Source organism: Erinaceus europaeus, chromosome 11 (genome assembly GCF_950295315.1).
Source record: "Erinaceus europaeus chromosome 11, mEriEur2.1, whole genome shotgun sequence".
Lineage (NCBI taxonomy): Eukaryota > Metazoa > Chordata > Mammalia > Eulipotyphla > Erinaceidae > Erinaceus > Erinaceus europaeus.
Window position 1 is genome coordinate 68,221,340 of NC_080172.1, and position 220,224 is coordinate 68,441,563.

General features: G+C 42.8%; 5 protein-coding genes, 2 non-coding genes and 3 pseudogenes across 10 annotated transcripts; 3 read left to right on the forward strand and 7 right to left on the reverse strand.

Annotated features, from left to right (window-relative positions):
- Positions 1-9,930: 9,930 nt before the first annotated feature.
- SARS1 (seryl-tRNA synthetase 1) lies at positions 9,931-36,208 on the reverse strand. The gene is made up of 11 exons (XM_007529324.3): positions 36,001-36,208; positions 28,157-28,227; positions 21,059-21,139; positions 18,291-18,449; positions 17,171-17,314; positions 15,407-15,562; positions 12,780-13,001; positions 12,166-12,295; positions 11,732-11,889; positions 10,856-10,985; positions 9,931-10,315 (listed from the first exon to the last, which is right to left on the reverse strand). Exons 1-11 carry the CDS (start codon positions 36,134-36,136, stop codon positions 10,158-10,160), a joined length of 1,545 nt encoding a protein of 514 aa, XP_007529386.1. The 5' UTR covers positions 36,137-36,208; the 3' UTR covers positions 9,931-10,157.
- Positions 36,209-58,091: 21,883 nt separating this feature from the next.
- LOC103119082 (protein C1orf43 homolog) lies at positions 58,092-58,877 on the reverse strand (annotated as a pseudogene).
- Positions 58,878-67,839: 8,962 nt separating this feature from the next.
- LOC132541402 (S-phase kinase-associated protein 1-like) lies at positions 67,840-68,461 on the forward strand. The gene has a single exon (XM_060201957.1). It carries the CDS (start codon positions 67,943-67,945, stop codon positions 68,417-68,419), a length of 477 nt encoding a protein of 158 aa, XP_060057940.1. The 5' UTR covers positions 67,840-67,942; the 3' UTR covers positions 68,420-68,461.
- A 6,534-nt stretch (positions 68,462-74,995) lies between these two features.
- On the reverse strand, positions 74,996-175,991 carry ELAPOR1 (endosome-lysosome associated apoptosis and autophagy regulator 1). Of its 2 annotated transcripts, none has more exons than XM_060201962.1 (22): positions 175,541-175,991; positions 123,711-123,831; positions 119,820-120,012; positions 108,835-108,982; positions 107,277-107,357; positions 106,472-106,577; positions 106,116-106,265; positions 92,677-92,765; positions 91,844-92,021; positions 91,125-91,253; positions 90,666-90,756; positions 88,802-88,907; positions 88,418-88,555; positions 87,425-87,688; positions 83,828-84,001; positions 81,445-81,625; positions 81,042-81,138; positions 80,473-80,574; positions 78,287-78,413; positions 78,031-78,209; positions 77,309-77,474; positions 74,996-75,326 (listed from the first exon to the last, which is right to left on the reverse strand). In XM_060201962.1, exons 1-22 carry the CDS (start codon positions 175,700-175,702, stop codon positions 75,285-75,287), a joined length of 3,024 nt encoding a protein of 1,007 aa, XP_060057945.1. In that variant the 5' UTR covers positions 175,703-175,991; the 3' UTR covers positions 74,996-75,284. The 2 variants fall into 2 exon arrangements, with proteins under 2 accessions (XP_060057945.1, XP_007529383.1); XM_007529321.3 differs by having other exon boundaries at positions 74,996-75,295; positions 175,541-175,988.
- Positions 100,044-101,434, reverse strand: LOC103119116 (cytochrome c, somatic-like; annotated as a pseudogene).
- Positions 134,723-135,236, forward strand: LOC103119080 (NHP2-like protein 1; annotated as a pseudogene).
- On the reverse strand, positions 138,934-139,020 carry LOC132541646 (small nucleolar RNA SNORD86). Its single transcript, XR_009552775.1, has one exon. It is a non-coding gene; the product is annotated as a small nucleolar RNA SNORD86 (small nucleolar RNA).
- A 107-nt stretch (positions 175,992-176,098) lies between the features above and the next one.
- CFAP276 (cilia and flagella associated protein 276) lies at positions 176,099-192,542 on the forward strand. Its single transcript, XM_060201963.1, has 6 exons — positions 176,099-176,288; positions 177,615-177,964; positions 189,561-189,677; positions 190,872-190,990; positions 191,862-191,989; positions 192,393-192,542. Exons 2-6 carry the CDS (start codon positions 177,890-177,892, stop codon positions 192,461-192,463), a joined length of 510 nt encoding a protein of 169 aa, XP_060057946.1. The 5' UTR covers positions 176,099-176,288; positions 177,615-177,889; the 3' UTR covers positions 192,464-192,542.
- A 1,925-nt stretch (positions 192,543-194,467) lies between these two features.
- On the reverse strand, positions 194,468-194,866 carry LOC132541657 (small Cajal body-specific RNA 2). The gene has a single exon (XR_009552783.1). It is a non-coding gene; the product is annotated as a small Cajal body-specific RNA 2 (non-coding RNA).
- Positions 194,867-195,088: 222 nt separating this feature from the next.
- Positions 195,089-203,042, reverse strand: TMEM167B (transmembrane protein 167B). 3 transcript variants are annotated; one of them, XM_060201960.1, is made up of 4 exons: positions 202,891-203,042; positions 199,590-199,776; positions 197,876-197,881; positions 195,089-197,647 (listed from the first exon to the last, which is right to left on the reverse strand). In XM_060201960.1, the coding sequence occupies exons 1-4, from the start codon at positions 202,898-202,900 to the stop codon at positions 197,485-197,487; spliced, it is 366 nt and encodes a 121-aa protein (XP_060057943.1). In that variant the 5' UTR covers positions 202,901-203,042; the 3' UTR covers positions 195,089-197,484. The 3 variants fall into 3 exon arrangements, with proteins under 3 accessions (XP_060057943.1, XP_060057941.1, XP_007529382.1); XM_060201958.1 differs by lacking the exon at positions 197,876-197,881 and adding an exon at positions 202,538-202,669 and having other exon boundaries at positions 199,645-199,776; positions 202,891-203,034; XM_007529320.3 differs by lacking the exon at positions 197,876-197,881 and having other exon boundaries at positions 199,645-199,776.
- Between the last annotated feature and the right edge of the window lie 17,182 nt (positions 203,043-220,224).

Below are 220,224 nucleotides of genomic sequence, written 5' to 3' on the forward strand. Positions count from 1 at the left end.
GCGGCTCATTACCATAGACCTGCTCGCGCCGCCACCGCCTTAAAGCGGCGATGCCAGCCGCACCGACGTGATGGGCCCCACGCAGCGCCTGCCTCCGCAGGGGCGCGCTGGAATTCCTGCAGCCTCTGCAACCCCTATTCCAGTTAGCCAGCCCCAGGACTGCCCCTGGGCCCCTGGGCCCCGATCCCTGCCACCTCCTAGAAAGGAATCAGCAACCAGAAATCTGACCTTGAATGAGAATAACCATGGCAGTAAAGGAACTTAGATATTTACCAGACACGTTAGGAAGGGCTCTCCCACGCCCAGTGCCCATCTCATCCCGCCCTGCTGATAAGGGGCCTTCTTAGCTGTGCCCTCCTGTAGGTCCCGGTCAGACTGAGCTAAAAGGAACCTGCTCAGCAGCATGGAGTCTGCCCCCAGATCCCAAAAATACCCTCCCACCTCCCTGGAGATTCACCCTGAGGTCCTGAATCCCCCCCCCCCCATGATCCTTCTGTGAGGTCAGGGTCTATGTATCCATGCAGAATGACCCTGTGCCCCTCCCATCATCACTGGGATTTAAAAGGAGGGCTTTTTGAGGGGGGTAGGGTTGGGGAGCTGGGTGGTGGCTCACCTGGTTGAGCACACGTTACAGTGTGCAAGGACTCTGGTTTGAGCCCCTACTCCCTGTCTGCAAGGGGAAAGCTTTGCAAGTGGTAAGGCAGGTCTGCAGGTGTCTCTCTGTCTTTTCTACTTCCCCTTCTACGTAGCCTCTACCTCCCCCTTGCCTCTTGATTTCTGGCTGTCTCTATCCAATAAATAAATAAAGATAATTTTTAAAAAATTAAAAAGAGAAAGAGACACTATAGCACCAAAGATTCCTTCAATGCGGTGGGGCCTGGATTTGAACCTGGGTCTCACACATTGCAAAGCAGTGCACTGTCCAAAGGTGCTATTCTGCCAGTGAGACCCAACCTCATCCTGGCCACCTGCCAAGGCTTGGGGGGTGTTTGTGGCAGGGGTGGGGGGCAGTAAGCTGGGGATGTCAAAGCAGATTTTAGGGACAGAGTATGCAAAAACTTAAAAGGGGTCAGGAGATTCCCTGCGTTCTAGATCTGTGCCTTCACTACTGAGTAAGGTTTCCAGACTGGAGAGATGCCCTCTTGTTCCTGCTCTTCCTTCCCATGAATGTCCAGCTGCTGCTTCTCCCTCCCCTTCCATCCACAGACTTGTGACCTACCTATAGGCCTGCCCAGCCCAGGGGACTCCCAGCCTCCACAGAGCAAGTTCACAGGCACCTAACACTTGGGGAGAGGGGAGGGGTTCAGGTGTAGAAATTGGGTCATGAAGAAGAGGCAGGCAGAGAAGGCTGATAGTGATCCATAAAGGTAGGGAGACAGCATAATGGTTATACAAAAGGACATTTTATATTTTAATGAGAGAGATACAGAGAGAAAGATAGAGACTAGAGCACTGCTCAGCTCTGGCTTGCAGTGGTGCTAGGATTGAATCTGGAACCTCAATCTCAGACATGATTTTTTTTTTTTTTTTGCATAACCATTATGCTATCTCCCCAGCCCACGAAAAGACTTGGACATCTGAGGCTCTGAGGTCTCAGGTTCAACCATCAGCACCAACATAAACCAGGGCTGAGCAGTGCTCTGGTAGAAAGAAAGATGGATCCAAAGAGAGCCGCTTCTCTCAAGGCCCCAGTGGGGTTCCCATCCAGGGACTGAAGCTCACCTGAGTGGTGGGCAAAGGCCAGTCAGGAGGTGTGAGGAATGACTGACTTGAGGAAAATCAGGCCTTTTGGTACATCCACCCACCTCACCCCATCCCTGTTTCCTTAGCTGTGTGACCTTGATCAAATGCCTCTGCCTCCATTTCCCTTTTGTAGAATGAGGGCACTGAATAAGGTCAGTGACTTTCAAAACAATAGAACACCTTTTACCAATGAAACCCCAAGTAGAAACCTCAGTAAGAAAACTCATACAAGGAGTGCTGTGTCACTGAAGAGGGTGTGTGTGTGTGTGTGTGTGTGTGTGTGTGTGTGTACATGCACATGTACACACACCTTGCCCTACCCCTCTGATCTCCCAATCAAGAACCCCCTGAACATCCAGCAGAGTTTGAACCCAGTTTGAATTACATTGAAGCAGGTGCCCACTGATCCAAACTACTTTCTGGTCACAGTAGTATGATTCTTGGTGGATCACAGAATACAAACCCATAATGCCCCCTCTTAGGGGCTCTGGCCCATGGAAATTCAGTGTGATCACAGGAAGATGACCCCCAAATGAAGCTGGTTTCCCTCTTCCTTCTGAGAGGAAAGGCAAGGAGAAAGGCCTTAGAGAGAGTGCAAGAGGTTAGGGTTAACCTGTCTTTCTGGGCAAGGCCAAGGGCAGTTACAGAAGCAGAGAGAATAGCTTAAGCAGCCTCACCCTCTCAGAGCTCCCTTTGACACTGCATTTTGGGAGGATCTGGGGCTGCGTGGGCACTCTGTTCTTCATCTAATAGCCATGTGCTTGGAGAATGCTCCGAAAAATTATACCATCTGCTAATTAGCCTTTGAAGCAGGGTTGGGTAATGAATGAAGAGACTCTGATGAAGTTCAGAGCCAACACAGGGAGAAGATGGCATTGCCAATTCTTTTTTTGCCTCCAGGGTTATCACTGAGGCTCCCTCTCCCCCTCTCTCTCCCCCTCCCTCCCTTCCACACACACACACACACACACACACACACACACACACACATGCATACATACACACACACCCATAGTTAAGTGTTACTTAGAAGCTGAGTCCAGGGAGTCAAGCGGTAGTGCAGTGGGATAGGGTTAAGTGCAGGTGGCGGCATTAAGTGCAAGGACCAGCGTAAGGATCCTGGTTTGAGTCCCCAGCTCCCCACCTGCAGGACAGTCCCTTCACAAGCAGTGAAGCAGGTCTGCAGGTGTCTGTCTTTCTCTCCTCCTCTCTCCATTTCTCTCTGTCCTATCCAACAACAATGACAGCAATAACAACAACAAGGGCAACAAAAGGGAAAAAAAATTTTTTTAAAAACCTGGAAGTTAGGAAGGAAGGAAGAAGAAAATTAAAAAAAAACTGGGCCTAGTGGCCAGTGAAATAGCTCATTTGGATGGTGAGTTACTTTGCCATGTGTGCAACCCAGGCTCAAGCCCAGCCCACCACATTGAAGAAAGCTGAGGTGCTATAGTCCCTTTCACTCCCTCTTCTCTGCCTCTCTGTATATAAAAGAAGAAAGGAGCAAAGAAAGAAGCAAACTAGGCCTAGTTAGAGATTGATGGTGATAGCCAGTAATAAAATAGAACATTTTTTTTTAAAAACAAGATACAGCAGTAAAAGGCATTTCTGTTGTGCCTTAATTAAAAGCCAGCTTCCTCATGGGGGTTCATTGTGGTGAAGGGGCCCAACCTTCTTCCTCCTTCCCTTTGGTCCCTTCTGGGCCCCCTGGCTGCCTTCCAGTGGCTATAGGTGGCAGTCTTGAATGTCCCCTTCATCAAGGGACAGGTCATAATCTGTCATTACAGAAGGCATTCATTTGCTGGTTTCCTCGGTGGCAGCAACAACTCCTGTATCTTACCAAGTAGCTACCATGCTGCCCAACTCAAGTGTTCTGTCTATTCTTGCTTTACTCCACTCACCCAACTTTCTTTCCTTCCTTCTTTCCATCCATCCTCCTTTCCTCCTTCCATCCCTTCCATCTCTCCCTTTCTCTCTTAAAAATTTTTTTTTACTAGTGCTTTACAAAATTATAAAATAATGTGTATAATTCCATACCGTTCCCTCCACCAGAGTTCTGCATCCCCACTCCCTCCATTGGAAACTGCAGTAGTTCTCCCAAGATCACAGATATGGGTTGATTTTTTTAAAAAATATTTATTTATTCCCTTTTGTTGCCCGTATTTTTTTGTTGTTGTAGTTATTATTGTTGTTGTTATTGATGTCGTCCTTGTTAGATATGACAGAGTAATGGAGAGAGGAGGGGAAGACAGAGAGGGGGAGAGAAAGATAGACCCCTGCAGACCTGCTTCACTGCCTGTGAAGAATCTCCCCTGCCGGTGGGGAGCAGGGGGCTCAAACCAGGATCCTTACGCCAGTCCTTGTGCTTTGCACCACGTGCACTTAATCCGCTGCGCTACCACCGGACTCCCAGGTTGACTATTATTTCTATAAATCTATATTTATATACATTTGCCCCCCCCCCCCCCCCCCCGCTTCCCCCATGGTCCTGCCTTCTCTTCCTAAGTCACACCTACTACTTATGAGTGGAATGTCTTTTTTTTTGTTTTTGTTTTCCTTTTCTCTCTGGGTTCTGATGGAATTGGAGTTCAGAACCCTCTCATCATTGTCTCCTAACATTTACCCCTGTAGGAGTATGGAACAAAATTCTTTATGGGGTGCAGGAGATGGAAGATCTGGTTTCTGTAATTGCTTCTTTGCTGGACATGGGTGCTGGTAGATCAATCCATAGCACTCTCTTTTTTGATGGTGGGGTCAGAGATGATTCATGCCTGCGGGATTCCACTGTTCCTGGTAGACTGATTTATCTTTAACTAAAGGGGGAGGGGCAGAGAAAAAGAGATAGAGCGAGAAGCAGCAGCACCATAGCCCAGCTTCACTGCTTGTGAGGCATCCTGTTTGCATGCTGCTTTCACATGGTGGCCAGCGGCTTGAATTGAACCCAGGTCTTTGCACATGCTGAAATGTGTCCTCTACCAGGTGAGCTATCTCCTAGGCCCTTCTTCATCTTTTATTTTTTTTTGGGGGGGGAGCAGTTGGAGGATAAACCCCTTGAGGGTGAGCACTGTCATTACTCCTCCCCCACTCTATGTCCAGTATCCAGGAGATTCCAAAAATTATTTTTTGCTTATTGATGAGAGAGAAAGTAGGAGTGTTATCAGAGAATCACTCTGGCACAAGTGATGCCAGGGCCCTTATGCTTACAGGTCAGACACTCCACTCACTGTGCCACCTCCCTGGCTCCCACACAAACTTTTTTTTTTTGCCTCCAGGGTTATTGCCGGGGCTCTCGGTGCCTGCACCATGAATCCACTGCTCCTGGAGGCCATTTTTTCCCTTTTGTTACCTGGTTGCTTTTTTACCATTGTTGTAGTTATTATTATCATTGTTATTGATGTCATTGTTGTTGGATAGGACAGAGAGAAATGGAGAGAGGAGGGGAAGACAGAGAGGGGGAGAGAAAGACAGACACCTGCAGACCTGCTTCACAGCCTGTGAAGCGACTCCCCTGCAGGTGGGGAGCCGGGGGCTTGAACTGGGATTCTTGGGGGGGGGGTCCTTGTACTTTGTATCACATGCACTTCACCTACTGCACTACTGCCCGACCCCCTCAAACAAACTTTTTATGGTAAGTCAAAGGAGCCACCAACACATTTGGGCTGGGTAAGGTGTGATCATGGTGATACCATCCAGTGGACTTGAGGTACAGTGCGTGGCCCTGGGAGGAGAGAACCCTGTGCTGGAGCTGAGCATAGGCCACCAGGAGAGAGTAGTGATCTCAGTGAGGCAGGTCACATACCCGCAGATCCTCCTGGGGGCCTGAAAATCCAAAGGAGAATGGAAAAGTTTCAGACAAGGCATTGGACTGGATGCTGGGGTGGGCTAGCCCTACATGGCTATGGTGGGGGGGGGGGCAGGTGAGCAGAGGGAGACAGGAGCCTCTGCTGTACCTGTTGCTTCTCTAAGGTGGGTCAGACTCCTCTCCCTTGCTTTGCTCTCCAGACAGCCAGATGCTTTCTGCTCTTTCAGGCTCTTCCCTCAGTCTAGAACACCCTACCTTTCCCTCAAGGGAGTGGAGAGCAGGAGGGTCCATAATGTTGATGGGATAGCAGAGCCTACTTTACTTTAGGGGGTCAGGAATCAGAGGGGATCAGAATTCCACAGCAGACTCAGGACTGCAGAGAGGTGGTTTAAAGATGGGGATAGGTAACCAGGCGGGCTGGTGCATTGGGGTGGAAAGGTGGGGAAGGGAGAGGAGTGGAGAGAGCGGGACTCAGGGACACTGGAGAGTAGTGGGGTCTGAGCAAGGGTCAGCAAAGGCTGCTTTTGGAGAAACTAGAAGGGAAAAAACATTTTTTTTTTCTTTTCTGACAAAAGATGGAAGAAGAGTGAACACTGCTCTAAATAGGAGCTTAATTCTTTTTTCCTCTGGAGTTAAAAAACAAATCTCCCAGAAGATAACATCACCTTATCATCAGCAATTTACACCTCAATAAAAATAATTTTCAAGGCAGTTCTGGACAGCAGGGGAGGGGAGCTTAAGTCCAAAGGAAGCTCCCAGATCTGCTCTCCCAAAGGCAATGCTGCTTAGTCAAGCAAGAAGGGCTCTGGAAAAAAAAGAAGGGTGGGCGCTTTCTCATGATCAGAGGTTGCTGGGACCCCTTGACTCTGTCCTGCATGTCCCAGGGAGCAGGGACCTAGGGGTTGAAAAGTGGGCTCCCTTCTCTTGGGCTAGAGCAAAGAAGGCACATTCGGCTCCTGCAATCAGACCAGCAGCAGCCAGCCTCCCCAAGGAAGGAGGGGTTCTTAAAAGGGCAATGAGGCAGAGGAAGCTGCCCCACCAAAACCTCCCTCTTTGGAGATGCAAAATTGTGCACCCCACCCCACCCTTTTTTTTTTTAAATGTATCTGGGAGGAGCTTTGGGGGAAGCCCCACGCCAGGAGGTGAAGCAGGCCCCGCTTGGAAGCGCAGGCTCTGACTTGCAGCACATTTCTCTGGGGCTCAGCCCAGCTCTGCTTGTCAGACTCATCTTGGGAGTGCAGCCAGGGCTGCCCCAGGCCCTGGTGGGAGGTGGAGGGTAGGTGGGTGGAAGGAGGCTTCTCTAGACCCTGGGTAAACTGGAAAAGCCACTCAGGAGAAAATGCAGGTCTCCAGAAAAGCAGCGAAGGTCCCCAGGAAAAGCGTCACTACTGGGGTAGAGTTTGGCTTCTTGGTGGCCCACAAGCAGGCTCAGAACTTTCCCCAGGGCCCAGGTGGTGGCATGACAGGAAGACTGCGCACATTACAGTGTGCAAAGACCTGGGTTCAAGGCCCTGGTCCCCACCTGCAGGGGCGGAAGCTTCATAGCAGTGAAGCAGTCCTGCAGGTGTCTCTTTTCCTCTCCCCATCTTTCCCCTTGCTCTCAAGTTGTCTCTATCCAAAATAAGTAAAAATATCAAAATAAAATTTAAAAAGCTTTCCCCAGGAAGTGTGGCTTTTAGCTCTACTGTCCTGGTAGAGTGGCTCTGTGCCTCCTCATCCTCTTGCTTGAAACACCCAGATCTGCTTCTTGGGCCCTGAATTCCTGGGTGTGGGAATGGAGGGTTGGTGAAGGACCCAGGGCTCTGACTCACTCATGGAGCCCTGTGGGGATTGTTTGCTGAGGTAACCGGGGGAGTTGAGGTTGGAGATGGGGCAGGTCAGGGATGCCAGGGATGAGGACATCAGCTGTGGGTTGTATAGGCAACAGTCGGGGTGGAGTCAAGGTTATCTGGGCCGGTTCCCAAGTGCTCAGGCTTCTAGGCCAACTGGCTCATCCTAAAGCATGTTTGCATCAGCCCCAACCCACTGCTCCAGGCAGAGTATTCAGCTTGCCCTGGAGAGAGGGCCACATCTTTCCCAATGACTGAGCTCTCTGAGTCTGAGAGCAAAGACATCCTTTTGTTTCTGTAACCCCTGCTCCTAATTGTGCCTGCCATATGGTACCATCTAGCAAACGTGTATGCGCATCTCTGGCCTGCCAGCCATGTGCCCTTATGTGGGATCTTAAGGGAGGGACTTCAGCTGTAGGGTCATCATTCCGTCCCAATAAGCTCTAGGTTTGTCTCCTCTGGCTTTAGGAATAAGAGGAGCTTTCTGCCAACGCTAGCTCATCAGTACAGCAGCTATTCTCCGGGCTTCCACTCATATCCTTTTATTAAACAGGTTCCCATCCTGACCCAGCCTCCAGGAAAGTGTGTGTGTGGGGGGCTGCTGTGGGGAGCTGAGCTGCCAGTTCCCTGATTTAAAGAAGCAGGGCAGCCAGGTCCCAGGTGCAGCCAGGTCCAGAGAACTTGTCAGGTGAGAAGGTAAGTCAACCAGTGCTGGGGGGAGGCTGGGAGGGGGAGAACTGAGCCAGATTTGAGCTCTCCAGGGGCCAGAGCCCCAGCTTCAGTCCTCCCAGTGTTCACAAGCCTTAGTGAAAAGCAGTGCCTCCTGGTGGAGGGAAGGTCACAGGCCCTAGAAGCCAGAGAGGAGAGGAATGGGGAACAAAGGCAGCAACTGTAGTGGCTAGATAGGGGCCTCCTGAAAGTGTCTAACCCCAAAGTCCAATGAGTTTTATAAATGAGAAGAGCGAGTGTGTGTGTCTGTGTTGGTGGTGCCAGCTTCCTGCTCACTGTATAAACTGCCTTTCTTCAAGCTAAGCAGCCGAAGCTTCAAGGATGTGCATTCTGCTCCTTCAGAATAAGAGAGCAGCTCGCTCTTTTGTCCTCTGCCCTGGCTCTGCCATCCTAGAGGGGAGGGCAGTAAGGTACAGCAGAGCCAGGCTGGTCAAGGCTGCCTTTGAAACGAGCACCCTTGGGGTCACCCAGGCAGGATGAACAGGACCACCTTCCTCAAGTCCTCAGTGGGAACCATGCACGTGGCCTTTTTTCTCTCCAAAAGACTCAGGAAAGGTACCTCCCAGGGAGTGGGGAAGCCGGCCAGAGCAGAGTCCTGCTCTTACCCTCTCAAAGAGACACAGCAAACGCCAAGCACTGCCAAGGAGTCAGCTCCCCAGGCTCCCATAGGCCAGGCTGTCTCATTGCCCTTTACCTACCTTGTGTTCTGTCTTTCATGGTATAATCATGTCCCCACCCTCCCTCCTGGGACTGTCACAAAGATAAAAGAGTGGGGGCTGGGTGGTGGTGCACCTGGTTGAGTGCACACATTACAGTGCGCAAGGACCTGGGTTCAAGCCCCCAGTGTCGACCTGCAAGGGAAAAGCCTCACGAGTGGTGAAGCAGGGCTGCAGGTGTCTCTCTCCCTCTCTATCACCCCCTTTCCCTCTCAATTTCTGGCTGTCTCTATGGAATAAATACATATAGTTAATAAAAAATTTAAAAAAATAATAAAAGAGTTCATCTATGAAGTATTTTAGGCTCCTCGGAGAGAAGCGCTACACCAACATGTGTGTCATTAAAGGACAGTGTTTGCAGATTGCAGATGAAAGGACTCTAAACATCACCTTCTCCAGAGGAAGGGTGAACCGGCTATTAGGCAACAGTGGGAGGTGGAGAAGGAAGTATCTCCAGCCCTCCATGCCTCCAGTCCCCTGCTCCACTGGCTATCTGGATCCCTGGAATCCTACCAGTAGGAAGCTAAGTAGTTAGTCTCCCCTTCTGGGATGACTAGAGAGAAGCTGTTAATAAGGTCCTGGCCTGTGCTCTTGACTCTGGGGGTTCCTCTGGATTAAATATAGTCTCATGTGCCCTGGGGCCTCATAGCTGCCTTCCCTCTCTCCTATGGAGCTCAGTCTAGGGAGAATTGCTTAGAGGTTTGTGAGATCAGTTCTGGTTTGTCCTCTCCTGGGGTTTCATGCTCCACTGCCCCAGGCAAGCTGACAGAGAAGAAAGAGAGAGAATGAAAGAAAGATCACAGCACTGAACTTTCCTTCAATGTGGAGGGAGCCAACCTAGAACTCATGTTATGCACCTGGCAAAGCAGCAGACTATCCAAGTGCCAATTCTGGTTTCTTTTAAACAAGCCCTGGTTTATAAAGGAGCCTCCTGGGTCTTGTCCTGTAAGCGTGTATGTCTAAGACTCGAAAGTTTATACTTTCGCCTACATCTGTACAGTCTACCCTGCCTTCACAGCCTTCTAACAGCTCTTCTGGCTAAGTGAACGTTTTACTTAGCAGGACTGAGTTTAGCTGTAAGGGACTGTCAGAATCAGGGTTCAAGCCTCAGGCCTAGCTTTCCCCAGAGATACTTTATTACATGGCTGCATCAGTCATCAGTGATTGGCTCCTATGCCCATGCGGAGAGATGGGAACATGGCATTATATATGGCAGACACTCCCCCCTTTAGCTAACAGTCAGAGGGGGTGGATGATGAATGAACCCCTGGCTTCCCTGCCTGTGGACAAGCACTGAGATCCCACTGACAGGATGAAAGCTTGCCAGGCTGGAAAGACTCTTCAGGAATCGGTGACCTCCATGCTCCGCAGCTGGCTTTCCAGAGCGCTATCTCTTGTCGCCCCTTTCTTCTTGCTGCCCTCATGCTGTTTCTTCTGTTTCTTTGATGGCTCCTGGTCGATGGGTGCAGGCTTCACAAACGGGATCAGTTCTTGGAGACCTGGAGGGGACGAGCCAACCAGGTAAGTGACCGATGGCTTCTTAGGCTTCAGAGCCCCAAAACCTCTGTGCAGTTAGTTCCCCAAGACAACATCCCTTTGGACAAAGGGGGGACACTGTTTCCATTTCTGCCTCAGCTGCATTTCAGCAGAGCATTCCATCTATCTATACTGGCTACTCTCAGCCTTGTCCCAGCATTGGTTAGCACCTAAGAATAGGCCAAGTTTGTGGGGGGACTGGGTTTGAGTAAGGAAATCTGATCAGGTGATCTGGGAGATAGAATAGTGAGTGATAAAGCCTTGGACTCTCAAGCAGGTCTTGAGTTCAATTCCCGGCAGCACATGTACCAGAGTGACACCTGGTTCTTTCTCTCTTTCTCCTCCTATCTTTCTCATTCATAAATAAATAAAATCTTATAAATTAAAATAGTAATAATAATAATAATAGAAAAAGGAAATCTGGTCAGTTCGGAAAGTGGTCTGCTGTTCAGTGCATGAAGACAGAGAAGAGGACAAAACGTGAGCTGGGCTCAGAGTCTCACCTGGAGGCATAAACTCCTTCAACTTCTCGGGCACGATGATGCCCTTCTCTGTCTGGTAGTTCTCCAGGATGGCACAGATGGTGCGTGTAGTGGCACACATAGTCGCATTGAGCATGTGCACAAACTCTACCTGTGAAGACAAGATCCCAGAAGGAGTAGTTAAACCTCACGGTCAGCTGGTCTTCCATTCATTCAGCCAGACCCCCACCTCTAACTGCAGCCAGCCAAGTCAAAGTCATGCATGGGCACTACCAGTTAAATTGGGCAACAGCTGATTCCTACTGTCTCCATGAACAGCAGGAGGTACCCGTATTTGAGGGGGAAGGCAGGCCCTTTGAGGGAGAACAAAATCCTTTCAGGGTTTTTTTTTTTTTCCCCTGAATTCTAGATTTGGAAAAGATTACAACCTAAAGACAGGGTTTGAAGAGAGAGGCTTTTTGGATGAGAAGGTAGACATTGCCTCTGACTTGCTCTGTGTGGGCAAATGGAGAGCACTCTGATCTTGGGTTAAGGAAAACAAAGCCCTGAGGAGAAGCAGTACAGTCACTTTGCAGACTAGTGTTAAGACTCAGATTTCTAAGTTCATTGTTCCAGAGGCAGAGGCAAAGAGAGAGACCGTTTAACACTGAAGCTTCTTTCAATGTGTTGGGGGCTGGGCTCGAACCTGGATCACACACACGGCAAATTAGTGCACTATCTAAGCAAGCTATGTTGCTGGCCCTGATTCAGGGAATTTTCAGATTCCTTGTCTGGTCTAGACTGAAACACTCAGATTTTCTCAGGATGCTAGAAAACTATCCCCCCTCCACCCCGCCCCGAGAAATAAGCCCTGTACTCTGCACAGAAGACCCTGCCTCCCGCCTTCCCATGGGTTACCTTGTCCATCATCTTCTTGGTTTGCCCATATCGGATTCGCAGGCGGCGAGCCTGGTAGTCTGTGCAGTTCGAACAGGAGACTAACTCACGGAAGGCTCCGGAGCCCGGAAACCAGGCCTCCAGGTCAAGCTTCTTACTGGCAGCATGATTCAAAGAACCTGTAAGCAAAACCCCCTAGAATTCATGAAGGAGGGTGGTAATTCAGGAGGCCAGCCCTTGGCAAGCCCAAAGAATTCTTTAATTCACATATTCTCCTCAGAAGTGAAATCACACCCAGATATTCTTATCAGCAAGTAACTCCCAAGTGAGTAGTGTGCGATGTTTTAATTAACATCAGCAATTAACTGGCTTGTGAGCTATTTCTTTGTGTGGCTGCTCGCTCATGTTGTGAGAGTTTGGGGGTGGGGTGGGGGACACCACAGGGGGTTTCATACCTGAGACAATATTCACAATGTGGTAAGGGATCCCCAGAGACTGGTAGAACTCCTCGGCAGTAGAAATCATCTCTTCAAACATCTCCCATGACTTATTGTCGTGTGGTGATGAGTACACAAACTGTTCAATCTGCAAAGAGGGACCGGAGCAGATGGTGGCAATGGGACCTGGTGAACAAACTAAAGGGACAAAGTGTGTATCTCTGCTGTGAAGGCCTATTCCTCCACTGCTGGGAACGAAGCCAAGCTGAGCCCCTGGCACAAGCAATACTTATGAGGGAGGGAGCTCAGCACGTGCATGGCAGATACTACTCCAAAGTAGTAGCTGGATTCTCACAGGCCTAAGGAGCCAGGTACTATTATCATCTTCCTTCTCTCCAGAGGAGGAAACTTGAGTATGGACAGACTAAAGTAGCTTGTCCAGGTGACAGAGCTAGTGATAGTGGAGCTGACATGGGGACACAGGCAGCATGGTTCTGGGGTCTGTGTTTAGGGTCCCTCCATCATGTGCTTCTTATCAATGGAGACAATGAGAGGAAAAGAATGGAGCCAGAATGGGCTGGAACAACACAGATCCTTCCTCTCCTGATCACCCTGGGAAGGTGCCTACTCACCTTCTCAAACTGGTGGACCCGAAAGATGCCCCGGGTATCACGGCCATGAGAGCCCACCTCCTGGCGAAAGCAGGTGGACAGGCCGGCATACTTGATGGGCAAGTCCTCTGGCCGAAGCCACTCATCCCGGTGCAGGGCAGCAATGGGTTGCTCCGACGTGGCAATCAGGTATTTTTCATCATAGGAGCTGTCATCAGACTTCTCACTGCCTTTGCCAATCACCTGCAGGGTGAAGGACCTTTACTGGTTACGAGTGATGGGGCTGGGATCCAACTTGAAGTAGGAAACCAGCCAGGGATGATAGGACAACACGAGTTTTCTTTAGCCAATGCCTATGAGTGAGCAGTGCTATGATCTCGATCTTTCACAAAAAAAGGAAAAGGAAAGAAAGAAAAGAGCCACTTGTGAGTAGTGGCTACCATGTTGAATCACACAGACAGAACATTTCCATTATTTCAGGATGGAAGAGACAGAATAATGGTTTTGCAAAAAGACATTCATGTTCAAGGCTCTGACGTTCCAGGTTCAATCCAGGCACCATCCTAAGCCACTGCTGAGCAGTGCTCTGGTAAAAACAAAACACCATTACTACAGAAAGCTCTATTGAGTAGCCCTGCTCCTGAAAATGATGAGCTCAAGCTTTTATAGGCAAGAAGTGGCATCTGAAATGTCTCACTATGGAGAGAAGTGATTCTCCCTCTGTACGAATCCAAGAAGCAAGTAGATAAAAGATAGAGGATGCTAGAAACACAGGCAGCCTGTTACCTAGTATTTCTCACAATCTCCTATTTAAGGTTCCCCCAGGTGTCACCTGCAAGACAGCCTTATAAGCTCTATTAGTGATTATTCAATCTTGGTTGAGATGAAAAAGACAGAAATAGTTCTCAATATTAAACTTTCCTCTATCATAAGTTAAATCAGATGAGCCCAGAGGCAGCTGTCTTACTCCCAGATGGGTCTTAGAAGAAAACAGATAGGGAGTTGGGCGGTGGTGCAGCAGGTTAAAGCGCAAGGACTGGCATAAGAATACCTGTTCGAGCCCCTGACTCCCCACCTGCAGGGAAGTTGCTTCACAAGTAGTGAAGCAGGTCTGCAGGTGTCTCTCTTTCTCTCCCTGTCTTCCTCTCCTCTTTCCATTTCTCTCTGTCCTATCCAACAACAGTGACATCAATAATAACTACAACAATTAAAAAGCAAGGGCAATAAAAGGGAAAATAAATAAACTCCTTCTTAATAATAATAATAAAGAAAACAGATAATAAAAACAAAGTCGTCCTCTTTGAACCAGACAGTCTTGAAGGAGAGCGACAAAGTGCAACTTGAACTCTGATGTGGAGACATCAGAAATTCCAAGTATGGGGCACACGCTAGGGGTGCTACACCTGTAAGAATGGTCTTCTGGACTTCAACTTAAATCCTCCAGCTCTCCTGGAGATGTTCTGTGTCTGAGGAAGGGCCCAAGAGGAAGTCACAATCATCCCAAGTTAACACCTCCTGCCTTGTGGAAGCCTCTAGTCGAGGGTTAGGAGCTGGAGGACAGAGGAAGCCTAGTCTCTTCTGTAATTTCCTTTTGTGCAAGCACTCAATACAAGTTATATATATATATATATATATATATATATATATATATATATATATATTCCCTTTTGTTGCCCTTGTTGTCTTATTGTTGTAGTTATTGATGTCATTGTTGGATAGGACAGAGAGAAATGGAGAGAGGAGGGGAAGACAGAGAGAGAAAGACAAGATACCTACAGACCTGCTTCACCGCCTGTGAAGTGACTCCCCTGCAGGTGGGGAGCCAGGGGCTCAAACCCGGATCCTTATACTGGTCTTTGCGCTTCACGCCATGTGCGCTTAACCTGCTGCACTACCGCCCGACTCCCAAGTGTTTCTTTTCTAAGCTTTCAGAGCTGCGCTTGTTTTTGACAGTGAGGCTTTACTGATGAAAGAAGTGGTGCACTGATTTACATTCTGGTGTGGGCTCCTTTCCTCACTATGGCCTGGTATTCTGAGCAGCACAGCAGTAAAGAACCTGCCCCAAGTCACTGCTTATTAAAGCTGAGGTGGACTCCTGGCTCATTCATTCTATGCAACAACTGGTTACTCTCCCTCCCCCTTTTCTCTCCCTTTCCCTGCGTGCCTCTTTCACTTTATAAAAGGTGTAGAGATTTCTTGGTATAAATCCGCAGCCTGTGCTGGGAGTTTATGCTGAAAGGTCTTAGTTGGAGCCAATACCATGCAAGAGGAAGTCACCAGCAAACCAAAGTTCTGGGTAGCAGAAACTGGGGGGAATCAGTAATAGGGATGGGATAGAAAGGAAACTATTTCAGAGATAGCACAGACAAAAGTCCATGTGAGTTAAGCTCACAGTGCCTGTTTAGACAAACACAGATTCTGGAGGTCATGTGAGAGAGTGGGGAGTAACAGGACAAAACAATCTCTATGTCTCTGCAGTTCCATATGGTGGCCAATAGTCTATTAAAATGTGACATCTTAGGTATAATGAACATTCAATAGCCACAGATACAGGAAGTTCTGCTGGACAGCACTGCTTGTTATCATCAGTGTTAACCTCCATAATATAAGAAGTCGGTTCAGCCACGCTGTCATGGCTGGTTACTCACCTTATAAAGCTCTTCATCAAACTGGCTGAGCTGTGCAACCTCCTGCATGACCTCCTTCCTCATGAAAAACGGGGTGTAAATGGGAGTATAGCCCCGACTTCCCAAGGTTCGAAGGGCATACTGGATGAGTGCCTGTTCCAGGAATACCAGAACCCCCTAAAGGAGCAGAGAAAGAGCTATGTGACTGGCCTCTCACCATGGTGCTCCCCCTGCTGGAGTTTATACTGAGAGGCAGTGGGGGTAAGAGAATATGACCACCCAGGGGCACACAGGAGGTTGGCAAAGACCTTCGACCCCCACAACTCTCTCAGCAGATTGCTTCTTTTTTTGCTTTTGTTGTCACTGGGACTTCACTACTCTCGGTTGACTTTTATTTTTCATGGTTGATTTATCTTTCAGTTTCTTAATTTATTGTTATCATTTTTGGACAGAGACAGAGAGGTAGGCAGAATGAAAGAGACCACAGCACCAAAACTTCCTTCAGTGTGGTAGGGCTGGGCTCAAACTTGGGCTGTGCACATGGCAAAGCAACCAACTATCCAAGTGAGTTATTTTATCAGCCCAAGTGACTTATTTATTCCTATTATTATTATTGCCACCACAGTTATTACTGGGGCTTGGTGCCTGCATAGTGTACCCACTGCTCCTGACGGCCATTTTTTTCTTTTTTCTTTAGTAAGAGGACATAAAGAAACTAAAAGGGGAGGGGAGATAAGAATGGGGACTTGAACCCAGGTCCTGGCTCATGGCTCATGGTAACATGTGCGCTTAACCAAGTATACCACTGCCTGGCGCCCCATATGATTTATTTATTAACAAGGGAGAGAGGAGATAGAGGCTTGAACCTGGGTCCTTGCGCACTGTAACATATGCACTCAACTAGGTGCGTCACCACCTGGCCCCGTGGGACTCTTTCTTAATGCCCAACCTAAGAATCAGATTCACAGCTAAAATAATTTTCTTTTTAAAATTTTTTTATTAATTTTTTTATTTTTGAGAGAGATGCAGAGAGAGAGACACACAGAGAAACAAACACCAGAGCACTGCTCAGCTCTGGCTTATGGTGGTGTGGGGGACTGAACCTGGGACTTAGGAGCCTCAGGCATGAGAGTCTGTCTGCATAACCATTATGCTGTCACCCCCACCCCTAAAATAATTTTCTTTAAAATAACAAAACTAGGAAAACGAATTACTCATCCAGGGTGCATGGGAAAGTCTCCTTGTGCTAATTGTAAAAAAACGAACTCATCTTTGTATGTGGAACATACCTACGTGTGTGTATTATGTACAATAATTTCCAAGATTATTTTTCCTGTTTTCTCCCTGCATTCATCTATCCTCTGTCTCAGCCTGCCTGGGTCACTTTCCTCTGCCCACAAAAACCCATCAGAGTGAACTGTGACTCTTTGTTACTTGTCTGACTGTTCAATTACACCGATCTCCTTAAATCAGGACTGTTCTGATTCAATGCAAAACACCCTCACTATAGAGGATCACTTAGAGGCTTTTGTTCTAGGGGATGCTGATAAGTACTCTCCTATCTCAGAAAGGGAACTACATCTAATTGCCAGTATGTGTGCAGCAAAAGTAGGAGTGTAAGTGGTGGAGTTGTGGGTCTCTTTAAGCAGGTTATGTTTTCTACACACACACACACACACACACACACACACACACACACACACACACACACACACACACACACACACACACCCCGCCACAAAGTTCCTGCTTATAACACCATCTTCACTGGTTCCCAAGTCTTACCTTCAGAAAGTATCCTCGACTCCCAGCTACCACGGCCCCCTTTTCACCTTCAAAGCCATCTACCATCACCACCAGGTCCACATGAGAATACTTCTTTCTGACTGTACAATCGCCCCAAATCCTCTCTACTTTGTTGTCTGCATCCTAAGGAAAGAAGACCCAGAGAGGAAGATACAGTCTCTGCATTCCACAATGCCCACCTTTCCAAGCCCCATTCCTAGAATGACCGAGAGAGTTTTGTGAAGCCATGGATTAACTTAATCTCAAACTCTTAATTCTTTGTGTACTCTGTCACTGTGTACAGAGACTAGGAGGGAATTTGCTAGAGAATTTGTGCTCAGCAGAGAAATAATAATTTACGAATTCCTAGAAGTGACTGTACTCTCAAAACTTGACATAGTTCTATTACTTTTCCCCCCTTTCCGTTTTATCCTTTTAAATGACTTCTTGAAGATCCTGCACAAAGACAACTTCAGACAATCCACATTGCCTCGGGTACAGAAGAGAATGTAGATTCCCCCCCCCCCCCCAGGCTCTCATTGGTCCCAGGGGGCCACATGAAGCTGGGCTGAGGGCCCTGACCTCTGAGTCTGCCACCCCAGCCAGCAGAGTTTAATGTTCACCAGGGAATGAATGAAAGAGGCACAGATGGGCCCTGCCATGGCTGGGGTGTCAGGGAACAAAGGCTGGGCTCAGAGCAGCTTTGTGCTGGGGAAGCTCCCACTCAGCAGGAAACTTTTATCATGCAGATTTCCCTTCAACCTGCAGCTTCTCAGCAGGGTGTGGGTGAGGGGTGAGGTTGATTTAGCAGATCCCTCCCACAAGACTCACTGCTACCCGGGGCAACACACTATGGAGGACAGCAGCCTGATTTAGAAGAGATTTCTATGCCGGCAGCCTGCTCTTTCCTACCTGTCGTCTCTGCTAGTTCCCAATCAGGCAAGGATCTGACTCTTTCAATTCTCAATTGGTGGGCTGAGAGAATATACAAAGAGTCTGCTTCTGACACAGGCCTGTTGTACTGAGAGCACCAGTGTTCAACTCTCCTCCAGCTACCCCGCCCCCTTCCTAACAGAGCCAGGGAGGGGAGGCAGCTGCCTGCTGGGGCGCAGACGCCTACCTCATCATTGCTGATGGGCACTGAGGGGTGCAGGAGGTTCCCAATCTCCCGGAGGTTCTCAAACCGCTCAGCTTCCAGCTGTATCCGCTCGGCATCGCATTTCAGGATGGCTTCATCGATGAGGAGCCGGACTTTTTTGATTTGTGAGACTTTCAAGTTCTGTAGTTCCGCAGACCAGTAACCAAAAGAAAAGTAAGGAAAGGACAAAACAGAAGTAAGAGTCTGCTGCCCTAACCCTGCTGTGCTCTAATGACCGACCGCCTTGTGACTTGACTATGTACAACATTTTAAATGCATTTTAAATGCTGAGAATGGGACCAGGTAGATAACACAGTGGTTGTGCTTTCATGCCAGTACCACCATAAGCCAGAGTTGAGCAGTGCTCTGGTTTAAAGAAGAGAGAAAGAAAACAAATAATCCTTATTAAAATTGAAAACAAAAGCTTCTTAAAAAGAAGGTCTCATACAGGGAGAGAATTACTCTTAATCTACAAACCTACTGGTATTTTCATTTGTGGTGCCTCAGATAATTGGATAAATTCTATCCACTTTCTTTATTTCTAGATTTATTTATTAATGACAGAAAGAGGGTAAAAGATCCAGAGGACCACTCTAGCATATGGGATGCCAGATATGGCATATGGGAACCCAGGACTGAGTGCCTGTGAACCCCAATGCTTTACCCGTTGCGCCACCTCCTGGGCTATTGGCTGCTCTTAAGTTCCCATCTGTCTCAGGAGTTTCAATCTACTGCTCTTTTTAAGAGTCTTTCCCTTACTTTGTGCTTTCCCACTTTCCTGACTAAACCAATTTAGTACTTGACTGTTCTCTCTAAGACTATACATTTACTAGGAGCAAGAGACCTTGTCTCAAGTTTATTTTGTACTCCTTATTACAAATGTTTCAAACTGTACTGATTTCTTTTTGTAATTTTCATTATTAGCAATTTAACAGTAGTATGAAAAACTTTAAGACTTCAAGGGTACAGTTTCACATTTGTATGTGTGTGTAAGTCACTGCACCATCACCAAAGTTCTATCTCCAGCCCCCACCACCAAATCATCACAGTTCTCACAAAGTCAAAAGCCAGCTTGGCTACATTTTTTTTAAGTTTGTTTGCTTTAGTTATTAATATTCCACATATGAGTGAAATTATTCAGAAGTTGTCTTTCACCACTTATTTCATTTAACAAAATCACCTTTCATTTTGTCCCGAATGATAACAGTATCTTTTGAAAACACAGACTAGCACTCCACTGTATATATGTCCCATAACTTCCTTTTTTACATTTTTTTCATATTTATTTTCCCTTTTGTTGCCCAACATTGCTGTGGCTATTGATGTCATTGTTGTTGGATAGGACAGAGAGAAATGGAGAAAGAAGGGGAAGACAGAGAGGGAGAGAGAAAGACAAGACACCTGCAGACCTGCTTCACTCACTACCTGTGAAACAGGTCTGCAGGTGTCTATCCAACAACAATGACAGCAATAACAATAATAACAAAAAATGGGAAAAATGGCCTCCAGGAGCAGTGGGTTCATAGTGAGGCACTGAATCCCAGCAATAACCCTGGAGGCAAAAAATAAATAATAAATAAAAGAATCTTCAAAATTGAGGTCTAGGAGACAGTTTAGACTGTTAGGACAACAACTTGCATGTCAGAGGCCTAGAGGCCGCAGGTTCAATCCCTGGTACCACCTCTGGCCAGAGTTGAGCAGTGCTCTGGTCTTCTCTCAACATACTGAAAAATTTTTTGACTTTATGGAGCCATACGTACCAAACACAGTTGAGCTCCTTTTGTTGTTGTTGTTCACCTGTTTTACCTTTTCCCCCCTTTTCTTTCTTTTTTTAAGAAATCTATTTATTTGATAGAGACAGGCAGAAATTGAGAGGAAGGGGGAGACAGAGAGACACCTGCAGCACTACTTCACCACTTGTGAAGCATTGCCCCTGCAGGTGGGAACCAGGGGCTCGAACCCAGGTCCTTGTGCACTGTAACGTGCACTCAATCAGGTGTGCCACCACCCAGCCCAACCCCTTCTTTTTCTGATAGAGAAAGAGAGAAATGGAGTGGGGGTAGACAGCATAATAACTATGCAAAGAGATTGTCATGCCTGAGGCTCCAAAATCCCAGGTTCAACCCCCTGCACCATCATAAGCCAGAGCTGAGCAGTAAAAAAAAAAAAAGAAAAAGAAAAGAAAGAAAAAAAAAAGGGATAGAAATGGGGGGACAAATAGTGGGGCACCTAATAGAGTGCACAAGTTACAATGTGGAAGCCCCTGTTCTCCACCTGCAGGGGGGGGAAGCTTCAAGAGCTATGAAGCAGGGCTACAAGTGTCTCTATCTGCCCCTTCCCTCTCAGTGTCTGTTTCTACCTAATAAATAAATACATATATTTAAGAAAGAGAGTAAAAGAGAGGGAGAGACAGATATCTTCAGCGCTGTTCTACTACTTGTGAAGCTTTCCCCTTAAGGGCAGGGATGGGGAGCTTGAACCCAGGTCCTTATGTATGGTAACATGTGGGTTCTACTGAGTATTCCACTGTCTGGCCCCTTCTTCTTTTTCCTACATTTGACATTGCCAGTCCATCAATATCAATCTCTACTATCTAATACTCAAGGCTAGAGTACACCAAGAACAGAAGGGGAAATTTCCCAGTTGCAGAAGTTCAAGGAGGCTAGATTGCTATTTGGCACAGAGACACTTTCTGCCCAAGAACAGAATTAACAGAGCGGAAACCCACCTAGAGAAGGACAGAAACTTACAGCTAATGTGTCTGCAGCGAGGTCATCGAGATTTAAGGCATTCTCTGGAATGGACTCATCATCTCCAACTGGCTCTTTTCTCTGCAGGGGGAAAAAAAAAAAAGAAAAAGAAAACTCATGTTAGATAAAGAAAATGTCTGACTTAGGATTATTTTTATTTTCTTTTGTTTTTTATCATCATCAGGGATTTACTGCTTCAGGCCAACTTACACACACACACACACACACATCACAGTACAGAGGTTTCCCCCAGGGCTATGGGGGTTAGGTTTGAACCTGGGTTTCATGCATGGCAAAGTAGGTATATTATCCAGGTGAGCTATTTTATGAGCCCTGATATAGTTTTTTCTTCTTTTCTGATATAGTTTTTGTATGTGCACACCGAATTAATGCATATTTACTAATCCCAGGACTTTCTGCACAATTTTCTGTAAAAGATAAAACACCAAAGAGAGTGGGAAGTAAGAAGTCAAAGTTTTGAGGCCTTGTTCTGACAACTAATTTATGCTCTTGGACAGATGGATTAAACTATCAAGGTCATGGGCTCTAGCTCTAGAATGTGTGGGATGCCCACAAGAAGCTATGTGGAGCTCAGGAATTAGTGCAGGGCACTTATCACAACTCCAGCATTTATGGGAAAAATGGATGACATGACAGACAGAAGATTAAGAAGTCAAGAAAAACAACTAATTTTTTTTTGCCTTAGGGTTATTGCTGGGGTTCAGTGATGAATCCACTACTCCTGAAGGCTATTTTCCCCCTTTTGTTGCCCTTGTTTTATCATTGTTGTGTTTATTGTTGTTGTTATTGATGTCATTGTTGTTGGATAGGACAGATAGAAATGGAGAGAGGAGGGGGAGAGTGAGGGGGAAATAAAGATAGACAGCTGCAGACCTGATTCACCACTTATGAAGTAAACCCCCTGCAGGTGGGGAGCAAGGGGCTCAAACAGGGATCCTTGAGCTGGTCCTTGCGCTTTACACCATGTGCACTTAACCTGCTGCGCTACCACCTAACCCCTTAATTTTTTAAGGTTATCTTTTTTTAGATTTTATTATTTATTTATTTATTTATTTATGAGAAAGACAGGAGGAGAGAGAAAGAACCACACATCACTCTGGCACATGTGCTGCCGGGGATCGATCTTGGGACCTCGTGCTTGAGAGTCCAAAGCTTCATCATAGCGCCACCTCCTGGACCACCCCTTCATTTTTTTTATTTACTTGATACATATGTAGAGAGAATCAGAGCCATTGTGCCATATCTTGGTCTACAGATAACAAAAACTTAGTGAAAAAGTCATAAAACCTGGGACTAAGTTTGAAGCAACATATGCAGCGTAACATAAATAGCCAGAGTGTATCTGTGGTTAGATTTTTCTTTATCCCCTTTTGGTTTCTTCCCATGCCTTTTCTGCCAAATTACCCTTTTTTTTTAATTAAAAAAATTTTTTAAAATATCTTTATTTATTCCCTTTTGTTGCCCTTGGTTTTATATTATTATAGTTATTATTGTTGTTCTTATTGATGTTGTCATTGTTGAATAGGGCAGAGAGAAATGGAGAGAGGAGGGGAAGACAGAGAAAGGGAGAGAAAGATAAGACACCTGCAGACCTGCTTCACCGCTTGTGAAGCGGCTCCCCTGCAGGTGGGGAGCCGGGGCTCGAACCAGGATCCTTATGCCGGTCCTTGTGCTTTACGCCACATGTGCTTAACCCACTGCACTACCGCCCAACTCCCCCAATCACTGGTTCTAATCCTTGCCCAAAGTTATGGAGAAAGTTGTCTTCTCCCACCTTCAAGGTTTCATGGTTCCTAGCCAACCTTATCAGGTAGAGACAGAAACAGGGAGACAAAGGGAGGGAAACCACAGAATTGAGGCTTCCCCAGATATAGTAAGGCCAGTTGAACCTGGGTTACAGGTAATGTAAAGCAGGCATGCTTCCAGATAAGCTAACTTGCTGGCCTGAAGAAGATCATTTTAAGAGTCAAATTCTTGGGAGTCGGGCAGTAGCATAGCAGGTTAAACGCATGTGGCACAAAGAGCAAGGACCAGTGTAAGGATCCTGGTTTAAGCCCCAGGCTCCCTACCTGCAGGGGAGTTGCTTCACAGGCGGTGAAGCAGGTCTGCAGGTGTCTTTCTCTCCGCCTTTCTGTCTCTCCTCCTCTCTCCATTTCTCTCTGTCCTATCCAACAACAACAATAATAGAACAACAAGGCCAACAAAAGGGGAAAAAATGGTCTCCAAGAGCAGTGGATTCGTGGTGCAGGCACCGATCCCCAGTGCAAAAGGCAAAAAAAAAAAAAAAAAAAGAACTATTCTGCTGGACAACAAGTGAGACCATTACTTGCAGCTAGTAGAAAAGGAATATAAAAATGTTATTGGGAGTCGCTTCATGGGTGGTGAAGCAGGTCTGCAGGTGTCTTTCTCTCCCACTCTCTGTCTCCCCCTCCTCTCCATTTCTCTCTGTCCTATCCAACAACGAAGACACCAATAACAACAATAACTACAACAATAAAACAAGGGCAAAAAAAAAAAAAAAGGAAAATGAATAAATAAATATTGAAAAAAATGTTATTGTGGGAGTCGGGCGGTAGCTCAGCGGGTTAAGCGCAGGTGGCGCAAAGCGCAAGGACTGGTGTAAGGATCCCAGTTTGAACCCCCGGCTCTGCACCTACAGGGGAGTCGCTTCACAGGCGGTGAAGCAGGTCTGCAGGTGTCTTTCTCTCCCTCTCTCTGTCTTCCCCTCCTCTCTCCATTTCTCTCTGTCCTATCCTACAACAATAACATCAATAACAACAACAATAAAACAAGGGCAACAAAAGTTATTGTTTTTAAAAAAAGAATGTTATTATATAGGAAAAAACTCACTTCTGTCTTCTTGCTATGAAATACTATCTGTATATATGCCCCCAAGAATACATGGGCAGGGGTCAGTGATTCTTTCTCTGACATTCACTCAGAATTTAGAAGCAAAGGAGACTGTTTTTATGCCCGTAGGATTCCATCACTGGTTCTAGCACCATGTTTTCTTTCTCTTGTCTTTTGTCTTCCTTCTTCTTTCTCTTTCTTCCTTCCCTTTATTCAAATATTTTTATTTATTTATTATTGGATAGAGAGAAACTGAGAGGAGGTGGGGAGATAGAGGGGGAGAGGAAGACAGAGAGACACCCTGCAGCCCTACTTCACCACTTGTGAAGCTTTCCCCCTACAGGCAGGGGCCAGGGGCTTGAACCTGGGACCTTGTGCACTGTAATGTGTGTGCTTAACCAGATGCACCACCACCTGGCCTCCCTTCACTTTTTTTTTTTAATTAGTTATTTAATAGTGACTAACAAGATTGTAAGATAACAGGGGTACAATTCCATACAGTTTCCACCACCAGAGTTCTGTGTCCCACTGGAAGCTTCCCTATTCTTTAATACATGAGGATTATAAAAGGTTCATTTCAGCAAATTCTGAAATTACAACCTCATCTAGATTATTGAATTAATATATATATATATATATGGTTAAGTATTCATTTATCTGCCTTGGCATCAATTCATTTAATATATTTGAAAAAAATTTTAATTAATCTATTTATATGAAAGAGACCTGCACTGACAAGCTTTGGTTTATAGTGGTGCTGGGGTTTGAACCTGAGGCCTCAAAGGAGTCAAGAATTTTCAAGTGATTAAATTTTGGACCAGTATTCCAGTCCCTCCCCCCCGTCCAGCTTAATTCTTCTCTTTTTTTGCTTTTCTCTCTCTTCTCTCTCTCTCTTTTCCACTAGTGTCTATTCGTTATATAGCACATACCAAACTAACCATGCTACAGACCCTGAAGACAACTAACATATTAGGAAATGATATTTTCTTCATTTATTCTTTAAGTCAGTATATTAAATCTTGATATTTGTCATCTCCTTGATGTTTTCTTTACAGATCCAGGGAAAAAGTTTAGCAAAGAGGACTTCACTCCTATGCATGAGGTTCTGAGTTCTATTTGCTACAATACATAGAAAGATAAGTGACTAGTTAGGAAAAATATTAATAGCACTGTAAGCATTATATATAAAACCTACCATCCCCAGGGAAGCAAGGGTATGTGCCAATGGGATGAGAGTGGTTTGGGTGAGTCACTTCAATACATGGGCAGGTACATGGTTGAATTAGCATATATCTGTAGGACTACTGACATGCAAGTGACCTAACATCATGAGTCCCACAAGAAAAGTGTTTCATTCTCAAGTTGAGACTGTAACAAAATACTATCAAAGAGGACACATACTATCATGAAGCATAAGGCACTTGAATCCGAACAAGGAAATCTCTTTATTTGATTCAGACTCCAAAATTTTAGAATTTTTTTGGTTTAGTTTATAATTTAAACATGAGAGATTTTTACATTTTAGTTTATTTTTTATGCCATTCAAGTATATTATTTAAGAAAATTTCAAAATAAAAGCTATGCTATATACCAAAGCAGGATTGTGCTGAAACATAACATTCTTCAAGCCTAAGGAAGGATTGACTGGATGAAGGCCAGTAACTAGTCATTATTATCATTATCCCCAATTGCTGAATAACTACAATGCTCCAGGCATTATGCTGGAAAATTAGTCACTGTGGGAAATAGCTCAATTGGTAGGGCACTGGTGTTAGACACCTTAGTTCTATCTCTATTGACAAATGTATCATAGTGATCTCTGCGACATGCCACCCCCATTTCAAATGGAACTCTCTCATATGTAATAAATAAAATAAATCTTTTTTTTGGGGGGGCAAGTGGTAGCACACTGGGTTAAGTGCATGTAGAGTAAAGCGCAAGGACCAGGGCAAGGATGCTGGTTCAAGACCCCAGCTCCCCATCTGCAGGGGAGTCGCTTCACAAGCGGTGAAGCAAGTCTGCAGGTGTCTATCTTTCTTTCCTCTTTTCTATCTTCCCCTCCTCTCTCAATCTCTCTCTGTCCTATCGAATAAAAAATAGGAAAAAAATGGCCTTCACGAGCAGTGGACTTATAGTGCAGGCACCAAGACCCAGCAATAACCCTGGAGGCCAAAAAAAAAAAAGTAAAAGTGAAAACATAAAATAAATTGGGGAGTTGGGTGGTAGTGCATCGGGTTAAGCACACATGATGCAAAGTGCAAGGACCAGCGTGACGATCTCAGTTTGAGTCCCCAGCTCCCCACCTGCAGGGGAGTCAGTCACAAGCGGTGAAGCAGGTCTGCAGGTGTCTACCTTTCTCTCCCCCTTTGTCTTCCCCTCCTCTCTCCATTTCTCTCTGTCCCATCTAACGACGACATCAATAACAATAACTACGACAACAATAAAAAAGGGCAACAAAAGGGAAAATAAATACATCTTTTGAAAACATCAGTTCTCACAATTATGTTTTGCAGGTGAAGTGTATTGTTATTTCACAGAGCAACTGTGCAATGACTTTCAAGTTGAAGCTTGAACATCCATTTCCCTAAAGTCACAGAGCCAATAGCCCACGATTTAGACTCTATCCTATCTGTGCTCTTTCATAAAAGCCTTACTACAGAAGTCGAGCAGTAGCACAGCGGGTTAAGCGCACATGGAGCTAAGCACAAGGGCCAGCTTAAGGATCCCAGTTCGAGCCCCTGGCTCCCCACCTGAAGGGGAGTCGCTTCACAAGTGGTGAAGCAAGTCTGCAGGTGTATTTCTCTACCCTTCTCTGTCTTCCCCTCCTCTCTCCATTTCTCTCTGTCCTATCCAACAACAACGACGACATCAAAAATGACAACAATGTTAAACAAGGGAAAATAAATAAATATAAAATAAAATAAATGCCTTACTACATGGGGACAAAGAATCTGAATCTGCCATTAAGAAACTTTTCTGGAAAGCTGGGTGATGGCGCACCTCGTTAAACACACACAGTAGAGTGCAAAGACCCACACGAAGATCCCAGTTCCCCACTTACAAGGGGGGGGGTCGCTTTACAAGTGGTGAAGCAGGTCTGCAAGTGTCTTTCTCCCTCTACCTCCTCCTCCTCTCTCAATTTCTCTCTATCCTATCCTATTCAATAATAATGGAAAAAAATGTCTGCCGGGAGCAGTTGATTTGTAGTGCTGGCACAGAGACCCAGTGATATCCCTGGACGGATGGACACACACACACACACACATACACACAAACAAACACACTTTTTTCTGGCACTGTAGGTTGATCCCAAGTAAATGAAAACTGTTAGTGGTGGAATTTAAATTCTTATTATTATAATAGAAGAAACCATGAATGAGGCAAGAGTCTTATTTTGCTATAGATGAATGTTTGTGTCCCCACAAATTATGCTAATTAAAAAATGTGATCCCCAAAGTTGTACTGGAGGTGGGGGTCATGAGGACAGAACTTTGACAAATGGGAGTGGTGACCTTATTTGAAAAAAAAAAAAAAAACCAACATCCTAGAGAGAGTTCCCCTCCTCCTCCCATGTGAGCACAGTGAGGAGACTGTCAATGAGCCAGGAAGTGGGCCTTTGCCAAGAAGTGCTGGTGCCTTGATCTTGGACTTTCCAGATGCCAAAACTGTGAGAAATAAATTCCTCTTGTCTACAAAATACTACTAATGTTATTCTGGGAGACAAAGCAGTCTGAAAGACCCAAGACACTAAAGCTAAAGACAGAAGATGAATTCTCCAGTCCAACTTCTGAGATGTCTGTTTCCTATCCTCTTCCTTGCTTAAAAAGTACAAACAAAATTTCTCCCTCTGCTAAGAAATTCAGTACTGGGGGTTGGGCGGTAGTGCAGCAAGTTAAGCGCACGTGGAGCGAAGCACAAGGACCAGCCTAAGGATCCCAGTTTGAGCCCTGGGCTCCCCACCTGCAGAGGAGTCGCTTCACAGGCAAAGCAGGTCTGCAAGTGTCTATCTTTCTCTCCCCCCCTCTGACTTCCCCTCCTTTCTCCATTTCTCTCTGTCCTATCCAACAATGACAACATCAATAACAATAAATACAACAACAATAAAAAAAAAAAAAAAAAAAGAAATCCAGTACCTCCTAGAATTAGGTATTAAACTAAGAATTACATATTAAGACCAAGAGGATATCCCTCTACTTAACTCTCAAGATTATCACTCAGTTCTCCTACCTTCATTTTCTCTCCGATTGTCTTGCTACATAAGTTCTTCAGCTTGTTCAAGTTGTCTGCTCGAAATCTGCCTGAAGAATAAAGAACCAAAGAATACATCAAAGATATGCACATACGAAGGTATCTCCATCTTGGGACAAGAAGATAGCATACACTTTCCCATGCACAGAGCCAGGATTAGAGCCCCCAAGACCACATGGGAGTACTATGCACAGCAGGTATTGTGGTAACTTGCTTTCTTCCCCTCTAACTCCATTTTAAAACCAACAGACAAACATGTACACAAAAAATTTGCTGAAGGCAAAACCTGCCACACCAAAAAATAAAAATAAGTAAGAAGATGGCTCCTTAGGACTGATCTTAGCTCAAGGCCAAAATGCAGTCATCTGGATGAGGAATACTGATTTGTAAAACTCAACAGGCCGAACACTAAAATCTGTAAGACTTTACTAAGGAAACTTCGTCTCCTTTTAAGTTTTAAAAGTTTACATATCTACAAAAGGCAGTGGCGCACCTGGTTAAGTGCACACATTACTGTGCACAAGGACCTGGGTTTGAGCCCCTGCTGCCCACCTGCAGGGGGGATGTCTCACAAGAGGCTGCAGGTGTCTCTGTCTCTCTCCCTATCTTTCCTTCCTCTCAATTTCTCTGTCCTATGAAATAAAAACAGAAAGAAAAAGAAACCTAAAAACGTTTACATATAAAAATAGCAAAAATGAGCTGGGGAGCTGGCTCAGCTGTAGAACGAACAAACAAACGCTCTGGATTTGATCTCCAGTACTTGAGAGCAACAAAGACAATCAAATAAAATAGGCCAACAGATCTGAATAGACATTATTCTACAATAAGCTGTTCGAATACTAACAAGGAGATGAAAAAGTTAATATTTCTAGTCATCAACGAAAATGCAAATTAAAAATCCACAAGGTACCATTTGATATCCGCCACAAAGACTCAAAATTAAAAGAACTGAGTATTAAGGGCAAAGGATGTAGAAAAACTGGAATACTTAAAATACTGCTGGTAGGAACACATCAATCACTACAACCACTTTGGAAATCTATCTGGTAATATAAACTCACACCTACCATATGACCTAACAATTCTAATCCTGGGATCATATCCAAAAGAAATTAGTGTTTGGGAGTCTGGTGGTAGTGCAGAGGGTTAAGTGCACGTGGCACGAAGCTCAAGGACTGGCATAAAGATCCCAGTTCGAACCCTGGGCTCCCCACCTGCAAGGGAGTTACTTCACAGGAAATGAAGCAGGTCTGCATGTGTCTATCCTTCTCTCCCCCGTCTTCCCCTTCTCTCTCCATTTCTCTCTTTCCTATCTAACAATGACAACATCAATAACAACAACAATAACTACAACAATAAAAAACAAGGGAAACAAAAGGGAAAATACATATAAAAAATTTTTAAAAAAGAAATTAGTTTATGTGGACTGAAAGATAACAACATTCATCACACCATATTCATATTAGCCTCAAAATGGTAATAATGCAATGTCCATCAAGAAAATCAACTGGTATTACTTATATTACTGTTCAGCAGTGAAAAAGAACCAATCGTTGCTATATACAGCAATATGCAATTACTTATTTATATTTTTATAACTTGTTTTAATATTTATTTATTTTTCCTTTTGTTGCCATTATTGTTGTTATAGTTATTATTGTTGTTTACTGATGTCGTCATTGTTAACAGGACAGAGAGAAATGGAGAGAGAAGGGGAAGAAAGCAAGGAGGAAAGAAAGACAGCTGCAGACCTGCTTCACCGCCTGTTAAGTGACTCCCCTGCAGGTGGGGAGCCGGAGACTTGAACCGGATCCTTGCTCCCGTCCTTGCACTTCGCGCCATGTGCGCTTAAGGTGCTCGCTATCGCCCCACCTCCTATTTTATTTTTACCAGAGCACTGCTCAACTATGGCTTATAGTGATGCTCAGAATTGAACTTGGGACATTGGAGCCTTGGCATAAAAGCCTTTTGCATAACCCTAGCCCAACATGAAAATATTTTTTTAAGTATTTATTTACTCATGAGTACAGGAAAGAAAGAACCAGACACCACTCTGGTACATGTGCTGCCGGGGATCAAACTCGGGACCTTGTGCTTGAGAATCCAATGCTTTATCTACTGCGCCACCTCCCAGACCACAGCATGAAATATTCTTTTTTAAAAATTTTTAATTAATTAATTTATTTTCCCTTTTGTTGCCCTTGTCTTTTAATTGTTGTTGTTGTTAATGTCATTGTTAGATAGGACAGAGAGAAATGGAGAGAGGAGAAGACAGAAAGGGGGAGAGAAAGACAGACACCTGCAGACCTGCTTCACCGCCTGTGAAGCGACTCCCCTGCAGGTGGGGAGCCAGGGCTGGAACCGGGATCCTTAGGCCAGTCCTTGCGCTTTGCACCACGTGCGCTTAACCCACCGCGCTACCGCCCAACTCCCAGCATGAAATATTCTTACAGATATTTTGAGACAAAGAGCTACATACAACAGTGTATACTACAACTATTCATTTATATGAAGTTTAAATCGGGCAAACATGATTTCTGGTAACAGAAGGAAAAATATTGCTTTATTTCTGGAAGGGGTGTATTATGAGAAGGAACATGAGGCATTCTGCTGGCATATTACAAATGTCTCAGATCTTGGTCTGGTTGCTGGTGACATGGAGATATAAATTTGTCAAATAGATGAGTGTAACAAAGACAGGATGGAACTCAATGGACTGCTTAACAGTATGCTTTTTGCATTCTCTCATAAAAAAGTCAATTTTGCACTCATTATGTATAATTCTTTTTAAAAAATATTTATTTTCCCTTTTGTCGCCCTTGTTTTATTGTTGTAGTTATTATTATTGTTGTTATTGATGTCGTTGTTAGATAGGACAGAGAGAAAAGGAGAGAGGAGGGGAAGACAGAAAGGGGGAAGGAAAGAGACACCTGCAGACCTGCTTCATCGCCTGGGAAGTGACTCCCCTGCAGGTGGGGAGCCAGGGGCTTGAACTGGGATCCTTACTCGGTCCTTGCGCTTGGCGCCACCTGAGCTTAACCCCGCTGCGCTACCACCAGACTCCCTCATAATGTATAATTTTATATTGATTACATACAATGTATTATGTCATGTAATGTACTTATACACTATTAAAGTTTATTTCATTTGCTGTTCTTTACATTTTTTAAATCTTTTATTTATTCTTTTTTTTTTTTTCCTTTCCAGGATTAGCGCTGGGGCTTGGCACCTGCACTGCGAACCCACTGCTCCCAGAGGCTATTTTTTCCCTTTTGTTGCCCTTGTTTTATCATTATTATTATTGTTATTGATGTAATTGTTGTTAGATAGGACACAGAGAAATGGAGAGAGGAGGGGAAGACAGAGAGGGGTAAATAAAGATAGACACCTGCAGACCTGATTCACCACTTGTGAGATGACCCCCTGCAGGTGGGGAGTCGGGGGCTTGAACCGAGATCCTTACCCCGGTCCTTGCGCTTTGCGCAATGTGTGCCTAACCCACTGTGTTACCACCCGGTCCCTCTTTACATTTTTTGGTAAGGATTTACTTTATTAAATAGAGAGAAAGAAAGACCGCAGAGAGAATCAAAGTATCACTCTGGCATACACAATAACAGGATCAAACTTGGGGACCTTGAGCTTAAGAGTTCAACACTTTGGGAGTAGGTCGGTAGTGCAGCGGGTTAAGTACAAGTGGCGCAAAGCGCAAGGGCTGGCTTAAGGAACCGGGTTTGAGCCCCTGGCTCCCCACCTGCAGGGGAGTCGCTTCACAGGCGGTGAAGCAGGTCTGCAGGTGTCTATCTTTCTCTCCCCCTGTCTTCCCCTCCTCTCTCAATTTCTCTTTGTCCTATCCAATGACAGCAACAACAACAACAATAATAATAACCACAACAACAATAGAACAACAAGGGCAACAAAAGGAGAAAAAATGGTCTCCAGGAGCAGTGGATTCGTGGTGTAGGCACCAAGCCCCGGCAATAGCCCTGGGGGCAAAGAAAAAAAAGAGTTCAACACTTTATCCACTGTGTCACTTCCTGTATGAATGTCACTAAAAGACTTAAGTCTGGTAATGAAATTACTAGATTTGCATAACAAGATCATATATCCTAGGAATGGTCTGGGTCTAGGTGAAACAGAAAGCAATTGAAAGATACTCCAAGGTGTGTACATCAAAGGTTAAAAGGATATAACATCTTCAATTCTCTGTAAAGAGAAACCCCATTCAGAATTATCACCTGTTGGGAGGACAGAATTCCTGTAGATAGCAGCAAATTTAAGATACATGGAAATCTAGTGGCTTTGGAAGTAGAGCAAATGCTAATCTTATGCTCAGATATGGCCTCATTATATTACTATGCATTAAAAAGAAGAAATCATTAATGGCTAGAGGACTAGACTTAAAGGCATGTGGTCCTGAGTTTGAACCTGGATGTCAAATGTGCCAGAGTGATATTCTGGCTCCCCCTCACATGTGTTAATGAATAAATAAATCTCAGGGGGGAAAAAAATCAGTTTTAATTCTTGGAGTGAAGAGTGGTAGTAAACTCTGATATAATGCTTTGACTCCAACTTTATTTTTATTTATTTATTTATTATTTAAAAAAAATATTTATTTTTATTTATTTATTCCCTTTTGTTGCCCTTGTTGTTTTATTGTTGTAGTTATTATTGTTGTTGTCGTTGTTGGATAGGACAGAGAGAAATGGAGAGAGGAGGGGAAGACAGAGAGGAGGAGAGAAAGACACCTGCAGACCTGCTTCACCGACTGTGAAGCGACTCCCCTGCAGGTGGGGAGCCGGGGTTCGAACCGGGATCCTTATGCCGGTCCTTGTGCTTTGCGCCACCTGCACTTAACCCGCTGCGCTACAGCCCGACTCCCTGACTCCAACTTTTATCAAACTCTTATGTTGCACAGTCTCAATAGCACCCTAGAAGTCTACAGGCAGACAAGGGCGCACACAGCAAGTTCCTTCTTCACTGTGGCTTCATTTTGAGGTTGATGAGAAAACTGGCTTGATTCTGGGTCTGGGTTGTTGTCAGTGAGGAGTTTTCCTCATAGCTATGTAGGGTTTCCTCTTGAGCTTCAATTTCTTCCCCTGTCCCAGTGATGTCTCAACTGTCCCAGTCAAAGTGAGTGAATGAGTGAGTGAGTGTATCCTTCAGTGGGAGGCTATCCTGTTCATAGTTAATCCCCACCTTGTTCCCTGATGTACCCAAATAGGCTCCAGTCACCCAAGTCCCTACACTGGAATAAGCATGTCAGAAAAAAAAAAATGAATGAATACAAACCAGTGTTTAGTAGTACGTGTCTAGGGGCTGGGAGATGGTGCACCTGGTTGAGCATGCACTTGATTGAGCATCACCATGCATAAGGACCCAAGTTAAGCCCCTGACCCCCATCTGCAGGGATGCTTCATAAGCAGTGAAGCAGGTCTGCAGATGTTTCTTTTTCTCTCTCCCTATCTCCTCCTCCCCTCTCAATTTCTCTGTCCTATCAAATAAGATAGAAAGGAAAAAAAAAAAAAGGCAACGGGGCTGGGTGGTGGCACACCTGGTTGAGCACACATGTTACAGTGCACAAGGACCCAGGTTTGAGCCCTCAGTCCCCACCTGCAGGGGGAAAGCTTTGCAAGTGGTGAGGCAGTGTTGCAGGTGTCTCTCTGTCTCTCTCCCTCTCTATCACCCCCTTCCCTGTTGATTTCTGGCTGTCTCTATCCAGTAAATAAAGAAAATTTTTAAAAATTATAATAATAAAAAACATTAAAAAAAAAAAAAGGCAACTGGGTGGATTCATTGTGCAGGTACCAAGTCTCAGTGATAACCCTGGTGGCAATTAAAAAAAAAGTGTCTTGGGAAAAACTTGGGAAGTCTGGTGACATTTTTATGTCCAGACTTTTATGTCCTTGGCATTTAATTCTTATTTATATCAAATTATCTTGTGGCAAAAGTTAGTTTCCTTATATGTTGTCCTGCTTAAAGCACCTGAGAGTGCTGAGTGAAAACTCACTGTCATAATAGGCCTTGTGAAGCAGTTGGGGAACACAACCTCAGTTCTTAGTGTGGCACTCTCTGGGTTACAAGTCCTTGTTTTAGTCAATGGCAGAAGAATCCCAGTCTCTGATCTCAGGTTCAGGTTTAATAAAAGAACCTGATCCAAGATCTGTCAGTGTCAAACTTGGGATAGCCAATGATTTGGGGAAAATCATTAATTCCCTTGGCTGCAAAGAGAACACTAAGGAATGGTAGGAAAAAAAAAACCCCCACAAATGTGCTAAAAACAAATTGCATAAAATGTTTTTCATACAGAAGGGAAAACACGTAAGATATTTATGATTTAAACCTTTGTCAAGGCCTTATGAAGGAAAGGTGAAGTGCTAGTCATTGGAGTTACATGTATATGTGTATACATGTATATCCTGTAGGTATATGTACTCTAAGTACTGGGACACACAGAGGAACTCATACCTAGACCACCTAACCACTCTAGGGTAAGGGACAGACCTCCCACAGTTGTAAACATCACACACAAGTGATGAGCTAACACATTCAAGTCATTTTGTAATCACTGATATAAAAACTTAATTCTTCTGATTTGGTGAAAGCAGTGTCCTAGCTTTCCTTTCCATTTAATTGAATTGCACTGTGGCCTGGGGGATGGCATTGTGCTTGTTGAACTCTCAAGCACGGGGTCTTGAGTTTGATTCTCAGCGTCTCATGTGCCAGAGTGATGCTCTGGTTCTTTCTCTACTTCTCTCTTATGAATACATAAATAAAATTTTAATTTAATCGCACTTCTACTCAAAACTCCTGATTTTAATTCAAGTTGTGGGATCTCACAAATCACTGCACTACATGACTGAAAATCTACAGACAACTTGAATTAAATACCCTCTTGGAATCCAGTACTGGGTATACAATTAGGAAAATTAATCTTTCTAACAGAAACTCATCGTATTCTTGGATAGGGACTGCCTTTGCGGGGTGCTGTCATAAACCTGGCTCACAGCTGGTTGCAGACTTATTGCATCAGACAATATGAAATCACATGTGCCTGACAGCATCCGGCCAATCAGTAACTACTCCAGTTAACTCAGGCAAAGGTGATCAGGAAGAAGGTTCTATGATTTTATTTAGCTTCACGAAAGATGCTAGGATTAATATCAGGGTTGAGCCTAGATCTACCATTATCTTTTATTGAAAACAAAAATCATCATTAAGCAAAACTCAATAACCACAAGTCCTTTCTGGTCTCACCGCACCTCTCTGACCATGTCTGATCGACCACAAAAAAAGCCTTACGTTGGTTTTTCAAGATATGCTAGCAGGTCAGGGGAAATGACCTTCTCCTAAAGCTCTGGATTATCGCTTTCAGCCCGGACCATCCCCTGAAGCTCCAAAAGGATTCCAACCTGAGCGGAATGGACTTATTTGTGCAGCAGATGTGACTCAGATTCGGGATTGAGCTTCTGAATTTATCAAAACAGGGGCAGCCCCGTTTGGCCTAGTTGAAGATAAGCAAAAAGAGAAAAAGCCGGAGGTGACCAAAGATGAAGAGTCGGACCTACAGTTGCCCGCGGAGCCGGTCCCTGCCTCAGGGAGCTTGACAGGTCTTGGCGCGCATGCGCCCTGTCCTTCCCGGCGACTCCCTGTAGCACGCGTGCCGGGGGTGGGGGGTACGTCTGGGGCTACGGAGGAAAACACAGGAGCTACCGTACCCAGGGTCTAACAAGGGGTGGGAGCTGTGGCCTCTGGCGCAGTCACGAGGCCAGAGACGAAGACGGGGTGAGTCGAAGGGGGACGACCCCGCTCATCCGGCTACTTACATCGTCGCCACTTGCCGTCTGCCTCCACCAACTGATCCACTAGCCCTGGGTCTTTGAAACGCTTCTCCTGGGTCTCACGGATGAGGGCTGGGTCCCCTCCTTTATCTACCCGGAACAAATCCAGATCCAGCACCATCTTTCCTTCTCCCGGGCCAGCGCTAAGGGAAGTGAGGAGCCGCCCGCAGCAGCCGGTGACCTGTGCAGTGCGCAGGCGTGCTGACCTGTCCGCCGCCCCTGCGCAGGCGCAGGCGCAGGCGCGCGGAGGGAACGTTCGGGCATCCACTCTGGACCGGAAGTGGATATGTTGGAGGCGGGGCCTGGGGAGGGGATGGGGTGGTGGGCGTGGCAACATGAAGGTCTGGACTAAGGGCTGGCCCCTTCACCCATGTGTTTTGTTTATTAGTTTATTTACTTATTGGATAGAGACAGCCAGAAATCTAGAGGAAAGGGGGTGGTAGGGAGAGAGACAGAGAGACACCTGCAGCCCTGCTACACCACTCGCAAAGCTTTCCCCCTGCAGGTGGGGACTGGGGGCTCCAACCCAGGCTTTTGCTCATTGTAACATGTGCTGTGCGTTCAACTACCACCACCCGGGCCCCATCTCTGTTCTTTCTCCCCTTCTCTGCCGGCCTTTGTAGGGGGTTTGACTGTCTTGTAAAAGTAATTGTTTCAAACGACTGGAACTGGAGGTGATTATGCTTAGCAAAATAAGAGAAGATAACTACCAGATGGTTTCACTCATATGTGGGATCTAGAGAACTGATTTACATGAACTTGCCAAACAATAAAAACAAACAAAAAAAATCCAAAACAGAAGCAAACAAACTGTAAGACATAAGAACTATGATGGTTATCTTTGGGAGGTGGGAAGGTGGGGATACAGAACTTTGGTGGTGGGTGTAGTGTGGAACTATACACTGTAGTCTTACAACCTTGTAACAGATTATTAATAACAAATACAAAATTAAAAAATAAAAGTAATTGTCTCATTGATGATGGGAGAGGACCTAAATTGGGGGTTGAGAATGTTTTGTAGACATCTGTCATGGTGAGATGAGAAATTGTATCCATGTGTCCATAACTGTATTGTAAACCATTAACACTTCAACAAAGTGACAAAAGAAAAGAAAAAGAAAGACAAAAAGAAACTGGGAAAGACAAGGACAAACATTCTTTTCTTGAGACTCCAGTTAACTCTCCAATATCTTGATTTCTAGAACTTCTAATCTGCAGAACTATGATATAATAAATTTCAGCTCCTTTAAGCAAAAAAAAAAAGTGTTTCAGTTCCCAACTCCTGTTAATGGATACATATAGATATATTAACAGAGATATATGTTAATGGATATGTATATCCCAGGTTATGCAGAGATCTGCCTGTATGAGGCTGGGTTGGAGCCTCCAATATGCCAATTCTCATAAGTCAGTATCTCCCTGTATCACTCACCTACTCCCTCTCTCTCTCTCCCTCTTCCTCTCTCTCTCCCCCTCCCATCTCAATTTCTCTCTGTCTCTATCCAATAGTAAATAATCAAATAAAATAAAATAAAAAAAGAAAATGTTGCTAGAAATGGACCTACCCTATGATCCTGCAATTCCTCTCCTAGGGATATAGCCTAAAGAACCCAACACACCCATCCAAAAAGATCTGTGAACACATAGGTTCTTGGCAGCACAATATGTAATAGCAAACCTGGAAGCAACCCAGGTGTCCAACAACAGATGAGTGGCTGAGCAAGTTGTGGTATATATACACAATGGAATACTACTCAGCTGTAAAAAATGGTGACTTCACCGTTTTCAGCCGATCTTGGATGGACCTTGAAAAAATCATGTTGAGTGAAATAAGTCAGAAACAGAAGGATGAATATGGGATGATCTCACTCTCAGGCCGAAGTTGAAAAACAAGATTAGAAAAGAAAACACAAGTCGAACCTGAAATGGAATTGGAGTATTACACCAAAGTAAAAGACTCTGGGGTGGGTGGGTGGGTGGGGAGAATACAGGTCCATGAAAAATGATGAATGAAATAGTGGGGGTTGTATTGTTAAATGGGAATCTGGGGAATGTTATGCATGTAAAAAAAAAAAAAAAGAAGTAGAAACGCAAAGCAGAAATTGACTGAGTTTGGAGTATGGCACCAAAGTAAGAAAGCAGAAGTACACTAGAGTTTGCAGTGAGTACCTCCCTAATACTTCTTCTCCACTTTTCCAAGCTTTGGGTCCATGATTGCTCAACAATTTGTTTGGCCTCGTATGTTAACTCTCTTTTCAGTCACCAGGTTCCAGGTGTCATCAGGATGCCGGCCAGACTTCCCTGGATTGAAGACCCCACCAATATGTCCTGGAGCTCAGCTTCCCCAGAGACCCACCCTACTAGGGAAAGAGAGAGGCAGACTGGGAGTATGGACCGACCAGTCAACTCCCATGTTCAGCGGGGAAGCAATTACAGAAGCCAGACCTTCTACCTTCTGCAACCCACAATGACCCTGAGTCCATGCTCCCAGAGGGATAGAGAATGGGAAAGCTATCAGGGGAGGGGGTGGGATATGGAGATTGGGCGGTGGGAATTGTGTGGAGTTGTACCCCTCCTACCCTATGGTTTTGTTAATTAATCCTTTCTTAAATAATAAAAAATAATAATAAATAAATAAAGGAAAAAAATAATAAATAAAAATAAATAAGAATAAAAATAAAAAAAAAAGAAAAATTCATGTTAAGTGAAATAAGTCAGAAACAGAAGGATGATTATGGGATGATCTCACTCTCAGGCAGAAGTTGCAAAACAAGATCAGAAAAGAAAACAGAAGTAGAACCTGAAATGGAATTGGCATATTGCACCAAAGTAAAAGACTCTGGGATGGGGGTAGGTGGGTGGGGAGAATACAGATCCAAGAAGGATGACAGAGGACGTGGTGGGGGTTGTATTGTTAAATGGGAAACTGGAAAATGTTATGCATGTACAAACTATTGTATTTACTGTTGAATGTAAAACATTAATTCCCCAATAAAGGAATTTAAAAGAAAAGAAAAGAAAACGTGGAATTTTTTTGTAAGATAGAGACTATTGAATATTTGCATCTTTGTCTCTCCAGGACCCAGCACAATGCCTTATACATGGGAAGTGCTTATTAGGCTTGCACATAGAAGATTTTTGCTGACACAGGGAGGAGGACCTTAGGTGAGGAAGTACCTTGGGGTTTGGGGGGACAGGGAGAATAAGTACCTACTGGGAGGAAATAAGAAAAGAGAGCAGGGCTCCTAGACATAGATTCTATCATCAGTTCTTTTCCAGTTTAGTGGTAGCTGACCCAGAAATTTGTGGTCCTCTTTTTGCCTCTGACTCTTTTGTGCAAGCTCCTTTCACCTAAAGTTCCCTTTCGATCCACCTCCCCTATGCCCTGAAACTAATTCCTTCTCTGATCGCCTCTTCACTCCTCCCCTCAAATTGGTTCCCACAGTACAGAAGCAGTCATGACTTTAGGAGGAACTGACAGTCTACCCTCCAACTTGCCACTGCCTAGTCCCCCTTTTTAAAATTTTATTTTAAAAATAGAAAATATAGACAAAACCATAGGATAAGAGGGTAAAATTCCACACATTTCCCACCACCAGAACTTCATATCCCATCCCCTCCACTGGAGCTTTCCTATTTTATATCTCTCTGGGAGCATGGACCCAGGATCATGATGGAGTGCAGAAGGTGGGAGGTCTGGCTTCTGTAATTGCTTCTCCACTGAACATGGGTGTTGGGTCTATCCATACTCCCAGTCTGTTTATGTCTTTCCCTAGTGGGGCAGGGATCTGGAATGATGGTATTCCAGGGTACATTGGTGAGGTTGTCTGCCCAGGGAAGTCAGGTTGGTGCCATGGTAGCATCTGCAACTTGGTGTCAGAGTACTGGAGCTGAAGGGTTGATATCGCAGGCCTGTCTTCTGTGGACACAGTCCAAAATGAAACATGTTGAGGTGGTACTGGTTGCACTAATTAGGTTGAGATCAGCAGACACAGTATCAGTTGGTATGAGTTGAGAGAAGCCTGCTGAAAAAGGAGCCACGCCCCAGAGGTTCCAGGGTCGGGGTGGGGACAGAGACCTTTGGTGGTGGGAATGGTGTTAATATATACTCCTATTAATTTATAATCTTATAAATCACTGTTTAATCAATATGAGAGGTAAAATAGATTTGAATGTCTTAAACTTTTTGATGCATAGACCCCAGTTCGAGTATATAATCCTTTACTCTAATCACTTAAGGATTCAAATTGGTAACCTGAAATCTACATCACAATATTCTTGCCTTTAGGTTCATCGTTAGTCAACAATTTGCTCTGTTTTCTATCTTTTTTTTTAATTGTTTTTTAACAGTTCAGCTCTGGCTTATGGTGGTGCAGAGGATTGAATTTTTTTAAAAAATATTTATTTATTTATTTTCCCTTTTGTTACCCTTGTTGTTTAACATTGTTGTGGTTATTGATGTTGATGTTGTTCGTTGTTGGATAAGACAGAGAGAAATGGAGAGAGGAGGGGAAGACAGAGGGGAAAAGAAAGACAGACACCTGCAGACCTGCTTCACCACTTGTGAAGTGACTTCCCTACAGGTGGGAAGCTGGGGGCTCGAACCAGGATCCTTCCTCCGGTCCTTGTGCTTTGCACCATGTGCGCCACCACCCGACTCCCCCTTTTAAAATTTTTTTAAAGATTATATTTATTTACTAATGAGAAAGATAAGAGAGAGAGAGAGAGGGGGAACCAGACATCACTCTGGTACATGTGCTGCTGGGGATTGAACTCAGGACCTCATTAGAGAGAGTCTAGTGCCTTAGCCACAACACCACCTCCCGGACCACTCTGTTTTCTATCTTAACTCTTTTTCAGCCACCAGGTTCCCAATGTTACCACGATGCCAACCTGACTTCCCAAGGTAGTTGACCCCACCAGTGTGTCCGGGAGCCCTGCCTCCCCAGATCACTGCCCCACTAGGGAAAGAGAGAGACAGGCTGGGAATATGGATTGACCTGTCAACGCCCATGTTCAGCAGGGAAGCAATTACAGAAGCCAGACCTTCCACCTTCTGCACCCAATAATTGATCCTCCCAGAGGGTTAAAGAATAGAAAAGCTATCAGGTGAAGGGATGGGATATGGAGTTCCGGAGACAGGAATTGTGTGGAATTGTACCCCTCTTATCTTATGGTCTTGTCAGTGTTTTCATTTTATAAATAAAAACTAAAAAAAAAAAAATTGGTAACCTGATTGAATTTTAATTGTGGGTTTAAATTGTTAATACTTTTTTTTTCTTTGCCTCCAGGGTTATTGCTGGGGCTCAGTGCCTGCACTACGAATCCACTGCTCCTGGAGGCCATTTTTCCCATTTTGTTGCCCTTGTTGTTACCCTTGTTTCATTATTATTATTGTTGTCATTGCTGCTGTTGTTGGATAGGACAGATAGAAGTTGAAGAAGAGGGGAAGTCGGAGAGAGGGGCAGAAAGATAGACATTTGCAGACTTGCTTCACCACCTGTAAAGTGACCCCCCTGCAGGTAGGGAGCCAGGGGCTCAAACCGGAATCCTTGAGCTGGTCTTTGCACTTAACCCACTGCACTACTGCCCGACCCCTCTAAATTGTTAATACATTTCTAATAGTGACTTTCTTTTTAAAGATTTTATTTATTTATTAATGAGAAAGATAGGAAGAGAGAGAAAGAACCAGACATCCCTCTGGCATATGTGCTGCTGGGAATCGAACTCAGGACCTCATGCTTGAGAGCTCAAAGCTTTATCACTGCACCACATCCCGGACCACAATAGTGACTTTTAAAAAAATATTAAATCACTCCCAAAACCTAGATATACACCAGTTTCTGTGAGAGAGAGCATATGTTCACATGTATCTATAAACTACTGCAAAATATATACCTGAAAGCAGAAGTACATTAGAGTTTGCAGTGAGTACCCCCTAACATTTCATCTCCACTATTCCAAGCTTTGGGTCCATGATTGCTCAACAATTTGTTTGGCTTCGTATGTTGGCTCTCTTTTCAGTCACCAGGTTCCAGATGCCATCAGGATGCTGGCCAGACTTCCCTGGACTGAAGACCCCACCAATGTGTCCTGGAGCTCCGCTTCCCCAGAGACACACCTTACTAGGGAAAGAGAGAGGCAGACTGGGAGTATGGACTGACCAGTCAACTCCCATGTTCAGCGGGGAAGCAATTACAGAAGCCAGACCTTCCACCTTCTGCAACCCACAATGACCCTGGGTCCATGCTCCCAGAGGGATGGAGAATGGGAAAGCTATCAGGGGAGGGGGTGGGATATGGAGATTGGGTGGTGGGAATTGTGTGGAGTTGTACCCCTCCTACCCTATGGTTTTGTTAATTAATCCTTTCTTAAATAAAAAAACAAAATTAAATCACCTGTAATCTTAGACCAGAGAGACCAGAAGCAACTAGCTGCATCACTGTATTAGATAGAGCTATATGTAAATAGTATTAAACGACATAAATCATGGTGAGGTCTTGTACGATACAGAAAATCCTAACAATGAGATTTTTAGAGTTAACCAAATTTCCAAACAACTTGGTTATAATAATAACTATCTATTGCCTTCTTAAACCCTAAGACAGCCTATTCCCCTCAATCAGAGAGACACTATAACAAAGGGAGATTCTGTTATTGTCCTTGGGCAACCAAGAAGGAACCATTTTTAGTTAGTGTGAGTCAGGGAAAGCCTCTAGGACCTAGGAAGGCTTTTCTTTTTTCTAGGTCAATGCATAGAAAATTTTATTTATTTTTTTCATTTTTTAAATTTGTGATTAACAGTGGGTTACAAGATTGTAAAGTTACAGTGTATAGTTCCACACCACACCCACCACAAAACTTTTGTGTCCCCTCCTTCCAAAGATAACCACCACAGTTCTCACAAGTCTTCGAAACAGTTTGCTTGCTATTCCTGTTTTTTTTTTTTTTTTGGCAGGTTCATGTTAGTAAGATCTCAGAGTCCACATATGAGTGAAACCATCAGTAGTTTCATCTCTACTTATTTTGCTAAGCATAATCACCTCCAGTTCCATCCAATTTGTCCCAAAATATCATCATTTTAATTTCAGAGTAGTATTCCATGGAATATATATCACATAACTTCTTCAGCCAACCATCGGTTGCTGGGCATTTAGGTTGCTTCCACTCTTTGGCTTTTGTGAATAATGCAGCTATGAACATAGGGGTGTATATGTCCCTTTGAATTAGAGTTTGAGTGTTCTTTGGATAGGTGCCTAAGAGTGATATTGCTGGATCACAAGACACTTCCATTTTTATTTAAGAATACTCCGTACTCAACAAGGGCAACAAAAGGGAATAAATAAATAAATACTTAAAAAAAAATTCTCCGTACAGTCTTTCAAAGGGATATACCAGTTTGCATTCCGGGGGACTTTGATCCAGCCTTTCCATCTGTTAGAACTGGAATGAGGTGTTAGCTCTGCTACCACACTGTATCCCACGGGGAGTTGCATTTTATATATGTTCACTTTAGCACTAAAACAGAATTTGTTTCTATTCCAAATTATTCTTGAATAGCTCTTATATAACCCATGGAGTTTTGTATATGCAATACCCTACATCCATTTCTCTCTTCAAAAGCTATTGTTGCCTTGCCGTGTTTGTTAATTATCTTCTTCAAGGTTCAGAATAGGTCAGTCCTATCTTGTTGCCTGGTCACCTGATAGTTGTTGCACTTCATTATCAGTGCTGGAAAACCCTTAAAGCCATACACACATTTTCTTCTCACATTTTCTTTTTTTTTTAAATTTATTTCTTTATTGGGGAATTAATGTTTTACATTCAACAGTAAATACAATAGTTTGTACATGCATAACATTCCCCAGTTTCCCATTTAACAATACAACCCCCACTATGTCATTTATCATCCTTCATGGACCTGTATTCTCCCCACCCACCCACCCCAGAGTCTTTTACTTGGGTGCAATATGCCAATTCCATTTCAGGTTCGACTTGTGTTTTCTTTTCTGATCTTGTTTTTCAACTTCGGCCTAAGAGTGAGATCATCCCATATTCATCCTTCTGTTTCTGACTTATTTCACTCAACATGATTTTTTCTAGGTCCATGCAAGATCGGCTGAAAACGGTGAAGTCACCATTTTTTACAGGTGAGTAGTATTCCATTGTGTATATATACCACAACTTGCTCAGCCACTCATCTGTTGTTGGACACCTGGGTTGCTGCCAGGTTTTGGCTATTACAAATTGTGCTGCCAAGAACATATGTGTACACAGATTTTTTTGGATGGATGTGTTGAGTTCCTTAGGATATATCCACAGGAGAGGAATTGCAGGGTCCCTAGTAGGGTAGGTCCATTTCTAGCCTTCTGAGAGTTCTCCAGACTGTTCTCCACAGAGGTTGGACCAATTGACATTCCCACCAGCAGTGTAGGAGGGTTCCTTTGACCCCACACCCTCTCCAGCATTTGCTGCTGTTACCTTTTCTGATGTATGACATTCTCACAGGAGTGAAGTGTTATCTCATTGTTGTCTTGATTTGCATTTCTCTGACAATCAGAGACTTGGAGCATCTTTTCATGTGTTTCTCGGCCTTTTGGATCTCTTCTGTGGTGAATATTCTGTCCATGTCCTCCCCCCATTTTTGGATGGGGTTATTTGTTGTCTTGTTGTTGAGTCTGGAAAGCTCTTTATATATGTTGGTTATTAAACTCTTATCTAATGTATGACATGTAAAGATCTTCTCACATTCTGTGAGGGGTCTCTTGGTTTGGGTAGTGGTTTCTTTTGCTGTGAAGAAGCTTTTTAATTTGATGTAGTCCCATAGGTTTATACTTGCCTTAGTCTTCTTTGTAATTGGATTCGTTTCATTGAAAATGTCTTTAAAATTTATGCGGAAAAGAGTTCTGCCAATATTTTCCTCTAAGTATTTGATAGTTTGTGGTCTAACATCCAAGTCCTTGATCCACTTGGAATTTACTTTTGTATTTGGTGAAATACAGTGATTCAGTTTCATTCTTCTGCATGTTTCAACCCATTGTTTCCAACACCATTTGTTGAAGAGACTCTGCTTTCCCCATGTAATAGTTTGAGCCCCTTTGTCAAAGATTAGATGTCCATAGGTGTGGGGCCTCATTTCTGGGCTCTCAATTCTATTCCACTGGTCAGTGTGTCTATTCATGTTCCAGTACCAAGCAGTTTTGATGACAATGGCCCTATAATACAGTTTGAGATCTGGGAGTGTGATGCCTCCAGTTCTGTTCTTTTTTCTCAAGATTGTTTTGGCAATTCTAGGTCTTTTCTGGTTCCAGATAAACATTTGTAGCATTTTTTCTATTCTCCTAAAAAATGTGCTTGGGATCTTGATGGGGATAGCATTAAATTTGTAGATGGATCTGGGTAATATATTCATTTTGATGATGTTAATTCTACCAACCCATGAACATGGAATATCTTTCCACTTCTTTGTGTCTTTTTCAATTTCTTTGAGTAGTGACTCATAATTTTCAGTATACAAGTCTTTCACTTCTTTGGTTAGGTTTACTCCTAGATATTTTATTGTTTTTGTTGCTATAGATAAAGGAACTGATTTCTGGATTTCAATTTCTTCTAACTTAGTGTTCACATAGAGGAATGCCACTGACTTTTGAATGTTAATTTTGTAGCCTGACACCTTACTGTATTGCCTGATGATTTCCAAAAGCTTCTTGCTGGATTCCTTAGGTTTTCCCATGTATACTATCATGTCATCTGCAAATAGGGAGAGTTTGACTTCTTCTCTTCCAATCTGTATCCCTTTAATTCCTTGCTCCTGCCTGATTGCTATGGCAAGAACTTCCAACACTATGTTGAATAATAATGGTGATAGTGGGCAGCCCTGTCTAGTACCTGATCTGAGTGGAAATGCTTCCAGTTTTTCACCATTGAGTATGATGTTGGCTGTAGGTTTGCTATATATAGACTCCACTATCTTCAGGAATTTTCCATCTATTCCCATTTTTTGTAGTGTTTTGATTATAAAGGGATGTTGTATTTTGTCAAAGGCTTTCTCTGCATCTATTGATATGACCATGTGGTTTTTGGTCTTGCTTTTGTTGATGTGGTGGATCACATTGATTGATTTACATATATTAAACCAACCTTGCATGCCTGGGATAAACCCCACTTGGTCATGATGAACAATCTTTTTGATATACTGCTGTATCCTGTTGGCTAGAATTTTGTTCAATATTTTCGCATCTATGTTCATCAGAGATATTGGTCTGTAGTTTTCTTTTTTGGTTGTGTCCCTGTCTGCTTTTGGTATCAGGGTGATGTTGGCTTCATAGAAGCTGGCAGGGAGTATTCCAGTGTCTTCAATCTTCTGGAAGACTTTTAAAAGTAGAGGTATTAGTTCTTCTTTGAAAGTTTTGTAGAATTCATTTGTAAAACCATCTGGTCCAGGACTTTTATTTTTGGGTAGATTTTTTGATAACTATTTCAATTTCATTAGCTGTGATGGGCCTGTTCATGTTATCCACTTCCTCTTTACTTGGTTTTGGAAGTTGGTAGGTATCTAGGAAATCGTCCATTTCTTCCAGGTTCTCTAGCTTGGTGGCATGTAGTTGTTCATAGAAGCCTCGCATGATATGTTGAATTTCTGTGGTGTCTGTTGTGATATCTCCTCTTTCATTTACTATCCGATTTATTTGGGTCTTCTTCCTTTTTTGTTTTGTGAGTCTGGCTAAAATTTTGTAGATTTTGTTTACTCTTTCGAAGAACCAACATTTACTTTCATTGATCTTTTTTATGGTTTTCCTATTCTCAATGTTATTTATTTCTGCCCTAACTAGTGCTTTCTGTCCTTCTGGTTGCTTTAGGGTTCCTTTGTTCTTCTGCTTCTAAGTCTTTAAGATGTGCAATCAGGCTGTTTATTTGTGCCTTTTCTTGTTTCCTAATGTGTGCTTGTATAGCTATGAACTTCCCTCTTAGGACTGCTTTAGCTGTGTCCCAAATATTTTGATAGCTTGTGTCTTCATTTTCATTGAAGTCTCGAAACATTTTGATTTCTTCCTTGATTTCCTCTTTGACCCAGAAGTTGTTAAGAAGTGTACTGTTGAGCTTCCACATTTGGCACTGTTATTAATCTTTTGTTGATTGTTAAGTGTTAGTTGAATTCCACTGCGGTCTGAGAAGATGCTTGGGATGATTTCAATGCTCTTGAATTGGCTGATGCTGTCTTTGTGGCCTAATATATGGTCTATCCTTGAGAATGACCCATGTAGATTTGAGTAAAATGTGTATTCCAGTTTCTTGGGATGAATGACTCTGAAAATGTCCAATAGATCTAGTTTATCTATCTCTTCATTTAGCTCCTTTATGTCTTTATTGATTTTCTGCCTGGATGATCTGTCAAGTTGAGAGAGTGGGGTGTTGAAGTCCCCTACTATGACTGTGTTGCTGTTAATATATTGCTGTAGCTCTTTCAGTAGATGTTTTATGTATTTCTTACTGGGTGCATAGATGTTAATAATTGTTAAGTCCTCTTGATTGACTGATCCTCTGCATTAAGTAGTGTCCATTCCTATCTTTTTTAATCTTATCTATTTTAAAGTCTATCATGTCAGATATGAGAATAGCTGCTCTTGTCCTTTTTTGTGGGCCATTGGCTTGTATGATAGTTTTCCATTCTTTCACTTTAAGTCTGTGTTTGTCTTGTTGAGTTAGGTGGGTTTCCTGTAGACAGCATATTGTTGGGTTGTGTTTTCTGATCCATCTTCCTACTCTATGTCTTTTAATAGGTGAATTCAGGCCATTGACCTTTATTGATATCAAAGATTGAAGATATTTTAATGCCATTCTTGTAGAGTTTTAGAGTGTTTTGATATATGTCCTATTTGTGGTGCTCTGATTGTTTATAGGAGACCTTTCAGAACTTCTTTCAGGGCGGGCAGGCTTGGTGATGGTTGATTCCTTCAACTGTTGTTTGTCTGAGAAGGTTTTGATGCCTTCATCTAGTCTGAATGACAGTCTAGCAGGATATAGTATTCTTGGCTGAAAGCCTTTCTCATTGAGCACTCGATAGATATCTTGCCATTCTCTTCTGGCCTGTAGTGTGTGTATGGAGAAGTCTGCTGCTAATCTTATGGGTTTTCCTTTGTAGGTGACTCTTTGTTTTTCTCTTGCAGCCTTGAGGATCCTTTCTTTATCCTTATTCCTTTCCATTCTAAGTATGATATGTCTTGGTGTCTTTAGGTCTGGGTTAATTCTGTTTGGGACCCTCTGGGCTTCTTGAATTTTTATGTCTTTTATGTTGTCTAGACTAGAGAAGTTTTCAGCTTCTATGGCCTGGAAAATGCTTTATTCCTCTCCTTCCCTTTCTTCTGCTGGTATGCCAATAATGCGTATATTGTTTCTTTTGAAGTCATCCCATAGGACTCTGTTGTTTTTTTCAGCATTTCTTAGTCTCTTTTTGAGATCTCTTACTTCTTTTTTAGTTGTCTCTAATTCATCCTCAATCTTGCTAATTCTGTCTTCAGCCTCATAGATTCTATTATTTCTGCCCTCTACTGTTTTCTGGAGTTCATCTATTTTGTTGCCCTGCTCTGATACTGTTTTAGCTTGTTCAGCTAGTTGCATTCTTAGCTCAGCGATTTCAGCTTTCAGCTCTCTAATAACCATGACAAAATTAGTATTTTCTTCCATATTCTCATTTGTTGTTCCTGCATTTCTGATTGCAATTTTTTCAAATTCTTTACTCACTCCTGTTATTATTTCCTTAGCTAATGTTTGGATGTTGAACTCGTTATTTTGTCCTTCACCCTCTGGAGGACTTTTAGCTGTACTCTTGTCCTGGTTCGAGTCTCCAATATTTTTTCTTGTTGTTTTAACCATTTTATATATTATGTTGAGTTCCCTTTATCAGTACTTTTCAAATTATTGATCACTATTGCCTGGATTGACTTGTGTCTAAGTAAGTTAATTAAAGGGTTCACAATGGTGGAAGTTAACAGTTATTTCAATTCCGGAGTTGGAGCTCAGTGGTTTAAAAGCCTCTTTTTTTTTTTTCCTTCCCTGTAGGCTATGGGAACCTGAGGGCTTTTAAACTATCAATAGGCTTCTTAGCTTAATCACTGACTCCTGACCAAGAGATAAAGCAGGGTGTGACAGAGATAATCCCGTGGTTATGCAAAGAGACTTTCACAGCCCCTTTGCTATGCCACTAAGGTATAGGTCTTCTGAGTTTCCTGGTTAGATCTCTGTCCCCTGGTTTCCCTTCCTGTCGCTGCTCCAGATTCTGAGGGTAGTAGCAATGGAGACTCAGAGTTGCACTTGGTGAGTCTCTGGGGAGTCCTCTCCTCCCTTAAGCTGTCCCCTTGTTGGTGGAGCAGACTGGAGGTGGTGTCTCAACTGATAAACTGCTGAACTGTTAGCAGTCACTTAATCTCTCCTTAGGCCCCTCTCTCCTCTCTGTCACCAGCCACATGTGTTTGTACTCACCGGTGATTTACTGGGTTCCTGTGGTCATTCTAGTCCTGTCTTGTTTTGGTCCCGGGTGGTCTCCTTTGGTATTCCTAGTTGATCCGGGAAAGGAGAGGAGAGAAAGGGATCTGCTGCTCGTAGCCCCGCCTCTGGAAGTCGAATCTGCCTTCTCACATTTTCAAGCTGGGTCAGGTTGGTTGCTTGTTTGATGCACTGGGACACTTCACAGTATGTGGCTGAATTCAGGTAAATTAACTGAGTAAATGAACCACTCCCAAGTCGTTGTTTCTTTCTTTCTTTTTTTTTTTTTTAATATTTATTTATTCCCTTTTGTTGCCCTAGTTGTTTTATTGTTGTATTTATTTATTTATTTATTATAAGTTTTTTAAAATTTATTTATTCATGAGAAATATAGGAGGAGAGAGAAAGAACCAGACATCACTCTGGTACATGTGCTGCCAGAGAATGAACTCAGGACCTCATGCTTGAGAGCCCAATGCTTTAACCACTGTGCCACCTTCTGGACCACTGTTGTAGTTATTATTGTTGTCATTGTTGTTGAATAGGACAGAGAGAAATGAAGAGAGGAGGGGAAGGACAGATAGGGGAAGAGAAGATAGACACCTACAGGCCTGCTTAACAAATTGTGAAGTGACTCCCCTGTAGGTGGGGAGTTGGGTCCTCCAAGAGGGATCCTTACACTGGTCCTTGTGCTTTGTGCCATGTGCGCTTAACCCGCTGAGCTACCGTTGGACTCCCAGTTGTTGTTTCTTTATTCTTGCCTCCCCAGTGGGTAAGCCAGTGAAGATTTCATAGTAAAATAACTTTGAGGGCTGGCTTGGGGTCTCTGTGGTGGCAAGGCAGAGGAAAGGGAGGAGCAGAAGTAGATGCCAAGGCAGGGATGCTTGAAATCACTTGTGACTTAGGGGCAGTGTCACCAACAGGAGAGCTCACTTGGAAGGGTACATGCCTTGCCGTGAGTGCAATCCAGGTTCAAGCCCTTATACCACATGGGAAGTGCTATGACATCAAGCCCTTATACCACATGGGAAGTGCTCTGTTGCTGTTGGTACCTCTCCTTACCTTTCTCTCTAAATAATAAAGCCACCTGGAAAGATTAAACCCCATATTTGTGAGGCTCCAATTCCACCAAACAAACAGATGAGTATGATGAAAAGATAAACAGTGTAGGTGGGAGGGGGAAGTTTGGGCTGGAAGTGACCTTGTGTATCAATCTGTTGGAGTTACATTTTCTCCCTGTTCTAATGGGGTTAGAATCTACCTCTAGTGGTACGGAAGGTGGTGCAGTGGGTAAAGCATCGGTCTCTCAAGCATAAAATCCTGAGTTCAATCCCCGGCAGCACATGTACCAGGCTGATACCTGGTTCTTTCTCTCTCCTCCTATGTTTCTCTTTAATATATAAATACAATCTTTAAAAAAAAAAAATCTACCTCTAGGGTTGTCCTTTGGACCAAGCAGTCCAATCACTTCATTCAGGCTTGGAAAGATGCTGACTTAGTGAAATTGTTTTCCTACTTTCCCCATGAGAATGTGAACTTAATCCTGTAAGTTTATCCTGGGTGATATTATAGCAGCTAGCCAACCCAGAGATCAAATACTCTTAACTAGAGTGAAGCAGAAAAATTCAGCTAACCAGCTAGTAGTAAATGTTTGCTCCTTCATGGATTTTAGAAAAAAAAAAAAAATCCCCATCAGAGTAGTCTGTGAGGTTCATTGCTTCCATTATGATTCCACTGTTTTTTCCCCATTGTTTATATATATATATATATATATATATATATATATTTTTTTTTTTTTTTATTTCCCCCTTTTTTGTTGCCCTTGTTGCTTAACATTGTTGTGGTTATTGATGTTGTTGTTGTTGGATAGGACAGAGAGAAATAGAGAGAAGAGGGGAAGACAGAGAAGGGGAGAGAAAGACAGACGCCTGCACACCTGCTTCACCACTTGTGAAGCGACTCCTTTACAGGTGGGGAGCCGGGGGCTTGAACCCAGATCCTTATGCTGGTCCTTGTGCTTTGTGCCAGATTTCACTGTTTTTGATGACCATTTTCTTTTGATAGAAGGTCAGACAGAGAAATATAGAGCATAGAGAAAAAGAGACAACTGCAGCACTGCTCCATTGCCCTTGAAGCTTACCTTCTTCAGGTGGGGACTGGGCTCCTGAACCCAGCTCCTCAAGTGTGGTGATGTATGTGCTCTATTAAGCACACCACCACCTAGCCCCATGGTTTCTAGGGTTTTTTATCCACATCTAGCTTATAGCAATCCATTGCATAACTAAAAAAGTGAATTGTATTGTCTTTATAGATACTTCCGGGCCGCCTAGGGAAACTGAACTGGAAAGGAAAGGAGCGTACTTTCTAAGTGCTTTTTTTTTATTAAAAAAAATATTTATTTTCCCATTTGTTGCCCTTGTTTTTTTATTGTTGTAATTATTATTGTTGTTGCTGCTGCGTTGTTGTTGGATAGGACAGAGAGAAATGGAGAGAGGAGGGGAAGACAGAGAGGGGGGAGAAAAGGTAGACACCTGCAGACCTGCTTCACCATCTATGAAGCGACTTCCCTGCAGGTGGGGAGCTGGAGGCTTGAACCCAGATCCTTACTCTGGTCTTGTGCTTCGCGCTGTGTGCACTTAAATCACTGCGCCACCACCTGGCTCCCTCTGAGTGCTTTTTTTGTTTGTTTGTTTTTATTGTTTGGTTTTTAATTTTTTTTTTTTTCTTAACCAGAGCACTGAGCAGTTCTGGGTTTTAGTGGTGGTGGTGGGAGGGGTTGAACCTGGGACTTTGGAGCCTCAGGCATAAGAGCCTCTGCATAACCATTATCTACCCCCACCCTGCTAAGTATTTATATGCTATCACTTTTGATCTTCACCCAATCTGTGGGAGTAAAGTGTCATTAAATGTGTTTTACTGCTATGGACACCGAGGCTTTGCTAGTTGACTTATTCCTCACTAGATGGCTCCTTGCCTGGATACACATTGCTTTTTTTTTTTTTTTCTCCCCAGTATATTCTTTCATCTCCTGTGGTATCCAGAATCAGCTCCAGTTTAAATTCCAAGGACACTTACCATTTCTCACGCACTCAGCCAGCCTCCAACCTACATTCAAGAGAAACATCTTGGAAGGTCTAATTTTTTTTGTCTTCAGGCTTATTGCTGGGGCTCGTTGCCTGCACCACGAATCCACTGCTCCTGGAGACCATCCTTTCCCTTTTGTTACCCTGGTTGTTTTATCATTGTTTTGGTTATTATTATAGCTGTCATTGATGTCGTTGTTGTTAGATAGGACAGAGAGAAATGAAGATAGGAGGGGAAGACAGAGAGGGGGCAAGAAAGACAGACACCCGCAGACCTGCTTCAACACCTGTGAAGGGACTCTCCTGCCAGCTTGAACCGGGATCCCTCTGCGGGTCCCTGCGCTTTGCGCCATGTGCGCTTAACCTACTGCACTACCGCCAGGCCCCCCAAAGGTCTGTTTTTACGTACACACAGGCGCAAGAGAGAGAAGGTTGAGACCAAGAGCTTGAACCCCACTCTTTGCATAGGGTAAAATGTGTGCTATACTGAGTGTTCCACCACCCAGCCCCTTCTACCAGTTTTGATGAGACTCTCCTCCACCCCCACCCCACCCCCAAATTGGCTTCACAAAGCTGAAACATCCATTAGAAAATCCCTGTTTCCAACTCTGATACCATCTCCCCAGACAATACCTTGGGTCTACATGCATATTAGCTCAGGCAAAAACTAGTGAAGTCATGGGCCCCTTGGAGTATACCTAAAATAGACCAACTAGCTTTTTCCAAAACAGACCCCCAAATCATCTGCAATATTCTTGCCTTTAGGTTCATCATTAGTCAAAAATTCTGCTTTATATCTTTTTTTCCCTTTTGTTGCCCTTTTTTTTTTTTATTATTGTTGTTGTAGTTATTATTGTTGTTATTATTGATGTCCTTGTTGTTGGATAGGACAGACAAATGGAGGCCCGGTGGTGGCGCACCTGCCTGAGCACATATGTTATATTTCTCAAGGACTGGGGGCTCAAACCGAGATCCTTATGCCAGGTCCTTGTGCTTTGCGCCGCCTACGCTTAACCCGCTGCTACCGCCAGACTCCCCTGATTTATATCTTAACTTTTTTTCAGCCATAAGGCTCCAAGTGCTACCATGATGCCAACCTGACTTCCCTGGGCAGATGACCCCACCAATGTGTCTTGGAGCCTCACCTTCCCAGATTCTTGTTCTACTAGGGAGAGAGACAGGCTGGGTGTATGGATCGACCTGCCAACACCCATGTTCAGCAGGGAAACAATTACAAAAGCTAGACCTTCAGAGTGACATCTGGTTCTTTTTCTCTCCTATCTTTCTCATAAATAAATAAAATCTTAAAAAATATTGTGACTAAGGATGTTTCTCAGTAGGTACAGTATATTTCTTTTTCTTCCTTTTTTTTTTTTTTGTCACCAGAGTTGTCACGGCCTCAGTGCCAAAACTATGCCTGCTTCTGGTAGTCTTTTTTTTTTTTTTTTCATTTCCATTTTATTTGATAGGAAAGAGAGAAATGAGAGGGTAGAGGGAATTAGGTCAGAAGAGAGATAGCTACCTCAGACCTTCACTGATTGTGAGGCATTCGTCCCTCACCCCAGCAGATGGGGGAGTAGGGGCTCAAGCTTGGGTCCTTGCACATAGTAAAGTGTGTACTTAACCAGATGCACTAATGCCCAGCCCCCAGTAGAGCATATTTCTTGCATGTGTGAGACCCTAAGATTAGTTCCCAGAATTGCATATCGGAGTGGTACTCTATTGTCTTTCATAAAATGATAAAATATTAAATTTTAATAATAATCTTTTGAGTGGCTGAGATAGTTGTGGTATATACACAATGGAATAGTACTCAGTTAATAATAATAATGAATCCACCTTCTTCAACCCATCTTGGATGGAGCTAGAAGGAATTATGTTAAGTGAGATAAGTCAGAAAGACAAAGACAAGTATGTGATAATCCCATTCATAAACAGAAGCTGAGAAAGAAGAACAGAATGAGAAACACAGAGCAGAATTGGACTGAGTTTGGAGTATTGTACCAAAGTGAAAAACTCAGGCAGTGGGGGGTTAGTGGGAAGAGTAGATTTTCAGCTCCACTGTAGGGGGTGGGGGTAGAGACACAGACCTTGGGTGGTAGTAATGGTGTTAATGTATACTCCCATTAACTTATAGTCTTAAAAAATCACTAATTAATCAATATTTGAGGGGAAAATAGATTGAATGTCTCAAATTTTTTAATGCATACACTTGTTATGAGTATATATTCCTTCAATCTAAGCACTTAAGATTTTTTTTTTTTTTTTTAACCAGAGCACTGTTCAGCTCTGGCTTATGGTGGTGCAGGGGATTGAACCTGGGACTTTGGAGCCTCAGGCATGAGAGTCTGTTTGCATAAGCATTATGCTATCTACCCACTCAAGTAGGAAGGCCTGGAAGCTTCTTCATAGTCTGGGTGCCGGTAGCCAACCCTCTCCCATCTCCCATCCTCCCGTATCTCCAAACTCAGTGGCCAGTCACCTAACTCAAGTTGGACGTGCTAAGATCGACCCAGTCTGGAAAAGAGAAATTTCCCATGAGTGGTCATCCCACTTCCGTTTATCTTGTCCATCTCCAAAACTCTCTCCCTTTACACTGTCTGAACTGGAAGACGCTTTGAAGAGGGTTAAACCGGGAACGGCTGCTGGCTATGATAACATCACCCCAGAACTCATTCTTAACTTGGGCCCCGCAGCAAAGAAGTGGCTCACTACATTCCTGTCCCACATCTTGGAATCTGAATCTATGCCCAAAATTTGGCATCGTGCGAAGATAATAGCAGTTTTGAAACCAAAGAAAGACCCAACACTGGCCGCCAGCTATAGACCAATTTCTCTCCTCTCCATGTGTTACAAACTCTTTGAGAGGCTGCTTCTGTCACGTATTTCTCCTCTTACAGAGAAATTCCTATCACCTGCCCAAGCTGGTTTCCGCCCAGGAAGATCTACCTGCGAACAAGTCCTGGCCCTCTCAACTTACATTGAAAATGGATTCCAGAAGAATTTAAAGACAGGTGCTGTCTTTGTTGATCTCACAGCAGCCTATGACACGGTCTGGCACCGTGGTCTCCTAGTCAAGATCTCAAGATGCCTGCCTCCATGGGTGGCCAACACTGTATCGTTTCTTCTCCAAAACAGAAGATTCCGGGTGCATCTGGGTGACAAGTCTAGCAGATGGAGACTTGTTTCAAGTGGCCTCCCCCAGGGCTCTGTTCTGGCTCCTATGCTATTTAATATTTACATCAATGACCTTCCAGAAACTTCTTCAAGGAAGTTCATCTACACCGATGACATCTGCTGTGCGACTCAGGCATCCAAGTTCGACATCCTCGAGGAAACACTCACGAAAGACATGTCTCTGATATCTGATTACTGTAAAAAATGGCGACTAATCCCTAGCACTGCAAAAACGGTATCATCTCTTTTCCATCTGCACCATGCCTCAGCTTCGCGTGAGCTTAATGTGCAGCTTGACGATACGAGAATCCGGCATGAGGCCCAGCCAGTCTATCTTGGCGTTATTCTCGATCGCACTCTGTCATTTCACGAACATCTCATAAAAACTGCAGCAAAGGTGGGCGCAAGGAATAACATCATTGCAAGACTGGCCAGCTCCTCATGGGGCGCGAGCGCTTCCACACTACGATCATCATCTCTGGCATTATGCTATTCCACTGCAGAATACTGTGCCCCAGTATGCTTCCGTAGCCCCCATGTCCACTTGGTCGATTCCAAATTATATTCCTCCATGAGGATAATTTCTGGAACCATCTGTTCCACCCCGGTTCCATGGCTGCCAGTTCTTAGCAACATCGCCCCGCCAGATATTCATCGGGATGCGGCATCATCTAAGTTCATTTCCCACGTCTACGCTCGACCGGACCTGCCAATATAACGCGGATATCTTCGCCCACCCTGTCCAACGCTTGACATCTCGTCACCCAATCTGGTCCCCTACGCCTACACTGAACTTCTCTGTTCCAGTCTCTTGGAAACAGAGTTGGCAGTCAGCTGAGGTAAAGAACAAACACCTCATCACAGACCCCTGCAAGCGTCAACCCGGCTTTGACCTAGCACGTTATGATTGGGCCCTCCTCAATCGCTATCGAACAGGCCATGGCCGGTGCACTGCTATGTTCCATCGCTGGGGAGCCAGAGATGACCCGAACTGCCCCTGCGGCTACAGACAGACTATGACCCACATAGTCAACGACTGCCACCTCTCCAGATTCAAAGGAGGTCTCGAAACTTTACATCAGGCTCAACCTGACGCTGTTGACTGGCTACGGAAGAAGAGCAAACGCTAGAAGAAGAATGCTATCTACCCTCCGCCCAACATTTAAGATTTTAAATGAGTAAACTGACTGAATTTTAACATTGGGCTTAATTTTTTTTGGTCAGATCATCCCCTTTTCAATTTATTCACAATAGTAAGGGATAAAAATAAAAGCAAAGGAAAAATCTCCACACATTGGGGAAATTGTATTATGTTTACTTATTTATTTATTTATTTATTTATTTTTATTTTTCTTTTGTTGCCCTTGCTGTTTTTTATTGTTGTTGCAGTTATTATTGTTGTTGTTATTAATGTCGTCATTGTTCATAGGACAGAGAGCAATGGAGAGAGGAGGGGAAGACAGAGAGGAGGAGAGAAAGACACCTGCAGACCTGCTTCACCGCCTGTGAAGCGATTCCGGGGCTCGAACCGGGATCCTTATGTCAGCTGGTCCTTGCACTTCGCGCCACATGCAGTTAACCCACTGTGCTACCACCCGACTCCCTGTATTAAGTTTTAAAACATCATTTCCCCCCCAAAGATTTATTTTCAATACATCCTGATTTAAGTGGAACACCAAGGTAAGCTGTTCCACATACCACCTGCGGGCTCACCTGACCTCCCTAGAAGTTCTTATTTTATTTTATTTTATTATTATAGACAGAGAGAAATTGAGAGGGGAAGGGGAGATAGAGAGGGAGAGAGACAGAGAGACAACTGCATCCCTGCTTCACCCTGCTTCACCGCTCGTGAAGCTCCCCTGCAGGTGGGGAGCAGGGGTTTGAACCTGAGTCCTTACACACTGTAATGTGTGCGCTTAACCAGATGCACCACTGCCTGGCCCTAGAAATTCTTGTTCGAAACACAGTTTTCTATTTAACTGTGTACAATGTGACAGATACGGAAAATACCAAACCCGCTAATCCCGGCTCTCATTTTGGAAAAGGGCAGATGAACTATGATCAAAACCAAGTGAGGACTTTTAAAGAGAACAATTATAGCATCTGAATTAAACTCCAGGCAAAAATATGTGTTACCAGGGAAAAAATAAAATTTTAACTGAAACTGGTCAGAAGAAAGTGCTGGAGAATGAGTCTCTAGACATGAGCACTGTGAGCTCTAATGCAGTGAGAAGTTGGGCTCAGCAGACTTGGTCCTGAGTTAGGTGACTTGAGGCTGCCTGCCAACCATGCTGTAGTTTGTCTGGCTCCGTCAACACGAGTCCTTCAGTTCCATCAAAGAGTACTCTCCAATGTGTTGTAGTTGTCCTTAAAGGTCTTCAATTCGAGAAAGTGCTTGGCACCTTTACTCTTCTGACTAGAGGGGAGGTATATCACCTGGATGTTTGTTGGGGAGACCTCAGGAGACTGGGTGAGGTCTTTAGCGACTGACTGATGTTGACGCTGAGAACTCCCACTCCGTGCTTTGACTACTGTGGTCATGTCACTCAGGGCCTCCTGATAGTGCAGCTACTCACCTTGGCCAAAGACCCCTGTGCCATAGGGGCTGTCTCACAGCCATCCAGCAGCGTGTCAATGAGGGCCTTGCATACACTCTTAAAAGGAGTGCTGGTAGATTTAGCAGGTAGGAATGGAAATTCTTGCCCATTATCAAACGGGGATGCCGGTCTTCAGCATGAAATAGGATCTCTTTGGAAGAAACTACCAACATCTAGTTTATAAAACTAAACATCAGAAGCACAGATGGCATCCAGAGCTTTCATTCTGTATCGATATTTGTAGAAACTGATACCCCTGGGTTTCCAGCTGTAGTAGTCTTGCATAATCATCTGCAAGTAACTACAGTTCATACTTGATATCCTGAACCTTGGATAGCCGGATGTCAGTCTCCTCTTTCAAGTCCTTGGGGGCATTGTGTCCCACAGGGACATTCGGTCCCCTTCATTGCAAAGTACATGATTTGCCTCTTCACAAAAATAAATAGCAACACAAATACCAGGCTCCTGGAGGCTATCACCAGCACAATATTCACCCAGACAGCCAGTTACTGGTGGGTGCCATGGCCTCCCTACCCCACAGGGCGCCACTCTGCTGGCGCTGCTGTCCTGCCCTATCACCAGGGGCTCTGCTGACACCACGGAGCCAGGGATCCCTGAAGTTCCCCAGCCATTTCCTTATAGGGAACAACCTCAACTGACCCGACCTAAAGACATCTGGGCTTAGATTGTTAATGCATTTCTAATAATAACTTTTTTGAAATATGAAATCTCCTATAATCTTTATTTATTTATTTTTGACCAGAGCACACTGCTCAGCACTGGGTTATGGTGGTGTGGGGGATTGAAGCTGGGACTTTAGAGCCTCAGGCATGAGAGTCTCTTTGCATAACCATTATGCTATACTTCCGCCCTCAAATCTCCTATAATCTTAGATCAGAGAGACAAGAAGAAACTGGTCTTGTTAATATATAAGATATAATGTTATTTGTAAATAGCATTAAATGACATAAATCATGCTAAGGTCTTGTATGGTACAGTAAATCCTAACCATGGGATTTTCAAAGTAAACCAAGTTCCCAAATAACTTGGTTATAATAATAATTATCTATTGCTTTCTTAAACTCTAAGCATGGTCTGGGAGGTGGCACAGTGATAAAGCTCTGGACTCTCAAGCATGAGGTCCTGAGTTTGATCCCCGGCAGCACATGTACCAGAGTGATGTCTGGTTCTTTCTCTCTCCTCCTATCTTTATCATTAATAAGTAAATAAAATCTTTAAAAAAAAAGATATACAGATGGAAATATCTAGCTGATTTAAAAAAAAAAAAACTTTAAGACAGCAAGGAACCTTCCTCATTCTCTATAAAACCTGTATTTCTCCTAGTCCTGGAACTTCTGGAACTTTGCTTGTTTTCCTTCATGCTTCTCTTGATCCATACCATTTGATATTGCATCTGCTGATCTCAACCAAATCAATGCAGCATATACTTTAAAGTAAAAGTGTGGAATAGTGGGAGTCGGGCTGTAGCGCAGCGGGTTAAGCGCAGGTGGCGCAAAGCACAAGGACTGGCATAAGGATCCCGGTTCGAACCCCGGCTCCCCACCTGCAGGGGAGTTGCTTCACAGGCGGTGAAGCAGGTCTGCAGGTCTCTATCTTTCTCTCCTCCTCTCTGTCTTCCCCTCTCTCTCTCCATTTCTCTCTGTCCTATCCAACAACAACAACACCAACAATAATAACTACAACAAGGGCAACAAAAGGGAAAAGATAAATAAAATATAAAAAAAAAAAGTAAAAAAAAAAGTGTGGAATAGTTTACTCACTAGGTGCAGCAAGTAGGTAGAAAGACCTAAAAAAGACACCATAAGGAACTTAATCAAATATTTTCTGCTTAGACTTAACACACTCTTTACCAACTTCCTATTTCACTTCCGTCAATCATTCTAAGGCTAATCTTGTCAGATAAAGTAAGAACTACAAAAGCTGGATAAAGGCAAGAGACCAGCACACTTTATTGATGGCTCCTTTGGTCACTACCAGGCCACCCTGTCACCCAGGAACTTAGGTAATCTTTTGATTCCCACATATGATGGGCCTATACCTCTAACAGGTCCCTCTCTCCACCATCTCTGGTCATTTTCATCAGGAACAACATAATAAACCCTCTTGTGGGCCTCTATAGGACCTTGTCCTCAATGTAGAACAACAGTGGTAGAAATTGGCCCTCTCTCTGACGGGAGGCTGGGTCAACATACTCTGTCATTCAAGAAAACTAATCTTGAAATGAATGCAGCCTAGAATGTTCCTAGCTGCAACCATGGAATGCAAGCTCACACTGACAGGGATCCAGAGGTTACACAGGTTCCTGTACTAAATATGAATAGACCCTAGGTCAGATCGTTGGGGTTTATAGTAAATATTTACATGCTTTTCCCATATCTGGGAGCTTCACTCTGCCCTGGTCCAGCTTTCTAGTCATATTGTCAACTTTGACACCATCTTCCTAAACGATACTCTTAGCCCACCTGCATGTTAACTGTCAGGCTCAGGCAAAAATTAGTAAAGTCACGGGCCCCTTGGAATATACCTAACTTAGATTTCCTAGTTTCTTTCAACATGAAAACCCTAAATTTCATCTGCTATACTCTTACCTTCAGGTTTCTAATTATTAAAAAATTTGTTCTGCTTTACATCTTAATGCTTTTCAGCCACCAAGTTGCAGATGCTATCATGACACCAACCTGACTTCCCTGGGCAGATGACCTCACCAATGTGTCTTAGAACCCCACCTCCCCCCAGAGCCCTACCCAAGTAGGGAAAGATAAAAACATGGGTCAATCTGTCAACATCCATGCCCAGGGGAGAAGCAATTACAGAAGCCAGACCTTCCATCTTCTGCTCCCCATAAAGATCTTTGGCCCATACTTCCAGAGGGATAAAGAATACGGAACTCTGCTGGTGGGAATTGTATGGAATTGTACACCTCTTATACCACAATCTTGTCAGTAATTATTAAATCACTAATAAAGATAATAAATTAATAAAAACAAAAGTAAATAAAATATTAATTTTTTATATTTAATCTTTAAAATTGATCAGATAGATGCACGTTCTGCAGATATGAAAAACCAATTGCACTGTACATTAAATTAAATTAATTATTATTATTTTAAATATTTATTTATTTCCTTTTGTTGCCCTTGTTGTTTTACTGTTGTAGTTTTATTGTTGTTGATATTGATGTCGTCGTTGTTGGACAGGACAGAGAGAAATGGAGAGAGGAGGGAAAGACAGAGAGGGGGAGAGAAAGACACCTGTAGACCTGCTTCACCACCTGTGAAGCGACCACTGCTGCCGGTCCTTGCGCTTAGCGCTGCGTGTGCTTAACCTGCTACGCTATCGCCCGACTCCCTATTTATTATTTTTTTATTGTTGTTGTAGTTATTATTGTTGTTGTTATTGATGTCGTCGTTGTTGGATAGAGCAGAGAGAAATGGAGAGGAGGGGAAGACAGAGGGAGAGAGAAAAATAGACACCTGCAGACCTGCTTCAGCGCTTGTGAAGGGACTCCCCTGTAGGTGGGGAGGCAGGGGCTCCAACCGCGATCCTTATGCCTGTCCTTGTGCTTGGAGGCGCATGCGCTTAACCCGCTGTGCTACCGCCCAACTCCCATTTTATTTATTTTTTATAGCCACTTTCTTTCCCCTTTTGTTGTCCTTGTTTTGTTGTTGAAGTTATTATTGTTGTTCTTATTGATGTCGTCATTGTTGGGTAGGACAGAGAAAAATGGAGAGAGGAGGGGAAGACAGAGGGGGGAAAGAAAGGCAGACACCTGCAGACCTGCTTCACTGCCTGTGAAGCGACTCTCCTGCAGGTGGGGAGCCTGGGGCTCGAACCAGGATCCTTACACAAGGGACGCCATGTGCTTAACCCACTGCGCTACCACCTGGCTCCTGCACTGTACATTTTAAATGAGTGAATTGAATGGTACATGAATTATATGTTAGTAAAATTGTTAAAAAATATCTAATGTACATGAGACACAGGTTCAAGCCTGGCCCTCCACTGCACTGGAGGAAGTTTCAGTGCTAAGATTTCTCTCCATTCCCCACACCCCCATCTCTGTATATCTGAAAAAGTCAGCCTGAAGTGTTGAAGCCTCAGTGGGGTGGGGATGGGGAAACTTGACATGTGCCCAAGTTAGGAAAGAGTGGGTGACTATGAAGACAGCAGGAACCTCACATTTCCACTTCAGAGCCTATATTTCCCCTAGTGCTGGAACCTTAGGGTGGGGCACACTTTCCTGCATGCTTCTCTCAATTCATATCAAATAATATTGCATCCGCTGATCACAACCTAATCAACGCAATGAGTGCTACCTCAGCATGCTTCACTTCAGACTGTGTCCAGAGACTTCAGGTGTGTAATGACAACTCTTCAACTTCATTACTCGGGTGAGACCTTTCCTTTCATAGTATTCCCTAATTCCATTCCAGGTGGTTCACTTCCTAACAATGTCCCAAAACCTAGATATAGACCAGGTCCTCTGAGATAGAGCATATGTTCACAGGTATCTATAAACTAGGGCAAAATATATACCTGAAAGCAAAAGTACACAATAGTCTGCAGTGAGTACCCCCCAACTCTTCATCTGCACTATTCCAGCCTTTAGGTCCATAACTGTTCAACAATTTGTTTGGCTTTATATGTTAACTCTCTTTTCAGCCACCAGGTTTCAGATGCCAGCAGGATGCTGACCAGACTTCCCTGGACAGACAACCCCACCAATGTGTCCTGGAGCACTGCTTCCCCAGAGCCCCACCCTACTAGGGAAAGAGAGAGGCAGACTGGGAGTATGGATCGACCAGTCAACGCCCATGTTCAGTGGGGAAGCAATTACAGAAGCCAGACCTTCCACCTTTTGCATCCCACAATGACCTTGGGTCCATACTCCCAGAGGGATAAAGAATAAGAAAGCTATCAGGGGAGGGGATGGGATATGGAGATCTGGTGTTGGGAATTGTGTAGAGTTGTACCCCTCCTACTCTATGGTTTTGTTAATTAATCCTTTCTTAAATAAAAATAAAATAAAATAATAAAAATAAATAAATAAATAAACAAAATAAAAATAAAATAAAAAAGTGGGTGACTGATAGCATAACTCAGGAGTTCTGGTAGGATGTAGAAGAGCGGTGGAAGTTGGTACAGTTGGGAATAAAAAAAGTAATAATAAAACGATCCTTATGGAATAACTAAATTGGTAGAGTTTAAGGTTACTCTGGAGTTAGCAGCTTTTAGGCTGTTAGAATAAAAAGATCAGCAAACAGGCTATGTATTTTTTTCCATTTGTTTCATAATAGTCTAAGAACCTTCTGTGACCCTTGTCACATGAGGAAATTATTCACTGGGAAAGCAGGTGGCCAGTGTGTTACTGAGGCCACCTGAAACTTAGGCCTGAACTCAGGAGCTAACTATTTACATCCACTGAGAGAAATCAGGACCGCAGGTTCTGAGAACCTGGATTCCACAGAAGTAGAATTCACATACCCAAGGAAACATTTCAAAATTTATTGAACCAAAGGAACTGCCTTTGGTCATAGTATCACAAGTCACAGTGGAGCTCCAAATCACACTGGTTCTTTTAGGGGTAGCAATGGTTAACCCCATCTGCAAATCATGTAGAAATGGCATCTCCATTCCATACCTACCTACCTCTGGTCACCAAAGGACCACTTGAGAAGGGAGACAAACAAAAACCACAGGCAACTGAACCCTTGACAAGGGATGTCCTTATCACAAAGGAGAGATAACTACCAGCAGCAGAAAGAAAAAGGTAATTTAACCCCCCCTTTTTCCTCCCAGAGAGAGAAAGAGAAAGAAAGAGGGGGATGCATATAGACCATAGCACCAAAGCTTCCCTCAGTACAGTAAGGGACTGGGTCACACACATGGCAAAATATTGTGCTCCAACTATTTCACCAGTCTAGAAATTTAAACTCTTGCTGTGGCCTCACCTGTCTAGTTACTTGAAGTTCATTAATTATACTTGGTATGAAAGTGGAGAAAGGGGACATAAAAGACACCTACTGGAAGAGACTTCCGGAGGCGGGGCTACAAGCAGCAGCAGATCTGTTTCTCTCCTCTCCTCTCCTCTCCTCTCCCGGTTCAACTAGGAATAACAAAGGAGACCACCTGGGACTGAAACAAGACAGGACTAGAACGACTACAGGAACCCACCAAATCACCGGTGAATGCAAACACGTGGCTGGTGACAGAGAGGAGCCTAGGGAGAGACTAAGTGGCTGGTAACAGTCCTACAGTCTATCAGTTGAGACACCACCTCCAGTCTGTCCCACCAAAAAGGGGACAGCTGAAGGGAGGAGAGGACTCCCCGGAGACTCACCAAGTGCAACTCTGAGTCATCATCGCTACTGCTCTCAAAATCTGGAGCAGCGGCAGGGAGGGACACTGGGGGACAGAGATTCAGGAGAAGACCAGGAAATTCAGGAGAAGACCTATACCTTGGTGGCATAGTTGTGGGACTGTGAAAGTCTCTTTGCATAACCACCAGACTATCTCTGCCACACCCTGCCTTATCTCTTGATTAGGAGTCAGTGATTAAGTTAGAATCCCTCAGGCTCCTACAGCCTACAGAGAAGAAAAAAAAAAAGAGGCTTTTAAATCACTGAGCTCCAACTCAGGGATTAAAATACTATTGAAACAACTGTTAACTTCCACCACTGTGAACCCTTTAACTACCTTACTTAAACACAAGTCAATCCAGGAAATAGTGATCAGTAATTTGAAAAGTACTAAGAGAGGGAACTCATAACATAATATATAAAATGGGTAAACCAACAAGAAGAAATATTGGAGAAACTAACCAGGACAACAGTCCAGCTAAAAAGCCCCCCAAAGGGTGAAGCACAAAATAACGAGTTCAACATCCAAACATTAGCTAAGGAAATAATCACAGGAGTGAGTAAAGAGTTTGAAAGAATTGTAATCAGAAATACAATCAGGAACAACAAATGAGACTCTGGAAGAAAACACTAATTGTCTCAAGGTTATTAGAGAGCAGAAAGCTAAAATAGCTAAGCTAAGAACACAACTAGCTGAACAAGCTAAAACAGTATCAGAACAGGGAAACAAAATAGATGAACTCCAGAAAACAGTAGAGGGCAGAGATAATAGAATCAATGAGGCTCAAGACAGAATCAACAAATTGAGGATAAATTAGAGACAACTAAAAAAGAAGTAAGAGATCTCAAAAAGAGATTAAGAGATGCTGAAAACAACAACAGAGACCTATAGGATGACTTCAAAAGAAACAATATATGCATTATTGGCTTACCAGAGCAAGAAAGAGAGGGAGAGGAAAAAAGCATTCTTCAGGTCATAATAGCTGACAACTTCTCTAGTCTAGACAACATCAAAGACATAAAGATTCAAGAAGCCCAGAGGGTCCCAAACAGAATTAACCCAGACTTAAAGACACCAAGACACATATTTAGAATGAAAAGGAATAAGGATAAAGAAAGGGTCCTGAAGGCTGCAAGAGAAAAACAAAGAGTCACCTACAGAGGAAATCCCATAAGATTAGCAGCAGACTTCTCCATACAAACACTACAGGCCAGAAGAGAATGGCAAGATATCTATTGAGTACTCAATGAGAAAGGCTTTCAACCAAGACTACTGTATCCTGCTAGACTGTCATTCAGACTAGATGGAGTCATCAAAACCTTCTCAGACAAGCAACAGTTGAAGGAATCAACTATCACCAAGCCTGCCCTGAAAGAAGTTCTGAAAGGTCTCCTATAAACAGTCAGACCACCATAAATAGGCCATAGAACACTCTAAAACTCTACAAGAATGGCATTAAAATATCTTCAATCTTTGATATCAATAAATGTCAATGGCCTGAATTCACCTATTAAAAGACACAGAGTAGGAAGATGGATCAGAAAACACAACCCAACAATATGCTGTCTATAGGAAACCCACCTAACTCAACAAGACAAACACAGACCTAAAGTGAAAGGATAGAAAACTATCATACAGGCCAATGGCCCACAAAAAAGGGTAGGAACAACTATTCTCATATCTGACAAGATAGACTTCAAAATAGATAAAATAAAAAAGATAGGAATGGACACTACTTAATGCTCAGAGGATCAGTCAATCAAGAGGACTTAACAATTATTAACATCTATGCACCCAGTAAGAAATACATAAAACATCTACTGAAAGAGCTACAGCAATATATTAACAGTAACACAATCATAGTAGGGGACTTCAACACCCCACTCTCTCAACTTGACAGATCATCCAGGCAGAAAATCAATAAAGACATAAGGGAGCTAAATGAGGAGATAGATAAACTAGAACTATTGGACATTTTCAGAGTCATTCATCCCAAGAAACTGGAATACACATTTTACTCAAATCCACATGGGTCATTCTCAAGGATAGATCTTATGTTAGGCCACAAAGACAGCATCAGCCAATTCAAGAGCATTGAAATCATCCCAAGCATCTTCTCAGACCACAGTGGAATTAAACTAACACTTAACAATCAACAAAAGATTAGTAATAGTCCCAAAATGTGGAAGCTCAACAGTACACTTCTTAACAACCTCTGGGTCAAAGAGGAAATCAAGGAAGAAATCAAAATGTTTTAAGACTTCAATGAAAATGAAGACACAAGCTATCAAAATATTTGGGACACAGCTAAAGCAGTCCTAAGAGGGAAGTTCATAGCTATACAAGCACACATTAGGAAACAAGAAAAAACACAAATAAACAGCCTGATTGCACATCTTAAAGACTTAGAAGCAGAAGAACAAAGGAACCCTAAAGCAACCAGAAGGACAGAAAGCACTAAAGTTAGGGCAGAAATAAATAACATTGAGAATAGGAAAACCATACAAAAGATCAACGAAAGTAAATGTTGGTTCTTCCAAAGAGTGAACAAAATCAACAAACCTTTAGCCAGACTCACAAAACAAAAAAGGGAGAAGACCCAAATAAATCGGATAGTAAATGAAAGAGGAGATATCACAACAGACACTGCAGAAATTCAACATATCATACGAGGCTTCTATGAACAACTACATGCCACCAAGCTAGAGAACCTGGAAGAAATGGAAGATTTCCTAGATACCTACCAACTTCCAAAACTAAGTAAAGAGGAAGTGGATAACATGAACAGGCCCATCACAGCTAATGAAATTGAAACAGTTATCAAAAATCTTCCCAAAAATAAAAGTCCTGGACCAGATGGTTTTACAAATGAATTCTACAAAACCTTCAAAGAAGAATGAATACCTCTACTTTTAAAAATCTTCCAGAAGATTGAAGACACTGGGAATACTCCCTGCCAGCTTCTATGAAGCTAACATCACTGTGATACCAAAAGCAGACAGGGACACAACCAAAAAACTACAGACCATTATCTCTGATGAACATAGATGCTAAAATACTGAACAAAATTCTAGCCAACCGGATACAGCAGTATATCAAAAAGATTGTTCGGTAGTAGCCTTATTCTTCGTCTTTCTCTTCTAGTCCTCTTGACGCTGCTCCGTTTTTGTCATCCTCCAGCCGGCAGGCTCCTGGAGACCCAACACCATGCCTTCAATTAAGTTGCAGAGTTCTGATGGAGAAATATTTGAAGTTGATGTGGAAATTGCCAAACAGTCTGTGACTATCAAGACCATGTTGGAAGATTTGGGAATGGATGATGAAGGAGATGATGATCCAGTTCCCCTACCAAATGTTAATGCAGCAATATTAAAAAAGGTTATTCAGTGGTGCACCCACCACAAGGATGACCCTCCTCCTCCTGAGGATGATGAGAATAAAGAGAAGCGAACAGATGATATCCCTGTTTGGGACCAAGAATTCCTGAAAGTTGACCAAGGAACACTTTTTGAACTTATTCTGGCTGCAAACTACTTAGACATTAAAGGTATGCTTGATGTCACTTGCAAGACTGTTGCCAATATGATCAAGGGGAAAACTCCTGAGGAGATTCGTAAGACCTTCAATATAAAAAATGATTTTACTGAAGAAGAAGAAGCCCAGGTACGCAAAGAGAACCAGTAGTGTGAAGAGAAGTGAAATGCTGTGCCTGACACTAACACTGTAAGGATTGCTCCAAATACTAGTTGCACTGCTCTGTTTATAATTGTTAATATTAGACAAACAGTAGACAAATGCAGTAGCAAATCAACTGTATTAGCAGAATATTGTTGTCTTTGCATGTGTAGTTTTGAGTACAGATTCCAGACTTACGGCTGAGTTTTTCATAGTATGATCAAAAGTTTTCTTCTTTTTTTTTCCTTTGTTCTGAATAAAACTGAACTGTGGGTTCTCTAGAGAAAAAAAAAAAAGATTGTTCATCATGACCAAGTGGGGTTTATCCCAGGCATGCAAGGTTGGTTTAATATATGTAAATCAATCAATATGATCCACCACATCAACAAAAGCAAGACCAAAACCACATGGTCATATCAATAGATGCAGAGAAAGCCTTTGACAAAATACAACATCCCTTTATGATCAAAACACTACAAAAATGGGAATAGATGGAAAATTCCTGAAGATAGTGAAGTCTATATATAGCAAACATATAGCCAACATCATACTCAATGGTGAAAAACTGGAAGCATTTCCACTCAGACCAGGTACTAGACAGGGCTGCCCACTATCACCATTACTATTCAACATAGTGTTGGAAGTTCTTGCCATAGCAATCAGGCAGGAGCAAGGAATTCAAGGCATACAGATTGGAAGAGAAGAAGTCAAACTCTCCCTATTTGCAGATGACATGACAGTATACATGGAAAAACCTAAGGAATCCAGCAAGAAGCTTTTGGAAATCATCAGGCAATATAGTAAGGTGTCAGGCTATAAAATCAACATTCAAAAGTCAGTGGCATTCCTCTATGCAAACACTAAGTTAGAAGAAATTGAAATCCAGAAATCAATTCCTTTTACTATAGCAACTAAAACAATAAAATATCTAGGAGTAAACCTAGCCAAAGAAGTGAAAGATTGTATACTGAAAATTATGAGTCACTACTCAAAGAAATTGAAAAAGTCACAAAGAAGTGGAAAGATATTCCATGTTCATGGGTTGGTAGAATTAACATCATCAAAATGAATATACTACCCAGAGCCATCTACAAATTTAATGCTATCCCCATCAAGATCCCAAGCACATTTTTTAGGAGAATAGAACAAATTCTACAAATGTTTATCTGGAACCAGAAAAGACCTAGAATTGCCAAAACAATCTTGAGAAAAAAGAACAGAACTGGAGGCATCACACTCCCAGATATCAAATTGTATTATAGGGCCGTTGTCATCAAAACTGCTTGGTACTGGAACATGAACAGACACACTGACCAGTGGAATAGAACTGAGAGCCCAGAAGTGAGCTCCCACACCTATGGACATCTAATCTTTGACAAAGGGGCCCAGACTATTACATGGGGAAAGCAGAGTCTCTTCAACAAATGGTGTTAGAAACAATGGGTTGAAACATGCAGAAGAATGAAACTGAATCACTGTATTTCACCAAATACAAAAGTAAATTCCAAGTGGATCAAGGACTTGGATGTTAGACCACAAACTATCAAATACTTAGAGGAAAATATTGGCAGAACTCTTTTCCGCATAAATTTTAAAGACATTTTCAATGAAACGAATCCAATTACAAAGAAGACTAAGGCAAGTATAAACCTATGGGACTACATCAAATTAAAAAGCTTCTTCACAGCAAAAGAAACCACTACCCAAACCAAGAGACCCCTCACAGAATGGGAGAAGATCTTTACATGCCATACATCAGACAAGAGTTTAATAACCAACATATATAAAGAGCTTGCCAAACTCAACAACAAGACAACAAATAACCCCATCCAAAAATGGGGGGAGGACATGGACAGAATATTCACCACAGAAGAGATCCAAAAGGCCGAGAAACACATGAAAAAATGCTCCAAGTCTCTGATTGTCAGAGAAATGCAAATCAAGACAACAAGGAGATACCACTTCACTCCAGTGAGAATGTCATACATCAGAAAAGGTAACAGCATGCTCCCAGAAGGATAGAGAATGGGAAAGCTACTGGGGAGGGGGTGGTATATGGAGATTGGGCGGGGGGAATTGTGTGGAGTTGTACCCCTCCTACCCTATGGTTTTGTTAATTAATCCTTTCTTTAAAAAAATAAAATAAAAATAATAAAAAAAAGGTAACAGCAGCAAATGCTGGGGAGGGTTTGGGGTCAAAGGAACCCTCCTACACTGCTGGTGGGAATGTCATTTGGTCCAACCTCTGTGAAGAACAGTCTGGAGAACTCTCAGAAGGCTAGAAATGGACCTACCCTATGACCCTGCAATTCCTCTCCTGGGGATATATCCAACACATCCATCCAAAAAGATCTGTGTACACATATGTTCTTGGCAGCACAATTTGTAATAGCCAAAACCTGGAAGCAACCCAGGTGTCCAACAACAGATGAGTGGCTGAGCAAGTTGTGGTCTATATACACAATGGAATACTACTCAGCTGTAAAAAAATGGTGACTTCACCGTTTTCAGCTGATCTTAGATGGACCTTGAAAAAATCATGTTGAGTGAAATAAGTCAGAAACAGAAGGATGAATATGGGATGATCTCACTCTCAGGCCAAAGTTGAAAAACAAAATCAGAAAAGAAAACACAAGTAGAACCTGAAATGGAATTGGCGTATCGCACCAAAGTAAAGGACTCTGGGGAGGGTGGGTGGGGAGAATACAGGTCCAAGAAGGATTCAGAGGACCTAGTGGGGGTTGTATTGTTATATGGGAAAATGGGGAATGTTATGCATGTACAAACTATTGTGTTTACTGTTGAATGTAAAACATTAATTCCCCAATAAATCAGAAAATCAGAAAAAAAAAAAAAGACACCTACTTTGCTCATCTCCTTTTGAAGGGGATGATGCTAGAAAATGGGGCCAGAAATCTGTTTAGGTTTTTAGCATGTAAAAGAAAAGAGGACAGGGAAATGATGGGGACTTGGAAGTATAAGGTGTCCCAGCTTGCTGAATGCCTCCTTCAATTTCCCTTGAGTTTCCTCCTTGAAAAACTGATCTGTTGCTGGGGAATGGGCCTGGGAGTCAATTCCCTTCCGTTCCCTTTTTCTTTTTCTTTCTTTTTAAAAAATATTTATTTTATTCCCTTTTGTTGTCCTTAGTGTTGTAATTATTATTGTTGTTGTTATTGATGTCATCGTTGTTGGATAGAGCAGAGAGAAATGGAGAGAGGAGGGGAAGACAGAGAGGGGTAGAGAAAAATAGACACCTGCAGACCTGCTTCACTGCCTGTGAAGTGACTCCCCTGCAGGTCGGAAGCTGGGGGCTCAAACCGGGATCCTTACCCTGGTCCTTGCACTTTGTGCCATGTGCGCTTAACCCACTGCGCTACCACCTGACTCCCTTTCATTTTTCTTTCTTAAATAAATTTATTTATTCTTTTTTTAAAAAAGAATTTACTTGACAGGAGAAGAGAAAGAACCAGACATCACTCTGGTACATGTGTTGCTGGGGATCAAACTCAGGATCTCATGGTTGAGAATCCAGTGCTTTATCCTGTGCCACCTCCCAGACCACAGTTTTCTTATTCTTTCAGTTAAAAAAAAGTATTAATCATTATATAAAGACAGAAATTGAGAAGGGAGGAAGAGATAGGGAGAGAAAGAGAGAGAGATATACCAACAGCACTGCTTCAGTGCTTGCAAAGCTTCCCCCCTACAGGTAGAGACCAAGAACTTGAACTTGGGTATTTATGCTTTGTGACATGTGCACTCAACTATGTGTACCATCACCTGGCCTCTGCTAATTCCTCAGCCTAGAAGTTGTTTGTTTTGTGCTTGAGCATATGAACAAAGCTTAGGAGCATACATCATGACCTCCTCAGGTCCATCACATTGTGGGTAGTATCACCAGTATGATCCATACAAATCTTGATATCCTTGTGCTATTTCAAAATACATACCCTTGTGTCCCATGATATAGTCCAAACCTCTGGTGATGGGGCACTCAAGGAATAAGAAGTTTCCTTACAGGGTTTCTTAGTTTCTAAATGTATTGAACTAATAGGACTGCCTGCCTTTGGAGATGGGTCAGAACCAATAAGAGAATAAGCACAGGGCATTCAGGCTTGGGGCTCATTTGGTTCTATTTAGTGTTATAGGGAGATGTTGGAAGGCTTAAAAAGTGGTAGAGTTCTGAGGGGGATAGCACAGTGATTCACATATCAGACTTTCATGTCTGAATCTCTGACATCCCTGGTTCAATCCGTGGCATCCCCATAAGCCAGAGTTGAACAATGCTCTAGTTAACCAGCATACTAACTGCAGCCCCAGGAATTGTGTGGTCACTAGAGAGCTGGACTTGCAAGCATGAGATGGCAAGCTTAGTCCCCCACATCACATGTGCCAAAGTGATGCTAATAAATAAAAATATTTAAATAATAACAGGGAGAATAGATTCACCAGTGATAAGGTTGTTTTTGTTTGTTTGTTTTTCCTCCAGGATTATTGCTGGGCTCAGTGTCTGCACCATAAATCCACTGCTCCTGGAGACCATTTTTTCCCCCTTTTGTTGCCCTTGTTGCAGCCTTGTTGTGGTTATTGTTGCTGTTGATGTCGTTCGTTGTTGGATAGGACAGAGAGAAATGGAGAGAGGAGGGGAAGACAGAGGGGGAGAGAAAGATAAGACACCTACAGACCTGCTTTACCGCCTGTGAAGTGACTCCCCTGCAGGTGGGGGGCTGGGGGCTCAAACCAGGATCCTTTTTTTTTTAAATATTTATTTTATTTATTTATTCCCTTTTGTTGCCCTTGTTGTTTTATTGTTGTAGTTATTATTGTTGTTGTTGGATAGGACAGAGAGAAACGGAGAGAGGAGGGGAAGACAGAGAGGGGGAGAGAAAGATAGACCCCTGCAGACCTGCTTCACCGCCTGTGAAGCGACTCCCCTGCAGGTGGGGAGCTGGGGGTTCGAACCAGGATCCTTATGCCGGTCCTTGTGCTTTGCGCCACCTGCGCTTAACCCGCTGCGCTACAGCCCGACTCCCACCGGGATCCTTTTGCTGGTCCTTGCACTTTGCGCTACGTGCGCTTAACCCACTGCACTACCACCCGACTCCCCCCCTTTTTAAATTTTTGTTTGTTTATTTATTTATTTATTTATTTATTACCAGAGCACTGCTCAGCTCTGGCTTATGGTGGTGCAGGGAATTGAACCTGGGACTTGATGGAGCCTCAGGCTTGAGAGTCTGTTTGCATAACCATTATGCTATTACCCCCACCCCCCTTTTTAAAATGAGCTTTTTTCCTTTGACTTAAAGGAGAATATTAATTAAGAAAAAAGGGGTTGTAAAAAAAGGAAAAAAGGAATGGGGCTGGGAGATAGCTCACTTGGTAGAGGACATCATGCACAAGGACATGAGTTCAAGCCCCCAGTAGCACAAGGGAGCACTCTGCATAGTATGAAGGGCAATTTTTATGAATGGTAGAGTTACACTATGGTGTCTCTTCCTATCTACATCTATCCCTCTCTGTCTGAAACTAAAAAAAAAAAAAAAAGGTGGGGGAGGTTCTCCTGGAAGCAGGAAGACCCTCTTGGACATTAAAAACATAAGACAGAGAAACAGGGTGGTAGTTCACTGGGTAGAGAATAGAGATTACCTACCATGTGTGAGGACTCAGGTTCAAGCCCTCACTCTCCACAGGAAGGAGAGAAGCTTCATGATCAATGGAGCAGCACTGCAGGTGTCTCTCCTTCTCTCTGGATCTCTCTCCCTCCTCTCTCTCTCTCTCTCTCTCTCTCTCTGTTTCTCACCGTCCATAAAAAAATGGCCACCAAGGACAATAGAATTGTGCAGGCACTGAGCCCCAGTAATAATGCTGGTGGCAAAAAAATGGGGGAGGGGAGAAAAGAAAGAACAAAAGAGAAGGAGTGATGAGGTATGCCTAGTTAAAAAAAAAAAAGACACAAGGAGTCGGGTGGTAGCACAGAGGGTTAAGTGCAGGTGGTGCAAAGCGCAAGGACCAGCGTAAGGATCCCGGTTTGAGCCCTGGCTCCTCACCTGCAGGGGGGTCACTTCACAGGCGGTGAAGTAGGTCTGCAGGTGTCTATCTTTCTCTCTGTCTTCCCCTACTCTCTCCATTTCTCTCTGTCCTATCCAACAACAATGACATAATCAACAATAACAACTATAACAATAAAATAACAAGGGCAACAAAGGGGGGGAAAAAAGACACAATCATATTGCCTCTTTTCGTGCTTATCACTCTTTTTTTTTTTTTTGCCCAGGCTTTACCTTGACCTCAGCCCATCTTTCACACTCAGATTGAGCTGGTTTCCCAAGAGTGATGAGTCCAGGCTACTGCACAGTGTCCAGCAGGGAATGCCAGTGTCCTCCCTACTCAGCCTCCCTCCTAAAGAGATCATGAGCAGAGGGCAGATGATTGGGGAAGACTCCCTGCCACATCTGCCCTTGAAAAAGAGGACAGAGGAAGGAATCTCTACACAGACGAAGGAAACACTTCACCCCAGAGTGGTCAGTAGCAGGGGAAGGCATGGCTCTGGGCTGGAACCTTTAAGGAAACAAGATACGAGCAATGGAATAATATACAAAGTGTGGGTGTATTTGGCAGGTTCAAGGCAAGCATAAAGAAGGGTCTGGGGATTCTATAAAAAAAAATAACAAGAAACCCCCAAAGATCAAACATCTTCTGATAAGGCCACAATGAAGAGATTCCCAGCAGTGGGTGTTGCAGGAAGATGGTACCCAGATGGCCACAGGCTTGCCAGGTGATGTGCCAAGGCTGGGAGGCAGGCCAGGAGGGCAGTGCCTCTTACAGGTCCATGTCGGGGCCTCCTGAGGACGACTTCAGTGGCACCGAGTCGAATCCATCAGGAGTCCTCTGAAAGAGAGATGGTGACAGGAGCTGGCTGCTGTACAGGGGCAAGTGTGAGGAACAAAGGAGAGAAATGGAAAAGAGGTGACAGAAGGAACCCTCATGGAATTCCTGTGTACAGTGGCACTGTGGAGAACAAGACATAAGGTATTCTCTATTCTTGCTCCTTTAGGCAGTCAGAGGAAAAGAAAACTCTTCTGTCATCCCCCAGCTCTCTTTCTCTCTCTCCTCTCTCTCTCTCTCTCTCTCTCTCTCTCTCACACACACACACACACACACACCAATTTGTATCGTTGTTGAGTTACAGACTTCCAGAAAGACTCAAGAGTCCTAGGGCCGTGGTCCGGGAGGTGGCGCAGTGGATAAGGCATTGGACTCTCAAGCATGAGGTCCTAAGTTCAATTCCTGACAGCACATGTACCAGAGTGATGTCTGGTTCTTTCTCTCTCTCCTATCATTTCTCATGAATCAATAAATAAAATCTTACAAAAAAAAAAAAGAAGAGTCCTAGGGCAAATAATTCTCCTATTACTATTATTATTACTATTATTTAATTCGAAGTCTAAGGAGGCTAAGGGAGTCACCCTGACCTCAGTAAAAAGGGCATCAGATTCAGCCACCTTGCCTGCTTGCTCTCTCCCTCTCCTCCCAGCTGTTGGGATGAACTGGTTCTGAGAAGCAGTGAGGTGTGGAACGGGGCTCTCAGAATGGGGCTCTGAGGGCTGTGTCTCCGGAAGAGTTGGTTGGAGGTTCTGTGATGGCCCTATGCCCAGTGACAGTATAGTCTGTGTATTTATGAGCTTCAAACTCATCCACTCTCCCACCCACACAAAACCAACGCTCCCTGCTCAGAATTGCTTTGTGTGGTGAACAACTCAGAATGAATTATTGTGATTCAGCCTTTAAAGGGCCTGACTCAGATGTCTGGCTGGGGCACAGCACCCTCCACTGGTCAAAGAAGAACCACTTCTCTCTCGCCCTCTCTCTAGTCCCCGTCTCCCTCTTTCCATCTCTCTCTTCTTCTCTTTCCCCCTCTCCTTCTCCCTCGCTCTCCCTCTCTTTCCAAAGCCCTGGTTAGCTCTGGCATGTGATGGTGCTGGGGATTGAGCATGGAATCTCAGAACCTCAGGCATGAAAACCTGTTGCTGAACTGCTATGTTGTTTCTCGGGGACCTGGACCCTTGATACTCTTAGAAGTGGATCTTAGAAAGATCACCTCTTCTTCTCCCTCCAAACAAAAATAGATAGTGGGATTATTATGATTTTTTTCAATTGATTTACTGATTTGGGGGGTAGGTGGAAAACTAGAGAGAACATCACTCTGGCACATGTGACAAAGATCAAACTCAGGACCTCATGCTTGTACTTATGTACTGTGTCACCTCCTTGGCTACAAAGAGTGAGTGTGGGGGAATAAGGTGAGTGGGGGTGGGGAGTGAGTGAAGAATGGTTTGTTCATACAAAAAATAAGGTTTCACAGTCTATCTGGAATCTAAAAGGCCGAGACAGGGTCAGCTAGATAATTCAGTGGTTGAGTGTATAGGACTTGTATGGCTGATGACCCAGATTCAATCACCAGCATCTCATAATGAGCAGAATTCTGGTCTCCCATTCTGGGAAACAGCTGACAGAGCATAGCACTTGCATGCCTGAGGCTCCCAGTTCAATTCCCAGCTTTTCATGTCCTGAAGTGGTAGCCTGGTGGATTTTTTTTTTTCACTATCTCTGAACTCTCAGTCCATCTCATATAAAATAAATAAAAGTAAATATTTTTTAAAAAGCAAGTAATCAGGTTAAAAAAAAAGGGAGGGTGGGGGAAACTGTCCACTTAAGTGCACAATGGACAAGAAGGAATATACAGAAGGCAAAGCCAGGATTTTCAAGTTGGGAGGATAGAATAGTATGGGGAGGGGAGCAGCGTAGTGATCCCTGAACAGTGCGTGACTGCTCAGGGCCCTAGGGCCTGTGTCTTCTCCAGCACCCCAAAGTTGATCCCTGTGCACTGAATAGGCTCCCTACCTTGGAGGTAAATGATCTGATCTTCCCAAAGAGTGACTTCTTGCTGGTAAAGATGAGGTCATCTTCCACATCCTCGCCTTCCATGATGGCACAGCTGTCAGCTGCTGGCAGGTCGCAGTCCTTGAGGGTTGCATTCATCACCAGTTTGGAGTACTTATATTCCAGTCTATGAGACAGGATGGGAAAGACAAGGTAAGACAGCTTAACTTGCTGTAAATGGGTATTCCTATGCCCTGGGTAAGGAAATCTAACAACAGTAAAATGGTATTTGATTGGGCATAGAGCTGAGGAATCACTATTAGGTAGATCTTTTTTTTTTTTTCTTCTTTTTTTTTCCATGAGGCTGACTGCTTCTAAAATCTCAAGGCTTAATAAAATATTGAAATCATAAAGTCATGGTCTTTGTTATAAATAACAACTAATTACGGTTACTCTTGGGGGCCTGGGTAGATAGCATAATGGTTATACCTGAGGCTCCAAAGTTCCAGGTTCATTCCCCCTGCACCACCATCAGCCACAGCTGAGCAGTGCTCATATATATATATATATAAAGTCTACTCTTGGCTTTTCTGCTGCATGATCAGGAAACAGGATAACTATTGCATAGAATGGCAGTCTTAGCCAGAGTCATGAGGTCTGAGGTCAAAGCCAGAGAAAGTCCCAATGAGTTTATATAGTCAAACCCTGTTGATTCCCAAGCCCCAACACCCCATAACATGTACTTCTGATTCTTCTTCCAAAAGTAGCAAGTCAAGACGGTGAGCAGGATGGCAGTACAAGTTCCAGCAGAGATGCCCACTTTCAGCCAGAAATCTATTGTCTTGCAGATGGTGACTCTCTGCTCAGGCAGGGAGATGCCACCGATGCATTGCTTTGGTTCTCGCCACACGTAAGTAGTCTTCTGTTGGGGAGAAAAGCATGGGACTCAGATATCACACTCTCAGCTCTCCTGGCAAGTTCCCAAGCAGAGACACGTACCTGGATCCCAGCCACACAGCTGCTGCTGATGGCATGGTAGTCCACAGTGGAGCAGAGCGGGCAAGCAGCTGCGCTCTCCCACAGGAAGTGGAAATTACAGCCATCACAGGTCCCATCTGAGCATGTGCTGGCAAAGCAGAGAGGAGACAATTATCTTTACTTGCTGGACAGCAAGGAAAATCTGGCTGGAGTCTTGTCATCTCATAGCTCTCATGACCTATTTTGTCCTTGCCAGTTTACCCTGCCTAACCTGTGCAAGTGATTTTTTTTTCCACCAGAATTATCACTAAGAGCTTGGTGCCTACATAACAAACCCACAGATCCTGTGGCCATTTTCCTGTTCTCTTTGCTTCTTTCTCTCCTTTTCAGTCTTTCTTTTTTTTTTCTTAATTTTTTAAATATTTATTTATTTTCCCTTTTGTTACCCTTGTTATTTTATTGTTGGTGTAGTTATTATTGTTGTTGTTGATGTCGTCATTGTTAGATAGGACAGGGAGAAATGGAGAGAGGAGAGGAAGACAGAAAGGGGGAGAGAAAGACAGATACCTGCAGACCTGCTTCACCACCTGTGAAATGACTCCCCTGCAGGTAGGGAGCTGGGGGTTCAAACCGGGATCCTTACGCCGGTCCTTGTGCTTTTCAGTCTCTTTCTTCTTCTTCTTCCTCCTCCTCCTCCTCCTCCTCCTCTTCTCCTTTTTTTTTATTTGGCAGGACAGAGAAATTGAGAGGAGAGAGGGAGATAGTGGAGGAGAGAGACAGAGAGATACCTGCACCACTGATTCACTACTTGTGAAGCTTCTCTCCTATAGGTGAGGGCCAGGTGCTTGAACCCAAGTCCTTGTACATGGTAACATGGCCATTCAACTGAGTGCACCACCCTGCTACTGTTTCTTATGTCAGAGCTCTCTGGTATCTCTTATGATAAGAGCCCTTCATTGGGCTCCTTTGTTCCCAATGACATCAGATGAGAGCTACATTCAGTATTTCAGTATCTGTGCACTAGCATGCCTACTCTCTCCAACCCCTCAGAGCCATGTGTTCTTCCCCTATGCATTTGCCATTTAGCAATAGTCAGTCACTCATGCATCCTCCTGGGGGCAGACATTGGGAATGGACTTTGGGCTATGCATCTCTGTGTGCACTTGTTTATGATAAGAGCAATGACTTTACATTTTGGCACCACTGCCAGATCAAGATCTGCTCCTTAGCTCCCTGTCTTTCATAGCAGTTGCTGATTAGGATCAGCACTCTCCAAACCTTCTTTGGGACATTAGAACCACTCAAGACAGGCAGGTGCTATATGGAAAGAAGCAGGTGTGTGTGTGTGTGTGTGTGAGGGGTACTGTATAATAAGGCTAATTGGGGCATTCTCATTTAGTATACGTAGCTATTAACTTGAACCTCTGCCTTTCAGTTGTGGAGTGATTCCTGGATTCTCTAATCCTTTAATAATAGCAAATCCATGCCAGATACTGTACTTGAGTCTCACTGTCTCGCTGAACCTGCACAATAACCTCTTGAGGGAATGTCCTATCACTACCCTCCTGTATTGTTAGCCCCGCTGTGTAAGATAGGGAAAAAGAGACCTTGAGAAGACAAGAAATGTATCTGGGATATAGAGCTACTAAATAGAAGAGAGAAACTATTCTGGCTCTGTCTACTGCTGTGCTGTGCAGCTGCCTCCAGAATGGTCTGGAAACGGGAGGGTTTTTCTGTTTTTTTTTTGCCTCCAGGGTTATCACTGGGGCTTCGAGCCTACAACACGAAACCACTGCTCCTGGCAGCCATCTTTTCCATTTCTGTTGTTGTTGGATAGGACAGAGAGAAATTGAGAAAGGAGGGGAAGACAGAGAGGGGGAGAGAAAGATAGATATCTGAAGACCTGCTTCACTGCTTGTGAAGTGACTACTTCTGCAGGTGGGGAGCCCAGGGCTCGGACTGGGATCCTTGTGAGGGTCCTTGCACTTTGTGCTATGTGAGCTACCACCTGGTACCCAGAAAAATTGTTTTAACTTCTTACCCCACACTTCTTGACATTTGAAAACTGAAGACTTGGAGTCATGACTGTATCCAAGAGCCTATTACTGGATGAATAGACTGTCTTCTCTTTTGCCCTTTCTTAGTAGTCTGACTCTTGGAATGGAATAAGCCCAGGGAAATGATGCTGCCACTGCCCCCACCATTACCTTGGCAGTGACAGACTTCCAGGAGCAGGTTTCAGTGGCCTACATCTGACTCGGATTGTGGTTGATCTCCCAGAACTGCAGGACTGGGTCACATCGTTGGATCTGCAGAGAAAGCCAGTCCCATGGCGAGGGAAGGGGGATTGTGCCATTGGGTGTCACTAAGTGAAGCCAACACACAGAAGTTTGATTGCTGGGGAGGTCAGGACGTGGGCTCTAGCATGACACACGGGAAGTGCACAGGCCTTGGTGTATATAAAGAGTGGGGATTGGGTGATCTGGCCTAGGAAGGGCTAGCATACAAGACTGAAGTCTCCTCTGGTGGGAAGGGAAGTCTGCTCCACATCAGCAAATATTTCCTCCCTTCCTTCACAGCAGACCAGCCACAGCGATACCCCGGAAGCTGGGATCAAGGAACACCCTGCCTATAGTTATCATTGCTGGGCAGGTCTGCTAGACCTCAGACATGTTCTGGTTTGATAAGCAATATGTGGCTAGAGAGTGGAGGATGCAACGGAAGTAGTGGAGGAGCCCCGAGTTTCACTTGCATTCGCCTGATCTCTTGTGTTCACCTATAAAAGAAGATCACGTCCGGGATTCCCAAGGACTCCGGGTGGAAAAGTTCAGCTGAGGAGGTGATTCCATCCAGAGTTATATCTGTTGTCACCCCTGCCAAATTAGAGCTCCTAATTAGTTCTCACTAGTACCATTTGCTGGCAACCACTTCCGTTCTTACAGTACCTGTCAACATCCAACCTGTCATCATCACCTCACATCCCTGAGAGGCACCCCAAGGGGCAAGCCAAAGGTTTGTCAGAGGTCCCCCAGAGATACTTAGCACCCCAAGATGGAACAGTAAACAGGTCAGGAGCCTGGGCCCCACACCCAGAGCTTTTTACCTCTGAACATAGGGGCTTTGCTTTCTTCCACACACACTTGCTCATTCAAACAGGTTGAGGCAGCTAGGTTACTCACCAATAAGTCGGTCAGCGAGGCTGACAGGCTGCGAGGACACCCCAGCCTTGTAGCCTGTCACCTCCGGGGGAATGATGACTGCCTGGCAGACGTAGGCTACGATGGATTTGGAGAAACTCGACTCACCCTCAGGAACTCGGAGGTCAGTGACGTTGTCAGTACACACGGACATTTTTTTACCCTGGGCAGGGGAGATGGGTAGGAAGGAGTGGGAAGTGGGAAGTGATCACAGAGTTCCCCCAAGGGAGAAAGGGACAGCTTTCTCCTGTCAAGAATGGCAGCCTTTCAAAGCAGTATGGCGCCAATGAATGATTCATCTCTGATCTAATTATAAGAAAGACTGAAAATAAAGCTAATAGTAAGGTCCAGGCTGTCCCAGTTTCTGAAACTCTGGTCAAAGGGTCTTTTTGTTTCCTTGGAGTCTGTCGCCTGTGAGTCCTTTCTGTGCAGGGCTGTGACTGACAGTAGCCACTGATGGAGAGAGCCAATCAGCCAACTTGCTAGGGAAGGGCTTTCCTTGTCCCTGCTAGTTTCCTAGACAGATACTAAAAAATGTACTCAGTCCCATGAAAGAAAACAGAAACAAACTCTTACATTATAATAAAACCTAGAGTTGTTTTTATCTCTGAACTGAGCATCTATGGTGTGGCAGCATAGAGTAGTTTTTGCAAAGAATAATGGAACCAATAAACAGATAAACAAAACATAGTTTTTTTCAAATCCCCCAATATTTCATCTCTCCTAATTCCCTGAATGAAACTTGAGTGCACAGTTTGCTTTAATCTCAGTTCCTAAGTTATCAGTCATTCACTTCTTTTTGTTAACTTTTCCAAGACTTTACAAAATGAGATAAGGCTATCTATCTTTAATCTTCAGTACATTCATTTATTTTTTGGCTTGTCTTTTCTGTAAGTGCAAACCAACTTTTTCATGTGTTGCAGAAGATGAGCAGAAGCTCATCAAGGTCTTAAAGGCCTGACCACAGAGTCACAGACTAACTACTCAAGATGTTCTTTCATATGTCACACCAGAAGCTAACTTTCTAACTGGAAATCCTGGCTTATTTTTATCTTGATAATTTGCTTTGTAACTTGGTCACCATGCAGTTAGCAGTCTGTCCTTTATAGTTCTGCCTTTGAATTCTGGATTCAATCTAACTGTAGTAGCATGAAATGGCTGATTGAAGCATTCTTTTCTTATTTTATAAAGACTTTCACTTTACTTTCTTTTGTGCTGCTAGCAAAGATACATGGAGATGCACTTAGAATATATTTTTTGGGAGTTGGGCAGTAGCGCAGCGGGTTAAGTGCAGGCGGTGCAAAGCACAAGGACCAGGTTAAGGATCCCAGTTCGAGCCCCCGGCTTCCCACCTGCAGGGGAGTTGCTTCACAAGCAGTGAAGTAGGTCTGCAGTTGTCTATTTTTCTCTCCCTCTCTCTGTCTCCCCCTCCTCTCTCCATTTCTCTCTGTCCTATCAAACAACAACGACATCAACAACAACAACAACAATAACTACAACAACAAAACATCAAGGGCAACAAAAGGGAATAAATAAATTAAATATAAAAAGAATATATTTTTAATCCAACCTCTATGAAACTAATGGCAAGTGCCTGTATTATTATACTGAGACTTATTAAAATAAACTCTCTTCTGTCTAGTTTTTTTGTTTGTTTTTGTTTTTGTGGCTTCACCCATATGTGATTTCACCCTAGGTCACTTTTTTCTTCATTTAGACAGAAAGACCAGGCAGAGACACCACAGTACCCAGGCTTCTGCCATTTCCATAGCACCTCCCATGTGGTGCTGGGGCTGGAACTTGCATCTCAAGTCAGGAGCCCTACCTGGTGAGCTATTTCTCTGCATTCTCTTGCCTGGTATTTATAGACTTTTGAAAGAATAAAGGTCAGGTAGGAATACATGAACATCTTATTTTGAATACTTATGTATTATGTATATCCCCAAATGGCTGTTGTCTAGACAATTTAAGAAGAAAAAAAAATCCTCAAGGAGACACTTTTTAATCTTCTTTGTTTTTGCTGTCCAAGGGTTCTCTGGCTTTTCTGTGTCTCTCTCTCTGGCCCCTTAGTCATTCATGTCCCCCCCCCCCAATTCTCTTATAGATAATATATAGGTGAATTTTTTTCTCCTTTTAATTTTTATTTATTTATTATTGGATAGAGGCAGAGAGAAATTGAGAGGGGAGAGGGCGATAGAGAGGAAGAGAGACAGAGAGACACCTGCAACCCTTCTTCACCACATGTGAAACTTTCCAACTGCAGGTGGGGACCAGGGGCTTGAACCTGGGTCCTTGCTCACTGTAGTGCATGCACATATAATCATGTGTGTCACTGCCTGCCCCCCTTCAAATTTCATACTCTTACCTGGTTCCCGCAGAGACTGAAGATAAAGTGATGGAAATACTTCAGCCCTTTGGAAGTGAAGCTGGGCCCTCCAGCCAGAGAGGCGGTATTAGATAAGGCCAAGAAGTTGTAGTCAAATGTCCTGGTGGCAGTCTTGACTGAGAAAGTACAGTCATTGTAGCACAGAGAGTGGATCTGAGAGGAAAACACCCATCAGGTTACTGCTTGGGCAGGGCCTTAAAAGGGAGCTGTAGGGAGTCGGGCGGTGGCGCAGAGGGTTAAGCGCATGTGGCGCAAAGCGCAGGGACCGGCGTAAGGATTCCGGTTCGAGCCCCCGGCTCCCCACCTGCAGGGGAGTCGCTTCACAGGCGGTGAAGCAGGTCTGCAGGTGTCTATCTTTCTCTCCCCTTCTCTATCTTCCCCTCCTCTCTCCATTTCTCTCTGTCCTATCCAACAACGAGCGTCAACAAGGGCAATAATAATAACCACAACGAAGCTAAAAAAAATGGCCTCCAGGAGCGGTGGATTCATGGTGCAGGCACCGAGCCCAGCAATAACCCTGGAGGAGGAAAAAAAAAAAAGGGAGCTGTAGGGGACAGTGGAGATTGCGCCCAAGGCCTGGTCCAACCCAGGTGGGGTTGAAGAAGAGGAAGCAAGGATGGGAAGAAGATCATTGAAAGAAATGAGACAGGGCCAGACGGTGGTGGACCTCATTGAGTACACATGTCACCATGCTCCTGGGTTCAAGCCCCTTACCCCCACCTAGAGGGGGGTAGCTCACAAGTGGTAAAACAGTGTTTCAGGTATCTCTCATTCTCTCTCCCTCTTTAATTTTTTTAAATTATCTTTATTGGATATAAACAGCCAGAAATTGAGAGGGTAGGGGGAGGACAGAGAGGGAGAAAGAGAGACACCTGCAGCCCTGCTTCACCACTTGCAGTGCTTTTCCCCTGAAGGTGGGATCTGGGGGCTCAAACTCGGGTCCTTGCACATTGTAACATGTGCATTCAACCAGGTGTACCACCACCTGGCCCTCTCCCTCTCTATCTCCACCTTCCTTCTCAATTTCTGTCTCTATCCAATAAATAAATAAAATATAAGGAAAAATAAAAAAAGAAGAAACAAGCTAGGGACTCATGGAGTTTATTTCCCTCTTACCATTCAATTATTAGTGCATGTAAAATGTGCAAGCTCAAAGTTATCCTTCCGTAAGTAATTCAGCTAAGTGAAAACTTTAAGAAGATTTTAGAGCAAGGAGATAGGTCAACCATCAGAATGCACATTTTACCATGATTAAGTTAGATCTGGGTTCAGGCCCCTGGCCACCACATGGTAGCACCTACCCAGGGCAGCTTTATGAGTGGTGGAACAGTGCTTCTCATTCCTTACCTATTTATTGAAAAATCTATCACTTTCTCTCCTATCTAGAAAAAGAATTCAGCAGGACTGGAGGGACTGTGGAGGTGCTTTTGGTGGCAAAAGGGTGGAGGGTAGGACAGAGGGAAGCCATAGCACACTGCTCCACCATATGCAGTGCCAGGGATCAAACCTGGGGTCTCAGGAAGCCAGCTGTGTGCTTCACCTGCTGAAATGCCTCCCCAGCCACTAAACTGTCCATCTTTGTCTCCATAAGTGGATCATAGGACCCTCCCGAGACACAAAACAACCTAGATTACTTTCAAGTAGAAGGCAATCAGTTTCTAACTGGAAGAATTTCCAGCATGGCAGAAGAAAAACCACAAGCCTTACTACCTCCATACCTCTATTTAAAACTCTTGGAGGACCCCCTCTTTCCCAGATTCTTTATAATAAACTTCAAAAGGGATATTATTTACCATACTCCTCCTCCCCTCCATTTTGGTATTTTCCATAAGCAGCAATCTCACAACACTGTCATTTCCAACTGTAACAGTAGGGGGAGCCCCAGGGGAAGAAGACTGTGGTCCAGTGTCTGCCCAAGAGGCCCCAAGAGTCTCTAGAAGCGTTGCATTTATTGCACAGCTAAATTGAGCAAGGTTCACAGACTGTATAAATAGCGCCTTCCAGATAATTCCCCTGTGATTCTGAGCAGTCGAATGCAAGTGTGTCTAGAGTATTAAGGAAGGTTGAGAGCTTTCAGTCTTAGTAATTTCCTAGATTCATAGGGGTAACTGCAGTGTTTTTCCACTTTAGAAAAAAAAAACAAAAAACATAGGCTCCTAAGCTGAATATGGCCCCCAGATCACATCAAATTGATGGGGTTTACAGTCAACAATATTTATACCCCTTTCCCATATTAGGGAGCTACTCTCTTCCCTGATCTAACTTTCTGGTCTTTTTTACAGCCATGACATCATCTCCCCAGACAATAACTTGGATCCACCTGCATATCAGAATTCAGGCTCAGGGGGAAAAAAGAAAAAAAAAAAAACTAATATAGCCACAGGCCCTTTGAAATATAACTAAAATATGCTTACTAGCTATCTACAAAATGGAGGGCCCCCCAACTCTTCACTTGCACTATTCCAGCCTTTAGGTTCATGATTGGTCAACGATTTGTTTGGCTTTGTATGTTAACTCTTTTCAACCACCAGGTTCCAGATGCTAGAAGGATGCCAACCAGACTTCCCTGGACAGACAACCCAACCAATGTGTCCTGGAGCTCTGCTTCCCCAGAGCCTTTTCCCACTAGGGAAAGAGAGAGGCAGACTGGGAGTATGAATCGACCAGTCAATGCCCATGTTCAGTGGGGAAGCAATTACAGAAGCCAGACCTTCCACCTTCTGCATCCCACAATGACCATGAGTCCATACTCTCAGAGGGTTAAAGAATAGGAAAACTATCAGGGGAGGGCATGGGATACGGACTTCTGGTGGTGGGAATTGTTTGGAGTTGTATCCTTCTTATCCTATGGTTCATTCAATGTTTCCTTTTTTATTAAAACAAAACAAACAAACAAACAAAAACACCGGTGGAGAGGTCAGGTAGTGGTGTAATGACCTAATTACCATGTGCAAGGATAAGAATCTGGGTTCAAGTCCCTGGTCCTCACCTGCGAGGGCCCAGGGCTCTGAAAGGGTGTTTTGGGGGGGCTTCACAAGCAGTGGATCAGTGATGCGAGTATCTCTCCCCTTACCCCCATCTCTGCTTTTAATATCTATTAAAACAAACGCAACCACTTGGATAGAAGGCAGCAATGCAAGTCACCCTATGTCCCAGCAAAACAGGGTTATTTTCCCTGAGATTAGGGAGCAGAGTCTCATGTTAACAGGCTGGATTGAGATGGGCTGTCTATGAGTCCCAGATCCTGCCATTCCTCCCCTTCAGGTCTCTGTGCAGTTGCCAATAACCCTCTGGACCTGATGGTCACAGGCCTCCCTCACCGTTCTTCTCATAGGCCTCTCTTACTGCTCTCCTGGAGAGGTAATGTGTTGATAACTGAGACCCAAACCCTGAAAACCTACTACCACAACAGAGAGACCACCACCTCCAGTCACAGCCTGCATGCAGGGTTCCTGGACCCTACCCTGGAAGAATGCTTGGGTATGAGCCCCTAAAGGATTCCATGGAGGGCTCAGCCCCCTCCAAGGCAGTCTGCCTAGAGGGTGGAAGGTAGGATGTGTGGTGCACTGCTGGCACCTTGTTGCTCTTGGTCCCGGGACCACAGGGCGTGCAGGCCTGGGCACCATAAGGCTGGTGAGCTTTCAGGATGGTGTTAGGGGGGCAGGAGTGGCAGGTCCCCGAATCCCGGTCAATGTAGTAGCCAGCAGGACAAGAGGTGCATGAAGAGCCTACATCAGAGGCTTCTAGGGCACAGGGGCGGCAGTAGGAGGCCACCCCATCCATGACATTGGTGATATTGATGGAGTAGATCTTGGCGACATCACTGGTGTACTTCCTGCCCTAGAAATAACAAGAGGAGGAGTCCTGAAACAGCAGTGGCAACAGAGTCCTCTGGAAACAGTGAAGAACTATTTGGTTGTGTTCCTCATCTTTAAGAAAGATCTTAAAGCATCCTCTTCTTACTCAACAGTGCATTCAATGCCATCTTAAACCATATAAAACAATGTATGAAGCTTCTTAGAACCATAGAGAAATTGGGCAGTAGATCCTTTTATATAAATTTTTTTTCTTTGTAAATGAAAAAAAAATGCATTTGTAGAGAAATAAAGGCTGTGGAGAAGATACTGTAAATGTGAACAAGGCTATCTCTGGGAGATCATATTGTGAGTGATTTTATTTGTTCTTTTTGTTTCTTTCTACTTTCTAAGTTCTTTGCAATAAACTTGAGCTACTTTGAGTCAAAAGAATAAAAGCAGCATTATTATTATTAACAGGGCTGAACAGAGTATATCAGGCCAGGTGCCACATATATCCTAAGGCTGGGGTTGCTGATGAGGGACAGCAAGGGACTGACAACATCATCTTCCCTGGAGGTCTATCTTTCTCTTTAGATAGGTCTTATCTATCTTGGACAAGCCTCAGAGGGCTGGAGGAGGCAGCTCTCCTTGTGACTCCATATGAGCCTACTAACAGTTGGATTTTAAACGGCAAACTTCAGCTTAGGCTGATCCTAGGAATCCCCCCAAGCTTCAGGAATCTCTATGGGCCTGAGAAAGCAAAGGAACTTACTGTCTCATGTAAAGTTGTCCTCTGGAAGGCCCAGGTGAAGCTCATAGTAGCATTCTCCTCAATGATGTAGGTATAGGACTGTTTGCCTTTGCTCCCTTTCCACGTCTCCACGGGAGTATTAGTCCTGGAATTCACACCCTGAGCCCAAGAAGGGGAAAGTGAAGAAGGAATGATGCTTGGGTGACAGGTGGAGGCCATACCACTGCTATTCTAGGGGCCTGTTGGGCAAAACCACGCTAAACTGTTAAGCCCTGACAAGTTCTAAGCCGTTTCTCTGTGAAGGAAGCTAATGAGTCAGTTCTATTGTAGCACTAATGGGGCAGGTAGGGCTGGCCTTCCAATAGCTGTTGGGATACCATTGCAGGCAAAGAAGGATAAACATACCACCATGAAGTAGAGCTCACAGTTCACAGAACAGACGGTCTCAAAAACAAATGTGATCCTGGCCACCTCTTTGTTCTCTGTGTCTGCCACCACTGATGGCAGGGGCCTAAGAGAGTAGAAATTTAACAACAGCTGTAGGGATCAAGAATTAGCTCATGTGGTAGAGTGCACACTTGACCATGCATAAGAACCCAAGTTCAAGTCCCTGGCCACCATGTAAGAAAGCTAAGCAAAGGGGAAGCTTCACCAGTGGTAAAATGGAGCTGTGGTCTCTCTTTTTTTTTTTTCTCTCTCTCTCTCACTCTTTGCTTCTCACCTAAAGAGTCCACTGGGAGTGGTGGAATCATGCAGATGTGAAGCCCCAGAAAATCACCGAGTGCAAAAAAAAAAAAAAAAGGTGGGGAGAGTGGTGACTAGAGAAATAGTTCACCAGGTAGGATGCCTGTATTGCCATCATTTGACCCAGGTTTAAACGCTGGCACCATATGGAAGTGATATAGTAACAGAGGAAGCTCTGGTGCTATAGTGTCTCTCCTAACCCCCTGAGTGAAGAAAGTAGTCATGAAGTAAGAGGCTCAGGTTCTACCAATAAGGAGGAAGAAGAAGAGTAGGACAATAGAGTAAAGTTCAAGTGCCATATCTCCATGCTTATCCCACACAGCCTGCAGTATTTTTTAAATTTTATTTATTTATTTTCCCTTTTGTTGCCCTTGTTTTTTAATTTATTTTCCCTTTTGTTGTCCTTATTGTCTTTTTATTGTTGTTGTTATTGATGTCATCATTGTTAGATAGGACAGAGAGAAATGGAGAGAGGAGGGGAAGACAAAGGGGGAGAGAAAGATAAGACACTTGCAGACCTGCTTCACTGCCTGTGAAGAATCTCCCCTGCAGATGGGGAGCAGGGGGCTCGAACCGGGATTCTTACACCGGTCCTTGCACTTTGCACCACACGTTGTTTTTCATTGTTGTTGTAGTTATTATTGTTGTTATTGATGTCATCATTGTTAGATAGGACAGAGAGAAATGGAGAGAGGGGGGAAGATAGACAGGGAAGAGAAAGATAGACACCTGCAGACCTGCTTCACTGCCTGTGAAATGACTCCCCTGCAGGTGGGGAGCCGGGGGTTCAAACCAGGATCCTTATGCTGGTCCTTGGTGCTTTGCGCCACTTGCACTTAACCCGCTGAGCCCAACTCTCCATTATTATTATTTTTTTAAGGCAAACACATTGTTTGTTGTCCTGGGTCTTCTTGGGATATGGGGATAAGTATAACAATAAGAAAAATCCTTTCCAAATTTTTTTTTTGCCACAAACTAAGGGCACTTCTGGCTCCATTTTTAAAAAGTTGGTATTTTGTGTTTTGTTTTTGCAATTTTTTTAAAAAAAGTTTATTTTAAAGACAGAAATTGAGAGGGAATGGGAAGTTAGAAATGGAGAAAGTGTGTGTGTGTGTGTGTGTGTGTGTGTGTGTGTGAGAGAGAGAGAGAGAGAGAGAGACAGACAGACAGAGAGAGAGAGAGAAGCAGCACTATTACACCACTTGTTACTCTCCCACCCCAAGCAACTGGGGACTTGACTCTGGATCCCCGAGATGTAGTGTGTGTGCTCAACCATGTACACCATCACCCAGCCCCCTTGTTTTTGTAATTTTATATGAGGCAGAGGAAGAGGAAGAGCTGGAGCAGCATGAGAGAAGCTGAATGTGGCAGGAGAGGAATAGGTGGGTAGTAATGGACATCCTCCACATGCTCGGCTCTGTTCAGAACAGATGCTGCTGCTGCCAGTGGCCCTCGCCTCTGCAGTAGTGCTCCAAAGCATGTGAGGCCGTATAGCTTAGGCTTCCCCTTAGCTTTGATTCCTCACCTAAATCCTGGCACCACCAAAGTGAGAATCATAAAGTCATTGTCTGAAGCACCAACCGCTGTGTAAATGTGATCACCAGCCACTTCCCAGCCTGGAAAAGGAGAAAGAAGAGTTAGTGGCCCTGAGCTCTCAGAACCCAGATTAAACTCTGGAAGAGACAGAGACCTGTCTTTGAGGTACCCAGAGTCACCACAGGACATGCACCACAACTTATTTATCTGCTGCTTTGGTCAAAGCAGAGACATCAGAGCAAAACCTTTAGAGTATGTACACATTGTACACAATTCCGTTTTTCTGTCTGAACTAGGACTTGGCAAAGTATATGTCCATGCAGAGTGGAACATTCTAGGGAATGTATGGCATAAAGAACTTATCTTGCTCTGCTGGTATGCTCCAGAAATGTGTAACTAGCAGGGTCCCTGTGGGTGTGTAAGTGTTCCCACAATTGAAGGTAGTTACCCGTCATGCCCTTGTACTCAAAGTTGACCCCACTGAGAACTGTAGTCTCCATGTTTGTGGGCAGCGTGTTCCACCACTTATATTCGAATCCCATGGCAGGTTCAGTCCCAGCTGGGCAGTGGCTACAATCTAGGGGAGTGGGAGGAAGGAGGAACAAAATCCATAGTCAAGAGGGAGGCTGTAGTCACCCTGGCTGGAAGGGCCATCATACAGACAAGTGACAAGAACATTGGGCAACAGATGTGTACTGAGCTTCACTGTGCAATTGGATCAAGTTGACTCAAAAAACAGTCTTACAACACACTTACAAACCCAACACATGGACACAGATGCTTCACAACCACTATAGTTGCCTATTATCAGGTATTTCATTTTGCAGCTTCAGTATATCTTCTCATCCTATTATGTCACACTGTATTGTCAGGGAACGGGTTCACACGGCTAGGTAACTTCATTCCCCACCTTCCTTTTCACAAGCTGATTGTGTCAGGTTGACTATCCTAGCTCCCCAAATGTGGGAAACTCTCCAGGGGAAGATATCTCAGCATGTTAGGTCTGTGCTTGCCACAGGCTTGTACAACCCAGGGCCTAGTTACTCTGCATGGCTAATAGGGATCTGCAATTTAGTCTCAGAGATGGTATGGTCCCTGTTGCTCACTCCCACCCTGGGTGGTACAAGGGTTGATGTGACACAGGTTGTGGTGTGGTAGAGGGGTTACCAGAGCCATTGGAGTAAGAGCCATAAGGGCAGGGCTCGCAGGTACTGTTGCTGGTTTTGAAGAAGCCGGGATTGCACGGAGGGCAGCGGGTCTTCACACCAGAGGCTGGCAACTTCACTGCTCCCTGCAGGTCCTCCCCACAGATCTTGGGCTGTGCCCACTTGTACATGAGCTGTGTCTGTAGAAATGGATTGAGCATAGCTTAGCAGTGTGGAATTTATCTCATTTTTAAGAACCTAAAAAAAAAAAAAAGACCTTTACTTTTTGTGTGTGTGGAACTGGGACCTCATTGCATGTGTGATTTCATTGCTCCTGGGTTGACTTTTCATTCAGGTAGAGAGATGCAGATGGGAGAGATACCACAGCTCTGGAGTTTCCCCTGGTATTGTGACGTTCTTGTATGGTACTAGAGCTCAAACCTAGGTTGAGAGCATGACAAGACATGCACACTACCCACTGAGCTATCTCTCTGACCCTTCTACTTCTCAAAATACCTGAATTAGCATTAGTGGTGGGTGTAGTGAGTGAGTGAATGAAGGTGGTGATGGAGGAGACAACATAATAGTTATGCAAAAAGATTTTCAAGCTTGAGGCTCCAAAGTCCTAGGTTCAATCCCTAATACCACTATAACCAGAGCTGAGCAGTACTGAAATTTAAAAGGCAAAGCAAGGGGAGGCAAGGGAAAGCAAAAGTGAATGAGGTCTTGCCCATGACTGGCCCTTGCTCCCGTCACCCAGGACAGCTGTGATATTTTCTCCCATGCAGCTGCACTGTGATCTCAGACCTCCAGCCCCTTAAGTGAGCACAGGGGCTACAGGAGCTTGTCACCCACCTCTCCGTTGGCATCACAGGCTGTGTGTGTGTAGAAGTAATCTTTGTCTGTGCAGGCTGGGCGTACTTTGCAGGAGGGGGATCCTTTTTCTAAATTGCAAAAGCAAGGGCAAAGGTGTGAAGTTAAGTAAAGAAGTCCAGCCCATGGCTACTTGCTTATGACACTTTGACCCCAAGGCTCTGGGGATGCAACACTGTTCAACTGTTAGGGGAAACAAAGTCCTGCTGAGCCGACCTCCCCTTTGCATCACAGCACCAGTTATTCACAATCCCTGAAGTCCTGCCTATAGACCCCTTGGCACCTCTCCCTGGTTCTGATGAGAAGCTGGAACTGAAGGGGCTGAGTGCAGAGTAGACTCGCCAGAAACTGACAAGGACTAGGGGACCAGAGATAGCTGCAAACAGCATCTTTCAAACCGGTCACTAGCAATTCAAAGTCTCTCGAGCCCCACACCATCCAGATGACCCAGAATCCTGACTGTGGATATATTTGTGTCAACTCCTGAAAGGTTGACGCAAAATACAGGCAATTTGGGACAATGCCTTCAGATTTTAATCCCATTGTTTCTCTGAATTAATTAATTTTTCTGACCAGAACACTGGTCAGTTCTGGCTTAGGGTGCTGTAGAGGATTGAATCCAGGACTTCTGGTGTCTCAGGCATGACTATCTTTTTGTATAGCCACTATGCTATCTCCCCAGATCTCTAAATGCTCTCTTAATACGGCCTTCAAGAGAGTGTATTCTACTTTTGACATTTCCATGCAGCAAGCCTACAAAAACAAGGTGAAATTTCCTGCAACTCCATTAAAAACTTGAGGCTCTTTCTACTGTCCTCACCGCCCCCCACCCAAGCATGCCAGCACTTTTTGAGTTTCTGGGAATTTATTTTCCTTTGGCATCTGTCATTTCTAATATGGACTAAGAGTCACCCCCAGCACTTTGTTTTGTCTCCAGGGTTATCACTGGGGTTTAGTATCGGACTGTGAATCCACAGCTCCCAGCAGCTATTTTTTTCTTTTTAAAAATTGTTTTTCTATTTTATTCTATAGGACAGAGGGAAATTGAGAAAGGAAGGAGTGAAAGAGAGGGAGAGAGAAAGACATCTGCAGACCTGCTTCACCACTTGTAAAGTGGGGGCTCAAACCTAGGTCCTTGTGTCGGTCCTTGCACATAGTACTATGTCACTTAACTGGGTACGCCACTGCCAGCCTCCTCAATTGCTTCCTTTTACCACCTTTTAGTATTCAAGCCAGTCACCAGCAACTCACAGTCTCTCGAGCCCGGCACCATCTCAAGCCCCATGACCCAGAATCCTGACTGTGAATGTGAGTATTCGGCTCCTGAAAGGTTGACACAAAACACAGACAAGACTGGGAGTATGGACCGACCAGTCAACGCCCATGTTCAGCGGGGAAGCAATTACAGAAGCCAGACCTTCTACCTTCTGCAACCCACAATGACCCTGGGTCCATGCTCCCAGAGGGTTAGAGAATGGGAAAGCTATCGGGGGAGGGGGTGGGATATGGAGATTGGGCGGTGGGAATTGTGTGAAGTTGTACCCCTCCTACACTATGATTTTGTTAATTAATCCTTTCTTAAATAAAAAAAATTTAAAAAAAAAAGAATATATGATTGGATCCAAGAAGGATTATAGATGACCTAGTGGGGGTTGTATTGTTATATGGGAAACTGGAGAATCTTATGCATGTACAAACTATTGTACTTACTGTTCAATGTAAAACATTAATTCCCCAATAAAATAAAAAGAGAGAAAAAAACAAATAAAAATAAAACAAAGATAAAATTTTTTAAAAAAGAAAAAAAAACACAGACATTTGGTGCTCAACACTGTGCGCCACCATCTGGCCCCCCATTTACTTATTTTGGTTGACAAATAAAGAGGGGGTGGGGAGAAAGAGAGACCTCTGTAGCACTGCTCATGAAGCCTCATCCCCTGCAGGTAGGAACTGGGGACTTGAACCCAGGACCTTACGCAGGTGTGCCAAAAAGCCAAGTATTGGATGACTTTGTCCTTAAATGCAAATATAAGAATATAAAATAGATGAACAAGAAAAACAAAAATAAAGATAATCCAGTGGGAATTAATAACAGAACTGAGACAACCTGAAGGGATTTGGCGAGGTGAAGAAAACGTAGTGGGATCACTTCTCAGCCTTTCGGCTAAGATCAAGTGTAAAAAAAGGCATTAGGGATAGAAGAAAGTAGTAGGCTGGCTTTATTTGTAACAAGAAAATAATAAAATACCCCCACACCCACAGACATCTAATCTTTGACAAAGGGGCCCAGACTATTACATGGAGAAAGCAGAGTCTCTTCAACAAATGGTGTTGGAAACAATGGGTTGAAACATGCAGAAAAATGAAACTGAACCACTGTATTTCACCAGATACAAAAGTAAATTCCAAGTGGATCAAGGACTTGGATGTTAGACCACAAACTATCAGATACTTAGAGGAAAATATTGGCAGAACTCTTTTCCGCATAAATTTTAAAGACATCTTCAATGAAACGAATCCAATTACAAAGAAGACTAAGGCAAGTATAAACCTATGGGACTATATCAAATTAAAAAGCTTCTTCACAGCAAAAGAAACCACTACCCAAACCAAGAGACCCCTCACAGAATGGGAGAAGATCTTTACATGCCATACATTAGATAAGAGTTTAATAACCAACATATATAAAGAGCTTGCCAAACTCAACAACAAGACAACAAATAACCCCATCCAAAAATGGGGGGAGGACATGGACAGAATATTCACCACAGAAGAGATCCAAAAGGCCGAGAAACACATGAAAAAATGCTCCAAGTCTCTGATTGTCAGAGAAATGCAAATCAAGACAACAACGAGATACCACTTCACTCCAGTGAGAATGTCATACATCAGAAAAGATAACAGCAGCAAATGCTGGAGAGGGTGTGGGGTCAAAGGAACCCTCCTACACTGCTGGTGGGAATGTCAATTGGTCCAACCTCTGTGGAGAACAGTCTGGAGAACTCTCAGAAGGCTAGAAATGGACCTACCCTATGACCCTGCAATTCCCCTCCTGGGGATATATCCTAAGGAACCCAACACATCCATCCAAAAAGATCTGTGTACACATATGTTCTTGGCAGCACAATTTGTAATAGCCAAAACCTGGAAGCAACCCAGGTGTCCAACAACAGATGAGTAGCTGAGCAAGTTGTGGTATATATACACAATGGAATACTACTCAGCTGTAAAAAATGGCGACTTCACCGTTTTCAGCTGATCTTAGATGGACCTTGAAAAAATCATGTTGAGTGAAATAAGTCAGAAACAGAAGGATGAATACGGGATGATCTCACTCTCAGGCCAAAGTTGAAAAACAAGATCAGAAAAGAAAACACAAGTAGAACCTGAAATGGAATTGGAGTATTACACCAAAGTAAAAGACTCTGGGGTGGGTGGGTGGGTGGGGAGATTACAGGTCCAAGAAGGATTCAGAGGACCTAGTGGGGGTTGTATTGTTATATGGGAAATGGGGAATGTTATGCATGTACAAACTATTGTGTTTACTGTTGAATGTAAAACATTAATTCCCCAATTAAAAAAATCAGAAAAGAAAAAAAAAGAAAATAATAAAATAAAATAGAACGATCAAAATTTCTTTCCTTCCCTTGCAATCAAGGGCTATTTTTCAACTGATTCCTTCTTCTCAAGGCACCAAAAGAGCTCCTAGATGGAAACTCTCTTAATTAGAGTCTTGTTGTCCTGCACTGGGGAGTTACTTCAATCACACATTTCCACGTCTCTTCTGTCCCTGTCTCATTAGCCTGGGCAAGAGAGAACTAACTATGGGCTAAGAAACAGCTGGGGTCTTCTCAGCTCATTTACTTGGTTAACCAGCCAAAGCCCTGCTTCAGCATAGAGGGATCCAGGAACTCCTGCTTTTGATGAACTTGGCTAAGAGAAATTGGGGGGTGGTGTGGGAGTAGATTCTGACAGTTTGCCAATTCCCAGGACCTTGCATGCTAATTGCAAGTTACATGTCAGAAAATGAATTCCTTACAGGAACCTTTCTCTGCTTGTCAAATGTTTGCTCAACTTGATAGCCTAGCTCCAGGTTCCAGCAAAAAATGGTCCAGCTGTTCACACAATGACAACTGCCAACATGGTTTAATAAATTATTAACCCCAAAGCTGAAACAGACCTCACTTTTCTAGCTCAAGTTTCTTCAAAGTGTTTAAGTTGGGTACTAGTCAAGTTTGCAAAATCTACTGATATGTTTTATGAGGAAATATAAAGCAATTCCTGTAGGGTTGACCTACAGGGCAAAAGTGTAAGGTAAAGTTTATGGGGGGGAGGTCTCTAACTCTTCTTTCAGCACCTTCCTCCTCCTTATGGTGTCGCCTCCCTGCCTCTCGTAATACAATGTGCTCATTCTGAACCATTTTGTTGAAGGAAAACATTTCCCTTGAAAATTTAAGTGCTTTGTGAACATGATGCCCAGCTCTAATACCACCTTAGAGTTGGGCAAATCTTTTAATCATTCTCAGGTGTTTTTATTTTACTCATTTGTAAATGAAGGCCACACGTGCCCTGCATCATGCAATGAGCAATACCTCACTCAAATAGTGTGCAACTTGGCCAGTGCACGTCCCACATTCTAGCCCAGCCCCCACTACATTGAAGGAATCCTTGATGCTGTAATCTCTCTCTGTTGAGAAAAAAATGCTAATAAATGAGATAGTGTTTTCAAAATGGTAAAATACTACATACGTCACTTACTGTTAATTTTACCTATGCTGACAGTCTTTCATTTAAGAGGATTGCTGAGACAGGCCTTCATGGAAATACATTAATAAAAGTAGCGCTTACTACATACCAGGTGTCACTCTGCCTCCTTTACCTGTGCAAACAATTAATCCACAGAATGAAACTACAAGGTAGGGATGGGGAGACAGCACCATCCTCTGAATACCAGATTTTCATGCCTGAGGCTTTGAGATCCTGGATTCAATCCCCAGCACCACCATAAGTCAGCTGTATCCTATTCAAAAAACAAACAACACCACCAAGGTAGGAAAGAGTGCTGTCACTCTCATTTTTGATGAGGAAATTGAGGCACAAAGTGGCCAAGCTACTAAGTAGTGGAGCAGGAATTTGAACTCTGTAACTTAGTGATTACATTCTGGTACTCATGCTCTTATACTTCATAGCATTCTATCAATGAATAAAATGATTAATTATTTATTGAATCTAATAATTAACTGAATCCCTTATATTAAAGGTCACACAAAGGAATAAACCTACTTATCAAAATTTAGGTAAAAATCATCAGAATGCTTTTAATCAAACCTTTGTCCTTAATATCTCCAACTCCATGAGCTCCTCTTTAGTATGTAACCTGGATGCCACCTATGGTGCCTGTTACAAAACTTTCCAGCTGTAGCCTCTGGCTCCAGCTTTTGTTTTCCTCATTTATTTTCTCAATGGCAGCCAGAGTGATTTCTCTTTTACTTACTTTTAAAAAAATAAACATTTATTTGTTAGAGACAGAGATAACTTGGGGAGGAGGTAGAGAGGGAGAGAGAAAAAGAGACATCTACAGCCCTTGTGAAGCTTCCCTCCTGCAGGTGGGGAGTAGGAGTTCAAACCTAGGTCCTTGTGCATGGTAAAATGTGCTGGGTATGACACCACTTACCCTTCATGCCCTGCTCCCATGTTTTTTCAAAAACACAAGTCCGGTCATATCACTCTCCCGATTACTTTCCTTTAATGGTCTCTACTACAGACAGCATCAAACCCCATGTTTGAAAAAATAATTACCTCTTTTGAATTTATTTTTACTAGATAGGATAAAGAGAATTTAAGAGGGAATTTAAGACATAAAGAGAATTTAAGAGGAAATTTAAGGGAGACTTCTGCAGTACTTGTTTCACTGTGAAGCTTCCCTCCTCCAAGTAGGAAACAGGGGCTTAAACCAGGTCCTTGCACATGGTAGCGTGCACTTAACCAGGTGTGTCACTGCTTGGACCCTAAAAAAATAATAATTTAAAAAAGTATTTGTGAATTTATTGGGAAAGAAAAAGAGAGAAACCAGAGCATTGCTCTGGCATTTGTGGCTCCTTAGGACCTCACATAGACAAGTCTTGTATACTGGATGACCTCTCTAGTCACTCAAATCCTCATTTTCTTAAAATGCCCTAGAAAAGCTAAGTTTGGGTCATATATGCTACCTTTCTCTAAGTTAATTCCAGTCATGCTGAGTTGCTCCATATTCCCTGAGTTCTGGCCTTTTCTCACTATTCTTTCCAGAACATCCTTTCCTCACCGAAATTACCAAATCATCTTCCAGATTCAGATCATCTTTCTTTTCCTTCTTTTTTTTGTTAACTAATCAATTAATTAGCTTTTTATCAGAACATTGTTCTGATTATGGCAGTGCTAGGGATTGAATCTGGGACCTCAGAACAACTGGCATGAAAGTCTGTTACATAACCATTATGCTTTCTCCCCAAGCCTCAGTTCAGCTTTCATAACCACAGTTAGCCAAGCCTCTCTGCTCTCCCCAGAGAGAATTGATCATGCTCTGATTGGCCTCCACTTCACATTACACTCAGCACTCCATTCAGGGGCTCAGCACCTACTCAGCACCTACTCTAGTCAGGAGTTACATAGCCACGTTTGTACCTTTCCACATAAACTGCACTCAGCCTGAGTCCTGGCACTCAGCAGGCACTCAGAACATGTTTGTAAGTGGGTAACTAAGTGGTCACAAAGTCTCTGTCCCTCATTTTCATCACCTCCCATCCTAGTCTCATCGTCATGTTCTCTTTATTATCTCAGCATCCTGTACTCTGAGCTAAGCCCCAAAGAAATGTGACTTTCCTTGTACTCCAAACTGCTGTGGTGGTCATAAGTTGCCTATGTTCTTTTTAAAAATATTTATTTACTTATTCCCTTTGGTTGCCCATGTTGTTTTATTGTTGTAGTTATTATTATTGTTGTTATTGATGTCATTGTTGGATAGGACAAACAGAAATGGAGAGAGGAAGGGAAGACAGAGAGGGGGAGAGAAAGACAGACACCCGCAGACCTGATTCATTGCTTGTGAAGCGACTCCCCTGCAGGTGGGGAACTGCGGCTGGAACCTGGATCCTTACTCCTGTCCTTGTGCTTTGCGCCACATGTGCTTAACCCGCTGCACTACTGCCTGACTCCCCCTATGCTTCTTTTTTCAATTTTTTATATTTAGTTATTTATTTTCCCTTTTGTTGCCCTTGTTGTTCCCCCCCCAAAGGTCAATATTTCTTTGTTCTGAGACAGTGAAAGGATTTCCACAGTATTTAATTACATCAACCAGTTTATATATAAATCTAAACACAAAACCAATCTCCTGTAAGTTTTGAGATGGCATTCAGCATCTTTGAAAATTTGAGCACAAATCCAATTATAATTTTACAAAGAAAAGGGTGATTGCAGTTGCTGAACTGGAGTTATCAAAATCCAAATCGCTGATCATATTCATTTAACCACAAGCCAGTCTTTATCCACCGCGCCATCTCCTGGACCACAACCACAAGCCAATCTTATTTAAATAAGGATCGTCTGACAAAAGCATTCTATCTGCCATCCATGATCTGAATTCTGGTGTATGAAATCAATTTAAATATGGTACACATAAACAAGTCAGAGACGGGAGTCGGGTGTTGCACAGCGGGTTAAGCACATGTGGCTCAAGCGCAGGGACCGGCGTAAGGATCCTGGTTGGAGCCCCCAGTTCCCCACCTGCAGGGGAGTCACTTCACAGGCGGTGAAGGAGATTTTCAGGTGTTTATCTTTGTCTCCCCTCTCTGTCTTCCCCTCCTCTCTCTCCATTTCTCTCTGTCCTATCCAACGACAGCAATAACAACAACAACAATAATAATAACCACAACAATGATAAAACAAGGGCAACAAAAGGGGAAAAAATGGTCTCCAGGAGCAGTGGATTCGTGGTGCAGGCACCGAGCCCTGGCAATAATAACTCTGGAGGCAAAAAAAAAAAAAAAAAAAAGTCAAGACATTTCTATTCTGTAATAAATAAGGCAGCACCACCTATTACTCATTAGTCGCTTTTTAAAAAAAATATTTATTTATTCCCTCTCATTGCCCTTGTTATTTTATTGTTGTAGTTATTATTGTTGTCGTCGCTGTTGGATAGGACAGAGAGAAATGGAGAGAGGAGGGGAAGACAGAGAGGGGGAGAGAAAGATAGACACCTGCAGACCTATTTCACCGCTTGTGAAGCGGCCCCCCTGCAGGTGGGGAGCCGGGGGCTCAAACCGGGACCCTTACTCTGGTCCTTGTGCTTTGCACCACCTGCGCTTAACCTGCTGCACTACTGACTGACTCCCCATTAGTCGCTATTTTGAGATAAGCTATCAACTCTGCTCTTTCTGACTTCTTCTTGATGCCAGCGAAGATCATTTTTGTTCCAGGGATGTACTTCTTGGGATTCAAGTACTCCATCAGAATCTCCAATCCCCAAGTGATGCCTTTGTTCTTGTTGGCATCCGTGTAAGAGAATCCAGCAGCCTGACCTGTCTTTCATCCAAAGAGACCGTGAAGATTTGGTCCAGTCTTGTGTTTGTTTGCCTCCCTTTTCCACTGTATGGCACTGGGCACATTTCTGGACAAAAATCTTCTTGCCCTTCTTAACATCACCCATTTTTAAATTGCTCTCTCCTCGCGTGATAGCCAAATGCTACCCTTCGCCAGCTGAACATCCTGCTCTTTTTCACCCTTGTTTTTTTTATTGTTGCTGTAGTTATTATTGTTGTTGTTACTGGTGTTGTTGATAGGACAGAGAAATGGAGAGAGATGGGGAGATGGAGAGGAGGAGAGAAAGACACCTGCAGACCTGCTTCACCGCCTGTGAAGTGACTCCCCTGCAGGTGGGTAGGAGGGTCTTGAGCCGGGATCCTTACCCCCCATGTCCTTTATAATAAGAACTCATTTTCCCTTAGGTAGGGCCCACTTTCCTGTATGCATCTCCCAATCCAAACCAAATAATATTGCATCCGCCAATCACAACCTAACCAACGCAACGATTGCCACCTCAACATGCTTCACCTCAGACTGTGTCCAGAGACTTCACGTGTGGAATGACAACCCTTCAGCTTCATTACTCGGGTGAGACCTTTCCTTTTATAGTACACTCTAATTTCATCTCAGGTGCTTCACTTTCTAACAAAGTCCCATAACCTAGATATACACCAGTTTCTGTAAGAGAGAGCTTATGTTCACACGTATCCATAAACTACTGCAAAATATATACCTGAAAGCAGAAGTACACTAGAGTTTGCAGTGAGTACCTCCCTAACACTTCCTCTCCACTATTCCAAGCTTTGGGCCCATGATTGCTCAACAATTTGTTTGGTCTCGTATGTTAACTCTCTTTTCAATCACCAGGTTCCAGATGCCACCAGGATGCTGGCCAGGCTTCCCTGGATTGAAGACCCCACCAATGTGTCCTGGAGCTCAGCTTCCCCAGAGACCCACCCTACTAGGGAAAGAGAGAGGCAGACTGGGAGTATGGACTGACCAGTCAACGCCCATGTTCAGCGGGGAAGCAGTTATAGAAGCCAGGCCTTCCACCTTCTGCAACCCTCAATGACCCTGGGTCCATGCTCCCAGAGGGCTAGAGAATGGGAAAGCTATCATGGGAGGGGGTGGGTTATGGAGATTGGGTGGTGGGAATTGTGTGGAGTTGTACCCCTCCTACCTTATGGTTTTGTTAATTAATCCTTTCTTAAATAAAATAAAATAAATAAATAAAAAAAAGAACTCATTTTCCTGTGGTCCAGGAGGTGACACAGTAGATAAAGCATTGGACTCTCAAGCAAGAGGTCCAGAGTTTGATCCCCGGCAGCACATGTACCAGAGTGATATCTGAGTTTTTCTTTTTCTTTTTTTCTTTTTTCCCATTACCAGAGCACTGCTCAGCTCTGGCTTATGGTGGTACAGGGGACTGAACCTGGGACTTTAGAGCCTCAGGCATGAGAGTCTGTTTGTATAACCATTGTGCTATCTACCCTCCCCAGAGTGATATCTGGTTCTTTCTTTCTCTCTCTCTCTTCCTACCCCTCTCATTGATAAATAAAATATTTTTAGGGGGTCGGGTGGTAACACAGCGGGTTAAGCGCAAAGACCAGCTTAAGTATTCCATTTCCAGCCCTGGCTCTCCACCTGCAGAGGAGCCACTTCACGAGCAGTGAAACAGGTCTGGCAAGTGTCTATCTTTCTCTCCCCCTCTCTGTCTTCCCCTCCTCTCTCCATTTCTCTCTGTCCTATCTGGTAGTGATGACATCAACAACAATAATAACAACAACAACAATAAAAAAACAGGGGCAACAAAAGGGAAAATAAATAATAAAAATAAATAAAATATTTTTTAAAAAAGAACTCATTTTCCTAGTCAAAAAGCCAAATTGGAAAGCTGGTGGGGGGATATAGACTCCAAACATTCAGATTTTCAACTTCATAGCTCTCTGGATAAAAATCAGTTTGCACAGTGCTAATCAAAACACACTCAGATCATTTTTCTATAGCCACTTTGCCATTGGATGCCTGGCACTACTCCTAGGCTCACAAAGGCTGCCATTGGTAGGGTCAGGAAGAGAAGTAAGTTCAAGTGCAAAAAAAAAACAGGAATTTAGATGTATAGATAAAAACTCCCCCGAATAGCCAAACTTTCCTGTTCTTGCTGAAAACTGTACTCATTTGGCAAGATCTGTGTTGATAAATAGAACTTTGGTTTTAAGACTAGTGCAGAAAGAAACAGTTCATAAGGTCAGTGGCTGGTCTGGGTTGAGCAAACATTAGCCTTAATTAACACCTGTGCGAAGTGTGGGTGTGTCTGTGTATGGAACAGGAGATCTGCTTGAGAAAGAGCCTTGAGTTGATCTGTATATGGTCCTATGGAGGAAAGGAAAAATAAAACATTCATGAGTGTTTGGAAGGGAAGATTGTTCAGAATCTGCCTTGGTCCCTGTGTCATCCCTGGAGCTCCTTTGGCATAGGAAAGGAAGGGAGGAAGAATGGAAGGAAGGAAGGATGGAAAGAAGGAAAGAAGGAAGGAAGGAAGGAAGGAAGGAAGGAAGGAAGGAAGAAGGGAGAGAAAAGAGAGAAAAATAGAGGAAGAGAGTGAGCAAAAGAGAGGAAGGAAGATAGGACGGAAGGAAGGAAGGAAGGAAGGAAGGAAGGAAGGAAGGAAGGAAGGAAGGAAGGAAGGAAGAGAGGGAGGGGGAAGGAGGAAAGGAGGGAAAGAGACAGTAAGGGAGAAAGAGTGGATGAGGGTAAGGAAGAAAGAAACAGAGAGAGAAGAGAGATTGAAAAATTGAGAGCTGGAGATATAATTTACCAGGTAGGGAGCCTTCCTTGCCAACCATACAGCATAGGTTCAAGTCCCAGCACAACATAGAAAGTCCCCCTCCCCACCTTCCTGTCTCAGTCTGAATGAGAAAAGTGGCCCAACGTAGTGAACCACCCATACACAAGGCCCTACTTCCAAGAACCAAAAAATTCTCATTTTACAGTCCTCCTGATCCTTCTAACTCTGAGTTGCTTTTCTTGTTCACAATACTATGTACTTTTCACTAACATAATTATACAATGTTACACACTTGTTATTTATTATAATTGTCCTGCTTCTCCCTACCGGAATACAAATTCCAGGAAGGCAGGAAGCTTTCTCTATTTTGTTCAGTGGTGCATCCCGAGCACTGAGAATTAGGCCTGGCAGAGAGCAGATGTTCTATATTTACTGAATAACCTCACCTTTGTTTTTAGAATGACTGCTGGTGCATGGACTGGCAAGGCTCTTTCAGCATTAAGAAAGCAAGATTTTAAGAAGAATCATATTCTAAGAGACGACACTAAGACTTTGGTAGCAATTGCAATGAATTCTATACACATATGGAGGTTTAAAGCTATACTTGTGATATTTCTTGATATTACAGACTATGGACCAGTCAAATAATAAAAACACATGCTAACCAAAGAAGAAAAATCATCTTCAGCTTGGTCAGGATGGCTCTACTAAGTGTTTCATTCTATGAGTTCGTTAGTCTTCTGGCCCCTCTCCATCAAACTCCCCCTGACCTAGAAACATTACCTGACACCAAAGTAAAAACCCAGTGGTGAGGGGTAGACATGCAGCTTCCTGGGCCAGTGGGGGGTGGGAGTGGACAGGAGGGATGGGTCACAGTCCTTTGGTGGTGGGAATGGTTTTTATGTACACTCCCAGCAAAATGTAGACATATAAATCAGTAGTTAATTAATATGTCTCAAAGTTTCTCAAAACACAAACTGAATCTTTTTAATATATAGGCTGTGTATTTGATATGCGGACTCTCTCAAAAGCCTAGACCAAGTAGATTAGAAGCATCCAATAGCACAGCTATATACAAGATACTGGATACTGTACAGCAAACCATAACAAAGGGACTTTTCAAAGTTAACCCAATTAACAAATAATGTGATGATAACATTAACTATCGATTGTCTTTTTGAACCCTAAGACAGCAGGAACCTCACATCTCCACTATAGAGCCCCTACTTCCCCCAGTCCTGGAACCCTTGGATAGGGCCCACTTTCCTGTATGCATCTCCCAATCCAAACCAAATAATATTGCATCCGCCAATCACAACCTAACCAACGCAACGATTGCCACCTCAACATGCTTCACCTCAGACTGTGTCCAGAGACTTCACGTGTGGAATGACAACCCTTCAGCTTCATTACTCGGGTGAGACCTTTCCTTTTATAGTACACTCTAATTTCATCTCAGGTGCTTCACTTTCTAACAAAGTCCCATAACCTAGATATACACCAGTTTCTGTGAGAGAGAGCTTATGTGCACATGTATCCATAAACTACTGCAAAATATATACCTGAAAGCAGAAGTACACTAGAGTTTGCAGTGAGTACCTCCCTAACACTTCCTCTCCACTATCCCAAGCTGGGATCCATGATTGCTCAACAAATTGTTTGGCTTCATATGTTAACTCTCTTTTCAATCACCAGGTTCCAGATGCCACCAGGATGCTGGCCAGGCTTCCCTGGATTGAAGACCCCACCAATGTGTCCTGGAGCTCAGCTTCCCCAGAGACACACCTTACTAGGGAAAGAGAGAGGCAGACTGGGAGTATGGACCGACCAGTCAACGCCCATGTTCAGCGAGGAAGCAATTACAGAAGCCAGACCTTCTACCTTCTGCAACCCTCAACGACCCTGGGTCCATGCTCCCAGAGGGCTAGAGAATGGGAAAGCTATCATGGGAGGGGGTGGGTTATGGAGATTGGGTGGTGGGAATTGTGTGGAGTTGTACCCCTCCTACCTTATGTTTTTGTTCATTAATCCTTTCTTAAATAAAAAATTAAAAAAGAAAAAAAAGAAACATTACCTGAGTATCTGTCAGGGTCACACTGGTGGCAAGATGTTTCTCCCTTGTTGGAGTAAGAGTTGGCTGGGCAAAGTTTGCAGAAAGAGGACCCCTGCTTGTCCGCATATGTGCCTGGTTTGCAGGGGAAGCATTCGGAAGTGTAGGCCACCCCTAAAAAGAGCATAGAAAAGTAAGGACTGATTGTATTGACCAAACTAAACTATGGCGCGCACGCACACACACACACACACACACACACACACACACACACACACTGTTCCTGAGCCCTCAGGACTGACATTCCTGTCCTAGGCTTCCCACTGAGTAATAAGGCCAGGATATCAGCAACAGACCCTGCAGTTGACCCTGCTTTGTACCTGTTATGGCGATGTTTCTCACCAGCACAGGCTTGGAAACTTTGGACCACACTGAGAAGGCCGTAGTTCTCCAATAGAGGACATTGTTGCCTCTATTTAACTCAACCTAAGAATTATAACAAGGAGTGTTAGTAAAGTTGCAGAAACAAGTCTCAACATTTCTTTGAATGGGCCTCTTATTGGAGCCCTTCCTCTTACAATCTGTATGATGATGCTTATTCTGATCCCCTCCCTTCACTTCCTTAGCTTTGCCCTTCCTCCCCTCTTGGCTTAACTTCTCTCTCCTTCTAAGTCTCCTCTTACAACCCTCTAATACACTCTTTTGCTTCTATCTTCACATACATCACCAGAGACCTGAGGGAATTGACAACAGAGTAGCAGGCCCCCTGTCATTCTTTGATTCCATTTATCCATCCCCCATCCCAGGAAGACCTGCTTTGAAAGTTGGAAAGCTGAATTGGGGAGATATCATAGTAGTTATGAAAAAAGACTTTCTTTCATGCCTTAGGCACCAAAGGTCCCAGGCTCAGTCCCCAGCATCTCCATAAGGAGGAGCTTAGCAGTGTTCTGGTAAGTACATTAAGTTGAAAGGCTGCAGATCCTTGGAGTGAAGCTATAGGAGCAGTGAGTCAGTCCAGGCCCATGCCCTGCCAACTCAGAAGGCAAGAAATAACAGCATCTTCAGCATCTGGGCAGATCCCTCCCCTCAGGGACAGAGGACTAGAAGCCCAGACCAAGAGGAAGCACTCTGTGGGGGAAAGGCCTTTCATGCCTTTTCTGGGCTCTTTAGGAAAAAGGGACTTACACTATGGAATTCCCATCCTTTCTCTGTGGTCTTCATCCATCTGGAGTCATCTGCATTGGGTTGGCACTGGTCATTCTGCACCTGTAGCAGAGGAGTCAGAGATAAGAGTCTCAGCTTTCAAGGGTTCAAGGTGCGCACCTGGTTTAGTACACTCATTACCAAGCAAGGAGGAAACTTCATGAGTGGTGTCTCTATCCGCCCACCCTGCCCCTCAATTTCTCTCTGTACTATGAAATAAAAAATAATAATAAAAGGAAAAAATCCTGCTGGTAGCAGTGGATTCATCATGTAGGCATGGGGCCCTAGTGATAATCCTGGTGGCAAAGAAAAGAACATGAGCTTTCTAAGAAAACTGATCATTACCGGGAGTCAGGCACAGCAGGTTAAGGGCATGTGGTGCAAAGTGCAAGGACCGGCGCAAGGATCCTGGTTCAAGCCCCTGGCTCCTCACCTACACGGGAGTTGCTTTACAAGCAGTGAAGCAGTGAAGCAGGTCTGCAGGTGTCTATCTTTCTTTCCCCCTCTCTGTCTTCCCCTCCTCTCTCCATTTCTCTCTGTTCTATCAATCAATCAATAAATAAATAAGAAAAAAAAAAGAAAATTGATCCTTACCCCACATTGCACTGCCCTTCTAAAAAGTTCTGCTGTTAGAAGAGCTGTTATCAATTTCCTTCAGGAACTAAACTCAGAAACTAGGGCAAGAGCTAGCTAGAGACATGGAATGCCAGACATTGGCACCCAGGCAGTAACTTGTAACTCAGAAGCTGCTTACATGTTATTGTTTCTATGTGTGAGCAGAGCAGAACACCCAGACATCAACCAGATTCTACTGGGTGCCCCTAGAGTCTTATTTTTAAGTTATTTAATTTTTTAAAGTATCTTTATTTATTTATTGGATAGAGACAGAAATTGAGAGGAAGACAAGATAGAGAAGAACAGAGACACCAGCAGCCCTGCTTCACCACTTACAAAGCTTCCTCTTGGCTCTGAGGACCTGGGACTCGAACCTGGGTCCTTGTGCACTGTAACATGTGTACTCAACCACGTGTGCCACCACCCCCCAACCCCCTCTCCAACCCCCAGAGTCTTTTTTAACATCTTTTAAAAAAAATTATTTATTTATTTATTCCCTTTTGTTGCCCTTGTTGTTGTAGTTATTATTGTTGTCAGATAGGACAGAGAGAAATGGAGAGAGGAGGGGAATACAGAGGGGGGAGAGAAAGATAAGACACCTGCAAACCTGCTTCACAACCTGTGAAGCAACTCCCTGGCAGGTGGAGAGCCAGGGGCTCGAACCGGGATCCTTACGCAGGTCCTTGTGTTTCCTGCCGTGTGCCCTTAACATGCTGCGCTACCACCCGACTCCCCCCACCCCCCCCAGAGTCCTTTAATTTCTGTCTTTCTCCTCCATTCTGGAAAGCTCAGTTCACTGTGCCTACTGTTGTTTCCAGAGGGAAAAGAAACTCTCTAAGCAGGAAAACATTTGTGATATGGCAAATTCATCTGAACCTCAGAAAGTCCCTATCTCCCACCCCCACCCCCCTTGGTCAGGGCTTACAAAAAACTCAAAGATGATGCTGGAGTCAGGGTAGTAGTACTCAAAGTTGACGGTGCCCGATTGCTTCAGGTTGACAGCATACATGAGCGTGGCTGTGCATTCGTCTGTGTTGGAGGAGATGTAGTCGCCCCGAGGAACCCACTTGGACCTGGGAGGGGACAGGGGTCAAGTTCACCAACAGGGGCCCCAACTTTGTGTGATGACCAGGCCTTCCTGCTAGGTCCCTGGGGAACTGGATTTGTAATTCACCAGCAGGAGCTCAGACCTGAAAATGCTCAGGGAAGCAAAAGCCCCAGGTTGAGGAACCTGGGGTACAGCCACCAAGAAGAATAGAAGCAGGTGTGCTACCCCATCATTCCCAGTGCTCCAGCAGGCAGAAGGCAGGAAAGGTGGGCAGTGACTTACATTTATTGGTTGCTTGCTACCGCCTAGGTACTGAACAATGTGTTTTTAGCTTCGTGGTATTTTAAAAGTATATTTTATTTGAATGTGACAGAGAGAGAGAGAGATACAGGGAGAGAGATCGGAGCCCTGCTCAGCTCTGGCTATGGTGGTGTTGGGGACTGAACTGGGGACCTCAGAGCCTCAGGCATGAAATTCCTTTTGCAGAACCATTATGCTGTCTCTTGTCATCTTGACCTCACAATTTCTTTCTATATTTAAGGGGAGTGCTTTCCTTCCTTCTTTCCTTTCTTTCACCCTTCCTTCCTTCCTCCCTCCCCCACTGCCCCCTCCCTTTCTCCCTCCCTTCCTTTCTTCCTCTTTCCTCTTTTTCTTTTCTTTTTTTTTGTCATTTCATCTGATAGACTAGGTCTGAGGTCTGGTGACTACTTAGCCCAAGATCATACAGCCCTCATCTGGCAGAACTTAGGTTCAAACTCAGATTTCCTTCACTCTAGGGCTGCTGGGGAAAGTCAGTAGATGCCATTATGGTTCAAGACTCAGAAGTCCATGTAATCTGATTCACTTTTACATACTGTGCATAAGTTGGCCTCATATATATATATATATATATATATATATATATATATATATATATTATAGAAAGGGGAAAGAACAGAGGAACCCTGAGACAATCCATTTGGTTACATCATTTTACTTTGCAATATATCCTGTGCATCCTTCCCAAGGACTCCTCCTGCTCCTCTCCACCAAACCGTGAACCAGATCTCCACCCCGCTCTGCCCCACAACTCCAGTACCCAGTCCGGCCTCCTCCAATGTCCTCTCCATGCTGTGGCTGGAGAGAGGCTCTAGTTCAGAGCTCAGAATAGGCTGTTTTCCTGCTGAAAGCCCCTGCCCCCACCCACTACGACTCACAGAACAAAGTACAAATCCCTTCTCCAAGCACTCTACTTCACCTCCACTGAATTCCTTTCCTCTGTCAAATTTTCTCACACACTGAACCCTCTTCCTAAAGCAACCTCCTTCAACCCTTCCTTGGCTTAATTCCTGCTAACGTCATAGAATAAAAATCACCCAACTCCTCCTGGACTCCTTTACCTATGTCCTCTATGGGTGTCCCTCAGTGCCATTTTCTCTTCTCATAACCACAGTTCTACTTTGTTTCATTTCAATATACTATGGCAGATAGAAGATGGCACAATGGCTACAAATTATTAGACTTAAAAACATAAGATCCTAAGTTCCATGCCCAGTATCTCATGTGCCAGAGTGATGCTCTGGTTCTTTCTTTCATGTAAATAAATAAATAAATAATTTTTAAAATAATTTACAAACATACTTTATGAAACATTTAAGATCCACCACTCAGCTTAAGAAGTACAGTAACAGACTGGGAGATGGCACATCCAGTTGAGTCCACATCTTGCCATGTGCAAAAGCTGTAGTTCAAGTCCCTAGTCTCCGCCTATAGGAAACTTCACAAGTAGTGAAGCAGTGCTGCAAGTATCTATCTATCTATCTATCTATCTATCTATCTATCTATCTATCTATCTATCTGTGTGTATGTCTCCCGCTCCCCTCTCATATTTTCTTGGTTTCTATCAAATAAAAGAAAAAACAAAAAGCGGCGAGAGTAGAATGGTCATCGTCATCATCATCATCATCATCATCATCATCATCATAATGAAATACAATAACACTTCATATACCCATAACAACATTTTGATCAACACTGGACAGTGTATAAGATGGTGACTCCAAAATTCCTATGCCTAGTGTTGAAAAAGAACTGTTTTTCAGCCACCAGGTTCCAGGTGCCACCATGATGCCAACCTGACTTCCCTGGGCAGATGACCCCACCAATATGTCCTGGAGCCTCACCTCCCCAGATTCATGCCCCACTAGGGAAAGACAGAAACAGGCTGGGATTATGAATTGACCTGCCAACACCCATGTTCAGCAGAGAAGCAATTATGGAAGCCAGACCTTCCACCTTCTGCACCCCACAATAATCCTGGGTCCATACTCCCAGAGGGGTCAGTGTTTCCTTTTTATAAATAAATTAAAATAAAAAAATTTAAAAAATAAAAGTTTTTTAAAAAAAAGAATAGGAAAGCTTTCAAGGGAGGGGAGGGGATACGGAGTTCTGGTGGTGGGCATTGTATAGAAATGTATCTCACAGGGCTGGGGAGATAGCATAATGGTTATGCAAAGAGACTCTCATGCCTGAGGCTCCAAGGTCCCAGGTTTAATCCCCAGCACCACCATAAGCCAGAGCTGAGCAGTGCTCTGGTCTCTCTTCCCTCTCTCTATAACTCTCATTAAAATAAATAAATAAAATATTTAAAAAAAAGAAATGTATCTCACAATCTTGTCAATATTTCCATTTTATAAACAAAAACAAACAAAAAACCAACCAAAAAAAAACACCAACCCTCCTGCTAGTGGTTTTAGAAGTTGCACAGTAACCAGTGCCGGACTTACAGGCACAGGGGTCCGACTTTTTGTTTGTTTGCTTTGCGTTGCTTTTTACTGCCACCAGGGTTATTGCTGGGGCAATACACTGCTCCCAGCAACTTTTTTTCCCCTTTTTTTTTATTTTTAAATTTTACTTGGTAGGACAATGAGAAATTGAGAGGGGAGGGGGAGGTAGGGAGGGAGAAAGGTAGACACATGCAAATCTGCTGGAGTTTCTCCCTGTAGGTGGGGAGTAAGGGCTCCAACCTGGGCTCTTGCGCATGGTAATGTATATGTTCAACCACATGGACTAACAGTCAGGCTCTGAGGCCCCAAGTTTTATCCCTGGTACTGCACTGCCAGAGTGATGCTCTAGTTCTCGCTCTCCTCTTATTAATAAATAAGTACTTTCATCTACTCTAAATTTAGATCGGTACAACAAGAAAATCATCTAAGGACATATTTCTTAGATTGTATCCTCTTCATGACATTTTGTCTTTTTTTTTTTTTTTAATTGCCACCATGGTTATTGATGGGGCTCAACAAATCCACTACTCCATTCCCCCCTGCCCCACCACCTTTCCTTTTATGTGACAGGACAGACAGAAATTGAGAGGGCAATATGAGATAGAAGGGAGAGAAAAAAAAGACATCTGCAGACCTGCTTTACTGCTCAAGAAGCTTTCTCCCTGCAGGTTGGGTCTAGAGACTAAAACCTGTGTCCTTGAACAAGGTAGTGTGTAGACTCAAGTGGGTGTGCTATCACCTGGCCCCATACCCCCTTCATTAAATGGTGTGTTGTTTATAGCAGAAACCATGGTGCACCCCTAGCTATGTTCAGTCCCCTTTCTATCACACACTCCTTTCTCCATTGCCAAGTAACCACTTTCCTGAATTTGGTGGGTTACATCACCATGTGCAAGTCATTAGCTTTTACTAATTAATAAAGTCCTTGAATAAAATCATTGACGGGTTCTTGGGAGACTGTTACTTTAAACAAAACAACTTATAACAAAAGTAGGTCCTTGAATAACATCATTTTATCCAGTGTAAACCCACATAGTGGCCCATTATAGTGAGATGATATTGGATTAGATATCATTCCAGGACCTTTTCTATGTATCCTGTAATATACTACATGATAATGCTTTGCATGTTTTAGTTATTTATTTTTTAATATATTTCCTTATTTATTATTGGATAGACATAGAGAGGAATTGGGGGGGAGAGGTAGTGAGAGACAGAGAGATACCTGAAGCCCTGTTTCACCACTTGTGAAGCTTGCCCCTGCAAGTGGGGACCAGGGATTTGAACCCGTGTCATTGTGCATTATAATGTGTGTGCTCAACTAGGTGTAGCACTACCTGACCCTCAATTTGCATGTCTTAAATCTTCATGGAAATTATATGCTTATATGTTCTCAAATCTGTATTTTATATTAGTGATTTAATAATGATTGATAAGATTGTGGGATAAGAGGGGTACAATTCCATACAATTCCCACCACCAGAGTTCTATATCCCATCCCCTTCATTGGAAGGTTCTCTGTTCTTTATCCCTCTGGGAATATGGGAATATGGACTTTGCTTTTACTTCAATAAAATGATTATAGGATTGACCCACATTCATTCACATAGTTTGTCTTTCATTTTTTTACTTCACTAGAGTGTATTATGCCTTTGCATGATTCTATATTTATTTATGCAATATCTTTTTTTTTTTATTGACTCCAGAGTTATTGCTGGGGCTCAGTGCCTGCACCACGAATCCACTGCTCCTGGAGACTAATTTTTCCCCTTTTGTGGCCTTTGTTGTTTTTATTGTTGTTTTGGTTACTACTGTTGTTCTTATTGATGCCATTGTTGTTGGATAGGACAGAGATAAATCGTGAGAGGAGGGGAAGACAGAGAAGGGGAGAGAAAGATAAACACCTAAAGACCCGCTTCACTGCTTGTGAAGCGACTTCACTGCTTGTGAAGCGACTTCCCTGCAGGTGGGGAACTGGGGGCTTGAACCAGGATCCTTATGCTGGTCCTTGAACTTGGCACCATGTGCGCTTAACCTGCTGTGCTACTGCCCAACCCCCTACTTATGCAATCTCTTATGATGGGCATTTAAATCATCTCCAGATGTTTGCTACTATAAGTTTTTTTTTGGTATTTATTTATTTATTAGACAGAGACAGCCAGAAATCAAGAGGGAAGGAGGTGATAGAGAGGGAGAGACAGAGAGACATTTATAGCACTGTTTTCACCACTTGTGAAGCTTCCCCATACAGGTGGGAACTGGGTGTTCAAATCTGGGTCCTTGTTCACTGTAACGTGCACTCAACCAGGTGTGCCACCACCTGGCCCCAATGTCTGTGACTACATATACTTTGTTTGGAACACTCTTACTCCTGTGTCCTTATACACACGTCAGAGTGGAAGTGCATGGGTGTAGGATTGCTGGGTTACAGAAATGTGCATCTCTCATGCCACAAGCTCTTCAAAGTGTGTGCACTCACTGCCAAAGTGCTGCACTGTATCAGTTATAAATCACTCCTGAAGTCAGATAAATAATTAAAAGCATTCTGTAAGTGGGTTCCACTTGCAAAATACAGCACAATGCTGGCTTTTGTCAGAGCTGTCCCTGTTGAAGATCATTTCTTGTTCAATACTAACATGCTTGAGTTCTGGTTTCCAGGCACTCCTCTAAACTTCCAACCTGTCATCTCACTTACTTCTTACCATAACTTTAAAGACATTTATTTCTCTTCTAGTAAAAAGTGTTTTGACTTTTTTTTTTTTTTTTAAGATGAGAAATCTAAGGAGTTGGGGGTGGAGAACCTGGTTAAGTGCACATTACCAGGTGCAAGGACATAGGGTTAAAGCCCCCAGTCCCCACCCGCAGGAGGAACACTTCACAAGTGGTAAAAACAGTGCTGCAAGTGTCTCTGTTTCTCTCCCTCCTTCCCTCCCTCCCTACCCCCAATTCTCTCTCAATTTCTTTCTGTCCTATCAAATTAAGTAAAATAAATTTAAAAAAATAACTTAAAGAAAACCGAAGCACAGAAGTAATTAGAAAACTTGCCCAAAGAAGAAGCTGAAAGTTCTGAGGAATCTGAAGAAGAAAACCCTGAAAGTTCCCAATATGTGAGACCCTTTTAATGCTTGTGTCTCTGTTCTCATTCTTGTTTTACCTTCCCAGCTGGGGCTCCTGTTCTTCTCTGTCAGCACCCAACATTCTTTCTGTTGCTCACTCTTTACTCCTGTTCCCTTTTGCTTAACTCAGCCTCTGATCTCAAGGCTGTTTGGGGGCACTCCTGTTCCCTTTTGCTTAACTCAGCCTCTGATCTCAAGGCTGTTTGGGGGCACGTTAGTCCCAGAACATCTACCCAAGAGCCAAGGGTGCACCCTCAAAGGCTCAGCATCCTGCCTTAGGCATGCCTCGCAGTCAGCCTGCTTTGTTCCCAGTGATTTGCTTCATCTCTGCTTTGTGCCAGGTGTCAGATAATGGAGACACAGCCAAGGACAAGGCAGGCCTGATCCCCACTCTCTTAGGACTGGCATCCTACTTGCAGCTGAGAATCTATAAACCTAATTAATTACACAACTAATCATGTCATAATAGTTGTAATAGTGCTATATGGAGATAAAGAAAACATGATGGGAGTCTATGGAATAAAAGGTAGAAGTAGCAGTGAGACAGAGACCTTGAGCCGTGCAGTGGTGCACACATATTATCATGTGTGAGGACCCCAGTTCAAGCCCCAGTCCCCACTTGCATGGGAGAAGCTTCACATGCAGTGGAGCAGTGCTGTAGGGTTCTTTCTCCTTCCCTCACCACCCTGTCTCTCTTCATTCCCTATTTCTCTTTGTCTCTGTTAGAAAGAGAGAGAAAGGGAGTCTGGTGGTAGCACAGCAGGTTAAGCACCAAAACACAAGGGTGGGCATAAGAATCCCGGTTCGAGCCCCCTGCTCCCCACCTGCAAGGGAGTCACTTCACAAGTGGTGAAGCAGGTCTGCAAGTGTCTATCTTTCTCTCTCTGTCTTCCCCTCCACTCTCCATTTCTTTCTGTCCTATCTAACAATGACATCAATAACAATAACAACTACAACAATGAAAAACAACAAAGGCAACAAAAGGGAATAAATAAATATTTAAAAAAGAAAGAGAAAGAAACAAAGGACGGAAGGAAAGAAGGATGGAAAGAAAGATGGTTGGAAGAAGAAAGAAAATGGCCTCTGGGAATGGCAGAGTCATGGTGCCAATATGGAGCATCACCAGTAACCAAGCAGAGAGAGAGAGAGACTCAAGGACTTGAAGATAGCTCAGTGAGTTGAGGTCCATGCCTAGCCAACAGCCAGTTCCTGGGTTCAAGCCCTAGCACCATATGGAAGTACTAAAGCACCAGGAGAAGCTCCACAGATGGTGTGGCAGTTCTATGATGTCTACCTCCTTACATCTGTCTCTTTCTTTCTTTGTCAAAAATTTTTTAAAGGATGACTAATTTGGCCCAGGTGTGGTAGACTCACAGAAGAGAAAGGCCCGTGGCACAAACAGAGAAGACAGAGACCTAAGAGAGGAGGAATGTTGTAGTCAGTGTGGTTGGAGCAGAGGGTATAAGAGGGAAGCTACTTGAATGAAACTGGAGGAATGAACTGATGCCAGAGGGCAGACTGGGCACTACCCTGAAACTTATGGCAAGGCACCAGATTTACTCCAGAGAAATAGGAATCCAGAGAATCCATGATTTCTGATCAGGAAAATATTTTGGTTGGATAGCTGAGTTGTAGGGTATGTGCTTTGCATGTATAAGACCTTGGGCTTGATTCCCAGCACTGAAAGGAGGAGAAGGGAGAAGGGGAGGGGGAGGAGGAGGGACCAGGTAGTGGTGCACCTGGTTGAGCACACACATTACAGTGCACAAGGACATGGGTTTAAGCCCCTAGTCCCCACCTGCAGGGGGAAACCTTCACAAGTGGTGAAGCAGGGCTGTAGGTGTCTCTGTTTCTCTCCCTATCTTCCCATTCCTCTCAATTTCTGGCTGTCTCTCTCTTGCTCAATCTATTTTTTTTTTGACTCCAAGGCTATCGTTGGGGCTCAGTGCTGGCATTATGAATTCACTGCTCCTGCAGGCCATTACCTGCAGACCTGTTTCACCACTTGTGAAGAGACGCCTACAGATGGGGAACTGGCAGGCTAGAACTAGGATCCTTGTCCAGCTCCTTGCACTTCACACTATGTGTGCTTAACCTGGTATGCCACTGCCAGGCCCCCTCTGGCTATCTCTACCCAATAAATAAATAAATATAATAAAAGCACAGAGAAAGAGAGAGGAAGGGGAGAAAAGGAGGAGGAAAGAGAGGGGGAGGGGAAGGGGAAGGAGGAAAATAGCAGGCTAGCTGTGGGTGGAAGCCACTGATGAAATGGGAGGGAGGCCCTAGAGGCAGGGCAGAGAGGCAGTGGCACCAGCTCTGCTTAGGCTGGGGGTTGTGGGCATGGAATCGGGTCAAAGCACAGTAGAGGTGAAAAACCAGACATGCAGCATCCTGGATCCAGCTCAAATATTTCCTTTTTGGGAGAGAGTGAGAGAACCAGCGAACCAACCTCTCCTCCCCCCCTCCTTGGGATGCACAGGACAGAGAAGAAGCATCTTTTACCCCTCCCTGGGATGTCTTGGGATGCCACTCTGGGTCTCAAAACCTAGCCCCTAGAGCAGTGTGAGTAGTGTAAATACAAGCTGGTATTAATCTGCCCACATCCTGCCTTGCTGTGAGATAATGACTGCTAGGCTCTTGGCGAGATCCCCAGAGAGAGAAGCCCCTTCTTTGCACTGGGAGGAATTGATTGAGTGAGCCAGGCATACAACTTGTCTGGGGTCCAGTCTATTCTCCATTAGAACTTGAATGAGGACCGTTTGTCTTAACATACACTTTCTCCCTCCAGCTTTAGTCCTCTCTAGTCTTATCTCTACTGCTGACGCTGTCTTGCTAATAATTGCACACATAAACCTGAACTCTGAAATCCTGTTAAAACTGGACTATTAAATGCCTGCAGCCTAGCACAGATGTGGTAATTCTAGGGGGGTTTAAGTACAGGGGTGGGAGATGCAGCTTGCAGTTTTCAAACTCTATGTGTAATGCAGTTATTATGTCTCTTTTAGCCCTCTGACTGCTTGAATATAGGAATATTTATTGACTTCTCTCCTATATCCAATGTCAATATTTAACAGATAGCAGTGGACGGCTGTCTTCTTATATTTGTGTACTCCACCCTACTTTTCCTCCTTAGGACTCACACACTAAAATATCACATGGAGCAGTTGAAAGCTTGGAACTGTGTTTGAATACAGTTTCACCCCTTGTGAGCTGGGCAACAAAGGACAAGTCATTTAACCACATTAAGCCTTTGTTTCCTTACCCATGAAATTGATACAACACTTATTTCAAAGGGTTATAGAAAATGGCATATGGGGGCCAGGCGGTAGCACACCTGATTAAGTGCACACACTACAGTGTTCAAGGACCCAGGTTTAAGCCCCTGGCTCCCACCTGTAGGGGGAAAGCTTCAGGAGTGGTGAAGCAGGGATGTAGGTGTCTCTCTGTCTCCCTTCTCTTTACCCCCTCCTCTTTCAACTTTTCTCTCCTTTTTTTAAATTTTTTTAAAAAATTTCTCTCTCTTGGCAGACTGGGAGTATGGACCGACCAGTCAATGCCCATGTTCAGCGGGGAAGCAATTACAGAAGCCAGACCCTCTACCTTCTGCAACCCTCAACGACCCTGGGTCCATGCTCCCAGAGGGCTAGAGAATGGGAAGGCTATCATGGGAGAGGGTGGGTTATGGGGATTGGGTGGTGGGAATTGTGTGGAGTTGTACCCCTCCTACCTTATGCTTTTGTTCACTAATCCTTTCTTAAATTAAAAATTTAAATAAAAAAAAATTTCTCTCTCTTTTTTAAATTTTTATTTTGTATCATCTTTATTTATTGAATAGAGACAGCCAGAAATCAAGAGGGAAGAGGGTAACAGAGGGAGAGAGACAGAGAGACACCTGTAGCACTGCTTTACCACTCGCAAAGCTTTCCCCCTATAGGTGAGGACTAGGGACTCGAACCTGTATCCTTTGAACTGTAACATGTGCACTCAACCAGGTGTGCCACCACCCAGCTCCCCCTCTCAATTTCTCTCTATCTCTATCCAATAGTAAATAAAATAATTTTTAAAAAAAACTTAAAAAAATAGAAAAAGGTATATATGGGGACCAGGAGGCAGTTCACTCAGAAGAATATATACCTTACTGTGGTCATGGGCCTAGGTTTGAACCCCCAGCCACCACATGGGGACACCATGCAGAGAAGTTTGATGAGCAGTGGAGTGGTGTTGTAATGTCTCTCCTCCTCTCTCTGTCTCTCTCTACTCTTTGTCTCTTATCCTCTCTCTATATACATATACATACGCATATATATACAGCATCTGCAAAGAGCAGTGGAATCATACAGGCACAAAGCCACAGTGAAAACGCTGGCAGAAAAAAAAGAAAGAACATTTGAGCCTCACACAGTGAGGCACAATATTTAATCCCTATTCCCAGAAGTCAATGTCCAAAGAAATGGCCATGACAGCTCACCTGGGTTAAGCTTTCTAGCTGCTGGAAAGCTCTCCTTTGCTGAAAGAATTTCTGACCTCCTGGATTTCAAGAAGCTTGGAAGATCTCACCACCAATGACTAGAGCTCTCGTCCTTCTCAGTCCGTACTGTTAGAAACTCTGGTTCACAGGGCCAGCTTTACAAATGCACACGAAAGCCAGCATTTTACACACTGTCCTACTATCAACCTGAGGATACTGATCAGCAGATCCAAGCTCCATGGTAGAAATAAACTGGGCTTTGTTTCAAATAGATTGCCCACCGTGACCACTTCTAGTTTCCCATGTTTTTCACCTCTCAAATGCCTCTTTGCCCCTGGTAAGTTTTGGTCAGTGGCCTGAGGTGGATGTGGTGCCTAACAGGTGTGTGGGAACCTGTTCCAGATCTCACCCTGGCCACTTCCCCTTCTCCTCAGCACACCCCCTAGCCCCTGGCCTAAGGAGCAGCAGAGGAGGCTGGTGAAAGTCCCCTGCAGCCCCTGCTCAAGCACTCACGCTGTGCAGTTCTCAGTGGACTCAGCAGTGTTGTCCTCAATCTCCATGTTGGTGGAGAGGCTGGCAAAGCCATGGGGCAGCTCATCCCACTCGTCAAACCGGATGCCTGTGCCTAGGGAGTAGCGGCCCTCAGCACAGGGCTTACACGACTGGTCCTTCATGTCCAGATACTCCCCGGCTTTGCAAGAGAAGGCTGAAACACAGAGGAGAGAGGTTGGGTGGTGAGGTCACACTGTCCCCCAGGGTCCCCCAGGGAGAAGCAGGTGGGTGTGGGTGTGCTAAAGGAAGGCACTGAAGGGAGAAACTAGGGGGGTCAGCTCACTGAGACTGGAAGTGGCAGGTCTTGCAGGGTCCCATTCACATGGAATATTCAAAATAGACCAATCCACAGACATAGAAAGACTTGTGGGTGCAGGGGTTTGGGGAAGCAGCTTGAGGAGAGAATACTAATAGCCACAGTATCACAGTGTTTCTTCTTTTTTTTTTTTCCCCTTTTGTTGCCATTGTTTTATTGTTGTAGTTATTGTTGTTGTTACTGATGTCGTCATTGTTGGATAGGACAGAGAGAAATGGAGAGAGGAGGGGAAGACAGAGAGGGGGAGAGAAAGATAGACACCTGCAGACCTGTAGGCAGGGAGCCCAGGGCTCGAACCAGGGTCCTTATGACGGTCCTTGCACTTCACATGCAATTAACCAGATGTGCTACTGCCTGACTCCCAACACAGTGTTTTTTCTTTACTCTTCCTTCCTTTCTTCCTTTATTTTTATTTATTTATTTATTTATTTATTTATTTATTTATTTATTTATTTATTTTTTGTCACCAGAGCATTGCTCAACTCTGGTTTATGGTGGTGCTGGGGATTAAACCTGGGACCTCTGGTGCCTCAGATCTGAGAATCTATTTGCATAACCATCATGCTATCTCCCCAGCCCAACCACAGTTTTTCTTTGGGGCAGGGGATGTTGAAAATATTCTGAGATTAGAGAGTGGTGATGGTCATGCAATTCAGTGAATATTCTAAAGAATATCACAGAAAGGGGGGAATTTATTATCTGTAAATTGTACCTCAAAAAGGCTATTATTGCCAGCCTACTTAGCCATGCTCAAGACCTAGGTTCAAGCCCTAGCTCCCATGGCTCTAGGAGAAACTTTGGTGCTATGGTCTCTCTCTATATCTGAAAAAGTTGACCTGGAGTGACGAAGTTCTAGTAATTAAAAAAAAAAAAAGCTATCATTATTATTTTTTAAATTAGGACTCTCATGGTTCTTGTTTACTGCTAGACTTTGGGCCTGTCCCAGACAGTGGTGTTCTAGAATTGTCTCGGCCATTCTGTAAGTGCTTCAGGAAAAAGGACACCATGGTCTTTTCTGATGACGCCACACTCATCGACCTTGAATTACTAATCTTGGGTCTCTCGTCTCATTCTCTTCTTTTCTGTTCCACAGCCACTGTACCTGCTGGCTCGACTATTGTAATGTTCTCCTAACCTGTTCTCTATTTCTCATTTTTTTTTGCCTATCCTGTGGTCAATTGTATCTTTTTTAAATGCTGATTTCTATATATATATATATATTTTTTTTTTGGAAAAATCATCAGGCATTCCCTTTTTATGATGGTGTTCAGCTTGCTACCTGGCATTCAAAGTTGCCCTCAGTCCCCCACCTCCACCCCCACTCCCATCAAGCTTTCTGATTAACCTCCCACTCTAGACCTTTCTCTGCCCCACCCACACCATCACCTTTTCTGTCTTGTTCACATCAGAACACATTCTTCCATAAGTGTGTCTGTCTAGTGTTCATCTATATCCAAGTTTTTGCACCACTGGTTCTCCCAACTATTCCTGATCTCTAAACATCCTTAACTCCCATCCTTTTCTGTCTTATTGTGACACCTCACATGGATGTATGCTTCCTGCCAGGCTCTGAACTCCTCTAGGATGGTAGCTCAGTGACTAGTCCAGAGAGGGCAGTAGTAATAGATATGCAAAAGGCCTTCATGCCTGAGGCAAGAAAGGTTCCAGGTTCAATCCCCAGTGCCAGAAGCCAGAATTTCTGAGTGCTCCAGTAAAACAAAAACAAACAAACAAAACAAAACAAAACAAAAAAAAAACAGAAGCACCTTAGAGGCTTTCTTGCTGGAAAAAATAAATGGACAGATGAATGCTCCTTCTACCAGACTGTGAAGATCTTTTTTTTTTTTTTTTTTTTACCAGAGCATTGCTCAGCTCTGGTTTATGGTGGTTTGGGGGATTGAACCTGAGACTTTGGAGCCTCAGGCATGAGGCATGAGAGTCTCTTTGCATAACCACTATGCTATCTACCTCCGCCTGACTGTGAATTTCTTTTATTTACTTATTTATTTATTACCTTTTGTTGCCTTTATTATATTATTGTTGTTATTGATGTCATTGTTGTTGGATAGGACAGAGAGAAATGGAGAGAGGAGGGAGAGAAGCAACCCCCCCACAGGTGGGGAGCCAGGGGTTTGAACCAGGATCCTTATGCCAGTCTTTGTACTTTGCACCAACTGCCCTTAACCCACTGCGCTACCACCTGACTCCCTACTGTGAATTTCTTAAGGCAAAGCCTGTGCCTTAAGATCTGAGGTTTGCTCAGATCTTAGTAATACCCACTGATCAGTTTAACAAGGGTTTGTTTTCTGGGACCTGAGTGGTGGTGCACCTGGTTGAGCGCGCATGTTACAGTGCACAAGGACCCAGCTTCAAGCCCCCAGTCCTCACCTGCCTGGGGAGAACTTCACAAGTGCTAAAGCAGATCTGCAGGTGTCTGTCTGTCTCTCTCCCTCTGTATCTCCCCATTCCCTCTCAACTTCTGGCTGCCTCTAGCCAATAAATAAATAAAGACAAAAATAAATAATTAATTAAATATATATATGTAAAATCAACGTTTGCTCACGCATCAAACCTGGCGGATACTAAGCTATTGTAGAGTTAAATGCCTTTGCCTTCCTTTCCAGATCATCAAATGTGCCTTGATTGTGGCTCCAGAGTTTTTACTGTTATCATTTTGTCTTTTAAATAGCTACCAAATGTAGAGAAGTTGTGACTGCAGAGTCACACAGGAGGGGAAGGCACAGTGGGCAAATCACAGCCTCTCCTATTGTACAGTCAGCTCCACAGTCAGGGAAGGCTTCCCTTGACCTCCAAAATGATACCCAGTGCATTTTAAAGGCCTGTCTTTGCAGAAATTCATCTTCTCAGGCTTCCTTTTCAAGAATGAAAGCAAGTCACAATCTTCCCTAATGACTAATTGTGGCTGGTGGGTTGAAGAGAAACACACAAGAGAAAACATAAAACAAAACAAAACAGAATAAAATAAAATAGGGGCCAGGTGGTGACGCACCTGGTTAGACACACACATTACAATGCACAAGGACCTGAGTTCGAGCACTCAGTCCCCACCCGCAGGAGGAAAGCTTCGTGAGTGGTGAAGCAGTACTGCAGGTGTCCCTCTGCCTCTCCCCCTCTCTATCGCCCCTTTCCCTCTCAATTTCTGTCTCTATCCAATAAATAAAAAAGTAGAAATAATTAAAGAGCTTTAAAAAATTAAAGTAAAATAAAATGTATGCAGTCAGGAAAAAGTGGAAAGCTGCTGGAATTAAGTGATACTTTACCCTGGTGACATGATTTTTTTTAAATAATAAAAGCAACATCAGATATTTAGTTTGCATCAATAAAATAACATTTTTGACACCAGATCTCTAAAGAGGTTAGGATGGGGGTTAGCATTGGAAAGGGCAGGAATCTCTGACTCCCCTGGGCAGCTGCACTGTCAATCAGGGAGGGTTCAGCTTGGATGGCAGGGAAGTGGGGGCAGAGGCCAGAGCTGAGAGCAGGGTGACCCTGCAGCCGGAGAGTTGTTTACTTACAGCATTCGGTGCCCTTGACAGGGTCAGGGAGGCTGGTGCACAGGCCTGGTGTGTGCGGCACAGCAACCCTCCACCTGGAACCTGTGCTGTCACACGCAGTGTACTCATAGTGGTACTCAGACTGCAGGGAGAGAGAACAGGGGCAGACAGTACATTAACAGCAAGCAGACATTAACACTTTACACCCACATCTTGCCTAGTACCATGGCCAACACTCATCAACACAGTCCTGGTCCTGGGACCCCAACGGGGAGTGAGGCATCAGGTACCCAAATGATAGCTATGGAGCACATGTAGGAGCTACGATCCTCCACACCTACAATTACTCCTCACCACGAGGTCACAGTCTATTTTGTTTTTCTCCTCCAGGTTTATTGCTGGGGCTCAGTGCTGGCACTATGAATCCACTGCTCCTGTCAGCCATTTTTTCCATTTTACTGGCTAGGATAGAGAGAAATTGAGAAGGGAAGGGGAGATACAGCGAAAGAGAGAAAGATAGACACCTGCAGACCTGCTTTGCCACTTGTGAAACGTCCCCCCTGTAGGTGGGGAGCTGGAAGTTCAAACCTGGATCCTTATGCTTGGTGCTATGTGCGCTTAACCAGGAGTGCCACCACGGTGCTGGCTTCCCCCACAGTCTAGTCTTTAGAGCCTGCTTCTGTGTGTACATGTCTTTACTGTTGTGAATAAATAATGTTCTCACAGACAAGAAAGATATGCAAAGGTAACTAAAGAACAGGATATAGGTGTGTGTGTGGTGGTGGCAGTGGTGAGGTTCTTGTCCCAAACCATAGAATTCAAGAGCAAATATAATCTGAATGATAGGATTGGTCTTAAAAAAAAAAAAAAAAAGGAAAGGAGGCAGTAGGGAATAGGGAGGCAGCACAGTAGTTACGCAAATGACTTTCTTGCCTGAGGCTTTGAGGTTCCAGATTCAGTGCCCAATACCATTATAAGCCAGAGTTGAGCCATGCGTAGGTTCAAAAAAATAAAGATAGGGGATGGTGGAGAATTGTCCCAGAAGCTGAATTTCTTTTTTTTTTTTCCATTATTGTCAATATTTATGTAGTTTTACACATTTTGAGTAGGTTAATAACTGCATACAAATGTTGCCAGTTAGAGCAAATATTGCAAATATTATTCTTCCATTTCTCTGGAACATATACTTTTTTTTCAAACAGGTCTTTTAAATTTTTTTATCTTTATTTATTGGATAGAGACAGCCAGAAATCAAGAGAGTAGGGGAGATAGAGACAGGGAAAGTGAGAGAGAGAGAGGAGAGAGAGAGAGAGAGAAAGAGAGAGAGAGAGAGAACTGCTTTACCACTTGCAAAGCTTTCCCTCTGCAGGTGAGGACTGAAGGCTTGAACCTGGGTCCTTGAGCACTGAAACATGTATGCTCAGTCACATGTGCCAGCACCCCATCCCTGGAACATATACTTTCTATATGTATTTCTGTTCTGAGTTTCACTATTCTTTTTTTAAAAATTTTTTATTTATAAAAAGGAAACATAGACTAAACCATAGGATAAGAGAGGTACAACTTCACACAGTTTCCACCACCACAACTCTGTATCCCATCCCCTCCCCTGATAGCTTTCCTATTCTTTAACCCTCTGGGAGTATGGACCCATGGTCATTGTGAGATGCAGAAGGTGGAAGGTCTGGCTTCTGTAATTGCTTCCCCACTGAACATGGGCATTGACAGGTGATCCATACACCCGGCCTGCCTCTCTTTTTCCCTAGTGGGGCAGGGCTCTGGGGAAGCAGAGCTCCAGGATACATTGGTGGGGTTGTCTGTCCAGGGAAGTCTGGTCGGCATCATGCTAGCATCTGGAACCTGCTGGCTGAAAAGAGAGTTAACATACAAAGCCAAACAAATTGTTGACCAATCATGGACCTAAAGGCTGGAATAGTGCAGGTGAAGAGTTGGGAGGCTCTCTGCTTTGTAGAAAGCTAGCAGGCATATTTTAGTTATATTCCAAAGGGCCTGTGGCTATACTAGTGTTGGTTTTTTGTTTGTTTGTTTGTTTTTTGCCTGAGCCTGAATTCTTATATGCAAGTGGATCCTAATTATTGTCTGGGGAGGTGATATCATGGCTGGCAGAAGGACCAGAAAGCTGGATCAGGGAAGAGAGTAGCTCCCAAATATGGGAAAGATGTATAAATATTGATTGTAAACCCCATCGATTTGATGTGATCAGGGGGTCCATATTCAGTTTAGGAGTCTATGTGACCTCTGCATCCCTGTAGATCTGAGCTCACATTCTGTGGTCATAAGTAGGAACATTCCAAGCTGCCCCAATATTAGGACCCATCTTCCTCAGGTGTAGCATAGAATATATTGTCCAGCCTCCCTTCAAAGGATGGAACATTCTCTACCATTGTTGATCCAGAAGCTGAATTTCTATTTCCCTGTGTTCCTTGTGCTCTCTCCTTCCTTAAAACACAACAGATTCCTATTTTGCATTTTAAGAAAACATCATATTTAGCTCTGGCAACTGGTATGTTCTCATCACATAAGCCTATTCACACCTCATTTCTCTGAAACTTGTAGTTCAGTAGCTTTCCCAGAATTAAGAATGATCAAATTAACACTATGAGACCACCAAATCAAGTGTTAAGTTTAGAAAAACCTAGCACCAACAACAAAAAGTACCGGCTGAGAGAAAAAGAAACACAAATAGACAAGTCAAATGCTCTTAAATACTTACTTTTTGGGAGTCGGGCAGTAGGGCAACAGGTTAAGCGCATGTGGCTCGAAGCCCAAGGACCAGTGTAAGGAGCCCCTGTTTCCCCACCTGCAAGGGAGTCCCTTCACAAGCAGTGAATCAGGTCTGCAAGTGTCTATCTGTCTCTCCCCCTCTGTCTTCCTCTCCTCTCTCCATTTCCCTCTGTCCTATCTAACAACGACAACATCAATAACAACTACAACAACAATAAAAAGCATCAAGGGCAACAAAAGGGAAAATAAATAAATATAAAAATATATTTTTAAAAATACTTACTTTTAATTTATATACTTTCCCCATATTTGGAAGCTGCTCTCTTCCCTGATCCAGCTTTCTAGTCCTTTTAAAAAATTATTTATTTATTCTTGTTTTTTTATTGTTGTAGTTATTATTGTTGTCGTCGTTGTTGAATAGGACAGAGAGAAATGGAGAGGGGAGGAGAAGACAGAGAGGAGGAGAGAAAGACACCTACAGAACTGCTTCACCACTTGTGAAGCGACTCCCCTGCAGGTGGGGAGCTGGGGGCTCGAACTGGGATCTTTACGCCGGTCCTTGCGCTTTTTGCCACCTGTGCTTAACCTGCTGCACTACTGCCCGACTCCTTTTCTAGTCCTTTTTACAACTGTAACACGATCTCCCCAGACAATAACCTGGGTCCACCTTCATATCAGGTGTCAGGCTCAGGCAACAACTAGTAAAGTCATGGGCCTCTTGAATCTACCTAAAATAGACCTACTAGCTTTTTCAAAACAGAGACCCCATATCTTCACCTGCAATATTCTTGCCTTTAGGTTCATGATTAGCCAACAATTTGTTCTGCTTTGTATCTTAACTCTTTTTTAGCCACCAAGTTCCAGATGCCACCAAGATGCCAACCTGACTTCACTGGACAGACAACCCCACCAATGTGTCCTGGGGCCTCACCTCCCCAGACTTGCCCCACTAGGGAAAGAGAGAGACAGGATGGGAGTATGGATCGACCTGCCAATGCCCATATTCAGTGGGGAAGCAATTACAGAAGCCAATGCCCATATTCAGTGGGGAAGCAATTACAGAAGCCAGACCTTCCACTTAATGGTCTTGGGTCCATACTCCCAGAGGGATAAAGAACAGGGAAGCTTTCAAGGGAGGAGATGGGATACAGAGCTCTGGTGGTGGGAGTTGTGTGGAAATGTACCCACCCCTCTTATCCTATGGTCTTGTCAATATATCCATTTTATAAATAAAATTATATAAATTATAAAAACACTTTAAAAATCTTTTAATAAACAGGAGACCACAGAATTAATGTGATTTGAGTTCTGAAAGCATTTTATAACCAATAGTTTCCTAAAACTACATTCAAGCCCACAAGTACTTTGTATTAACTGCAGTCAAAAGGAAAAATAGAGTTTACGTCCCTTTCAACCCACATGAAAAGATGATTATATAATAAGTGCCAATGCAAGAAGCCTAGAATGCAAATGTGACAGCTCTGAAGTCTGCTAATGTTAAGACTGCATCAGAACCAAAAGAACAAAGCTTCATTTTCTGGAAAGGTAAACGTGTTACATCTCATCCACTCTGAAATGCATCTTTCACGACTCTTTCAAATATTAATATCTGTAAAACCAAGTTGTGACTTGTAAATGTCACAGAAAGGAGACACTGTTATGACAGGACTTTTCCTTTCTTTGTGGTATACTAAAGAAAAAAAAAAAAAACTAGTGTGGGAAGCAATGGCATCAAGTCAGCCAGATAGTGCACCTGCTTTGTTATGCACATGACCTAGGTTCCAGACCCCAACCACACTGGAGAAAGCTTCAGTGCTGTGGTGTCTTTCTCTTTCTCCCTCTGTGTCTCTGTCTGAAAAAAAAAAGTCGTCCCAGAGCAGTGAAGCCTTAGGTATTGGATATGGAGTTCTGGAGGTAGGAATTATGTGGAAATGCACCACTCTTATCCTATAGTTTTGTCAATATTTCCATTTTATAAATAAAATTTTTTTAAAAAGCAGTGACATCTCAGACTTGTGTAAACTTGATAAACAGGTTTTCAAGCTGTAGCTTCAGAAATTTAGACTGATGAGAGAACCATTTTAGAATTCATTTAAATTTTTTTCTATTACAAACATTTGCTGGATGCTGTATAAGTACTGCATGTTAACCAGTGGCGCCACTGGAGTTCCTGGATGCCTAACATTTAGTGATCTAGGGTTTTGTGACTCAATACTGCAACACATAAACTCGTCTCTTTAGATGCTGAAAGGGGGAAGATACAAAGAAGGAAAAATCTGGAGAATTTGTGGAATTGAGTGCCTAGCTTTTGGTGAGAGTCTTTGACTTTGGATTTAAATGTGCCATCTTAGAAAGAAAGAACACCAGGATGGGAGAGTCTTCTGTGTGCTCCTGGGCTGCCTCTCGCTGGGTGTGTGTTCCCTCCTAATTCTAGTTTTTCCCTTATGTCACTAGATTCCAGATAAACAGGGCAGCTGCACACAGAACTATTTCAGATCTAAAAATGACACTTCCCTAAAGAATTTCATCTCAAAGCTGAGGAGTAAGAGCCATCCTATGCAAATTAAGTGAAGGATCAAGTGAACTAGGCAAAAATAGACTTGGTGTTCTGCCTGTTAGCATAATTATGCCAGTCATTTGCATAGTGCTTTCATTATACCCAGACATTGTCCCATCTGATCTTCAAACTTCCCAGAGCCAAGCAGAATAGGGTGACTCATTGTACAGATAAGTGACACGGGGTCGAGTGGTAGCACAGCAGGTTAAGTGCATATGGCGCAAAGCACAAGGATTGGCATAAGGACTCCAGTTCAATCCCCTGGCTCCCCACCTGCAGGGGAGTCACTTCACAGTCAGTGAAGCAGGTCTGCAGGTGTCTATCTTTCTCCCCCCCTCTCTGTGTTCCCCTCCTCTCTCCACTTTATCCTATCCAACAACGACGACATCAATAACAACAATAATAATACGACAACAAGGGCCCAGATTGTGGAGATATGGCGTGGAAAGAGAAGAAAGAGGGCCAAAGAGATGGAGAAGCATATATATTGATACATATACTAAATATATACATATACTATATATCATTTGTAAATACTACCTCCTTGCCTTCCTTGCACAATGATAGGATACATATGCAAATCACAAAATTAAATGAGTACACAAAGCAGAGGATGTTACCTGTTCATCAGGAAAAGAAGGGAAGGGTTTGGAAATGGGGTGGCGGCACCTGAGTTATTCTGCACACTTCCCACTCCCCCACACATACTCAACCACCCAGTCACATGTAGTGCTCTTGAGAACATGAGAAAGAAAAGGAAATAGTGCTGAAGTTGGTATTGGTCTTGCCTAAAATGAATACAGTTGATTAAGCATAAACCTTCAGGGTCGAGTGGTGACACACCTGGTTGAACGCACATGTTACAGTGTGCAAGGATCTGGGTTCAAGCCCCTGGTCCCCACCTGCAAGGGGAAAGCTTCACAGGCGGTTAATCAGTGCTGCAGGTGTCTTTCTGTCTCCTTCTCTCTCTTCTCCCCCTTCCTCTCAATTTCTGGCTGTCTCTATCAAATAAATAGAGATTTAAAATTTTTTTAAAAAAAGAATAAACTTTCAGCTCTGAAAGAAAAGGGACTCACTCAGACCCACATATTTTCAGTCTTTCCTATCTAGATATTGAATGAGATGAGCTTGTGAAATGAATAAAAGCAAACTTCCAAACAAAAGTACTGTACACTTATTATTTAACAATTAGTCTCAGTCTTGGAAATCAGATCACTATGTCAGAATGAGAATACTTGAATGCTTGTCTTCTGTGTTTTGAACAAAGATCATATAATGGATTTTGAGATGTTTTACTTAACTGTATATGAATTTAGCTGATATGTCATAATAGTAAAATTAATAAAATTGATGAATTATTTATTTAAATTAGATATTTAAATCTATATATATAGGAGAGATACCAGAGCACTGCTCAGCTCTGGCTTATGGTGAAGCTGGAGATAGAAACTGAGACTACAGAGTCTCAGGCATAAAATATTTTGCATAACAATTATGCTGTCCCCCTAGCCCAAATCTGACAAATTTTAATGTATTAAAATGTAAACAAATTGTCAGGTCAGGATGGCTCCTGGCTAGAATCATGCCCTTCAGGTGTATCTTTTCCCCCATTCATTCTTTCAAAACAGTAATTTAATTTCCTAAATGATTTTTATTTTTTTAATATTTTATTTGTGAAAAAGATAGGAGGAGAGAAAAAACCAGCCATCACTCTGGTACTTGAGAACTTGAGACCTCTTGCCTGAGAGTCTGATTGCTCTTTATCCATTGCACCACCTCCCAGACCACTCTAAATAATTATTTAAATACATTTTACCTTAAATAAGTTGGGTTTAAGGGCAGGGTGATTGGGTGCACATATTACAGTTTGCAAAAGCCCAGGTTCAAGCCCCAGGTTCAATCCCCACCTGCAGGGGGAAGCTTCATGAGTGGTGAAACAGTGCTACGGTATTCTCTGTCTCTCCATCTCTGTTTTTCCCCCTTCCCTCTCAATTTATTTGTCTCTATTCAAAATAAATAATTTTAATTAAAAAAATATGGGTTTGAAAAACATAGGTGCATATTCTCTCAATAAATGCATTGAGTATATTTTCTTATGATTTTATTAATGAAATTTTATTTTTAATTTTAATATTTTACTTATTTCAATGAGGGAGAGAAAGATATATATATATATATATATATATATATATATATATATATATAGAGAGAGAGAGAGAGAGAGAGAGAGAGAGAAGCAGAGACCAGAGCACTGCCCACTTCTGGTTTATGGTGATAAAGGGGATTGAACCTTGAAAGGAGCCTCAGGTATGAAGATCTTTTTGGTATAACCATTATGCTATTTCTCCTGCCCTTCATTCTTCTATTTTACTTTATTGTGAGACAATAATGCATAATACATACAACATAAAAAATTTATTAACTGGCCATTACTGCATGGTGCTTAACTTCTTTATGGCACACTGTCTTGCCTGCAAAATAGGGAAATATCTTATAGGCAGGGCTGATGTATACAGTTGAGCAAGCTGTTCACAATGTTGCCTAGTGCTTTTTTCCCTCTATGTTCAATAGGTCAGTTGTGAATATAGTTAAGCTGACATACAGTAAGTACTTTGTACAGTAGTAGGCTTTGCAATCTTAAAATAGCCTGATGAATGGGTGTGGGAGACAGCACAATGGTTGTGCAAACAAACTCTTAATGCCTGAGGCACTAGGGTCGCAGCTTCAATTCCCCACACCACCATAAGCTAGAGCTGAGCAGTGCTCTGGTAAAAATAAATAATAACAAATAAATGAAACTTTTAAAATAACCTGATGAGGGAGGTACTGTCATCTTACCATTTTAAAGATAAGAGAAACTGAGGCTTTGAAAAGTGGTCACTTTTGATAATACTTTGTTTCTTGGTGAGAAATTCAGAGGAGAGGGGAGATAGAGAGATAGAGATAGATAGACACATAGGTAGATACATAGATAGACAGACCTGCAGCAATGTTTCACCGCTGGTGAAGCTTTCCCCCTGCAAGTGGAGGCCTGCATGAGATGTTGCTGGTGGGAGACCACAATGTAAATGCACTCAGTGTCTTTCAACTGTGCACTTAAAATGAAGTAAAGATGATGCATTTTATGGAATGTGTATCCTATCATGATCTGAATAAAAAACAAAACTTTTAAAGAAAGGTTATGTTACATGGAAATGTTTAATCTCTGATTTCTTCTATTAAGAACCCCAGAATCCACCTGCATATCAGATTTCAGGCTCAGAGGAAAAAAACAAACAAACTAGTATAGCTACAGGCCCTTTGAAATATAACTAAAATATGCCTACTAGCTATCTGCAAAATGGAGGACCCCCCCCAAAAAAAAAAAAACTTCATCTGCACTATTCCAACCTTTAGGTCCATGATTGGTCAACAATTTGTTTGGCTTTGTATGTTAACTCTCTTGTAAACCACCAGGTTCCAGATGCTAGCATGATGCCAACCAGACTTCCCTGGACAGACAACCCCACCAATGTGTCCTGGAGCTCTGCTTCCCTAGAGCCCTGCCCCACTAGGGAAAGAGAGAGGCAGGCTAGGAGTATGGATCAACCAGTCAATGCCCATATTCAGCGGGGAAGCAATTACAGAAGCCAGACCTTCCACCTTCTGCATCCCACAATGGCCTTGGGTCCATACTCCCAGAGGGTTAAAGAATAGAAAAGCTACCAGGGGAGGGGATGCAATACAGAAATCTGGTGGTAGGAATTGTGTGGAGTTGTACCACTCTTATCCTATGGTTTTGTTCATGTCTCCTTTTTTAAATATATAGAAAAGAAAACACAAGTAGAACCTGAAATGGAATTGGCATATATCGCACCAAAGTAAAAGACTCTGGGGTGGGTGGGTGGGGAGAATACAGGTCCATGAAGGATGATAGAGGACCTGGTGGGGGTTGCATTGTTATATGGGAAACTGGGGAATGTTATGCATGTACAAACTATTGTATTTACTGTTGAATGTAAAACATTAATCCCCCCCAAAAAATAAAAATATATATATAAATATATAAATAACCACAGAAAGCTGATAATTGTATAGTCAAACTGCAAAATAAAATTATGTATATACATATATGGATGGCTATGTAAGTATATCTATGTTATATATAAAACATATACATATATTTGTGTCAACACCAGGTTTTTACCACTCCAGACTGACTTTCTCAGAGAGAGAGAGATAGGAGGAGAAGGAAAGACACCACAACACGGAAGTTTTCCCAGCTTAGTGGGGGCTGGGCTTGATCCTGGGTAGTATGCATGGCAAAACAGGCACCCTTCCAGGTGAGCTATCTTATAAGTTTATAAAATAGATTATAAACATATATATGTGAATGTATATATACATATAATATGTATTTATTTTATTTAAATTATATCTAACTGCTTGGCCAAGTTCAAGAAATACCAAGAAGGACTAGTGAGGAAAAGTCTCTTAAGACAACAGACAAGAATGACACCAGACCAATCTCACTGGATACACCCATCGTGGTTCCTGACACTTCCTTGTTTGCTGTTGACAACTGTTTGAAAGCACTGTATTGCAGTTATACAAATAAATGCTACATGTTAAATTTTTTTTTTCCCTCAAACATCCTGCTATTTTGGAATTAAATGTTGAAACTCTGTAGATATTAACTTGGAATGTTGGTCTTTTACACTCTAGGAGAATGATGCTCACTCATATCAATGTCTGTTGAGGGCCTACTGTGTGTAAGATTCTGGTGAAGTGGTGGTGTTTGAGAAAAAAGTTGCAGTTCTCAAGAAGCATAGGTTTATTTGTGGTAGGGGGTATGCCAGCATGGTGAAACAGGGAAAAGACGGACCATAAACACACATATAAATAAACAAACTAACTGTCAATCTTCCACTGTTTTCTGCACTTAATTATCATTGCATGCTTTTGCTTGTTCTGACTTTCTCTGGAAAAGGGTCTTGCTACTTGTGACAGACTGCATATTTGCTATTTGTTTGTTGGTTTGCTTGTTTCACTGGTTTGGTTTTTTGTTTGTTTGTTGCCACCAAAGTTATTACTAGGGTTTGTTGCCTACATGACAAATCCACTGCGCCTTGTGGCCATATTTTCCCCCTTTTTCCTTCATTTTGATAAGACAGAGAGAAATTGAGAGGGGAGAGGGAAAAAGGGAGAGAAACAGAAAGACACCTGTAGCACTGCTTCACCACTTGTGAAGCTTCCCCCCTGCAGGTGGGGAATTGGGGCTTGAACCTGGATCCTTGTACATGGTAAATTCTGTGCTTAACAGGGTGGGCCTGGCCCCCAGGCTGCATATCTGTGTCTGCTCTAAATTTCTTTATTGAAGTCCTAAGGAGATGGTATTTTGAGATGAAGCTTTGGGAAGTAATTGAGTGAAGAGGGTGTCTCTCTCTCGAACTTGCTCTGAGGATACAGCAAGAAGACAACTATCTAAAAAATAGGATGAGTGCTCTCACCTCTGCCAACATCATCATCTTGAACTTCTCAGCCTCCAGTGCCATGTGAAATAAATGTTTGCTGTTTGAGCCACCTACTCTGTGAGTAGCATGAATAGACTAGGGCACCTTCTAAGAACTCTGACAAAAACAGCAATTCACCTTTGATGCCAACTTGACACTAATCTTGGACACATAGTTTTTCAGCTGAAGATGGTTTAAAAACCACAAACATGATTAAGACTCTCCTGCTCTGAGGTGCTTCCTGGAGAGTGGTGAGAGCGAGGGGCTGCCGCCATGACTGAGGCTGATGTAAATCCGAAGGCCTACCCCCTCGCAGATACCTACCTTACCAAGAAACTACTGGACCTTGTCCAGCAGTTATGCAACTACAAGCAGCTTCGGAAAGGAGCCAATGAGGCCACTTAAACTCTCAACAGAGGCATCTCTGAGTTCATTGCGATGGCTGCAGATGCTGAGCCCCTGGAAATAATCCTGCACCTCCCCCTGATGTGTGAAGACAAGAACATGCCCTGTGTGTTTGTGCGCTCCAATCAGGCTCTAGGACGAGCCTGTGGGGTCTCCAGGCCTGTCATTGCTTGTTCTGTCACCATCAAAGAAGGCTCCCAGCTGAAGCAGCAGATCCAGTCCATTCAGCAGTCCATTGAAAGGCTCTTAGTCTAACCAGTGGCCTCAGCTGTACTTTCCCTCTGACTCTCCCCTCCTGCCAAGATTGTGTATCATATTGTCTGTTAGCATGTAGTATTTCCAACTTTCTATTATTATAAAATAGTCACACAGAATTTGGTTTTTCTATTTCTATATAATTTTTAAGGTTCGCATATATACTCACATCTCCTTTTGCTGTTGGACTTTCCCTTTGAGAAGTGACTAGTGCTCAGAACAGGCAGAAGCAGAGTGTTAAATGCCAGCCAAAGGCAAGATCTGATTGCAATTATCTATGGGGTTGTTACGTGCATGTCCACATGCTATTTGCTCATGTGCTCCTCTTACTTTTGATCATATATTTTTACCCCATATCTCCCTGTAACAGTCCTCCTGTGCCAGGACTGCTGCAGAATTCCATGGGTGACCTGGGTGAATAGGATGCAGGGCAGTGACCTAAATCTTGAAATCGTTTGTAATAGTAAAAGAGGATTGTGGGCCAGCCAGATACCCAACTGGAAGTTACAGCAGAGATGATGGACTCTAAAGAATAAATTATCTTTGGTGCATGAGGATTTCCTCAGTGGAGACTTGGTATCATCAGATCTAAGAGCCTTTACTGTTTCCTGGCATGATGTGGGTCCAGTGTATGTATTTATCATATCAAGAATATACTGCTCAAGTGTCATTTTAAAAGTGTGACCCTGGGGCCAGGTGGTGGCGCACCTGGTTGAGTGCACATGCTACTACATGGTTGAGTGCAAGTATCCAGGTTCCAGCTTCCGATCCCCACCTGCAGGGGGAAAGCTTCACAAGTGGTGAAGCAGGACTGCAGGTGTCTTTCTCTCTCCCCCTCCCCTCTCCATTTCTGGCTGTATAAATAAATAAAGATAAAAATAATAATATAATAAATAAAGATAAAATAATAAATTAAATGTCTAATAAATAAAGATAAAAAATAATAAATTAAAAAAAAACATTTAGCCTAGCTCCTTTGCTCTGCAGTAGCAAAGCCAGGGAGACAGAAGAGATTGGTTAAGGCTGTCAGAAGGAGAAGCACCAGTGGATAGTGGTGAGGTCTACTGTCCTCAAGACCTTTTTCCTGCCAGGCCATTGCTCCAGTTCAGCTGGTAATGGGTGGCCCAGGCTGGCTAGAGAGTCAAAGGGCTGCTTCCCCAAAGAGACTTCCAGGGTTTAGCATGAGTGGGTGGGACTTGGGGTTGTACAAGGATCAGCAGAGTACTAAGACTAGCACTCTCAGAGATTAAGGACAAATAGACTCATTGGTCATTCAACTCCTCTGGACTTTATTCTTCTCAGTCATGAAACAAGAAAATTGGATTTAGTCACTTTTTAATTTCTAAGAGTCCTTCCAATTCTAAATGAGATATGCTTATTTTGTGCATTTTATTTTATTTTAATATTTATTTTATTTATTTATTCCCTTTTGTTGCCCTTGTTGTTTTATTGTTGTAGTTATTATTGTTGTTGTCGTTGTTGGATAGGACAGAGAGAAATGGAGAGAGGAGGGGAAGACAGAGAAGAGGAGAGAAAGATAGACACCTGCAGACCTGCTTCACTGCCTGTGAAGCGACTCCCCTGCAGGTGGGGAGCCGGGGTTCGAACCGGGATCCTTATGCCGGTCCTTGTGCTTTGCGCCACCTGCGCTTAACCTGCTGTGCTACAGCCCGACTCCCTTATTTTATTTTTAACGTGGTCTTTTCTGCCATTTTAAAAAATAATTTATTTAGTCATGAGAAAGATAGGAGGAGAGAAAGAACCAGACATCACTCTGCTACATGTGCTGCTGGGGTATTGAACTCGGGACCTCATGGTTCAGAATCCAATGCATTATCCACTGTGCCACCTCTCAGACCACTATGCCATTTTTTTTATCTGTGATTAATAGCAGGTTATAAGATTGTAAGATTAAATATGATATGTTTTTATGGATGGTTCTTGTATGGAAATATGTTTTCCATCCACCTTTCCCTACTTGCTTCAAAAGGGCACATCTTAATTTTTAAAACAATGAACAAAGTGGCCAGGTGGTAGAGCACCTGGCTGAGCACAGCCATTACAGTGTACTACAAGGACCCCAGTTCAAGTCCCTGCTCCCCACCTGCAGGGGGAAGCTTCACAAGTGGTAAAACAATGCTGCAGGTGTCTTTCTGTCTATCTTCCTCCTTCCCTCTCAGTTTCTGTTTCTATCAGAAAAATAAGTAGTATTTTAAAAATAAAAATAATGAACAAAGTATTGAATGCTTATTGCAGAGAAGACGAAAATATAGGCTACTCTTGAAAATAAAATTCCGGGGGCTGGGCGGTAGCGCAGCGGGTTAAGCACACATGGTGCAAAGCGCAAGGGCTGGCATAAGGATGCCGGTTGGAGCCCCCAGCTCCCCACCTGCAGGGGGGTCACTTCGCAAGTGGTGAAGCAGGTCTGGGATGCATTGGATCAACCTTCTCGTGGTGCATCCCGTGAGTACCCATTCATTGGGGAAACTGAGGATCCTTCCTAGCCGACTGAATCCACATGGATCCCAGTCACTTTCAAAGCCAGCAACAAGCAGCTCCTGACAGTTTTCAACCTGACCTGTTGACTGGCTATGGAAGAAGGGCAAACGCTAGAAGAAGAAGAAGCAGGTCTGCAGGTGTCTATCTTTCTCTCCTCCTCTCTGTCTTCCCCTCCTCTCTGGACTTCTCTCTATCCTATCCAGAAACAACAATGACAACTACAACAAGCGCAACAAAAAGGGCAACAAAATGGGAAAAACAGCCTCCAGGAGCAGTGGAGGGCAACAAAATGGGAAAAACAGCCACCATGCGCAGTGGATTTGCAGTGCAGGCACTGAGCCCCAGCAGTAACCGTAGAAACAAACAAACAAAAAAAAGGAGTTGGGCAGTAGCGCAGCGAGATAAGCACACGTGGTGCGAAACTCAGGGACCAGCATAAGGATCCCAGTTCAAGCCCCCAGCTCCCCAACTGCAGGGGAGTCGATTCACAGGCAGGGAAGCAGGTCTGCAGGTGTCTTTCTCTCTCCCCCCTCTCTGTCTGCCCCTCCTCTCTCCATTTCTTTCTGTCCTATCCAACGACGACAACAATAACTACAACAACAATAAAAACAACAAGGGCAACAAAAGGGAAAATAAATAAAATTTTAAAAAATTTTTTAAAAAACGAAAGAAAATTCTGCCAAACCCAAGCAGAAATAAGTACTTTTTGTTTGCCTCCAGGGTTATTTTGGGGGCTTGGTGCCTGCACTACAAATCCACTGCTCCTAGAGGCCATTTTTTTCCTCTTTTTTTTTTTTTTTAAGTATTTTTTTCATGTATTTATTCCTTTTTGTTGCCCTTGTTGTTTTATTGTTGTAGTTATTGTTGTTGTTATTGATGTCATCATTGTGGGATAGGACAGAGAGAAATGGAAAGAGGAGGGGAAAACAGAGAGGGGGAGAGAAAGATAGGCACCTGCAGACCTGCTTTACCGCTTGTGAGGCGACTCCCTTTGCAGGTGGGGAACCACAGTCCTTATGCCAGTTCTTGCACTTTGCACCACCTGCGCTTAACCCACTGTGCTACTGCCCGCCCGCCCCAAGATTCTTTTTAAATATAGTATGTAGTTCTAGGATAATTTTTTATGGACTTTAGATCACATGCCCATATATGCCATACATCAGGAGATAGGCACTCATTCTTGGCTGCTGCTCAACCAATGAAAGAGAAGTGAAAAATAAATCCATATTTTGGGGTATTACCCTTGTCTTCAGGGCTATGTGGAAACATGGTCTCTTTGCTGGACCCTAGAAATCACGTAGACACCATGATTGGCCATCACCTCCCATAGTAAAGGCCTGTATAGGACAGCTGTCATAGTGTACCTTGCCACAAAGTTTTCACTGGAGCTTCATGCCAGCATGATTCCACTGCCCATCAAGAATTTTTTTTTAAGATGTAAAGGAGTCAGGTGGTAGCGCAGCTGGTTAAGCACAGGTGGCACACAGCACAAGGACCAATGAAAGGTACCAGGTTAGATCCCTGGCTCCCCACCTGCAGGGGAGTCGCTTCACAGGCGGTGAAGCAGATCTGCAGGTGTTTATCTTTCTCTTCCCCTCTCTGTCTTCCCCTCCTCTCTCCATTTCTCTCTGTCCTATCCAACAACAACAACATCAATAACAACAACAATAATAACTACAACAAAACAGCAAGGGCAACAAAAAGGGAATAAATAAATATTAAAAAAACAAGGGCAACAAAAGGGAATAAATAAATATATTTTTAAAAAGATATAGAGTAAAAGAGAGGCAGAGAGGAGAGATACTCATGAGAAATACTCACCTGCTCCACTGCTAATAAAGCCTCTTATTTGCATGTTCTCATGTAGTGGCAAGGGGCTCAAATTCAAGTCCTTGCACATGGTAAAGTGATCTGTACCCTGGCCCCTCAAATATATGTGTGTGTGTTTAAATATATATATGTTTTTAAATATATAATATATATTTTTTGAGACAGAATATAATGGTCTGGGTGGTAGTGTATCTGATAAAGCACACATATCATTATGTGCAAGGAGCCGGGTTCAAGCCCCCATTCCCCACCAGCTGGGGAAATGCTTCATGAACGGTGAAGCAGTGCTAAAGGTGTCTCTTTCTCTCTTCTTCCTCTTTATCTCCACTCCCCTCTCAAAGTCTCTCTGTCCTGTCAAATAAATATAGAAAGGAACAAAGAAAAAAATAGCTTCTAGGAGCAATGGATTCATAGTGCCTTTACTGAGTACCAACAATAACCTTGGTGGAAAAAAAAAGAAAAAGGAAGGAAGGGAGAAAGAGAAAAGAACATAATGACCAACTATGTATCCATGGCCCAGATTTAATGCTTAAAAAATTCTGCCATGGGAGTCAGGCAGTAGTGCAGCGGGTTAAGTGCATGTGGCGCAAAGGGCAGGGACCATGTAAGGCTACCAGTTCCAGCTCCCAGCTCCCCACTTACAGGGGAGTTACGTCACAGGCGGTGAAGCAGGTCTGCAGGTGTCTATTTTTCTCTCCTCCTCTCTGTCCTTCTCTCTCCATTTCTCTGTCCTATCCAACAATGATATCATCAATAACAATAATAACTACAACAATAGAACAAGGGCAACAAAAGGGAATAAATATTTTTAAAAAAATTCTGCCATTCTTGCTCATCTACTTCCACCCACTCATCCTCACTTGAGGTCGTTACTTTTTAAATCCCTCATTCCCTGTACACATCTTAACTTTATAGTTTACTCAAATAAAACACTGATGGAGCTAAGGATCGCTGCCCAAAGACTGCTGGAGGAAGGGGAATGAGTCTCTTGTCATCTCTGCACCAAACTAGACAGAGCTGTGCAGGTGTCTTGGCCTCTGAGCCTTAGAACGCCAGGGCTTCTGCTGCACACAACTGCACCACCAAGGAAGTAGGGATCGGCATAGCTTCAGATTGTCTTGGCTTGGACAGGGACTGTGTCAGGAAACAGGTTCTTAAGTAAACCTGGATTTTGATTAGAGCTAAATCTTGCCTGGAGGCCTTGTGGTCTGGAAAGGGCCACCTCCTGCTTTTCCCACAACTGCAAGCTCACCCCCTCCTCTCCCTCTCCCTGAAAACTAGCTCTTTGGAAGAGAATATCAAGATAGAAGCAGGCGAGGCCAGCAAATGCTTGAACTCGGGTAGAGCTCTCTATAGTGGGTTAAACAGTTATTCGTTGACTCAGCTGTAGCCACATCTTTACTTGGAAAGAGTCTTACCCAGGGATGGAGAGACAGCTCAGTGAGTAGCATGCATGCCTTTTCAAACACACTGCCCAGGTTCAAGCCCCAGCACCACATAGGATGTGCAGGGTATTGAGGGAGGGTCTCAGGCTATGGTGTCTGTCACTATTTATTTATTTATTTGTTTATTTATTTGATAGATTCAGACAGAAATCCAGGGGAAGGGGAAGTTAGAGGGTAAGAGAAACAGAGAGACACCTGCAGCACTGCTTCGCCACTCACAAAGCTTTTCACCTGCAGGTGGGGACCAGGGGCTTGAACCTGGATCCTTGTACATTATAACATGTGCACCACTGCACAGTCCTTTGTCCATCTATTTTAATGAAAAAAACAAACAAAAAACCTTCAACCAATGGACTTGTGCATGGGTGAGGCCCTGACTCTGCAAAAATAAAGCACCTTGTCTGGCCATAAGCAGATCTGATAAACAATCCCAATTGTCAAGGGCATTTGGTTGTTTCCAAGTTTTTGCTGTTACGAATAAAGCCACTAAAGACATGGGAAATGCGTATATCCCTTTGAATTAGTGTTATTACATCTTTTGGGTAATTGCCTAGGAGTGTAATTGCTGGATCATAAGGTATTTGTATTTGTTTAAGGTTTCTTCACATTGTTCTCCATAATGGCTGCACTAGTTTGCAATCTCACCAGCAGTGGAGTAGAGTTCCTCTCTTTCCACATCCTCTCCAACATTTATTTTCTCTTGTTTTATCGACGGAGCCCATTCTCACAGGTGTGAAGTAGATCTCAATGTGGTTTGAATTTGCATTGCTCTAATGATGAGTGAATTAGAGCATTTCTGCATAGGTCTGTGGACCACGTGTATCTTTTCTTCAGAAAAGAATTGACAATTAATATCTTCTGTCCAGTTTTTATTGGGTTGTTCCTTTTCGTTTAGTGCATGAGATGTGTGTGTGTGTGTGTGTGTGTGTGTGTGTGTGTGTGTGTATCAACTATTTGTCTGAAGTAAAATGTGTAAATGTCTTTTCCCATTTTCTGGCTTATCCTTATGTTGTTTTTTTTTAATGTACAGAAACTTTTCAATTTGATATAGTCCCATTTCTTCACTCTTTTCTTTTTCCCCCCTAGTTCATAGGGTATAATTTTCAAATACATCTTTAGTGTTAATGTCCTGAAATGTTTCACTGATATACTCTTCTATATATTTTACAGTTTCAGGTCAAATATGCAGCTCTTTGATCCATTTTGAGTTAACTTTGGTGCATGGTGTTAGGTGGTTTAGATTCATTTTTCTACATGTGGTTGCCCAATTTACCCAACAGCAGTTGTTAAAGAGACTTCCTTTTCCCCATTGGGCAGTTTTGGCCCCTATTATCATATATAATATGTCTATACATGTGCAGGTTTAGTTCTGGGCTCTCTATCCTGTTCCACTGGTCCACGTGTCTACTTTTGTTCCAATACGACACTGTTTTAACTACTATTGCTTTGTAATATAAACCGAAGTCAGAAATCGTGATGCCTCCATTTTTCTTCTTTCTCCTCAGGAGTGCTCCTACTACTCATTTTTAAAAATAGTCCCACATGAATTTTTAAATAACTTGTTCAATTTCTTTGAAACAATTTTAATAGTGATTGCACTGAATCTATATATTGCTTTCAGCAGGTTTGCCATTTTAGTGATATTTATTTTTCCAATCCATGAACAGGGGATAGTCTTCCATTTCTTTGTGTCATCTTCTCTTTTAACAATATTTTATAGTTTTAATTGAAAAGGTCCTTAACCTCCTTTATTAAATTTATTGCTAGCTATTTTATCTTTTTTAATTCAATTGTAAATGGGATTGCTTCCTTGAGTTCCATTTCCAATGGCCCATCTTTGGCATAAAGAATTACCACAGATTTAATGAGTATTGATTTGTAGCCTGCTACTTCACTGAATTTATTGATGATTTCTAGTACTTTTTTTGGAAGTATTTTGGGGGTTCTCTGTGTATAACAGCATATCATCTGCAAATAATGATAATTTAACTTCATCCTCTCCAATTTAAATTCCTTTGATATCTATTTCTTGCCTGATTGTGATAGCTAGGACTTCTAGGACTATGTTGAATAGAATTGGTGAGAATAATTGCTGAGTTCCTGATATTAGGGGGAAAACTTTCAATTTTCCCCCCATTGAGTATGATGTTCACCATGGGTTTGTCATTCCACTCTCTTCTTTCTTTTAGGGTTTGTGAAGAGAAGTTTTATGAGATCCCAATAACTTCACTTTTGTATGTCACTTCTTTCATTTCCCTAGCAGCCTACAATATTATTTCCTTGTCCTTGAGTTTCAATAGTTTTACTATGATATGTCTTAGTGCTGGTCTTTTTTGCATTTAAGTACCTGGATGTATGCTCTCCAGGAAGTTTACGTTCTGAAGATTGCTTAGGTGAGGAAAATTCTCAGCTATAATTTCCCTAAATATAGCCTCTGTTCCCTTCACCTTGACCTCTTCTTCAGGAATTCTTATCACTCTTACATTTGACCTTCTGATGGAGTCTGCTATTTCATGGAGGGTTGCTTTATTCTTTCTATACCTTCTCCATCATCTTTAAATTGAAAGAGTGAGCTAATCTTCTAGTTTAGATATTCTTTCCTCTGCCTGAGTGAATCTACTTCCAATGCCTGTTACTTGAGCTTCTACTATGCTCAGAGTGTCTTTCACACACTGAAATTCTATTTGAAGTTTTTCTTTAATACTTCATAATTACTTAGTGAATTCTGATTGAAGTTCTCCTTATGGGATTTCTAATTTTTTGGAGAACTCTGTTTGAAGTTGTGTGTGTGTGTGTGTGTGTGTGTGTGTGTGTTCTCTATCTACTCTTAAGTATGCTTCTCAATAAATACTGTGCTTAGACTCTTAGAGAGACTTCATAATGAGTTTTTTATAGTCTTTCTCTGATAGTCCCTATATCTAAATTTTCCTGGAGTTATTCTGTTTCATTTCTGTCTGCGCTGTCATGTTCTGAATTTTGTTTTTGTTATTTCTCTACTATTTGTGCATTTATTATGCTGATTATTGCTGAGCCAACAGGTGGTATTATTATTATTATTATTATTATAATTACTAGATTTCACTTTATTTATATATGAGGTGGTGGTGGTAATGGGGGTAGAGGCTATGTTTCTTCTTATTACCTTGAGCTGTTTTATACTCTATGTAGTGTGTATATTTGGCTACTCTGTAGAATTTCAGTTTGAATTCAAGCCATGAGGGCTTGCTACTAGGTGACAATCATGTTCAAAGAAGCAGGGTTCAGTTTACCATTTTCCCATCAGCTGCTGCCAGATGCCAAAAATGTCCTCTCTGTATGTCTTCCCTAGTCTGGGGGGCAGACCAGAGTGGTCAGGCAAATCCCCTGCTACTGTGGTATGAACCCACTCTCAGTTCAGCAGACTCTCACCCCCGAGGCCATTGACCAAAGCTCAGAGGTTATTCTCTCTCACAGTTAGTAACTCAAATGCAGCCCTAACTGCTGTTGCTCAGAGATGAAATGGTGCCCTTTGCTGCAAGAGCTCCCAACCTCTGTGCACTTGGCTTCAACCCTGCACCCTCTCTCACACTGACCATGCATACTGGCAGCCACCTGAGGCCTCATTGTCTTCAGACATCCCAGCTGCAGTTTACTGATATTGTGAATTCAATGCTTCTCAACATTAGTTGTTTTTTGGGGAAGACTCTTTGCTGTTCATTGTTAGTCCATAGCTACACCTCCTGGAAGTTTTGATAGTGCACTGCTTTGCCATGTACACAACCCAGGTTTAAGCCTGGTCCCCACCACATTGAAGGAAATTTCTGTGCTATGGTCTCTCTCTCTCTCTCTGTTTCTATTTAAAATAATAAATATTGGGCTGTTGGAAAAGTCATGACATACTTTTCTGTTTTTCTATGCAAAAATTCATGATTTTTCTAACCACCCAATAAGTAAATGTTTGCTTTTAAATGAAGTTCTTTGTAAACTTAATTTTTTATTATTTATTTACTTATTTTGGATAAAGACAAGAGAGAAATTGAGAGTAAAGAGGGAAATGGAGTGGGAGAGGGACACTTGTTGCACTGCCTCACTATTTATGAAACATCTCCCTTACAGGCAGTGACCTGGCTCCTTGAACATTGTAACATATGTACTCAACCAGGTGCATCACTGCCTTTTCCCTATAGATTTCTTTTTAAGTTCTTTGCAAAAAAAAAAAAAAAGGTTGCTACTGCTATGACCTTGCCTGAGACAACTCATGAAGGAGGCACAAAGCCCCACCCCCACATCTGAAAACAGGACTGGGAGAAGGAGCCAGGTGATAGTCCTGACCTAAAAACAGTGGTGACAGCAGCAGTAAGAGAAATCTCAGTGCTCCCTGGTGTTTACCATTGACCCTGGCTCACCACCTCTCTGATCTGAGTCTTCTAATACATATGGAACAACATCTGTCTCTTTCTCACTCTCTCCCCCCCAAAGCTAATCCTTCCCAGGGAAAGGCTGGTTGCTGACATTTACAGCACTCAGTAACCACTGCCAGTCCATTGAGTATAAGAGGGCTTTCCTGTATTACCTGTAAATCTCCCTAGGATAGCAGTGGCTTTGTCACCAGGAAACAAAATGTCCCTTTATAAATTGTAATCCCTTTTTGGTAGGTGAGAGTTTGCTACACACATCTGTCTACAAGGCAAGGCTTTATGAGATTATATTTTAAACATGCTTTTCTTAGCTTATATGAGAGCAGAATGTCCCATCAAAATTTTTTTCCAATTGAGGGTTTTGTTTGTTTGCTTACTTGTGTTTTGTTTTGTTGCCACCATGGTTATCACAGGGTTCAGTGCCTGTACAACACATGCATTGCTCCCAGAGGACATCCCCCTACTCTCCCCCCTTTTATTCTTTCGCTTTTATTTGATAGGTCAGAGATTAATTGAGAAGGGAAGGAGAGATACAGAAGGAGAACGAAAGATAGAGACCTATAGATCTGCTTCACCACTCATAAAGCTTCCCCCCTGCAGGTGCTCAAACCCAGGTCCTTGCACATAGTAATGCACCACCTGAACCCTCACCTGAGCTCTTAATCATATGTGAACAAAACAGGCAAACTATGTTTTTCTATGCAAATTCTCCAAAAACAGCTTCATGTTTGGAATATGTTAGCTGTTCATGATGGAGCACTGAATCTGAAGGATCGACTCCAGGCCTGGAGAACCAGGTCTACAGATGACTTGATAACACCAGCAGAAGCTATAGGAGTGACTGCAATACCACGGTCTTCAAGAACACTGCTTCTCATATTGGGGATTAAAGCAGCCTCAAACTGGGCTGGGAGATAGCTCAGTTTGTAAGAACATCAACTTTCATGCCTGAGGTCACAGATGCCACAGGTCCAATTCCCAGCACCACCTTAAGTGAGAGCTGAGCAGTGCTCTGGCCTAGGTCTCTCTCTCTCTCTCTCTCTCTCTCTCTCTCTCTTTTCCTACCTCCCTACTTTCTCAGTCTCTCTCATAATTTTTATTTTTAACCAGAAACTGTTCAGCTCTGGCATAAAGTGGTGCAGTGGTGCAATGGTGCAGTGGTACAAGGGACTGAACCTGGAACCTCAGAGCCTTATGCATGAGAGTCACTTTACATAACCATTATGCTATCTCCTCCGCCCTCACAACAAATTAATAAATATCTCTTTATTTTGCAGAGTCCTTTTTCTTTTTTTTTGGTTATCATCAGGACTTATTAACATTTCTCAGATAGGAAGAGAAGAACAGAGGAGAAACATCACAAGACTGAAGTTTCTGCTGCCATAGTGCTCCCATGTGTTGTCCTGGGAGTTTGAGCACATGGCATGTAAATGGCAATGTAGGTACCCTCCCAGCTGGACTATCTCACTGACCTTGAGCCCTTATCCATTAGTAGTCACTGTACATTTCAAAGTCTCTCCCCCACCCCCCCAACACCTGGAAAGCATGAATCTACCTATCTACACTGACATCTCATTTGGGCATCTATTCACACTGAATCATTATGCAATCTTCTGAATCTGGTTAAACTTAGCGTAACATTTTTATTATTTTTTATTTTTAATATTTATTTATTTATTTATTTTCCCTTTTGTTGCCCTTGTTTTTTTATTGTTTTTGTAGTCATTATTGCTGTTATCACTGATGTCATCATTGTTAGGACAGAGAGAAATGGAGAGAGGAGGGGAAGACAGATGGGGAGAGAAAGACAGATGCCTGCAGACCTGCTTCACCACCTGTTAAAGGACTCCCCTGCAGGTGAGTCCTCAAACCGGGATCCTATGGTCCTTGTGCTTTGCGCCACATGCGCTTAACCCACTGCGCTACTGCCCGACTCCCTAGTGTAACATTTTAGAGATTCATTCATCTCATAGGATGTATCACATATGTAATTCCTTTCCATGGTTGACTAATATTCCATTGTGTGGTATATACAATGTTTTATTCAATCCATTCAAAAGCTGAAGGTCACTTAAGCTGGTTTTTACTTTGAAGCATTTTGAAAAATGGTGCCATTAATGTTTACATGCAAGTTTTTTTAATGTAAATATTACATTTTTTAAATTTGTTTCAATTCTCTTAAAAATGTGCCCAGAAGAGGTCTTTGCTGGGTCCTATGGGAACTCTATGTTTAATTTTTTGATAAACTGCCAACCTCTTCCATTTCCTACCACCAATAAATGAAGGCTTCTACTTCTCTGCATTCTTGACTACACTTACTTGGTCATGGTAGCCACATTCATGGTTCAATTCAAGGCTCAAAGCAGTCCCAAGTTTCAGATTTAGAAAGCAATAGTCTAGGCCTAAGAAACCCAGTTCATTTAATTTTCACACTACATAGTTCTGTGAGTTTTTTAAAAATGCTGTCAGTTCTTCTTCTTCTAGCGTTTGCCCTTCTTCCGTAGCCAGTCAACAGCGTCAGGTTGAGCCTGATGTAAAGTTTCGAGACCTCCTTTGAATCTGGAGAGGTGGCAGTCGTTGACTATGTGGGTCATTGTCTGTAGCCGCAAGGGCAGTAATACATGCCAAAAATTGGGGGGGGGATGAAATAGGTAATAATCTCATATTAGGTTTTTCAGACTTAGTGTTTTGAAGTGGAAGGATGTATGAGAAACATATTTTCTTTCACCCTCCCCTTTTTTTACACTCGAATCAGAAGAGCTAAATGACTGTGTGTGTTCTATAAATCAATATTCTCTCAACAAAGTGGTACTGAAGTTGAAAAAAAAAGTTTGCCTGTAACAGATAAGATATGGTTAAGAGTGGTCCGGGAGGTGGTGCAGTGGATAAGATTTTGGACTCTCAAGCATGAGGTCCCAAGTTCAATCCCTGGCAGCACATGTACCAGAATGTTGTCTGGTTCTTTCTCTCTCTCCTATCATTTCTCATGAATAAATAAATAAATAAATAAATAAATAAATAAATAACTTTTTTAAAAAACCTATCTTAAAAAAAAAAAAAGACATGGTAGAGAATGCTATAGAGATTTCTCCACAAGCAAAAGAAAGTAAAGCAGGAAGGAAGTGGAGGGGTAAAGGGATAATATGTGGTGGAGTAGGGGTAGGGGTGAAATATTAGTATTGTCTACCTCAAAGAATTTTTATTTTATTTTATTTATTTACCAGAGCACTGCTCAGCTCTGGCTTATGGTGGTGGTGGGAGGATTGATCCTGAGGCTTTAGAGCCTCAGGCATGAGAGTCTGTTTGAGTAACGATTATGTGAAAAAGACTCTCAGGCTTGAGACTCTGAGGTCCTAGGTTCAATCCCCAGCACCACCATCAGCCAGAGGTGAGCTGGTGTTTCTCTCTCTCTCAAATAAAATGGAAAATAAAATAAGATATTTTGAGCTGGGGAGACAGCATAATGGTGAATAATGATTATGCTATCTACCCTCTCCCACTAAAAGAATTTTTATAGTCTAAATGAGTTAATGCATGTAGGTTACTTAGAGCACTCAACATGTGTGAATTATTATGACTATTAGGACCATATATTATTTTTATAGATTTTATAATGTAAAAAGAAATAACATTTTTAAACAAACCCATAACTCAAGTGTCTCTAATTAAAATTTCCCATCTTCAAGTTTTGGGAAATGATGCAACGGATAAAGCAGTAGACTTTCAAGCATGAAGCGCTAAGTTCAAATCTCCAGTATCACATGGGCCAGTGATGCTCTGATCTTCTCTCTCCCCAATAAATCAATAAATATTAAAATTTCATTTCTCCTTTTAAAAGACTCTGAAGCTTCCAGACTCTAAAGCTTCTGTTTAGTGGTCTGGGAGATGGCACAGTGATAAAGCTTTGAACTCTCAAGCAGGAGGTCCTGAGTTCGATCCCCAGCAGCACATGTGCCAGAGTGATATCTGGTCCTTTCTCTCTCCTCCTATCTTTCTCATTAATAAATACATAAAATCTTTTTTTAAAAAAATAAAGCTGTTTAATAACAGTAAAGTTGGGTGGGGGAGATAGCACAATAGTTATGCAAAGAGACTCTTGCCTGAGGCTCCAAAGTCTCAGCTTCAATTCCCTACACTACCATAAACCAGAACTGAGCAGTGCTTGGTAAAATACATTAAATAAAAGTAAAAAAAAAAAAAAGAATAACTGTAAAGTTAGGTGACCCATCCACACTGGCCTTTCTCATCACCTCAGCTCCATGAGATTCTACCTACAAGCTTGTCTCCTTGTTACCTGTCAAACTCCTCCACATTCTTCAGGTTGTTCAAATTAACTCCTTGGTGAATCCTGCCCTAATCTTCCCAATCTGAACTGTTTGCTTGTTATAATCTCTCAGCAAGTAGTCTACTGTTTTTTTCATAGTTCTTAACCAAACTAACTTCATTGATTGGAGTGGATTTGTGATTATCAACCCTCCTCTTCTAGATAAACCAGCTTCTCTCCAAGGATCACCTCAGTGAAGAAATGAGTGAGAGAGCGTAGATAGAGAAGAGAGAAGGATAGACACTTGTAGACCTGCTTCATCGCTTGTGAAGTGACCCCCCTGCAGGTAGGGATCCAGGGGCTTGAACTGGGATGCTTGAGCCAATCTTTGCACTTCGTACTATGTGCACTTAACCCAATGAACCACCACCCAACTATGAGAAAATGGAATTCCCCAAATTTAGACTAGTCCATTAAAGTAGAGAAAGTGTTGTAGTAACTAGGTAAGATGAAATACACTAATGCACTAATTGTTTCAGCTCCGCACCTGGCGGATACAAATGTTTATCTTGAAACTGCATACCCTGTAACCCCTGCCTCCTCAACTATATGTTAACTTGTTCATTCGGCTTGTGTAAACACAGCTTGCTTTCTCCCTAGAAGATAAGAATAGAATGTTCTCCTTGAGACTTTTACCCCAAAGATAAATTAGCAAGGACATGCAGACCCCTCCAATCATGCAGACACCCCCTCCACTTTTTCCTTTTAAAAAGGAGGGTGAGGTGCCAGGTGGTGGCGCACCTGGTTGAGCGCACATGTTACAGTGCGCAAGGACCCAGGTTCAAGCCCCTGGTCCCCACCTGCAGGGGGAAAGCTTCACAAGTGGTGAAGCAGGGCTGTAGGTGTCTCTCTGTCTCTCTCCCTATAGCCCCTTCCCTCTCAATTTCTGACTATCTCTATCCAATAGATAAAGATTAAAATAATAATAATAAAAAAAAGATTTAAAAAAAAAAAAGGAGGGTGAATTTCAAGTTTGGTTATCTCAGAGCCACAGTCTGGTCCTGGCCTGGGATCCCTCAGCTGAGGTTTGTCTTTGTTTTTTGGTGTTGTCTCTTTGTAAGTATGTGGACTGACCTTATTTCCACTCTTTTAAACTTAAGAATAAATTCCTTATACTTCATTTATATACTGGAGTCGTGTGAGTTTGTGTGGGTTCGGATCAGAAGTGCTCTTACACTTGGCGAGCCAGCCAGAAGATATTCTCTTAAGCCTTCTGACAGACCACAACAGCCGGCTCAGGTTCTGCTCTCTGTCAGATCTCGAACTGATTCTCCTTGGTCTTATGATAGCTTTGATCCTTGTTCTATAAGGAGTAGTTTTTCTGACTAACCTCCCCAGAGATAGGTTACTGGCTATAACCCACTTCTCCTACGACCTTAGCAGTGGTCTGATTCTTTGTACATTCGTCTGTGTGTGTGTTAATTGCCCTCCCTGTTTTACTTACAGCCCTTCCTCTTAAATACTGTTCTAGCCCTTTCAGTTAAGTCCTCTGTGAGGAAATTGGTATGGTCTGAGATAACTGAAGGTTTCTGGCCAGGGCACCCCCTGGCATAATGAAGCTGTAGAAATCTATAGAAGGAAACTGTCTTACTGGCCTAAATTCACTACTAGCTTGAATTTGATGTATCTATTCAATAAAGCCTCTTACTCATAGTCCTCTGTGTCTGTGTCTATTGTGGAAGTCGAACTAGAAATGTGCTTACACATCTTCCTCTATGTCCTGTGTTGGCCTCAGTTTGTCTTAGTTTGCAATGGGTATGATCAGAAACAAAACTTAACACAACCCCCAGTAGTCTGGTTCTCTCTCTTAAAACAAAAAAGTGGTTAGGGAGGTGACCCTAAAAATAGTGCTTGTAATGTCTCTGCCTCTCACAAAAATATAAAATAAAAAATTGGGTGTGCCTGGAGCTGTCTGCTGACTCACCTGATTGAGCACAAATCATCATATGCAAGGATCCAGGTTTGAGTCCCAGGTCCCCACCTGCAGGGGGTGGGGTGGGGAAATGAGAGAATACTTCACCAGAGGTAAATCAGTGCTACTGGTGTCTGTCTGTCTGTCTCTTACACTCTATCAAAAGTGGGGGGGGGCACTAGGGAAATAGCAAAATAATTATGCAAAAAAAACTTCATGTCTGAGGCACCAAATGTACCAAGTTCAATACCCACTACCACCATAAGCCAGAGCTGAGTATTGCTCTGGTGAAAAGAGAGAGAGAAGGAGGAAGAAAGGAAGATAGAAAGAAAAGGTGGCCACTGGGAATGGGGGAGCTATGCAGGCACCAAGCCCCAGCGATAACCCTCGTTGGAAAAAAAAAAAATGGACTGATAGAACACATATACAAGACTCTAGACTTGATCTCCTAACACTACATTGGACTGATTAATTAATTATTAATCAATAGAATGATGCATACAGACTTTTAATTTTGTTTGCAATAGAATAAACATTCCATCTCTGAGTTGTACTAATAAATTTCAGGAACATTGCAGTCATTGGGAGCACTGGGAGAGTTCCTTCTTGAAACATGTAAAGATTTGTTTTCTGTTGACCAAACAAGAGTGAAGCAAGAAGGTGTGCATGTTGGCTAATGATCTGTCAGAGTGTGAAAGGGTCAAGAGCATTGCTAAGGATGAGGGCATACAAAGTTAATGGGAAGGCACACCTGGGTAAGTGTACATGCTATAATGTGAATGGACCTGGGTTCAAGCCCCTGGCTCCCATCTGCAGGAGGAAAGTTTCACAAGTGGTAAAACAGATCTGTAGGTGTCTCTCTGTCTCTCTCCCTCTCTATCATCCCCTTCCCTCTAGATTTCTGGTTGTCAATATTCAGTAAATAAAGATAATTTAGGGGCCGGGTGGTGGGACACCTGGTTGAGTGCACATGTTATAGTGCTTAAGGACCCAGGTTTGAGGCCCTGGTCCCCACCTGCAGGGAGAAAGATTCATGAGTGGTGAAGCAGTGCTGCAGGTGTCCCTCTGTCTCTCTCCCTCTCTATCTCTCCCTTCCCTCTTGATTTCTGGCTGTCTCTATCCAATAAATAAATAAAGATAATTTAAAAATTCAAAGTTAATGGGAAGTAAAATTGATGCAATTTCTGCAGAAGGGACACTGGGTAACATGGAAAAATATAAAATACATATGCCTCGGGTTCAAGCCCCTAGTCCCCACCTGCAGGGGGAAAGCTTTGCAAGTGGTGAAGCCGTGTTGCAGGTATCTCTCTGTCTCTTTCCCTCTCTATCATCCCCTTCCCTCTTATTTTCTAGCTGTTTCTATCCAATAAATAAGTAAAAACAATTAAAAAATAAAAAATAAAATAAAATACATGTGCCCTTTGGTAAAATAACCCCAAATTCCAGGAACATAAACTGAGTGACAAATGAGTGCTTATAAATACTCATTTTAAGGTATTTCAGTATTATGTATCTAATAGGAATTAGAAACAATCTGAATTGATTGATTAAATAAATTATATACATGCTACAAAACCCTACATAAACTTAGAAATAATAAAGTATAACTATAAGTATTAATAATGTAGGCATGTCATCTATATTGTATCACATGAAAGAAGCAGGTTAAATTATAGCATGGAAGGATAAGATCCCATCTATGTAGATTCATATATCAATATCATACACAGACTCTATGAAAAGGAAAAAACAGAAAAAGAAGTCAACCTCTGGAAAGATGTAACTGGATGTTTGCAATTATTTTAACCAGTTATGATGTTTTAGGTGAATTTTTAAATTTTGTATTAAATTTTAGAATAAAGGTGTTTCACTGTTACAAAACTAGTAAGAGGGGTGGGGATATATCATAATGGTTACGCAAAGAGACTTGCATGCCTGAGGCTCTCAAGTCCCAGGTTCAATCCCCCACACCGCCATAAGCCAGAGCTGAATAGTGCTCTGGTAAAATAATAATAATAATAATAATTTAATAAAATTAAAACTAAAAAAACATGAAAAAAACTAGTAAAAGTTATTTGAACATGATATTCAGTAGATCAAAACTGAGTATGGTAATCTAGACTTCAGCCCCTTCACAAAATTAATAGTTTATTCTGGTGATGGGAATTGCGTAGAGTTTTACCCCTCTTATCCTATGTTTTTGTCAGTGTTTTCATTTTATAAATAAAAATTTAAAAATTAACAGTTTACATGCTTTTCCTTGAGTATGTTATTTCTCTCCCGTGCTGTAGTTTTCTTGCTGTATTGTTGAAGTAGTGATCTGTAATAACAGATACACTGATTAGAAGTTCTTAGTTCTCATCTTCCCAGAAAGACCCTACAGACATATAAAAGACCCTATGGTGTGTCATAATTTCATTTAAAAAAAATTTTTTATTATCTTTATTTATTTATTAGATAGAGACAGCCAAAAGTTAAGAGAAAGGGGAGACAGAGAGCAAAAGAGACAGAGAGACACCTGCAACACTGCTTCACCACTTGCAGAGCTTTCCCCTGCAGGTGGGGGCCAGGGGCCTGAACCTGGGTCCTTGAGTATTGTAACATGCACTCAACCAGGTGCGCCAACACCCAGCCCCCCATAAATTAATTTACTTATAATACTTTCTCACCCTTTACTGTTATTTTTTTATTATACTTATTTATTTGTTGGATAGTCACAGCCAGAAATCAAGAGGAGAAGGGGAGATAGAGGGAGAGAGACAGAGAGAGACACCTGCAGCACTGCTTCACCACTTGTGAAGTTTTCCCCATGCAGGTGGGGACCAGGGGCTCAAACCTGGGTCCTTGTGCACTGTAACATGTGCACTTAACCAGGTGTGCCACCACCCAGCCCCACTTTTCTTTCATAGTAGTTAGCCAAACTTACAAGCAGGCAAACACTTAACTGTGGTATACTGGGGCAGCTATATGTAAATATCAACTCTGCTTTTCACAGTAGCAAACTAAATATGGCCAAGGAATTTTGTTTTTCAACTCCTATAAGTGGACCCCTTTGGAATGTGATTTAGCAGAGTTTCCCATAAAGCAATGGTGTCTATTTCATAGCCTGATCACATGGTTTTCTTTAGCCAATAGAATAGTGGGAAGATGACATAAAGAGAGACTTGAGAAGAGTTTGTACTTTGGTGCTAAATATGAGTAGACATGGGCCCTAGGTCAGATGAATGGATTTTACACTTAACGGTGTTTACATACTTTCCCCATATTTGGGAGCTTCTCTCTGCCCTTATCCAACTAGCTGGTCCTATTTCCAACTCTGACACCATCTTCCCAGATAATACTTTTAGCCCATCTGCATGTCAGCTGGCCAGCTTAGGCAAAAACTAGTAAAGTCATGGGCCCCTTGGAATATGCCTAAAATAGACTTCCTAGCGTCCTCCATCATGAAGACCCCAAGTCTCATCTACTATATTCTTACCTTTAGGTTCCTGATTATTAAACAATTTCTTCTGCTGTGTATCTTAATGCTTTCCAGCCACCAAATTGCAGATGCTACCATCACTCCAACCTGACTTCCCTAGGCAGATGACCTCACCAATGTGTCCTGGAACCCCACCTCCTCAGAGCCTTACCCCACTAGGTAAAGACAGAAACAGGCCAGGGATATGGATCAACACCCAGGTCCAGTGGAGAAGCAATTATAGAAGCCACACCTCCCACCTTCTGCACCTCATAAAGAGCTTGCACTTTGGATCTTGCTCTCTTACTGCACTTGGAAGTCAGCTTATTGCATAAGTAAACCCAAACCTGTTGGAGGATGACTGGTCACATACAAGAGAACCTACATCCCAATTAAGAGCCAGTCAACTGCCAGACAACTGAGTGAGGCCATCTAACTGGTAGTCAGTCCATCAGATGACCCCAGTGAATAAGGTCACCCTGCAGAGATTACTGTGCTGTCTCAGGACAGAAGGACTGCCCAGCTAATCTACAAAATTGTGGATAGGGGCCACTGAAATAGCTCACAGCTTTGCCATGTGTGCAAAACAGGTTTGAGCCCAGTTCCCACTGCAATGAAGGAAGCTTCAGTTCTATGGTCTTTTTCACCCTCCTCTCTACCTCTCTGTCTCTATTTAAAAAAAAAAAAAAATTGAGAAGTGGATAGTGTTTTTTTTTGTTGTTAAGATTTTATTTATTCATTAATGAGAATGACAGCAGAAAAGAGAGAGAGAAAGAACCAAACATCTCTCTGGTACATGTGCTGCTGGAGATAGAACTCAAGACCTCCTGCTTGAGAGTCCAGTGCATTATCCATTGTGCAGCATCTCTTGGACCATATGGCTAGTGCTTTTTTAATTGTTACGTCTTTAAATGGCTTGTTACTCAGCAAAAGCTAACTGACACAGATTTCTTTCTTTTTTTTTTTTTCCTCCAGGGTTATTGCTGGGCTCGGTGCCTGCACCATGAATCCACCACTCCTGGAGGCCATTTTTCCCCCTTTTGTTGCCCTTGTTGTTGTAACCTCGTTGTGGTTATTATTATTATTGCCATTGTTGATGTTGTTCATTGTTGGATAGGACAGAGAGAAATGGAGAGAGGAGGGGAAGACAGAGAGGGGGAGAGAAAGACAGACACCTGCAGACCTGCTTCACCGCCTGTGAAGCAACTCCCCTGCAGGTGGGGAGCCAAGGGCTTGAACCGGGATCCCCATGCCGGACCCTGTGCTTTGCGCCACATGCGCTCAACCCACTGCACCACCGCCCGACCCCCACAGATTTCTTTTTTTATTAAAAGGTTACCCAGGGGGCTGAGTGGTGGTGCATCTGATTAAGCATACATACCACTATGCACAAGGACCCAGTTATGAGCCTCCACTCCCCACCTGCAGGGGGGATGCTTCAGGAGCAGTGAAGCAGGTCTACATGTGTCTTTCTTTCTTCCATCCTCTCCTCTCAATTTCTGCCTGTCCTTTCTAATAAAAAGAAAAAGAAAACAAGAAGGAGGAGGAGAAGAAGAAAAGGAAGGAGGCTACCCAGGCAGAAAGTGCAGAACTCAGAGCCAGGTGGTTGCGCACCTGGTTGAGCACACGCATTACAATGTGCAAGGACTCAGGTTCAAGTCCATGGTCCCCACCTGCAGGGAGAAAGCTTTGCAAATGGTGTAGTAATGTTGCAGGTTTCTCTCTTCCTTCCTCCCTCTCTATCACCCCCTTCCCTCTTGATTTCTGGCTGTTTCTATCAAACAAAATAAAGATAATTTTAAAACATGTTAACTTCCTCTCTTTAAAAAAAAATAAAATGGGGAGTCAGGAGGTAGCACAGCAGGTTAAGCACATGTAGCACAAAGCACAAGGACCGGCGTAAGGATCCCGGTTCGAGCCCCCGGCTCCCCACCTGCAGGGGAATCGCTTCACAGGAGGTGAAGCAGGTCTGCAGGTGTCTATCTTTCTCTCCCCTTCTCTGTCTTCCCCTCCCCTCTCCATTTCTCTCTGTCCTATCCAACAATGACGACAACATCAATAACAATAATAACAACTACAACAATAAAAAAACAAAAGAGAATAAATAGATATGTTAAAAAATTTTAAAAAACAAAGTGTAGAACTCTAAAGCATAAAGTCTTGAGTTTGCTCTTCAACATCCTATGTATCAGAAAGATTCTGTGGTTCTCTCTCTTATTAATAAATTAATAAATCTTAAAAGAAAATAATAGAAAGAAAAATGGTTATCCAGGCATAAGAAATCACTTGTACATTAAGAATCTAAGATCTTCTAGTTAGCAACCTTCTTTAAAATAAGAAGTACACAGTAAAGAAGGCCTCTGCTACAGAAGAGAAAATACAAGTAGAACCTGAAATGGAATTGGCGTATTGCACCAAAGTAAAAGACTCTGGGGGGGGTGGGGGGGGGAGAATACAGGTCCATAAAGGATGATAAATGACATAGTGGGAGTTGTATTGTTAAATGGGAAACTGGGGAATGTTATGCATGTACAAACTATTGTATTTACTGTTGAATGTAAAAACATTAATTCCCCAATAAAGAAATAAATTTTTAAAAAAAGATAACTACCAAAAAAAAAAAAAAGAAGGCCTCTGCTACTGAACGTTCAAAATAAGAATAAGATCTACATTTGGAGAAATTACCTAATTCCCAAAGAGCTAGACAGTTTCTGGTAGTGTCCTTTTTCAGCAGTTAATCAGTCCAGCATTAGTCAGTCCCTTGCTCTATGGTGCAACCTGAATTTAATGGGAAACTCTAAGTTGTACAAGGTTCTGCCAGGAGCTGGGAGAGAGCTCACATTTTGTCTTATGTGAGGTTCTGGGTTTGAGCTGAGTACCACATGAGAGCCAGATACACAGAAGTTTCATGAGTGGTGGAATAGTGTAGTGTCTTTCCTTTTGTATATGTCTCCCTCCCCTTGTGTCTCTCTGTCTGGTATTTTAAAAGGAGAGAGAGAGAAAAAAAAAAAAACTCCAAGGAGAGCAGTGAAATTATTCAGGAATAAAAAGCTCCAGTGACAAAACAAGCAAACACCAAATCTAGGTGGCACACCTGGTTGAGCGAACAGTGTGCAAGGACCCAGATTCAAGCCCCTGGAGCCTACCTACAGGGAAGAAGCTTCACAAGTATTCAAACTGTGCTGCAGGGGCGTCTCTCTCTCTCTCTCTCTCTTCCCTCTCCTTCACTTCTCTCTCTGCCTTCCCTTTCAATTTCTCTCTGTCCCTATCCAAAATAAATAAGTAAAGAAAGAAAAAGAAAATATTTAAAAGAAGAAGACTATGAAGAAGAAGAAAGTAGAAGGGTGGGGGCTGGAGAGATAGCATATTTATGCCAAAAGACTTTCATTCCTAGGGTACCAAAGTTCCCAGGTTTAATTCTTGGTACCACTAAAAGCCAGAGCTGAGCAGTGCTCTAGTAAAATAAATAAATAATCTTGTTTTTTTTTAAGTAATGAAATGAATAAATAAAGAATAAAGTAATGTTAAGATTTCTTTAATTCTATGAAGTTAGCAAAGACTTTAAAAACTGCTGTTTTGATGGGAAGAAATTTTACACTACTGTAAGAATATACACTAATTTAAAAAAAAAACTTTTGGAGGTGTCAGGGAGATAAAATAATGGTTCTCAAAAAGACTCATGCCTGAGGCTCCAAAATTCAATCCCTAGCACAAGGGTTGAGCAGTACTCTGGTTAAAAACATATATTTGGGATGAGCTCTATCAACAAAACAAGAGAAGGATGACCTCCAGGAGCAGTGGATTCATAGTGCAGGCACCAAGCCCCATCAATAACCTTGGAGGCAAAAGTAAAAATAAATAAATAAAAACAAGAGAAGGAAAGTGTTGGCAAGGATGTGGAGAGAGAGGGAACTCTACTGCACTGCTGGTGAGAGTGCAAATTGATGCAGCCATTATGGAGAACAGTATGGAGAATCTTTAAACAAATACAAATGAAAATACCTTATGATCTAGCAATTATACTCCCAGGTATTTACCCAAAAGATATAATAACACAGATTTGAAGGAACATATGCACCCCTATGTTCATAGCAGCTTTATCCACAATAGCAAAAACTTGGAAACAACCAAAATGCCCTTCAACAGATAACTGTATAAAAAGTTATGGGACATATACTCAGTGGAGTATTACTCAGCAAAAAAAAAAAAAATGTCCCTAGGATAAAGTGATGTAACTGGAGATTATGCTCAGTGAAGCAAGGAAGGAGGTAAAGGACAACTACAGAATGGTTTTGCTCATATGTGGAATATAGAGAATTGAACATATGAATGTGGAAAAAAAGTGAACCTATAATGTAAGACTGTGGGAGAACTATAGTGGTTATCTATGGTGGTCGGGATGGGGACACAGACCTTTGGTGATGGGAGTAGTGGAAAAAAAAAAAAGATTCCTGGTCTAGTCCCCAGAACCGCATGTATCAAAGTGGTACTCTAGTTTCCCTCTCATAGGCTTTCTCTCTCTCCTCTTTCTCCTCCTCTCCCCCTTTTCCTCTCCCTCTCCCTTCTCCCCCTCCCTCCCTCCCTTTCTCTGTCCCATATGAATTTCTATTTCATATGTAATAAATAAATTAAAAAGAAAAACTTTTGGAAAACAATGTAGAAAAAGACCAGATACTTGAAAATAATGCATCATTAACAATTCTATTGTTAGAAATGTATTCTAAGAAAGTAATAACAGATTGCCAATATATATATGAGGCACCCATCTTAGCATTGTTTATAATAGGCTGAAGATAGAAATAAGCTATATACATTAAACAACAGAGGATCAGTTAAACAAATCCCATCAATGGAATATTATTCACCTATTGGATTTATTTACTGAGGATCCACAATGGACCAGATGCTATTTTAAGAGTTGGAGAAATAATATTAAACAAAACACATAAAAGGCCTGCCTTCATGGAATATTAGTGGGGAGAGACAGAAATAAGTAAAACAAAATACAGAATATGTTAGGAATGGCAAGTGCTTTGAAAAAAACAAATCATAAAATGGAGTTGGGAGGAGGATGACATTTCAACAAAAATTGATGTAAATAAATAAGCCACCCTCATGGCAAGGGAAATAGTTTAGCAAGCCTAAGGCTACAATGCTTGGCAATACATATGCCACAACTGAGCAGCGCTCTGATTGGTGTCTTTCTTTCTTTTTTAATATTTTATTTATTTATTTTCCTTTTTGTTGCCCTTGTTTTTATCATTGTTGTGGTTATTATTGTTATTGATGTTGTTGTTGCCAGATAGCACAGAGAGAAATGGAGAGAGGAAGAGAAGACAGAGAGGGGAAGAGAAAGATAGACACCTGCAGACCGGCTTCACTGCTTGTGAAGCGACCCTCATGCAGGTGGGGAGCCTCGGCTCAAACCGGGATCCTTATGCCCATCCTTGCACTTTGCACCATGTGCGCTTAACCCACTGTGCTACCATCCGGCCCCCCAGATCAGTCTGTCTGTCTGTCTGTCTATCTACCTATCCTTTATTATTATTATTATCATTGCCACCAGGGTTATCGATAGGGCTCGGTGCCTACAGAACGAAATCTACCACTACCTGTGACCACTTTTTCCTTTTTTATTTTTTCGTCTTTTCTTTTTATTTGGTAAGACAGAGAGAAATTGGAAATGGAGGGAGGGAGGGAGGTGGGGAGAGAGAGAGAGAGAGACCTGCAACACTGCTTCACCACTCATGAAGCTTCCCCACTGCAGGTGGGTTCCAAGGGTGGGAACCTGTTGGTATGCTTCTAAAGCCCCTTCTGTTTCATTGGTTTAATCCCCGCTGCTTAACACTGTATTCTATTTACACAACCACTGTTAACTAAGCACCACCCTGCCTGCAGGGCATTGGTTTAGTCCCCACTGGTTCACGATGTCTTTTTGCTCTGCCCCCTCTCCTTGTCATACCCTGATTTTCACCAATCTCTTTTCGATCCACCCTCTCTACGTCACATCCTGTTTACACCCTACTTGGCGAGTATATATATATATATATATATATGGACATATATATATGGACAGGATTGTGATTATAGTTTAGTTTAGGTTATCTTAGATTGTGCTGCGTTCCACATGAATAAAGAGATACAGCTCAGCCATGAGTACCTGGTCGTCTGTCTCCCGCCCGCAAAGCCAGCCCAGCATAACGGCACCCTGAACAGGGACTGGCATGAACCCAGGTTTTAGCACATGATAACGTGTGCCCTCAACTAGATGTGCCGTCACCCAGCCCCCCAATAAATCTTTTTAAAAAGAAAGCAGACTCCCATACCCAAGATGTTCCAAGCACAGTTTATAGTCATTCACTACTTCAATTGTCTATTACCCATTTCAACTTTAATGTTTTTAAAGTTGGGCAGGGGTAGATAGCATAAGGGTTATGCAAAGAGATTCTCATGCCTGAGGCTCCAAAGTCCCAGGTTCATCCCCCTGCAACACCATATAAGCCAGAGCTGATCAGTGTTCTAGTAAAAAAAAAAAAAAAAAAAGTAGAAGCAAAAATTCATTTCTAAGCCTCTGGGTGGTGGTACACCTGGTCAAGCACAACATTGCCATGTACAAGGATTCTGGTTCAAACCCCTGGTTCCCAAGTGCAGAGAGGGAAGCTTCAGGAAAGGCATAGCAGTGCTGCAGGTGTCTCTTTCTTTCTATCTCCCCTTCCTTTTTCAATTTCTCTCTTTCCTATCAAATTTTAAAAAATAATTAATAAACATTTTAAAAAATAATTTGAGTGTCTGGGCACAGGTGGCACAGTGAATAAAGCATTGGATTCTCTGGAGCCAGGTGGTGGTGCACCTAGTTGAGTGCACAAGTTACAATGCATAAGGACCCAGGTTCAAGCTCCCCATCCCCACCTGCTGGGGTAAAGCTTTGAGAGTAGTGAGTGAAGCAGTGCTGTAGGTGTCTCTCTGTCTCTCTCCCTTTCTATCACCCCTTCTCTCTTAATTTCTGGCTGTCTCTATCCAATAAATAAATAATTTTTTTTAAAAGCATTGGATTATCAAGCAGGAGGTCCTGAATTCAATTCCTGGCATCATATGTCTGGTTCTTTCTCTCTCTCTCCTCCTATCTTTCTCGTTAATAAATAAATAAAATATAAAATAAAATAAAATAAATTTGACTTTAGGCTCATAAAAATTATTTAAATATATTGCTTGCTTGCTTGCTTTTTCTCTTTCTTTCTTTCTTTCTCTAGATAGAGACAAAGAAGCAGAGAGAAGAAGAGACCACAGCACCGAAGCTTCCTTCAATGTTGTGAGAACTGGGCTTGAACCTGTGTAGAACCTATAGCAAAGTAACATACTATATTTCAAATACTCAGAAGCCACCTGCTGCCTGCTGTTGGTGGTTCCCATATCTAGATGACACACCTCCAGACTCTTAGTTCCTATGCTCTCTTGCATGTCTCTTCTGAGTTCTTGTAACCATTACCTCCAAAATCTCTCACACCTATTCTTTTTTTTTTTCTCCCCACCCACCCACCCACCCCAGAGTCTTTTACGTTGGTGTAATACTCCAATTCCATTTCAGGTTCTACTTCTGTTTTCTTTTCTAATCTTGTTTTTCAACTTCGGCCTGAGAGTGAGATCATCCCATATTCATCCTTCTGTTTCTGACTTATTTCACTCAACATGATTTTTTCAAGGTCCATCCAAGATCGGCTGAAAACGGTGAAGTCACCATTTTTTACAGCTGAGTAGTATTCCATCGTGTATATATACCACAACTTGCTCAGCCACTCATCTGTTGTTGGACACCTGGGTTGCTGCCAGGTTTTGGCTATTACAAATTGTGCTGCCAAGAACATATGTGTACACAGATCTTTTTGGATGGATGTGTTGGGTTCCTTAGGATATATCCCCAGGAGGGGAATTGCAGGGTCATAGGGTAGGTCCATTTCTAGCCTTCTGAGAGTTCTCCAGACTGTTCTCCACAGAGGTTGGACCAATTGACATTCCCACCAGCAGTGCAGGAGGGTTCCTTTGACCCCACACCCTCTCCAGCATTTGCTGCTGTTACCTTTTCTGATGTATGACATTCTCACAGGAGTGAAGTGATATCTCATTGTTGTCTTTATTTGCTTTTCTCTGACAATCAGAGACTTGGAGCATTTTTTCATGTGTTCCTCAGCCTTTTGGATCTCTTCTGTGGTGAATATTCTGTCCAAGTCCTCCCCCCATTTTTGAATGGGGTTATTTGTTGTCTTGTTGTTGAGTCTGGCAAGCTCTTTATATATGTTGGTTATTAAACTCTTATCTGATGTATGGCATGTAAAGATCTTCTCCCATTCTGTGAGGGGTCTCTTGGTTTGAGTAGTGGTTTCTTTTGCTGTGCAGAAGCTCTTTAATTTGATGTAGTCCCATAGGATTATACTTGCCTTAGTCTTCCTTGTAATTGGATTCATTTCACTGAAAATGTCTTTAAAATTTATGCGGAAAAAAGTTCTGCCAATATTTTCCTCTAAGTATCTGATAGTTTGTGGTCTAACATCCAAGTCCTTGATCCATTTGGAATTTACTTTTGTATTTGGTGAAATACAGTGATTCAGTTTCATTCTTCTGCATGTTTCAACCCATTGTTTCCAACACCATTTGTTGAAGAGACTCTGCTTTCCCCATGTAATAGTCTGGGCCCCTTTGTCAAAGATTAGATGTCCATACGTGTGGGGCCTCATTTCTGGGCTCTCAGTTCTATTCCACTGGTCAGTGTGTCTGTTCATGTTCCAGTACCAAGCAGTTTTGATGACAATGGCCCTATAATACAGTTTGAGATCTGGGAGTGTGATGCCTCCGGTTCTGTTCTTTTTTCTCAAGATTGTTTTGGCAATTCTAGGTCTTTTCTGGTTCCAGATAAACATTTGTAGCATTTTTTCTATTCTCCTAAAAAATGTGCTTGGGATCTTGATGGGGATAGCATTAAATCTGTAGATGGCTCTGGGTAATATATTCATTTTGATGATGTTAATTCTTCCAACCCATGAACATGGAATATCTTTCCACTTCTTTGTGTCTTTTTCAATTTCTTTGAGTAGTGACTCATAATTTTCAGTATACAAGTCTTTCACTTCTTTGGTTAGGTTTACTCCTAGATATTTTATTGTTTTTGTTGCTATAGTAAAAGGAACTGATTTCTGGATTTCTATTTCTTCTAACTTAGTGTTTGCATAGAGGAATGCCACTGACTTTTGAATGTTAATTTTATAGCCTGACACATTACTGTATTGCCTGATGATTTCCAAAAGCTTCTTGCTGGATTCCTTAGGTTTTTCCATGTATACTATCATGTCATCTGCAAATAAGGAGAGTTTGACTTCTTCTCTTCCTATCTGTATGCCTTTAATTCCTTGCTCCTGCCTGATTGCTATGGACACACCTATTCTTTTTACCCTTCTCAATTCAACCCACTTCAACACCATTCAATCTTTAGTAATTGTTCACTGTTATAAGGACCTGTCAATTACACTTCCACTAAAAAACCTAATTATAATAGCTAACATTTGTGGAATACCTATAAGATACCAGGAACTATTCTAAGCACTCTCCATGTATTATCTGACTTTAACTGTCATATTACTGTAATCGAGTAAGTTCTCAATATTCCTGCCTTCATGATGAAAACATGGAGGAGCAAAAATTTTTACTAACTTCCCTGAGATTATAAAATCACTGAATGGAGGAGCTGGAATTTGAATCCCGCTCACTCTGTTTTATCCATTTCCCATACCCTACCAGTAGTCTGTCTCTTTCTCTAAAATATCTACATAAAATATATGTATGGAGTGTAGTTTGTTGTTTGTTTGTTTTGAGGTCTGGGGACCTTATACTGCTCCTGAATCTACTTTTTTTTTTTTTTATCTGCACTTCAAAAAGAGATAGGAAGAGACACAGAGAGAGGAGAGGCCATAGAACTGCTCCACTATCTTCCCCCTAGTGCCATGCATGGCACTCCCATGTAATGCTGAGCCTTAAACCTAGGTCCTCATGAAAGCAAGGTATGCGCTCTACCAAGGAACTTACTTCCCGGTAATGAATAGATGACTTTTACTATCTTTTTTTTTTATTTACATACATTTCCTAATTTTTCTGCAAATGAAATATGTCACTTTGGGGCCAGCAAAACAGCTCACTTGAGTCAGACACTGTTTTGCCATGTGTGTGACCAAGGTTCGAGCCAGGCCCCCACTACATTGAAGGGACCACATTTGGTACTGTGGTTGCTCTCACTCTCCCCCTCTGCCTCTCTACCTTTCTGTCTCTTTCAAAAAGAAAGATATCAATTTTCACTTCTTATAAGTTATTTTCTAGGATTTACTTTATTCACACATATAAGAAAGAGTTACACAGGAGACACAGAGAGAAAAACTTATGCAACGTTGAGGATAAAACTAGGAGCTCAAGGCAAGCAAGTCCAGCATTTTACCAGTTGAACCATATCCCCAGTCACTAAAGTGTAAGTCTTTAGCTGTCTTTATCCACCCAACTCAATTCAGTGTGCCCTCACTGAGGCAGAAAAACAGACAAAGGACCTCTCAAATGTCTTCAGGATCTCAGTCTATTGTTCTTTAGTCAGTCCCCTCTGATATCACACAAAAATATAATATCTTGCTATCTTCCTGGTAAATGGAGACTTAATTTTTTCTCCTGACCTAATATGATAGGGTTAAAAAAAAAACTTTATTTGATAGGACAGAGAAAAATTGAGAGGGAAAGGGGGTGAAGAGGGAGAAACAGAGATATCTATAGCACTGCTTTGACACTTGTGAAGCTTTCCCCCTGCAGGTGGGGACCGGGAGTTTGAACCCAGGTCCTTGTATATAGTAACACATGCACTTAAACAGGTGCACCACTGGCTGCTCCCGATAGGATGTCTTAAATATCTAATCTCGATGGTTCACAACCAAAGGAGTCGTTTTAGTTTTCTGTGTTGTCATGACCTTCATGTGCAATTTTAGCACTCTGGGTTGACTTTTTCAGACTATCTATCACAATGCTAAAACTCCCCCTCTGGCAGAATATTCCCATTTGGTTGGGACCTGGTTTAAGCACATGGCAAGGCAGGTGCTCTTATAGCTGAGCTCCTTCGTTGGACTCATGAATCATTTTAAATCTCAAGGATTTACATGAAAATCTGTAACATTTCTGTATACAAACAAGGAATCATAAAAGGGAAATAAAAGATTCAATCCCATTTGCAATAGAACCCCAAAAGATAAATATCTTGGAGTGAATCTCACAAAGGAGGTGAAGGACCTTTATAACAAAAACCATAAGACATCACAAAAAGAAATAGAGAAGGACACACAGAAGTGGGAGACAATTACGTGCTCCTGGATTGGAAGAATTTACATTATTAAAATGGCCATTCTACCAAAAGCAATCTATAATTTCAATGCAATTCCTATCAAAATTCCAATTGCTTTTTTCAAGCAAATTGAACAGCTTGTCCAAAAATGTGTGAAGCCCCAAAAGGCCGTAAATTGCCAAAGTAATTCTGAAAAAAAAAAAAAAAGGAAAAACATGGCAGAGGTAGATAGCATAATGGTTATGCAAACAGACTCTCATGCCTGAGGCTCCAAAATTCCAAGTTCAATCTCCTGCACCACGATAAGCCAAAGCTGAGCAGTGCTATCCTATGGATTTAAAACAAAAACAAAAAACTGGGGAATGTTATGCATGTACAAACTATTGTATTTACTGTTGAATGTAAAACATTAATACCCCAATAAAGAAATAAATTTAAAAAAATATGGAGGTATAACACTCCCCAACTTCAGTTTATACTACAAAGCAATAGTAATCAAAATAGCATGGTACCAGAATAAAAATGAACAACTGAATCAATGGAGCAGAACTGAAAGCCCAGAAATGAGTCCACACATATATAACCATCTAACATATGAGACAGGGGACAAAACCATTCAATGAAGTTCTCCTCAACAGATGGTGCTGGGAAAATTGAACAGCCACATGTAGAAAAGTAAAACTAGGCAGCCAGGCAGTGGTGCACTTGGTTAAGCACACACATTACAGTGCGTAAGGACCCAGGTTCAAGTCCCTGGTCCCCACTTGCAGGGGGAAAGCTTCATGAGTAGTGAAGCAGGGCTGTACATGTCTGTCTGTCTGTCTCTCTCTCTCTCTCTCTCCCTCTTCTGACTTCCTGTCTCTATCCAGTAATAAGTAAATAAATAAATAAAATATAAAATAAAATAAAAAAGAAAAGTAAAACTAGGCCTTTCAGCCACCAAGTTGCAGATACTACCATGATGCCATCCTGACCTCCCTGGACAGATAACCTCACCAATGTGTCCTGCAACTACCCCTCTCCAGAGCCCTACCCCACTAGGGAAAGACAGAAACAGGTTGTGGGTATGGATCGACCTGCCAACATCCATGTCCAGCAGAAAAGCAATTACAGAAGCCAGACTTTCCACCTTCTCCTCCCCATCAAGAATTTTGGTCCATACTCTCAGAGAGGAATAAAGAATAGAAGGGATGGGACACAGAACTCTGATGTTGGGAACTATGTGGAATTGTACCCCTGTTATCTTACAATCTTTAGTTAATCATCATTAAATCACTAATAAAAAATTAAATAAAAATGTTTAATTTTTATTTATAAAATGGAAATACTGACAAGGCTATAGGATAAGAGGGATACAATCCCACAAAATGCCCACCATCAGAACTCTGTATCCAATTCCCTCCCTTGAAAGCTTTCCTAGTCTTTATCCCTTTGGGAGTATGGACTTAAGATCATTATGGGGTGCAGAAGGTGGAAGGTCTGGCTTCTGTAATTGCTTCCCTGCTGGACATGGACATTGGCAGGTCAATCCATACTCCCAGCCTGTCTCTCTCTTCCTAGTGGGGCAGGGATCTGGGGAGGCAGGGCTCCAGAACACATTGGTGGGGTCATCTGCCCAGGAAAGTCAGGTTGGCATCATGGTAGCATCTGGAATCCGGTGGCTGAAAAAGAGTTAAGATAGGGGGTCGGACAGTAGCACAGCAGGTTAAGTGCCAAGGACCTGAGTAAGGATCCTGGTTTAAGTCCCCAGCTCCCCATCTGCAGGGAAGTCGCTTCATGGGCCGTGAAGCAGGTCTGCAGGTGTCTGTCTTTCCCCACTTCTGTCTCCCCTCTTCTCTTGATTTCTCTCTGTCTTATCCAACAGCAGCAGCAATTAAAATAATAATAAGGGTAAGAAGGGCAACAAAATGGGGAAAATGGCCTCCAAGAGCAGTGGATTCATAGTGCAGGCACCAAGTCCCAGCAATAAGCCTGGAAGCAAATATGTGTGTGTGTATATATATATATATGAAAAAGAGTTAAAATATAAAGCAGAACAAGTTGTTGACTTAAAAAAATAAATACTTCACAACCTAACCAACACAAAGATTGCCACCTCAACATGCTTCACTTCAGACTGTGTCCAGAGACTTCACGTGTGGAATGACAACCCTTCAGCTTCATTACTCGGGTGAGACCTTTCTTTTCATAGTATACTCTAATTCCATCTCAGGTGGTTCACTTTCTAACAAAGTCCCAAAACCTAGATATACACCAGTTTCTGTGAGAGAGAGCATATGTTCACACGTATCCGTAAACTACTGCAAAATATATACCTGAAAGCAGAAGTACACTAGAGTTTGCAGTGAGTACCCCCCTAACACTTCCTCTCCACTATTCCAAGCTTTGGGTCCATGATTGCTCAACAACTTGTTTGGCTTCGTATGTTAACTCTCTTTTCAGTCACCAGGTTCCAGATGTCATCAGGATGCCGGCCAGGCTTCCCTAGACTGAAGACCCCACCAATGTGTCCTGGAGCTCAGCTTCCCCAGAGACCCACCCTACTAGGGAAAGAGAGAGGCAGACTGGGAGTATGGACCGACCAGTCAACGTCCATGTTCAGGGGGGAAGCAATTACAGAAGCCAGAGACCTTCCACCTTCTGCAGCCCACAATGACCCTGGGTCCATGCTCCCAGAGGGATAGAGAATGGGAAAGCTATCAGGGGAGGGGGTGGGATATGGAGATTGGGTGGTGGGAATTGTGTGGAATTGTACCTCTCCTACCCTATGGTTTTGTTAATTAATCCTTTCTTAAATAAAAAAAGAAAAAGAAATAAATAAATACTTTTTATGAAAACTTTTCTGAAAGATGAAGGGTCCTTAATGGTCTATCCACTTACTGTGGGCTTTGAGCCTTTTGTCTGCTTGCTTATTTTCTTTTTGTTTCATAGTGCCATGGGATAAAGCCAGGGTCTCACACCTGCAGGACACCACCATTAGTGGTCTCTCCATTGTTTGTTGTTGTTGTTGTTGTTGATGATGATGATGATTTTACAGAGAGAGGTATCTGTAGCCACAATAATACCCAGAGTAGCTGACATCATCAACCTCTTTCTTTTTTAATTTGGTAGGACAGAAATTGAGAGGGAAAGGGGAGGTAGGGAAAGGAAAAAAAGATAGACACTGCAGCCCTGCTTTATGACTTATCAAGTTCCTCCCACCCTGCAGGTGTGGACTGGGGGCTTGAACCCAGGTCCTTTTGCATGGTTACATATGCACTCAACTGGGAAATCAATGCCCAGCCCCATCTTGATTTCCATTGTACCCTACATCTGCTCCAGCCTTATCTGCTACTGGACCCAACACCTACTCCACATTTCAGACAACCAGAGATTTGCAATCCCAGGAACTTTCAATTTTACCACCTGATAATTGCTGAAGCATAAAAAATGCTAACTGTTGAAATTCATTTTTCCTATCAACTTGTATATTGCTACTTCTGCACTGCTCACCACATATTAATCTTCTGCCATTATTTATATGTCATTATTTGCATACTTACTTTAAAAATTTTTTATATTTATTTATTTTCCCTTTTGTCCTTGTTGTAATTATTGTTGTTGTTATTGATGTCATCATTGCTAGATAGGACAGACAGAAATGGAGAGAGGAGGGGAAGACAGAGTGGAGGAGAGAAAGACAGACACCTGCAGACCTGCTTCACCACTTGTGAAGTGACTCCCCTGCAGGTGGGGAGCTGGGGGCTCGAACTGGGATCCTTGCCTCGGTTCTTGCGCTTCATGCCATGTGTGCTTAACCCACAGCGCCACCGCCTGATTCCCTGCATATTCACTTTTTATGCCTACCAATATTTAAACACCTGTAGCATGTCAAAGGTATGTTCTAGGTATATCATATATACTATTTAATCCTCACAACAGCCTTGTGAGATAAGTACTACCATCCCCATTTGACAAATTAAGAATCTGAAACTATCACAGGTTAATTAATTTTCTCAAAGAAGCACCCTTACTAAGTAGTAGAGTCATCACTTATTCTTTTTTAACAGATTTACTTATTAATGAGAACTAGAGCATCACTCTGGCACATAAGATGCTGGGAGTCAAACTCAGAAACCTCATGCTTACAAGTCCATAGATGTAGCCACTGTGCCACATCCCAGGCTGTATTTCACTTATTCTAACCCCTTTTTTAATTTGCATATGAATTTCTTGTGCTGGATATTAATGGTGGGGACTCTTTATCAGGGCACAGCCAAATCTAATGACAACAATGCTGTTCCAGGCTTGTTTCTGGAAGCCGAGGCAGCCTGCTGGCTCTAATAAGGAAATAGAGAGGTTTAGGCTTAAACTGTGGTGACAGAGAACAGGGAGTTTTAGATTGTTAAACTTGTCTGGGCTTGGCATTCCTTTTGCAAAGTCACTAGTGGAACCAAATATCCTGGATGGTGTTTGTCTTCATGAATCACTTCTTTAGACCTGCAGAGTCCAGGCTAAGTGCTGAATAAGTGCCAGCAAGCCATTTCCTATAACACAATGAGTCTAAGTCAAAGGAGAGAAGAGTAGAAACCTGGCCATAGCTGATCTACTTTGTTTTGAGCTTCCAGTACTAATTGCTTCCAAAGGGATTACTAGTGTATACAGAGGAGCCCACTGGGCTTAGGAATCTGTCAGACATGAATTGGAATAATTTTTTAATTATTTAACAAAAGCACTGCACAACTTTGGCTTGTGATAGTGCCAGGTCTTGAACTGAGGACCTCAAAGCATCCAATATGAAGAGATGTTGCATTAACAGTGGTGCTATTTCCCTGTTCCTAATATATATATGTATATGTATATGTATATGTATATATATATATATATAATACAACACTATATAATATATGATATATTGTTTTTTAAACATTTTTTATTTGTTATTGGATAGAGACAGAGAGAAATTGAGAGAGAAGAGTGAGATAGAGAGGAAGAGAGAAACGCCTGCAGGCCTGCTTCACTGCCTGTGAAATGACTCCCCTGCAGGTGGAGAACTGGGGATCCTAACCAGTCCTTGAGCTTTGCGCCACGTGCACTTAACCCACTGCGCTACCGCCCGACTCCCAATATATTATATATTACTTAAGTAGAATTTTAGAGGGAAGGGGGAGCTAAAGAGAGGGAGAGACCTGCAGCACTTTCACAGACTGTGAGCATTCCCCTGCTAGTGGAAAAGGGGCTAGAATTGATTTTCCACCATTTAGGGTCCTAAATTTGTTAGGTTACTTCATATTGCCAAGTGCAGTGTATTATAATAAAGGGTCTATTCTCTTCCTTATTGTTTTGGAGCCCAGGGTGTGCAGCACTGTTTGCTCAAGAAAAATGTAAACAGGGCTTGCCTAAGGGCAATGAGTGTATTTTAAACCTAAAGCATTTTCACTCTGCTCTGGAGTGTGGTTCTGATAGTGGTGGGGGCTAAGAGGAAAGGGGGCTAGGTAACTAACGATGTTTTGTTTATTTTTAAATATATTTGCATTTGCTCTTTCAATTCTCAAAGCAATTATTTTCAGGGTAGATGGCATCAAAGCATCTATTCTACAGGTGCAAAAACTGAGTGATGACAGGCAGGGCCTAGAACCCTGGCATGCTGGTTTCCACAATATTGCACTACTAGAGCTCAGCCTCTTTTCGTTGTGATTGTCTTGTTGTTTGTTTGTCTGTTATATCCAGAGTCTCATAGCTCCAAACGACATTTTCGGATAGAGTAAGAAAGGGAGAGAGAGAGAGAGAGAGGAAGAGATGGAAGGGGGGAGGAGGAAAGAAGAGGAGAGGGTGAGGAAGAGGGAGAGGGGTGAAACTCAGCACTGAAGCATCCTTCTATGCAGTGGACCTGGGTTGGGCACATGGCAAAGTAGCCCACTATCCAAGTGAGCCTATTTTGCCAGTCCAGCTCATGATTTTTTGGCGAAACCTTTTCTTTTTTTATTATTATTATTTTTTCCTCCTCCAGGGTTATTGCTGGGCTCGGTGCCTGCACCATGAATCCACCGCTCCTGGAGGCCATTCCCCCCCCCCTTTTGTTGTCCTTGTTGTAGCTTCGTTGTGGTTATTATTATTGCCCTTATTGACACAATTCGTTGTTGGATAGGACAGAGAGAAATGGAGAGAGGAGGGGAAGACAGAGAGAAGGGGAGAGAAAGATAGACACCTGCAGACCTGCTTCACCGCCTGTGAAGCGACTCCCCTGCAGGTGGGGATCCTTACGCCGGTCCCTGCGCTTTGCGCCACATGCGCTTAACCCACCCAACCCCCTTGGCGAAACCTTTTCTATAGGCTAATGTCAGACATTTAAATAGTACTAACGGCAGAACTTGTACAAAAGTTAGAATTCTTAAGGATCAATATTCTGCCCTCCCACTGAACCAAGATAATATGAAGGATTAAATTTCTTTTTAGTGGTCCAGGAGGTGGTGCAGTAGATAAAAGCACTGACTCTCAAGCGTGAAGTCCTGAGTTCAATCCCTGGCAGCACATGTACCTGAGTGATGTCTGGCTCTTTCTCTCTTCCTTTCTCATGAATAAATAAAATACTTTAAAATTTTTCTTTTTAATTTCACATTTTCTGTAGTTGACAAAGATCACAATAAGAGTGTCAAGTGAATAGTAAGACTATTCACTTCTACTCTCAGAAGATGCCCAAGTTGTAGTTGTAGGCAAGCAGGCTTGCTTGAAAGGGTTAACTTGGAGGGTGGGGTAGTTAGTATAATGGTTACGTAAAGAGATTCTCATGCCTGAGACCCCAAAATCCCAGGTTCAATCCCCATACCAAAATAAGCCAGAGCTGAGCTATACACTAGTTAAAAAAAAAAAAATTAACTTGGTTGGCAAGATCACCACAAGTCACCAAAGTCAGTAAGCCATAGTCACTGACAAAATCCCCTTGTTCTCAGTCATCTTTAAAGACAGGTTGTATCCAACACATCCATCCAAAAAGATCTGTGTACACATATGTTCTTGGCAGCACAATTTGTAATAGCCAAAACCTGGCAGCAACCCAGGTGTCCAACAACAGATGAGTGGCTGAGCAAGTTGTGGTATATATGCATAATGGAATACTACTCAGCTGTAAAAAATGGTGACTTCACTGTTTTCAGCCCATCTTGAATGGACCTTGAAAAATTCATGTTGAGTGAAATAAGTCAGAAACAGAAGGATGAATATGGGATGATCTCACTCTCAGGCAGAAGTTGAAAAACAAGATCAGAAAAGAAAACACAAGTCGAACCTGAAATGGAATTGGCATATCATACCAAAGTAAAAGACTCTGGGGTGGGTGGGTGGGGAGAATACAGGTCCATGAAGGATGATAGAGGACTTAGTGGGGGTTGTATTGTTATGGGAAACTGGGGAATGTTATGCATGTACAAACTATTGTATTTACTGTTGAATGTAAAACATTAATTCCCCAATAAAGAAATAAAATAATAAAATAAAATAAATAAACAAATAAAGACAGGTTGTAACAGGTCTGATACACATGCACTTAAAACAAAAAATTAAAAAAACAGATGCAAGCAAATGGTTTTTAAGACTTGTCAGAACTATAGTGGTTATCTTTAGGAGGTGAGAGGGTAGGGATTCAGAATTTTGATGGTGGGTATGGTATGGAACTGTAATCTTGCAATATTGTAACCTAATATTAATCACAAATTTAAAAATTAAATAAACTGAATAAAATAGGTCATAAAGTGACTAGATGGAAATGCAGATGACCCAGGGTAGATCCTCACTGGGACTGACTGAAAAAAAGTTACCAAAGTCCCAGTGACTGGTGACACTTGTGCCGTATTCATGAATGAAGTCCAACACCTTTACCCACACAAAAATTATACATATACATGCATACTTACTTCATTATGATGTTATTCTGTAAACAGTCTAAAGGCTAGAACACTTTTATTATAATATACTTCTATTTGGGATGGAGTTCTTGCTAATCAGTATATTGACAACTTATAAAAATAAATGTTTCAAGTGAACACAGGGGTGGTTCAGTGGGTAAAAACCATTTGCTTGCATGAGATCCCTAGTTTGATCCCTGGCACCATATATTCTAGAACAGTCTCTCTCTCTCTCCCTCCCCCTCCCTCTCTGTCTCACAACCAATTGTGACACCTAGAATACTCTGTAGAAACAGATTATTGATGTCATCTGAAGTGTTTCACATTTCACAGAGGCAACAGAACAACTTTTATTTTTGCCTTCCCTGATGTCTTATATTTTGTTACTGCGTCTGCCATATGGTTTTCAAAAGTTATTCAGAGCATGATTGAATATTGTTATTTCAATACATAAAAATCACTGGGTTTGTTACTCCTTAATACCTTGTCCTATCCCTCCCAAAGAATATTGTAAAGATATTTCTGTTTGGAAGGCATTTACTACATACTGTTTGAATTATGTTGACAACATTTTAGGAAAACCTTGAAAAAAGTTAATGACATATGTCAGCAAAAGTCCAGAGGAGAGATTGGTAGAAAATGAGAATGGCATATTAGAGAACTCAAAAGTCTGGACAAAGGTGGGGCGTATGCTGCCCCATACATTAAAACAACGTGCTCTGGGGCCAGGGGAGGCAAAACTACACAAGGACCCACACTTAGCACCTGTGAGCATGTGAGGGCTGAAGGAGAGGTGTTGGGATCTTTTGGCCTCTTCCTACAAGTCCCTGCTTCCCATTCCTTTTCTGAAGCCAGAATAAAACCACAAGGATTTCCACTTTGCTCCACCACTTTTCTCAGGCCGTCCCAACTGCTTTCTCATTCCAGTTCTCCCCCCTTTACCACGTTCTACTCGTTCTTCTGTACATAATCTTTTGTTTGCGTTTTTAAGGTAATTGTCGTTCCAGCTGTCGTCTTCCTCCTTCGTTCCCCAGAGCCCATGAACTCAAGTCCCCGATGGGCTCCCAAGAGCCGGGACCTCTCTTCCTGAGCTCAGCAGCCCGAGCCTCGAGGATGATGCAGTGGACCGGCCTCTTCATGACGCCAGTCGACTCCTCTCCCCTCACCCCAGCATCCATACCTCTCCCCAACGAGGAACCTCAATAAACTCGGTGGCTTTTGAAACTGTGTGTGTCCACGTCCCCAAGATCTCTGCTGAGACATTTTTTTCCCCTGAGCTGCGTGGGGTCATTACCTCTTTGCAGGCGTGGAGCTCCTGCCCGGTGGCCCGGGCCACCTGGAGGGCGGTCCCAGCCCAGAGCAGCAGCCGCAGGAGGCGTGGGCACCGCTCAGGTCTCCCCCGGGCGCGGGCGCGGGCGGGGGCGGGGTGATGGAGGCTGCGCCCAGGCTCAGCCATCGCGTCGTCCGGAGCTAGCCGGCGAGCGACAGGAGGCGGCGGCTCAGGTGCAGCGGCTGCTGCTTCTGCGGGCAGAGGCGGGGGAAGGGGAGGGAAGCTGGCAGGGGGTGGGTGTGCGGGGCTGGGCTCTCTTCAGTCACCTCCCTGCTGCGACGCCGAGGCCGCCCATCCTTCCTCCTCCCTCCAAGCTCGTCTCCTCCTCCGACCCACGTCGCCTTGGCAACCGCCTCCTCTCGGCCAGGCGGGGGCCACGCGCGGCTTGGCCGCTCACCTGCGGGTCGCCAAGACATCCGCCGCGGGCGCGCGCCTCCTGCGGGGCCAGTGCACGCGCCCCGGGCCGCAACCGGCCCAACAGGCGGGCGCTGAGCTCGCGTAAAGGACGCGCTGGATACCTCCTCCAAGACAGCGCCCCCAGATGCTCGCTTTCCGGGGCTCTTTCCGGCCGCCGGCAATGGCTGAGCCACTATAATGTTGCAGATGTGGCCCTGGACGATACTTGCTTGCTATAGATTCCCTGCGAGACAGAAGACTGAGAAGCCTTTTCTCTTGTAGAAGTTATAGCGGAAGCCCACCCACACCTCAGCAGGTGGGTGCAGACTGCTGCCAACAGTCGCTTCTGGAAGTTTTCCACTTCACCAAATCCATCTGAGCTCTCACAAAGAGGGACTGTGGGGGTAGACACCATAATGGTTATGCAAAGAGACTCTCATGCATGAAGCTCCAAAGTCCCAGGTTCAGTCCCCCGCACTAACATAAGCCAGAGCTGAGCAGTGTTCTGGTGTCTCTCTCTGTGTCTTTCTCTCTCTGCATCTCTCTCAAAAATAAAATAAATGACAGACTTATTAAAAAATAGAGAGACTGGGAGTCGGGCGGTAGCGCAGCGGGCTAAATGCACGTGGCGTAAAGCACAAACCAGCATAAGGATCCCAGTTCGAGCCCCCGGCTCCCCACCTGCAGGGGAGTCACTTCACAGGCGGTGAAGCAGGTCTGCAGGTGTCTATCTTTCTCTCCCCCTCTCTGTCTTCCCATCCTCTCTCCATTTCTCTCTGTCCTATCCAACAACGATGACATCAATAACAACAACAATAAAAACCAAGGGCAACAAAAGGGGAAATAAATAAATAAAAATATTTTTTAAAAAAAGATCCTTTTGAGGGAGTCGAGCTGTAGCGCAGCGGGTTAAGCGCAGGTGGCACAAAGCACAAGGACCGGCATAAGGATCCCGGTTCGAACCCCGGCTCCCCACCTGCAGGGGAGTCGCTTCACAGGCGGTAAAGCAGGTCTGCAGGTGTCTATCTTTCTCTCCTCCTCTCTGTCTTCCCCTCCTCTCTCCATTTCTCTCTGTCCTATGCAACAACTGTAATAACTACAACAATAAAACAACAAGGGCAACAAAAGGGAATAAGTAAAATAAATATTTTAAAAAATTTTAAAAAGATCCTTTTGTTAGATGCGACAGAGAAGGAAATCTGTGTCACCTTTCAGAACTTCTTTCCTCTTGGTCTGTTGCACCAAAGTAAGACTCTGGGGTGGGGTAGGGGAGGATATAGGTCCTGGAACATGATGGCAGAGGAGGACCTAGTGAGGGTTGAATGGAAATGTAGAAAATTTAGAAATGTTACACATGTACAAACTATTGTATTCTACTGTTGATTGTAAACTATTAACCCTCCAATAAGGAGATAAAAAAAGGTGGTCCGGGAGATGGCGCTATGGATAAAGCATTGGACTCTCAAGCATGAGGTCCTGAGTTCAATCATCAGCATAGTGTGTACCAGAGTGATATCTGATTTTTTCTCTCTCTCCTCCTATCTTTCTTATTAACAAATAAAATATTTTTTAAAAGGAAATAAAAAAAAGGACTCCTTTCGTCAAATGGAATTTTTGCTGACATTTTTCCACTAAATTTCAGGAGTGCAAATCCAGAGCTACCCGGTAAATGCAGAGGTGCTTCCTCCTGGATTAGCCATCATTGCTCCCTAAAGGCCTACCCCATTCGACCGCCAGGTGGCATCCTTCTGAAAGGGAATTCACACCTCAGTCACAGATGGCGTGGCAGTTGCCAGGCAACCGCATCTGGGCGTTGCAAACAATTGGGATCAAGGACCAACCACGCGACAAGCTGTGCGCGGCTGCGTGGGCCTGGCCACCTGTCCTTCCTAAGAACACCTCGCTCTGTATTTTACTATGCTTTGCTCCCGAGAAGCTTTCCATCACCCTTCTCGGAATGATTCCTACTTGGGAAAAATGCAAACTCCCAAGGTACTGTGATTTCTTTTGTAAAGATTCTCAGTGGGATCGACACGGCTAAACAGACAGAAAATATGGTAACTTTAGGAACTCTGGTGAAGACACGTAGTCAGGAACAGATGTCTGTTTTCTGTCTCCATGCCCCCAAATTCTGGTCAGCTATCGTTTTCAAGGTACCTTTCAATAGAGGGAAGTAAAGTTCTAGTCTAAAGAACAAGCGATTTTCACAGTCCAAAATATTGATGGGCATAAGTAATGAGGCTGAGATAGACCAAGGTCCACCAAGTTGCCCTGTCTTGTTTGGAAAACGATTCAGTGAAGAGATATGAAATATGGAATGGGAGAAAATCATATGAAAGTTACTAGACCTGGGAGTCGGGAGGTAGCACAGCAAGTTAAGCGCATGTAGCGCTAGGCGCAAAGACCTGCATAAGGATCCCTGTTCGAGCACGGCTCCCCACCTGCAGAGGCGTCACTTCACAGGCAGTAAAGCGGATGTGCAGGTATCTATCTTTCTCTCCCCCTGTCTTCCCCTCCTCTCTCCATTTCTTTCTGTCCTATCCAACAACAACAACACCAATGACAACAACAATAACTACAATGACAATTAAAAAAAACACAAGGGCAACAAGACGGAAAATAAATAATATAAAAAAGTAAATTGTAAAAAAAAAAGAATATATCAAAAAAAAAAGTTACTACACCATGCCTTACACTTACGTTTTCACACTGTCCCAATCTTCTGATTAATGTGTTTGCCTATGTGTACATGCATTAAATTGTCATGATCAGTGGTTTGGGAATTTAGATTATCATTTTCTGGAAAACTTAAATCATAGTTGAAGTGGTGCAAAATAAAGTTAATTAAATGGTTATTGTAGCTTAATAAAAAAAAAGTTACTTGTTCAACACTAATATACATGCTAGACAGTGAAGGCACATACTAAATTAGGTATAGTTTCGGCTCTCAAGGAACTTGTTTAAAAAACTGAACTGGGGGCCATTTGGTAGCACACCCAGTTGAGAGCACATTTTACCATATGCAAAGACCCAGGCTCAAGCCCCCGGCTCCCACCTGCAGTGGAAAGTTTCACAAGTAGTGATACAATGCTGCAGGTCTCTCTCTCTCCCCCTCTCTCCACCTCCCCTTCCCTCTTGATTTCTCTCTGTCTCTAATAAATACATTATTAAAAAAGGAAAACTTCTCAGAGAAAGAGAATTTTTGACATCTAGTACATATATATAGTAGAGAAGAGCTCTCCTCTCCTCTCCCGGATCAACTAGGAATACCAAAGGAGACCACCCGGGACTGAAACAAGACAGGACTAGAATGACCACAGGAACCCAGTAAATCACCGGTGAGTACAAACACGCGTGGCTGGTGACAGAGAGGAGAGAGGGGACTAAGGAGAGATTAAGTGACTGCTAACAGTTCAGCAGTTTATCAGTTGAGACACCACCTCCAGTCTGCTCCACCAACAAGGGGACAGCTTAAGGGAGGAGAGGACTCCCCAGAGACTCACCAAGTGCAACTCTGAGTCTCCATTGCTACTACCCTCAGAATCTGGAGCAGTGGCAGGGAGGGACACCAGGGGACAGAGATCTAACCAGGAAACTCAGGAGAAGACCTATACCTCGGTGGCATAGCTGAGGGGCTGTGAAAGTCTCTTTGCATAACCACTGGATTATCTCTGCCACACCCTGCTTTATCTCTTGGTCAGGAGTCAGTGATTAAGCTAAGAAGCCTATTGATAGTTTAAAAGCCCTCAGGCTCCCATAACCTACAGGTAAGAAAAAAAAAAGAGGCTTTTAAACCACTGAGCTCCAACTCAGAGATTTAAATATTATTGAAAAAACTGTTAACTTCCACCACTGTAAACCATTTAATTAACTTACTTAGACACAAGTCAATCCAGGCAATAGTGATCAATAATTTGAAAAGTACTGATAAAGGGAACTCATAACATAATATATAAAATGGTTAAAACAACAAGAAAAAATATTGGAGACTCGAACCAGGACAAGAGTCCAGCTAAAAGTCCTCCAGAGGGTGAAGCACAAAACAACGAGTTCAACATCCAAGCTAAGGAAATAATAACAGGAGTGAGTAAAGAATTTGAAAAAATTGTAATCAGAAATGCAGGAACAACAAATGAGAATGTGGAAGAAAATACTAATTATCTCATGGTTATTAGAGAGCTGAAAGCTGAAATCGCTGAGCTAAGAATGCAACTAGCTGAACAAGCTAAAACAGAATCAGAGCAGGGCAACAAAATAGATGAACTCCAGAAAGCAGTAGAGGGCAGAGAGAATAGAATCTATGAGGCTGAAGACAGAATTAGCAAGATTGAGGGTGAATTAGAGACAACTAAAAAAGAAGTAAGAGATCTCAAAAAGAGATTAAGAGATGCTGAAAACAACAACAGAGTCCTATGGGATGACTTCAAAAGAAACAATATACGCATTATTGGCTTACCAGAGGAAAAAAGAGAAGGAGAGGAAGAAAGCATTCTCCAGGCCATAATAGCTGAAAATTTCTCTAGTCTAGACAACATCAAAGACATAAAGATTCAAGAAGCCCAGAGGGTCCCAAACAGAATTAACCCAGACCTAAAGACACCAAGACATGTCATACTTAGAATGGAAAGGAATAAGGATAAAGAAAGGATCCTCAAGGCTGCAAGAGAAAAACAAAGAGTCACCTACAGAGGAAAACCCATAAGATTAGCAGCAGACTTCTCCATACAAACACTACAGGCCAGAAGAGAATGGCAAGATATCTATTGAGTGCTCAATGAGAAAGGCTTTCAGTCAAGAATACTATATCCTGCTAGACTGTCATTTAGACTAGATGGAAGCATCAAAACCTTCTCAGACAAGCAACAGTTGAAGAAATCAACCATCACCAAGCCTGCCCTGAAAGAAGTTCTGAAAGGTCTCCTATAAACAACCAGACCACCACAAATAGGACATATATCAAAACACTCTAAAACTCTTCAAGAATGGTGTTAAAATATCTTCAATCTTTGATATCAATAAATGTCAATGGCCTGAATTCACCTATTAAAAGGCACAGAGTAGGAAGATGGATCAGAAAACACAACCCAACAATATGTTGTCTATAGGAAACTCACCTAACTCAACAAGACAAACACAGACTTAAAGTGAAAGGATGGAAAACTATCATACAAGCCAATGGCCCACAAAAAAGGGCAGGAGCAGCTATTCTCATATCTGACATGACAGACTTTAAAATAGATAAGATTAAAAAAGATAGGAATGGACACTACTTAATGCTCAGAGGATCAGTCAATCAAGAGGACTTAACAATTATTAACATCTATGCACCCAATGAGAAGCCATCTAAATACATCAAACTTCTACTGAAAGAGCTACAGCAATATATTAACAGTAACACAATCATAGTAGGGGACTTCAACACCCCACTCTCTCAACTTGACAGATCATCCAGGAAGAAAATCAATAAAGACATAAGGGAGCTAAATGAAGAGATAGATAAGCTAGAACTACTGGACATTTTCAGAGTCATTCATCCCAAGAAACTGGAATACACATTTTACTCATCCACATGGGTCATTCTCAAGGATAGACCATATGTTAGGGCACAAAGACAGCATCAGCCAATTCAAGAGCACTGAAATCATCCCAAGCGTCTTCTCAGACCACAGTGGAATTCAACTAACACTTAACAATCAACAAAAGATTAGTAACAGTCTCAAAATGTGGAAGATCAACAGTACACTTCTTAACAACTTCTGGGTCAAAGAGGAAATCAAGGAAGAAATCAAAATGTTTCGAGAGTTCAATGAAAATGAAGAAACAAGCTATCAAAATATTTGGGACACAGCGAAAGCAGTCCTAAGAGGGAAGTTCATAGCTATACAAGCACACATTAGGAAACAAGAAAAAGCACAAATAAACAGCCTGATAGCCCATCTTAAAGACCTAGAAAAAGAACAACAAAGGAACCCTAAAGCAACCAGAAGGACAGAAATCACTAAAGTTAGGGCAGAAATAAATAACATTGAGAATAGGAAAACTATACAAAAGATCAATGAAAGTAAATGTTGGTTCTTCAAAAGAGTGAACAAAATCGACAAACCTTTAGCCAGACTCACAAAACAAAAAAGGGAGAAGACCCAAATAAATCAGATAGTAAATGAAAGAGGAGATATCACAACAGACACCACAGAAATTCAACATATCATGCGAGGCTTCTATGAACAACTATATGCCACCAAGCTAGAGAACCTGGAAGAAATGGATGATTTCCTAGATACCTACCAACTTCCAAAACTAAGTCAAGAGGAAGTGGATAACATGAACAGGCCCATCACAGCTAATGAAATTGAAACAGTTATCAAAAATCTCCCCAAAAATAAAAGTCCTGGACCAAATGGTTTTACAAATGAATTCTACAAAACCTTCAAAAAAGAACTAATACCTCTACTTTTAAAAGTCTTCCAGAAAATTGAAGACACTGGAATACTCCCTGCCAGCTTCTATGAAGCCAACATCACCCTGATACCAAAAGCAGACAGGGACACAACCAAAAAAGAAAACTACAGACCAATATCTCTGATGAACATAGATGAGAAAATATTGAACAAAATTCTAGCCAACCGGATACAGCAGTATATCAAAAAGATGAATATTCATCATGACCAAGTGGGGTTTATCCCAGGCATGCAAGGTTGGTTTAATATACGTAAATCAATCAATGTGATCCACCACATCAACAAAAGCAAGACCAAAAACCACATGGTCATATCAATAGATGCAGAGAAAGCCTTTGACAAAATCCAACATCCGTTTATGATCAAAACACTACAAAAAATGGGAATAGATGGAAAATTCCTGAAGATAGTGAAGTCTATATATAGCAAGCCTACAGCTAACATCATTCTCAATGGTGAAAAACTGGAAGCATTTCCACTCAGATCAGGTACTAGACAGGGCTGCCCACTATCACCATTACTATTCAACATAGTGTTGGAAGTTCTTGCAATAGCAATCAGGCAGGAGCAAGGAATTAAAGGAATACAGATTGGAAGAGAAGAAGTCAAACTCTCCTTATTTGCAGATGACATGATAGTATACATGGAAAAACCTAAGGAATCCAGCGAGAAGCTTTTGGATATCATCAGGCAATACAGTAAGGTGTCAGGCTATAAAATTAGCATTCAAAAGTCAGTGGCATTCCTCTATGCAAACACTAAGTTAAAAGAAATTGAAATCCAGAAATCAGTTCCTTTTACTATAGCAACAAAAACAATAAAATATCTAGGAGTAAACCTAGCCAAACAAGTGTAAGACTTGTATACTGAAAATTATGAGTCACTCTACTCAAAGAAATTGAAAAAGACACAAAGAAGTGGAAAGATATTCCATGTTCTTGGGTTGGAAAATTAACATAATCAAAATTAATATATTACCCAGAGCCATCTACAAATTTAATGCTATCCCTATCAAGATCCCAAGCACATTTTTTAGGAGAATAGAAAAAGTGCTACAAATGTTTATCTGGAACCAGAAAAGACCTAGAATTGCCAAAACAATCTTGAGAAAAAAGAACAGAACCGGAGGCATCACACTCCCAGATCTCAAACTGTATTATAGGGCCATTGTCATCAAAACTGCTTGGTACTGGAACATGAATAGACACACTGACCAGTGGAATAGAATTGAGAGCCCAGAAATGAGGCCCCACACCTATGGACATCTAATCTTTGACAAAGGGGCCCAGACTATTCAATGGGGAAAGCAGAGTCTCTTCAACAAATGGTGTTGGAAACAATGGGTTGAAACATGCAGAAGAATGAAATTGAATCACTGTATTTCACCAAATACAAAAGTAAATTCCAAGTGGATCAAGGACTTGGATGTTAGACCACAAACTATCAAATACTTAGAGGAAAATATTGGCAGAACTTTTTTCCGCATAAATTTTAAAGACATTTTCAATGAAACAAATCCAATTACAAAGAAGACTAAGACAAGTATAAACCTATGGGACTACATCAAATTAAAGAGCTTCTTCACAGCAAAAGAAACCACTACCCAAACCAAGAGACCCCTCACAGAATGGGAGAAGATCTTTACATGCCATACATCAGATAAGAGTTTAATAACTAACATATATAAAGAGCTTGCCAAGACTCAACAACAAGACAACAAATAACCCCATCTAAAAATGGGGGGAGGACTTGGACAGAATATTCACCACAGAAGAGACCCAAAAGGCTGAGAAACACATGAAAAAATGCTCCAAGTCTCTGATTGTCAGAGAAAAGCAAATAAAGACAACAATGAGATATCACTTCACTCCTGTGAGAATGTCATACATCAGAAAAGGTAACAGCAGCAAATGCTGGAGAGGGTGTGGGGTCAAAGGAACCCTCCTGCACTGCTGGTGGGAATGCAAATTGGTCCAACCTCTTTGGAGAACAGTCTGGAGAACTCTCAGAAGGCTAGAAATGGACCTACCCTATGACCCTGCAATTCCCCTCCTGGGGATATATCCTAAGGAACCCAACACATCCATCCAAAAAGATCTGTGTACACATATGTTCTTGGCAGCACAATTTGTAATAGCCAAAACCTGGAAGCAACCCAGGTGTCCAACAACAGAAGAGTGGCTGAGCAAGTTGTGGTCTATATACACATTGGAATACTACACAGCTGTAAAAAATGGTGACTGCTTTCAGCCGATCTTGGATGAACCTTGAAAAAATCATGTTGAGTGAAATAAGTCAGAAACAGAAGGATGAATATGGGATGATCTCACTCTCAGGCAGAAGTTGAAAAATAAGATTAGAAAAGAAAACAGAAGTAGAACCTGAAATGGAATTGGTGTATTACACCAAAGTAAAAGACTCTGGGGTGGGTGGGTGGGTGGGTGGAGAGAATACAGGACCATGAAAGATGATGAATGACAGAGTGGGGGTTGTATTGTTAAATGGGAATCTGGGGAATGTTATGTATGTACAATCTATTGTATTTACTGTTGAATGTAAAACATTAATTCCCCAATAAAGAAATAAATTATAAATTAAAAAAAAAGACGAGAAAAGGGAGTCGGGTGGTAGTGCGCGGACTAAGCGCATTTGGCTCAAAATGCAAGGACTGGCAGAAGGATCCCGGTTCAAGCCCCCGGCTCCCCACCTGCAGGGGAGTCACTTCACAAGCAGTGAAGCAGGTCTGCAGGTGTCTATCTTTCTCTCCCCCTCTCTGTCTTCCCCTCCTCTCTCCATTTCTCTCTGTCCTATCTAACAACGACGTCAATAACAACAATAACTACAACAATAAAAACAAGGGCAACAAAAGGGAAGAAAGGAAGGAAGGTAGGAAGGGAGGGAGGGAGAAAGGAAGGAAGGAAGAAAGGAAGGAACAAAGAAAGAAGAAGAAATTGGCTTGTCTGGGGCAAGTGAGTCCAGGATAGCAGAAACATCAATGTGAAATGCAGGGGTGGAGAAGTAAATGTGTTGGACAGGGTGTACTGTGAATATTGTACAAGTAAGATGGTAGTTCACCCTGAGAGTGCTGGGGAATCATGTCAGGATTTTTTTTTTTTTTCTAAACTAAACTAAACTAAACTTCATGTCAGGATTTTAATAACTGAAGCAGCACAAGAAATGGGTGCTCAGGAGTTGGGCGGTGGTGCAGCAGGTTAAGCGCATGTGGCACAAAGCACAAGGACTGGTGTAAGGATCCTGGTTCGAGCCCCCAGCTCCCCACCCGCAGGGGGGTCACTTCACAAGCAGTGAAGCAGGTCTGCAGGTGTCTGTCTTTCTCTCCCCCTCTGTCTTTCCGTCTTCTCTCTGTCCTATCCAACAACAACAACAACCACAGCAATGTTAAACAACATGGACAACAAAAGGGAAAATAAATATATTTTTAAAAATGGGTGCTCTAGAAAGCATAGTGGCAGCAGATTGGATAGGATAGAATAGAGACTAGAGGGATCATCCAGGAGGCAGCTAACTCAGGAGGAATATTAATGGATTTGAAACAGTGATGCAGGAGATGGCAGTAAAGTGCAGATGTGAGAAAAATGCAAAGGGCAAGACTGATGAGGCTTTGTGACTACTAGATATGGGCCCAAGAGAAGGGATGAATCTAGGGTAACTCCTAGGCTTCCAAAGGCTTAATGAAGCCCTTTAATGAAGGAGGTGTCCAGGGAAGTAGATTCAGGAAGAAAGGTGTTGAGATCAATTATACTGTTTTTTGTGGTAGGGACATTTAAGAAGAGATTAATAGCAGGCAACATGGTTGAGCATCGTGGCTTGAAGGTGTCAATTCTGGAAGTCACAGTATCAGAATGGTATTTGGAGCCTTAGAAGGGAATGAACTGAAACTAAACCCCTTGGAGAATTCCACTCTCTAAGATAGGACAGAGAGAGAAGGCAGAGTTGAGAAGGAACAGAGGCAGAAGGAAAACCAGAAGGAGCTATACCCACAGAGGTTGAAGACATTTCCCCTTCTTAATTTATGTTATATTTTTATTTATTATTGGAAAGTGTGAATACAATGAATTATGGCATTTTACATGTAATAAAAATATGTGCTTTTATATATTTTTTTTTGCCCTTGTCTTTTTGTTGTTGTAGTTATTGATTTCGTCATTGTTGGATAGGACAGAGAGAAATGGAAAGACAGAGAGGGAAAGAAATGGAAGACAGAGAGGGAAAGAGAAAGATAGATACCTGCAGACCTGCTTCACTGCCTGTGAAGCAACTCCCCTGCAGGTGGGGAGCCAGGGCTTGAACCGGGATCCTTATGCCAGTCATTGTGCTTCGTGCCACGTGCACTTAACCCGCTGCGCTACTGCCCGACTCCCAAATATGTGCTTTTTTATATTCAGGCTCAGGGGGATTTGATTCAAAGGATGTAATGTCCAATGGGATTCTTCCTATCTTAAATATTTATTTATTTATAAATAGTTGTCTATAATAGACAACTATTATCTATTTATAGTTGTCTCAAAACTATTACAGTAAGTTCTCACTTAATGTTACCAGTGAGCTCTTGGAAACTACAATTTTAAAGTCAATTTTTCCACTGGTTATTTGATATAAATAAATGGTAAGATCTTTTGGCATATATTCACAAAAAAATCATTTATTTATTTATTTAATGAGTACTACCATGGCATATGTGATATAGGGGATCAAACCTGGGGCTTCAAGCATGATAGCCCTGTATTTTACCCTCTCAGTCACCTCCCTGGTCTCAATAGATGTCTTCACTGGTGTTCCAGCAGTCACTGGTGACCCTTTCCAACTTGGTGAAATATTTTGCTCTCCTGCTTAACCACTGTACTCTGCTGACACTGTCTGATTGCCCATTAGTGCTGTTCATTCCCTTCCTCTCCACGTTATTATATATATTATGTTAGCATGAGAAAGATCAGAGCATCACTTTGACATATGCAGTACTGGGGATCAAACTCAGGGACCTCATACTTGCAATTCCTGTGCTCTACCAGCTGTGCTATCTCTCCAGCAGCTAGTTAGACTGCTTTTGCAGGCTTCACCACTGCTTCATGTGGACAACTCACGAGTTTCATTACTTATTCTGAGCTACCCTACAAGTTACACAATCCTATTGCTATTCTTCTTTCTTCTCCTTTCTTCTTTTGGATAGTTGTCTCAAAAACATTACAATAAGTTCTCACTTAATGTCACCAGTGAGCTCTTGGAAACTACAATTTTAGTCAATTTTGCCACTGGTTATTTGATATAAATGAATGCTAAGATCTTTTGGCATATATTCAGTCACAAAAAAAAAAAAAAAACCAACAAATTTCTAAAAGAAGACATAATGGCTTTTTCTTTCCTTCCTTTCTTCTTTCCTTCCTTCTCTCTTTCTTTCCTTCCTCCTTTTTTTTTTTTTCCCCTCCAGGGTTATTGCTGGGCTCGGTGCCTGCACCATGAATCCACCGCTCCTGGAGGCCATTTTTTCTCCCTTTTGTTGTAGCCTCGTTGTGGTTATTATTATTATTGCATTGTTGATGTTGTTCGTTGTTGGATAGGACAGAGAGAAATGGAGAGAGGAGGGCAAGACAGAGAGGGGGAGAGAAAGATAGACACCTGCAGACCTGCTTCACCGCCTGTGAAGCGACTCCCCTGCAGGTGGGGAGCCGGGAGCTCGAACCCGGATGCTTACGCCGGTCCCTGCGCTTTGCACCACATGCGCTTAACCCATTGCGCCACCGCCCGACCCCCCTCCTTTTCTTTTTTTAAATTTCATTTATTTATTCCTTGTTTCCCTTGTTTATTGTTGTAGTTATTAATAATGTTTTTGTTATTGATGTCGTCATCGTTGGATAGGACAGAGAGAAATGGAGAGAAGAGGAGAAGACAGAGGGGGAGAGAAAGACACCTGCAGACCTGCTTCACAGCTCATGAAGTGACTGCCCTGCATGGGGAGCTGGGGGCTCGAACCAGGATACTTACATTGGTCCTTGTGCTTTGCACCACCTGTGCTTAACCTCCCTCCCTTTCTTCCTTTTTCAATATTTATTTAATGAGAGAGAATCAGAGTGCTAACTTGCTCATTCCAGCTCAGGCTTGGGAGTGATGAGAACCTCCCACCAAAACTCGGGCACAAAGCAGAGCCCAACCCTAACAGGCCTCCCTTTACCCCAAGCACAAGTGTGCATACACACAAACACACACACACACACACACACACACACATTTACTCAAGCTGGGACGTTTAGACATGCCAACAAGTCTAATGTGCATATCTGTGGGATGTGGGAAGAAAAAACCAAAATACCCCAGGGAAAAGCCAGGCAAACATGCAGAGAACGTGCCACTTCCACACAGTAGCCATGACTGGGAATTGAATTATTTTTCCTTTCACTAATGTTGTAAACCCCCACAAAAAAAGAAAAATTGTTTTAGATATTTGTCTGTTTATGACAGAAAGAGAGAGAACACACAAGAGTATGTATGACTTTGGCATATGCAATGCCCAGAGATTGAAATTGGGACCTCATGCTTGCCTGTCCTGAGCTTTAGGCACTGTACCAACCACCTCAGGTCACTGTAACAGCTTTTTCCCCCCAAGGACCTGCTATATAACCATTCAAGTGTACATCACAATTTTGTATGCATATACATACTTCCAGTTTTCTTCCCATTCACTACATTAGGATGACTTACCTTTTCCTCAAACTCAGGATATCTAAATTTAATGTATCTTTCCAAGTCTTCCCTAACTCTTGATCCTCTGGTTCCACTCTCACCCTTTTCATGTGTTTCTCATCCCTTTTTGAAAACATAGGGTGTGGGGATAGATAGTCTAACAGTTATGCAAATAGACTCTCATGCCTGAGGCTTTGAACTCCCAGGTTCAATCCCCTACACCACCATGAACTAGAGCTGAGTAAAAAAAATGAAGACCTAGAAGATCACTGATTTAGCAAGTCTTGCCCCAATTTGTTCTTTCTGCTGCTGCTGTTGCTGTTATCCCTTGGAGACTCAACTAAAATTGGGTGGATCAAGGGGATGGAAATATCTGAAGTGTTCACATCAATATAACTCCCTAAAACCAGAACCTGACTGTTTCTCTTTTGCAGAAACTACCAATTAATAAACCAACTCACCTTGCTCAGAAACAGGAACCCTGGACTCGGCTCAGCACAACTCCCACAGCCACTACCATGAGGCGGGATGTTAATTTTTTTGATCCAAAGGTACCTAGTATTGAAATGTTATGTCTCAGGGCGAGGTTGGCGGTGCACCTGGTTAAGCACACGTTATAATGCACAAGGAGCTGGGTTCAAGCCCCCAGTCCCTACCTGCACATGGGAAGCTTTGCATGGTGAAGCAGTGCTACAGGTGTCCTCTCTCTCCCTATCTCCTCCTTCCTCTCAATTACTGGCTGTCTCTATCCAATAAATAAATAAAGGTAATAAACATTTTTTAATTTGAAAAATAAAAAAAAAAGAAAAAGAAATGTTTTATTTCACTATACCTACTTATGACTCAAGATGTCCTTTTCGAAAGGGAGTCTATCCCTGTTTTAGCCTCTTTCCTCTTGTCCCAATCCATGATTCTATCAAAACTGAAACTAATTATTAATTTATCTGATCTCTGAGAAGTCAGAAGGCTTGTATTCCAGTAACCTGGAACAAATATTTTTCTCACCAGACTTCTCACTGCTCTCATTATAACAATGAGTGATGTAACACTCATTGAGCCCTAGTCAGGAATTGTATATTGATACCATCTCCAGTGAGAGCTGACACTTCTTCACCCTAACCATAAAAGAGGCAATTCTACATTGACAATAATTAAGAAGTCAAGGACAGTAGGTTGGGCCATGGCACACTGGGTTAAGTGCATAGTATGAAGTGCAAGGACCCTGAGGAGGGTAGATGGCATAATGGTTATGCAAAGAGACTCTCACGCCTGAGGCTCCAAAGTCCCAAATTCAACCCCCGTACCACCATAAGCCAGAACATAGCAGTGCTCTGGTAAAAAAAAAAAAAAAAAAAAAAAAATCTACCAATGAAGTGCAAAGACCCATTCAAGGATCCCAGTTCCCCACCTGCAAGGGGACTGGCTCACAAGTGAGGGTCTCTATCTTCTCCTCCCCTCTCAATTTCTCTCTGTCCTATTCAATTTAAAAAAAATGAGGGGGGATGGCTTCCAGAAGCAGTGGATTCGTAATGTTGGCACCAAGCCCCAGAGATAATCCTGGAGGAGAAAAAAAAAAAAGCCAAGGATAATCTAATGTGTAGGAACTGCTGGATCTTAGGTCTATCCTGAGTGAAACTCAGGTTCCCTCTACTTTGAGGGAAGAATAGAGCCCAACAGAGCCTCTAGAACCACGGCAGAGGTGAAAAGCTAACCTGGGGTGGGCAAAACTGACCTTTCTTCTGTAGATACCAAAGGATGACCTGGATTTCCGACTAGCAGCCCTGTATGACCACCATTCTGGGACATTCAAGAACAAAAGTGAGATACTGCTCCAGCAGGACACCATCCAGAACACTACCCATGAGTAAGTGGTGCGTGGGGGCACTGCCAGCAACACTTAGAGCTCCAGTATGTCCCCAGCTGAGGGTGGAGAGTAGTGGGGGGGGTGGGGCTGTCACCCAACCTCAAAATAGCCAGGAGGGTCTCAGGTTCTCAGGGTATTGCCAGGAAAGCAGCTCAGAGTAAGGGTTTCTTTTAGTATTTATTTATTCCCTTTTGTTGCCCTTGTTTTATTGTTGTAGTTATTATTGTTGTTCTCGTTGTTGAATAGGACAGAGAAATGGAGAGAAGAGGGGAAGACAGAGAGAGGGAGAGAAAGATACCTGCAGACCTGCTTCACCGTTCATGAAGTGACTCCCCTGCAGGTGGGGAGCCAGGGGCTCGAACCAGGATCCTTACACCAGTCCTTGTGCTTTGCACCACCTGTGCTTAACCTGCTGCGCTACCGGCCCAACTTCCAGAGTAAGGGTTTCTAAGTGGAAGCAGAGCTAGATAGAAAGGCATGGAGAAACTGGAGAGTATTCCTTGTGAAGGCAAAGTAGGAAGACATGGGCGGACATGCTTTCCTTGGACAAAAGCTACTTACAGAGGCTCCCTGGGGAGACTGGGATATTCAGAAAGGACTTAGTCTGATAAGGTCCAGGTCTTGAGGTAGCTCTAAGACATGCTCTCCCCAACCCAGAGAGCTTCATTCCAGAGGTTGGATCATTAGGGCTTATATTTTTATTGCTTGAAATGAAGAGACCTTCTAAGAGTCTTTCTCATATAGACAAAATCCCTGGTTGGTTCCAGAGGGTTCAAAAGGATTTTAGTCTACATAAAGTTGCATGGAACTTAACTTCTTTCCTGATTTATTTCACTCTCCCTCCCCTATTCTTCCACACACCATCCTCTAGAATGCAGATCCAATTTGCTGGAGTATGTTTATCCTCTCCCCCTCTACCACCTATCACTTCTTCAATTAACATCAGACAGTGGATCAACCCTAAGAAGGAATCCATCCACAGTATCCAGGGAGCCATAGGTAAGGGTTAGAAGACTGAGTGGGCAGAAGGGTGATGTAAGAGATTTCTAAATGAACCCCAGAAACAGGGAGCTGGGGGTGAGTGGCTGTTATAGGACTTTAGGGGCACCTAAAGGGTTTGGCACAGCTGTGATTAAGCTGGCACATACAGGACTAATACCAGGGACAAGCTATAAAACAAATTCAATTTTAATTCAGCCTTTGGTCTAGCAAACAGGTTTCTAGCCTCAAGCAGAAACCTGAGAACTGAAATCCTGTGCCTACCTCCCATCAGTTTGTTATACATCAGGTTCCTCGGCTATCACAAGAACCTTCTCCCAGCACCCATAGACGCAATTAGACTTCCAGAAAAGGCAAAGGATCTGAAATCCCCAGCCCAGTCCCGCTTCTCTTTTCTCCACAGTGTCACCCCACACTGCAGCTACTAATGGAGGCTTTTCTCGTAAGAATGATGGTGGCTTCTTCTCCACCTAGACTTGACAGGTTCTTGGACTCTTCTTAGTGGGCTATCCTGCCACCTCACCATCCATTAAATAGACTTGCGCAAGCTGAAGCCTGCAGTGTTTGTTCCACCTAGACTAAGAGTTGTCATCTACTATGGGATAAAAACATAGTAGGAAGGTTTCTCAACCACTAGTCCTGTCTGGGCATTTTTGAAAGTTCTTCTTGTTGAAAAAATAATAATAAAGATTCAGGATAGAATAGCACTATTTTGGAAGATGAGTACTCATGTTTTATAAACTAATCATTTCAACACATCTGTTCAACACTTAATGACTTATTGGCTTAATTTGATAAGCCAGAGAGAAATTGAGAAGAACAGGGTAGATGGAGAAAGGCAGACACCTGTGGCACTGCTTCACCACTCATGAAGCCCCTACAGGTGGCAACTAGGGGCTGAACCAGGGTTCTTGAGGATGACAGCATGTGTTCAACTGGATGTGCCACCACTCTGCCCCTTATTCAACATTTTAAAGATTTCATGAAAGACCAAGGCACTGCTCCAACATAGGCAATGCCTAAGGACCAAACCTCAGGCTTCAGGAATGCACTTTGCTGCTGCTGCAGAACCTCTCTGGCCCAGATTCAACATTTCTTATAGGTCTTTAAATGCCAGCTATTGAAAATGTATTTGCTTTAGACAACATATTAGCTACCTCCAGAAAAGAATTCTGTCTTCCTGTGCCTGAGGAGATATCAAGCTGACATAATGTAAATCAATGCGAATTCATTAAACAAAACAGGAAGTAAACAGGTTTCTTTAAAAAAAAAAAAGTCAGCCAATTGAGCTGATTGTTGAGTACTTGTATGTATGGGGGGAGGTGTGTGAAGGGGAGAATGAACATATCCTATTAATGAGCTAACAAACACTAGTTTTAGTAGCTCATAGTAACATGCACATATATGTTGAGGTCACAGCAGATTTCAGTCTTTCTGCATTTAGTCACCTGATGGGCTCTACCTTCCCAAGAGGGCACACACTTCCCTCCTCCTAGCTCTTGGCCTCCTGTTCTTTTGTGTTAATTTATGCTGTGATACATGGCCCAGATTTTTATGAATATGGTTACACAATCTGGTTGAAAATACATCAGGGAGCCGGGTGATGGTGCACCTGATTGAGCTCAATGTTACAATGGGCCAAGGATCCAGGTTTAATCTTGCAGGTCCCCACCTGTAAGATTAGCTTCAGAAGCGGTGAAGCAGGTCTGTAGGTGTCAGTCTCTCTTGCTAACTCTCCTTTCCTTCTCAATTTCTGGCTGTCTCTATCCAACAAATAAAAGCAATAAAAAAAAAAAAAAATTCATCAGACTGAGCAAGAAACAGAGAACCTCTCATAATATTGCATCGTAAGTTCCCTTTGGGAGGGACAGCATATGTATTGTTGGTTAATTCCATTATTAAAGGGCTTTTTTTTTTGTCTTGTACTCAGATATGGTATTCTTAGTTATCGTTAAACTATCACCGTTCTGTGGTCCGGGAGGTGGCACAGTGATAAAGCTTTGGACTCTCAAGCATGAGGCCCCAATTCAATCCCAGGCAGCATATGTGCCAGAGTGATGTCTGGTTCTTTCTCTCGCCTATCTTTCTCATAAATAAATAAAAGCTTAAAAAAAAACAAAACAAAAAACCTATCAGTTCTTCATTCTGGTAACATCTGCTCAAAACATAATCTTAGGCCTCTATATAGTTAGAAGATGCCAACTCAGTAAATATGCATTCTTAAACACTCCAAGTTCCACAGTGGTTTTATATACATAAACATGCATATATACATATATATCCCTCAAAGAAAGAAGAGGCTGCAGGGTGCTTTTAGACTTGGGGGTACCAATGTAGGTACTTGTAGAGTCATTAGCCAGATCTAAAAAAAATGGGGGTCAAGGATGAAAATCTCCCGCGGCAGCGAAGCTCCCGCCCGCAGGGCGCTGGCTCTGCCACTGCCGTTTCCCCTCAGCACCACCCAGGTGCCCGGCCGGCTCAGATCAGAATCGCCTCGATAATCAATGGCGCGGGACAAGCCCGGCCTCGTCTATCTGATCAATTCATCATTTCTGAGCGCCGGGCCCCGGGACTTCCGGGACCGCCGCATGGCCGCCGCCTGAGAGGCCTCGCTGCACAGCGCCCCGAGCAAGGGGCTTCGCAGGAGGGAAGCTTTTCATTTCGGGTCGGACCGGCAGGGCTGAAGTCACAACCCGATCAAATAAGATCAAGGTGTAGGCGGGGAGAGGGGCGCAGGGCTGGCGCACACACTCGCCTTGCACGCCCACTCACTCACACACTCGCGCATCCTCACTCGCCCCACACGCGACCTCCACGCACCGCCGCCACGAAGCCCACACAACAGCCTCGCTCCAGGCCACTCTCCCTCGCGCTGGGGAGCGGAAGTCCGCACCCTCCTTTAAAACTTTTCCGCCCTGTCCCAGAGGATTCTGGGAGAAACCAGCGAGTATAAAGCAAGCCTAGTGCGCTCATTGCTGCCATCGCGAGGTTTGGAGGGGAAAGCCAATTCCAAGAAAAAGCCAAATAGCCAGCAAAACCTTGAAGCTTGAACAAAATTCAATACATTCAGCGTATAATCAACAAAACAGCCACACGCGATAGGGAAAGAAATTTTATTTTCAAGGATCTGTGCAGACAATAGTGAATAAAAAATTGTTTCAACTATAAAAAGCTGACTTCATTTCCCCTTGGTATACAGGGTTTATGGTGATGCCAGTTTAAATGAGGCAATATTGCTGTCCCCACTCCTCTCCCCCTAAAAAGCTCCCTTAGAGGAATACTAACTTCCTACACTTCCACGTCAACCAAATCAATGAGTTAACAAAGCCTGTTTATCTGCTTACAACAAATAAGATGTACATTTGTTTCCTGCTGTAAATTTTCCTCCTGTGCACTATATTTTGGTACATTCTGGTATGAAAACCTCTAAAAACTTGATAATTCAAGAGTTTAGGTTAAGATGACCACCCAAGAGACTATAAAAAATTAGTCTCAATAACTACAACTGGGAAATGGAATTAATTCAAAATAAGCAGCCCTAAGCACTAAGCTTAAAGGCATTAGCCCTATTAGGAAACAAAAGGCATTAATAAAGCTACAATATAAGAAGTGCAAAACATGCTTCTAGGGAGTGACATTCCCTTTGACCCAAACTCACACCCACAAGGTATAACTCTTCCTTCCCAGTCTATTGGGTTTCCTTTCTCTTATATGAAAACATCCTCAGAAATGACAATGGAAAACAGATGAATCATTGAAATTTACCCTGTGGATCACTTGCTGAAGAGAACAGCCTCAACTCTGAGACAACTGGACATGTAGTGTTTAGTTGATGACTTTTTATTATTAAAAGATTTTATTTATTCATGAGAAATGACAGGAGAGAGAGAACCAGACATCACTCTGGTATATGTGCTGGGAACTGAACTTGGGATCTCATGCTTGAGAGTCCAAAGCCTTATCCACTGCATCACCTCCCAGACAACTAGTTGATGATTTTCTATACTTCTAGAACCCCTCAAAGCATTAAATTGCTTATTTTAGAACTTAACACTTTATAGCAGCTTTTGTTTTTTTCCCCTTTTGGGGTCAAAAATGCTACTGGTACATAGGGGTCAACCATATAAATATGCACAATTAAAGTTTTACTCTAAAGTTTAATTGTCAGGTAGAAATATGTCTGGGCTTGCCTTTTACAATAGTTTAATTTTAAATCAATTTTTTAAAATAGACACTGCGTGTTTTATATGTGCAACAACTGATTCTTTCACACACAGGGGTCTTCCCTTCAAATGTTAACTCACCTAACATGAGTTGTGCAGGAGTTACCATACTGTGTGGAAAAGCCCACTAGCCTCAAGTACATTATTCCCTCATTTTATTCATGGATTTTATGATCTGTGCTATCATGCTTTTTGAATCTCAACAACTTCTCTCATTCTAATTTCTCAGGTTCTTATAAAATTTCCAATAACTGAAAAGTACTGTAACCTGAAGATAAAGAGTTGGTCAAGGAAAACAAGTATAATCACCTAGAAAAAAATATATATACCTTAACAACCCAGACTTAAAAGGGAAAAAAGTGTATCTTAGATAACATGACATTTCCACCTAATATCACAATAAATTCTTATACTAGAATATACTAGTATATGAATTAATACACCAGAACTACTTATTTCTTCTACCTTAATAGCAAATATATTAAGACAATTATTTCTTTAATACTTTCTCATCCCCCTAATGGTATTTCATGAACTGAGTGATAATATTTAGCACTCAGTCAATTAGAAAATGCAAAAAGTCTTTAGGAAAGTAACAGTGGATTCATTCTCCATGACTGGGTAAAGTCATCTTTGGGGATACGAGTAAAACATATTTTCTTGTCTAGGTTTCTGCTTTCTGGTCTTATCACAGATAATTCCCAAATCTTATGTAGGCCCAGATGTCTTTTGGCAAAACTCGCAAGCTACCAATACACAGCACTGCTATTACATCTGTTCTCTTCTGACAGTGAGGATTATGCATCTCTCTTATATTCCCACATGGGCATATGAAAGATAAATTCCCAAAGCCAAAATATGTCTTGACTTGTATAACTCCTGTACCTCACCCAGCTCCCCCATCCCCCAGTCTGTCAAATCCAAATGAAACAGTGGGGAAAAAAGTCTTTAAAAGTATCTCTCCTTCAAAGAAGTCTGAACACATGTCTTTCCCTAAGAAGCCTCAGTTTGAAAAGATCCCGATGAGCTGAAGAACAAAACAGGTAATAGGTTTAAGCAGGTTTGTAATCTTTCCACCGAAGAATATAATTTGTCTGAACATTATATTCGCTCTGTCAAGAACTGATTTACACACAGACCAAAGGAAGTGGCTTTTTGGAGTCTCCTGAAGCATAAATAGTGTTCATAACCATGAAGAGCTTTCCCTACATAAGGCAGGGGCAGATGCTGTGGTGTCATCCTGAGGACTTTGATGGATTTAGCTGAACTCTCCTATGCTGGACCCAGGACCCCAACAGGTTCTTCGTCCTCATCCCCTTGGTTGGCAGTTGATGAGATGGATACTGTAGGATTCATTTTATGAACAAGACATAAAAGGCCATTACAACACAAGCAATTGCCACAGCAGCATGTAGTCTGGTTCCAATCACAGCAGCTAGCAGGCAAAAGAAAGAAGAGAAATTACATTCTGTTCTTCACATAAGTCTTCACTTTCAAGGTGATACTTTGAAATTCTTTTTAATTATCTTTATTTAATAGATACAGACAGCCAGAAATAGAAAAAGAAGAGGGAGAGATGGAGAGACACCTGCATTGCTTCACCACTTGTAAAGCTTTCCCCCTACAGGTAGGATCTGGTGGTTGAACTCTGTAGCATGTGCACTGGGTCCTTGCACTCTGTAGCATGTGCACTCAACACAGGTGCACCACCATCCAGCTCCAGATATACTGAAATTTCTAGCCACAGATAAACAAGGTTTTCAAGAATCCATCTAGGAATGAACTGAGTTACTTAAGTTCTAGATTTTAGATGAGGATACTATTCCCTTATATTTTTTACCTGTTTTGAAAAAAGACTGAGGCAGATAGGCAGTAGAAAGAGTGCATTTTTGGCAAACTTGGGGCACCACATATGGCCAGGGATGGTTTTCTGGTTTCCTCTCATTAAATGAAAAAATAAAATAAAGGCTTGAGGGGGTCGGGCGGTGGCTCAGTGGGTTAAGCGCATGTGGCGCAAAGCGCAGGGACCGGCGTAAGGATCCTGGTTCGAACCCCCGGCTCCCCACCTGCAGGGGAGTCGCTTCACAGGCGGTGAAGCAGGTCTGCAGGTGTCTATCTTTCTCTCCCCTTCTCTGTATTCCCCTCCTCTCTCCATTTCTCTCTGTCCTATCCAACAACGAATTGCGTCAACAAGGGCAATAATAATAACCACAAGGAAGCTACAACAAGGGCAACAAAAGGGGGGAAAAAATGGCCTCCAGGAGCAGTGGATTCATGGTGCAGGCACCGAGCCCAGCAATAACCCTGGAGGAGGAAAAAATAAAAATAAAATAAATAAATAAATAAATAAAGGCTTGAATCCCAGTTCGAGCCCCTGGCTCTCCACCTGCAAGGGAGTTGTTTCACAAGCAGTGAAGCAGGGCTGCAGGTAGGTGTCTGTCTTTCTCTCCCCCTCTGTCTTCTCTTCCTCTCTCCATTTCTCTCTGTCCTATCCAACAACGACATCAATAATAACAATAAAACAGCAAGGGCAACACAAGGAAATAAATAAAATAAATAAATAAAAGGCTTTAGGCAGGTAAAATTTCAAATGCAGTTTCCAAAATAAAAAGTAAAAAAAGGGGAATCGGGTGGTAGCACAACGGGATAAGCGTTAAGTGGCACAAAGCGCATGAGGACCCCAGTTTGAGCCCCCAGCTCCCCACCTGCAGGGGTGTCGCTTCACAGTAGTGAAACAGGTCTGCAGGTATCTATCTTTCTCTCCCCCTCTGCCTTCCCCTCTTCTCTCCATTTCTCTCTGTCCTATCCAACAACAACGACATCAACAACAATAACAACAATTTTAAAAAAGGGGCAACAAAAAGAAAATGAATATTAAAAAAAAAAGAAAAAAGAAAGCATGGCCCAGGAAGTAGTGTGCAGTGGATAAAATGTGGGGCCCTTACGCATGAGATCTTGAGTTTAATCCCCGGCAGTGCACATGTGGGAGTGATGCTCTGCTTCTCCCTCTTCTCTTCCTCATTAATAAACCTTTTTTTTTTTTTTTTGACTACAGCATTGTTCAGCTCTGGCTTATGGTGGTGCAGGTGATTGAACCTGGGACTTTAGAACATCAGGCATGAGAGTCTATCTGCATAACTATTATGCTATCTACCCTCTGCCCAATAAGCCTTTTTATTAAATAAAAAATAATAAAATAACTGAGATAAAGAAATCAAAAATTTCAAGGGACTTCAATGTATTCTTTTCTAGAAAATTCAGCAAATCATGTTTTCAATATTTCATGTTAAAGATTCTTCCTAGTAATTCTTCCTAGTAATACTCTTAGGCTACCTTGGGTGCAACTAAATGCAATCTTAGCCTATCCCATCCTCAACTGTTGACACTTTTTGAAGATGGCAATTACGCGTTCCTGTCTTGATATCATCTTACCTTTGTAAAACACACCCCAAACTCCCTTCTTCTCTGATAGCAGCCAGGTTTTGAGACGAGGTACTTTCTTGAAGTAGGCACAGGTACAAACAAAGAGCAAACCAAATACCAGAATCCCATCCAAGGAGTACACTATTAGGGAAAGAAAGAAAGAAAACTGTTGGTGTAAATCTAGATTGGGACAGGTTATCCCACTTGAAAACTCCAAGAAGAGATTATGATATACTACCAAGAAAAAAAATGTGTGTGTGTGTGTGTGTGTTGTGAGGTTTGTTTGTTTATTTGCTTTATGCCACCAGGGTTAACACTGGGGCTCTGTGTCTACACAATAAATCTACTGTTCCTGGTGAGCATTTTTCCTTATTTATTTATCTATTTATGTAGATAGTGCAGGTAGAAATTGAGAGGGGGGAGAGAGGAAGAGAGATACCTGCAGACTTGTTTCACCACTTGTAAAGCTTCCTCCTGCAGAAACCCAGGTCCTCACACATGGTAATATGAGCTCAAGCAGGTGTGCCACTGCCTAGCCCCCATCTAAGATGCTAATATTAACAGGAGTGATGACTCTTGACAAAGGAAACTGAGGTCCTAGGTTTAGCAAGGTCACCTTATTCTTCCCCCAAAGTGTTTATGGGCAACCCCCTTACAATTACTTCACCCTCCCCCCAAAACAAACAAACAAATAAACAAACAAACAAAAACGGAAGGAGAAAAGATATAACAATTTCACTGCCTTTTTACCTTTCAAGAACTACAAATCCGGGTGTGGTACACCCAGTTAAGCACACGTCACCATGCACACAGACCCAGGTTCAAACCCCTGGTCCCCACATGCATGAGTAAGATTTATAAGCAGTGAAGTAGTGCTGCAGGCATCTCTTTTTCTCTCCCTATCTCCCCCTTCCCTCTCAATTCCTCTCTGTCCTATCAATAAAAACAGTAACAATAAAGAACTACAAAATCTGAGAAGAGTGCATCTGTTTATATGGCTAATGTTGGCAAAGGTTGAGAAAGGCCTACAAATCCTTGGAACCTGAAGTGACAGAAGTAAATATTTTCTTTTTATCAATAACTCATGTAATAAAGGAGAGCTATAGATTGACCCAAGTCTCTCAATCTGCATTTGCCGGTGAAAACTGTTAGTTTGGGGGTGGGGGAGGGGGCACTCAACACATTTAGAGCACAGAACTTGCACGTATGAGGTTCTAAGTTTGATTCCCAGTACCATATACACCAAGTGATGTTCTGGTTCTCATATTCTCTCATATCTTACATTTCCTTCATGACACTCTACTTATACACCAAATTTCCCCCAGAATAATAGCAGGTTCTTATAAATACACGTCTGCACCATACCACACTTGAAGAAAGTCAGTGCAGTGGTTTCTTTCTCTCTGCCCGTCTGTCCTTATCTGAAAAAGCAAGCCCAAAGCAGTGATCCCTGGCAATGACCATAAATAGATAAGCAGAAATAAATATAAAGATATATTTGAGGGAGTCGGGCAGTAGGGCAGCAGGTTAAGCACATGTGTCGCAAAGCACAAGAGCCGACTTAAGGATCTCAGTTCGAGTTCCTGGCTCCCCACCTGCAGGGGAGTCACTTCACAAGCAGTGAAGCAGGTCTGCAGGCGTCTTTCTCTCCCCCAGTCTTCCCCTCCTCTCTCCATTTCTCTCTGTCCTATCCAACGACGACAACAATAACTACAACAATAAAACAAGGGCAACAAAAGAATAAATTAAAAAAAAAACATATTTGAGACTGAATAATTCTATCACTTACATGTAAATCTATTTCTCAGACATGTCAGCACAGTTAATTACCTAACTGGTAGTGGTGGGGGTAGGTATTGGACCATAATAAAAGAAAAAGAAAAAGAGTAACATAAGAAAAGAGTAACTAAAATCTATTCAGTGGTTACTGTAGGTCAGACTGCTTTTATTTCCCCAGATGATTTCTTCCTCTGGATGATGTCCATTCATGAACTGTGGTTAGCTCAGATCTCAGAGTACCTATGAAGCTCTAGAAGCATACTTTACATAACTAATACCTAAAAGTTCTGAACTACTCTACCACCCTCTCTCTCAGCAGGAAAACTATCTCACTCCCAAGTGTTACATAAACAGGCAAATTAATAGATACGTTAAATTAATAGGTAAGTGAATAAGCTAAGTTTTTATGATGACTGGTACTTTTTACATGTTCACCTTTTTCTCCCATAAATTTGTGTGGACAATGCTAAATTTCACAAGGTGAAATTTTTGTCTTCTGTGACAGGCTTTTGGCGAGGGGGAGACAACTTTTGAGAACCTTTTTCAGAAATGCTTTGCTATGCTCCACAAATCATCCTACCTAATAGGAGTCTTCTCCTTTCTTATCAGGCTAACTCTAGAGATCATAAAGGCCCTCCCTGGTTCTGGCCCCTTTCAGGAATTCTGAAATCACATCTATAGTGCAAAGAGACCGGGAAAATTTGGTTAGATTATCGGGAACCACCACATCACTTCTTCTTCTAGCGTTTGCCCTTCCTCTGTAGCCAGTCAACAGCGTCAGGTTGAGCCTGATGTAAAGTTTTGAGACCTCCTTTGAATCTGGAGAGGTGGCAGTCGTTGACTATGTGGGTCATAGTCTGTCTGGAGCCGCAGGGGCAGTTCGGGTCGTCTCTGGCTCCCCAGCGATGGAACATAGCGGAGCACCGGCCATGGCCTGATCGATAGCGATTGAGGAGGGCCCGATCATAACGTGCTAGGTCAAAGCCGGGTTGACGCTTGCAGGGGTCTGTGATGAGGTGTTGTGTCTAAACACAATGGGATCACGGTGTAGGGGGACAACTTTAAATCAAGCAAAAGACTATTCAGCATCTTTTCAAAATAGAGACTTCGTAGGGCTTCAGACCTGCGGTTTCGTGGTCCACCCAAAGAGCCTGCAGAGCTAAAGAGGACAAGTGCGGCTGGGAGGAGGTTCCTCTTCCTCCGGGGAAAGCAGCCGCTCCACGGTGCTGCCCTCCCCTCCGAGGACCGGGAGGAACTTCCAGAAAACAGAGAGGCACAAGGGAGGTGTCGAGAGCCGGAGGTGTGGGCCGCAGTGGCTGGCCGGCAGGGTACTGGGGACCCCACACAGGCAAAGGGACAGAAGTCAGGAGGTCAAGGGGTGCTGGACAGGAGGGGGCGGGGAGAACAGCCACGTCAGTCCCGGCCCCACCTGCCACCTCATCCTTCACACCCTGTGTTCTGGCCATTGGCTCTCACCGTTCGTCATGGCGATTAGCCCCGGGCCTGGATCGGAGGTCTGGGGTCAGCGGTCGTCACAGCAAAGGCGGGGGAACCCAGCTCTCGCTTGACACTTCCCGATCCCTGCGGCAGCTGTGGGCAGGAGTCTTAGTACGCAGGCGCAAGGGCAGAGAGCCGAGTGCCGAATGTAATAAGGAGTGGCTAGCAGATTGCCGAGATAGAAACCAACATAGACCCAGGACACTAGAGTAGGAAAGAGGAGTTCCTTGGGCGGCTCTCTGAGTGGCCATAGTAACCAAATATGGTTGGTTTAGTTTGGTCTGGTCTGGTCTGGTCTGGTCTGGTTTTTTTGTTTTGTTTTGTTTTGTTTTGTTTTGTTTTGTTTTGGGGGGGGCGCCCAGCAGAGTTAGTCATAGAGCCTGCTCTCTCAGTGTGTGTGTAAAAGGTATAAACTCGCAGTTTTGCACTTCATTTTGCTTTGCGGCACGGAGAGATTGTGTGTGTACACAGTGGAAAGGCCCCATCCCGTCTTCTACGGCTGAGAACCCTGGCACTGGCATCAAGTTGGAAATTGCTTTTCTAATATTTTTCCCCTTTTGTTGTCCTTGTTGTTTTATAATTGTGGTTATACATTAATATTGTTGCCATTGATGTCGCTGTTGTTGGATAGGACAGAGAGGTGGAGAGAAGAGGGGAAGACAGAGGGGGAGAGAAAGACACATTCAGACCTGCTTCACCACTTGTGAAGCGACTCCCCTGCAGGTGGGCACCAGGGGTTGGAACTAGGATTCTTGCACGGGTCCTTGAGCTTTGCGCCTTGTGCGCTTATCCCACTGCCCTACCGCCCAACCCCAGTCAAGTTGGAAATTTATGCTGCGTCTGAACTTGCAAAGTGAAATATGGAGCGTTATGAAGAAAAACGGTCTGACTTCAGATCCTAAAGCTCTAAATGATCTGGTAACAGTCAAATAATTTCCTGTTTATTTGTTTTGTCTTTCTTTCATCAGAATTTCATTTAAGGGGCTGGGCGGTAGCACACCGAGTTAAGCGCACATGGCGCAAAGCCCACCTACCAGTGTAAGAATCCGGGTTCGAGCCCCTGGCTCCCTACCTGCGGGGGGGGGGGGGGGGGGGACGGGGCGGGATCGCTTCACACGTGGTGAAGCAGTTACAAAAAATAGGGAGTCGGGTAAAGCGCAGGTGGTGCAAAGCTCAAGAACCGGAGTAAGGATCCCGGTTCGAGCCCCTGGCTCCCCACCTGCAGGGGAGTCGCTTCACAAGCAGTGAAGTAGGTCTGCAGGTGTCTGTCTTTCTCTCTCCCCCGTCTTCCCCTCCTCTCTCCATTTCTCTCTGTCCTATCCAGCAACAACGACATCAATAATCACAACAATGTTAAAAAATATTTTTAAAAAATATAATCACAACAATGTTAAAAAAATATAAAAAAAATTTTTTTAACGAATTTCACTTTGGACGTTCTGCCTGTACGACTCCACTGCTCCTAGCAGTCATTTCATTTCTTTTTCTCCTTTTCTTCCTCCCTTTCTTTTCTTTCTCTTCCATTCTTTACTTTCTTTCTATATCCAGAGGGTGAGAGAAAGAGATAGAGGGGAAAGAAAGAAAGAGGAGACACATACCTGCAGCACTGCTCCATGACTCATAAAGCTCCCCCCAGCCCCCTCATCCACCCCCAGATGGAGCAGAAGAGATTTGAACCCAAGTCCTTGTGTATGGTTTATATATATATTTCTCTAAAGGATAATGGATTTTGGTTATCTCTTATATTTAATTAATACTGGGCTCATCTGGCCGTTTTAACCGGGAATTGGATAGCACATCTTAGACACTTTGATAACCAAAGGAAGATACCATCAGTTTAATGGTGAAGATCAAGTGGAGAAGGCAAAGACACTGATTCCATTTTATAAACTGAAATATTTAATTGCACACAACTAAACCTGCTTTATTAGAGTCTGATGAAAAGTGTAACTAAGAATCTTTCAACGCTGACATTGCAGGGTCACTAGTCAGCTGTGGTTGCTAGCCTCTTAAGGGACTCTGTCCCTCTGTGCAGTGCCATCTGCTGGCTACAACTTGCTAAGTTTCACAAAGAAAAAACAGTCTCCAAGGAACAGGAGGGAGAGACAAGCCAAAACAGCCTCCATGAATAGACTCCTTGCAAAAACAAACATAAATGCAGAAACAAAAACAAATAAATGGTGGATATGCACAACAAAACATAAGACCAGATATGTGTATGCACCCAAATGACTAAACAAAAACCTTCCGTGTTTTGTTTTTCTTTTGTTTTCTTTTCCTCTTTTTTTTTTTTTTACAAAATTACAAAATAACATACAATTCTACACCATTTCCACCACCAGAATTCTGCATCCCCATTCCCTCCACTGGAAACAGCAGTGACTATTATTTCTATAATTATCTCTCTATACATCCCCCCCCCCCTTTTTTTTTTTTCCAGAGCACTGCTCAGCTCTGGCTTATGGTGGTATGGTGATTGCATCTGGGGCTTTGGAGCCTCAAGCATGAGAGTCTTTTTGCATAACCATTATGCTATCTATCCCTGCCTGTTTTCCTTTTTTTTTTTTTTCTTTTAAGAGTTTATTTATTTACTAATGAGAAAGATAGGAGGTGAGAGAGACATCATTCCAGTGCATATACTGCCAGAGATTAAACTTGGGACCTCATGCTTGAGAATCCAGTGCTTTATCCACTGAGCCACCTCCCAGACCACACAAATATATACTTTGTTTTATTATTTTAATGAGAAAGAGAGATGTGTGTGAAGAGAGAAAGAAACTGAAAGAGAGCGACCAGAGTACTGCTCAGCTCTGACATCCAGTGGTATGAAGGATTGAACCAGGGACTTTGGAGCCTCAGGCATGAGAATCTTTGTGCAGAATCCTTATGCTGTCTCCTCCACCCTGTTTCCCATTTTTTCTTATTTTTTTAAAGAAACTTTATTTATTTTGATTTTTCCCCTTTTGTTGCCCTTGTTGTTTATCGTCATGGTTGTTATTATTGTTGTTGTTATTGCTTCATTGTTCTTGGATAGGACAGAGAGAAATGGAGAGAGAAGGGGAAGACAGAGAAAAGGAGAGAAAGACACCTACAGACATGCTTCACTGCTTGTGAAGTGACCCCCCCTGTAGGTGGGGAGCCTGGGGCTCAAACCAGAATCCTTATACCTGCCCTTGTGCTTTGCGCTGCATGCGCTTAACCCACTGCACCACTGCCCGGCTCCCCGTTTCCCATTTTTTCTATGGGACCGCCTTCTCTTCCTTTTTAAGTCACACCTACACCCTCTACTACTTCCAAATGTCTTTCCTTTTCCCCCTCCTCTCTCTGTGTCCTGATGGAATTGGAGTTCAGAGCCCTCCAGTCATCTTCCCCTAACATTTCTCCCCATCTGGGAGTATGGACCAAAATTCTTTTTGGGGCGCAGAAGGTAGGTGTTCTGGATTCTGTAATTACTTCTCCAATCTACTTGGGCATTGGCAGGTGGATCCATACCCCCAGCAAGTTTCTATCTTTCCATAGTGGGGTAGAAGCCTTAAGTGTCTTAACCTTTGAAACTTTCATCAGTAGTTATCTAAAACAGCATCAGTACCAGCTTCATCACTAGTAACCAACTAACTGATAATTCCAGTACTTTGGCTAATGAATAAAAGCCCCAAATAATTCTAACCAGGCTTTAAATGCAAATTCACTATTTTTTAATTTTTTTTTTTTCCTCCTCCAGGGTTATTGCTGGGATCAGTGCCTGCACCATGAATCCACCGCTCCTGGAGGCCATTTTTTCCCCCTTTTGTTGCCCTTGTTGTAGCTTCGTTGTGGATATTATTATTGCCCTTGTTGACGCAATTCGTTGTTGGATAGGACAGAGAGAAATGGAGAGAGGAGGGGAAGACAGAGAAGGGGAGAGAAAGATAGACACCTGCAGACCTGCTTCACCGCCTGTGAAGCGACTCCCCTGCAGGTGGGGAGCCGGGGGCTCGAACCCGGATCCTTACGCCGATCCCTGCGCTTTGCACCACATGCGCTTAACCCACTGCGCCACCGCCCGACCCCCTTTAAATGTATTTTTATGCTTTTATTTTATTTTGTTTCTATCTCTTCTTACTTACTTTATTTTATTTATTTATTTATTTAATGAGAGCTACAGAGAAGGACCAGAGCACTGCTCAGCTCTGGCTTATGGTGGTGCTGGGGATTAAATCTGGGACTTGGGAAACTCAGTTATGACAGTCTTTTTGCATAATCATTATGCTATCTCCTCCACTGCATGTTCAGTAATTTTGACACATCATTCATCTTTATCTAAAAGAAAGAAAGAAAGAAAGAAAAAGATTCTAGGGATAAGACATCCACACCCTGTTTTTCTGTGACCTTTTCTCCTCCAGGGGCTTCAACTAACTGTTGCTATTCAGACTTTTATTTTGCCTCCAGGGTTATCGCTGGGGCTGGGTGCCAGCACTGTGAATCCACTGCATCTGGCAGCCTTTTTTTGATAGTACAGAGAGAACTTGAAAGAGAGAAAATGAAGAGGGAGAGGGGCCGACACCTGTCGACCTGCTTCAACGCTTGTGGAACGACCCCCCTGCAGATGGGGAGCTAGGGTCTAGAACCAGGATCCTTGCATAGGTCCTTGCACTTCGTGCTTAATCTAGTGCACCACCCCATACTCCACCCCTGGTTTAAATTCATGTCTTACCCAAATTCCATTTTGACTTTTTTTAATTGATTTTTTAAATTGATTTTTTTTTAAATCTCACCAAATACAAAAGTAAATTCCAAGTATATCAAGAACTTGAATGTTAGACCAGAAACTACCAGATACTTAGAAGAAAATATTGGCAGAACTATTTTCCGCATAAATTTTAAAGACATCTTCAATGAAACGAATCCAATTACAAAGAAGACTAAGGCAAGCATAAACATATGGGACTGCATCAAATCAAAAAAGCTTTTGCACAACAAAAGAAACACAGAATGGAAGAAGATCTTTACATGCCATACATCAGACAAGAGGCTAGTAACCAAAATATATAGAGCTTGCCAAACTCAACAAGAAAACAACCCCATCCAAAAATGGGGAGAGGACATAGACAGGATATTCACTATAAAAGAGATCCAAAAGGCCGAGAAACACATGAAAAAATGCTCCAAGTCTTTGACTGTCAGAGAAATGCAAATAAAGACAACAATGAGATACCACTTCACTCCTGTGAGAATGTCATACATCAGAAAAGGTAAGAGCAGCAAATGCTGGAGAGGGTGTGGGGTCAAAGGAACCCTCCTACACTGCTGGTGGGAATGTCAATTGGTCCAACTTCTGTGCAGAACAGTCTAGAGAACTCTCAGAAGGCTAGAAATGGACCTACCCTATGATACTGCAATTCCTGTCCTGGGGATATATCCCAAGGAACCCAACACACCCATCCAAAAAGATCTGTGTAGACATACGTTCTTGGTAGCACAATCTGTAATAGCCAAAACCTGGCAGCAACCCAGGTGTCCAACAACAGATGAGTGGCTGAGCAAATTGTGGTATATATACACAATGGAATACTACTCAACTATAAACAATGTTTTCAGCCCATCTTGGATGGACCTTGAAAAATTCATGTTAGGTGAAATAAGTAAGAAACAGAAGGATGAATATGGGATGCTCTCACTCTCAGGCAGAAGTTGAAAAACAAGATCAGAAGAGAAAACACAAGTAGAACCTGAACTGGAGTTGGTGTATTGCACTAAAGTAAAAGACTCTGGGGTTGGGGGGGGGGGGATACAGGTCCAAAAAGTATGACAGAGGACCTAGTGGGGGTTGTATTGCTATATGGAAAACTGGGAAATGTATTCACTGTCGAATGTAAAACATTAATTTAACAATAAAGGAATTAAAAAATGTTTTTCTTTATTTTTAACAATTTTTATTCTTTTTAAAATTTTTTTAAATGTTCATTTATTTACTCCCTCTTGTTGCCCTTGTTGTTTTACTGTTATTGTTTTTGGATAGGACAGAGAGAAATGGAGAGAGGAGGGGAAGACAGAGATGGGGAGAGAAAGATAGGTACCAGGTAGATACCTGCAGACCATCTTCACTGCTATGAAGCAACTCCCCTGCAGGTGGGGAGCCCGGGGCTTGAACCGGATTCTTATGCTGGTCCTTGCTCTTTGTGCCACCTGTGCTTAACCTGCTGTGCTACCGTCTGACTCCCCAATTTTTATTATCTTTATTTTTTTTTAATTTTTTATTATCTTTATTTTATTTACAGGATAGAGAGAGCCAAAAATCGAGAAGGAAGGGGGTGATAGAGATAGAAAGACAGAGAGACACCTGCAACACTGCTTCACCACTTGCAAAACATTCCTCCTGCAGGTGAGGACTGGGGGCTCGAACCTGGGTCCTTGTGTACTATAGCTTGTGCACTCAACCCGGTGTGCCACTCATTTCAGGACCAGTTTTCCTCAAGTGTCAGAGTAGGCTGCCCCAGCCTCCTTTTGGAGAGTGGGGCAATCCTTACATTACTAGTTCAGTGAGGGAATGGTCCCACAAGATGGTTTATAATGGCATTCCTTTATTCAAAGTTATTTGTTTATTATTGGATAGAAACATAGAGAAGGGAGAGAGAGAGAGACCTGCCTCACTGCTTCACCACTCATGAAGCTTCCTCCTGCAGGTGGGGACCAGAGGCTTGAACCCGGGTCCTTGTGCCCTGTGATGTGTGCACTTAACCAGGTGCGCCACTGCCTGGCCCCCTATAATGACATTCCTGATGGAAGTGACCAGTGATGGTGTAGAGAGGGGTTTATAAGAGGTCCAGGCCTATTGTGTCTATGGGGGAATCCAAGAATTCCCTGATGAAGGTCCCAGGTGATGGGTGATCTGCCAGTGACCAAAAAGTGAGTCATTCTCTGGTCCTTTTCTAGCTTTTGTAGACTGTTCTTTACCTGACAAGCATAGGCTTTCTCCCAGTTTAAGCACTGAGTATCATTTTTTTGTATTCAAACCAGCATTAAATTTATTAGAGGTCTAGGCCCATCATATCTGTTTGGGAATCTCAGGACTGCCCCACCTGATGGGGTGGCCTGATAGTGACTAAAGAGTCATCGTTAAAGTATGCCCGTCTCTTGCCCTTAGTCAACTTTTGCAGTCCTTGCTTTGATGAGTTTAGCTTGGAGTGAGACAACTGTAATAGGAAGTAGGTGAGGAGGGTATCTAAGTCATTATGAACTTTATACTGACTCATTATAGACTATTGTGTATTTTTTATTTCAGTTATATATTTTGCCCTAATTTATGGATACATGTGAACACATGCTCTATCTTACAGGATCTGGTCTATATCTAGGTTTTGGGACTTTATTAGGAAGTGAACCACCTGGAATGGAATTAAGAGAATACTATGAAAGGAAAGGTCTCACCTGAGTAATGAGGGTGAAGGGTTGACATTCCATACCTGATGTCTCTGTACACAGTCTGAAATGAAACATGCTGACGTGGTACTAGTTGCATTGATTAGGTTGGGATCGGCAGATGCATTATCATTTGGTATGAATTGAGAGAAGCATGCAGGAAAGTTGAGTCCCACCCTAGAGGTTCCAGGACTGGGGGAAATATAGGCTCTATAGAGGAAGCAGGAGGTTGCTGCTGTATTAGGGTTTAAGAAGACAATAGATAGTTATTGCTATAATCACATTATTTGGCAATTGGGTTAACTTTGAAATATCCCTTTGTTAGGATTTGCTGTATCATACACAACATCACTATAATTTATGTCCTTTGACATTATTTGTATATAGCTGTGCCACCGGTTGCTTCTGTTCTCCCTGGTCTACGCTTTTAAGAGAGTCAACATATCAAAGACTCAGCCTATATATTAAAAAGACTCAGTCTGTGATTTTAAAAGTTTGAGACAATCAATTTTCCCCCTCTCATATTAATTAAATAGTGATTTATATGACTACAAATTGATAGGAGTGTACATAAACACCATTCCCACCATCAAAAGACTGTGTCCCATCCCATCCTCCCTCTTCCCCCCCCCCCCCATGTGAAACTGAACATCCACCCTCACCCCAACCCAATGTTTTTACTTTGGTAAAGTACTTTTCTATTTACTAGAAAATTTTCTATTTACTTTTCTATTTACTAGAAAATTTATGGTGCCTTCTTTAGGCCTTTGTACTAGATTACCAAACTCATTAGTTCTAAATTTCGTCACAGATGAGCACTGTTTACTCTGAGCACTTTTACTTTGAGGTATATATTGCCTCTATTTTTTAAAAATTATTGTTTATAGTTAATTTTTAATTTTTTAAAATTTATTTTGCCTTTTGTTGCCCTTGGTTTTTTGTATTATTGTTGTTGTAGTTATTACTGTTGTTATTGATGTCATCATTGTTGGATAGGACAGAGAGAAATGGAGAGAGGAGGGGAAGACAGAGAGGAGGAGAGAAAGATAGACACCTGCAGACCTGCTTCACTGCCTGTGAAGCGACTCAGGTGGGTGAACCAGGGGCTTGAACCGGGATCCTTACATGGTCCTTGCACTTTACACTATGTAGGCTTAACCTGCTGCACTACCGCCCGACTTCCATTTTTAGTTCATTTATTATTGGAAAGTGACAGAAAATTTGAGAGGGAAGAGGAAGATAGAGACAGAGACAGAGAGACACACCTACAGCCCTGATTCACCATTTGTGAAGCTTTCCCCCTGGATGTGAGGACCAGGGGCTTGAACCTGGGTCCTGGAGTGTTGTAATATGTGCTCTTAACCGGGGGAACAGGCAGTGGCGCAGTGGGTTAAGCGCATGTGGCGCAAAGCTCAAGGACCGGCATTAAGGATCCCAGTTCGAGCCCCCGGCTCCCCACCTGCAGGGGAGTCGCTTCACAGGCGGTGAAGCAGGTCTGCAGGTGTCTATCTTTCTCTCCCCCTGTCTTCCCCTCCTCTCTCCATTTCTCTCTGTTCTATCCAACAATGAACAACATCAACAATGGCAATAACCACAATGAGGCTACAACAACAAGGGCAACAAAAAAAGGGGGGGGAGAAAAATGGCCTCCAGGAGTGGTGGATTCATGGTGCAGGCACCAAGCCCAGCAATAACCCTGGAGGAAAAAATATATATATATATGTGCTCTTAACCAGGTGCCCCACCAGCTGGACCCTTATAGTTTTTTTTTTTGATATTTTAATCTTTATCCACTATACCATCTCACAGACTGTTCACCCTACATTTTTAACAAATGTTCTTCTGACTTCTGAAATGTTTAAAGCCAGTGATCCAGGAGGTCCTGAGTTCAATCCCTGGTAGTGCATGTACTGGAGTCATGTCTTTCTCTTTCTCTCTCTCTTTTCTCCTATTTCATAAATAAATAATCAAACAAAGAAATACAATCATTTGAAGATGTGAAAATCATGGTGGGGGAGATAGTATAGTAGTAATGCAAAAAGATTCTCATGTCTTAGGCTCCAGAGTCCAGGCTCAATTCATACCACTATAAGCCAGAGCTGAGCAGTATTCTGGTTTAAAAGAAAACAACAAAAAAGTTTCTAATTTCTATTTCTTTTTGTTTGTTTATACCAGAGCAGTGTTCAGCTCTGGCTTATGGTGGTGCAGGGATTGAACCTAGGACTTTGGAGCCTCAGGCATGAGAGTCTCTTTGCATAACCATTATGCTATCTACCCCCACCCCTGTTCTCTGTTTCTACTGTTAATATTCCTTTTCTTTAAACACTAAATTTTTAAAAGATTTTTTTTTAACTTTATTTAATTTCATAGGCCAGAGAGAAATTGAAAGGAAAATGGGATAAAGAGGGAGAGAGAAACAGAGATACCTGCAGCACTGCTTCACTGTTTGAGATTTTCCTTGCATGTAGGAGACCAGGGGCTTAAACCCAGGTTCTTACATATGGTAATATGTTCATTTAACCAGGTGCACCACCAACTGGCTCCCTTAAACAGTAAATTAAAAAGAAAAAAAAAATTTTTTTTTGCTTCCACAGTTGATGCTGGTGATGAGTGCCGGGACTATGAATCCACTGCTCATAGGACAGAGAGAAATTAAGAGAGGAGGGGAAGATAGAGAGGTAGATGGGAAGATAAGAGGTGGAAAGAAAGAGAGACACCTGCAGACCTCCTGCTTCACTGCTTATGAAGCAACCCCCTGCAGATGGGAATCTGAGAGCTCCATCCGGGATTCTTGCTTAGCTCCTTGCACTTTATGCTATGTGCACTTAACCTGCTGTGCCACTGCCCGACCCCCCCCTAAGTTTAAAATTTGTAAATGTGGGAGTCAGGTGGTAGCGCAGCTGGTTAAGCGACCAGCTTAAGGATCAATCCCTCCGCAGGGTAGTCACTTTACAGGCGGTGAAGCAGGCTGCAGGTGTCTTTCTCCCTCTCACCCTCACCCCTCACCCCCCCCCGTCTTCCCCTCCTCTCTCCATTTCTCTCTGTCCTATCCAACAACGATGACATCAATAACAACAACAATAATAACTACAACACTAAAACAACAAGGGCAACAAAAGGGGAAATAATATTTTTAAAAATTGTAAATGATCTTTGAATTAATGAACCACATTCTGTTTTCTGCCTATAAAATTGGGTTATAATGATTGCACCTTTCAAGGGTTGTTGAAGGGTCTATAAAAATCTTTACCATGAAGTGCTCCTTACATATTAACTAATACCATTGTCCAATGATAGTACACCTGGTAGAGCACACACCTAACCATGCATGAGGCCCCAGGCACCAGAGCACTAAGGGACATTCCATGCGTATGGAGTGGTGCTATAAGTGTTTCTCCCTATTTTCCTTTTTCCTCTCTATTTAAAAATAAAATGGGGGGAAGGAGAGTCGGACAGTAGTGTAGCGGGTTAAGGGCACATGGTGCAAAATACAAGCCCGGTGTAAGGATCCTGGTTCCAGCCCCCACCTCCCCACCTGCAGGGGAGTCACTTCACAAGTGGTGAAGCAGTTCTGCAGGTGTCTTTCTCTGCCCCTCTGTCTTACCATCCTCGCTCATATTTCTCTCTGTCCTAACCAACAATAACAACAGCAGCAACAATAACAACAAGAGCAATTCAACTTCCAGAGGCAGAGCTATGAGCAGCAGAACGCTTTCTCTCCTCTCCTCTCCTCTCCTCTTCTGAATCAACTAGGAATATCAAAGGAGACCACCTGGGACTGAAACAAGACAGGACTAGAATGACCACAGGAACCCAGTAAATCACCCTTGAGTACAAACACGTGTGGCTGGTGACAGAGAGGAGAGAGGAGCCTAAGGAGAGATTAAGTGACTGCTAACAGTTCAGCAGTTTATCAGTTGAGACACCACCTCCAGTCTGCTCCACCAACAAGGGGACAGCTTAAGGGAGGAAAGGACTCCCCAGAGACTCACCAAGTGCAACTCTGAGTCTCCATTGCTACTACCCTCAGAATCTGGAGCAGCGACAGGGAGGGACACCAGGGGACAGAGATCTAACCAGGCAACTCAGGAGAAGACCTATACCTCGGTGGCATAGCTGAGGGGCTGTGAAAGTCTCTTTGCATAACCACTGGATTATCTCTGCCACACCCTGCTTTATCTCTTGGTCAGGAGTCAGTGATTAAGCTAAGAAGCCTATTGATAGTTTAAAAGCCCTCAGGCTCCCATAGCCTACAGGGAAGAAAAAAAAAGAGCCTTTTAAACCACTGAGCTCCAACTCAGAGATTTAAATACTATTGAAAAAACTGTTAACTTCCACCACTGTGAACCCTTTAATTAACTTACTTAGACACAAGTCAATCCAGGCAATAGTGATCAATAATTTGAAAAGTACTGATAAAGGGAACTCACAACATAATATATAAAATGGTTAAAACAACAAGAAAAAATATTGGAGACTCGAACCAGGACAAGAGTCCAGCTAAAAGTCCTCCAGAGGGTGAAGCACAAAATAACGAGTTCAACATTCAAACATTAGCTAAGGAAATAATAACAGGAGTGAGTAAAGAATTTGAAAAAATTGTAACCAGAAATGCAGGAACAACAAATGAGAATATGGAAGAAAATACTAATTATCTCATGGTTATTAGAGAGCTGAAAGCTGAAATCGCTGAGCTAAGAATGCAACTAGCTGAATAAGCTAAAACAGAATCAGAGCAGGGCAACAAAATAGATGGACTCCAGAAAGCAGTAGAGGGCAGAGAGAATAGAATCTATGAGGCTGAAGACAGAATTAGCAAGATTGAGGATGAATTAAGGACAACTAAAAAAGAAGTAAGAGATCTCAAAAAGAGATTAAGAGATGCTGAAAACAACAACAGAGTCCTATGGGATGACTTCAAAAGAAACAATATACGCATTATTGGCTTACCAGAGGAAGAAAGAGAAGGAGAGGAAGAAAGCATTTTCCAGGCCATAATAGCTGAAAATTTCTCTAGTCTAGACAACACCAAAGACATAAAGATTCAAGAAGCCCAGAGGGTCCCAAACAGAATTAACCCAGACCTAAAGACACCAAGACATGTCATACTTAGAATGGAAAGGAATAGGATAAAGAAAGGATCCTCAAGGCTGCAAGAGAAAAACAAAGAGTCACCTACAAAGGAAAACCCATAAGATTAGCAGCAGACTTCTCCATACAAACACTACAGGCCAGAAGAGAATGGCAAGATATCTATCGAGTGTTCAATGAGAAAGGCTTTCAGTCAAGAATACTATATCCTGCTAGACTGTCATTCAGACTATATGGAGGCATCAAAACCTTCTCAGACAAGCAACTGTTGAAGGAAACAACTATCACCAAGCCTGCCCTGAAAGAAGTTATGAAAGGTCTCCTATAAACAACCAGGCCACCACAAATAGGACATATATCAAAACACTCTAAAACTCTACAAGAATGGCGTTAAAATATCTTCAGTCTTTGATATCAATAAATGTCAATGGCCTGAATTCACCTATTAAAAGACACAGAGTAGGAAGATGGATCAGAAAATACAACCCAACAATATGCTGTCTACAGGAAACCCACCTAACTCAACAAGACAAACACAGACTTAAAGTGAAAGGATGGAAAACTATCATACAAGCCAATGGCCCACAAAAAAGGGCAGGAACAGCTATTCTCATATCTGACATGATAGACTTTAAAATAGATAAGATTAAAAAAGATAGGAATGGACACTACTTAATGCTCAGAGGATCAGTCAATCAAGAGGACCTAACAATTATTAACATCTATGCACCCAATGAGAAGCCATCTAAATACATCAAACTTCTACTGAAAGAGCTACAGCAATATATTAACAGTAACACAATCATAGGAGGGGACTTCAACACCCCACTCTCTCAACTTGACAGATCATCCAGGCAGAAAATCAATAAAGACATAATGGAGCTAAATGAAGAGATAGATAAGCTAGAACTACTGGACATTTTCAGAGTCATTCATCCCAAGAAACTGGAATACAAATTTTACTCAAGTCCACATGGGTCATTCCCAAGGATAGACCATATATTAGGCCACAAAGACAGCATCAGCCAATTCAAGAGCACTGAAATCATCCCAAGCATCTTCTCAGACCACAGTGGAATTAAACTAATACTTAGCAATCAACAAAAAATTAGTAACAGTGCCAAAATGTGGAAGCTCAACAGTACACTTCTTAACAACTTCTGGGTCAAAGAGGAAATCAAAGAAGAAATCAAAATGTTTCCAGAGTTCAATGAAAATGAAGACACAAGCTATCAAAATATTTGGGACACAGCTAAAGCAGTCCTAAGAGGGAAGTTCATAGCTATACAAGCACACATTAGGAAACAAGAAAGAGCACAAATAAACAGCCTGATAGCCCATCTTAAAGACCTAGAAGAACAACAACAAAGGAACCCTAAAGCAACCAGAAGGACAGAAATCACTAAAGTTAGGGCAGAAATAAATAACATTGAGAATAGGAAAACCATACAAAAGATCAATGAAATTAAATGTTGGTTCTTCAAAAGAGTGAACAAAATTGACAAACCTTTAGCCAGACTCACAAAACAAAAAAGGGAGAAGACCCAAATAAATCGGATAGTAAATGAAAGAGGAGATATCACAACAGACACCACAGAAATTCAACATATTATGCGAGGCTTCTATGAACAACTATATGCCACCAAGCTAGAGAACCTGGAAGAAATGGACGATTTCCTAGATACCTACCAACTTCCAAAACTAAGTCAAGAGGAAGTGGATAACATGAACAGGCCCATCACAGCTAATGAGATTGAAACAGTTATCAAAAATCTCCCCCAAAATAAAAGTCCTGGACCAGATGGTTTTACAAATGAATTCTACAAAACTTTCAAAGAAGAACTAATACCTCTACTTTTAAAAGTCTTCCAGAAGATTGAAGACACTGGAATACTCCCTGCCAGCTTCTATGAAGCCAACATCACCCTGATACCAAAAGCAGACAGGGACACAACCAAAAAAGAAAACTCATCTCTGATGAACATAGATGCAAAAACATTGAACAAAATTCTAGCCAACCGGATACAACGGTATATCAAAAAGATTGTTCATCATGACCAAGTGGGGTTTATCCCAGGCATGCAAGGTTGGTTTAATATACATAAATCAATCAATGTGATCCACCACATCAACAAAAGCAAGACCAAAAACCACATGGTCATATCAATAGATGCAGAGAAAGCCTTTGACAAAATCCAACATCCCTTTATGATCAAAACACTACAAGAAATGGGAATAGATGGAAAATTCCTGAAGATAGTGAAGTCTATATATAGCAAGCCTACAGCCAACATCATACTCAATGGTGAAAAACTGGAAGCATTTCCACTCAGATCAGGTACTAGACAGGGCTGCCCACTATCACCATTACTATTCAACACAGTGTTGGAAGTTCTTGCCATAGCAATCAGGCAGGAGCAAGGAATTAAAGGCATACAGATAGGAAGAGAAGAAGTCAAACTCTCCTTATTTGCAGATGACATGATAGCATACATGGAAAATCCTATGGAATCCAGCAAGAAGCTTTTGGAAATCATCAGGCAATACAGTAATGTTGTCAGGCTATAAAATCAACATTCAAAAGTCAGTGGCATTCTTCTATGCAAACACCAAGTTAGAAGAAATTGAAATCCAGAAATCAATTCCTTTTACTATAGCAACAAAAACAATAAAATATCTAGGAGTAAACTTAACCAAAGACGTGAAAGACTTGTATACTGAAAACTATGAGTCACTACTCAAAGAAATTGAAAAAGACACAAAGAAGTGGAAAGATACTCCATGTTCATGGGTTGGAAGAATTAATACCATCAAAATGAATATATTACCCAGAGCCATCTACAAATTTAATGCTATCCCCATCAAGATCCCAAGCACATTTTTTAGGAGAATAGAAAAAATGCTACAAATGTTTATCTGGAACCAGAAAAGACCTAGAATTGCCAAAAAAAATCTTGAAAAAAAAGAACAGAACCGGAGGCATCACACTCCCAGATCTCAAACTATATTATAGGGCCGCTGTCATCAAAACTGCTTGGTACTGGAACATGAATAGACACACTGACCAGTGGAATAGAATTGAGAGCCCAGAAATAAGGCCCCACACCTATGGACATCTAATCTTTGACAAAGGGGCCCAACTATTCAATGGGGAAAGCAGAGTCTCTTCAACAAATGGTGTTGGAAACAATGGGTTGAAACATGCAGAAGAATGAAACTGAATCACTGTATTTCACCAAATACAAAAGTAAATTCCAAGTGGATCAAGGACTTGGATGTTAGACCACAAACTATCAAATACTTAGAGGAAAATATTGGGAGAACTTTTTTCCGCATAAATTTTAAAGACTTTTTCAATGAAACAAATCCAATTACAAAGAAGACTACGGCAAGTATAAACCTATGGGACTACATCAAATTGAAAAGCTTCTACACAGCAAAAGAAACTACTACCCAAACCAAGAGACCCCTCACAGAATGGGAGAAGATCTTTACATGCCATACATCAGATAAGAGTTTAACAACCAACATATATGAAGATCTTGCCAGACTCAACAACAAGACAACAAATAACCCCATCCAAAAATGGGGGGAAGACTTGGACAGAATATTCACCACAGAAGAGATCCAAAAGGCCGAGAAACACATGAAAAAATGCTCCAAGTCTCTGATTGTCAGAGAAATGCAAATCAAGACAACAATGAGATATCACTTCACTCCTGTGAGAATGTCATACATCAGAAAAGATAACAGCAGCAAATGCTGGAGAGGGTGTGGGGTCAAAGGAACCCTCCTGCACTGCTGGTGGGAATGTCAATTGGTCCAACCTCTGTGGAGAACAGTCTGGAGAACTCTCAGAAGCCTAGAAATGCACCTACCCTATGACCCTGCAATTCCCCTCCTGGGGATATATCCTAAGGAACCCAACACATCCATCCAAAAAGATCTGTGTACACATATGTTCTTGGCAGCACAGTTTGTAATAGCCAAAACCTGGAAGCAACCCAGGTGTCCAACAACAGATGAGTGGCTGAGCAAGTTGTGGTCTATATACACAATGGAATACTACTCAGCTGTAAAAAAATGGTGACTTCACCATTTTCAGCTGATCTTGGATGGACCTTGAAAAAATCATGTTGAGTGAAATAAGTCAGAAACAGAAGGATGAATATGGGATGATCTCACTCTCAGGCAGAAGTTGAAAAACAAGATTAGAAAAGAAAACACAAGTAGAACCTGAAATGGAATTGGCATATTGCACCAAAATAAAAGACTGCACCAAAATAAAAGACTCTGGGTGGGTGGGTGGGGAGAATACAGGTCCATGAAGGATGATAAATGACATAGTGGGGATTGTATTCTTAAATGGGAAACTGAGGAATGTTATGCATGTACAAACTATTGTATTTACTGTTGAATGTAAAACTTTAATTCCCCAATAAAGAAATAAATTTAAAAAAATAATAAGAGCAACAAAGGCAACAAAAATGGGAAAGATGGCCTCCAGGAGAAGTGGATTCATAGTGCAGGCACGAGCCCCAGTGATAACTCTGGAGGCAAATATATATATATGTTTATATATATAAATAATAAATAAATAAATAATTATATATATATAAATAAATATATATATCTGAAAAAATAGCTCACTTGGACAGTGTGCTTGCATTGCCATGAACAAGATTCATGTTGGAGCCTACCTCATTCTAGGAAACTTAGGTGCTGTGGTCTCTTTCACTCTTTCTTTACCACTCTTCCTTCTCTGCCTATAAGTAAATAAATAAATAAATAAATAAATAAATAAATAAATAAATAAAGGTGGGG

What these genes read in the sequence shown, in the direction of transcription:
- ELAPOR1 (XM_007529321.3), bottom strand. Translation starts at nt 175,702, where the DNA reads ATGGCTGAGCCTGGGCGCAGCCTCCATCACCCCGCCCCCGCCCGCGCC. An exon ending in TGACCCTGACAGATACTCAG is followed by an intron (nt 92,766 to 106,115) that starts GTAATGTTTCTT and finishes TTTGCAATTTAG; the next exon opens with AAAAAGGATCCCCCTCCTGC. An exon ending in TTGGTGGTGCCAGGATTTAG is followed by an intron (nt 88,908 to 90,665) that starts GTGAGGAATCAA and finishes CTACTCTCTTAG; the next exon opens with GCCCCTGCCATCAGTGGTGG.
- CFAP276 (XM_060201963.1), top strand. Translation starts at nt 177,890, where the DNA reads ATGCTTTGCTCCCGAGAAGCTTTCCATCACCCTTCTCGGAATGATTCC. An exon ending in GAAAAATGCAAACTCCCAAG is followed by an intron (nt 177,965 to 189,560) that starts GTACTGTGATTT and finishes TCTCTTTTGCAG; the next exon opens with AAACTACCAATTAATAAACC. An exon ending in CAGTATCCAGGGAGCCATAG is followed by an intron (nt 191,990 to 192,392) that starts GTAAGGGTTAGA and finishes TTTTCTCCACAG; the next exon opens with TGTCACCCCACACTGCAGCT.
- SARS1 (XM_007529324.3), bottom strand. Translation starts at nt 36,136, where the DNA reads ATGGTGCTGGATCTGGATTTGTTCCGGGTAGATAAAGGAGGGGACCCA. An exon ending in CAATCGGAGAGAAAATGAAG is followed by an intron (nt 21,140 to 28,156) that starts GTAGGAGAACTG and finishes TTCCCCCTGCAG; the next exon opens with AGAAAAGAGCCAGTTGGAGA. An exon ending in GGGTCCACCAGTTTGAGAAG is followed by an intron (nt 12,296 to 12,779) that starts GTGAGTAGGCAC and finishes CCCTCTTTGCAG; the next exon opens with ATTGAACAGTTTGTGTACTC.
- LOC132541402 (XM_060201957.1), top strand. Translation starts at nt 67,943, where the DNA reads ATGCCTTCAATTAAGTTGCAGAGTTCTGATGGAGAAATATTTGAAGTT.